Genomic DNA, 264,184 nt, shown 5'->3' on the forward strand with positions numbered 1-264,184 from the left:
CGACGACTATTTTAATAATGTATTCACAATCAGAACGACTATTTTGAAAATAGTCGTGTTGAACGCAAAGTGTTGCTCAACACTTTAGTGACATACACATATTGTGTTTCGCGCGTAAAATTATGCCGAAGTAGAACTGGTGTAATGAAATTTACCAGAATTGATGGATGTAGGACTACTAAATTCTTTTAAAATCCTAATCTTAACATTTTCACCTATAATTATTGTGTGACTTTACTCAGCAACTACCTAGATCAATGTCATACCCTTTATTTGATTTATTTATTAATATGTTTATATTATTTTTAGCTTTTTCCATAGGGGAGAAATAGACTCACAGTGTAAGCGTATCCTTTTAATGATTTGTGACTTTTTCTTTCACACCAAACAATATTCGGGGGGAAAAAAAATTCAAGGATTATGTTGACAAAAAATAGGGAAAGGGGTTTGCTCTCGCCCTAGTGTGTGGACCGGCCCCTTTTATCAGTAGAATTTAACATGAACATGAGTGTTTTGAGTTGCTATTACTATTGCACTCAGTATGTATTTATGTATTTATTTATTTAGCGAGGAAAAGAACTGCAATGTGCCAGGGGCCAGTTTGACCCATTTTCACCAGTGTCAGAAGAACACCTGCACCTGCCTGTGCCCTGAAGCATCCTGGGAAATGCACTACATCTAGGTTAATTTGCAGCGGAAAAAGCAAAACCTCTTCTCTTCTTTTTCATCTTCAATACATGATAAACAATTGTCCTTTATTGCCACAAGCCTTTTTATTGTGTGTATGTGACATAGCCCGCACAAAATGCCAGTGAGTACGAGGAGGGAGGGGACACAGAGGAATATGAAGTGAAGGAAAAGTACTAGGGCTTTGTGCAGATGCAGAAGTGTTGTGTGGGAGGGGGGTGCAACGCAAAGGGCCACAGTTTTAAGTGGCTGGACAAGGGGTAAAGCATCGGAAATGAGACCTCAAGGTGAACTGCAGAGGATATCTCGTGCATGACATTGAGATACAATGGAAGACAATGTTGATAAAAAGAACTGTGCAGATTATACAACACTGTCCTAAAATAAATATATAAATAGTGATCAAAGCTATAAAGGTTGAATTTTGCCACTGGCTACGACTCTAATGGGACATTGTGAACATATGCTAAACAGAGGGCAGCAGCTCCGCAGGGCAGTCCCAGGCCTAGTTATGATTTTGATCATGACAATTATTCAAACAATTTACAATAAATGTCATGTGATGTGTCATTGCAAAGAATGAAGGAAGACCAAATTCAAAATCTGCAGCTTTTGTGGAAAAATAACTTGGACAAATGATTCTTTCTCCCTCTTTGAGATGAATAATAGTTTGGGGGAAAGTGTCATTGAGGACCATCAACTCATTAAAAAAGCATATGCATGGTTGTGGTTGTTGTTACTTCAGGTCTTCTGCTTCTGTAGTGAGTTGTTCAACTTAAGTTTAAGCAAAACTTTATTGATCCTAGTGTGAGGAAAGTTGTTTTCTACATTTGACCCATTCATCAACAATGCCAGGGAAATCACATTGCAGAACCAGGGACCCATCTCAAGCCAAGTCAGGACCAGCGGAAGCATTTTGATTATGTGCATGTTTTGGGTCAATGATCAGATTCTTTAATGTAGACAGCGGACACGTTTGATCAAATCCATCAAGAATAAGGTGTCAAATTGTCAAAAAGGACTAAAAGAGTAAAAAGCAGGAAATAACTCTAACTAGGTTACTTAAAAATTGCTTCCAGGTCCATTTGGTGATATTTACATTGAGTCACAGCTTGTCACTGATGAGGTGAGGACCATGAGAGAGCAGAGTGATCAGTGTCCCGAGGTTGCTGTGGTAACTGTGCCCATCGTCAGCTCAGAGACGTGAAAAATGACACTCAAAAAGGTCACATTTTTGCAGAAACGCAGCAGGGGGTCATGATTTTGAATCATAGAGAATGAGGAGTAGACTTATTGAATCTTCACTGACGAACTCACATCTCTGTTTAAGGCAACAAAGGGCAACATAAGACACATTTACAATTGATGTTGCTGTACCATATTTTCTGTCTTAAGAATTACCTTTTGCTCTGTAAATTGACCTTGACACATCAGAATCCCTCCAATGGCCGGTAGAGGTCATGCATAACTCTGCATAACTCTGCTGCTGCTGTTGGTTGTCAATGGCAGAACTGAGGGTCTGATCAGGATGACAAATAGCCTGTTGATAAGATCTTCCTCTATCTCAGTACTGACGCCTATTTGAACACATTTATTTTCAGGGCTGTGGTGTGTGGCTTTAGCACGATGTGTGTCCTCTGCCAAAACAGAAGACTGAAAAAATAGGCCCTATAATATATAATAGTATAATAGTCATATAGGCATAAAAGTAAAATGATTAACTTCTGTAAGATGAACAATATGTGTTTAATCATGCGGTGGACACCAAGTGTTGAGTGTCACAAAGTGATGTGATGATTTATTCTCCCCAGGAACCTAAATCTATTGACATTCCCATTGTCTGTCATGCGTCATTCATCCCTGCAAATTAACGTTATTCTTTGACCTATCGCCAATTTTCCCCATTCTTCTGACACGTGACGGCTGCGTGCAGAAGCGCGTGTTCATCCAGCGGTGTCGCGTGGCGCGTCAGAGACCCTCAGGTGAGTGACCTTGACACATCTTTCCCGCTCTCGGCCCGTCCCGTTCCCCAAAATAAACTCTCACAAGTGCTGCATGAAAGAAAGAGTGCGTATCTCAGTGTGTGGGGCTCATGGTGGGGCTGCGTGCGTCACGTTTGGTACCACTCCGCCCCGCCTCGTGCGGATGCTGGAGAGGAGCGTGCAGCATGTGATGCTCCATCCTCCAGTGTCCTGACAGCGCTCAGGTCCAAAGCACAGCCACAACAGCGATGCGCCCGGATGTTCCCATGTCTCTGTCTGGACACGAGCCTCAATCTCCATTTGAAGGACAAGAACTGCGCAGGACGCAGGAGTTTTAGGTAAAACTTTTGTGACAGTCTTAGCCTAGTTTTAATTAGTTTGGGTTGGGTACTGAAGAAGGCAAATTCTTTAGAGAAGGATATGTCAATATTTTTCGTGTTAATTGTTTTGGTGATATTCATCTTAATTTAAAATCCAAGGATGTCCTGCATTTGTCAAACTAAAGGCAGAAGGTGGAGTCACTTCTTAAATCCTCTGTTTGTTTGCGCTGCATTCAGCAGTGAAAGGACAAACGTATGTAAAGATTTGTACATTAGCTGAAATTGTTTATAGTTTATATAATTATCAGTTTTAAAGACGAATGACCCATGATCTTGAGGGTCACTTTGACACATCTCTAGATGTTGATTACACACGTGGAGCCTTATTAAATATTTAACTGAAAAAAGAGTCTATAGAACCTAACAATATGAGACCGAACAAACCGTGTAAACAACAATAAAGGGCGTTACCCTTAAACATGTTTATAATCTTACTCAGGTGCAAATGTCTATAGTTCAGTTTGATCCGGTGCACAATATTGAATTACAAGTTGATGATGAATAACTCAGTGGTCTTAAATCTGATTGGTGGAATGGCGCATGTTTTGTCCACGTGGCCTGAGTGTTTGTTCATCAGGATTATTGCTGCGGTTTGTGGGACTGTATTTACTTGGTGGATGATCAGGGTTAGAGTTGGGGGGGGTGAGTGATGTGTGCGGGATTGACACAGGATTACAGAGAGGCCCGAGCTGGGGAATGGACCTGGATTATTGCATAATTTCCGCGCAACTGCAAATCTGGAGAAGGACTGGAAAAGAACGTTTTAAATTCTGAGCTCATCTGGGATTAAATTTGAGCCCATTATTAGGAAACTATTCATGATTCAAACTTCTGGTGACAACAACAATAACACATTTCATCACGATTTATGGTTATCATGTGTAGAAAATAATAATCACTCAACTCACTAAGTAGACAGATCAGAGAAGGGATGGATGTAAAATCAGAATTTACTTATTTTTAATTCATTGTATTTATTTATATATACAGGGAAAACACAATGACAAAAGTTATCTTTTTCATGGGTACCCTGTTAAAACACAGCACAAAACAAACAACAAACAAACACCGGATACTAAAACACTAATAAAATTAACCAATACATAAAAATGTACATTTGCTATGAGATAAAAGCACTATGAGATGAAATTATATAAAACATTTTCACCAGCACAGTGTAAATCACAAGCCAAAAATAAAAGCATAAATAATAATGTTAGGATGTAATTCAAATGAAAGAATTGTAGATGTTTGATTTTTCACTGTCCCTTGCTAAACGCATTACCTCAGTTGACTTGGTGAACACTTTAGTGAAAATTGGATTTGGGACGTTCCAAACAAACGGTGGGCAAAGCTGAATCAATGAAAACTGCTGTTAGGATTTAGAAGAGGGAAAAAATGACAAATTGAATAGAACCGTATCCCAGATTGGTAGTTTTGTCCCAAATGTAGAAGATGACATAATGTTTTTTATCGTCACACATAGAGTGATAAGTTTAATTGTGTGCCACATCAGGCTTAATCAAGAGACAAATGTTTATTTAATATCCTAATGGACTCTATTAGGATATTAAACAACATTTTGTGGCGATGTTTATCATTCATCCGCTTTTAAATATTTAAAATATCAAGCTTTAAATAAGAGTAACATGACTTCAAGTAGGAGTAAAATGTATTTGGAGAAACTAATACTTGAGTACTGAGTAACAGTTTGGAAGTAAAATGTATTTAAAATATAATTTCAGCTATTGTTATCGGACAAACAAAACATTAAATAATGCACAGATTCTGGTATTTCCAAAGAAAAATCATATCTGAAGGTTAGGTGTAAGAGTGTGAAGCATTTACTTTACCACGCAAGAGTAAAAGATCTGGTTACTTCAAACTAGGTTGGGAAAACTCCGTGGTTTATAAGCTGACATTACATTATGGCACACGTTAAAATGCATTGTGCTTTACAGAGACTGACATAACAACGCTGAAACCAGAAGCACAACACTGCCCTGGAAAAGAGCGCTTTTGTCGGCAGAACATCAGACCTGGTCCTGTCCCAGCTCGCCCCTCACTGGCCTCCTGATGCCGAAGAACAGCAAAGTGACGCAGAGGGCACAAAGCCATGAACATGTGACTGAATCTGTGGCTGATCTGCTCGCTCACCAAGAGCCGTTGGACTATAAGGACAGCTCTCTGGATGTTTCCGGGACAGGCGGTAACAAAGCCCCACAGATACAAGTCCCGGTCAACGAGGAGCGCCCGGCCTGGAACAGCAAACTGCAGTACATCCTGACCCAGGTCGGGTTTTCTGTAGGACTCGGGAATGTTTGGCGTTTCCCCTATCTGTGTCAGAAAAATGGAGGTGGTAAGTAACTCATCAAATGTGTTCACGTGTGCAAATTCACCACATAAGCATTGTCTCTAAACCTGAATTAGATCAGAGCTAAACAAGGTCAAGAACTGGACCAACCCAAGTCCACATCAGGACGAAAATGGGCTAAATTTAGGGCCAAATAACTAGAAGTGTGAACACACCATTCAACCCGCATTACCTGATTATCATATTACTCATCTTGTAACTCACACTTGGTGCATATTTCGTAAAGTCTCTGAAAGTGTGTTACGATATTAACATTTCAAATTCGTTATTAAAGGCGCAATGGACGATTCTTCGGCGATTTGAGAACGCAGGCGGAAGTGCGCATGCGCACTCCCCCGTGCGGACTGATACAACACACACGTGCGTTTGTTTATTAGCGCAACGGAGCGCATCGCATCGCTCATCTCCCGTAGATTTCAGTCCACTTCTGCGTCAGCTCGAACTGTCTTTCTCCGTCTTCATTTTGTCCCGTACACTGAGGGAACTATATTATGATAGATCCATGCGCTTAGGCACGCGGAAACGTGGGGACGAACCGCACGCGGCTGCAGGTGAGCGGTAGGTGCGTTTTATGATTGATGCGTGGCAGGACTAATCGGCTGTCCACGCCACGAGGAAATAAGACTTAGATTTGTGCCAAAAAAAATCGTCCATTCAACCTTTAAGGAAAAAGCTTTATACACAATACTGATTTTGCCTTGTCATACAAATCTTGAAATTGTTTTGTCCCACTCCATCCAGTACTGATTTCAATACCACAATTATTTCATCTTTTTATACATAATTAGATTTTTAGAGCAGAATAAACAGTGTCTTCAGGACAAGTCTGTTTTTGTCCCGTTTATGTCATTTCTTTAGTATTGTAGAAAAAGGTTCAGTTGTAGTCATCTGGACTCAGTTTTAGAAATCATCCAAAAGTCATTGTCAATTGCGAATTTAGACCGGGAACTCAGATATTTATTCTATTCTGTGGTAAATTCGCAATTGACAATGACTCTTGGATGAGAGTCGAAACTTCTTGTTTTTTCTAAAACTGAGTCCAGATGACTACAACTGAACCTTTTTCTACAATGGAACTCTCCTGGATGAATGAGGGATTACACCGACATATTTCTTTAGTATTGATACTTCGAATGAGTGTCTAGTTTAGAGACTAGGTCAAGGTAAAATTCATCTGTATAGCACATTTACAACAACCAGCAGTGCCCAAAGTGCTTCATACAGGAGCAACACAGAATAATTAATAAAATTAACGAGAAACTAGTTCTAGTGTCAATTAGTATCTGGGTATCTTTTTTGTTGCTCTGCTTTTTCTTTTTTAATTTGGTCTTCATTCTTCACTTCAGTGTGTACTTTTCTCTCTTTTTCTTCTTATTTTGCATATATTTGCATAAATATACAGTATATATCTGCAGTTTTAGAAATAAGTGTTGAGAAAAATTAAGCTAGCACTAATCAACAATAAAAGTAACTACTATTTTAAACTACTCATTTGATCAATACTGGAGAAAAAAATCACATACATTTCTTTTTAAATGTTTGGACTTGGGTTTTGGGGGTTTTAAATGTCATTGACTCATTATTTACGAGCTGATTGGACCATTGGTCAACACAAGCATGGGATTTGCCAAAGTTCACGGACCATTCACATCAGAGCTGATCCTTGGCACGGCGCAGATACTCAACGACGTCCATCCCAAACTAACATCATCTTGAGTCGAGGGAGCAGTATGTAAAAAGCTAAATAGTCTAAATATAGCTGCTTATTGATTTGTACTGCAGCGGGGCCCAGGCAGGCTCACGGAAACTCTGCAAAACACACAAACTAAAAGAGCGTAACAGTACACCACAGACCAGATAACCTCCCCTCGAGATTCATCTGATACATGTGTAAATCCATGGGCCAACACTATGAAACAATGAGGCCGTTTTGTTAGTTTAAATGTGATAACTTACACTGGATGCAGACTCATTTAGTCCAAGGTTACAGGGCATGCACTAAGACTATTTTTCACTGTCCACTTTACTGTCTGTGTGGCTATTATAAAGACGTGTGCTGTGCATTTATCGCCGTGTTGGCTCTTTCCTGCTTGAATAAACCTTTTGGAAATGAAGGGAAACAAGCGCAGGATATAATAAAAAGAAAAACTGAAATGAAAGACCACATCTTTTTTTAGCTAATCGACTATCGACCTTAATTCTCCAGCAGAGGCAGACATTTTATTTTGATCAACCTGCTGCCTGAAGAATACACATAATAAAGCTTTATTTCAAGTCTTTAGTGTGAAAAGGACACGGCATAAAACGGGACTGCCCTGCTTTCTTATAGTTGTGTGGTTAAACAGGGCTGGGGGTGAGTTTGTGGTGAATTTAAATGACATAATTTGGGTAAAATAATAAAAATTGGTCATATAAATTGGCCCAAAAATATCAGCAGAGCTTATCGGTCATGCATCATCAGGCATCAACCATGAAAAAAAGCCATATTGGTTGCTCTCTAGCTGTCATTGTATACTGCTGTTCTGTTCTTTAGCAGCACACTTCATGGACCTTGCTTGTATGAATATTAGTGTAATTTGACCTTCACTTCAATCAAACACACAATATTCAAAAATGTACGAAATCTTTGCAAACGTAGTAACACAGCCTTTTCATGCTTCAGGAGCGTACCTTGTTCCATACTTCATCTTGCTCCTCATTATCGGGATCCCTCTGTTCTTCCTGGAGCTGGCTGTGGGACAGAAGATCCGCAGAGGCAGCATCGGCGTCTGGAATTATGTCTGTCCTCGTCTGGGCGGGATCGGGATGTCCAGCCTGATGGTGAGAGGTTTAATCAACACAATAATCTCACTCCAGACTTTGCCATGATTCTTTATAATGAAAGAAAATGAAGAGCGTTCCATGTCAGAATCACCTGGCCTCACATGACTGTTTCACCTATTATGCCTTTATGAAATGTACTTTAATGCTCTGTATTCCACATTCAGACATGTGCCACTTTCATTTCCCAGAAGTCAATACGAGAGGAGAATAGACATGACTAACAAAACCTTTTCTGTAAGATAAGATAAGATATTCCTTTATTGTCCACACATGGGGAAATGCATATACAATATATAGGTAGATACAGAGGAAAAGGACAGATAACTTATAGGAAGTTTAAAAAACACTCTTAATTGAAGAACTCTTATAAAGAAAAACTCTTATAAACAAAACTCCTATAGACAGAACCTCTCACATCTTAATAGGGAATGGAGGGGAAAAATAAAGATAAAATAAAATAAAAACAGCTAGCATAAGACAAAATAATACTAAAAATAATGGTAAAATAAACTCTATTTACATCGGTTATATGCACATGAATGTGACATTATTGCGTGTGAGTACGACAGTAATTGCACATGAATATGACGGTATTGCACATGGTTATGTCAGTATTGCACATAATTAAGTCAGTAGTGCACGTGTTCAGGGCTAGCAGTGTTTGTTATAAAGGTGCACTATGTCGGTGTAATCCCTCATTCGTCCAGGCGTGTTCCATAGTAGAAAAAGCTTCAGTTGTAGTCATCTGGACTCAGTTTGAAAAAATAGACGTTTCGACTCTCATCCAAGAGTCATTGTCAATAAAAGAATTTAGATCGAGAACTCCGATATTAATACTGTTCTGTGGTAAGACCCGCCCATTGGGCGGAGCCTTCCTGAAGTAGAAAGAGTTGTTTGTTTCAACAGAAACTCCCCCCTTGTATCTACCGAGCTAGCCTATTCAGAATCTTAATGGGCTATTAGAAACCTCTTTGTCTTTGTGAGACCCTGGCTCAACCACCCTGAGTACCTGATTAGCATCTAAATGTCCTGGTCCTGGTCCTCTACCTTTCCAGGGGTTCAGTAACCCATTATAAATAACAGGAAGATTAAACCTTAGCCCTCCATTTCTGTTTAAAGAAGGTCTTTCTTTTTTAACAAAAATAGCTTCCTTAACTCCTCTTTCAAACCATCTTTTCTCCCTGCTTAAAACCTTCACCTCACCGTCTTCAAACGAGTGATTAGAGGCTTTAAGATGGAGATGCACGGCGCTCTGAGGTCCTGAACTAGTATTTCTTCTGTGCTGATAAAGCCTCTTGTGTAGAGGCTGTTTCGTCTCACCTATGTACCGTTCTTTACAGCTTTCTTCACTGCATTGGATCGAATAAACTACATTGCTCTGTTTTTGAGTCGGCAACTTGTCCTTAGGGTGAACCAGTTTTTGTCTTAAAGTGTTTCCTGGTTTAAAATAAACAGGGACTTCGTGTTGTCTAAAAATTCTCTGCAGTTTTTCCGAGAGGCCAGACACATAAGGGATAGAAACACCCTTCCTTCTCTGTTCAGTTTCCCTTTTGTCCTGCTTCTTGGTTCTCTTCACTCTGTTGAGAGCCCAAGCGGGGTAACCACAGGCTGAGAGGGCATTTCGGACATGTTTTTCCTCTTTCTTCTTGCCCTCTGAGCTGGTGGGCACACCTTGAGCTCTGTGTTGTAAGGTTCTGATCACACCCAGCTTGTGCTGTAGTGGGTGGTTGGAACCAAAGAGCAGATACTGGTCCGTGTGTGTAGGTTTCCTATATACTTCTATTTGGAGTTTCCCGTCCTCTCCTCTGATCGTGGAACAATCAAGAAAGGCCAAGCGATTCTCCTTAGCGTCTTCTCTTGTAAACCTGATATGTGGGTCCACAGCATTGATGTGATCAGAGAAGGTTTCCAGCTCTTGTTTCTTGATTGTTACAAAAGTATCATCGACATAGCGGAGCCACAGTTTTGGGGCTATGCCTGAGAATGAGGACAGTGCCTTCTTCTCAAAGTGCTCCATGTACAGGTTGGCCACTATGGGAGAGACGGGCGAGCCCATGGCACAGCCATGAATCTGTCTGTAAAATTGTCTTGAAGACTGTATCCTGGTGAAGCCATGCCTTGCATTTATGGCCTTCCAAAAATACACAAAAAGGAGGTTCCACTCAGACCCATAGTGTGCAGCACAGATTCCATCACTTACAATGTGGCCAAGCATTTAACAACTATATTGGCTCCGATGGTGGGGAATTCGGAACATCATGTGGAAAACACGCACAACTTTGTGGATAAAGTGAAACATCTCCAACAGGACCCAGATGACCTCATGGTTTCATATGATGTGGTGTCCCTGTTCACCTGCATCCCGACCTCTGATGCAGTAGCAGCAGTGAGGATCAGACTGCAGGAAGACACCACCCTACAGGAAAGGACCAAACTGACACCTGAACACATATGTAAACTGTTGGACATCTGTCTGAACACCACTTACTTTCAATTCCGGGGACAATTTTACAGACAGATTCATGGCTGTGCCATGGGCTCGCCCGTCTCTCCCATAGTGGCCAACCTGTACATGGAGCACTTTGAGAAGAAGGCACTGTCCTCATTCTCAGGCATAGCCCCAAAACTGTGGCTCCGCTATGTCGATGATACTTTTGTAACAATTAAGAAACAAGAGCTGGAAACCTTCTCTGATCACATCAATGCTGTGGACCCACATATCAGGTTTACAAGAGAAGACGCTAAGGAGAATCGCTTGGCCTTTCTTGATTGTTCCACGATCAGAGGAGAGGACGGGAAACTCCAAATAGAAGTATATAGGAAACCTACACACACGGACCAGTATCTGCTCTTTGGTTCCAACCACCCACTACAGCACAAGCTGGGTGTGATCAGAACCTTACAACACAGAGCTCAAGGTGTGCCCACCAGCTCAGAGGGCAAGAAGAAAGAGGAAAAACATGTCCGAAATGCCCTCTCAGCCTGTGGTTACCCCGCTTGGGCTCTCAACAGAGTGAAGAGAACCAAGAAGCAGGACAAAAGGGAAACTGAACAGAGAAGGAAGGGTGTTTCTATCCCTTATGTGTCTGGCCTGTCGGAAAAACTGCAGAGAATTTTTAGACAACACGAAGTCCCTGTTTATTTTAAACCAGGAAACACTTTAAGACAAAAACTGGTTCACCCTAAGGACAAGTTGCCGACTCAAAAACAGAGCAATGTAGTTTATTCGATCCAATGCAGTGAAGAAAGCTGTAAAGAACGGTACATAGGTGAGACGAAACAGCCTCTACACAAGAGGCTCTATCAGCACAGAAGAAATACTAGTTCAGGACCTCAGAGCGCCGTGCATCTCCATCTTAAAGCCTCTAATCACTCGTTTGAAGACGGTGAGGTGAAGGTTTTAAGCAGGGAGAAAAGATGGTTTGAAAGAGGAGTCAAGGAAGCTATTTTTGTTAAAAAAGAAAGACCTTCTTTAAACAGAAATGGAGGGCTAAGGTTTAATCTTCCTGTTATTTATAATGGGTTACTGAACCCCTGGAAAGGTAGAGGACCAGGACCAGGACATTTAGATGCTAATCAGGTACTCAGGGTGGTTGAGCCAGGGTCTCCCAAAGACAAAGAGGATTCTAATAGCCCATTAAGATTCTGAATAGGCTAGCTCGGTAGATACAAGGGGGGAGTTTCTGTTGAAACAAACAACTCTTTCTACTTCAGGAAGGCTCCGCCCAATGGGCGGGTCTTAACACAGAACAGTATTAATATCGGAGTTCTCGATCTAAATTCTTTTATTGACAATGACTCTTGGATGAGAGTCGAAACGTCTATTTTTTCAAACTGAGTCCAGATGACTACAACTGAAGCTTTTTCTACAAAGGTGCACTATGTAACCTTCTGATGAAGGGTCCGCCACCTGCCTGTCTCCATGAGATGTTAGTGCCTCGCCGGGAATGTTCCAAGATATGGTATTAGATTACAGGTGTTTTATTGTTAAGAAATATACATTGACTTGGCCTGGTGGCGTGACCGGTTTAGTTTAATGCCATACTGTGGAACATTCAAGGCAAAGCAATAATATCTCCATTGAGACAAACAGCTGGCGGATCAAAAAGGTGAAATAGTGCAGCTTTAAGACTGTATTCAACTTTAAGAATCAAAGATATGTTTTGCTGTAAGTCTCTGTTTTTGTAACTTACATTGTTTACTCCAGCTCCGATGTTCATCTTTACATATGAGATAATGTATAGTACAGAAAGTCAATATCACCATGAAACCGATCCGTGGCCCAGAATGCACGTGGAGTCTGTGTGTCTCTCGGCCGCTGTGGATCACACATTTTATTAGCATATCTGGGAATCAAAGGTCCGCCTTCCTTTGGCAAAAACCCTGCTGCAGAGCGCCCTATAAATACCCTGCACATATCAGCGCTGAAAGGAGAGTACTTTAATTATTCATGCTTTTCTCAGCTTTATTTAGACTGTCTCCATTGACAAGATACACAAGAGTGACCGCAGATTGGCACATGCTCCAAACAAGCCCTGCACTTTCTGAAAAGCTTTGTAATTAAAGGTGCTCTATGTAACATTTGCCTGACCCGCCAGCCCCGCCCACATTCTGTTCGAATGCGTAAGGGTCTGGAATCGGAGTCAGAGCCAATGAAATCGTCGTAATCCAGCTACCGACAACGCGTTACACTGAGATACGGAAGTAGCGCTTTCCACCCCCGTTCCAAAACATTCAAGATGGCGGACCCGGCTCGTGACCCAGCTCGTGACCTAGTGTTTACTTCTGCTCTCGCTTCGGTTTGAACAATCAGGAAAGTCTGCTCTACTTGCCATGATGAACGTGCGTTAGATGCGGTTATACAAAGGACGTCATCACGATTCAGGAGACATTTTCTGTGTTCGGGGACGGATAACGCGGAACACGCCTTGTTGACATGGGCTACGTAATATTAAGCGGTTAAGCGTGTCGCGTTTTTTGAGTCACTTCTGGGTTTATATGATTGGTTCTGTCTCTGCTCTATAAACTCCGCCCTAGAAATTGAACCGCAGCGGTCGAGCCCCAGACCCACACACAGTTTTGATAAGTAGTTTGCCAAAACGTGTTGGGAATGGCTGGTCAGGCAAATGTAACATGGCAACACGGTTACATCTATGCTACATTTCTGGTGGAGGTTGCGCCGCCTGCTTGTCTCCGTGGATTAGTTTATTCTTTAATTGAAGGGACAGAGACATTAACCTCATAAAAACAGTCCGTGCTATTGATTGTTTTGTCACGAATGTTCCACAGTATATATCTATCTCCATGGAGACGAGCAGGTCAAGCCTCAAGTTACAGATCAGATATGTAAACTGCTCATAGTAAGAATACATGTCATGAGGTATTTTTTAATAATACTTAAAAAAAAAACATCAGATAAATGCACCTATTGCACCTTTAATAACTGTGATTTATTTTAATATCATTTTTGCCTTTCTTTTTTTGCAGGTGTGCGGGTTTGTGGGTCTGTACTATAACGTCATCATCGGTTGGAGCATCTTCTACTTCTTCCAGTCGTTCCAGGATCCTCTGCCTTGGAGCGATTGTCCGATGAGATGGAATGGCACACTGGCCAGTAAGTCCACGCCGGGTAGAGTATTCGAAAATTGTACTTGAGTAATTGTGCATTAAAACGTAGAAGTGAAATGTTCTCATCCAAATAATTGCTCAAGTACATAATGGTAATAAGATAAACGCTTTCCCCAAGGAATAGTCTGTAGTCTTCAGATTGAAAGGAACAAAAATACCTAAATACTTCAAGATGTTCAAATCTTCTCATCTCAACATAAACCTTTAATTACACACATTCTTCTCAAGTAAGAGGACTATTACTCTCAAATAAAATCAGTAAAACGTATGAATGAGTATAAACGGCCTTTAGAAGTGTAAAATCTTGCTATAAAAGTAACAGTAAATTAAACTTAGCAGTCCTCGTCATTAAAATAAGCTTCGCTCCTATGCAGTTTGTGCTTAGTGCCTTGTGCAGCTGAAAGTGAAAGCGAGCACATCCTCACTGGGAAAACTGCAGTGTCTTGTTTCTTTTCTGTGTACTCTGTGTATCATTTCCTCAAGAGAGTTACAGACTGAGGATTTTAGTTAGTGCCCTGAATGACCTTGTTTAGCTCTCAACTCCAGGAATCGGAAGGTTACCATTGCCACTGTCATGATATTATTGGTGGTTTGGCAATTAAAGAGTTGAAGTTTGACTCAAGGTCTTTATACCTTTTATACTGTTGTTTAGGAGTGTCACGACGCCTAATTTTTATGAGCAAAAATTACACGAGTTTACCATTTTTTACCAAGACCATAAAACTGTGAAATATTTCCTTTCCTATCATTCCTGTTGTCTTTCACGCTACTATGCCTAAAGTGTTTTTGAAAACTTTTAGAATGGAAGAATTAAGTTTATGTTAATGTTATTTAGATGTATTTTTGGGGATTTTAGATATTTTAGAGAAGACACTTCTCCTGCCTATTTCATTTATTCACATTAATTTGGGCGGAGCAGTGCAAGTTAATGAAAATACATGAAACACATGATGTAAACAGCCGGATTACCCAAGGCTCATTTTCATCCAATGTCCCGCATTCACTCTCTCAGCACACTCTCATTCATACACATGCTTTTATTGGTAGAGGAAACCAGAGTACCTGGAGGAAACCTACGCAACCAAATCAATCAAATCAATTTATTTTTGTAAGGCCCAAAATCACAACAACAGTCGCCTCTGAGGGCCGAATCAACAATAACCACAGGTAGAAAATGCAAACTCCACACAGAAAGGCCCTGCACCACCTGGGAATCGATCCCAGGACCTTCTTCCTGTGAAGCGAGAGCACTAACTGCTCATTTTGCCCATTTTGTTTGTTTGTTTGTCTATTCGTTATTGGTGGTGGTTGGAGAGGCCACTCATTGATCATTGTGACTAGCCACATAAAGTGTTAGTTAGTCATAAATATTACTATGTACATCCTTGTATACTTTGTCCTCAGAATTCCAGATTGAAAGCAATTTGAGGCAAAAGTGAAGAATCTGCAACAATTTTCAATTTCCAATGTAGAAAGGTCAACTTTATCTGCTTTTCTATTACAAAGGATGACAAAAAAACATGATGGATTTTGATTTTGATTCGATAAATCCACCTTGATTTGTCGTATTTTGTGTCGTATTCTGAGGTCAATCCCAGTTTCTCCATTGAAATCACATTACGCTCCACTTTAGAATGTATCTGTTCACAAACGTTTAAAGGCTGTCCTCTTTTGTCCACTTGTCCCACTTTTGTCCAGTCGTGGAGCCAGAGTGTGACAAAAGCTCCGCCACCACCTACTTCTGGTACCGCCAGACGCTGAACACCACAAGCACGATCGCGGAGAGCGGCGGACTCAACGTGAAGATGACCCTGTCCCTGCTCGTGGCCTGGATCATCGTCTGTCTGGCCGTCATTAAAGGGATTGCCTCTTCCGGGAAGGTAGGAGGCTGCGAACACACAAATACAAATATATGACCTAGATCTGGAAGAGAGGTTTGTAATGAAATGCAACCTCATTTTTGGAGCGGATTAAATATATTGCACTTGTTATATTTTATGATGCGCTGAGACACGATTAAACAAAACTAGGCTGTATTAGTTTGCAGGACATTTGGCCAGTTTGTTGTTTTATGTTTGGCCAGGCAAATAATGACACAAAACTGCAATAATACTTTTATTTAGCTTTTTGTTTAATGAATATAAACTCATTAATGGGCGTTTACTTCCTATTTCATGCAACATTTTGAGGATTTTGTCCCATTCAAAATATACAATATATATAATTTGTCTTCATTCTGAAACCCATGGATATTATATTTTCAGTGGTGGATTATTAAAATGATTAAAATTACATGTACACAGCAAAAAAACATATGATCTAATTATGATGATTCTGATCCCTCTGATTACTCACATAAAAGAAACCCCAATTTGAGCGACTGTACCTCCTAAGAAAGCTCTGTAACATTGGGGTCAGTTCACAAATGATAGAATCTGTGTATAAATCCGTAGTGGAGAGCGTGTTTTTGTGAAACGTTTCACAACGTTTCACAAAAATTTTAATTTTTGATCTGCAGGTCACATGACCTGCAGATCAAAAATAAAATAAACTATATTGTCACCAAGATTAGAACCCCCTGAGCAGCTGTTCAGAGAGAGGACACCGAACAAAGAACATAGAGTCAGCGTCTCTCACATTCTGAAACTCTAACCCTAACCTGCAGTTTGAGCTTCTGCACTTTGGGAGGCGCCGTAGAGTTCCACTGGCAACAACGTCTGTTTTAAAACACCTTTTCTACCCTGAGCTGTGGATATTCTCAATGCAGCGGGAGTTGGAACATGTGAGCGGATGTTTGACAAAATGACAAAACTATAAACTTTAGAGAGTCATTTATTGTGGAGCTTTGTGAAAACAGTAACACATCAGACCAACCAGCCATGAAAGTTGAATTTGTATGCTATAAATAACTCTTTAAGCAGTATACTTAAACTGAATAAATTATAAAAATGGACCATATCACAATGTAACTTGCTTTGTTGTCCTTCTTTGTGTCTTCAGGTGATGTACTTCAGCTCGCTCTTCCCTTACGTGGTGCTGTTCTGTTTCCTGGTCCGAGGGCTGATGCTGAAAGGATCAGTGGACGGCATTGCCCACATGTTCACACCAAAAGTAAGACTCAACAATCCTCCAGTCTTCAATCAGCCTCACGTATAATTAATTTGATAACGTTAACATATTTTAAAACTGAGGTGTGACTTTGTGGTCCTCCACTGAGCTGTACACATATGTTCCCATTCTTCATCAGTCAGAACAAAATGACCCTCTCTTTCCCATTATTACATCAAATTGTATACATTCATGGTACTCTAAATGTTTCCCAGCTGGAGAAGATGTTGGAGCCTCAGGTGTGGAGAGAAGCAGCCACTCAAGTGTTCTTTGCCCTGGGTTTGGGGTTCGGAGGGGTCATCGCCTTCTCCAGTTACAACAAGATCGACAATAACTGCCATTTTGACGCGGTGCTCGTCTCCGTCATCAACTTCATGACCTCCATTTTGGCCACCCTCGTCGTGTTCGCTGTGCTGGGCTTCAAGGCTAACATCATGACTGAGAAGTGTGTGGCAGAGTAAGTTTTGCCTTTTCAAATTGTGTTCTGATGATACTTTTGTACTTTCAGTTTTTGTGACTGAAAAGTAAAAAGTACTTTCTGTATGGTTTAGGCATTATTCTTGAAGCACATTTAGGTCTCCAATGCTACACAGATCGGGCCTATAACTTGGCCTGGCACCTGGTGGTCTCACCCGTTTGTCCCCATGGAGACAATCACACATCAGTTTAATGCTATGCTGTGGAACATTTGAGTCTTATAAATGATTGTAAACTTACTACATTCTGCTTGTGCCCTGAAGGAATGCTGAAAAGTTGGTGGGATACCTGAACTCAAACGTGCTGAGCCATGACCTGATCCCTCCTCACATGAACCTGTCGCACCTGTCATGCTCAGACTACATGGACCTCTACAGCGTCATCAAGACTGTGAAGGAGGACGGCTTTGGGACACTGGGACTGGAGCCCTGTATCCTGGAGGACGAGCTCAACAAGGTCTCACTGCTCTTTTGGTTTTAATTTGTTTTGGCATAGCATTTAGGCTTTTTTTTTAGTTAAGTGTTTGGAATGGTTGTATGGCATATTTATGAATTCAGAAATCATTCGTAAAACGTATCATGCTTTATTTAATTTATTTTTGTAATTTTTTAGGTCCTTTTTAATGGTTGTATGGCATATTTATGAATTTAGAAATCTTTCATAAAACATAATATGCTTTATTTATTCTGTATTTTTCCAAGGTCCTTTTTAATTTTAGCAGGAAAAAAATCTGAGAATATATTTTGAAATCTAAAAAGTCTTAATTAGGTACACATCTTTTTTACTCAATATTTTATTAATTATTTATCAGCCAACATTTCGAGGACTTTCGACAATTCAAATTCTATCCAGCCAATATATGTTTGTTTTTGTTTTCAGCCCTGAAACCTTTCTCGATTGCTGGTACCTGATTCAAAGTGTTTATGAAAAGAGATCGTACTTGGAAAATCTGAACTATCGATAAACAGTAAACAATAATCATTACTTTTGTTTTACCTGCCATTTCCCTTGCCTGTTTTGAGCACCACAGTCCGTGCAGGGGACGGGTTTGGCCTTCATCGCCTTCACTGAAGCCATGACGCACTTCCCGGCCTCTCCGTTTTGGTCCGTCATGTTCTTCTTCATGCTCATTAACCTGGGACTGGGCAGTATGATCGGCACAATGACCGGCATCACCACTCCCATCCTCGACGCGTACAAGGTGCAGAAGGAGCTCCTCACAGGTAACAGTCTCGAAAAGTCTGACATAACTACGTAACATGGACGTGTAATAATAATATAATAGAATAAGATGGATCCATGGCCCTGGGATGAGTTGGCCACTGTCCAGGGTGTACTCCGCCTAAGGCCCGAAGTCACTGGGATAGGCTTCAGTCACCCGCGACCCCGAAAGGGAACAAGCGGTAGAAAATGGATGGATGGATGGAAGATGGATCCATGCTACGTAATTATCCAGTTCCCGAAGTCAGACCGTTCAACTCCCGAAACAATTAATAAAATAATATAGACATTTGCATAACTTTACCTTGATTGTCTTTTCTGATTCCTTGAAAAGATTTAAAGCCTTAATGTTGTGATGGGGGGAATTATATGAGGATATTTTGAGATATTTAGATGTTAGACATAAAAGTTAGCATTATAAATATTAAAATATAAAGAGACACTAAGAATAAAACAATAATAAATGCTTTTTTTCAGTATTGCTACTAACTTAATTAAGGAGGATATAATGCTTATGGCTCACTTTGGTCCATCTGTCCAGGGCAGCTACGGCTTTTAGCTTACCATCAAGCATGGAGTGAATTAACATTGCACACTATTGTAAAGCAATGTTGAGCATTTGGAAAAGCACTCCATTATTATTATAATATATTTTATATATCTCTCACCACGCACATTACTATAATCCTTTTGTCCCCCTCAGTTGGTTGCTGCATCGTGGCGTTCCTGTGCGGCCTCCTCTTTGTCCAGCGCTCAGGGAATTATTTTGTCACCATGTTTGACGACTACTCCGCCGGTCTGCCCCTCACTGTTGTGGTCATCTTAGAAAACCTGTCTGTGGCTTGGGTGTACGGCACCAAAAGGTAATGTGTTATTCAAATACAGAACTTGTAATAAGGTTCATTCAAAACCATTGAATATTTGGCACATTAATGAGAACAAAGCATTAGCAATATCCTATGGCCATTAAAGTGGTCTGTGAATGTAAGATACAAAGTCAATCATAACTGTCTTTTTGAGTAAGTCAAGGTAAGATATACTTAATTTGTCCTTTGCATTTGCCTCGTCCTTCAATGTTACTGGGGCAACTGTGGAGGAGCAGTGGGTGATGGTCTGTGATGTAACGTGTAAAATGTTAATGTGTCCCCTCCTGTAGGTTCATGCAGGACCTTGAGGACATGTTGGGCTTTCGTCCATGTCAGATCTATTTTTACCTGTGGAAATACGTGTCTCCTCTCTGCCTCATCGTCTTGGTCTCAGCGTCAATCATCGAAATGGCCATCAACCCTCCGGGATACAACGCGTGGGTCCAGGAGCTGGTCAGTTTTAGTCAGGTTTACTCAAAGATGCAATGTTTTAGGAATAAATTTAGTCAACTTGGTGTCTGTGTTTGGCGTTATGTGCATCATTGTTTTTGAGAACGACACAAATACAAGTAAATATGTGTTCTGCTCTACTTTATGAATTCATTGTTTATCTGGTTCTGTAGTTGAATATTTGATTTCTTATCAATACAAACCTGCACCACAAGGGGTCAGCAATGGCATAAGCAATTTTTAGATGGGTTTAAATAGATGGAAAAGATGAGGCGAGAGGTCTGTGCTAAGGTCTGGGGATTTCATTTGATTCATTCATTCATTTAATTACAGATCGGGAAAGTCTACACTCGACACTACACCTCGAATGGAAATGTGTGATTGTATTTGAAGATTGATTGTATTTGGCATTCTACAAACAGATGGTCACTTGTGTTATGTGTCCACAGGCCCAGGAGCGTTTCGAGAGCTACCCTCCCTGGGCGCTGGCCATGTGTTTCGCACTCATTGTCTTGGCCATGCTGCCTCTCCCGCTCGTCTTCATCGTTCGCCACTTCAACCTCATGTCGGACGGCTCCAACAAGCTCTCTGTGTCGTACCGCAGGAACATGATGAAGGACGTGTCCAACCTGGAGGAGCAGGACGAAGCTCGCTCCATCCTCAGGGCCAAACCGGGATCTGCCCCTCTGCCCAAAATCTACCTGACCCCAGCAGGGAACAGCAGTGTGGACCACAACGCACTGTCGCCCAGCAGCTGTTACGGGACGAGCTACCAAAACACCGCCATCAGCCCTACCACGCCCACCACACCCCTCACACCTCTCACCCCAGAGTCTGACTCCTGAGGCTTTAGTCCTACTGCACTCACAGTTGTAGTACTTACCTTCAAGCTACTGTAGGGGGCGATGTTCAGGGTTCTCAGTCCTGTCCACAGCAGCACACATGCTCCATTTAGATTTAAGATGAACAAAGCCATGTTTATATTTTGTTATTGCTCATAATCTGTTCACTGTAGCACATCGAGGTTGAATATATATAGAAATATTGATAGCACAGGTGGAAATGGCTGCAAAAAAAAAGGACAAGGATATAATATTTCAACACTTCTGCTGTTAATTTTATGTAATGTAATGTATTCATACTTGAACCTCAAAGACATTTACAGTACAGGAGTATTGTTGCACAGTCTCATGAATACTGTGAATATAGTCATTTTATAGAGAAGGGAGGACATGCAGTAAACTGCCAGAGACAGGATTCAAACTCACTACACTGCGGCTAGCTGCACATGTGCTGCCACCTTAACCACTCAACCACATCATTAAGAGGATATTTAAAATAAAATGGGGAAATTCTAATTGTCAATACTGCCCACCTCCAGAAGCACAGGGGTTTGTTTTTAAGTTGAATTGGGTGAGTGTGGCAACTTAGGGTTCACAACATTTGTGTTTGCAAAGCACAGACAACTGAAATGTTAAGTTTGCAACTTATTTGTATTCACGATAACATAATTTGTATAAATTCAAATCTGCGCAGACGCAATGACGTTCAGCACGAATGCAGTACTCACTAAGAAGAAATGTTGAAAAGAAAGAAAGTTATTAATCTTGCCTTAGAAAGATATGCGTGATATGCAAGCATCATCATTTTACACATACAAAAGCAAAAAAAAAAGTTTACTTGTTTGCTTAATGCAGTTTTAAGCAATTCTAAAATTACAAAAAGTACAAGATGTTACTGTGCAAACTCTGACGTCAGTCCACACATCATTTTTGGAGCAGAGAAGCACAAATAAAAATACAAAACATGAACCAATAAATCAATAAATATGAAAGTATAAAACAATATATCATAGCACACGTTTGTACAATTGTACAGTCCAAAAGTCCCATATCAAAAGAAACAACATAGAAGCCATAGGATCATGTTCTGTCAGCACAGCAAATGAGAAATAATAACTTCAATTATTTGGAGGAAAAATGACATTTAAAAAGTTCTACAATTTACCCTTTCAAAATATTGAGATAAAAATGGTATGAGAGTTTTGTTCCTGTAATATCGTACCTTGTGACCTTGTAATTGTTACATCTCTAGTTTTGAACAACAATTCAAGTGCAGTAATATTTTTTTATCTCCACATTTGAAGGCTATATTCTTTTATTGGTCTGTGTAACATATGAATCTGTACTTTGGGACATGTACATGTTATACTGTACAGACCTAGTGTATATATGTGTACACGTCTGATGTGTCCTTTTGCTGAACCTTGTCATGTCTATTTTTTATTTTAATTCAGCTGTAAAGTCTTTCAAGGACAGAAAGAATATTTTTCTCCTTCACGTTTATACACAGAGCTGCTGCGTTCTTTAATGCCCCCTCAGGACAATATTTTTGGGCAGACTTTTTGAAATATTGTACCTCTGTGTGCCACAATGTATTACTGACAACTTAAGCGTTGAAACATATTTTGCCAGGAGAACACATACATTGAATATTCAAATTTTATCATTAAATTAGTCCTCTACTCCATGGGCAGATGATTTGCACGCAATTAATGCAAATATTAAATTAGTTTAGCAGCTTATTTTTCCTCAAATTATGCAATTTAAAATGTGAACTCAATCTTGATTTAAATATTTTGCAAAACAAATTCAAAGTTTATTTTTTTTCATATGTAAAGCCATGTAGCTTGAGCTTGTTTATAATGAAAGAAAGTAAATTGTGTAAGAAATGTAAATACTACACTGTGTAAAGGTTAATTTGTTAATTTAAGTACAGTACATATGCACTCAGTTATTATCATTGTGAACGGAACACAAAGTAATATCGTCACTGTCAAGGCCTGTATATCAAGTCATGCAGTTTAAATGAATGTGAGATCATATCAGATATTGTTTATGATCTGATAAACTGTTACCGACATGGATGAAAACTATGGGATCAACATACATTGCCTGGCCAAAAAATTAAAAAAGTTGCCATTTAGTTTCAATTTAGCAAATACAGTAGGTAGAAGCCTCCTGCTGGAGAACTGCTGCAGGTGATCTTTCAGCTGCAACACAGCATTTAAAACACATGTAATGAAGTGAAACAACCATGTGGAAAGACAAATCCCGTGGTCATGGAAAATGTCAGTTTTAGTTGGCATCAAGCAGAGAAAACATCTAAGGAGAAACAGAAACTAATGTACTACAGATCTGAACCTCAGTGAGAGTGTTTGAGCTGGAGAAGACTTTGTGCAGTCGTCACTCTCTCACATCATCAAGACAAGATCAACTGGTGAAACACCCTGGATGGCAATACATATTTGGACATTGCTTATGTGGGACTTTTTGTGGCCAAGCAGTGTAATTTATACTGATAAGGATCCTTGTGTATAGATAGTTGAGTCATATGAGCTGGCGGTGAGGGGCCTCACAGAGCATTTTGTGGTTTATCCAGCATCAAGTTCAATTTATGCATCATTTGTAAATAAATCCTCAGTAGTAAATTTGTTTGGGACAAACTGCTTTTATAAATGACAAATTTGTAACAGTTTGTTCGGTAATGTATCAATATAAATAAATAATGTAAACTTACATTTGATTTGTCCACTGTAAAAGTCTTTGGCCAAAGAGCTGGTCCCTCTCGTCTTCACCGGAGTAATTCGTAAGGTCACAGATCTTTATACAACAGTTTTCTCCAACCCAAAATCCTGGATACAGTGGTTCCCTAAAGTCATCCTCCTTTGTGTAGAGAAACTTCATGGTGTCAGAAACCTCATAGAAGGACACTGTCCCCTCTCTGAACTTCAGATAAACCCCAATGCGCTTGTGTTCCGGGACAGAGGTGAGCTCTACACTCTCCCCTTTGTGACTCACAGAGTAACATTTAGAGGTACGGTCCAGGCTCCAGGACTTTTCGTTCCCACCAAACGCAGACTGTATAAGGCTCTTTCGGTCTATGGTCTTATAGGCCAGAGCAATCTCAGCTTGGCCCCCAGTAACTTCCACTTCATAGTAGCAGCGGTCGGCCTGCAGGCCCTCTCTGCACAGGATCTGTTTCCTGGTGAGGAAGCGTTCAGGGCAACGCACAGCAGGGCCCCGTGCAGATTTAGGAGACAACTTCACCTCTTTGAGGTTTCTGGACAGGAGCAGGTCCTTGTGAGCTGTACTGGGGTCCAATGTGAGATCGCACGCATCTGAAAAAGCCAAGTATGGAGGTAAACACGAGTTTTGATGGATTATACTGCCTTTACTTCTTCACTTACATTGTAAAAAGTCTGCCCTTGTTTTGAGGTTAAGAGACACGGTCCTGGTAACGTCATCAACATCTACAAGAAAGTCAATATCCAATATAATATTCTGCTTAAAATAATAACCCTGGTTGAAAGCAACAGCAAGATACAATATACTCTGACACTGATGAGCACTAACAAAGTTACAAACCAGAAGAGTCATCAAGTGGCTGCATGAGATCCACTGCTATTTCATCTGACTGCGTAAGATCTAAGAAGTTTGAATAATTGGTTACACAATGTATCATACATAATCTTAAATACTGTGTTAAAGTAAAAACCATGAGAGTCTGTGTCCGTTTGCTTATCATCATCATCATCATCATCAGCATCTGTCCCCAATACCAGAGGATTGACTCCCGGGGCTACATTGAAATGCGCAAATGTGATAATTTTATCAACATGTTTCATGTGAAAATTAAAGAGTTACAGAAGTACCACACCATTCTTTGTTATTGCAGTAAATCTTGTGAGGCAGAACTCTTCCAGATGATTCCCAAACGAATCAACAGAGTTTTGTAGCGATACAAAGGGCAGTTGAAGATGGTCTGTGAACTCTGTGAGGTCTTCCTTACAGTGCTGATGCACAGAGGGCCAGTGCTGTGAAAGGCGACTGAAGTTATTGGTCACTGGAAATGAGCTGTGTTTCAGTTACGTACCATGAGGAAGTGAACATCACTGTCAATGTGGGCCAGGCGGTCGATCTGTGAGCACCTCCTCTTCACCTCAGCCGTCCCCTGTGCCTGCACTGCACTAAGAGCTCCCCGCTCTAGGGCTTGAATATGCCCTCGAAGTGACATGTAGCAGGTCTGAAGCTGGTCAATGACCTTCGTCAGCACAGCTTCACAAAAATCCTCTGTTTCTCTTGCCTTCTCCTAAAGTTTAAGTAAAACTACAATCACCTCAGTGTCCCATTTACAATGGGCAGTGTCTGAGGAGCTCACCCGGACCAGGGCATTTGTACAGTCCTGACGCTGCAGTAGCTCCTGGCATCTCTTCTTTAGCCTCTTCAATTCATCCTTGAGAAAAAAAGCAGAAACATTTGCCATTGTTTGTGTGAACCACCCTTGGGCTACAATGTGTAAATAAAAGCACCAAAATATAATTATTTTCTGAATAACTTAAATGTTAAAAAGAAAATCCACACAATCTAGTCCGGACCTCTTTTTCAAGAATCCCTGGAGAACCCCTGAAAATCTTTCAGGTCCCGATCCCAAGATTAGGAATGACTGCTCTAATGTGTCCTTGTCATCAATGGCAGCATCTGCCAACACATGCCTCTATGCAGAGTAGAGAAGCCGGATGGACTCATTTGAATCAATATCCCAACTATCTCCCACACCACAGAGGGAATGTGCATGAAACAAGATCTAACAAATATCAAATATCAAAATTGTACTTCCTCAGGCTGCAAACATGGCCCATCAGAGCATGACCTTTAGTCCCCCTGCATATCTTGGACCACTGTCTTTAACGTCCAATAACCCATTTTGTTTGTAATCAGACACGACTCCTGGGATTTTATTCTTTGTACAAGTTTCTTTTCTAAAGAGCTGCCTTTATCATGAGATAATAAAATAATCTAATACAGTCATAAAGAGTTTGGCACACCTGTTTCATCCTGCGCTCCTCTCTCACCGGGCCAAAGGTGTGTCCAATGTGCTCAGTGGAGGCACATACAGCACAGATGACCTTCTCATCTGTGCAGCAAAAAGTGTTCAGGGGAGAGTCGTGTCTGGAGCACCGAGGAGATCCAACCTGTCCAAGCTCTCTCTTGTGTGTCTGGCTCTTCTCCATGCTTCCAATCAAAAGTCCTTTTACAACACAAAAGTGAGAGGCAACAAGGCGCGCTTTTAGTTTAGTTTCACTTCTTCTCCAATACAACAAAGGAAAGGGCGTGTCTTCAGCTGACTTGCATAACGGAAAACAAGTAGGTGTGTCCCATCGTTTAAACATGAATGCTCCATTTGCACTGTAGCTCACAAATGCAGAAGTGAACTGGAACTGATTATATTTTAGTAAAACCAGGGGGAGACGTTCAAGTCTAACCAGTTCTTCTCTGACCAAGATTTTAGAACATAAAATATCTGAGAAGCACAAGCGTGTTACTCATTCAGCGTTACTCACAGCTGAATCTACTTTACTCCTGATGAATCCCCAGCAACACCAGCACGCTGCAGAAACACTGTCGTGTGTTAAAACTTTTAGCCGAGCGAAGTAAGAATAAAAACATGTCAAATGTACAAGCAGGATCCCAATTTTCAGTTTTATTAAAGTATTTACGGTAAAACAGCCATGATGAAGCCTTGATAAATAAGTTGTGCAACTTGCAGTTCTCAAATGTATACTTTCTGTGCAATAATGATAGAAATGTTTATTAAACCCCCTTACTTTAGTGTCTGGATGTAAAAATGAAGATACTTAAGAGTTGCGTTCAAGTCTGTAGGTTTAAGGTTATTGGTCAAGTTCAAGCTCCCTTGTGGTCCCAAAAAACATTATGTAGACAATATTTAAAAAAGGTAAATTTCTGAGTTGTAGACTACACATACAAATGTATTCCTGATAAACCGTAAGAGAAAACATTTATGCTGATAACCGCCTAAAGATAGAAGCCTTGCTGTTAATGGTTTCTGAACAAAATAACTTTACACAAACTGTAAAGTTGAATGTACAACACACTGTACCACAAAACATTGAAGGCAGCATTTAAATCATTTGAGGCGACATCCTTGAAGTCTGTTTGTCTGAAAGAAAAGACAATTGTCACTGAAGCAGTTCCTCCCATGAAATGGGTTTAGAGAAAACCTCTCGTTCGAGCCAAAGGTCGTAGTTCATTTGAAAGTCCTCAGGCAGGTCAACACGCTGCCCCAGGACGCTCTGCAGACAGTTGTCAACAGGCAGAAAGTCTGGGTTAATGTGGCTCTTATCGTAGCGCCGACTGTTGAATCGCTCGATGTTGGCCCTCAGCGCACACTCTTCAGCCTGGAAGTCCCAAGGCCGAGCATCCAGATCTGAAACAAAAAGACATAAAGTAGCGCTTAATGTTTTTGACACATTTATGAAAACTATATTTATGGTATTTCTCTCACCATTTCCATAGGCCCAGTCATCGTTCAGGCGATGACGGACTTTCTGGTAAATGGCAGACATTGTCTTCATGTTGCTCTTTCTCCACTGGCGCCCCAGATATTTAGTTTGCACTTTAAGCAGCTTCAGAACATATAGCTGCATCATGGCCTGCTTAACCTTCAGCGCCCTCTTCAGGATGGGAGCGGACTTGAACACAACCAGCATCTGGGAAATAAATAATTTTAAAAAGCACATATAGGGTTAAAAGGTTATTTTAGATTTAAAAAACATTACACATTTTAAAACATTGTTACCATTGTTCTGGAGTGCTTCCATTTGGTCAGTTTATTCAATATCCTTAAGAGATTGATGCAGGAGAACAAATTCCTCCAACAAAACTGATTGTTGTCTCCAGCTTCCTGTAAAAAGCAAATACATGTAGCAAATATTTTTACTTATGTATTATTACTGTTGAAAAAATACATTTTAGTATATTGATTTAAAAGAACATACCAAACTTTCAGCGGTTAACTCTGGGAGCTCATGCACCACACAGTACGGAAAGTCAAGAACTGATATGCTGAAAATAAGCACAATAGTCAGAGTCTTGTGCAGTCATAAACATGCATATGAATAACTATTACTGTTCTGGATGAGCAAGTGAGTAAACAACTACAAATGTTTGTCACTAGGCATAACATCTTCAGCCACAACTAGCTGGATTTTGGTCATGTCATAAAACAGTCACAGTTTCACACATTTATAACAGTCAACAACTGTTATAAATGACATTTCAAATAACTTTCATTGCAGAGAGCATTGTGTGCAGATTTATTGAGGCGTTTGACACGGTGGACCCTGGAGTATCACTAGAACGGTCTTCTAGAGATCTTGATCTTATGTCAGCTGGTTGACAAATTATTTAAAATAGGAAGTTGTTTTGAATAGTGTAGGATCAGAAGTGCTTGATATTACTAAGGTTGTTCCACAGGGGTACATTTTCAGACCTTGTCTTTTTACGTCATACTATATAAACAATATGCCAAAAAAGTGTTTTAAATTTGCACTAAAACTAAGTGGATGTTGTTCAAGGTTGCGTAAATTTACAGTCCCGCTAGTTATTCATACGCTTGAAATAAATTTTATTTAAATGATCAGCTTCTACAAGTGTCTGGGTATTTGGCTTGACACTAGACTCTTAATATCCATGTGGAATACCTTGCCAAGAAGCTGAGGGGCATTATCACAGCGCCTTGAGCTTTATAAGTGGTGACAGGTATCTCACACACCATTGAATCTTGTATCAAAAGCGAGGCCCTTTAGTTTGGTTTGCAGAGAGCAACATTGCCTAATGTTTATTAATAAGGCCATACTGTATGTGGGCGACATTATTACATTTATCCTTGCTCCTAAATGTTATTTGCATGAACTATCGTTACTAACTATGTACATGAACTATGTACATCAGATTGTCAGTTCCTTGGGTTAGCCAAGGACTTCCCTCAGCTTTTATGCTTAAGAAAAATGTTGTTAAAATGGTATATGTTTTTGTTTAATTTCTTGTTTTTATTTTTGCACACTTGAAAATGAGAGCTTTCCCTCAGTGTATTACGGAAACAAAAGATGTTTTTTCTACCTGTTCTTGGCTGTGATGTATGACATGATGTTCTGGTTGAAAAACTTCAAAATAAGTGGAATGCAGTTGGCAAATACAAGGTGCTGAGCCATGTACTCAAACTGCCAGAAAAACAAAACAAAAAACATTTTAGCACAATACAAGAAAATCTCACTGTAATACACATTTATTACTTATAATAAACTCATCAAACGAGTCCATACCTGATAAATGTGGTTGAGTTTGAAGTGTTTGAGGAGTAGTAAAAGAATGGCAGAAATTGCTTTCACAATAATTTCTTTGTGTCGGTTAACGTCCACGCCCAACTTCATACTCTGCAACACTGTGGTTCTGTTTTTGTCAGGGAGAGAGCCATTTTTAAGCATAAATGTTAGAAAAAAATATACACATAATATACACTATCAAGGCGTATACATATTTAGTAAGCCATTTTTTTTCTCATCTGAAGTCCAAACTTACGGCATTTCCTCTGGCAACACGTCAGCCAGGATGTTTATCGAGTCAGTCTTTGCTTTTGACGTAGGAGCCGCAGCGAGCAAAATCTTCAGCAAAGCAATCTGGGATTCACAAACATCAGATTATTATTAGACAGTAAGCAACAATAATGTATTACATTTATTATAGAAGGAAAACACAAACCATATACTGAGGCAGACTGGGCAGAATACCCTGATACAGCAATTCGGTTGCACACATTTCTATCTCCTCTTCGCCCTACAATAATAATGGTACATAAAAAATATATCACAGAAGATAATAATAATTTATGCAGTTTGAAGGACATAAAATTCTACTTACACCAGAGAGAGGCGTTTTCTGAAATTCTTCCTCCTTTATAGTCTGGATTTCAGCAATAGATACATACTTGTGCTGGAAATAAAAGATGTAAATTATAAATTAACTTGTTTAATATAAATGTCTCAATAGTAGAGATACAATAATGCAATACATTACCTGCTTTAGAGTCCTAATGCTTTCATGAATTGGCCGCGGCAATCCAACAACTGTGTCAGTGTCACTGAACAAACACATTTTTAAAAATTATTATTTTATCAATCTCATCAAGTGGACAGAATTCTGCTTATATTCTTTCAATATAACTTACTTTCCAAGAGTATAACCAATGAATTTACTTCTACTTGATTCCAGGAAATTTTCAATGTCTTTTTCCCTGCCGAAGTAGAAAACATGCCCTTTTAAATTCAATTATTGTAAACAGAAACTAGCAAAAGTTCAGTTTTATTATCAGTACCTGACTTTGGGAGCCCAGGGCAGGCCTTTTGGGAAAGACACTCGCTCTGATGGAGGGTGAGGGATAGGTGGAGGCATCACTTCGTCTCGCTCTATTGGAAACGTTTCTGTCTCGATAGAGTTATCATTGTCATCGTTGTCCTCCTCATCCTCACGAGCGTCGTCCGCTTTATAAGGGTCCTTCTCATTGAATGCATCCAGATTGTCCTGTTTGATTAGGGCCTGGAAAACAAGAGATAAGATGAACAATAAGGCAATTTATAGCACAGATATTGCCACAACAACACAGTATATTCAGGGTAGATCCAAGTTTGGTCGAGTGAAATCTAAGACCTTTTAGCCTTACTTTTTAGATGCTGCTACAATTCAAATACCAAGCAAAAGAACTAGCTTTGACTATTTTCTACTTTTTACTTACTACTGATAAAATAAGAATGTGACTTTTGTTCTTTTTTCTAATTTTCTAAATATTCTAATACAATATTATAATCTAACTTGAGTGAGTAGAAACATTTATAAAACGTAAAATATGAAAAACATATTCATGTCATATGGCAAAAACATGAACCAAGAAAATCTAAGACCATTATAGTTTAGATTTTAATTAATTAATGTATTAGTTCATTGTAGGATTTATTGCTTTCAATGCCTTATATTTGGCACTATCACGCGTAATACGTTAATGCTTTTAAATAGGGATGTCCCGATTAGGTTTTTTTGGCCCCGATCCGATTCCGAGTCATCTGATTTTGAGTATGTGCCGATACCGAGTCCCGATACGATACTTTTGTAACACATTAAAAAATGCACAAATGCAACATAAACAGGTTGTCCCCAGTTTTTATTCTATTTTTTTAACACTTAAACAGTGCACCTTTCTTTGAGGTAGCTTGAATAAAAAATGATAGTGCAAAATTTGAATTAAATAAAAATAGCGGCTCAACTTAAAATACCCAGTAGGCATGTAAACAAATAAGCAAAGTGTGTATTAAATGAAGTGCAACAGTGTTATAAAGTAAGGCCAGTAATGTGCTTTTCAGAATTGCACTCTTAATTCTCTTCTGGCTTAAATAATAAAATGTATATTTTTCTTGATGAAATCCGTCTGAATCCGCCTGAATCCGTCGAGAGTAAGCCACAGCCGAGTATTCTTCCTCGCAGTAGCCGTAGTGTCTATCATGCCATGTTGGGAAAGCAAGTCCTCATGTACGCAGAGTTGGCAAGAACGCGCGAGCACTCCACACTCCGCACCCCCATAGCTTTCTTCATATTAGCAGTGTTGTTGCGCAAAATTACGACCCGTTGCTTGTCGATGCCCCAGTTGAGCATTTTTTCTTCATTTTTCTTAATCTGTTTGATGCGCTCTCCTGTGTGGGATCCGTGAAATTCCCTGGACATGCAGGGTTGCACGGCGTAAAACAAAACTAGAGTTTACTGCCGTAAAGTGTGGGCTTTACGTAGAGCTGGGTTAAAATAATCGATTTTCCGATTATCGATTCGTACGTCCAAAGATCGATTTTTTTTTTTTTTAATTAAAATTCTTTTCTACATTTCCCTCAGTGAACTTCAATCTACCTTCAAGAAAGATAATTCAGGACTCCTGGATTATCTTTCTTTCTTACCTTTCTAAGGTAGATTGACCCTTAACCTTTTCATCAGTCTTCCAGCCATCAGTAACTACCAATACTTTAATATTTGCTGTTTAATATTGATATAATACTAGTTTTAATATGTTGCTTCTCTACAGTCATGAAGTGAAGGAAACGGTTCAAATACATTTTTCATTTTTAGTAACATTAACCCCCGGATCGAATCAAAATCGGAGCGGAAATCAGATCGAAATCGGAGCGAATCGGATGGGATCTGAGAAATCGGAAAAAGATCGATTTTGAAACGTAAAAATCGGAATCGAATCTTGAAATTTGAATCGAAACCCAGCTCCTTTACGGCAGTAAAATGTTGTGATCCATTCATGTGTTATACGGAGGTGAGAGACTAATAAGCTTAAAATGTATAGCGCTGCTCAAACTAATAAGAGTCAAATTTATATCTGATCACTGATTGGGATGCAACATCCGATTTTGATCAAGTCTGAAACCACGTGATCGGGCCCAATTTCCGATCACGTGATCGGATCGGGACACCCCTACTTATAAAAGGCCCCATACCCTGATATTGTTTATCTTATAATTAAGTTCATGTAGTTATGTTATACTTTATGTAACGTTTTGAAAACATGCTTTTTAATGTACTTACTTTGTGCTCCCGTCGCGCCCGTTTCTGCTGCTGTTCAATGAGGTCAGACGCAGAGGCCGGGGGAGACGCTGCCCTCATGCTGCGGACCACCCGAATACTGTCTTCAGGAAGAGGAGGGAGGCCCGACTGCTGCCGCCTCTCGACCTTCAAGCTTTGGAGCTGCTCAAAACCTCCCAGAGTGAACTAAAAATAAGGCAGATGTTGATATAATTTACGTCTGTTAAAGCTGAGAATAAATAACAAATGTACAACTCACCAGTATGCTTTTCCACAACAGCAACAACACTTTTTTCATTGGAAAGTGAGGGGCATGTCCACTGCAAAACTTGGTGACCATGCCAAAAAGCGTCACTGAAATTGGCTCATTGTTGAAAAGAGGAGATCCTAAAAGACATTAGTTATGTGAACGAATGTCTGAAAGAAACTTTACAAGTGTGTAAAAAAAATTCCAAGTAATATTTACCCAATTCTGATCTAAAGGTTTCTCTGATAACTCTCCATTCAGGTTTATCAGCTGGATCGTCCTGTTGAATTGTCTCCACCATTAAGTACATGATGTTCAACAGCACCCTCAGATCAGTGCTGTCTGCCAAGGAGATCGCAGGCTTCCTCACAGCACTAGAACAAGCTGCACTATTACTGCACAAATAGAATTATAATTGAAGCATGTAGACATATTATGCAAAATCAACTTGGTCAGTGCTGCACTTTATTATGACATGTAGATCAATGTTCAAAATTTGAACTAATGATGCACAAGAGTCATAGATTACAACTGTATATAAAAACCTACTCTATTTCCATATTGAGCAGTTCAACCAGGGCAGAAAAGGTTCCAACATCCAACAATAGAAAGATGTTATATCTCATCCAGTGTTGCACCTCCACTTCACAGGTGCACTCTCCAAAGGTTCCTAAAGAAACACAGATTCGAAACAAAATAGTTCAAATTAAATCATATATTTTGTAAATATCAATATATGAAAGTGTAATGAACACACCTTGAGCCATATAAAGAATAGCTCGGGCAACTTTGAGCCTCTTCTCTCGAGCGATTACCTCCAGACCATCCAGTAATCGCATAGCATGAGCTCTGTGCTGTGCAGCATCCAGCTCAGTCCACTTATTTTCAGACACTGGGTGAAAGAATACAAAAAGCTAACTAGTGAGACTTGATGATATAGGCCATGTCAGTGACTCTAAAAATGTCCGCTCCTTGTATCATCTAAGATAAGATAAGATAAGATATTCCTTTATTGTCCCACATGGGGAAATTTCATTGGTGCAACGCAGGTAGATACAGAGGTAGATACAGAAGAACAGATCACTTATAGGAAGTCTGAAAAACACTTTCAGTAGAAGAAGATCTCCTATAAATAAATAAAAACTCCCATAGACAAATAAATAAATAAATAAATAAATACCATTGCATGTGATCCCGACAGTAATTGCACATGAATATGTGTCACGACAGCACATAGATTGCACATGAATTTCACAGTAATTGCACATGAATTCCAACAGCAATTGCACATATGACAGAATTGCACATCAGTATTAGGTTAGGTCAGTATTGCGAGTGTTCAGTACTAACAGTTTTTGTTATAAAGTCTGACAGCAGCAGGAAGGAAAGACCTACGGAACCTTTCCTTCACACATCGAGGGTGGATCAGTCTCTCACTGAAGCTGCTCTCCAGAGCGGAGAGAGTGTCCTGCAGGGGGTGACACTCATGGTCCAGCATAGATGTGAATCTAGCCAGGACCCTCCTGTCCCCCACCTCCTGCACCGAGTCCAGAGCACAGCCCAGGACGGAGCTGGACTTCTTGATGACTCTGTCCAGCCTCTTCCTCTCCCTCTCTGTGATGCTGCTGCTCCAGCAGGCCACACCATACAGGAGCTGATGCCACCACAGAGTCGTAGAAGGTCTTCAGGAGAATATGGCTTTCAGAGTACCACCAGATTTGAAACCGGTCAAACCAGGACTATTTCAGGTTTTATATTAGTGCTGAATCAGGTCAAAAATATGACTACACTGACTAAATTAGATTTAAACCAAGACTACATTTAGCTGTTGGAGCATGTGTTGGAGATAAATAACTCTAAATTAAACAAGCAGTAGACCAACAGAAGACCACTGGAATTAACTGGTGTATCACTGGGCTTTGTGATTGGTTTAAAATAAACATGTGCATTTCTTACCATGTTCTCTGAATTCTTCTTCAAAACACTTTCGGTTCAATGAAAACTCTGGGCCTTCAGTGTAACTGTAGAGCTCTGTGAAAAACCACAAGTGAGTTCAGATATGAAAACGAAACAGAATAAAGACTGTATTTAAAGGCAAGCACACCTGATAGCTCCGCTGCCCACTTGTCTGTGTCGGAGTAGTCAAACTCAAAGTCCGGGGATTCAGAGAAACCCTGTGAAAAAAACCCTGTGTCATTTACATATAGACAGGAATGGTATGATGCTTAAATCGTACAAAATGAAGGGCAAGATTTTGAGTGATCAAATAGAGTAAGATATTACAACCCTGAAATCAAGAACATCCAAAAGTATTGATTTCTTAGCGAGAGTGCGAGAGTTAAAAAAAATAAAGTAATATTAAGCCTGTAAATCCCATTCTCTATTTGAGTGAGATGAGGGCCCTAAATGGCTGTGCAGGAAAACCAACAGAGGAACATACAACAGCCACGTTTTAAAAGTGTAACAATGGTAGATGAAAAGGCACACAAGTAGAATACCCAAACAAAGAGGTATTTGTTAATCAAAACAATATTTTTATCCACTTTTCAACAGGTCGTCAGATTCGTACCAGGCCGATGTTAGCTTCCTTAGTTAGAATCAAGCTAAACAACTTAACTTCATCTCAGTAGTTAAGGTTTCAATCATTAAAAGCACACACTATTAGATCGTTTCATAATACAGCAGCTGACTTAAAACTACAAGACAATAAAGGCCATCAAAACACGTTGTAAACATAAGAATGAAAATGAAGTTGTGCTAGCACTAGCCAAAGCTCCGACTGTAGCTAATATCACTGCTAGCTCTTTGCGTAACATCACAAAAGGAGCCCAGTGGATGCGTTTATTACCTCCGAGTCTTTTCTTAGATTGCGAGTGAATTCTCCTCTGCTTTTATTGGGAATCATTGCTCTCTGTTTGTTTACAGCCGCCGCTCCTCCGCCGTTTCCCCCGACGTCCATAATCCTCAGGACAAGGTCTTCTCGCGAGAATCGGCGAGAATCAGCTGTTGTCAAGCGCTCTGATTTTTGTGTCTGTTTCCTTTCCTTTTTTCTTTGATTTGAATCTGTATTTGTGTTTCAACGTTCTGTTTCAGTTATTATTTTTGATTGTTTTAGATAGTATTTAGATAGTTTTACATAATGGGAAGTTGAAGGTTGTGAAGACATTTTGAAAGTAAAAAAACTTACAGGAAGCAGAGCTGAGTTATGAAACGGAATCCCTTTGTGTCATCACTATGCGATGTGTCGTTGAAAATACATCCATGGAAAATACAGACAATTTACACACAACGGGCACATTTTCCTTATCCTAACTTTACAAGGATATTTATCCTTGTTTAAAATATGGTTGTCATATTAGCTGCCCATGTCCAACTAGGAAGTACAATTAACTGTAGGTAAAATGTGTAGTCAAATCTTATACATAATCATGTTCATGAAGTCATAATGAAATGTGCAGTCAAACCCGTCATATGCACTTTAATCTGGAAATTGTCCCTGCATTCTATCTATATTTCAGGCTTTGTTCACACATGTCCTTCCCTAGAATTGACAATCTACCAGGGAAATTCAGGGAAATTTAAATCTGACAAATTAAAAATATAGGGAATTCAGTTCTAGCTTCACTCACATGAAAAAGCCCAGTATGTGTGAAGGGGGCTAAGAATTGATTGGAACTCATGACAGAAATTCAAAGCTGTCACAGATTTGTTTAACTGTAAATATTGTCATGACATGAGCTTTTGGGTACAAGCGGATACATGCAGTCGAAATGAGTTTCCTCCGCCGGGTGGGCGCTCCCTTAGAGATAGGGTGAGGAGCTCGGCCACACGGGGGGAGCTCGGAGTAGAGCCGCTGCTCCTCCATGTCGAGAGGAGCCAGCTGAGGTGGCTCGGGCATCTGTTTCGGGCATGTCCCACCGGGAAGAGGTCCCGGGGAAGACCAGGACACGCTGGAGGGACTATGTCTCTCGACTGGCCTGGGAACGCCTCGGGATCCCCCCGGAGGAGTTAGAGGAAGTGTCTGGGGAGTGGGAAGTCTGGGAGTCCCTGCTCAGACTGCTGCCGCCGCGACCCGGCCCCAGATAAAACGGTAGAAGATGGATGGATGTAAATATTGTGCGCTGTAAGTATTGTCCTTATTGTGCTGTTTTTTTATGTCCCATTCAAATAACATGAATAAATAAACATACAAGTAAAATATTTTATCAAGGGTTTATTGAGGAATACAAGCAACAGAACATGTAAGAGTACGGTATATTGCATTGACACGAAACTTAAAGCCAGACAGTGTGCAACTTCTTTATCACAGTGGTGTTTCTAATATGGCATCAGTCCATACATAATATTAATAATAACACATTCATAAGTTTTTATCAATATGAACTCACTAAATTTAAACGTAAACCGGATTGAAGCTTGTTACAGTAAATCTATTTTCAAAAGGAAATGCATAAGTCCGGAATACTTGTACATGGTAGGCCTATAATACTCAAAACATTCCACTGTCAAGGTCTTGAACACTGGACGAGAGGTAACTGAATTATTGTCTCTGCATAGCTACCGGTGTATATTGCAGTGTAGTATTTCATGTAAGTAAATAACAGGATTTTAAAGAGTCACTGAGAGTCACAAGGCACCGTCTCCTGACCAGATACCATGATTACAGCGAGGTTTTCATCTCATGGCTGTGATTTATGCGTTAGCACTTTCAAGTAGCAAACGTCATAATGATAACAGTAATGTAAAATGAAATGACACTGAATGCCCTGTGAGGCCCTAAATTGTATTACAGGCGAATATATATTGATTAACACGGATATTAACTGTACTTGTGCAGGTTGCGATAAGAGCTTGAATCATTTGAATTAAACTTATATTCATAGGACAACCAAAATATATGAATTGAATTAAAGTCATTGGTGCTTGATTGGTACTGACAATTGATTGGTAATATATGTTCAATGTGAGGAAGCAATGGAAACCAACACATCTCAGTGAAGCGTGTGTTTTAAAGGGATATTTCTTCTTTTGCATTTCTACTTCTACTTCTACTTCTATACTCTAGTCTGTACCCATTCTTAAATCGAGGATCAGTCAAAAACACTTATGTCTTATTTAAAACATTGGATGGAATGTAATGAATGCCTAACACCAAACATCACTCCTTAAAGACACAGAAAGTTATATGTATTTTTTGCTTATTCATGTAAGTTACCTAATAATAAACAGACAACTACTGCCAGTGTAGGGCATATAATGACAATAATGTTCAACAACTAAAAGGAAACTGAATAGTATTCCCATTAGACAAATTTAGATTGACTTATCTCCTAACCATGTCCATTTTTCCTAACACATTTTATGCTCACTTAATCAAGTACAATTTAAAACAAAGGCTAAAGGTTTAAATAATTTGGTGCATCTTTCTCTCCCTTATTTTTGGCACAGTTCATTGACTTTTATCAAATATATTAATTATAAAGATATTTTGTATCTAAAACTAAAGTTACAGGAAAGAACATTTTAAATAAACCAGGTATTCAGAATATATACAAGTTATGGCCCAATCCTTTTTCAATGTGCAGTGCCTCTTCAAATTAGTACCTGTAAGCATAATAAATATGTAAGTTAGCTCAGTTCACATGGAAAGCATCATTTGAATGTTGGTACCTGTAGTAGTTTGGTTTGAACGGGCCGTTTTTGTTCAGGCCGAGGTATTTAGCCTGGTCATCAGACAGCTCCGTGAGGTGGGCATCAAATGTAGCAAGATGCAAACTGGCAACGTACTCATCTGAAACAGAAATTAGATGTCTGTATACACTACCGGTATATATACTAAAGAGTAAGTTATAAATAGATTTTCAATAACGCAAGTGGTTTTCCCTTACCCATCTTCTTGGGAAGCAAGTACACGTCCTGCTTGTAGCGTCCCTCTGGAGCGTTGTACAGCTCTATAAGTGCCAGGGCCTGAAATAGACCACATGCACTATCAATGTGGGTCATGTAGTGTATTTTAGACCCAGTTACAATGCTAAACACAGAGCTTCAAAACTAACAGCAAAAGCCTTTTATAAATCACAAACATTCATAATATATCTGGATTATAGGGCATCTCCATACTGGCACCACAAACAGACATAGACCAGGACTAAGTCTATGTCTTAGTTTTCAAACTTCCTATACATGCAATGGTATTTATGTATTTATTTATTTGTCTATGGGAGTTTTTGTAGGAGGAGATCTTCTACTGAAAGTGTTTTTCAGACTTCCTATAAGTGATCTGTTCTTTTCTTCTATATCTAAGCCAGGACTAAGCCAGGACTAAGCCAGGACTAAGCCAGGACTAAGCCAGGACTAAGCCAGGACTAAGCCAGGACTTAGCCAGGACTTAGCCCGGACTTAGCCCGGACTTAGCCAGGACTTAGCCAGGACTTAAAGATAAGATAATCCTTTATTGTCCCACATGGGGAAATTTCATTGTTGCAACGCAGGAAGATACAGAGGCGGATACAGAAGAAAAGAACAGATCACTTATAGGAAGTCTGAAAAACACTTTCAGTAGAAGATCTCCTCCTACAAAAACTCCCATAGACAAATAAATAAATACATAAATACCATTGCATGTGATCACGACAGTAATTGCACATGAATATGTGTCACGACGGCACATGGATTGCACATGAATCACAACAGTAATTGCACATATGACGGAATTGCACATGGTTAGGTCAGTATTGCGAGTGTTCAGGACTAATAGTGTTTGTTATAAAGTCTGACAGCAGCAGCCAGGACTTAGCCAGGACTTAGCCAGGACTTAGCCAGGACTTAGCCAGGACTTAGCCAGGACTTAGCCAGGACTTAGCCAGGACTTAGCCAGGACTTAGCCAGGACTTAGCCAGGACTTAGCCAGGACTTAGCCAGGACTTAGCCAGGACTTAGCCAGGACTTAGCCAGGACTTAGCCAGGACTTAGCCAGGACTTAGCCAGGACTTAGCCAGGACTTAGCCAGGACTTAGCCAGGACTTAGCCAGGACTTAGCCAGGACTAGACCAGGACTAAACCAGGACCACCATTTATGCAGTGTAGCGGGCAGTGATAGACGAGACTTACTTGAGTTGTGGCTGTGATGGAAAGAACAAAAGTAGGAACAGTGGAGCAGCTGAGGTTTAGAAGACGACCCTATGAAAAATACATAAATAGAGCAACGACAAGTTCAAGACATGTTCAAGTCAATTAGGTTGATTATTGATGTTGTTGTTGTTGTCATTACCTCTGCAAGCAGAATAACTCTCTTCCCATCAGGCCAAATTACATGATCGACTTGCGGACGCACTCTCTCCCAGGTCAACTCTGGCGTTCGAAGACTTGTCTAAATCATTTACATTTTAGTGAATACAGTTTATGACATACTTGAATAGTTAAATTGTTAAATATTTGGTTTGTGAATCCCAATAATTGCTTTTAACGTTTCAAGCCCTTTGTCTCACCACATCAATCTCAGTGTTGGAGTGTCCCATGTTACACACAATAGAGCCATTTTTCATTCGGTCCAGTTGGTCTCTAGTCACCACATTTTTATTACCTGGAGAAAGAATGACCATCAAGTAAAATGCATTTATAGGTAGCATACCAAACGAGAGCTAGTTTCTATGCCTTTGTGTCTTATTTACCAGTGCACGTTATGATCACATCCGCGTGACGAATAATTTCATTCAACTTGACCACTCTGAACCCATCCATGCTGTTTGACAAACAAAAGAATGTTGTTGTATATGTTAGTGCTTTGTCAATATTCAGTGCATTAGATATCGACAGGTTTCCATGGATATCACACTTACCAGCCCTGCAGGGCACAGATGGGATCAATCTCAGTCACATACACAATGGCTCCCAAAGCTTTCAAAGCAGCACAACATCCTTTTCCAACCTGCAAACAGCAAATAAAAAAAACTTAGCCGTGTACAGATGCTGTTATGAAATCCATCTACGGTGCGTTCACACTTGCGCACATAAAAATTGTCACTAAACCTGGACTTGAACAGGATCAAACCAAGTCTATATAAGACGAAACTAGGCTCAAACCAGGGCCTAACCAGGGCAAGTGTGAACACACCATAACATGCAATATGAAATTATGGGATTATTTACCTCCCCATACCCACACACTACCACCTGCTTTCCACCGAACATGACATCTGTGGTTCTCTTCAAGCTAAGGAAAAAATTAAATTGTGAAAACATTGTTACAGTGTATGAATTTGGCCTATCCATGGGTTTCCAAATTATAAGATAAGATAAGATAATCCTTTGGAAATTTCATGAGAAATTAGATAGAAAACTAGAGATGAACAATTTAAAGTAATATATCTTAATAATGGGGAAAAGGTCCTCAAATAGGAAGCTGGAAACCCATGAATATCTGTGAATATTGTAAATGCACAGCAATTAAAAAAAATGACTTTATCACACAGATGCTCTTTATGTTCTGAAACTTTGTGATAATGACAAAACATCCTGATTTATAATATCCTATCAATCAATACAAAACTGACAAAGACATTATTAGCAACTCACTGGTAATAATTAACAATCTGACGTTATATTTAGCTGAATGTGATATGGCTTTCAAGAAGACGTTAGATGGAACACAAAATCAAGGCCAGGTTCAATAAACATACCGGTAGTGACAAAAGACTGCCTGCCCTGATGCTTTATGTAATCAAGAGTTTATGCAATCAAACGCACAAAACTTTTGATGTAGTAAAACCATAAGACTTAGACACATCGATTAGCAGCAATTTGTCTGAGGGAGTCTGGTACACAAGTATTTAGGATAGTAAAAACTCCATGCCTACCCATCCAGAATTGACTCTCTGCAGCAATAGAGGTTATCAAATTTCTGTTTGGTCACTGAATCATTTACATTCATTGCTGGCACACACAGTTTCCCAGCTTTAGACAACTGATACAGCCTGGAAAGAAGAGAACAAGTGCATGAGTGATAAAGGCTTCTGAGTGTGAGTTTTAAAACGCCATTCTTTACCTGTGAACCCCAGTGACACTTTCTTCCACGATGCCCCTGATTTTCTTGAATACATTCGGATACTTCTTGTACATCCAGTGTGTCAAGTCACCTCCATCGTCAAGGATCTAAGAAGCCACAATCACAAGTTGTAAAATGTGTGACTTTATCTAAAGTTAATGTGATTCTATATGTAATCTACCATATTTGGTTGCCACCCCTCTGTGTTGACACAACGGTCAATGCACCACCAAAAGTCATCCTCGGACTCCCCTTTCCAGGCAAATACAGCTACACCTGAAACATAATAGCAAAAACCACAATCAAAGGACATACTATAGTGCCCAGACTGCATAAGTCCTAGCTAACAATCAGTACAAGCACTCGTTAAGTGTTGAACTTGTGTAACAAACATTCAGTAGCAGCTCACCAGACTCTGCTAGAGCAGCAGCCACTTCGTTCTGAGTGGAGTAGATGTTACATGCAGTCCAGCGACACTGAGCTCCAAGAGCCACAAGAGTCTCAATCAGCACCTGAAGTAAATGTAATGGATAACTTAAGTAACTCAATGTGAAGTTTGTGAACTATGATATTGTTCAAAAACTGTCGTGAAAAGTGGTCTTTAAAAGTATAAGTTGTTTAGATGTCAAGTTAAAGATGAGATCTTACTGCCGTCTGTGCAGTGATGTGAGTGCAGCCCACGATTTTGGCACCTGCCAATGGTTTCTCACTCTGTGCTCTCTTCCTGAGTGAGATCAGCGCTGCCATATCTGTAAACAACATGACAATCATAAGGCAAAAAACATATTTTAGATGTGATGTCAAGACTTTTGACTCTACCTTGTTCTGCGATCTCGATCTCCCGTCGGCCAAACTCGGCCTGTTTGATGTTCTTCACACAAAAGTCACTGCTGCCCTTCACGTTGACTTGGGTTTTATCCCGGGGAGAGGTCTCGTCATCTGAGCTATCTGTGTAGGATGCAGCTACAATAAAGGGAGATTGTACAAACAAACAGCACACATACAATGGAAAATGCTTAAGAAATAAAAAGATGAGTTGTGATTTAAGAAATTACATGGAAACATTGAAACAAACAGTGTACCAGAGCTGTAGCTGTCTGTAGAGGACTGAGAGATGGAGCGGGACAGGGAGCGCCGGCCAGTTTTGGTTGGGAATCTGCTAAATTCTTGTTTGTCCTCCACAAACTGGATTTGCTGAATTAAAATAAAAAAATATCAGTAAATACATCAATACATAGAACGTACAGTAAAAGCTAATAGACACACTTAATGCTGATAGATTGAAGGAAAATGCTGCTTGACAAATGCTGAATGTAGTGTCTTAGGTTTTGGTTGCTATTGTATTATTGTGTTATTCGTTATCTTCCGTGATGATATCTTTTTAATCTGAACACTAAAACTCACTATATCAAAGAATATCACAGCAAAATTAAAATAAAAGGTTCCTTCCAAGACCAAATTGACAGCTAGCAACATATTATCTTATCTTAGGTCTGGTCCATAAGACAAAAAAAGAACTCTCAATTGAAAAGCCCCAGCCATTTGTAAAGACTGAATCTCAATCTCACCTTGATGAATCGCCCTGCCTTATGCTCTGTACAATAAATGTGTTTAAATAATATTGAACACTCAGGGATCCTGTTTACACATTACTTATAAAGCTTGTTTTGCATATTTTAACTTTTACTTAGCCTGACTAAGTAGAACTTCAGGCTGGATTCTTAAGCAACAGGTTTGCTCAATGTTGTAAATAAGAAAGAAAAAAAGAAGCATTGTAAAATCTTCCTCATTCATAACCAGTCATCTATGAAACTTCCTTCCGAGCCTCATAAGTTTCCCTGTTGTGCTGTTACACAATTTAGTTAGGCCACCAAATTAATGAACAACCCATTGTAACCTGCAATGTCAAAGTGTCATTAGCTGTTAGAGTCCTTTTAACTGTAATAGTATATATAATTATTTAAAAAAACAAGACTTTTTCTGCGTACTTGAGTACTAGAAGCATATTTTCACTCTAATTTATTGAACTAACAATAATCTCTCTTGAGATGTGTTTTGATTACCACTGTGTAAATATACAAGTAACAAAGTAATTACGTTGATATTACTACATGACCTTTAGATATGACTTAATGTCCTCATGTTTGTGGTTTATCCTATGGAAATATCAGATCTTTGTCCTTCTATTTTGTATTAACTTTTGTATTATACTCCTACTTAAGAGCTATTTTAGACCACTCTTCCCACCTCTGATTATAACAGTCAGCCTTTGGGGTTATTTCAAGATGTTCTGGTAGTTATAATTGTCTTTTACGTTTAAGCAGCTTTGCAATCACCCAGGGGCTTCTGAACCTAATAATAAACCTCTGGCTGCTTTATTTAAAGTGAGGTCGTGCAACTGGTCAGCACATTGTTATCTTGAAATCCATAATAAATAACCACTGACCTTCTTGACAGGTTTGTGTGTGGGCACAGCGCTGAGGACAGTGGTCAGGTCTCCCATGTTCATCTCGCTGTTTTTGCTCACGGTCATAGCAGAATATTTCTCAGCCACATTTTCGCTTTCTTTGACTTCTTTGCTGGCCTGCTTCACTTCTGCTTTTGCCTCCCCGACGGCCAATTCTGACATTTCTGGTCAATAAGTCGTCCCTTGCGTTGAAATAACACTATATTCAAGAAGCTAGCGCTAGCTGTCGCGGCAGTGTGCTCCCGGGATCGCTCTGAAAAGAAGAGTCAAAGCGGCGCTAGCGTGCAAAGATGAGAAACGCGGCGTGGATCTTTCTGTTTAGTAAAAACAGCGTAACGCCACGTTTGCGTTAATCACAGTAATGTCCATCGCTTTGTAGTTGGTGTTGCGCAGGCGTTTCTCTGTCACCTGCGGACTGTGTTTGTGGGCGGTACCTTCAGACGCGTTCACGGCACGAGGGAAAAAGCCAACTCTCAAGGACACACTTTACAGAACAGATATTATGCTTTAGGAGGGGTATTTAATATGGAACTATACTATATGTAGGTCATTATTTTACATTTTGTTCATTTTTAACAGCAGTGTGAATTTAAAAGGGCTCAATAATAGAAACAGGACTTCAAAACTGCAAAACTGAAGTACAGAGCTCTCCGCATCAAAGCAGGACAATACAAGACAAAAAAATGCAATTATGGACTAACTAACTAATGACTAACTATATAACTAACTTAACTATAGTTAAAAGGTAATATACGTTTATTTTACATAAGTCCCCGAAACAATCCAGCACATAACTGCAACGTGTAGATGCTCTCAGATGCTGGCAGGGACAAAAAAACAAAAAACGTTAATGCTAGCTTTTGCCTGCACTATTGTTGAAAAGGACTTATTATAGGCCATAGGCTGTAACTCAGAATGTGGCTAGAAAATGAATTTCGCTCCACCACATCAAGACTACTTTTCAAAAGTGGTTTTCCAATCTCAAAGATATACTTGAGCTGGGGGAAAAAGTTCTCCGCATGATTTCTGCCAGTATTTGAGAAAATAGGTGTCGAAGTTGCCAGTTTACCCAAATATGTGACAAATTGGGCTGTACACCCATCTTCATACCTTCTTATTTTTTTCATTCTTTGATTGATTACTTCAGAAATTCAGATTCTCAGAGACATTACTACTTTCTTGGAGGATGTAAAGTGGTGAGACTCTGGGTGCTTTAGTTTGTGTGCAAACGTAAGTTAAAAAAACAGTTTTAACAATTTTGCATGTTATCGTTACGCACTTGAAAACTCTTACTCCACATTTAGTATTCAACTGATGCTTCAACAATTACAAATTCTCTAGTCTTGATTCATACTACACTATAAAAACATAATCTAAAAGTAGTATTTTAACCCTTTCAACACCAGTTGCCCATTTGAAGAAAGAAAACATAGGCTATTGGTAAAAGTTTTATTCTATAGAACGGATATAATTTTATGTAATGTATTTTCAATATGAACAAATAATTACAATCATAAAAGCAGTATTTACATCGTGATAAACAGGCTAATTAACATGTGTATATTTCGATCTAGTATAAGGCAAACTTTCTGCAGAATAGGATATACATACAAACAGAGGAATGATATAAGTATGATTGATGTCAAAATGTGTAAGTACAACACTGGTTTGATTTTTACCTTTTGAGGACAAATATATATCTTGGCAAATTGACAGTAAACAAAGATCAACCTCCTCGGATACATTTACCATGTTAGACAATGTCAATTTATCACTAGCACCTACACACCAAGCTAGTAAGTTATAAAGTTCAATTGGCACAATCTTTCTGGCAGAGGAAACATTTAGATCCTCTGATGTAGGAGGCAGATTTACATCCATACTAGGGGCACTCTTGACCGCTTGTTTCAGTGATACTAGGGGCACTCTTGACCGCTTGTTTCAGTGATACTAGGGGCACTCTTGACCGCTTGTTTCATCCATACTAGGGGCACTCTTGACCGCTTGTTTCATCCATACTAGGGGCACTCTTGACCGCTTGTTTCATCCATACTAGGGGCACTCTTGACCGCTTGTTTCATCCATCCTAGGGGCACTCTTGACCGCTTGTTTCATCCATACTAGGGGCACTCTTGACCGCTTGTTTCATCCATACTAGGGGCACTCTTGACCCCTTGTTTCATCCATACTAGGGGCACTCTTGACCGCTTGTTTCATCCATACTAGGGGCACTCTTGACCGCTTGTTTCATCCATACTAGGGGCACTCTTGACCGCTTGTTTCATCCATACTAGGGGCACTCTTGACCGCTTGTTTCATCCATACTAGGGGCACTCTTGACCGCTTGTTTCATCCATACTAGGGGCACTCTTGACCGCTTGTTTCAGTAATACACCTGCACTGTAAACTGTCCTTGAGAGCTCTCGCAGTGCTGCATCTTTACCACTTTCTGGCACCATTTCTCCATCACTACATGACATCTCAGAAACTGACAGTTTCAGTTGAAAAATCCTGGTGGAGAAGTCCTGTCGTCTCCGTGGAAACCATTTCACTCAGGTTTCTTCTTGGTGGTTTGTGTAAATTCAGCAGTGGGAAGTCTCGCTGTAATCTCTTCTTCAGAAGATCGGATCTGTAAAAATTAGACAAGGAATAGAAATTCATAAGTATTGATAGATTACTATTTTATTTGTGTTTTAGTTTTAGAATTATTATTTTATTTTGTGTTTTAGTATCCTATTGTTTGTTGTTTATTTTGTGTTGTGTTTTAACAGGGTAACCACTTTTCTCACTGGGTTTTCCCTGTATAAATAAACAAAATGAATGGAAATATGTAGACTCCTGTAGCTAACTGGATTGGTTTGATCTTGAATGAAATTTTATGAATAAACATAGCTGTGATGTTTATCTGATCTTCTATTGTTTTCTTTCATAAACAATAAGAAGAATTTAATTACCGGTAACTTCCATGACCAGGGTGTTTTTTGATGAATTTCTGGAACAGGGACAAGAGCTTCTTCATTCTGAGGATTTCCTGATTTTCAATCAGTCGTGCCCGGATGACAGTGTCACAGAATGCTGTATGTCTGCCGTACTCCCAGACTTTAGGTCACCTGTATAAAGCAAGGAAATGCAGTGATTGAAATATACTAGCTCACTACAAACAGAAATTTGCTTTGATTCAAACGTCTTTAAAATGATCGTGTAGTCATTACAATAATTTTCAATGAATTTATCTAAATATATGGAAATATATATATTTTATTTGATTACCAAAATGTTACCTTTCATCACTTGTCTTCTTTGACGGAAAGCTTGAGTATTCTTTGTAACACCTCTTGTGATAGAGGTGCCTTCAATAGCAACACAATCTTTACCTCTGGTACACATCAGGATGGATTCATCTGCTCTTGATTCAGCTGCTTTGACCAAACTTCCCAGTAAAGGAGAAGTAAAAGAATTTCAATCAAGGGTGAGCACAATCAGTAAACAATCGCAAAAGTTGTATTGCCTTTTTATTCAACTCACATCATCATACAGTCTTACGTACATTACATCTACACCTACATGTAATAAACTAGGCACATATTCCTATAGTGATCTGTTCTTTTCTTCTGGATCTACCTCTGGATCTTCCTGCGTTGCATCAATGAAATGTCCCCATGTGGGACAATAAAGGATTATCTTATCTATGTATATTTTGGCCAACTTATTTCACTGTGATTAATCCTATTTACCACGAGCAAGAGAAAACACACATGCAATAATCAGTATATAATCTACTCACCAGCAGTTCAAGTTTCAGCTTGGACCAATTTATCTTTCTTTGTCTTGTGAGCCTCTTTGATACAGTGATCAACCTTCTGCAAATGATGCAAACTGCAGGAAGTACATCCCTTGACTTTTTAGATGATTTTGTCTTTACATCTGTGGTAGATCTCAGTCGTTTGGGAGAAGGTGGCAGAGTAGATGTGGTAGATTCACCTTCTTTTCAGCACTAGTAATTCGTTTCTTGTCAATGAAACGTCTATAGCATGTAGGGTGAAACGTCTATAGCATGTAGGGTGAAACGTCTATAGCATGTAGGGTGAAACGTCTATAGCATGTAGGGTGAAACGTCTATAGCATGTAGGGTGAAACGTCTATAGCATGTAGGGTGAAAGCCTGGCTTGTTACTCTCCAGAAAATGAGAAAGATTTCCGTCCGAAGAAGCCACAGAAGACGTAGGATAGTTTTGTTTGGCGAAGTCGTCATTGTGTACACAAACAGCTGCCGCTAACGCGCCGTCTATTCCATCGATTTCTATTCACTTCCGAGCACAAGTCACCAGCTTCCTCCAGAGGACAACAGTCTGTGGCTGTGTTTGCTCTTTTTCTACCGCTGAAATGTGTGTGATGCACGTGTTATCCATATTTTCATAGCGTTTTCTATCGGCTCGAGAGATAACATGACGCTCCATGGGAGCAGCCATATTTTATGTTGTTGTTGTAACTCTCACCTGATTGGCTGATTCAGAGGCGGAATGGTTCAGGCGTAGAGATATTGCGCTATCAGGCTGAGAATATAGTTCCGCCTTTAAGTTATCGCCGTAAAAAAACTGGCGTGATGCGAGTGGAGAACTTTTGGTCATGAGCTAATGGTACAATGATAATTTTATATTTGAAGTATTTTTTTAGTCTTGTGACAGGTGTAGCGAACTTGAACGATACAGGCTACAGCCTATGGCCTATTAAACGCACAGCTCTTCGTGGTCAGATTGTGTAAAACAATGCTCAAATTAAAGTCTACCTAACTTGAGCTTCAACAGAGGAGTGTCGATTCCCTCCAAGAAATGTTGAAATTCTATGAAAGGCATAAAATAACCAAATCCTTTTTTATTTTTAATTTAATCTTACTTGTATGGATATGTAAAACAGTTGCAGGTAAGTGGGCGGGGATAGGGGGTAAATTAGGTGGGGGGGGGGGAATATAAGCATGTGACGTAACTAAGCCTCGAATGCAGAACAATATGATGAGGAAACACCGTTGGCATATGTCACAAAGACATATCATGACCTCATGGGCTTTGTAACACCAAAGCAATGGAAGGAGTACTTTTACGGACTACGACAGAGTCTGAGGAATATAGTCTGGCGGTAATGCAACAATTGGATGCCAACCGCCATAAAACAACAACAACAACAACAACTACGACAAAGTCTGAGGAATAAAGTCTGGCGGTAATGCAACACTTGGATGCCAACCGCCATAAAACAACAACAACAACTAGGCCACATTAGGTCATGAAAGTGGAAACTGACCCTCTACAACAGAAAGTGATCAGAAGTTTCAGAGCCTGCGACCGCCCCGCCTCCTGCACGCGCCCGTCTCCTGCCCGCCCCATGGCCCGCCCCCAAGGCCGAGCCTCATTAAGCGCGACTCGTCTTCCTCTTCACGCCATTTTCCATCGACGACAGAGAAGACAAGACCTGCCAAAGAAGCGAACATTTCAACAGATAGTCAGTAAATCAAGGTATTGTGCTTGTACAATTCAAGTCAATAGACCGTTTGTTTTAAAGTGATGTGGTTTGTATGGTAACTGTGACGAGATCTGTGCACTTATTTGATGTTTGTGGTCTCTGTTGTTCATCGGCGTTAGGCCTCAAACTGTGCACGGCCATTTTACCTGTGCAAATGCTACATGAAGTATTAAGCTTAGCAGCTCGACTCTATATCTAAAGTCGACTTTTGTGCAAGGCATTGATATCCGTGCTGGAATACAGTTAATTACCCAAAGGAATACAAACTTGGTAAATACGCGAAGCTCCAGGGTGATTCTGACCGGAAAGTACAACTAGCTCGTGCTAAAGTTAGCATGCAAAGCCTGTTGCCAAGGCCAAGATCCCTGGTTCAATTATTATGATTGGGCTTTAAATTGAGCGTTTGATGAATAAGCGAACAATTGTTTTGCCAATTCTTGTAAATTGGTTAAGTCAAGACTAGTTTGGCTATTATCCGTCAAACTAAAGTTACTTCCTGTCGTCGCAGGACTAGCTGTAGCTTTTGTTTGCTAATACGAGCATGGTATCGACATCAACAATTGTAACATTGGTGATCAATCAGTTTTTCTTTTAAAGGTTTAGTCATGCATCGGGACTGCCCCCTGGATTGCAAAGTCTACGTTGGAAATTTGGGTAATAATGGAAACAAGACTGAAATAGAGAGGGCGTTTGGCTACTATGGTCCCCTGCGTAGTGTGTGGGTTGCCCGGAACCCTCCAGGCTTTGCCTTCGTGGAGTTTGAAGATCCCAGAGATGCCACTGATGCAGTGCGGGAGCTTGATGGAAGGTAAGAAGCGCTGAAACGATTTAAAAAAACAAAGTCCTTTTTAAATCAACCTCTGATTTGGTTTGACATAGAACCATGTGCAACTGTCGGGTGAGAGTAGAGCTGTCTAATGGAGAGAAGCGCAGTCGTTCTCGTGGTGCCCCCCCTCCATGGAGCAGGCGTCCCAGAGAAAGAGACGATTACAGAAGGAGAAGCCCGACGGCCAGGAGAAGGTAACTTATACCAAGGCAACACGGTTAAAACATACTTTATTACCCCATGACTAAACTGGCCCGTTTTCTTATCCACAGTCCTGACAAATTGTTTGCACCTTAGGCTGTTACGGTTTTATAATATTTCAAAGAAAAAAGCCGCAGTTACGTTAAAACACTTTATTACCCCATGACTAAACTAACCCGTTTTCTTATCCACAGTCCTGACAAATTGTCTTTGCAGCTTAGGCTGTTATAATTGGAATATTTCAAAGCAAATAGCTGCAGTTGAATTTAGTTTGGATTTACTAAAGTATTTTACAAGAATGCAATAACTATTCATTATCCATCATAGCATTTAGCTTGGGAATTTCTAAACTGTGTGTACAGCCTACACAAACCCAGACGGCTTATTTCCTAAGGTTTGATATTGCGAGTGTTAAGTGCCAAGTTTGATGCATTTTTCTATCCTTTTCATTTATATTAATAAGAATGAAACCCGTTGCAGAGCCACCACCATGCCTCTTCTCACCACCCTCTGAGTCAATCAACTAGTCCTCTTTCAGCATCACGTGACTGCTGACATCGTGCCCCACTCAGCTTGGCTGGTGCTGTTAACGACCCAGGCACGGCCAGTCGTCAGGCTGCACCAGCCCATTGGTCCTCAGCATGCCGTTTTCAACCTTCTCCTCCTTCAACCTTAACCCAAACGGCAGCGGCCCACCTCACATTCCTCACCAATCAGCGTAATATGTTCTCAAATGTCTACAACCTACCAGCAGCAGCCTTCGGCTAACCAATTAAAGCAGCAAAAAAGCTTCAGCCAGCCCCCATCTGCCTGCCAGCTAGTCACCTTGCAGCATCTGGCCAGTCCTATTCAGCCAATTCTACCCACCCGGCCGACAGTCTGCCTCCTTATCGTCATATCTAGCTTGTTGAAATCCAAAAATACTAGTAAGTTTTCCTGCCTCATTCAGTACACTGCTGATAAGTTTTGAAGATAAAGCTGGTTGACGAAGGTTGTTTTATTTTAATTTATTTTCAAACACAGAGGTTCTTCAACTTAACAGTTTTGAAATAATCCTCTATTCTGTCTTTAGCCTCCAAACAGTATTACCCCTCAGAATAAAATTGTCATTTTTTTTTTCTTGAACAGCTACCTTTCTTGCCACCCAGAGAGTGTTATCTCTTCTTTTTACATTCTTGTATCATGAGAGAGCTTCATGATGGCAAGTCCCACAATTGAGTGTTACTACTCAAAATGGGCCAAATATACTAGAATGTGTCATTGAAGTGCATGTTGTGTCAGCTTTACTGTGGGAAGTTTATTCATTCAAAACACATTCAGACATGATCCATTGCCATTTTATCCTGGCTTTAAATGTTTTCAGTTTTTCACATTTATACATTAGCTTCAGGTATTTGATAACGCACATGCTATCAATTTGGGCGAGTGGTTGAGGTTTTAAAGATTTTTTGGTAAAGAATTTTGTCTTTGCTGTACAGATCCCCACGCAGGAGAAGTTTTAGCCGCAGTCGAAGCAGGTATAGCCTCTTTAGTGCCTAAAATTTGTTTTGTGTATTATACATTTTTGTTAATGGCCTCATTATTTCGCAGGTCCTTCTCTAGGGATAGGAGGAGGGAGAGGTCCCTTTCTCGGGAGAGGAACAACAAACCCTCAAGATCCTTTTCACGTTCTAAGAGGTTTGTTTTGATACTAAACCGTATGCAAAGTTTAATCTATGGTGTTAATCCTGTTTTCTCTCTAGTCGCTCCAGGTCATATGACAGGAAATGAACATTGTCAAGCCGTTTCCTATGGACATGTCATTTTGAGTTGTGTTTTTAAACAATCGAGCATTTTAGTGTCCGTCTTGTAATATTTTCCCCATGACTGGGATAGTCCAGGTGTATTTCCTTATCCTGCTTCTTTGTTGCATTCCAGTTTATCAACCTCTATTGGCTATGTTTTTGGTTTTTGAAATGTAAAGTGTACGATTACATTTAGTTGTTTGATCCACTGTTTTCAATCTTCACGTTGCAAAGGCTTTTTAATATAGAAGGGGGGTGCAGGCCACAACTATCCATTTAAACTTTGTGTACGTTGGGTAGTAATTGCTGGCTCTTAAAGAGGTCTAAACCTATGGGGAAAGGAAATTAAAGGAAGCAGCATTTTTGTTCTGAAGTTGTCTTGTTTCCCTCTTTGATACTATGTGAATAGTGTGATTAAAACACTGGTCATTTACAAAGTGTCCAAGATTCCCTTTTCTTCAAATGATAGTTTCTGCACTAGCTGCTTCTTATGATGGTGCTCCTGATGCCTTAATGAGTCTGAAAGGGATAAGTAAGGCTGGTTTTAGTAAGAATACATCTTGAAGGTGGTTGTCATCTGCATAATGCAAGAAAATAAAACTTAATTTTTTCCTGAAAGGTGTGCTCTGCTATAAATTGTGGATTGCCACCTATAACATACTTTTGTATACCATATAAGCAATTACTTATACATGTACCTGAAGCTTTCCCCTTACACACCTTTTGACTTTCTATCACCACTGTAACAGTTCTTATTGAAGTAAGATTTCTTAACCATGGCTAGGTAGGGATGATAGACGGATTTATTTCCATCCACAGTACTAAATCTATGATACAATCTATGAATCGATGGTACAAAATGTACTAAGAGTATATAACGTCCCTCCAGAGTGTTGTCTGTGTTTCATACCGCCAGTGACTCGGCGAGACACGACGCTCTCAAGTCCGCGCGCTTTTTTTTCCCAAAGGTCCTGCCTCACAGTGCGAGTCTATATTTAGCGAGTTTAACCGTAAGGATACTTCAAAGGCAAAATAAAAAAATGCTGCTTTTCTCAGCAGCCCATAGCAATGTTGCCCCACAAATCTATAATAAAGTTTATAATAGGTCAATCCATTGCACAGTGACCTAAACGTCTGTGGCAGACTGAGTTGACGTTTTTAACCAAAATAAATAAACCAATAAATACTTATATACATATTTCTTCTGGTTTGATTTAGGTTGAAGTCTGCATACACCCATTATGAAACCCAGTATTACACCCAAAACAAGAATATAGATGTGTCACCATGGTCACCACTCGCCCCGCCCCCCGTGATGCGGCCTCGTGCGGATGATAGTTGCACATGCGCATTGAGGCGGAGCCTGCGCTGGAATTTCCTCGACTCCACGCGAAAGCCAATGTTTCACGTGAGCTCGTGTTTTTACCGGGCTAATTTCACGCGTGAGACGCAAAAACTCCACTTTCCACGGGGGAAGGAGGGCTCACCCGTTCATATAAGTTTATAAGAGAAAACTTGGAGAAAACATCAAGAAGCTTCTCTGTCGCTTCCTTTGCGCATCATTTTCTTGGCTCGGTCCAGTTGAGTTACACCAACTTCGATTTTTGATCGTTTCGTCTTGACTCGTGAATCTAAGGGGTCCAAACTCTGTAATTAATCAACTTGAAGACATCTTTAACCTGAGTATGTGAGTATAACATTAAATAACTATTCTGTCTACTCTTGAAACTATTTAGTGTGCCATTGTGTGGGTGTTGGTTGCGTTATTATTTTTACTATTACTTTTAAAAGTGTTGGACCCACATAATAAATACCAGACTATATTAGGCCTATTGAGTAGCCTATGTCTACAGTTTAGATTCCTCCCCTTTTATCCTAGAGTGGGATTGAGCTCTGGTGTTTTGGAGTCTACTTTACCCATCCTCACTTCTACACGTTTCCCCTGCTTTAAGGTGTCTTCTAAACCACCATACTCGACATGTCCCTGAACGCAGTTGTGTGAATGTTTGTGTGTGATACGGCTGTGGAGGTTTGCCAGCACAGTGGGGTCCGGGAGACACGAGTTGTGCGCTCACGTGGGCGGCTGTAGTAAGGAGGCAGGCGAGGTGTGAATGGGATGGTCGGGGGTGGTGGCTCCGGGCCGGTTCTTCAGCAGCAGATTTGTGCCTGAGCGATCTCCCGCCACAGCTCTGGACACGCCTCTCTTTGCATTGGCACGCCTCTTTTCCCTCTGACGCGCACGCGTGAGGGAAAAATGACTCAGTTTCTTGAATGGGCCCCTCCACCCAGAAATAGAGAATCACACACTATTTAACCTTAACACAACCTTTTCATTCATGGAATAAAAAAAGAAAGAAAAAAAAGAAATATATTAAAAGAATGTCAAAATGGAGACTTTATTTGATACAGCACAAAAACTCCCTTGATTCCTCTTGGGGCCCGGAGTGGCAGTAGAAGCAAGTGGAAAGATTGAATGAGCAAGCTATAACACAAAACAAAATTAAATGTGATATAGACAGAGATAGGACTATCTAGGACTCTCCCAAACTTTACCAAGTGATATGGGTTTTACACAAATGGCCTGAGGGCAATATGTTATGTAACAGGGTGAGGAGGATCAGCCACGTGAGCTTTATCCTCAGCAGGGTTTAGTATGGGCATGGCCAATACCTTTTTATAATAGACACTTTTGAGCCTAGTGCTATAGGGCATGTAAAATTGCATCCCTGAATTATTTATTTTTTAGATAGGAGATGTCTAAAAACATTTCTTAGTCCAGCGGTTTCTAATATAATGTTTGTTAGTAGAATAAACATAAATAACATGAACAGAACATCTCATATTAGATGTAAAATGAAAGAAAAGAGGTCTTTTGAGGATGTTGTATTTTTTCAATGTTTTCATTCATTATTTATTAAAAGTTAATCCCTCCTTTCTAGATTTTTCCTCAAAATGTATCAGAAACTGAATACAAGTGTGTATAGCCTGACCCAAATTAATTATTATTCAATTTTTCACAAGAAGAAATTAATTTCTTGTAGGTAAAATATACTTGCCAGTCTGTTATCTTCTACATTGACATTAGTTGGGTGGAGGCTCTGAGTGTGGTGTGGTGCTGCCTTCTAGTGGTGAGTTGAGAGGCAGCAGCAGTGTCTTGCCCTCACATGTCTGTGAGACTATGTCCAGGCATGTACCTTTGATTCACAGAGACTCATGAGTCACAGACTGGCTTTATAAAAGCCATCCTTCTGTGTTAGTCTCAGTATGTTTAAGTCTCATTGATGCCACTTTAGGAGCCAGTGCAATGGTAAGTGTTATTTACCTTTCATCATTTCAGATCTTGTGCTCGTCTTAAAATTGCAGTAATATTGTGTTGTTGGGTTTTTAACCATCTTTTGTTTCAGCATAATTTTGAAGATTTGGTTACATAATCTGGTCACTATTTAAAGTGTTTTCATCCCAGCTGCTCATTCTTCACGTGGAGTCATGCGGAAGCTTTGAGGAATAACCCCTTTCATCTCTTTGCAGTGTAAAATCATGGCTGTTCACAAGCCAATCCTGAGCCCCCTGGGAAATGGGCCGACCCGGAGAAACCTCTTTGGGCCCATGGACAGAGAGCAGCTACAGATTGAGTACCAGACCGCCCTGCGCAAAGACCTGGAGGAAGCCTCTATCCGCTGGGGCTTTGACTTCATCCGAGACAAGCCCCTGGACAACAGTGATTTCAAGTGGGAGGGCATCCCAGGTACTAAGCTGCCACTGCTGTACCGCTCTTGTAAACTGGAACAAGCAAGGAAGAACAGCAAAGCAACAGTTTTCCACAAGGGAGGAAGGGCGGAGTCACCACAGAGTGACAAAGAATACATCCCCCACTCCCCAGAGAGGTGTTTTATGGACCTGGAGAAGTTTGAACGGACACCAGAGCAAGGCGAGTCCACTGGCCTCAAGAGGAAACAACTGTTATTAATCTGTGCAATATCATGTACATAAAAGCATATTTTACATTTTGGGAAGGCACGCTACTTAAAGTTTCTTGAAGAAGAAACTCATGACTAATCAATCTGATTTTTGTAATAGTTATGGTTTGTAAATTCAGCCTTAGTAATCGATGCTTCCCCTTTTCCTTGCAGATTTCTATCAAGCAAAAAGACGAGTTGTTGAACAGCCGCGCAAATCTGGAGAGTGACCGTTTATTTCTGTTGAATGTGACTCTGCAAAGTCAGAAAAAAACACGCTACACTCAAGACCACCACGACCGCTCTGGCTCTGCACTGCGTCCGTAGTAAATCATGTACAATGGAAGGGACCTGGACTACATTTACAGCTGTCATTAGTGTGAGGTTAATTAGGGTACTACTTTCTCTCTAAGCGGGGTCTTGTTTTCCCAGTGGTAAGAAGGGGACATTTGAGCGCAGAGGATTAACAGTAATCTCTCTGAATCAGTGGATTTATACTCGTTTGGATCAAGGGTAGGCTATTAAGAGTTGACCGACATTTTTTACTGCGCAGTACAGCCATGAACATTGGATCGTGTCAGAAAATCATACAAAACTTTACTGAACACTCTTGAAAGCAAAACTGGGACCATTTTTCTGTTTTTTCATGTACATATACTTGATTTCTTTTTTTTTTTTTTACAACAATGGTCAGTTTTATGTACTCATAGGAAGGATTGTAACCTACTGTACATGATCTTGATGAACAGGAGTGCCACCTTGTAACAAAAATATCCACTGTACTTTAGACCTTTCAACACCCTTAACTTGCACTGTATAGTGTAATGCTGCCCAAGAGTTAAGCTCCTTTGAACACCAAAATATTATATCTTAGTTTTTAGCTATATTGTCACACTAACAGATTTACTTTTACGATTTAAACACTACTCTTAAGTAGCATTTTCCGATATTGCAACATTGCACATGCTCTGCCAATAGCAGAACAAATTCCTGTTGAACTAAAACGGTAATGGCTTTTATAGTTTGGTAATCAACTCAGTTTTGACTGAAGAAACCGTTATTTTCTAAGCTACAATAAAGCCAGGGGCTTTACGAAGGAAAGTGCAACTGCCTCAAAATGGAAAATTATATATTTATGATTGCATATTCTGAGGGTACTTATCTGGGTGTTGAATAAGGAAATAATTGTCGAACTACCCCAACACAGAGTTGCACTTCAGTTTTTAGATTAGACAGTATCTTAAAAGTTATTTTAGGAGAAATTAAAGTTTATTTATTGCTAAATGTTTGTATGTATAATTTTAGCTTTATTGTTGACGGATGTAAACCCAATAAAATGTTACATGTAAATGTCTTGTAGTATTGTTATTATCTTGAAAACTTCTAACTCATGACTATGATTCAATGAGGTGTTATTGCTACAGTTGGATTCATATATCAGCGCTGGATAAGTACATTACAACAAGAACAAGGCCAGTTACGTCGCCCGGATCGGCGTCACCGGGGCCCCATCCTGGAGCCAGGCCTGGGATGGGTGCTCCATGGCGAGCGCCTGGTGGCCGGGTCTTACCCCACGGGGCCCGGCCGGGCACAGCCCGAAAGAGCGACGTGGGGCCGCCCTCCCGTGGGCCCACCACCCGCAGGAGGATCCATAAGGGGCCGGTGCAGAGAGATCTGGGCGGCAGTCGACGGCAGGGGCCTCGGCGACCAGATCTCCAGACACAGAGACTAACTCTGGGGACATGGAATGTCACCTCGCTGGGGGGGAAAGAGCCTGAGCTTGTGCGGGAGGTTGAGCGATACCGATTAGATATAGTCGGCCTCACCTCCACGCACAGTTTGGGCTCTGGAACCCATCTCCTCAAGAGGGGCTGGACGCTCCACTTCTCTGGTGTTGCCCGCGGGGAGAGGCGGCGGGCTGGTGTGGGCTTGCTTATAGCCCCTCAGCTCAGCCGCCACGTGTTGGAGTTCACCCCGGTGAACGAGAGGGTCGCGTCCCTCCGCCTTCGGGTGGGGGACAGGTCTGTTGTTGTTCTACTGGGGGACTTCAACGCCCACGTGGGCAATGACTGTGACACCTGGAGAGGGGTGATCGGGAAGAACGGCTTCCCCGATCTGAACCCGAGCGGTGTTCAGTTATTGGACTTCTGTGCTAGCCACGGATTGTCCATAACGAACACCATGTTCAAGCACAAGGGTGTCCATCAGTGCACATGGCACCAGGACACCCTAGGCCGGAGGTCAATGATCGACTTTGTTGTCGTGTCATCAGTCCTCCGGCCGCGTGTCTTGGACACTCGGGTGAAGAGAGGGGCAGAGTTCACCGATCACCACCTGGTGGTGAGTTGGATCCGCTGGCGGAGGAGGAAGCCGGACAGACTTGGCAGACCCAAGCGCATTGTGAGGGTCTGTTGGGAACGTCTTGTGGAGCTCTCTGTCAGTAGGGTATTCAACTCGCACCTCCGGGAGAGCTTCTCCCATGTCCCGGGGGAGGCTGGGGACATTGAGTCCGAGTGGACCATGTTCTCCGCCTCCATTGTTGATGCGGCTGCTCGGAGTTGTGGTCGCAAGGTCTCCGGTGCCTGTCGTGGCGGCAACCCCCGAACCCGGTGGTGGACACCGGAAGTAAGGGATGCCGTCAGGCTGAAGAAGGAGGCCTATCAGGCCACTCTGGCTTGTAGGTCTCCTGAGGTCATTGACAGGTATCGGCAGGCCAAGCGGGCCGCGGCTCGTGCTGTCGCAGAGGCAAAAACCCGGGCCTGGGAGGAGTTCGGGGAGGCCATGGAGGAGGACTATCGGTCGGCACCAAAGAAATTCTGGCAAACCGTCCGGTGCCTCAGGAGGGGGAAGCAGTGTCTCACCAACACCGTTTACGGTGCGGGTGGAGGCCTGCTGACCTCGACTGGGGATGTCGTCGGACGGTGGAAGGAATACTTTGAGGATCTCCTTAATCCCTCAGTCACGTCTTCCGAAGAGGAAGTAGAGACTGAGACCGGGGACTCGGAGGCTGGCTCATCCATCACCCAAGCTGAAGTCACTGAGGTTGTTCGCAAACTCCTCGGTGGCAGGGCTCCGGGGGTGGATGAGATCCGCCCTGAGTACCTAAAGTCTCTGGATGTTGTAGGACTGTCTTGGTTGACACGTCTCTGCAACATCGCGTGGCGTTCGGGGACCGTGCCTCTGGACTGGCAGACCGGGGTGGTGGTCCCTCTGTTCAAGAAGGGGGACCGGAGGGTGTGTTCCAACTACAGAGGGATCACACTCCTCAGCCTCCCGGGTAAGGTCTATTCCAAGGTACTGGAGAGGAGAATCAGACCGATAGTCGAACCTCGGATTCAGGAGGAGCAGAGTGGTTTTCGTCCCGGTCGTGGAACACTGGACCAGCTCTATACCCTCCATCAGGTGCTCGAGGGTTCATGGGAGTTTGCCCAACCAGTCCACATGTGCTTTGTGGATCTGGAGAAGGCTTTCGACCGTGTCCCTCGGGCTGTCCTTTGGGGGGTGCTCCGGGAGTACGGGGTCCGGGGCCCTTTGCTCAGGGCTGTCCGGTCCCTGTATGACCGGAGTAGGAGCTGTGTTCGCATTGCCGGCAGTAAGTCAGACCTGTTCCCAGTGCATGTTGGACTCCGCCAGGGCTGCCCTTTGTCACCGGTTCTGTTCATAATTTTTATGGACAGAATTTCTAGGCGCAGTCAGGGGTCGGAGGGTGTCCGGTTTGGGGACCACAGGATCTCATCTCTGCTGTTTGCAGACGATGTTGTCCTGATGGCTCCATCAAACCTGGACCTGCAACATGCACTGGGACGGTTTGCAGCCGAGTGTGAAGCGGCTGGGATGAGAATCAGCACCTCCAAATCCGAGGCCATGGTTCTCGACTGGAAAAAGGTGGCTTGCCCTCTCCAGGTGGGTGGGGTGTCCTTGCCCCAAGTGGAGGAGTTCAAGTATCTCGGGGTCTTGTTCACGAGTGAGGGAAGGATGGAGCGTGAGATCGACAGGCGGATCGGTGCAGCAAATGCAGTCGCTGCATTTGACCGTTGTGGTAAAGAGGGAGCTGAGCCGAAAGGCAAAGCTCTCTATTTTCCGGTCGGTCTACGTTCTGACCTCACCTATGGTCATGAGCTTTGGGTAGTGACCGAAAGAACAAGATCGCAGATACAAGCGGTTGAAATGAGTTTCCTCCGCCGTGTGGCTGGGCGCTCCCTTAGAGATAAGGTGAGGAGCTCGGCCACACGGGGGGAGCTCGGAGTAGAGCCGCTGCTCCTCCACGTCGAGAGGAGCCAGCTGAGGTGGCTCGGGCATCTGTTCCGGATGCCTCCTGGGCGCCTCCCTCGGGAGGTGTTTCAGGCATGTCCCACCGGGAAGAGGCCCCGGGGAAGACCCAGGACACCGGGACACACAGCTGGAGAGACTATGTCTCTCGGCTGGCCTGGGAACGCCTCGGGATCCCCCCGGAGGAGTTAGAGGAAGTGTCTGGGGAGGAGGAAGTCTGGGAGTCCCTGCTCAGACTGTTGCCCCCGCGACCCGGCCCCGGATAAAGCGGCAGAAGATGGATGGATGGATAGAGTTTACAGCACAAGAGAAATCTGATCATCGAAAACATCTGGCCACATGTGTCAATAAGTAGATTTTTAGAGCAAAAGTTCCATTTGGAAGGCAAAGTACAACAAATAAAGAAAAGTCGTTCAATCTTCAAAATGTTCTTTGTCATTTTCCTTATTAGGAATTATTGTCATTATCCACATTAGTTTGCCATATTTATTGTATGCAAATTTCTCCTGAACATAGCCACCGTTTACATGGAAGCGGCGCTGACTCTCCCGGCACCTGTGCGCATGCGCCCGCTCTCTCTCTCTCTCTCTCTCTCTCTCTCCCATCCCCCGCCCGCACCCGCCCGCATCATCTGTCCCTCGGCCCCCAGCAGCATCCGTAACAGCCGGGCACATAGCGGCTGCAGCATCGTGAGGGAGGGGGGAGGGACAGGGGAGCGAAGGTAAGGCAGAGATACAGATCCATTAACGCAGGGGGAACGAGGGCGCAGCTATCCATGCCATTAACAATGAAGCGTTAGGATACAAAGAGTTGATAGGGAGTCAAAAACAAAAAAGGACTCGGGCTGGGGGAGAGAGTTGAGGAGGGGCACCTCAGTTTTCGGGGGAGGCGGGAGGAGGATGGGCCTCGAGCTCAGACTTGCAATGGCACTTCAAATATTGGATTAAAGCAGTATGGTAACGTTTCTAATTTGATTTATAGCTGTGCTGCTTGTGTCTCATCCTCATGCGTCCACGTCCATCGTCCCAGTGTGTCCTCCCGTGTGCGTGCTCCACGGGCAGCATCTCCACGCCGCAACATCTCCATTTTTGCCCCGTTTATCCCGTACTAACCACCGATCATGTGTTAAATAACTCGCCCGCTGTCAGCAGGACGTCGTGGCGCTGCTGTGTGTGTGTGTGTGTGTGTGTGTGTGTGTTTGTGTGTTTGTGTGTGTGTGTTTTGAAGCATATTCCTTGGAACACTCTGCACCCGTGTGTCACTGCACTCGCGCATCATGTTCTGGAAATTCCTCATAACGGCGACTGCAGTCATCTGCCATTCCCAATTACGCGTCTATTTTTAGTAGCCTCGTTTCTTTCAAATATCTGCCCTTGCGGCAAATTGTGACCAATTCATAACACTCCGGGCGCGCTTCCTTTGCCCACTTAACACCGTGGCGGATGTATTTGTGCCATGTGTCCGGTGGCGCTGGTGTTTTCAGGCTCCGATTACACTGTTTTGACGTCAATCTGAAGGGTCATTTACGATCCCACCGTCTGCTAGCCACGCCACCCCTTTGGGCCCCGGGACGAGGGAATCCCTGCGTGGATCAATGACAGGCCTGTGTGTTGGTCAGGTGACTATTGTTCAAAGGGATCACAAGAGCATCATATTGTCTTTGCAGGAGTCAGGTCAGACAGATCCAGGCTGATAATAAGCGTCGTCAGCATCACCGTGGACACCACAGGGGAAGGGGAGGCTCTGGAGATGTGCTTTGCTGATTTAAACTGATACTTTTGCACGGCGATGGCGCAATTCAGCATCGTGTTTCTATTCAGGCAGCATGGAGTTATTATTATGATCATAGTCATGGTGGTGTTGCCATAGAGTCAAAATAGGAGATCCTCCTCTAGTGACCCACATTGGTAGAGTTGTTGAAAACAGAACAAGTGTAAATAAACTCGTCTCTATGGTGCATGATCCTGGGGGAGAACATATTTTGTGTCAAAAGCTGCAGCGGATGCCCCTATAGTCAAAATAAATGCACTTTTCTTAGTTTGGGCTTTTGTTTTTGACATTCACGTGACTCCTGGATCTAGATTACAGTAGATGTGCTTTACTAACATCGAATCTATTTATGTGAATGTATGTGCTGGTTTAGTCTGCTGCAGTGTCACACTCTGTCTTGTCCCTTCTCCACAGCTGGACAAAAGTGAGGTGTCCACCCTAGGCCTACCCTCTGCCCCGAGTCATGGAGGCTCTGACACCAACATCAGCACAGACGGAGCATCAGCCGTGTCCGGAGCCAGCGGGGGTGAACCTTCAGGGGAACCACAGCGAACCAGGCTCGCTCTCGAACATCTCCAACAGAAGATCCTCAAAGTGACAGAACAAATCCGAGTGGAGCAGGAGGCGCGCGATGAAAACGTGGCAGAGTACCTCAAACTAGCCCACAACGCTGACAAGCAACAGGCCTCACGAATCAAGCAAGTTTTTGAGAAGAAGAACCAAAAGTCTGCACAGACCATTGCCCAGCTGCACAAGAAACTAGAGCACTACCACAAGAAGCTGAAAGCAATTGAACAGGTATAACTGTCTGTGGAAGTGTTCTAGTATATTTTACTTTTCCTCTCTTCAAAGACTCAACGATTGACTGGAAAGGACACTACTGGTCAAAGTAGTTTAACAGTGTAATTAATGGTTTTCAGATTTTAGAACGTGACGAAGTCATATTCCCAGATGGGGGAAAGCAGAGCCAGTTTTTCCTATTGATTACATTCTTTGATAAGGTAGATTCACAAATGTTGAACCTGATCATTTGTTTTATTCTTTACTAGGAAATAGAGTAGTATTTGTGTACACCTTTAGAACTTAAATAAAATACTGTTGGTGTACTTTTGTTGATTTTGTAAAGAGCCTTGAACTAATAAATAGACGAATGAATGAATAAATTAAGAAATTAAGTAAACATTGAAGCAAATAAACAAAACCAGAACAGTAATTCTAATATAAACAATTCAGGCTAATACAAGAAGTTAAGTCCAATAACCCATCTAGTGACAATTGGTATGGACCATGGGGTGTTTTCACCATATATGGCATATCACCATATATGGAATATCATCATATATGGAATATCACCATATATGGCATATCACCATATATGGAATATCATCATATATGGAATATCACCATATATGGAATATCACCATATATGGAATATCATCATATATGGCATATCACTATATATGGAATATCATCATATATGGAATATCACCATAGATGGAATATCATCATATATGGAATATCACCATATATGGAATATCATCATATATGGAATATCATCATATATGGCATATCACCATATATAGCATATCACCATATATGGAATATCATCATATATGGCATATCACCATATATGGCATATCACCATATATGGCATATCACCATATATGGAATATCATCATATATGGAATATCATCATATATGGCATATCACCAAGACCAGAGGACAATGAGGTAAATCATTCAAATTGTTGCATTTGATGTGGGTTTAACTGAGCCACCACATCTTTGTTAGGTCTGTATAACATCAAAATTGACAAGTACTACTTTTGGTCATTTGGGCCATTTCAGCATGAAGGTACCAGCAAAACTTGGTTCATTCTCAGTGGTTAGAGCACTCGTCCACCAAACTGATAGTCGGAGGTTCGATTCCCGCTCAGATAAAGTTCTGTCGTGTCCTTAACCCTCGTATGAAAGTGTTGCTAACGTGGTGGTTGGTGGTAGTCAGAGAACCCGATGGTGAAGATTGGCACCTTCGCTTCCAACAGTAGCTCACCACCCAGTTTGAGATGAAAGAATAATGACAACAGTGTGACGCTTTGAGAGGCTTCGACAAGCCTGTAGAGCACATTACACGTGTATGACATTCTTATTGTTCATATTTACCCCTGATTTGAACTAAATCACTAGATACTAAACTATGGCAACAAGCCATTGCGAGTGACTGCTCAAAGCATGGCCATGTCCTGTACAGTTGCCAGCAAATCTGACAACCAATCCTGAAAAAAAAAACAAAGCTGAGGAATGCCAAAAGTAATAGCAAGAATGAGACAAAATATATCTACAAAAGGTACTTTGAATGACAAAAATCGCATGAAAGATACCTGTGATACATGACAGGGGCTGCTATAATAATAAAGAAACACAAGAACTGATAGTGACTGCTTAATTTACGCAGTCACTCAATAACGGCAAAAGACTTAGTGGCCAGAAGATGTCCTCTTGCTGGGATAGGCTTCTGCAACCCCTGTTGAGAATAAAAAGAATAATGTATAGAATAATGTATGCATTATTTTAAACACAAACAAGTATAAAAACGTTTAAAGTTTCATCCTAAAATGAGTTCACTTAAGTCACTGGTGTCTCTTCTATTTCCACAGAATGGACCAGCCCGGCAGCCCAAGGACGTCCTCCGGGACATGCAGCAGGGATTGAAGGACGTCGGGGCAAATGTTCGCGCTGGAATAAGTGGTTTTGGTGGAGGAGTAGTCGAAGGAGTCAAAGGAGGAGTCACTGCGCTCACTCACACTGCAGTAGTGTCCAAGCCTAGAGAGTTTGCTAGTCTGATCAGGAACAAATTCGGCAGTGCTGATAACATCGCTCACCTTAAAGACACACTCGAAGACGGGGTGGGTGGTCCGTCTGACGACACCCCCACGCCTCGAGCCTTAAGTGGGAGCGCTACACTAGTGTCCAGTCCCAAGTACGGCAGTGACGACGAGTGCTCTAGCGCCACCTCTGGGTCGGCAGCCGGTAGTAACTCTGGTGGGGCAGGAGGTGGAGGAGGCATTTTAGGACAAGCTATGGGGAGCCCCAGACTGGATGGGCATCATCACCACCATCACCACATGCACAGTTCCTGGGAGTCTCTGCTCGAGGGGCTGCAGGAGATCAAGGCGGGCCAGTCGCACATGGAGGACGCCATTGATGACATGAAAGGGCAACTGCAGAGCGACTACTCGTACATGACACAGTGCCTGCAGGAAGAGAGATACAGGTAACAGCACACACAGATAAGCACAACTATACAAGAAGTACACAGAGACCAATAATGAGGTGTTATTTTTCAGGTATGAAAGACTGGAGGAGCAGCTCAATGACCTGACGGAGCTGCACCAGAATGAGATGACCAATCTCAAACAAGAACTGGCCAGCATGGAGGAGAAAGTGGCCTACCAGTCATATGAGCGAGCCAGAGACATTCAGGTAAATGTTGTGTGCTGAGGGTCTTCCTCTTAACCATGGTATGTCAAATAAATGCAAGTTAGAATTTTCCATAAAAGCCAGTCCACTGCATAGCAATAGAAAAAACTTTTAATTAATGAACAATTACAGTATAATACATTTAGAAAATGTGTATTGCTATATAGACACACTTTTAGGATCCTTTGAATGAAAACAAATGTGTCTATGCAGGAGGCCGTGGAGTCTTGTCTGACCCGCGTCACAAAGCTGGAGCTGCAGCAGCAGCAGCAGCAGGTGGTGCAGTTGGAGGGAGTGGAGAACGCCAACGCCCGGGCACTTCTCGGGAAACTCATCAACGTGATCCTGGCTCTGATGGCTGTGCTCCTGGTCTTTGTCTCCACTTTGGCCAACTTCATCACACCCTTGATGAAGACCCGTGCCCGCGTGGCAGCCACAGTGCTGCTCACCCTGCTACTCTTCGTTCTGTGGAAACAGTGGGACTTTGTGGAGCTGTGGCTTCTGCCGAGCTGAGTCCTCCTAGGCCAATAATACAACAACCCACTTCACTGTCGAGCTGAGTCAAGGATATCAGGGACAAATCCAGGCACTACAATACGCAACACACCATAAAACTACTTTCCTCATCTAGCATTAACGTATGGATGACATCACCTGCCGTCACCATCGTACAAATAGTGATACTCTGGCTTTTTGGTAGAACCACATGAACTGACTGAGCACTCCCATCTTTGTTATTACCACATTTCAAAGCTTCATATGTATTTAGGAGGTAAAGGCTTTTTCTTGAATGTTATGTACTCATGCATGTCCAAATATGTGCATTTAAATGCATCTATACTGGCATGAGACTATCATTTACTGACACTATTTTCAGGAACTGCCAATTGTCAGAATTAGATGTGTTCGGAGTCATTCATGGTTTACACCTCTAGTGTTCTGAAGCGGTGCTTTTTACATTTTTTTGTTTCCTTTCTTCAGGCCAAATGAACGGTTTTCTCACAACAGTTTCTGTCTGTTAATGCTTTTCCATAAGTACTGTAGTAAATCAGTTTCTGTTCATACTGGGTCAATTCAGCTGGCATGTTGTATTTACATTTATATACAATTTTGAAATACATAGCTGTTTTATTAATGTAAAAAAATAAAATATTTCATATATTAGATTGATTTATATCACCATTTCTTTTTGTGTCAAATTGTTTATTTAATGGAAAGAGCTGGAAAAAATATATAGTTTTAACCACACATCTCTACGGTTTGGTTCCATTTAGGTCACTGGCTGAAGTTGTAACGTGTCCTTATAGAGCGATTTATATACATTAATCATGGAAAAGTGTAAGAACATGTTGACAAAACTATCTACAAAAATGAAACTTGTTTTAAAGATGTGTTTTAATATTTACCTTAAACCAAAATCCATATGAGTGTTACATTTAAGACAGGTATTTTACATTACAAGACATAACTTGAAATAAGTGGCATGAACATGGCCACTAAAAAGTAAGACATTCATTGTCATTAGATTGTTCCAACTTGTTCAGTGTTCACAAATTTAGCCATCATTTGATATGTATCAAATGTAAAAGCTTTACTGGTTAGCTAGTAATCCTAAAGACATTGGTAGAAACAGCAGAGTAAAAAAACACTGTATGACAACCAGAAAAATTCCTGATTTATTTTAATTACCTGTCAAGATGCAAGGTGTTTAAAATATTGCTTTTAGGTGCTCTAAACTGGGTCTCCCGAAAACACATTCGTTTGTCCGCTCTTGGACTAAACTCTTTCGGTCAGGGGTTAGTCGGACTTGACCACTACAACAGCTGTCTTTAGAGAGGCCAGGAGCCAAAGCACACCCTCTACATCAATGCAGCCTTTACAACGGTTTCTTTTGTTTGAAGTCAAACAATTCTATAAAAACAACAAAAGGAAATATTTGCGCTCACTGAGAAAAAGACAGAGGCCTAAGGCCAGAGACACAGTATTCAGTCACCTTAGTACAGCCGCAGAGATGACAACAAATGGAATGTATGATCAAGAATGATGTTTGACACCAACAGGAGGCAACGCAGAGTCAGTTATTACCTCCAATATCCATCATCCAACAAAACATTGTGCATTTACAAAACATATAATTGTATAAAAATGCATGATTGCATGATTGCAATAAATGCATTTAACTCTAGTGTCCATGATGTTATTTAATGCTGAGACGAGTATCTGGGTGTTTCAGTCATGAGCCTGGTCATTTGTGAAAATGGGCAGATTCAGAAATGCTCCCACAGTCTTCAGGCCGGATGAGAATGTGCTGGTACCACAGGCTTAGAAACCCCTGGCCTCATTTATACAAAATGTTTTTGGATTTGTTTTTATAAAAATCATCAACATTCTACCAAAAACAATATAGACCTGTTAAAATGCATGACTTGTCAATATGGTCCTGTTAATCCTTTATGTTAATTTCACTTGACATTGTAAAATATGCATTAGCCTAAATCAGAACAGATAACATTTATTCTAAATGCAGCCCTAAGTTTCTACGTTGTGGTCGACCTCACAACAAGAGGTACCTTTGAGGTTTCTAAGCAGACCTCTGGGTGTAAAAAAGAATATAGGCCTGAGTGTTGCACACTTCCTCTACGCTGCAAACTTTCATGTCAGAGTCGTTACAGTGCACCCAGAAACCTGAAGACAAAATAAAACGTAAGATAAGAAGGATCAGGAAACACAGACAGGGACTTTAGGACCGGCTCTCACCTCCTTCGGTGTTGTAGCAGTATGCGGTGTAGTGCCCTGAGCCGAAGCCTTTGCCGTGATGCATGACGACAGCAGACAGATCGTACACATACCCTCCTCTGTGCACCGACTGCCCTGCGCCTGTGCAGCTGTACGCTTTGATATTTAGGACCTGGTCGAAGGCCACGTGGACCCCAATCTTCTCCCGATGGTTGCGCCCCGACCATCTGCCACATAAACACACCATTTTTAATCAAGATAGAGAATTCAGATGAAAGTGGTGTGACTTAGTGAAGTCCAAAGTGGGCTGACTTGAAGAATTTGGAAAACTTGCCTGAAGCGCTTGAGGTGCAGCCGTAGAACCTGAGGTAAACGGTAGATCAGAAGCTGCTTTCTTGCTTCTGACAAAATTAAGGGCTTGTGGGAGGATTTTCTTCTTCTTTCTAAAGAGAGTAATGAAAGTAGTAAGTATATACAATGAACATCTTGTGTAGTCAAATAATTCTGATGTAAATATCAATAGGCTTGCTAGGCCAGGATAAATGGGTTGAATAAAACTTACTGTTGCAGTGATTGCAGGCATAAATGCTGCCTTCAAGAGCCTCCATTTCAGTGAACTTGGACAGCATTTCAGTGAGAGTGCAGCTGCGCTGGTAAGCTGTGGAGCCTGACCCTTTTTCTACACTGTGATAACGCTCTGGAAACTCGAGAGATAAGTCCCAGAATGGCTCAATGGTGTTAGACTTGTGCTTACATGACAAACAAGTCACCTAAAATACACAAGCAGAATAGAGCAAACTTAAAAGACCATTCCAACATGTTCATTCAGTTTTTGTACAGGGCATTTCCTCTCACCTGGCTGAGTAGCTGCCCGTGGAAGATGGTATTGAGAACTTTCAGCACTTGCTTAGAAAGTCTCCTCTTGGTGATGGGGATAACAATCCTGCACATGGATCCTTCTGTGTCCAGCTCCTGTTGAACTTTATCAAGCAACTCACACAGGAACTCCTGGGCGTCCTGCTGGTCGTAGCCGCGGAAAGCTGGGATGAGATTCCATACAGAGTGGAGCATGGCAAATGGAGACACCAGTGACCAGCGGCCGGACCACATCACCCTGAAAAGTGTATGTAACTCATGGCACAGAGACATGCGCTGGCGGGTGGAGCTGCGAGGCTCTTTGGGCTGAACCAGCTCAGCGGTCTGAGATGGAAGAGCAGCTTCTTTCACACCCTCAGGCAGACTCAAACTCCCCTCTTTCCCAGTGGCTCCAAGAGGACATCCCAACAGAGCTGTGTCAACACAACTAACAACACCTCCAGGCACGTCCTTCATCTGCTGAGCCTGATTAGTCTTAGCCAGCAGCTCTTCTGTTTCACACAGGTCCAACGTGAGAAAACACTCCCTGAATTTCTGCAGGTGACTCAGCACTTGCAGTATTGAGTTCATGTAACATGTGTTTCCCAGGTTTCGCAGACCAGTGACGCCCGGAGCCAGTCTACGCCGTGAAACAGCATGTGTGGAGTAATATTTCCGCAACTTAGCAGCTCTCCCGTTCTGAGAGGGCTTGGGGGACAAGGACAAAAGATGAGGCTTTTTGGGAGTTGGAGGTAGCCGTTCTGGAGGGTCCCTAAACTTGCGAGGAATGAGGGTGATGGTGGAACGAGGCCCCTGAGTGAGAAGACGAGCACTCTTTCTGGGAGGGACACTCCCCAGCTCTTCCAGCAGTCTTTTCTTCACTTCTTTCTTTTGTCTTTTTTCTTCTTCAAGTTTCTCCTGCCGCTGATCTTGCAGCTTTGTGTGTCTGTTCATCCACATCTTAAACATCTTTCCTAAAAGTGCTTTCCTCCTAAAGCGTGAAGCAAACTGCATACCTGGGTGGGGTCCATTTTCTGAGAGCCAGGGGGCACCATCCGCCCCAGTGGCGGAGCGGAGTGAGCGTTTGTCCGGGCTGCGGACTGTAGAGAGCGCACCTCTGAGGAGTTTGAGGTCTCCCTCTGCATTGTCATTAAGTACATAGTCTCCACAGGCAAAGCAGAAAACGTCCAACTCACGCACCTCTATGGCCAGCGGGTGCTGTGACTCCTGAAAGTGTTTGAGAGCGTGCTCCTCTAGAAAGTGTCCGCAAGACACATGGGAACACTTGAGGCAGGCCCACACAGAGTCGGTGGTGCTACACTCCACACACTGCCATTTCTGTGGATTGAGGATCGAATGGTCCTGTCCCAAGCGGAGACGTCCCACGTGCTTACAGCGATCCATGGCTTCAGATTCACATGTGGCCTCAACAATAGGACAAATGTCCTGCAGCCCCACAGCAGTGGATCTGCAAAAACATAGATATTACTAATTCAATAATTTTAAAACAATAAACAAGTATAACTTTCCCAAGTTTTAGACAAACCAAACGACATAAACTGAATTACTCACTATAAAACGCATTTCCATCAACAAATCACATCACACATTTTATTCAGCTTGATCCACTGGTCACCACAAAGACAAAAATCTGAAAGCAAGTCAAAACAAAGTATTATTACAATAAGCAGCGTGCCATTAGCAAACATAACACCAGTGTGTTCAGTTGGGGCCTGGCATTCCTCAGGGCAGGGCCTATTCTTTTCTCTAAAAGTGCAAGTGGTAATTATATAGTTACTACATGTACATAGGGGCGCCTATTTCTTGTGTTTATAACACATGACCGTAATGACGCCTCGTTGCAATGAGAGGTAAAGGGTTTTGGTGCCGTAAGCATGTTTGACAATGTGCGCATCTCTTGGGTCTAATTCATCTTTAGCAAAAACAGTGGTCTGATCCTCCGGTGTCTGGCTCCAGGAGACTGGCCTTATCGCCATGTTAAACTCCTCCATCATTCAGAACAAAGACCAGAGCCACTCTCGAGGAGCATCAACAACTTTGGAGAGGCAGCACAGCCAGCTAGCGCTGCTGACCGCTAGCTACACAATCACAAATCCTAATTAAAGCATTTATCCTCAAACCAACGAACACACATTTTGTATCAAATGACAATGCCACTTACATAAAGTAAAAAAAGTTTACATTTTAGCTTGCCATGGTCCGAAAGTTTGTCGTTATCATCAGTTTAGCGGTTCGCAAAGGACAATCGAAGTTATCAGTGATTGTTGTTGGCCGCTGGTCGCAGCCCGATCTGCTTCACTACAAAATCTGCTGCAAAAAGTGTTTTGCGCATGCGCAAAAGCCTACCATGTTGAGTACGGCAAAGAGGCTTGGACAAAAATATATTTTCTTTTTGTCTTTAAACTATTACAATTTGCTTATAATTTCGCTCAACGAATCTTTTCGCGAAATACATGGCTTACAAACACGTGCACTCTTAGAGTGATAAACATGATATTATACCTAGCTACACACAGTATAAACTCGCAAATGAATGTTCTTGGATTGCTTTTCCTTGCTTTCAGCATGACTTAAAAAATCGCACCATTACAATTCATTGATCTCTATGACAACTCAAAACTTCAACATTAAGAAACTCAGACTTAAGCAAAGGAACCAACGTTTGTGTTTTATTTATTCCGGAGACAGCAGCATGCCTGAATCAGCCTGATGCAGATTGGGCAACCACCTCGCTAACGCTGATGCTGAATGTAGCTAGCAAACTGCGCCTTTCAGCTGCCACACTCCCCTGTCGTGTACAGCGAACATCTATGTTGAAAATAATACACATAAGTGACTTTACCATAGCTAAAATGCATTCATCCGGCGCACTGTGAGCTGGCTGTTGTCCTCTTCTCGATCCGCGGCGCTTATTGGACTAGCACGGAGCAGCATCGTGGCGCTCATTGGCGGGATGCGGGAACAACAGGCAGCAGGGCGGACAGTCCATCTTTGGTTTGGTCCGTCCACCCACATGGAGGAGGAACAATAACCAGGACCACTGCAAACTCTCACCACCAAGTATGACCCTTATGTCCCCTAGAGCCACCATGTGTCAGCTCATCCATGCACCACAACAAAGGCATTTCATTTATTAGTCTAAAATGAGATGTTGATGGGGATTTCCACCCTTCCCTTCTCTTTCCAAAGTAAATGGTTGTGTTGACATGCACACCCACATCTGATTAATATCCGATTACTGGATCTTTAAGATTTAAACAACATACCGCAGTTTTCAGATCATTTTAATGATTGTACAACTCTAAAAATGAGATTTTAGTTTGATTGTGCACAACTGTGCAGCCACATATTTGGGGTTTCCATTGATATGCTCTTATTTTGTCCAGGACAAGGCTGCATCATTAATAAAGAACACAATGATAAAACTGTACCTAATCTTCACCCTTGTCTAAAAATATGATTCACATACCATTTTTTTTATTATAGTTTTCAAATAATTACAAGAATGTGGAGATACATCACAATCCATGTACATACATAGCAGACAGAAAAATAAACCTGCCATGTAAAAATAGATACATTTTGAGGAAACTTGCTTTAGGTAAATTACAGCTGTTGACCTTTCCTCAACTCTGCCCATCACCCGATTCAACTATTTTGTAGCTCTGTGCAATGTCCTAGTCCAATGATTCTCAAACTTTTCACACCAAGTACTACCAGATCTGAACCTGGTCTATAACATGTAACCTGGCTCTGCCAGACTGATATGTCTATCGCTCTGAAATGAGTTCTACATAATATTATCAAGAGTTTGTGAGACAAATATCGTGAGAATTCATCTGGCATAAAACAGGTTAATAAAAAGACCATTCCAGGACAAATCGGGGCTAAACAAGGTCTAAAATAGGACTAAGACATTATCTAAGTAGTTCTGTCCAGGGAATAACCCAAAGTAAAATAAATGTCAGTTTATAAGCGATATCTAAGGACAATGAGATATCTAAGGACAATGTATATGAAATAATTTCTGATCCATAGGGCCAGGAACAAAGAAAAGGCTTAAAACTTATACTCTGATTTTACTTCCATAATTTCCGAAGTTTGTTGAACAACTCCAGATACTGCGTCATGGTGTCAATACAGTCTGAGGGAGCAAAAAGCCCTTCCGGTTTCACAGTGAAAACAGACGGTAGTTCAGGAACATTTGCACCAAGAAAAGACTGCATAAACTCCTTCAAGAGATTCCAGCAGTCTCCTGGGACCACACAGGGGCAATATTCCACCTATAAAAACACAGCAAACGGTTCATATAAACAAAGACGGAAGATCTGGAGCAGGGCTTCAAGTTACCTTTCAAGGTGACTGTCATAGTGGATAGTTTTACTAGCCTGACTAGCAACAATGATGTGATGTTGAATGTCATTCACCATTAATTTATGAGAGAAGCAACAAGAGACTATTATTACTTTGTTGTTGTTGTTGTTAGATTGTTATTTTAGTTCATGGCATTTCCCCACTGACCTGACCTGACCTGACCTGTCCTAGCATGTTTAGGAAAAACAGCAACAACTTAGAAATAACTTCAATAAAATATATCCAGGCAAATTTTGTGGCTGACGGAACTGAATTTATTACCACTTTAAGATAGTGAGCTAGTAATAATGCCCTAATTGATTATGAGTAATTCAAAAATATATATACCTCGACAGATATCCCTCTTGCGCTTGAGTTCATTGTCACTGTCCCAACTTTGATTGAGAAGTCACTGTAGCGATATTTCGACCCTCTACATTCCACCTTGTGTCCCTTGGCATTCTGGAAGTGGCTTTTCAGCTTTATCATAAGAACATCAAAATTTGCATCAGCCACAAGACAAGGACCCCCTTCGAACAGGGCCATGCTGCTTAGTGGCGTTTCAGAGTTGTGCATCACATACAGCAGCTTAGATGGCTGACCTGGAGAAGAAAGGCAAAAAGCAGGTGTTAATTACAACAGTTTCTTGGTAATTGCAGTTACTTTAACATGCGCCCGTCAACAGAAATCTGGGGCCAAGGGCAAGAAGTCTCACATTGGCCCCCCTACATAGGACGAGGGTCCAATTCTAGGCCTCCAAGACCCTGGGGCCCAGTACAACAGACCCCTTTGTATCCCCCTCTTCTCCTTTACTTCCACCACATATCCACATGCATAAATTACACAGTTTTGTCATTTTATGGAAATCTGCTGTTGTTTGTCCACAGGTTTGTTCTTTGGGCTTAAGATTTAGGTTGAGTCGGAGAAAGACAATTTGTCGCAATTGTTGTTCTTGAGATATAATTTCGAGAATATTGTCAATAAACACAACCTCAAAAAGAGACAGAGTGCAATCTCACAAACAAGGGTGTATTTTTTTTTTCACCTTTTGTGGTGCATTTGAGCTCATCCCTGATTTTTGTTATTGACCATGGGGACCTATGGTTGATCATGGTTGACCCACACACAGGTTCAACATGAGGGTAATTTTAAAATATTATTTTTCTCTACATAAAACGTGTCAGTATTTTACCGCTTGCATTAGCAGTCGCGTGGTACGTCTCACAGTCCACACAGAAGTTTCCCTGCTGCTTCACGGCTCCGAGTTGCTCGAGTTTCTTGTGCAGGAGGTCCACGGTTTGCTGCACGCTTTTCCCCTCCATCACGGGCACCTGGCACACGCTAAACACACAATCACATAAAGGATAAAAGCACAGAGGTTACGCTACCAGAATATAGCCACCCTAATTAGTTTGTACAGTAACAGTAACATGTGCTACAATAAAGTTAATATCTTACCACGAAACCCCCATTTTTTTGTTTCAGATAAAGCTTTTTCAGTTTCTACTTCCGGGTCGTGTGCAGTTGACTTGTTTATTTTATATTTACAGAGGACATAATAATAATAAAGTACATTTTAGGCATGTAAATACGAGTTATTATACAAATTTCAAAACAATATTCTAATTTCACGTTTTCGTGAACTTTAAAGTAAGTAGCTTTTAATTACGTCACTTCCGCGCAGTCCTTCCTCAGCTGCACGTGTAAGCATGTTGTAAAGGTGCAAATGTTTACGCTGCGGGACGCTGGAAATAACTTAAAAATTATCATCGAATACTGTGTGTAAGCGGAGGATAAAAGCGAGCAGACATGCCTAAAGTGAAAAAGTCCCGAGGAGTTGAAAAAATCGGAGCCATGGCACTTGCGGACCAGATTGAGGAGGCCGACACAGTGAGAGCCAGAGGCCGGGTGAAGAGCAGAGAGTCCCGGGGACAAGATGAGGATAGTTACGTGGACGAACGCTTGTCCAGGAAGATCTTACAACAAGCAAGAATACAACAAGAGGAGCTACAAACTGAGTACGGCCTGGCCCCAGAAAAGAAGAAGACCCCAGTCACAGTCCTTGGTTAGTAAATGCATTATTGTAATACAATTGAGACAGTAGTTGATCATGGTATATTCAACACATACCATGGTATATTCAACACATACCACTGCCAAACTGTTATTTATAAAATGTTAAATAAAGCTTTAAAAGTATACATGGATAAAGCCCTTGGTTAGTAAATGTATTATAGTTATATCATATACCTGCTATATACATATAGGTATGTGCGTTGCACTAATGAAATTTCTCCATGTGGGACAATAAAGGATTATCTTATCTTATCTTATCTTTTGTATGAGGGTACTATTCAAGACTGTGATATAATTAACCAAGGCATATTTGCACAAAGATAAGCTTTTAAAGTATAAGCATAGTGTTATTGTTGGTACAAAAATGTATATGTGGAGAGGAAAAAACAATAACTTTGCAGGTAACAACATTATTTTGTTATGTACTAACAAGAGAGATTCAACCAAAGATCAACAGATAAGGCAAATTTTCTGTGAGTGTTGTGATATAGTTAGATACCAGTAAAGATTATATTGACTTCTCATGATTATTCTCCATAATCATTAAAAAACAAACAAAATCTATGTTTTACCTATAGTATTACCCAACCATTTGTTGACCAGTGATTGTATGAAATGTTTTTATTTCTCAGGGCCTGACACTAACGATGGAGACTCAGATGAGGAGTGGCCTGCACTAGGAGACGCTGGAGCTAGTGATGTTGGCTGTGACACAGAGATTGTTGTTGATGCAGACGACGAGAAGGCTATTGAGATGTTCATGAACAAGAATCCTCCAGTCAGGTGTGAATAGACTCTTACGTCTTTAACAAAAGGGCTTTCCTTTTTGTTAACCACCAAACACAGTATTACATGGTGGCTAGGGGCTCCAATAGACCACAACCATCTACCCAAATGCTTAAAGGAATAATTTACAGGAGTAGGTTGGATTCGTAAAAGGGTCATATCAGAACTAAAACTATTTTAAGATATTGTTAGTGACTTTAAATTAACCTGTGGTGGGAGTAATTTCCTTTAAAATACAAACGTATTTTTGCTTGTTTGATTTTAGGCGGACCTTAGCGGACATTATAATGGAAAAAATAACAGAAAAACAAACTGAGGTAGGGACTGTGATGTCCGAGGTATCAGGATGCCCAATGCCACAACTTGACCCACGGGTAACAGAAGTGTACAAAGAAGTTGGGAAGGTAAGACTTTCAATTCAATAGATGGGAGATAATATTTTGTATTTTTTTTACGTTTGACTGTTTGCTTAAGGTTCTGTCCAAATATCGCAGTGGAAAATTACCTAAAGCTTTTAAAATCATCCCCGCTCTGGCTAACTGGGAACAAATCCTATATTTGACTGAGCCTGGAAGCTGGACTGCTGCTGCTATGTACCAAGCAACAAGGTTTGTTGAGTTCATATTATTTGTTTAAGTTTCTAGAGTGTGTTGATGTCCACTCTTAGACGAGAGAGAGCTTTTCGCTCAGAATCAGAAAAGGTTTCATTGCTATGTGAGTGAACACAATTCGTAAACTAAGAACTTGCTTTGGCATTAGGATGCAATATCCAACAATTAAAACAATATTCAAAATATATATATATACACTGTGATGAAAAGAGGCATATATCAAGCATGGATTATCACAAAGAAATCACAAATGTAAATGTAAAGGCAACCAAGACCAAATAAACACCCAATAGTGATACAGACGTGTCCTCGAGATGGCACCAAAAGTACTATTTCGATCAATCACGCTGCTGAGAGTATGTTATTTGCACTGACATGTTTCCAACTCTGCTAAACCTTCGACCAGCCCTAAACACCCGGAAATCTCTGGAGTGGCCTGTAAAAAGTGACAACGTTCTTTATGTTGCTATACTATATAATAAATCCCTCAACAATATGATCTACATCAGGGGTTGGAAAATCTAGGTGTGTCACAGTGGGCATGCAGAAGAGTGACACGGGCAGCAAAATGGTCAGGAAAAAATAGTACGCTTATGTCCAGCTGCACTCTGAGGCATTTGGTCTTTCTCCCGCAGTTCGGAGCAACTGCTTTCATTCAGCTTCTGAATGATAGCAGTGCAGTGCACTCTGTGCCCACAGTGGCTTTGGGGCCTTTTCCCCGGTTCTTGTGCACTATGGAACCGCTGTGCTCTTTATCGGTGGAGGAGCTGTGTGTCCTTATGATCGAGCGGCCCTTTGACACTGTTATGTCTTTCTTTCTGTGCCCAAAATGTGCCATGTAGTTATGACTTTATCCTGGTCCTGTCCAAAGCTCTGTTTGTGGTCAAATTATCACTAACAGCAGCCAGACAGTTCATTGGGCCCTAATGAGAAGCAATAATAAAGACGCTTTAGGAAGAAATTATAAGGAACATATTATGGAGAGTAAGCCTTAACATTAAATATCAGGAAATAAAATAATTAAGGGATTTATTCAATTTATATAAGATTGTATTGGGGGAAATTGGGCTGTTTTATGCGAGAACAAATTGGGAAAGTTTGTTGGTTAACACTTTGAATTGAATAATGAATGAATGATTCTATTGTGGCACACTCAGAGGCATGGACCCAAAGCCAAAAGGTTTGCATAAGATCTACATAGTAAAAGTAGTTCTGTCTACCCCAGTCTCAGTGGAACAGTGTGTCCCATTTAAAGAATCCAATATTTAGAGTTGATGGTGTTAGTCTGTTATGGGATTACTCACGATTAAATTATATATTCCTCACCATTTTTGCCAAGATGTTGAACATGTTTATCCCCATTAATTACAGAGACATTAATCATGTCAGAAACAAAAAAGGTTTTTAGTAATTTGAAGCCCATCAGCAACTGTGTATTTTAACTTTTTTTCCAGAATTTTTTCTTCAAACTTAAAAGAGCGTATGGCCCAGAGGTTTTACAATTTGGTGCTGTTACCTCGGATACGAGATGATATCGCAGAGTATAAACGACTCAACTTCCATCTGTACAGCGCGTTAAAGAAAGCTCTGTTCAAACCTGGGGCATGGTTTAAAGGTAAGCTTTCCCAGAACAATACCATACACAGAAATAGTCTAAAGCAGTTGTGCATTTAGGTCGGTTCTCATGAGAGTAGTATGAATGAAGGCCAGTAGAGGGTGCTGTTGTTCAAGTTTAAAGAGTCCTTTGCATTAAGCTCCTCTTGGAAAGTGTTTTTGTATTACTCCATAACATTTTACTATTTCAAAACTTAGTTCTTTGCCAGCTTTTGTAGTGGTTAATGAAACTATTGAGTATCTTGTATGTATTTACTTGGTTTAAAACACGAGTGTCTTTTTTTCACAGAGTTTTGAAACATACAGAGCGTCACAGACAACATGACAATGAAATGAATCATTCAAACTTTAGCATTGACATAATTGTGAAGAGCCACCACTCCTTTTAATAAGGTTTGGAACTTTAGGTCTGTACGACATCAAAATATTTTGTTATTTAGGTTATGAAAACAGATTGTTTCTAACCTAAAAAAAGTACGGTACTACTTTTGGTTATTTGGGCCAATTTACAGCAAAAAATCGTCTGATGGCCGCATTTCTTTATACACCCCTGGTTTAAGAGAAGGTTACATGTGCTAAGAGTTTTGGATCTTTATACTTAATTTAAACTGCCAGTTGTGTACGGTTTCACCAAAAACATGTGTCTTCATAGGTATATTGATCCCTATGTGTGAATCGGGGACGTGCACGCTCAGAGAAGCTATTATTATTGGAAGCATTCTCACAAAATGCTCAGTTCCTGTGCTCCACTCAAGGTAAAGATAATTTCCATGATTATATCTTGTCTAAGGAAATTCTTGTTCAGCTATTCAGGCTATTTAACTAATTGCGCTCTTATCTGCATGCCGTTAGTTAAACCTTAATATGTAGTTTTTTTCATTCATTGTCCCGTGTGTCTCTTTCAGTGCTGCAATGCTTAAATTGGCAGAGATGGAGTACAACGGCGCAAACAGCATTTTCTTGCGGCTGATGCTGGACAAGAAGTATGCCCTGCCTTTCCGTGTCCTAGACGCCCTGGTGGCTCACTTCCTGTCATTCCGAAGTGAAAAACGCATGCTTCCTGTGCTTTGGCATCAGAGCTTGCTCACCTTGGCTCAGCGCTATAAAGCGGATTTAGCGTCTGAACAAAAAGCTGCGTTATTGGAGCTGCTCAAGATACAAACGCACCCACCGATTTCAGCAGAGATTCGAAGAGAACTCCAGAACTCAGAGTGCCGGGACGTTGAAGTTGGTCTGCCTGCAATGGTAGAAATGGACTGAGTGGTGTCACCTGTCTCATTTACGTTCATTCACTGATGCAAAATACAATATTTATCTTCACTGACTGCTCAATGACATGCCTTGTAATGTGATCACTGTTTCGGTTGAAGACAAATATTAAATCAAAAATAATTCATTAATTTATCAATTTTTTGAGTTCCATTGAAAAACAAAAATGTCCTTGTCCTTTCTTCTCTTAGGATACGTTCACACTTCACTAACAACACATTAAAATTAGGACTAAACTAGTGTAACGGGTGAGTATTAACCCAAAACTAAACATAGACAAGAACAGGGTTAAAACAGGACTAAAACTGGACCAAATCTGTTCTACATCAGAAATGGCTCTTATTTTAATCAATGTATCGAGTATAAAACATGCTGTGGTCATTAACAGTGAAGTTATTCAAAGTGCATATGGTTTTACTTACAATTTTGCCTAGTTGTCTCCAGTATTTATTTATTTTTTGACAAAGTTTAGAATTGTAATTTTTGTTCGAACATGAGCACCAAATATAACATGAGTAAAGGTATTTCCAATACCTAGCAACCAGACTAAACAACAGCCTAAATGTATTTAAAATTACTCAATAGTTTGACAAATATTACCTGATAAAACGTTTATTTGGTTGAATGATAGTCGGTAATGGTTTATTTTTAAAATGTATTTATTACAGTCAAGATTCTTTATAACAAGACATTTATAACAAACAATGATGATAGCAGTCAGAATGGCACGTCGCTTTTAGATGACATCACACAACTCGGACACTTCGTTTTATTTTTCCAAATTTCTTCACAAACTGCTACTTCATGGATGTAAAACTATGATAAATATGTACCACAGATTCTATACCACCAAACTAAGTCATAATGAGCAAAACAGTCAAATAGACTTAACACCTTTTGAAAGTGTCATAGAAAATTGGACTTAAGGCTCAGCATATTCTCCTATTATTTACAAATCTGTCAATAATCCACTCGCCCATACAAACAAGTAATAACACATTTATAAGAATTGCCAATGGCCTATTATTTCCATGGAAGTAATTTAATACATCCATGATTGTTTACGTTTTTCGCAACCACACCTGACCACGCCCACCTAGCCTCCTCGGGGTCACCGGGGTCACGCAAGCAAAACTCCAAGAACAGCGTTAAATGTGCAGTTAATGGGTAAATTTGTTTCATCGTTGACAGTATTAATATAAGTGAACTCTTCAAGAAAAATAACACTTTGCCAAAAAAAAAAGTAACTGAGCCGTAAACATGGACTGTTAGCCATTTAATGTACATGCTAGCGTTTAAATGAAGTGAATCTTACTTTGCTAAACAATTCACGTGCAGCGTCGTTGCATGCGTTGTTTTTTGTTGTTGCGACGTTTTATTTGCGCAGTGTCGCCTCAGTTTGCACACATGAAGCCCTCGGATGGACCAGAGTAGAGCTGGGGGTCTTGGGGACACCTCGGGGAGAGACCCTGACCCCGACAGTGCGCGGGACGGTGATGCGGTGGTCCGGGCGGGCTTGGATCCGGTGCTGACCGCGGACCACCGGGCTCTGCAAAACCTGCGGGCGCTGGAGAAAGCCTGCCCAGTTCAGCGCTACTTTGGTGGCGTCCAGACTGACATCGAGCCCTTCATGAGGAGAGTAGTGACTGTGTGGATGTTCCAGGTGGGCAATGAAGAAGACCCCCAATGTGATGGGTTCAGTCTGATTGTGATTGTATCTTTTGGTTGTCCTGCACAGCCATTTAGGCCCCTATCTAAATGAATGTCACACTTTTTTATTTGATGCTACTCGATTGTACAAGATAAGTGATGTATGAGAACATTTATTTGTCCCACAACTATTACGTGGTTTAGACTATGATTATGTACAGTTCAGCATATGGACAGAATAAATTGCAGGTAAAGAGACTTAAGTGAATTCACATTATGTTTAAGTATATTACCATCTATTGCTATTTCAATCTCTCTCTCTATCTCTGTGAGTTACGGTTGATAAAAAGCTGAAAATCATTTGGTGTTATTGCAGTTTTTAATCTATGAATCTAGATTCAGTCCAGAATCTGTCCGTCCATGTCCCACCGCGTTTAACAACTCACCCGGGATATAGGGGGATGGCCAAAGTAATGAACTTAGATTCTAACACAACCTGATCCCTTTTTTCTTAGGAACTGATAAAATAATGCCACCACTTGTAATGCTCGTGAGCAAAAATAATTCACCTAGTTCGGTTGTGCTGACAGAGAAGATGCAATATACTATGTACTGTATAGTGGTCCAGGAAATCACTCAACTAAGAGTAAGAGTGTTCAGCTTATTTTATATTGTCAACATGAAGCTTTTTCCCTTGTAGACTTACCATGCAGTCCGAAAACTAGTAAAATAATTGTCATCACTAAACCATAAAGGTCAAAACATTTGCCTGCTAAATTCTATGACTTATGGGTTTCAGTTACCTTTTTTTATTAATTTCAAAGACTTTTTATCAACCCACTATGTTGCATTTACAGGTGTGTGAAGAGCAGAAATGCGAAGAAGAGGTTTTTCCATTGGCAGTGCATTACATGGACAGATACCTGAGTCTTTCTCCCGCGAAAAGGTCCAGACTTCAGCTTTTGGGAGGTGTGTGCATGTTCATGGCGTCCAAAATGAGAGAGACTGTCCCCCTGACCGCCAGCAAGCTCTGCATCTACACTGACAACTCTGTGTCGGTTTCGGACATCCTGGTACGTGGTTCAACATGTGAGGATTTAGCGTGTGTGTGTGTGTGTGTGTGCGTGTGCGTGTGTGTGTGTGTGTGTGTGTTTGTTGTCTCCCAGTCATTCAAACAAGTTCAGCAGCGACAGATTTCAGGAAATACTTTGTGTGGCAATATGACAAAAAAAATGAATCTTTTCTTGAACACAAACAATACAAACCTTAAATGATTGCGTTTTAATACAGAAAATCGCCAAATTTCTTCCTCTCAAGTCAACATTCTGCCCCACATGCTTTTACCCCTCGAGTTAAAAGCCCCAAGATGAACATTGACACTCAAAACTAGCCTGTGAAATGATTTAATTCATAAATGACATGTTTATTGTATTTGTATCTGAATTGGACCTTGCGTTGAGTGAAGTTTCTGTTGCAGTACTGGGAGGCGGCAGTGGTGTCCCATTTGGACTGGGCCTTGGCCTCAGTCGTGCCCTCTGATTTCCTGGAGCCAATTCTTGTCACTCTTCCCTTTGTTCAGCCCCATCATCTTCCCAATGTGCGCCGGCATGTCCACTGCTACATCTCCCTGGCAGTTATTGGTATGTTATATAACCCGGGTTCAATGGAAGAGGAAAAGCCAGGAGGTAAACATGAAAAGGGATTCACTACCCCAAAGTTTTTAGATATTGCCTGATGAAGAACGTGTATAATGACGAAAGCAAGCAGTTTAGCAGACAAAACATGCTAATAAATGTCTCCTTTCTTATTCTGTGACAAAAGTAATACGAAATATTGTAAATGCAGCCCAGAAACAGTATGACAGTATGACGGTGACTGTCCGCAGTGATTCATGGCCACAGCAGACATAAGTTAGATAGCGATGTGTCAGCAGTTCATTTGGAGCTGGGTTTGTGTAATCCTGTATTGTTTATTCTGAATGAGCAGCGCCCGAGCTTTCAGCGGGATCATTTCACACACATCTCTCATGTGCCTCAGGACACGGGTCACCAACCATCTGTCTCAGCCGCTCTCTGTCTTTACCTACCATAAATCCTTTATCCATTTTGACCAATTTTGTGAGGCTAATTTTACCGCCTGGAGCTGTTGGGCTCATTTTGGGCTCACGTGTCCAAAATTGGGAAACCGTTGTCCATTGTTCATCCACAGGGTGTGTCTGTGGTTGTCCACCCATGTGTTGTCCTCAGAGACAATAGTTACATTGGTCACTATTGCAGGGTACCAACAAACCCAGGGAAACTGATCCCGCTTTTATTTAACTAGAGGCGCTCGGACCCTCCAAAGAGAATTGCTTAACTTCACCAAAATCTAATTTGTACTTTTATTTGATAGAACAGCTACATAAGATTTTCAATTATTTAAAGACCATTAAGGTGTTATTGCCTTGCAATGTTCATCGGAGTGGCATCTTGTGCTTGGTGCTTTTATAGCTAAGAATACCTTAAAATACTTAAATACTCTCCACAGAATCAGTGGGACTTGGTATGGTGCAGTTTAACGTCACACAAGCAGATGACCCTCCACCTGAAAAGTTACATAATGCACCTTTAAATGTAAATGTATTATGACTTACTTTATGCCTAGACCAGATTGTTACAATTCTGGTTGTTTTTGGCTGACAAATTTAAGTAGTGGGTGTAAAAAGTGAGACAGCGTGTGCCCTTTCATGAGCCGATTCATCTGGATTATCGCAAATTTATATCATGATTCAAGACCTAATTTATAAACCAATCTCTCATTTTCCTTGATGCGTAATCAAAATCTTACCCAGAGGCTTTGTGTTTCAGACTGCATGTTTCTAGATTTCCTGCCATCCACAATCGCCTGCGCCTGTGTGAGTGTTGCTATGGAGAAGCTCTCGCTGCTGGACAATGGCGTCTCCTCTGAAGTCGTGATGAAATCTTTGAGCATCGCTTTGACTATCGAACTTGTAAGACATGGGTTGAGGGGGACCGTTTGACTTACTGCTCCTATCCTGATTAAATAATGGCATAATAGTATGTACATGCATCAACAAAAACTATTACATTTCCTTTGATTTTGAACAGGACTCTATTATCCACTGCTTTGACCAGTTGAGGTGCAGCGCAGACAGCCTGCCCAACGTGAAGGCATCTGCACCCATCCCAGAGATATGATGTACTCCGCCTAAAAACTGAAGCAGAAAATTACCTGGACTATAAATGTCTATAAGGTTGTCACAAATCAGTTTACATGTTTATTTCTAGCAATTGAGATTTTGTTTTGTCGTATGTTAAATATTTAGACGGCCTGTTGCTATTTGCCCTGAAATTAATTTAGTCTTGTGATGTTCAATCAGTATTTTGACATATTTGGGGTCTGATTTTGATTAAAAGAAACCTACTGAAACCATACCAGCTCATTTGTTTTATTCATTTATTTTCCCATCTCCATCTCAGCAGTGCAGAAAACGGAACAGTAATGAAAATACAGTTCTTTGGCACATGTTCTCCATACTTTTAATGTACCGTCTTCAAATAGGAAAATAAAAATTCCAGTTGTGATTTTTCAAAGACATTTCCATTCTAATGCATAAAATGGTACAAAATTGGAGAAATGCAGAAACAGTTACTACAAGCACACTTGCAGGATTTAAAATTACCTTCATAGTGCATCTAATGTTTCTTACATAGTTTTGCAAAAGAAAAAAGTTAATCAAGGCATATTATTTTTCCTGCATTTGATGTCACCATCAGGGAAAGTACAGCTTTGGTTATAATGTTTGGGCCATAATATAAGGTCACTGAAGGCACTAATGTAGTACAATTAGAGCATTTAAACCCATAAAATGAACAATTAGCTGCACTTAAGTGTGTGCCATCCACATCTATTATGAACCGGTTTGACGGATCACTTCTAAAGTCAGGTAAAAAACAACAACAACCTGAATTCACTTTGAGATCCACATACAAGTAATAACCAGCACTTTTAATTTAGAAAAAAACATTAGCAACATTCTCTTTGGAAGGCAAGAAATGTACCTCTAGTCTTACAAGATTAAGTAAAAAAGTTACGTCCAGCCATTTCCTTTGTCCTTTGCTTCAGGTAAAGATTACAATTTATAATAAATCAGTAGATCCATAACAAAAACTGTTAAAATTGAACTGAAAAATATTTTTGGCATAATTTGTTTTAATAATATATTTGATATCTAGCCCTGAAAGTAGAGGCTTTGACAGACACCATAAGGCCTCTTAATTTAAATAATACAACATATTCAACATTCATCATCCTGTGAATTGTTGCGTGTGCCTTTTAAATATCCAGCATTTAATTAGACTTCCTCCTACATTTTGGTTCTGTGCAGTTACTGAAGCCGTGTTAGTTCAGTTAAATGTTCAGTGGCCACAGGATGTTTCATGTTAAAACTCTGCCCTCATCATTGACCTGTTGCTGTGCTGCGCAGGACCATGGCCTGTTTATAGGCCTCCGTCACATTGTCACAGTCTGTGATGGAGAAGGTGCTGTCGGCCACTCCGGTCTCGTAGCAGGTCCAGGGCCTCTGTAAGCCCTCAGTCAGACCCCGGCTCTCATGGATGTTCAGCAGGTTGTCTGCAGACACACAGCCTCTCATACGGCTCTTAACTGGTTTGTCCAGGGGTGCAGAGGGGCCCATGCGGTCTGGCAGATCCAACTGATCGAAAGATTCTGAAGACAAAATGCTGTCCTCACTGATTGCTGCACTGGGCCTGAGGCGGGACACACCCTGGGGCAGAGATGCTGCTAACTGGTCTAGTGATCCGAATTCCAACAGCCCCCCAGAGGAGTACTTCCCATTACGCTTTAGTATGCCTTTTCTGTGAGTGGGCTCAGTGGGGCCGTCCTGAGGCGGGGGCACCCAGCCTGAGTCACTGTTTTCCGGAGAGGAAGAGTAGTACCCAGACTCCTGCTCCGTGGGCTTCTTCAAAATGCCTTTACGAGGAGCGACTGAAGGGGCGTCGTCTGCAGCTAAACTCACCGTTTGCGGCTCCACAGGCGCCACCATCGGAGTCTCACTCACACTCTTTTGTTTAACACTGTTCCTCCTCTTCAGGATGCTCTTAAAGGGACGACTGTCGGAGCCGCCTTCATGAATGTTCTGGGACACATTGTTTTCTTTGCGTGACCTCCTTATGGAGCGTTGCCTTATTACGTCACCTCCTCCCTGTGAGCGCAGCAGGCACCTCACCTTTGAACCATTCTCCAGCAGAGGTCTTGATGTTCGCCTGAGCCAGTTAGCGACACTGGTCAACCCGTTGGTGTGTGCTTTGGTGGGAGATCCCGGGGCCTCCTCCACTGGGCTGGGCTTGGTCTCTGTCAGTAACGGCTGCTGGTAGCCCCAGTTCAGCCACCAGTGCCCAGCAATCTCCTCTATGTTTGCTCTGCGCTCAGGATTTACCATCAACATCCAGCGAATCAGCCCACATGCGTCTGAACAACAAAGACAACTCTCAAGTACATAAATAAGTAAAGCCTTCATTTGAGTATTTTTGAAAGGAGACTCACCTGATGGTTTCTTTGGGTTTCGATAGTTTCCAGAGCTGATCTGCTGAACCAGAGCTTTATGACTGAATCCATCAAATGGCATTGTGCCATGGACCAGGGTGTATAACAACACTCCCAGAGACCAGGTGTCAACCTCAGGACCTTTGTAGGGACGTCCATTCACAATCTCAGGAGAGGCGTAGAGAGGGCTCCCACAGAAGGTCTGAAGGTACTCATCACAGTGAAACAGGTTTGACAGGCCAAAATCTGCAATCTGCAACAAAATACAACTTCACTAGGACAGTAGTGTGCGGCTACGCTGTGATGAAGAATAGTGTCAGGTACAATTTTCAAACATTTCCTGATTGGTCAGTAAAGTGAAGTGATATTGTACAATATTATCAGTCAATCATAAACCTGCCTGAACGTTTTGGGCCGTGTGGGGCCAGTTCTTGATCGTACCTTGACATTTCCATTGCCGTCTAGTAAAATATTCTCCAGCTTCAGGTCCCGGTGAACAACCCCATTCTGTAGACAAAAAAAACATTTTTGTTAAACAAATGATACACAATTATATATTTCTACCTTACTGTTGAGGTTTATCTTGTATAAGAGGAGTTGTTTACACTGGGTCAGATCGCACGTCTTTTCTAAGAGATGTTTTTCTCTCCCAGGAATGTAAGCTATGTCTCATTGTTCTCAGCTCTGCAGGGGGCATGCCTTGACCTCTGGCAGAATGCATTTAGTTTTCCATCAAAAATGCAGGCTTGCTACATGTTGCAGTGTGCAGTGTGTCAACAGAAACTGATAACACAGGATTAACAGCTTTGGCTGGCTGCTTTAAACACTGGCAACTAGAACTGAATAAAAATAAGACAGATGGTGTGCACAGAATGACACGGCCATTCACTTGAGCAAACATCTCTTAAAGCTACAAAACACCACCCAGTTTGACCAAAATACTGTTCATGAGCACAGTGCCAATGCCAGTGCCTGTGCCATCACACCCTCATTAGATACAGACTGCAAGTGTCTGTGCAGGGCTGCTGGCCTTCAGCCACGACAGCGCTTCACACATCAACTGCTCATTTAGCTCCACAGTTCTCATGGCATCTCCCGAAACCAACAGGCTTACTCTGAATAATGCCCATTATGTAACTTTGGGGGTGCCAGTGCCCTGGAAAAAACAATGCATTTCTGAGAGGAGCTGTGCGTCACTGGTATCCAAGTGTATTCAACAACGTAGGCTATTGATTACATTCATACCAAGACAACCTTTGTGAAATGAGGCCAAGCGAAAACCACTTTCTCGCTTATAGTTGTAAATATGCAGACACAAAACGACTCCAGGAATCACACTTACCTGATGACAGTGGTGGACAGCTGACACGATCTGCCTGAAGAAGTGTCTCGCCTCACGCTCCGAGAGGTTTCTTTTGTCACAGATGTAGTCGTAGAGATCGCCTCGACTGGCATACTCCATCACGATCACAATTTTGTCCTTGTTTTCAAAGACTGCAAAAGCAAAACGCACACCTGATTAGTCAAGACACACAGACATTTTATTATGCAATCCCACAGTTCGCAGTGAAATAAGCCGGGCCTAGCATGTGAAACCTTTCCAGTTTGCAGAACACTGAAGACACAACAACTAGCTGTAACTGCCGGTTGCCGCTTATGTAATTCCTGTTGACCACATAAAGACTTGCGTGACCAGACTCGGAAATCGAACGGATCCTGATTGAGAGGCTTGGTTTGACCGCTGTCACGTTTCTTGTTGCACGGGTCTCGGGGGTGGTGCCCCATGTGGAAACTGAAGAACTGGGCCAGTTAAGAATGCCTTCAACATACCTTCATAAATGGTGATGATATGGGGGTGACACAGAGATGACATGATCTCAATTTCCCTGCGGATGTGGACAAGATCTTGCTCATCTTTGATCTTCTCTTTTCTGATGGATTTTATGGCAACCTGAGAAAAGAATAAGAAATAATCATTACTAAACTTGATTTTTTGCGATTTTTTAGCTTTGTTTTATTTTGTCGATTTGTCAATTATTTATTTTGATTGGTTTGCAAAAGGCAGGTGGATATAAGATTTTTTTTTATTTTATTTTTTTACAAAAGTTGACCAAGATGAAGCTAAAACAAAATTCAGCCAGAGAGAGTCTACATAAGAGTGCATTTCCAAAAGGTTTTTCATTGAAACCACCAATTTTGCACATTTCTTTTTGGGTTCATGGCTAATCTGTCTCAGTCATAAAACGTCTTCTCTCAGTAAATGGCATGTTCTGGAGTCTGTTTACAGTAAAAAAAAACCATCATTATTATTAAATTGTTGGCGAATAATTAATTAATTTGCTTCAGCCTTAATATACACCCTCTCTATCAAAAGCACACAATTCTTATAATCACTCAAAGAATCTTAATCCATAACAACAAAGTAAATACTTAAATGTGAAAAGAGCTTCTCCTCCCGTTGGGTGGACAACGTGCAGTGACTTGTTAATTCCTTAAGTGGGGGCTACATGTCCCTTATTGTCTGCAGTAAATTATCCATTGTGTGCGATCAGGCCATTATATCAAGCGGCGTGATCCGTGGGGTGCTCTGCAAAGGAGGAGCGGTCACATGCAGCTAACAAGTCGTAACGTTGCTTTTGTGTGTTTGAGGCTCAGATGCCTGAGATTCCAGTGTCCATAAGTGCATCACCAAAATCCCCTCCAAGGTTAAAAGGTGTAAGCAGCAGATGGGAAGGGGAGGTGGTCTTCTTGTGCTCAAAGGGCTCAAAGCTGCAGACAAAAGCTTCGCAGCGCAGCACCTCGTCATGTCAGAGTCAGCTCAGCCTGTGACTCACCGTCTGGCCTGCCCGCTCAGCACCGTATCCGCGACACTTTGACCTTTTCCCCTTTTTTGGAAAACTTAAACTTCCTGCGTTTGTTTGCATTTCTGTCAGACAGGGCGGCGGGCTGCTCGTGATGCGTTCGCACCACAGTGAGGGTGAACGTTGTCTCAGCCCTGAGTGAAAGTCTTGGTATTCTACGTAATAGGCACGTCAGGGATGAATTACTAGTGGTGTTCTGGACGAATGCAGACGTATTTCACAGTTTTCTATGATATTCACTGTGTTGACAGATAATCTCTTCCAACTTGTGGTAACGTGTTCAATTGAATTCTAGCACCTGCGTGTAGAGATGGGCAATATTGACAAAAATGAATGCCTATGAATACCAATATTTGTTTTGAGGTTCCAGATAATGTCAATCCAACAGCCTTTAAATAACAGCTCTTTTTGAAGCCTTTTAACCATAAACAATACACTCAATCTAAATGTGCAGATCTTCAAAACAACATTCACAATACTATCTAAATTTCAATATATTGCTCAGACCCAGCTCTGCCTGCATGTTTGCACCTTTGGAATGTTTGAATTATTTTGTAAAAATAAGACTTGAATAGTGGCCAAACCCAGACTCGAGCAGGTTTTCCTTGTTCTAGGATTTTTGTATTTGCAATTACATAGACTGTTTAGAATAGAATGTTTTTTGGTTTGTTTTTAATAATACTGTTCTTGTTTCACTAGTTACATTGCAATGTTTACAACTAGTAGAGTTAAATATAGCTTCACTTAATTATTTATTTTTTGTATCTTATACTTGTATTGTGTAGCACTTTGGAAACTGTTCTTGTTTATTAAATGTGCTATATAAAGAAAGTGGATTATATGTTTACTATTTAAAAACGACCAACTTCACACATTGTCAATGGTCATTATTCTTTTTTAATGATTTAATAATAAAATCCTTTCTCCATTTGATATCTTGTATGAATGGCTTTGGGTTAGTTGTTGTTTTGAATATATATAAAAGTGTCCTCCTCTTACACTGTGCTGTTGTATAATCAGACTTTTGCTGTAATGAGACAATGGGAACAGCTGTTGTCATCGAGCATTAGCACGCAAGATGAAGCCATTCTTTGTGATGCGTCACTCCCTGTTTCGAATAACACACTATTGTCCAATAGGTTTACAGTAGCAGGACAGGAACACAACAAAGTGAAAAAGGTCAAAACCAACTCAAGCCCATTATCCCATCGCTTTCTTTTAATCACCCAGACAAAGATAGAGGCCTAATCAGTGTTTTAACAGTTTCATAGTAAGCAGAGGGGGCAGGAAGACTTGATAACTCCCAGGCCTCTCAGTTATTTCCTGTAAAAGCAGAAGGCAAGTCGAGCCATGCCAGGACCAGGGGCGTGTACCAGTCCAGACTGTGCCCAAACAGCGGCAGGTACAGGGGAATTTCCTCTCGACGCACTCGACACTTTCCTCACAACTTTCATGACACTATTATGACTATTTCAGATAAGGTCGACGCAGCTGAGCCATGTTTAGTCACAATCGATTGGTCAGATACAGCAACATTTCTGTCACAGTGACTCATATTTACATGTATATTTATATGTGAGGATTCTTTAATACCAGGAAGCAGAAAGCCATTCTGCAAAATGAGATGAGTCAGTGACAAACAGGTGTCCAAAAATCCTAATAGAGCTGTGCAAATACATTTAAAAACATTTAATCAAGATCAAGGGTCAATATTATTAACGCTCACAGTTAATCCTTTGTCAGCAAAAGCATGTGGTTTTGAAGAGTTCAGACGGAGGAAACATTTTGAAAAATGTTGTGATAATGGCAATGACAATGATAATGGCAATGATGTTTTGTCTATGCTCTGGAAATGGTGTAATATTACAAGGAACAAAAAAATAAATACAAGTTATAGCCTGTAACAAATAAAAGAGCTAGGATATCAGTTTATTGGAGACTATTGTACTACTGTAAGACTATTGATGGGACTAGATCATAAACTGAATGATGGAATTATTTTTTGGTGGAAAATGTGGTCGTCAATAACTGAAATTGTACAAATCAAACCTAAATCATTGGGTTTAATGTACTAAAAGGAAGAACCCAAAAACATAAAAGTGCATTTGTTAAGTTAATTGCAACTGATTCCTTTTAAAGTTTCTCACCCCCCAGTTTATTTTAAATCCTTCCCATTTCCTCTAAAGTCAGGGAAGTTGCCTGGAATCCACCTGAAAGGATTTGACTCTACAGATGTTGCCATTATTATCATCATTCTATTATTCATTGTTTTATGTTGCACCTTAACTCTGAGACAAGTTCCTATGTTTGCGAAATGTGTTCACAATTATAATAGCAACAAACCTTTTCTGATTCTGGGTTTCCTGCTCTGCCCAGGAACACATGAGGTCATCCAACTACAAATTCTCTCACTCACTTTCCAATGAAACTTATTTTTGATATTTATGCGACAGGGTGGAGAGTGTATAGTGACACATTTGGTGTAATTGTATTAGAGGATGCATAAACAAATTGTATTCAATCACCAATTTAACCTTTTTCAATGGGTAAAATTATGTTTTGTATTTAAATGAATCACAGAGAAACCGAAACCCCCTAGTTTGTTTCCATGTGTTACATTTGTAAGTCTGGAGTAAGCAGCAGATTAAAAACAGCCTAGAAAGTGGACTATTAGGATATGTCTATCATTAACACAAATGCATTTCATCACTTTTTAAAATCCCAGTGATAAGGGAAAGCTGATTTCACAAATGTTTTGATCATTTAGAGTGGCTGACTTGGGTTAAAACTCCAAAGTCTGTCCCTCTCAGTGCAAACACCACTGTTTGCCTACACTCAATGACACACTTTGCCTTCTGTCACTTTACTCAGACAGGTTTTTGGACTTGTATTAACGAAGATGGACTTAAAAGTTAAGACCAGAGTAGATTTTCTTAATCAAAATCGGACTCAGACTACCTGTGCACAGCCGGTCACCTATAAATAGTGCTTTTCCAGACAACAGGTGTCCGGTGGTGGAGCAGAGCCGCGCGTAAAATGCACAAACCGGTCAAACTAAAGTGCGGATTGTGCGTGGTTCAGGTGCAAACAGTGTGTCCGGTGTGTCCGGTGTGTCCGGTGTGTCCGGTCTCACCAGTCTGCCCGAGCGCTCCTTCGCCTTCTTCACTTTGCCGTAGGTGCCTTTCCCGAGCGTCTCCAGAAACTCGTACCGGTGCTTCAGGTTGTGCTTGTGGTGATGCCTCTTCACGGCTTGGCGCTTCGTGACGGCGGCGGACCCCTGGCACTGCGGTGTTTTGGGGTCACTCTCGTCGACGGGGAAACCGCAACTGTTCGCAGACAATCGCCGCAAACCCAACACATCCATCTTGGGGGCCCCCGGGAGCGCGATACAGCTTCTGCCTGTGTTATATTGAAAATACGCGAGTTGCGAACAGCATTCCTCTGTCGTGAACCAAAATGTGTTCAAAGTGGCGCAAAAAACAACAACAGCGGACGGAAAAAGCGTGCCCGTTTTGTCCCCGCAGACTCGTGGAGGAGCAGAGTGAGTGTGCCGTGTGGAGACGAGGACCACCGAGGACACGGGACACGTCCTGCACCGAGGAGGCGTCGCAGGTAAGTGAGGAGCGCTCGCTTTGTGGACTCTGGGCAGCCCGGACACGATGTGAGAGACTCTAGTTTGTTTATGTCATTTAGTCCAGTGTGTTGTTAGGAATGTCCATGATGTCTGAGTTTGACTTGTGATCTGTGGTGCACAAAACAAACTGTTACAAGTGGCGCGGTTTATGCACAAGGTGAATATTAATGTAGATCCAAAGGGAGATTTCGGTGTGCGCCGGAACACGCAACAAGCGCACCGAGTCCACAGTGCGACACTTGAATGAAACTTTGCAACAAAACAGGCATTCAAAGACTATGTTCCACAGATATATGGCATATTCTGCAAGTTTGGTGGTCCCGGCTAAGTTAATTGTGATTTGATCAACACTGCAATTATTATTATTACTATATCATGACTTTATGCTGCAGTATTGTTCATGTACGGTAGAGGTTGCAATGATTTTGCAATGCACAGCCTATTGTTATGAAGTGGCCAGTTGTCAAATAAGGGAAGACAAGGCAAGTTTATTTGTAGAGCACATTTCATACACAAGGCAATTCAAAGTGCTTCACACAACAGGAAAAATGCAAAAATATATTAAAATTAACGAAAAAAAATAATTAAAAACACCTAGCCACAGAGGGTAACGTGTTTTCGGAGTTATACACAGCTAAACAAAACAGTTTTTAGCTTGGATTTGAACATTGTCAGAGTTGAAGCCTGTCTCACATCTTCAGGAAGACTGTTCCAGATTTTAGCTGCATCAAAATAAAAAAAATAAGACCTGAAGTTATCACTAGATACTGCTGAGCCCATCAGGAATCTCTCATATATTTAATGGCCCCATAACTACAACTACATCCATGGTGAAAATAAAATAATCATTCTGGTGGAAACTCTATTGGACACACGATGCATGTCCTGACATGAACGTACAGTGCACTGCCGTGTATCTGTCACATGATGGCGCTACAGCATGTCAAATGCCCTCTGCTCATGAAAGGCAGCTAATATTATATCCATAATACTTTTTATGTGAGAGCCATTGAGTGTGGGGCATGAATATTTTGAATGATATTTTAAAGATGCACGATGTACATTTTCTGGAAGAGGGTCTGTACTTAATTGTCTCCATGGAGATGTTTTACTTAACTACAATGTTCACCAGTACGATTAATCGAATCTATGAATATAATGAGACAAGCAGGCAAACAGGTCAGATCAGTGGAGAGGTTGCAATCCTGCTCATATTAAAAAAATCATACTAAAAATGTTTTGAACAAAGCAAAAAAACACAGAATAAATGCAAAATAAACAGCTTATAGCTATACAATTGAACACTCCAAGCAAAGCAATACAATTTCTATGTAGACAAGCCGACAGAGCGGTTACTTAGTGCACATGGGGTCAGAGACTCCATTTCCCACAGAGCATTGCGCCAGCCCCGCCTAGCTTTCTCGTCTTGAGCTTTTCTGTGAAGTTTCTCTTTTGCACTGATTTGATTTATCGGCCTTCCTCGGTGTCGCCCTGTTCACTCGAGCCCTGCGTCTCCCGTCTTCACCGACAACAGCGCAGCCTTTGCCCGCCTCGGCCTCGACTCTTCCCGCAGGAGGAGGAGGATGTCCTCCGGGCTCTGCTGCGGAGCCGCCGCGGAGCTTTTAGGGAAACATTCCCGACAGGATTAGCAAAATAAGGCAGTTTCACACCGGGTCAGACTTTGATCGAAGGGGACGTTTCGAGCGCGGAACTGCATGGAATTGACACCGTTTCCAGTGTTGAAAACGTAAAGACGATGTTTGCGGTGCCAGGCCACGGCGAGTGGCAGCAGATGCCTTCAGGCTAGCGCTGCTAGCACCGAGGGGCACTGGCACAGCCTTTGAGACTTCATCTGCTCCACACTCGCTTTTATCTGGTCATTTCATTCCTTCTATGTCAGTTGTTTACCTGAATGCCGTTTGGCCTGTGTGTTTAAATGTCTCCAGCATCTGTAGTTGCACTGCTGAAGTTCGCTAGCTCTGCTTCATAACCTCAATAACAAAACAACTGCATCAGTTCTGCGCACAGACTGTACTTTGTCACATTGTTTCTGTCACAATGGAGGGAAACCCACCGCCTCAGAAAAGCACCCCTGTGGCCCGGGAGCTGACCAGAGTAATCAGCAGCTACAACAAACACTCAATCCAACTAAAGATGAACTTGAAGGAGACCAATGCTTTCTTCAGGGAAATCAGACAAAACTACAGCAACGCGTGTGCATCAACTATCGGCTCTGAGTCCGCTTCATTTGAAGCAGGTAGGTCTGTGCCCTCTCACCAGGGGGTGTGCAGAGTCGAGCCCCCTCAAATGCCCCTTTTATATTCTGTCTTTTTTACCATGGCAAAAAGTTGCTTCTCCTGTGCCCATCTCATTGCCCCTGATGCTCTGCATGGCCCTGTACATATGAAAACATAATATTTCATAACCCTGACACCTAACCCAGTAACATTATAGTAGTATAGTATAGTGGAGCTGAGACTGGGGAAGGACATGCAGCAAAAAGAGAGCCCACGATGCCTTTTTTGCTCTGAACCACATCATTTAATTTTATTGTTTAGAATATATAAATGGGAGAATAAAGAAATGAGTTTTTGGCAAAACAAACCAACTTATATTCATAATTATACTCTAAACAAAAACACAATTTATTTTTGGATGCACTTGAGTAAAGACTTCGCAAAATGCTTGGCTTTTATTGCTCTTTGTTTATTGCATTTAGTTTTTTGTTTCAGAGCCCTGTGTTAAAAGAGCCTGTTCTGGTGGGGATCTAACATTTGTGTAAACACAACAGAATAAGAAAGTGATGTATAAAGTAGGCCACTGCAGTGTTGTGTGCTCGTTATGTACGTGCTTGAGACTGTGACTCAGCATCACTAAGGATTATGCGTGCCCCAATAAAGAGGCTGAATTGGTTCTTCTGTTTTATATTCAACATCTGAGGATTGACTCAGGAAAAGATCCCCAGAGGCATATGATGTCAGAAGAGTTTACTTTTCTCAGTGGTGCATGTTCCATACATTAGTATTCATATTTTTTTTTTTTTTAGTAAAGTCTTGTATTCTCTTTTCTGCCAGGCCAGCTCAGCTGCATTGCATTTCCCACTCATGAAGAAGAGTTCCTACGAAACACTGTGGGTGCTGCTCCCTACGTGGTCATCCTGGGCCAGGACTGTGCTGCCCGGTATCAGCTCCTAAACTGCCTCCTTGGGGAGAGGCTGTTGCCCCTGGGCCCGGAGGCCGGAGAGGCCTGTGAGGGCGTCCAAGGCACAGTGTGTAAGAGGCGTAAACTGTGTTTCAGTTACGGGCGACAGACGCGCCTCAGCCTGGCCTTGCCCGGTCAGTATGAGCTGGTTCATCAACTCACAGCCAATTGTGGGCGCTGGGACACTGTGCCTCGAGAGGACCTGGAGATCCATGAGGAGTGCGAGGACCCGGCTCATAGGCTGGCAGAGCTCGAGATCACCCTGCACCACCCACTGCTGCAGGTAAGCACCACACGGGACAAGCACTTGTTTTACTCTAATTGAGTAGATTTTTGGTACATGTACTTTTTTAAATGGATTTTTAGTAGTTAGAGTAGTTGCATTTAAAATCATTATGATTTAGTGAGTACAGCGCTAGTCCCAGTCTGCACACACTGAGGAGCGTCATGGGTTAATCTTCATGTCTTTGAGAGGGACACAAATAACCACCGGAGAACAACATTCGAGAAATAAACATAAAAATACTACTAATAATGTTATTATTATTATTATGGCAATATTTATACATTATAATGCAAATGCTAATATTAATATGAATCATGCAAGGCGCGGCTTATTATTTGTTATATTGTTATAAATAAATGGAAAAATACACTGTTCCACAGCTAGCTCAATCCTGCAACAGACCGTTCAGCTCTTATCTACTTGAGCTAGCCATCCCTATTTTCATAAAACACAAAGGTTTTTAAAACATCAGGGTCAAATGCTTACTTTGTTTTAATTCTGTTATGGCCTGAGAATAAAATACAAATTCAATTGTCAATTGACAAATGAGACATCAACACATTTCAAATGAAGCATTAACCATGAAACTCGCACCACGACCTTCAAGTTATGACGAGAAAAACCACAGAAACCACACCATTGACAAAAGCCCCACAGACCGTGCACAGATCAGTTACACCATTTTTTAAATAATTGTACGATAATTGTATTTGAAATTGGACAAAGTGCACAGTCCATAAATATGAATGGTCAATATAATGCGTCTTGTGTTCATTAAAACTAAGAAGGTCCTGGGTTTGACTCCTGGATGCCGAGGGGTCTTTCTGTTGGATCTTTGCATGTCCTGCAGATGCTACAATTTCCTCTGTCCTTAAAAAACATGTACATTAGGTTCGTCCCCTCTGGGGCCAGGACTCTCCTGAAAAAGAGATGATAAATCTCAGTGATATTTTCCTGTTTGAATAAAATAATGAAATCAAATGAAAAGTGCTATCAAAATTGGTATTGAAATTTTGTTTGAAATTGTAGCATTGTGACAACGTTACAGTAGATGAATGAAGTTTGAAATGGTTAGTTTCATTTTGGTCTAAAATGCCTTATTTTACTGTTTTTTCCTTTTGCCACTTTGCTCTCATGGAAAGAGCAATTTTTGTGAGTCCAGGATTGACTCTGTGACCTGAACATTACAATATCTTGTGGGAGTGAATGGATTTTGCATGGTGTGAGGATTATAATCACTTCTTTTCATGGGTGACACGTGGAATTGAATCCTTAATCCTTTTAGGGCAAAGGCCTTTTTGAGCATCTTACTGCCTCAGAAACTAAACCTCGCTGTGTCCCGGGGCGGCCCACCCGCCCTGCCCCCTTACGTAATGCTGCTGGTCTGGTGTGATTCACATGACTGGGACTTGTAAAAAACCTTTTGCTGTGATGAAGTTGTCATAGTTACAGCTGTGTCCATAGATACTTGCTCTTCTCTTGCTTGAAATAACTAACATTAACTACATTTTGCCATTTCCTTATTGTTTTTATTTATTTGTTTACTACTGTTTTTATTAAAGGACTAATCTGGTTGATGTAGTGTATTTATAATAGTTTTTTGGCTGATTGAGGGTTATTGTTACTTTGAATTCAAGGAATCCGAATCCAGCAAATGTTGAGCTTTAAAAATGGTCCATATTGGTCCCTGTTAATTTGGAGAAGACACAGTTTAGGAGTGACTGAAGCCTCAGAATGTCTCTGCTAACTGCAACTGTCACACCTCACTGCCACAGCGGCTTTTCTGTCGAGACCAGCAGATGTAAACCAATGTGCTAATGAGCCTTATCCCAGAAATTTACTAAGCTTCCCAACTAGAGCGAGCCAGGCGGACACAAAGTCATGACCTGTTTAATTATTTCTCGTCTGTAGAGCTGTAGCAATAACCAGTGGTAATCTGCTCGTTATCAGATCCATGTAAATTTAGCAACGGATGTTAAATATGCATTCCTGGCACAGTTATTAGTCTTCACTGTGAATAAGTAGGTCAGTAGTAGTGTGCATGTGAGACACAGAATAAGTGGGCTGATTTTGATTGGTGGTGTGTGTCTAATGTTTTCAGTCCATCTTTGTCCCAGAGAAGTGCTCAGTGGGGCTTGTTTCTTGGAGACAGGACTGACTGTCGCCTTTGTGTTGCTGGTTTCTGATACCAAGTCTCAGCGTTTGTCCATTTCTAGTTGGTATTTATAAAGGGTTAAACTAGACCTGGGCATTTGCGGCCCCAGGAGCAAGATTTGGCCCTCGATATGTTTTAATCCGGCCCCTAGTAAGATTTTAGTTTCTATTTAAGATTTCTAGTTTCTATTAACTGTCTGTAACATCTGTCTGCACTTGTATCCTTAATAAAGATGACATGAAATGAATTAAATGATAGATTCAATAGCCTATATTTTACAGTAAAGGCATTATAACTATAAGAATTTTTCACACCAATGATCCTCGGCCGGCCCTCCGCTCCTTGCCTGGATTCGAATATGGCCCTCGGTGGAAAAATAATTGCCCACCCCGAGGTTAAACAAACCTTTTAATGTGCGTCATCTGTCTGCCCTTTTCCAGGATCACCATAAATACGGCTGCTTGTGTTTCTTTAAACCTTTGACATTTGGTTTGGGTTAGTTGGGCATAAGTATTTGACATGTACATTATTTTCAGCAAACAAGTGACAGCAATTTAGTTTCAAAACACTTTTGTAGTTGAAGTTCACACACTGAAACTACTTAAGAGCGCAATACTTAACAAACCTTTCTGTTCTCTTAGGAAGCTAAAGTAATGGTGGTGCCGTGCTCTAATGTTCAGCCCATAGAGGAGGCCCTGGAGGACTATACTTGCGGAGTGATTCCCATCCTCCTGTACGCCATTAACCAGGACACGTTGAGCACAGAGCAGGTCTGCGAGCTCAGAAGAGTCAAAGAAATGCTCCCTTATCCCGTCTGCTTCATCCGGAGTCCCGACACCGCTGCTGCAGTGTCATCAGATCTGGGACACCGCCCCGACAAGGACAAAGAGAAGAGCTCTCTGCACAAGCAACTGCTGTCTTTGGGTCTGCTCAGCGGCTCAGCAGGAAACTGCTCCTGTGGTGCTCCAAGTCAGTCGCCCGCTCCAGGAGCCAAGCCCCAGAGCATGCTGGGAGAAGGCTTCGACCGTCTGCACCGACTGATCGTGCCTTTTGCGCGACAAGTGCTGCAGAACCAACAGGTGGAGGCGGCCAACATGCTCAACGGGCTGCACTGCCGCTGCCTTGATATCTTCATTAACCAGGTTTGACTTCTACTGTTGTGCATCAATCAAGACATATCATTATGACACTTACATGTAGATGTTATAAGAAAAAATAGAATTACTTCATTGTAAATAAAGATATTATAGATCAGTAATCATTAAAAATGCAGTAGCAATAAACAGGCAGTCTCTTCCCTATAATCGGGAAGGGCCTCTTTTTAAGAACGCCCTGTGGAAGCTTTCCAAACTTTCTCTAATAATTGCTGCTGTTGTGCAGTGTATAGATAATGATCACAGCATGGTCTACAGTGGTCCGTATATTGGAACTGAATTTCGAGCAGGTGGTATCTTCTAAATACTTTTGCTTCCACAGGCGTTTGACATGCAGCGGGACCTCCAGATCACACCCCGCAGACTGGAGTACACCCGGGACAAAGAGGGCGAGCTCTTCACCTCTCTTATGGCCATCGCAAACCGCAAACAGGAGGAGATGAAGGAGATGATCATTGAGACGCTGGGCAGCATGAAGGAGCAGCTTTTGGACGACGCGGCCAACCTTGAATTTACAGGTTAATTTAATGTCTCGCGCAAAATCAATAAACTAAACTGTATTTTTGTTTGGGGCGGGGCATCATACCATATTTTTTTCCCCCTTCATAATTGAACAGTATTTTCAAGAATGTTAATGTGATATGACAATTTTGACTTTACAATTTCATACTTTTAATATTGCCATAATTTATGCCTTTAACCATTTTACTCCCTTTGAACTACACAAATAATTGATTTATCGTTTCATTCTACGGTCTCATGCTTGAACCTTGAACTAATTCTGGTGTTGTCCACAGTGTTGTCTAGTCTTCCTCTAGTAAACAGTTGGTGACGTAAAGCCTTTGAATTAAGCCTCTTTGAAAATCGAATGGCTGTGATGAATTAGTTTGGTAATTTAAGACAATAATCATATAATTTGTGCTGAAAACATGTCCTGTGCATAAATTGGAAGCATACTCTTTAGTCCCGTGTTTAAATTAGATCACAATAGTTACAAAACCAGATTTGGTTTGATAAACCTTCATGTTGTATTTGTATGTTTCACTGATCTGGTGCATAGTTTGCCATGTAAATTATGGATTTTTATAGCATCAAAAACATTGTTGACATAGTTTCCTTGTGAATTCCCCTGGTTTTTGTCATGTTTGGGCTGCACGGCTGTAGTCTGCACACACAGGCCTCTAAGAGCATGAGTGTGACCTACTGGAGATTGAGTGAGTTTGTTGCATTTCACAACATTGACTCATCTGTTCAAATGAGTCAAGACTGCAGCTTTCATCCGGTTTAAGTTGTTAATTTGCAACTCTAAAAATGCAGAAAAACTTGAGGAATTCAGATCTTCAGCTTTGATTTGTGTATAATCATGCCCAATGCCTTTTTGTTATGCAATTTCCCATCCAATTCCTCAAGGTTTAAGACCCAGGCTTCAGGCCCAAACCTTATTGCAGAGGTGAAAGCTGTATCAAAAGCAAATGATATGGCAACTGCTGTTTTAAAGATAATAGATCATAGAAAAATTTAATATTGTCGCTTAGGGGTGGAACGAGACACCATTTCCACAAGGCGAGGCAACATTTTGACATAGTTTCTAATAAATACATTTGACAGTTAAAAATGTTGGAATAGATCACCAGCGCTTTACTGTTTTTTTGTCCGTGCCAAATGTAAACACATGGTACAAAACGGGCTATTTCTGATTAGTTGCCAGAATATCAATCCCCCTGAAATTCATTTTTGCCCACGCCCTTAAAAGTCTTTGTTGCAATTTTGTATTAACTTTGTATTAACCAATTTGATACTAATGGAAAATATATTCTGGTAATTGTGGTAATTGTTTCCATACCCTAAAATAGATTTATTCCTTCTCGCCTACAGACATTATCGTCACCACAAGCGGTGAAGCTGTTACGTCGAAGGAGATTAAGTCGTGCATTCACCAGATCCAGGAGCTGATCGTGGTGCGTCTGAACCAGGCGGTGGCCAACAAACTCACCAACTCCGTGGACTATCTGAGGGAGAGCTTTGTGGGCACTTTGGAGCGCTGCCTCGACAGTTTAGAGAAGTCCACCATGGATTCATCGGTGCACAATGTCACCTCAAACCACCTCAAACAGGTCCGGAAACTCTAGAAAAGATGCTACAATAGAACCTCCATATCGGGGACAGTACAGCTTTTTTGGGAAGTTTTCATGATTTTAGTTTTGTTAAATTGAGCATATGAAAATGGCTTTATGGCAGTGCTTCTCAAAGTGGCAGAGCCGTGCGAGGGGGACACGAGACATTTTCAACTACGCGGGACAGCACGGGGTTAATCTATATATAAGAGAGCAGCAGAGGTGTGGGTCAGCTTCACCTCTGTGCCCCTCACACAAGTTTGCTTTGCTTCTGTCCCTCCTCTGTCCCTCCTCTGTCTCTCCTCTCTCTCTCTTCTGTCCCTCCTCTCTCTCCTCTCTCCCGCCTCTGTCCCTCTCCTCTCTCCCTCCTCTCTCCCTCCTCTGTCCCTCCTCTGTCCCTCTCCTCTGTCTCTCCTCTCTCTCCTCTGTCCCTCCTCTCTCTCCTCTCTCCCTCCTCTGTCCCTCCTCTGTCCCTCTCCTCTGTCTCTTCTGTCCCTCCTCTGTCCCTCTCCTCTGTCCCTCTCCTCTGTCCCTCTCCTCTGTCCCTCTGTCCCTCCCCCGTCTCTCCTCTGTCCCTCCTCTGTCCCTCCTCTGTCCCTCTGCTCGTGCTTCTGTCTTGGTTCCCATTGTGCTTGAAAAAAAAGTTTGAGAACCACTGATTTACGCTATAAAAAGCCTTTAAACCTTCAATGTAATAATAATTCTATTTCAAAGATTGTAAGCAATAAGACCATTACGTTCAGTGTTTTAATGAACCTGGCTGTACATGGTCAATTTTGAGGTTTTATTCTGGTTTTACAAACGAGTAATCCCAGGAAGGCAAATAGACGAGAGGCACATGTTGCAGTTTCATGATACCACGTGTAGACTGCTAACAATTCATTCACAAAGGACTGAGGATTGCCCTGTTTTGTCACAGTTGCTGAACGCTGCCTATCACGTGGAAGTCACCTTTCACTCTGGCTCGTCCGTAACACGCTTTGTGTGGGAACAGATCAAACAGGTCTGTATCATTTGCACAACTAATACAACTAATTACAGTGTATGTGCCATTGTTAAATCTTTACAACTGCTGTGGTGTGTATGTTTTTTTTTTTTTAGATAATTCATCGGATAACCTTTGTGAATCCCCCCGCCATCACTCCGGAGTGGAAGCGTAAAGTGGCCCAGGACGCCATTGAAAGTCTGAGTGCCGCCAAACTTGCCCGAAGCATCTGCTCCCAGTTCAGGACGAAGCTCAACAGTTCACACGAGGCTTTTGCTGCGTCTCTACGTCAGGTAAAGTCGCTAATGTTTGATAATTGTGTGGATCTACTTATGTAACGTAGCTAACCCAGCGCTAATGCCAGCGCTCAATTAATCTTAGTGACTTTGGTGATTTTGGCAAGATTCAACCTTTTGTGTTTTGAAACCTTTGATTGTAGATACCTAAAACACGGCTATAAGTCTATATGAGAGGTTCACATATTTGTCTAATTATGATGTTTGGTGAGATGGTGCCTGTGGTAAATAATTATCTTTTTTTTTTTTTTTCCCCCCATCAGTCAAGTTGCATTTTGCGAAGACAAATAAAAGTTGAAAATTACTGGAAGTAGTGTGGACCTCTGTAACAGAATGGGAGTGTCTACAGAGCCGCGGCGCGCGGCCGAAACTGCCATGTTATTTTGTGCCGCGGCTCCTGAAACTGCTTCGCTATTTGACCGCGCCGTGTTAGACCGCGCCGGGTTAGGGTTAGGGTTAGGGTTAGCCGCGGTTCCTGAAACTGCTGCGCTATTTGACCGCGCCGCGGCTCTGCAGCCACAGCCATAACAGAATACCTCCACCTGAGTGATGTTATCAAAATCAAAAATGCAGTGCAAATTTGCACGTGACTTCAACATTTCTTGATAGTTTAAGCAATCGTTTAAAAAAATAAAGGTGTTGTCAGATGTAAATATTTGTCAAATGGATTTTTGCCCTTGTTTACAGTCTGGTTGCTAAAGAAAAGTTGTGGAATAACTCTGTCCATGTCATATTTACTGTCCATGTTCAACCAGGAAGTAACATTATAAACATCACCAAAATTTCCAAATTGCCAAAAAACAGCAAAATGTTTGGGAACATCTTAAATAGTTTAATGTGTCATGGACTTTTAAGTTCTTTTCTCTGGAGCCTGACAAACGTGTCTTAGGAAATAATTTTTTGCTTATTTTAATGGTCAATAAATCTTTGTTCAGTTACTTCTGCAGACAAAAAAATGTGGCTGGTTGCCAATAATGCTATAATTTCTTTTCAAGCACTAGTAACGGGCTCAGAGCAAGTTGCTTGTTATTTCATTATGTTGTTCATTATTAGATTAGTGGCAACATATGAATGAATGCACTTTTACATCTTTGTTTTGCCTATCTCTCTACATACTTCTATGAAACACCATCTTCTGTAATAATCTTCACTTTAGAGCTACTGCTGCTTCTCTGTGCTTTATCTTTTATTTTCAATATGTAAATATGCAACTGTGACGTCTCTGACGTCCCTGACCAATGCATTCGAGTCTAACTGCCCTGATGACAATCCTCACATGACGAACAGTGTGGCTCACATCACTGTCTGCATTTCCATGGTCTCTCTCTTAATAAAGTTACATACATTATATGCGCATAAGCATTGTCTCTATGAAGCAGATCTAGTCGCTCTTTGTGCCTAAATGAGCCAATATTGCAGTTTTACGAGCTTGTAAATGTATAACAAACAAATCTGCGTCGCAAATTTTCCATAAGTGCTGGGAATGTGAATGTGCCATGTCTTGAAACAATGAGGAAAATTTACAACTAAATGACCCAAGATTGGTTTATGGAAAATTTGAAACACATGACCAAACTTCATGATGGATGGAAACTAAATGTTTGGTTGTCTGCAGCTTATTATTACCTTTTATTGACAAATTATTAGGGACATACGTGTGTTTTTCAGTTTTTGTAAACATGTACTGGTTTTAATCAGCGCAATTGTTTGTAGATCATGGGGGTGTCCAATGTCAATCTCAGAGGCAGTGAGGGTCGATCCTAAAGACCTCTGTTTTTAGTTTCCAGCCTGACATTACACGTGAGAGCTCTACAGCAGCACGAGTGGACCGAGAGCTACAATCAGCATGTTATCATTTTGACCGCTTTTCATGACTTTCAGCTAGAACACCGCTGTGGGCTCGACACACAGCGCGAGCAGAAGCTGTGTAACACGAGGAGGAGGAGGAGGAGGAGGAGGAGGAGGAGGAGGAGGAGGAGGAGGAGGAGGAGGAGGAGGAGGAGGAGGAGGAGGAGGAGGAGGAGGAGGAGGAGGAGGAGGAGGAGGAGGAGGAGGAGGAGGAGGAGGAGGAGGAGGAGGAGGAGGAGGAGGAGGAGGAGGAGGAGGAGGTCCTCAACCTTCTATCATTTAGTGTAGTTGTGGTCAGTATATTTTATTTTCTGAAAACTCGGCTGTATTAAATGGTCTAGTTGAATAGCAGATGTTGAAAACGTGTGGGCCCCCCTGATTTCGATTATATGAATTTGGTCAGATATAAAGAGGTTTAACACTACAGTCTCTTAGAAAGTGGCAAACCCAGCACTTATTTTTATGCGACTGATTATCGCTTGTGTTTGTAGCTGGAGGAGGGGCACACCGGTCGCCTGGAGCGCACAGAGGACCTGTGGCTGCGTGTGAGGAAGGACCACGCCCCTCGCCTTGCCCGCCTGTCTCTGGAGAGCCGCTCCCTCAGAGACGTCCTGCTGCACGGTGAGTCACTGCGCCGCCTTGTCGGAACACACTTCCAATCAGCCAAACAGATGTTCACGATGCTCTTATTTAGGCTTAAAGGTGCTATGTAACTTATTATTGTAAAATAACACACCGAGCATTGCCTCTCCACAGATCTGGCATATAATTTTGCTTTGTGGCTCCAATTGCTTAGAAATGGATACATTTAATGCCATACTTTGGAACATTACAAGCAGACAATAACATTTTTACGGAGACCAGCAGGAAGTAGACCCTCTACCAACTGCACCTTTAACCTAGACTCACTTTTGTCATCTTTGCATCTAAATTTTCTTCTTTTCTTATTATTTATTTTTGTTTGTTTTTTAATGAAATAGAAATCAAACAAAAAACATGACTGAGAAGAAATAACTAAACAGAAGCGTAGCTAAATCATGTAGAAAAGGTTGTTTGGTATATGTTGCTTAACATATCTGTACCATTTAAACCAAGGAGTAGAAAATATGTCAATTATCAAATTTCAAATTAACTATAAAGGCATTTTCCCCCTATTTTGTAAATGTTTGTTATTGGAGTCCTGTTTCCTGCTGCCAAAAGTACATCCAAAGTTATCCATTGTTTCTGTTGCAGGAGTTTTAAGTGCCTCTTTGTGCATACTTGTTTGTACCATGGTCTGCCAAACCTAAATGATTAATACTGCTCGATGCTACACCTGAACAGAACTGGAGATCTTTGCAAAAAATATTACATGTCCAAAGTTTCAGGGTTAGAAGTCTAAATTTAAAGTACCTGTCTAATGCAATGATTATCAACTGTCAAAATATAATTCAATACGTTGTCACTTCCTTCCAGGTAAGCCAAAGCTGGGGCGAGAGTTGGGCCGTGGCCAGTACGGAGTGGTGTATTTGTGTGACAGCTGGGGCGGACACTACCCCTGTGCGCTGAAGTCTGTGGTGCCCCCCGATGACAAGCACTGGAACGACCTCGCATTGGAGTTTCACTACACCAGGTACAAACTATCCCACACTCACTGGGGACTATGCATTCTGGGAACTGCCGCTGTTCTGGAGCCGAGGGAAATTCCAGTGATATTGAAAGCATTCATTTAACGCGGCTCATCCATCGTGACAGTTGCTTTGTAAAAGGCCATGACTCCACCCTTTTAACACAAATCTGTTGTGACTGTTCGGGCCTATAGGCTTTTCACACTGCTGTGCAAGGACAGTCACGATCCTTAAAGGTGTCTCTATTGATTTGACGTTCCACAGTATGACATTTAAAGCTCTTGTACCTTATTTTCAAACTGAAAGGTTGAAATGGATATTTCGATCAATCCAACTTGTTCCTAACCCTCACAAACCGTTTGCCACATCACTAGTTTTCACCTGCATGGATTTATTTTGACCACTAGCAACGTTTAGAACATCTTTTTCCAGACCAAAAAGTTAAGCAAGGAGGACAACCAGAGGACAACCAGAGCACAGCCAATCAACTGTCAGCTGTCAATCTGCGAGTGATGAAATGTTTTATAATCAGAAAACGGCGACAAGTGATTTCTTTTTACAGTGCACTTTATGGGGAGGACAGTTTGCAGCTGTAACTCGTCTATACAGCTCAGAATTAATTCAATTAGAGCTTTTATAATTGCTTCAGAGTTGGCCACCTCCTGCGTCCAGGCTCCAGGGGACGACCTCTAACAAGCTTATCTGTCCTTGCCCTGCTCGTCATTGTTTTCCACCGAGGTCTGAGTGCCATAAATATTCTCCAGGTTGAATTTGTTTAAAGCAAAGTGAACATGGTAGAAATGAACACTGAATCTAAACTCTGTTTACCAATTATCTAACCAATCTTACCTGATCCTGTAAATTGTTTTGATCAGACTCTATATCCTGTAATTCTAATACAGTCTGTATTGTTTTACCTCAAATGTTCCACTATGATATGTCATATACCTTTTTCTTCGGATGGACAAATAAAATATGATATTCAACAATGTCTCTAATAAACTGATTAGGTTCAACGTGTGTGTTTTTCCCCAGGACTCTTCCCAAACACGAGCGCCTGGTGGACCTCCATGGTTCAGTGATAGACCACACGTACGGAGGCGGCTCCAGCATCGCAGTGCTGCTCATAATGGAGCGGCTCCACCGAGACCTGTACACAGGCCTGAAGGTAATGCACTGCAACAACAACTATACCACACATTTAATCCACAAGGGCCGTTCTAGTGAGATGTACATTATTATTACCTTTAATATATTGGAAAGACTGTAAATCTGGGACTGTTTGAGCAGTTTGTAAGCACTCTTGCGTATCTCAGACCTCAGATCCTTGAAACCCTCCTCATCTGCAGGAAAACGACTTGAATCAAGTCCAGGACTGATTGAAATTGCTTTGTAGAGGCACGAGTTTTATCTTGTTTCATAGTTGTCGACCTGGCACTGGCCGTTTTCTGATGTTGTGTTAAACGTTTTCAAATTCAGTACAAAGCACATTTAAAGGTGCACAATGTTACTCAGTATGGCATTAAAAGTATTCATCTCCATGGAGACAAGCCGGTGACTCCATCAGACAAAGTTTCAGGTAAAATCTTTGGAGAGGCAAAGCAATACAATTTCCATGGTTACATAGTTAAGATTCACTAGTATTTTATTATGATGAATAACTTTTTGTGTCTTTCTGAAAGGCTGGTTTGTCGCCGAAGGAGCGGCTGCAGATCGCTCTGGACGTGGTGGAGGGAATCCGCTTCCTGCACAGCCAGGGCCTTCTCCACAGAGACATCAAGTTAAAAAATGTTCTGGTGAGTTCATTGGTGCTCAATGGAAAACCTCTTTAAATAATTTAAACCACAAAGTTGCATTTCCATCACACCAGCGTTTCATGTCTTCATATGTATTTCAGTTGGACAAGCAAAATCGAGCTAAGATCACTGACCTGGGATTTTGTAAACCTGAAGCCATGATGTCGGGCAGTATTGTTGGGACGCCCATCCACATGGCTCCGGAGCTCTTCACAGGTTTGTCAAGCATATGTTTGGAGTTTTGCAGTAACTTGTAGGTACATAAAGCTAACATTTAGTTTGACCCTTTTCTGTTCTTTGACAGGAAAGTATGATAACTCTGTTGACGTCTACGCCTTTGGCATTCTGTTCTGGTACTTGTGCACGGGTTCAGTGAAGCTCCCAGAAGCTTTTGAGAAGTGCTCCAGCAAAGACCAGCTCTGGACCAATGTTAAAAAAGGTAAACGCAGTATTTGTAGTATTTGTACTTTTGTTTTTGCATATTTTTAAACATTTATTATAAGACAATTCCCTTTCCCAGGTTTAAAAACTACTGAGATAAACTAAGAAACAGTTGACATAGTGTGCTGCCCAATGAAAAACAAAATAATAATAATTATCATTTATTTTGTATTAGTGAATCTGGGTTTCCAGGGCTTTAACCTGCATCATGCGGACACACCAATTGGTTACATTACAATTGTTACAATCAGTTAAACTATTACATTTGAGCATAATTACTATCTCAGGACATAATAGAAAATGTGGAAAATGTGGTGTAATGTTCCCTTATTGTCATCTGTTTTTTTCTCTAGCTTAAACATATATTATATATATTTCACTCATAGGGTCCCGCCCTGAGCGCCTGTCCAGTTTTGATGAGGAGTGCTGGCAGCTGATGGAGGCGTGTTGGAATGGTGACCCGTCCCAGAGGCCACTGCTGGGCATCGTGGAGCCCAGCCTGCAAAGCATCATGGTCCGTATGTGTGGGCCGGAGCGCAAAGGCAGCAGTCTCGAGGACTCAAACTGAACTCACTCAGACTGAAGTGTATTTTTGTTGTATTTATGAAGGCGTGTTGGAAAAACGGGTGGTTGTTGTCCTTTTCTTTCACCATTGTGCCATTATTTATGAGGAGCAGAACCAAGTTGTGTAGATTTGTGTTTTATTGAAAGGTGGATTTGAACGCAGCCTCTACAGTTCGATTTCCTCGTGGCTGTTGTGCTAATTGCTACTCCTTTATTGTATGCTACTAGATGCAATTTAGCAGATGCAAGTAGCTCATTCCTAGTACTCTAAGAAAATATAAATATATAAAAGATTAATTTTAGATTGTATTTAAGATGAACATTTCTGCATTTATTCAAACACATCTTTTTAATAAAATGTTCTGTTACACGATGTCCTTATTTTTTATATTTGCTGTACATTTTACAGCATCACAAGTTCAACTAATGTCAAGCATTTCCAAATCATGTTCCAACAGTGACTGATATTTTAACATGTTGAACAAAAGTTAAGCTCACAAAGTTGCAGCAGAATATTTGTTTCTATAGTTTTTGTGCACGTTTTAAAAATGGGTAATAACGATCTACATTGGTGCCATCTAGTGATTGTTCTTAGCAACTACATTGTATTGCCTTCCTCAAACCAAAATTAAAGGTTTTAATTTTAATGTTGCAATTGGTTTTATATTTACTTAATCGAACTTAAGCTTTGTTGTTGATTTGTGAGAATATTGTAAGAAATCATGATCAAACTGAAAACATTGCAGTCTAAAGATGTGATGACTTCCCTCAGGGGTACATCTGCCACTCAGGTGTTATACTTGATATGTTTTCTTATGACTAGTTCTTTATTTTATTTAACAATGGCCCATATTTCATTTAAATTATTTATGGCAAAACTCTGCAGGTGAGTGGAAGAAATATTATCTATAGATTATTTGCATAAATGAGAGAAAATTATGTATTACACGTTTATAATTTTAAAAAAATATTTTAATCCAATGGCAGAACTGCACATATTTTGGACACAAACATTTTAGAAATCGATGGATCCAGATTTAATTGTCTTGTTTGATTTTGTTGACATATTAGCCAAAAACTTCAGTAATTTATTTTATCTTATTTTGTTATTTTAGTAAACTAACTATGTCACTATGGAAGAAAAAATGCCCCATATAAATCTGGATGAAAGTTGATTATATGAGATTCAACTACAGATTTGACATTTTTGTTGTTTCTGCATAAAAGCGGAGCAAAATTAACTAAAATGTTTAATCTGTCAGCATCTCTCTGTTTGAAAACCTGTAACCCAGATCTATAAAAGTATTACTCAGACCAGTGTGATTGTATTGTCTTATTAAACCGGTAACTACCTCCTTTAACTCCCAGTGAATGGTTAAGGAAACATGATTATAGAAGTAAATTAGACTGAAAAAGGTAAGCTGAAACTTGTATAAAACGGTTTAATCAGTAAAAAATGACAGATACCAGTGGAAATGTAACATCTGATGACATTGTAAGGACATTGTTCCCTTTCAGTTTAAAGTCATGAAAATGGCATCCATACATACAATTATAAACAATGGTAAAAAGTGAGATTGGTCTTTTAAACATGGAGTAACGGACGTATAGATACTTTTACTTTATAGATTCATTTAAAGATATGTCCTTTTTCCATTTACAGGCCACGCTGTACAGTTCAAACATCTCCAATAGTCTTACAGCACACATTTAATTCATTATTTTACAAAGACAAAACTTGACGGCTAAACTATAAAACACAGCTGGTAAGTCTCTGGCAGTGTCCATCACTCGCGATCCGGTGACGCACAATGACCGCATTTTCAAAGTCTTTAGAAACTGAGCCCCCAAAAGGCCTCAGAAGTCTTGAGTCGTCCTTTCCCATTGCATGTCGACAGTGGTTCTTCAGCTTTCGCCTTCCTTCATTCTGAGAGATAGCTTATTCACAAGGAGATCTTTGCTTTTTCTGCACACAAAGTCCATAAATCAACTTGCAACTTGTAAACGGCCCACGACAACATGTGAGCGGGCGTTTATTCACTCGTTGGACCATATTCTGACTTCAAACTGGCACCAATGCAAATATTAACATACGGTGAAACAATTCAAGAAAATAAAGTTCCCTGAATATGCCTACTTAATGGAGTATGACCTATTTTTGTCATAGAAAATCATCATTAAAAAAAAAAGAAAAGAAGAGAAAACACTGCCTGAGAGCGTGTACTGGCAGGAACAAACAAAAGTGCATTGCTTCAAGTATGTAAACAATAATATTCTTTTTAAAAGGGACCATGTGGGACAGCGCAGTGACTCCTGAGGTTTTGGCACAACACTTTGAGCACTCTTTGTCCAGTCGCGACATAAATACACACCCAACGCTCTGTGGAGAGGGTGAGAGATTGTGTCCTTTGTTTTGTCTCTTGTATTGCGGGGAAGTCCGCGGCGGAGTAGGAGGCTCTATGACCTGCAAAGACACACCCCTCCGTCAGCGCGGGCACATGAACGCGTGGCGACGGCTGCTGGGAGGAAGACGATGAGGACGATGAGGTGATGTCGGGGGACAAACGGGAAAGACAACAAAAGCATGGGAAGGGTGAGATTATGATATGAAAACAGATGGTGAGTGACGGCAGATGCTAAAACAAGCTGGATTTTGAGCTCAGGGGAGAAAATTAAAGAATAAAAATCTATGGTTTTTGAAAAGAGAAAAGACAAAAAATTGGTTAATCGCAGAATTTTCTATAATTTTTTTTATAATCAATGTTTTAATGCGGTAGTCCAGTCCAATTAATTATCACCTAACCCTGGAATTGCAGTAGATTTAAAATTGTATTGCATGTACAGCAAAAAAGCATTAGAATTGTAAGTAATATTCATGACTTTCAGATTTATAATATAAGCAACATTTATTCAGATGCAATATTTAGATTTAAATTGACAAAAAGAAAGGACAAGCGTTTTACTATAAAATGTAAATAATAAAATAACTATCTGTAAATCTAATATTCTTTGCAATGTTTTAATGAGAAACAAATCAATAAATACATTGGTAGTCGCTTACTCTGAAATCCATGAACCCAAGATAATTGTGATTATGGAGGGTGTTTGGAGTTTCAGAGTCCTAAAAACAGGAAGCTGAAACCCTTGAATAGGCAAATATAGCGTATATTACGTGAGCTCATTAAAAGTGCTCATGTTTGCTGGTTGTTGTCTTTATTTGTGTGGGATTTCTGTAAATATTGAGTATGAACATGAGTCTAAACAGCTACAGACAACAGACTGATGGACTGGGACATACAGTGAAAACACTGGACAGAGCTACGTAAAGAGGACACGGACACAGCACACGTTTATGGTTTTAGCTCATGTCGTGGCACTCACTCTGATCCCGAGGAGTCTCCGTCTACCGTCCCGGCCTTGATGCTCAGGACCACGCCGTTGAGCTGGTCCTGGAGGCCGGGTTTAGCCGGACCGGGCCGGCCTTCGCTGGACGACGACCCGTGAGACGACGTGCCAGTTTCCACCAAATCGCTGTTGATGCGGTTCCCTCCGTTTCTCTCCACGATCGGAGACAGCTGCTTCTTTTTTAAGATGCCTGTAAGACAAAAGTGTCATCAGGCTTTCTGCTCTGTTTGTTTCTTCTTGTGAATTAAACGAAACAGAGGCAACAGTTTCAACAGTGACGTGCAACAACAACTATGACTATGACAAATAATAAAACTGGCAGAGTAGGGATGTCAAGATAATTTGGTTCATCAATAATTGTGATTATTCAGGTCACAATGTAATAGTCAGAAACAAAAAATTATATTCGTGACAATTTCAGAGGCAAAATTGTGTTTTTTTCAATCTACAACCCAAAAATAGACATATAGATTTGATTAGATTTTTTTTTTAAATATCTGCCTGTTTTTAACGCATTTAACTTTATTATGTAATTCAGAAAGTTTAGTTTTGTAAAGTCAGTCACAAACTTGAGGAACAGTAACATGTTAGACGACAGGAATGAAAGAAAATTTAAGATTTCACCGTTGTTCGGTCACAGTCTCAATAATCGTGACACTAAAATTTGATATTGTGCCATCCCTTCTTGTGAGTTAGTGCGTGCAATGTTTATAATAATAATAATAAATATAGCCGCAAGCGGCAATGATCGGCCCTCGCCACGCCGCAAGAGGAGGGGGTGCTAACGCGCCCCAATTGTCCTTTTATTACGCTTACTGCTGAATCTGTGACGCTGTCACATCTTCTCCCCTTTGTTTTACCATCAAAAAGCAATTTTATTTTGAATTCTTGGCACCGTGACTCTTTGAATAAAAATGTGAATAACCTTTGATGGTCCACCCCTGAAGATGAGTCTCACCAAATTTCAGGTTAATAGGGCTGACGCCCTAAGAGGAGTTTGTGAAAGTCTAAAGTGTAAACATGTTCTGGCGATTTCCCCATTGGAATAACATGGGAGGTTTTGGTCATCGCTACGGCAACGCCATAACAATTATGACATGGGTCTCATTGACTTTTTTGATGGGGATGCCAAAATTGAGTTGTGTGTCAAATTTCATAAAATTTCGCAAAACTAAACATTTAACCTCCATATGGCGCTGTGGTGCCAAATTAATTTATTTCACTTCAAGTTGGTTTAGCGCAAAGAGTTTAACAACTGATTCTAATTTGACGCAATTCGGACTTTATCTGCGCAAACGGCAGAAATGTTAAATTTGGAAGATTTCTGAAATTCTTGCTAAAGTTTGCGGCTTCGCCGCACAGAGACCGTGAGAGGTATCAATGTCATTTGAATAACTTTTGATGTCCCACTCCTCATTTTCACCAAATTTCAGCTTTTTAGAGCCAACGCCCTGGGAGGAGTTCGTAAAAGTACGACGTTTAGAAAAACTCCCAAGTCCTGCTTAGCCATTTTTGAAGCAATATGGCCGACATTTGGTTGGGTGGACGGCGTTGCCGTAATAATATTTTCTACTTCTCTTGTCACCATCTACCTCTGCGCCAAATTTCATGATTCTACGATCAGATTTTTTTTGGGTCATTTCCTATCTCTCAATGCATTTTTGGTACATTTGGGGGCGCTGACGCGCCAATTTTTTTTATTTTAGAAAAGGGAAATAGCCAGAATGTAGAGAGGCACGATTTTTAGAGGTGTGCACATTTTTGTGACTTTTCGTCAATGTTCACTGGGTGAAAAATAGGGGGGTTGGTCCCGAGAAGAAAGAAAGAAAGAAGAAGAAATAATATTCCGATGCGAAAACAATGTTTCCCATTTTTCAAATATCATAAACTATACATTTTCGGAAAGCGCTCGCGCTTTCCTACCTCATGGTGTGGGTCCCTGGTCACTGACGGGTACTTTCGTTAATTTTGAGTGGGCTCCTCAATTTTTGCATTACATGCTTATATGCACGGAACATGCAAGAGATGGGGAACGTATTGGTGAGCTACTTAGCGCAAATGAGTGCTTTATATGGGGATGACGACCGCCAATGTAAAGTGCTTGTTTAGTGCGCACTTTTGCACGGGCTTCGCCCGTTTACAACTGTAATGTTCCATTTTCCTACTACTAATTAGTATGCACGGGGCGTGCATGAGTGAAGGAGTGTTTGGAAGTGGGCGAGCGCTTTGCGCTCGATTTCGTGCGCACTACGTGCGCACTTTCGCAGCCGTGCTTCGCACGGCCTTACGAGATTAATAGGCCAGCTTGTGGCGCTCGGGCCTAATAATGATAATAATAATAATAATAACAACTATTAATATTCAGAAAGCAAACACATTAAGTTATTAGATGTTGTAAATTACAGTGATGGTCAGTTCTATCCTTATCCTACTCTCCTTAACGTCCGAAAATAGAATCTTTCTTTTCTAAATCCATATTCATTTACAGTTTACACTTTCAATAACAGATTTGATTGTTTTTCATCAAGTTTAAATGGGGACTTCATCTCAAAGTTCGTTATGTAATGTGTTTTATATTGCTGGAGAAAGGTGTGTATAATAGCATACTGCGCATACTTAAGTAGGACAAAAGCGCACCTTGTCGTTTACCTTTGTGTGGGTGCGAGTGGAGGTGTGACAGTCCCGGTATCTGCACCGTGGTGGACTCTGGGGAACACGCCTCTGGGATCGTCCTCAGGTTTGACTCTGAATTGGGGAGTTCACTGTCGCTGCCTGAGCCCGGGTAGTCGGGCCAGTATGTTTTTGTCACACCGTTATCTATTTAAAAGACAACGATAATATAATCTGGTTACGTTTTGGATGAATGCTGGACCGCTATCGCAATTTACTGTTTTCAACGTTCACATCCAGGAGCGTGAACACTTTAGCCAAGGCTGAAATAACTGATAAACATCACGACTTATAAGATATATAGCTTATCCAACAAAACATTAAAACAATACTCTAAAATATCATCTTTACAATGTCTTAATTTTCTATTCAAATTTAGTTTTGACCGATTGTTCAGCTGTAATTCCGAGTCTTCCTCACCTTGTCCCGGAGGTCTTTTTGTCCCATTGGATGCCAGATTTTCCCAGCATTCCTCAGGGGGAAGGGGGCCCTCCTCGTCCTCGCTGTCAGACGAGTGGGTCGAGGCGTAGGATTCGCTCCGATCGTCCTCCAGAGACAAGTCGCTGTCCGAGTCGCTGTCGTGGTCTGCAGAGAGTTTGAGTTAAAGTTCCTCAGACAGTTGGACCACTCATTGAACTCAAATGCAGATCAATATATTGTACATTTAGCTAAAAAATTGACTTCCTGGTTGTAATTAATGACATTACACTAGCAAATTACCCAGCAACCACTAGGTCAAAAGTCACAATTGTTTTTTATGTGACAAACAAAAGTATAAGAGCATGTTTATCATGTTGAATTAATGTTTAGAGGGTCCAAAATGTTGTTTATTTTGTGTAAATTGAGTATAGACTTTGGATGAGTGTCTCTAGTGTGATGTCACTTCCTCTCATTTTCCCCACAAACATCTGCTTGATTGGTGTAAAACTATAATTTAAACTCACAAAAGATAAAAAAAAAAAAAAAAAAACACCAAATAAAGTCAAACCGAGCAAATTACATTATTAGCATTACATAAGCATTACATTATTATTCGCATTGACATAATATTTTGATCAAGATGAAAAGCAGTTCTTTTACCGTCAGGGTCTTTACTCTCGGGAAAGTGTGCCATGTGGTCGTTCAGGGCGATGTGCGCTTGGCTATTGCTTAAACCATCGTCCCTGACACGTGAAAAGGAACAACATCCAGTTATTTTCACACACATCAGCCTGATTATGACTGTATTTCCCTTTGAGTTCAGATAATTCATACCTGAGGACGAACGGCACGTAGCTCTGTTGGCTTTTGCCGCTTTGCATCGTGCCGTTCAGAGAAATACTGGAGTCCGCGAAGGGAAGGTGGTACAACTTGCCGTCCTTGTAGTTTGTGTTGCATTTGTAAATCTGGAAGAAGAACAGGGAATTTAAACAGGCCTGGAAGAAACTGTAAAGCATTAATTTAAGTTTTGTCTGGCTGCTCGATTCAAACAATTACCTCTTACCTAACCTTTAGAGAAAAAGTATGTCCGTAAAACATTTCTTTAGCAATGTTTTCTGACACTTTTGTTTTAAGATTGTGGATTAGAAAAGCATCTTTGCACCAGATTTTGAGCGGCAGAACGGGCGCACGTGCCATTCTAATTGAAGGGAGTAATAATTTAAATCACACATAAATTATTGTGTAAGTCTACGTGTGTTTCTTGCAACGCTCTTTCGAATATGACTTCCTTTTCCAAATGTTTGAGCCCTTTCATTAGAAAATATCTGATTTCGGTGCATAATTTATTGCTTTGTCAAATTATATCTCAGGCGTTACATCCTGAGTGTTACTCTTACTCGAGTAGTTGTTTCCTACAAACTTATTTTCCTCTTGAGTCATTTCGTTGGCCACTACTTTATACTTATTCTTGATTAAAACCATTTTGAAGTATTAGTACATTTTCCCACCGCTGCAAAAGCCCAAACTGTGGATTTTCCTGAGAAAAAGTTTGGAATTTTTTTAAGTTTAAATGAAAACAGTTTGAATCTTATAGTCGATGGTTTATAACGAGTGCGTGTTGCGCTTGGGGTCATGTGGCTGCAGCTGCACGCAGACTCACAGAGGCTTTAGACTTCATCATGTGATCCGGACGCTTGCGGCTGCAGCAGTACTTCATCGCAGTCCTCGCCTCTTTGTTGAGCACAATTCGGAAGAAGAAGATGAAGGGGCCCTGCGTGGAAAAGTGAACACGGGACGGTTAGAAGCGTGCACCACTTTACGTGTGGGAGGTCTGCCCTGCCCGCGCTCACCTGCAGACAGTTGACTCCGGCGAACAGGTAGTGGAAGATGATGATGTCACTGTTGACGGACAGCAGCGCCAGGAAACACGTGACCAACACCAGGAAGAGCACCCCGCCTGCCGTTTTCAGACCCGCTCTGCAGTCACGAAAGAGGGAACAGAGAGTTAAGAGAAGTATTTGGATGCTTTCCAAGGAGGTGAAGATGGAGAGAGATAATGAATACACATAAAACACCAGCCACGATAGCTTTACGGCACAGGGAACAATGCAGCACTTTACAAACGCTACCAAGAAAATACAAATAAAACTTTGGGATTTCAACAGAACTGTGGTTTTCTAACAAGAATAGTTATTAATAATGGGTCTTGATAATGGGTCTCTGTCTCTTTTGCCCGCACAGAGCTGGGGAAGAAAGGTTTTGTTCCCTCAGCTCTTTTTCCGAGGAACAAGTAGCAAAAACACTGGAAATGGAATGTGTTCCTGTCCTTAAATGCCTTTAAAACCAAGTTGAAAGCACAAGATAATCATGTGTAAATGTTTTTTCCTGTTGTTACTGTGTTGAACTGCCTCTTGGCCATGACTCCATTGGAAAATATGTTTTTAATCACAATGGGACGCTCCTGGTCAAATGAAGGTTAAATAAGAAAGATAGATTTGGGTTACTCACATTCGGGGCTCTTTCTTTTCGATGCCGTGGTGTTTGGGCGAGCACGAGGCTTTTGACGATAGAATGAAAAGAAAGATATTCATCTGAAAACACGAAAAAAACACAAAGGTCACCAGCACGGACATTGATAACGTTTCCCCTTTATTCGTCCGACAACTGACCGACACAGCCAGGGCGATTGGTCCGGCGAAGCTCCAAATCAGAGTATCGTACATGGACAGCCAGCAGTAATCGGGGTTTCCGTAGCCTTCAGGGTCCAAACCGACGGCCAAACCTGCGAAACAAACGGATTTTTTTCATGCGCTCCGTTTTTCGACTTCCGCAGCTCGAATTTGAGCGTTTGCGAAGACCAACCCGTGACGAAGGCAGGCACGCCCCAGCCGATCAGGTAGTAGAACCTCATCGGTCCGTAGTTGATGTCTCGCACTTCGCTGATCATGCGGTAGACGTGAAGCCCCTCCAGGAAAAGCCAGGAGAAGGAGCAGAGGTAGAAGAAGTGCAACAGGATGGCGATGACCGTGCACAAAAACTAGGAGAGAAGATTCGGACATTAACCACACACTGCAGCAATAGAAGGTTCTCAAGTTTCTGTAAGTTGTAGCTTAGACATGGTTTAGCTTTGGTTAAGAGTTCATTTTAAATGCTATTTTCCTGAATTAGTGGTGTTTTGATCAACTTTAATCGTGATTCAAATACAGGTGGTGTTGGCAAAAAATTCTACTTCTATTCTATTTTTTTTTTGCGTTATTTCGATGACAATTTTCAAACCATATCAACCTTTACTCTTTTTCACAGGGTCGTGTAAGTTAAGTGTCCCGCCTCAGTGCACTCGTGGTGGCTGGGATCAACAATAAGAGTGATAACGCTCTATCGACTGATTAATACCTCATCTAGTGTCGGTGTAATCCCTCATTCGTCCAGGCGTGTTCCATAGTAGAAAAAGCTTCAGTTGTAGTCATCTGGACTCAGTTTGAAAAAATAGACGTTTCGACTCTCATCCAAGAGTCATTGTCAATAAAAGAATTTAGATCGAGAACTCCGATATTAATACTGTTCTGTGGTAAGACCCGCCCATTGGGAGGAGCCTTCCTGAAGTAGAAAGAGTTGTTTGTTTCAACAGAAACTCCCCCCTTGTATCTACCGAGCTAGCCTCTAAATGTCCTGGTCCTGGTCCTCTACCTTTCCAGGGGTTCAGTAACCCATTATAAATAACAGGAAGATTAAACCTTAGCCCTCCATTTCTGTTTAAAGAAGGTCTTTCTTTTTTAACAAAAATAGCTTCCTTGACTCCTCTTTCAAACCATCTTTTCTCCCTGCTTAAAACCTTCACCTCACCGTCTTCAAACGAGTGATTAGAGGCTTCAAGATGGAGATGCACGGCGCTCTGAGGTCCTGAACTAGTATTTCTTCTGTGCTGATAGAGCCTCTTGTGTAGAGGCTGTTTCGTCTCACCTATGTACCGTTCTTTACAGCTTTCTTCACTGCATTGGATCGAATAAACTACATTGCTCTGTTTTTGAGTCGGCAACTTGTCCTTAGGGTGAACCAGTTTTTGTCTTAAAGTGTTTCCTGGTTTAAAATAAACAGGGACTTCGTGTTGTCTAAAAATTCTCTGCAGTTTTTCCGACAGGCCAGACACATAAGGGATAGAAACACCCTTCCTTCTCTGTTCAGTTTCCCTTTTGTCCTGCTTCTTGGTTCTCTTCACTCTGTTGAGAGCCCAAGCGGGGTAACCACAGGCTGAGAGGGCATTTCGGACATGTTTTTCCTCTTTCTTCTTGCCCTCTGAGCTGGTGGGCACACCTTGAGCTCTGTGTTGTAAGGTTCTGATCACACCCAGCTTGTGCTGTAGTGGGTGGTTGGAACCAAAGAGCAGATACTGGTCCGTGTGTGTAGGTTTCCTGTATACCTCTATTTGGAGTTTCCCCGTCCTCTCCTCTGATCGTGGAACAATCAAGAAAGGCCAAGCGATTCTCCTTAGCGTCTTCTCTTGTAAACCTGATATGTGGGTCCACAGCATTGATGTGATCAGAGAAGGTTTCCAGCTCTTGTTTCTTAATTGTTACAAAAGTATCATCGACATAGCGGAGCCACAGTTTTGGGGCTATGCCTGAGAATGAGGACAGTGCCTTCTTCTCAAAGTGCTCCATGTACAGGTTGGCCACTATGGGAGAGACGGGCGAGCCCATGGCACAGCCATGAATCTGTCTGTAAAATTGTCCCCGGAATTGAAAGTAAGTGGTGTTCAGACAGATGTCCAACAGTTTACATATGTGTTCAGGTGTCAGTTTGGTCCTTTCCTGTAGGGTGGTGTCTTCCTGCAGTCTGATCCTCACTGCTGCTACTGCATCAGAGGTCGGGATGCAGGTGAACAGGGACACCACATCATATGAAACCATGAGGTCATCTGGGTCCTGTTGGAGATGTTTCACTTTATCCACAAAGTTGTGCGTGTTTTCCACATGATGTTCCGAATTCCCCACAAGCGGAGCCAATATAGTTGTTAAATGCTTGGCCACATTGTAGGTGATGGAATCTGTGCTGCACACTATGGGTCTGAGTGGAACCTCCTTTTTGTGTATTTTTGGAAGGCCATAAATGCAAGGCATGGCTTCACCAGGATACAGTCTGTAATACAGAGGCCGGTCTATCACTTCCTCTTTTTCCAGCCTTTGTAAACAGTCTATCACTTTCTTCTTGTAGCCACTGGTCGGATCTCTTTTCAAGCGCTCGTATGTGGTCGTGTCCTCGAGGAGGGTGTGGACTTTGGCTTTGTAATCAGCTGCGTTGAGAATCACAGTGCAACGTCCCTTGTCTGCTGGGAGGATGTTGATGCTATGATCTTTTTCCAGTGCTGAAAGTGCTTTCCTCTCTTCAGCTGTGATATTTGAAGGCGGTGGTTTGGCACTCTTCAGGGTCGCTGTGACACGTAGCCTCAGGTCTGCAGCCTCCGATTCAGTCATTTTGTTGTTTCTAATTGTCGTTTCAGTGGCTGTGATGTAGTCCTCTGTAGGGATGTGTTTAGAGGTGACAGAAAAGTTGAGCCCTTTAGAGAGCACCTCCTTTTCTGCCTGTGTCAGAACACGATCTGATAGGTTCTTAATCCAATTGTTTTTGCTGGTCGCTAATTTGTCTGTCTCAGTCCTAATGTCTAGCTCGACCTCACCTGCATTCTTTTTGTTCAAAAGAATGTTGAACTTCTAGATTTGGCGTTCTTTGCTCTTCCTGTGCTGTGCTTCTTGTGCTGTGTGTAAAATCCAGCACTCTTTTGAAAGCTTCTTCAGGGAGTATGCTGGTTAATTTCTCCTGTAAAGTTCCTGTTCTGTCTTTCAATTTATCAATTCTGACGTTGTTTTTCTGTATTACAGACTGTATCCTGGTGAAGCCATGCCTTGCATTTATGGCCTTCCAAAAATACACAAAAAGGATATTCCACTCAGACCCATAGTGTGCAGCACAGATTCCATCACTTACAATGTGGCCAAGCATTTAACAACTATATTGGCTCCGATGGTGGGGAATTCGGAACATCATGTGGAAAACACGCACAACTTTGTGGATAAAGTGAAACATCTCCAACAGGACCCAGATGACCTCATGGTTTCATATGATGTGGTGTCCCTGTTCACCTGCATCCCGACCTCTGATGCAGTAGCAGCAGTGAGGATCAGACTGCAGGAAGACACCACCCTACAGGAAAGGACCAAACTGACACCTGAACACATATGTAAACTGTTGGACATCTGTCTGAACACCACTTACTTTCAATTCCGGGGACAATTTTACAGACAGATTCATGGCTGTGCCATGGGCTCGCCCGTCTCTCCCATAGTGGCCAACCTGTACATGGAGCACTTTGAGAAGAAGGCACTGTCCTCATTCTCAGGCATAGCCCCAAAACTGTGGCTCCGCTATGTCGATGATACTTTTGTAACAATTAAGAAACAAGAGCTGGAAACCTTCTCTGATCACATCAATACTGTGGACCCACATATTAGGTTTACAAGAGAAGACGCTAAGGAGAATCGCTTGGCCTTTCTTGATTGTTCCACGATCAGAGGAGAGGACGGGAAACTCCAAATAGAAGTATATAGGAAACCTACACACAGGGACCAGTATCTGCTCTTTGGTTCCAACCACCCACTACAGCACAAGCTGGGTGTGATCAGAACCTTACAACACAGAGCTCAAGGTGTGCCCACCAGCTCAGAGGGCAAGAAGAAAGAGGAAAAACATGTCCGTAATGCCCTCTCAGCCTGTGGTTACCCCGCTTGGGCTCTCAACAGAGTGAAGAGAACCAAGAAGCAGGACAAAAGGGAAACTGAACAGAGAAGGAAGGGTGTTTCTATCCCTTATGTGTCTGGCCTGTCGGAAAAACTGCAGAGAATTTTTAGACAACACGAAGTCCCTGTTTATTTTAAACCAGGAAACACTTTAAGACAAAAACTGGTTCACCCTAAGGACAAGTTGCCGACTCAAAAACAGAGCAATGTAGTTTATTCGATCCAATGCAGTGAAGAAAGCTGTAAAGAACGGTACATAGGTGAGACGAAACAGCCTCTACACAAGAGGCTTTATCAGCACAGAAGAAATACAAGTTCAGGACCTCAGAGCGCCGTGCATCTCCATCTTGAAGCCTCTAATCACTCGTTTGAAGACGGTGAGGTGAAGGTTTTAAGCAGGGAGAAAAGATGGTTTGAAAGAGGAGTCAAGGAAGCTATTTTTGTTAAAAAAGAAAGACCTTCTTTAAACAGAAATGGAGGGCTAAGGTTTAATCTTCCTGTAATTTATAATGGGTTACTGAACCCCTGGAAAGGTAGAGGACCAGGACCAGGACATTTAGATGCTAATCAGGTACTCAGGGTGGTTGAGCCAGGGTCTCACAAAGACAAAGAGGATTCTAATAGCCCATTAAGATTCTGAATAGGCTAGCTCGGTAGATACAAGGGGGGAGTTTCTGTTGAAACAAACAACTCTTTCTACTTCAGGAAGGCTCCTCCCAATGGGCGGGTCTTACCACAGAACAGTATTAATATCGGAGTTCTCGATCTAAATTCTTTTATTGACAATGACTCTTGGATGAGAGTCGAAACGTCTACTTTTTCAAACTGAGTCCAGATGACTACAACTGAAGCTTTTTCTACCTCATCTAGTCACACTTTATCTGCACATCTTTCCTCTTTGAACCGTAAACAAAGACCACAGCAATGAACTGTAGCAATCAATTTAAAAGGTGTACTATATAAGGGGGGTCACTTGATTGTCTCCATGGAGATGTTATTGCTTTGCCTGGAATGTTCCGTATGGTATTCGACTTATCCATCTTGCATTTATCATATTTCTATTGTGAAAATACCTCCACAGATCTGTAACATGGCCTGAAATAGATAACTTTAATGCCTCACTGTGAAACATTCTTGACGAATCGACAAAGCAGGTGGCGAGCACTCAGTTACTCATTATTACCGGATTGTCAGCATGATTGATGCCCAGAATGAAGACAAGCTCGGACAGGAAGAGCGCGACCGTCCCGTTGTTGATGATGCTGGTTTTGTTGCTCTGCATGGCCCTCAGACTCAGGAGGAAGATGGAGGTGAGGAAGAGGAAGCCCAGAGTGACTCCCACGGTGCTCCACGTCAGGATTTTGACTGGCAGGATCTCGCCGTTCTGACACAAACCACACGCGGTCACAACACAATCAAAATGTAGGGTTTTTAGACAACTTTGTATGAATGGGATCTCGAATACACATTTATACATTGTTGAATAATTTTGTTTTTTGTGAAACATAAAATGCATGTTTATTGTATAAATTATGAAACCAATCTACTTTACAAACAAAAGCTATGTGCACAAGACAGTCCAGACAGTACATAAACTATAAAGTAGGATAAAATAGTAAAACAGAATACAAACGGTAAAATAGAATAAAAACGGATTCAATCAATGTTATTAATAAAATAAGACAGTAAAATAACCAATAATTGTATTTACTTACAAAGATTGAGATGAGCATATACTATTCTTAATGGAATTGATTTCACCAAAAGAAGTTATTGCACATTTACAATGGAGTTTTTTTTGCATTTTTTAACACATTTATAGAATTATTATTATTATTATTATTATTTTGTTATTCACCTATAATATCTGCTGTCTCTACATGTCAAATTAAGTAATATCAAATCAAATCGGGATTATGTGGGATTTTCAAAAACTTTTCCTAATTAACTATACGGAATTATGCCATTTGATGCTGATTTTACTGCTGTTGTGTAGCACTTTGGAGACCCTGTGTGTGTAAAAAATGTGCTATATAAATAAAATTAGACTGCATTGACAGGGACGCTTAACTCTTCTTTTTGTAAGCATTTTGGGCTCACCTCTCTGCGTGAGACGTCCATGAGCACCGCGAAGCTCGTCATGTGGTAACACTGACAGCTGATGTGAGTGCTGTTTCTGAAAACCACCTCACAACCCTTCGCCGACCAGCCTCCGCTCCCACCACTGTCCAAAACACAACACGCTTCAGTACCGGCTTTCTCACATGACCCTATGTGTGGTCAGACTTACAGTATGGTGTGGTTCCAGAAGACACAGATGGGTTTAGAGCGCTCCTCTGTGGCCACCAGGCGGAACTGCACTGTGATGGGTTTGTCCAGCGCGTGTTGAAGAAGCTCGTCGTTGTCGTGGACGGTGATAGTGACCACGGGAGTGTTGATCACGGGGCGTTTTGGAACTCTGGAGTGGAAACAAAGAGGGTTTAGAAGAGTTCCCGTCATTTAAACGATCACTTTTATCAATCAACCTTTTATTCGAGCCCTTTACAACACTTCAGAGCAGGCCTGGGTCTACAGGGGAGCAAAAAGGTGGATTGCAACCTAATTTAAAAGGGTTTTCGTGTTAATGGAAGAGTATTATCTTTTCACTCCTTTGATACTCGGATGCCGCCTCAGTCGGGTTGGTTTAGACCCCGGGCCTGCTCACGGGGACCAAAGTGTTTTCCAATAAAAACCAAGGCAATACAAACTGTGCATAATAAGTGCTTTAGATTTACAGTGATTCTACACTGGTCGGATGTACATAGTGGTGGTATAGACAAAAATGTATATCTCAATATTTCTAAAACAATATTCAGACAATATATTCTCAATACAAAAGAAACGTGTTAAAACATGTCTTTAAATGTATTCGTTGAGGTTTAATAATCAGAAAAATGTGAAACCTCTGTAAAATGATCTAGAAAAATGCAGAAATATCACATTTTATATTTATTTCCAAGTTGACAACATAACTTCCTTTCATTTTCGTTGTTAATTAGCTCTTTTTATAGCATTTTTCACTTAAAATTTCTTCAAAACAACATTTACAATAATGTTTAAATTTCGATTTATTGCCCACCTCCACCTGTACGTACTTTAGGAAATGAAGTACATATTAAGAGTGAACATATTTCTAGTCCTCACCGGAGACTTCTTTTGTCTGGGTCATAGTTTTCGGGCAGCAGCGGGGCCAGGCTGTGGAAGATGATGATGCTGGCCACGGCGTCCTGCTCGTCCTCGTTAGGGTGTCTCCTCTGGCGGGTCACAGAGCGGTTTTTCTGAGCGGGTTCAGGGAAAACGTCCAGGTGTCTGTGACCTTTGGTGTCCACTGGAGGGGGCAGGAACACCGAGTCCGGGAGGGTCACGGCCGTCTCCAGATCCACAGGGCGAGGACCTCTCATAGACTGGTACCGGGGCAGTTTAGCTCCAGCAAAGTTTGTCTTTTTGAGGCGGTCCACAGAGATGACTACGGGGCAAGAAATGGGAATAAAGACAAATCAACGAACCACTTTTAATAAGTAATTTTGGATCTAAAAATCAAAGCCTTAACCCGAACAATTAATTATTTTTAAATAATTCCAGCACAGGTGTAAAAACAATACTCAAATTATAAACTACATTTTGACAGTTTTTTCCTTTATTTTTTAGACCGTTAAAATAGTATCTAAAGCTTTAAGAGTTTCTTATCATATTGATAATAGAAGGCTTGCACAATGTTATAAAACAACATGTAACAATGTTGAATATCACAGTAATAACATAACTACCATATTATAAAAGCTAAACTTAAATAAAAAGCTCAATTTCTCTAAGAAATGTTCAATATGGTTAAACTCCAACTTCATTTAGAAATGATAATAAAGACAAACTGTTATTTTCATATCGTAGAAAGGGTGACAAGGTAATGCAAGGCTACGCAGAGATAATTCAGTGATATATTTTGAACCTTATAAGTAAAAGATGAAGACAAGATTAACCAAGATAAAGATTTTGTTCTCTGTAATACATTTCATGCCGCTGTTAAACGTACACAAGTTAGAAACATATATATACAGCATATTACATACTTATATGAGGTGTGACGATGGTGAAGGGGCTGAGGTAAGTCTTCCTCATGTTTTGTGCCAGAGTGTTGGCGTATTCCTCAAAGTGTCGCAGGAGCGCGGCTGTTCCTCCGTCCGAGCGCTGGATCAGGTCCCAGTGCGGCCGCGTCTCCGGGGACAGGATGGCACTGCCCACACGCACCAGATTCTGCCAACGCACAGAGTTCAGTGTGAAGAGATAAAGAAGACTGTTATGTCTCATGGTACAGAGCATTTAAAGTAAGTACGGACATCCAAATAAGATGTGTGAATGAATAAGTGCTAGGATTAAGTTATATGTCTATGTAAAAAAAAATAAAAAATCTTATTTCAAGTGTAGTAGCTTTTTTTCTTCTTCTTCCTGTTAATTTAAATTAAGTTAATTTTCTTTATTGAGACAGGGACAGAATATACACTATCCATAACAGGAGGGATGCTTTGTACCAGGTTCTAGCCAAAGTGTTAATTTCCACCAGTTGTCCCTGGGGAGGCTGATGTTATTTAGTCCAACTTATGTAGCCTATGCAGACACGGGGAGAACATGCAAACTCCAGGACCTTCTTGCTGTGAAGCGAGAGTGCTAACCGCTGTGCTACAAAATAAAGCAAGATATTTTACGCTCGTTCCATACTCAAATGTATATAATTCAAGCCCTTATTCACTTATCTTTTTCATAGAACTACATCTAAACAGAAGTCATGTCAAACCAACATAAACGGACTAAACATCTCCAAAAATATGTCCCATACTTATTAATTTAACCTTCATTAAAGTTTTTCCTGTTCACAATGTTGACCTGGACTCACGGTTCTCAAACCACGGACTAACTAAACCCTACAAAGTAACTTAAACTGGACTAAATACAAACAGGACAGGGCTTAAATCATCAACTTTAGGTAATTAGCTTATGTTCCAGGAGGAGTGGGACTTGCATCATCAGGAGCAGATTCTTCTTCAAAAATGACAACAGAGTGTAAATTAAACATGGGTTGAAGGTTCTCCACTGTCAGACAGCTCAATGTTATGTGAGCACTCCTATAAAAGACCTCAGCACACTCTTAAAACAAGAGCGTGCTAAAACAGACTGAAAATGGTTGTTAATGCTCAAACCAAATTGCATTGATTTTTACACCAATGTTTATTTTATTGTATTAACCTTTATGTAACAGGTAAAACCCATCTTTTTCAAGAGCGACCTGTTCTTGTTTCTTTAATTGTGAACATTTGCTGTATTATTCTTATCATTACTATTATTATTTTAACTATAAGGTGTCATACCTCGGTAAAGTGGACGTCCTGAGTGGCCGTGAGGTTGAATCCCTGCTGGAGGCTCTCGTGCTCTAACAGTGTCTTCGTGAGGTGGTAGGCCACTTTGACATCGCTGCCAAAGTACTTTTCCGTGTGAAGAGTGGCATTGGCCAACATGGCTGCCGTCTGCTGAACGCGGCTGGAGTCCAGCAGAGAGGCGTTCCGGCTAAACTTTTCTGTCTGCACAAAAGACAAAACATTAAGACATCGTATTTATGAATTCACAATAATAACAATTTTATTTCAAGGAGACATATTGTTTCTAAATATTGCAGTTTACGACGAACAAAATGTAAAATAATCTTTTATTTGTTATTACTGTTGTTGATTTTATATGATATTGTGTGCGCTTGTACTGATGAATTTGAGTGTTGGGATTCATAACGATTAAATACAATATAGTAAAACAATTAAAATCAGTAGAACAAGTTCAAAGTTAGTTAAGTCCGAATACGAATCCGAAATTATTCCCATTTGTCGAAAATTCAGACATCGGAACTTGTTCTGGTGATTTGGTGCCACACAAACAACAAAACATTGAAGAATGAATACTGAACGGCACGATCTGTACATAATAATATATAAAGTTATGTAGTAGTGCAATAGGAAGTGGTGGTATGTACATAATAAAATCTAAAGTTAGGTTTGTGTCTGCTAGATGTGAGAACAGGAAGTAAAAGAGGTTTGTCTGCAAAAGTGAGTTTTCAGTCGAGATTTTGAGTTATAGATTGAGAATTTGAACTGATATGCACAAATGCTGATGTTTTTGTGTAATTACCAGGGCTTCCAGCTTGCTGAAGGTAACACTGGTGCAGTTGAACAGATTGGGAGGCAGCCAGCCCTTGTGCTCGTCACAGTGGCGAATTGCAGTTCCTAAAAAGTGAGAGCGAGTCGACACATGAGAGGTGAGAAATAGACTGCTGCCGAGGAAGAGCTCGGGGCGAGTCACATTCACTGCCATTATTATTATTATATCATTATTATATGGTAATTTGACATGCCACCGGGAAACCGTCTTACCCAGTGTTCCCTTGGGACAGTGCACCGCAGCTGGGAGACCAAACTTAGTCCTTGGCCACCAAATTCCCTCCTCAATGGCCTGAGGGCAGCTGTCATAAATGACTGAGGGAGGAAACAAACAAGAGGAGGAAAAGACCATTAAAACTGCAATTACAGCTTCAAGAGATATTTTGTTCTTATAATTTTAATAACGAAACATAACTAAGTAATCAAAAAGCAGAATTTCATCACATTTTCAACAAGGCTAAACCAAACCTATATTTAGAATTAAGGATAAACAAAACAATTGGATCATTTCATATTTTAGATCATAACATTATTATAACTGGACATGGCCAGAACAAACAAGAACTGGAATAAACAGAGAACACTATAATTCAATCAGATTTCTGGTGTGTCTTTACATGTCCACAAGAAATCTGATCATCCTGGTGACATTTGTCAGTTAATCAGAGGATCCTTACTGTTGTATTTGGAAAACAAAGTGCAATGAATTCATGCATTTTAAAATAGCCCTTTCAATCTTTAACATTTTTTTTTTTTTGCATAATTTCTTTGACCAAACCTGCACAGGTGTGAACAATCAGCGAGAAATCAGATGTTTAAATGACATTTCAACAATCTGATAACCACAGAAATCAGATAACGATCAGATTTTCAGTGTAAACATAGCCACTGGCACATATATTAATATCGATAACTTAAGTTTCATGGCTTGACAACTCTCGCTTCTATTGTGAATATCTCCCAGATCTATTTTGCGCCTTGTGCGAGTGATGGTTTTGCCTGCTGACCTTCGCAGCCGTTGGGCGACACCTCGGCAAAAGGGTTGTCGCAGCGGTCACACTGGCGCCCGATCACGCCCGGTTTGCACTGGCACTGCCCCGTCTCTCTGTCACACGCCCGCGAGAACGAGCCCACGGGGTAACAGTCGCACAGCAGACACACGTCGCTGCCATCGGGACGGTAATGGTTGTCCTGGAAACAGCGATGGAGACAGGAAGTGAGCACGAACACACACAGACACACACACACACATATATATATATATATATATACACTGTATGCTCTGGATGTATATTTATGAAGCCACGAGCTGTCGGCCGTCACTTGGTATTCCAAGAGCGGCGAGGCCTGTCGCTCGCAGCTGCTTGTTAAAAACATCTGTTTGCCGCAGGCCGTGTTGGTAATGATGACCCCAATACATATTTACACTGTGTCCTTCTGTGAACTGCCTCAGTAAACTACAATCAAACTACAATCAAACTACACAGAATCACTTTGAATAAACTGAGGGTTGACGATAGGATTACATTCATAAGTTTGCATTTCCAGGAACATACTGCCGTAAAACTAGACAGTGTGTTTAAATTAGTTATATAATTATCAAAGTATTGTGTAGTAAAGCTATGATCCAATCCAACTTTATTTGTAGAACACCTTAAACGCAACAAAGTCGAACAGAGAGCTGTACACACAAATGCTCATAAGACAATGTAAATAACAGAAACATTACTACTTATGTTAAAAATCCAGAGAGGAAATGTGCGTTTTTAAAAGAAGCGCTAAAAAACAAAGTTATTTAATTTGTCTGAGCTGCACAGGGAGCTCAGGCCAGAGTTTTGGCCAAGCAACAGAAATTATACATTATTATTTACATTTTGCACTTGCTTTTATTTCTAGTAATTAGTTAAAAGTAGTAGTGGTAGTTAAGATAAGATAAGATAAGATAATCCTTTAATATCCACACAAGGGGAAATTTTGTTGTTACAACGCAGTAGAAACAGGAGGAAAGGACAGATTATAGGAAGTTTCAAAACAAACTCTTAATAGAACTCTATGAACAAAAAAAAAAAAAACCTCTTATTAACAAAGCTCCTCTCCTATCTTAATAGGGAATGGAGGGGGGGAAATAAAATAAAATAGATAATACAAATACAAAATAAAGATAAAAAAATCAGATAATAATAATAATAATAATAAAATAATGATAATAGAATAAAATTAAAATAAAGTCAAAATAACTAGCACAAGACTAGGTAATACCATTAGCAGGTAAGTAAACCGTATGAAAAACAAAATAGAACACTCTTATTTACAGGTATTGCACATGGTTGATTCAGTATTGCACATGAATATGATGGTATTGCACATGGTAAAAGTGAACTGTGTAACTTTCTTGTCTCTATGGTGATTCTATTATCGACATTAAACATATGAATCTCCATGGAGAAATGTAGGTGGCCAAGTTACAAGTCAGATCGCCAGATTTTTTTTTTTTTTAGCAATTATAAAACATTTATTTTAATGAATGCAAGGTAAGGTATATAAGGTATATATAAGTTCAATGCCATACTGTGGGACATTCCAGGCAAAGCAGCACGGTTTCCACGGAAATAAGCAGGTGACATCCCTCAACCAGAAATGTCAAATAGTTGAGCTCATTTTAGTCTTGGTTTGGTCCTGTTCTAGTCCTTGTTTAGTTTCAGGTTCAGTCCATGCTAGTGAACACATCGTTAGTGATAAATCTCAATTAAAAAAACAGTTTTAGTCATTAACAATAATACATTTTCTGACCTTGCAGCGACACTCTCCGCTCGTCTTGTTGCAGTCGGAGTCAAAGCCTTTGCTGGTGTCACAGTTACACGGGCCGCACGTCTTATGGCCCCACCAGCCTCGGGGACACGGCAGGTCAGTCCTGGACAAACATGAGAAATCAAGTCCAGCTCATGCCTTTCCATAAAGAGCCAGGCATTATCAATACAATGTGTGAGGATGTACTTTTTCTCGCAGTAATTTCCAAAATAATTGCTGGGACAGTCACACGAGTATCCGCGAGGAGAGCTGGGTTTTCTGGTACAAGTGGATTTGTGCTCGCAGGGGCTGAGGCTGCAGGCGTCGGTGCAGTTTGAGCCAAAGTAGCCTAAAAATAGAAATTATGGACACCAGTTAAAAGACCCTTTAAAATGCTCTGGATCAGAATCTTCAAAATCACAGAATGAAAGCAAATGAAGGCAAAATGAAGTGAATCCTAAAACACTTTCAATAAATAAGTGGCATCAGAAATAATTGATAATGATATAATAATGATTTATTTTATTTGTTTGTATAAATGAGCAAAACATGTACATTTCTAAGGTGGGAATGTCAGTTTGCTTCTAAAGAGAAGTCAAAGACAGTTTTCTAGCCATTACATTAGATTATTCTGTAACAATGTGTAGAACATGTGGTAAATTAAAGAATGCGTTTAAAGAAATTGTAGATAAAAGATCAAATTAAAGAGTAGCGTGAGGTCAACATTTATGTAAATAATCCCTCACTAAAACCTAAAACTCTAAACTCCACTGATATTCCACCTGATATAAACATGTAAAATACTTTTGAAAACAAGATATTGCTTGCACTTAAACAAATTGTTTTTATTGGCCGAAACCTATTTTCCATTGAAATTGCTCTAAACTAAAAAATGTAAGAACTTCTGCCAAAAGTAAAAATATTTCTTAATCACGGCAAGAACTGCACTTTGATATTTAGGGCCGAAACAAGTGAATCAATTAAACTAATCAATTATTGAGATGATTAACTCATTTAATAATTGAATAACTGGACAATACACAGACTCCAAAACAAGTCTCGTGCTGATAAAACAGGTTTAATGGATCAGACAAAGAAGGAATCACATAAAAATGACACAGGAAACGCTTATTTTTAATGATTTTGACGAAAACCAATTTTGTCTGTAGCCGAGTCAAATTGAGTAAAAACCTCATATTCGCAGATCCAAATGACTACTCTGTTAAGCGAAAGAGTAATAGTCATAATAACAATGATTAGCTGCCGCACTGTTGATGTTAAACTTTGGACTGACCAGCGAGGCAGGTGCAGGAGTAGCTGTCCCAGTCGTTGCTGCAGTAACTGTTTCTGGGACAGGGGTTTGAGGAGCAGGGGTCCGGGATGTTACAGCCTTGTGCCACATTCACCTTCCTGGCCTGGGACAGACTGAGAGCGCCACCCACTCGCAACCCCTGTAACATAATTTTAAAAAAGACATGGAAATCACAACAATATCAACACATCCTCTTTAACTTTAAAAGCCCCAGTTTGCTCTACAGTTAGTGCTGGTTTTGTATTGATTAATCTTGGGGATTTGCCATTATAATAGTTACCATGTTTTAATTACGATAGTGTGTAAATGAATAATAGACAGTGGTGGACGGTACAAAAGTAAAAGTACAATACTTAAGTTAAAAAAAAGCAGGAATCTACTTTCTACTTAACTACATTTTTGAACTGGACTGAAAAGTAAGTATTTTTCCTAATATTTTAGACCTGCTGAAATAATAGGAAACATCTTTATCACAATTTAACATTCTATTAGTTCTAATTGAATAGTTACAGGTGCACTTAAATAATTTCATTTTAGTAGATGTTTTAATGTGATACTTTAATTTTTACGTGTATTTCTTTTTTTGCTTCTGTATTTGAGATTTTACTTTACAAAAAGGAGTACTTTTTCCACCTCTGACAATAAACAATATTAGAGCAGCAAGAATAATTACAATCACATTGAAATTGTAATGGACAAACAGGCAAATAATAAAAGCAGCAGGCATAATTTCCTCCACAAACCACAAAATATCCTGTTTTATTCAGCATAAAAACTGATAATGCTGTAGTTCAGATCTGTTCAAACATTCATTTTGTCCATTATCTTGGAAAACTTTGAACAGAATCTTATTATAAAACCATAAATCACAAACTTAATCGATATTTTTCGCAAATCGTGCAGGACTAGACACAATAACATGCGGTAAAGGCTTCATATTGAAAAACGGACCTGAATACATCCACGGAAGCCTTGTTGAATTTTCCCATCAGGCATTGGGAAACCACCAACGCTCACTGCCTTCAGTTTGGAGTCCCGCAGCCTCCCATCTACCTCCATGCTGGCCTGAAACACAACCACAGCAGAAATGTCAGGCATAGTCAATGTGACATCCTGGTTATAAATGTCACAATATAATCATCAGGACTTAAGAAGGATTATACTATTTAAGAAGACATATATAACACCTGGCACACATTGTAACTTTTCTGGTGGGCGTTTGCCAGTTTCTCGTCTTCATGTAGATGTTATTGCTGGAACGTTCCACAGTATTATACTTTTACAGATATACATATGTTAATTGTTCAATGTGAGTGATTTTTTGTGTGAGTTAATATACAGTAGAAGACAATACAACTGCAATCACACATCCTGCAAATACAAAGTTGCCCCATTCATATCTGTGGCATTTAATTGTGGTGTATAAAGTGACAGACGCTCACCAGGTACAGCCCCAGGTCCACGGACAGAACCGCTTTGTGTAGATCTGATGCTCCACCTAAACTGCTGATGTCCAGCTGCAGATGATGCCACTCTCCGTCATTCACCAGGACCTCCTCCACGCGAGACAGAGTCGAATCCTCCCCTCGGTGCAGCGCCATCAACACGCTCCCAGCACGCAGCTACAGACGACACCACAGGAGGGAAATGGAGGCAGTGTGCAGTGAGAAAAAGAGGCAAGAAGACCACCAACAATCACAGGATGAATGACACTTTCACCCCGCTGTACACAAGACGGGGAAATAAATGGTTGCATTTCGTATTCCCACACTGGCGTCACAGTGTCAGCCATATAGAAGCTTTAAAATGTTGTTTCTTAATCAAGATCTGAATGATTTTTTGTACCTCAAGGGAAATTATTCAGTTGCTCAAAAAAATGCGTCGTGATTTCAAGTATTTTCTTTCTTTATTCTTTTTACTTTTTATTGTTGTTTGACATATTTAAGGGACGTGAAAAGGGAAAATATATACATACTAATTCTAATTTTGAAATAATGAGGGATTGTGTTCACTTTTCTGAACAGTCAATGTTATTCCCAAGCAAAAAACGGAGAATAAGGACGTTATTGTTTATGGGGAAATCCGTCATGTGCAGCACCACAAATGGCCTAAAGGGGGAGCTATGTCTACAAATTTAGAAGATTCACAACTGAACAACTGTCATTCACCAATTACATCAGACTGTGAAGGAGTCAAAATGAGGGTACTACCTTTAAATAAATGTTACTTTTCAATCAAGAAAACACCATCCACATCTGTGATAGTCTTTACAAACCATATCATTTGAACATTCCAAAAGAAACACTTTTACCTGCAGCGTGAGGTTGTGCTGCTGCCCAGATGAGATGTGCAGGAGCGTGGCATTCGCCTGTCGCGTTCGAAACATCAACTCAACGTGCCACGATGTCGACGAGGCTGCAATGTTGTTCCACTGCAACAAACTGTTCCCCAGAAACCTCTGCGGACTGGCCATCGCTGCAGCAGACGACGACGCAAAAGAACATGGTAAACAAAAGACACACGTTAATCACATTTTCGGATCACGTCGCAGCCTAAGCACCTAATGTGTGGCTTAATTACAGGGGGAATCATTTCTGTTCTGTGTTTGCGACTGGAAAATAGTGACGCTCCGATGCTTTTAACGCCCGCAATCATCTCTAAAGCGCATGTAAAGTGCAGGTAATTCACGTGAAAAAACATGAATTCCGCTGCGGTTTTGGCGAGACTGAGCAAAGCAGTCTAGTGAAATGGATATGTTATTACACTCGCAACGCTTTTGAGAAAGTGATTTGTGCTCAGCTCCGGATGGTAAAAAGCCACGTTAAGAGCCCGAGCTATTTAAGCATCAGGTCGAAAAAGACTGATTAGCCGCGGCCAATTAACCTGATGCCGATGTCCAGCTGTGAGGGAAATATGACTGTGGCGTGCTTCAGTGGGCTGTCGTGTTCTCTGATTGCACGATTCAGATTGTCTCGTAAGATGTCAACAAATGTGTTTCTTTCTTTCTTTCTTTGGAACATAGAAAGGGAATATGATCCACAGAGAGAACATACAAACATTTGACATGGTCCGGAACATGTATTTTGGCGTAATTGTCCCATTTGGTCTAAACGCTTTTCCAATTAAGTCTGAATGTAATTTTTTATGTCCATTATAATGTCGGTCCAGTCCTTGATCGTGGGTTCAGTCTTCCAGTTTTTGAGACAACCTGATGAGTGATCATCAACAGATTTATCATATTGAAAAGGATGTTTTGGATGTATCAAACTAGAATATCAAGTAAAAATACTGTCAACAATTAAAACTTTTCACAGCTAAAAGAGATGATTGAAAATAAAATGAACAGAAATATCTAGTGCAATCTCCCAAACAAGAGTATAGAGTGATATTTTTGCCCTTATTGTGGTTGATTTGAATAATAATACAAATAATCCCCCAAAATACTGCCAGTATAAACCACCCCATTTCAATTTTATTGGTACCGAATTTAACATCATGATTTCAAGCAAAGATCAGACGAGCCTCAGTCAAGTTATTTGCTGCTGTGTTCATGATTTGATCGTCAGTGAGCATTTTTCAGCAATAAAAAATTAAGGAAAGGTGAATTGTGGACTGAATTTATAAAATGAATCGGTAGTGTGTAGATTCTGGACGGTTCTACTCATGTTTTTGAGATTCTAATTAAAGGTTCCATTCACATTGACACACATCTACACCTCGAAATTGGGATTAAACTGAGACTAAAGATTAGGCCAGGACTAGAACACAACAGAACCAATGCTACATCAAGACCTGAGCGGTATCGAACCAGGAGTGCAAACGCAGCCAAAGATCAAGCCAAGTTCCCTCCCCTCCAGACTATGATTTCTGTTACACTTTTTATCCGTCACGGACACCATTTTTCCGCCGACACGACTCAAATTGCTGTGCACCATAAATCAGTAAACATAACAGCTGCGGCGTATCAGGTGGAACAAAGACACAGACATTGGAGAGCGCAGGTCCCGAAATATAAGCTACACATTTCTCACACATTCTGTCAGGAGTGCGTCTGCTTTTCGCGATTCAAAATGCGTCCAGGCCGTAATTACTCACGGCAGGAAGCCAAAATGTGACGCTATCTTTACTCCTAATATATCTTTCAAACGGTACTGCACGCGTTTCTGCTTTAAATATGGATGATTTGACGCCTCAGAGGGGAAATGATTGGGTTCAGTCGTGGGTCACGGTGACAGACAGATCATCTTGGAGGCAGTTTCCTCACCTCGCTCGCAGTGTTGCCCCCCGAACCCGAGCGGACAGTCGCAGCTGAAGGACCCCCACAGGTTCACGCAGGTGCCTCCGTTTTGACATGGGCTGTTGTTGCAGAAATGTCGTTTCGCCGAGCATCCTGGGAAGAAGTGAGAGGAAACGACAGACTGAGCGGATTGAGGCGGCTCGATCGTTGCTGGGTTTCACAGACAGACACGACGTATCCTTAGGTTTCGGAGTGAAATTGTTGTAATAGCGATTAACAATGAAAAGAAGAAAGACAGAAATGGCGCCCATAACAGGAAGAAGCCACGTGACTGAAACCTCATACATGTAAAAGCTCTATTGTTATACATTATCTCTAACGATGGGCATTAGCATATGTTATTTAAATGTTAATGTTGAGATTTGTAGGTAACAGATTAATGTGTGTGAGCCCTCTTTCACTCAGGAGTGGTTCAAGGTAGAAGGTTTCGAAGGGGTTTCATTTATACATTTTGATGATTTTAGAAGCAAAATTTGGTCTTTTAAAATCAATCTTTAATCCAAAAAATAGAACTAAAGTTATTTTTTAGGCAGTTAATATTGGTAATCGGTAAAAATCTTTAAATCACGATAATTTTTCTAACAATAATCGCTACACTCGAATTGATTATTTATTTGTATATTTGTGTGTGGAGTTTGTGGACTGGAGCGCTCGTTTCTACGCCAAGTTGTCTTTTATGGATCACAAACTAAAACGTAGAAAGTCGCATACATTTTTGTGCTGGATGTATGCTTTATGAATGAGACCGCTGGACACTGTTATTGAAATCAAGATGTTTCCCATCCAGAAGTCATTTTCAATCTAGTGATGCTGGCAAATAGCATAGTGTAATCTTGTATGTATTCGAATGTAAATGTTCACCAATGCCATTTACTTTGCTCTTACGATGAAAGGAAATGAAACATACGCGCAAATATGATGTAGTTACAATTAAATGTTGTTTTTTTCAACCAAAATAACATATAATTGAACGCTGGATCCTGTTTTTCATCCGACAGTGTGACAACATCGCATTAGGGAATCTAAAATAACAACAATTTCATTAATGGGACCCAGAGCTGAGGCAATAAACTATTCATAGCAGGTACAATCTTCATTCTTCTCTGTCCGAAGCTTCCTGCTGAGGCCATTATTGTCACACTTATTTTCTCTGCGCTGTTAGTTGCTTTCATTCAGCTCGGACGGTGAGCACGGAGCGACTGCAAAGTGGCCCACGTGTTCGGGACGCACTAAAGGGTCGTCGGGTACAGGTGACAGCGGCGCGTACCTGGAAGAGTGCCATTGTTGGCGATGAAGCCGGCCATGTCCACGTGCTGGCCGTCGACGCGCAGGTTCCTCATGCAGCCCACGAACTGTCGGTGACGAACGGGGAAGTCTTCCGGCAGTTTGGGGACGCCTCCGAGGAGCAGCGGGCCCGTCAGGTCCAGGGATCTGAGAGACGTGAAGAGATGAGAAGCTGGTACAAAAACACATGTTAAATTCATCACAGAGATCGCGCCGTTGACTCTGGAGATGAAATAAGCAGCATAAATACTCGAGATGCGCCATTTGCAAAACAAGTTTACTCCAAGTCAAAGCGTTGGGTGCAGTAAAGGAGGGAAATGTACAGGGATTATTTTAAAGGAGACATTTTGTGCTTCTTTTCCAGGTGCTTAGAGAGAACCCTAATAAGTAGACCAGCATTAAAATGTTGTTCATTGTAAACTGTAATATTGCAGAACTGATAAGCCCCGCCTCTTCATAGTGGCATTTACCGTATTTTCCAGACTATAAGTCGCACCTTTTTTCATAGTTTTGGCCGGGGTGCGACTTATATTTATACTTATATACTTATACTCCGGAGCGACTTATATGTGATATTATTTGCTATTTTCACATTTGTAACCTTATTTCATACTCCAATGGAAATTATATATTGTTTTTTTCTTCTCTATTTTGCATGTTTTGGCTGGTGCGATACTCTGATGGGACTTATAGTCCGGAAAATACAGTACATGTTTTTGTTTTTGAAAAGTGGCTACATGACATTTTAGAACCCGACATGTGTCACTCAGAGTCTTGATTTTTCCAAACAATCACAACTAAGTACAAGGATGTGGGCGGGGATAGGGTGTAAGTGAAAACAGGACTTTACTGAGCACTGGAACCTCAGTTTCAGGACAATACAGGATTACTCAAACATGCAGGAATCAATCAAAAATATATCTTTGAGTGCACTAATGATGAGGAAACACCGTTCCCCTTTAGCATCAGGAAGCGTGTGTGCACTTACTTCTTGGATCCTGATTGGCTGCCCTGAGCGGAGCAGGTGTAGTTTCCGATCACATGACCATATCTCAAAGCCAAGGTGGAGTCGCAGTTGTCCAGCGTCACCACGACAACCTTCTGGTCCGAGGGGCCCTGTGGGAGACCGGCCTGGTTCAGGACAGGCTGCGAGCGAGAGCACACGACTTGATTATGAAGACAAACGGTCCTTAATGAAAGTTAATGGTCAGTAAACGGTCAAAGAGCTGTCACTGTCGGTAACGAGGATCGAAACGGGCAGTAAGTGATGTAGAAACACTTTTATGTACGAACTGAATGCATTTTAGCATCACTACCACATAGTCACTGCCTCCAAATGTATACTGAGATTAATTTTGTGTGTTTCTATCCATTTTGTCACGGGCCTGTCACAATAAAATGTTTCGAACTAATAGAAAATTCAGTGATAAACGATAACATTGAAGACCATTTTAGGATCTTTTGAACCATATTGCAGTGTAAAATATGATCTGCACTAATAATATCGCACAATGAAACGCACAGTAGACCATTTATCTCAATAAAGAGTCATATATACATCACTATTCTACCCTCTGCATCTTGTTACACACATAAATAAAAAGTACACCACTACACACAAAATGTACAGACGACAGATATAGCGCCCCAAAAATGTATTCTATAACTTTTAGTTCATGGACGATATGTGGATAAAGTAATACCTCTAGGTTTGAGACTTGCTTGTCGTCCCGTATTATTTTCATGAGTCTGAAATAACCACGTTGACTCACTCTTTCAAAAACAACACCGAAAAATGGCATACTTGGACGAGAAATTAAGCAGGATTTGGTGAAGATTAGTTTTTGAGCAATGCGGGGTCGTTTTTCATGAGCCTGATCACAACGTGGGAAACAAGAGCTCCGTAATCTCCGACATCACACTCAGATTGTGTCGTGTTATAATGCGTGTGCTGACAGTGGCTGCGAATGGCCAACTGCCTTCCCTCTGCAGGACACCATCCCGGTCAACAATAGGAGCTTCTTCATTGTCTGTGCGTTCGCCGGGGGAGGGGGCACTGGAGGAGGGGCGGCGAGGATGATGATTTAGTCAATAAAGGGTCACGACCTGTTTTCGGACCGGAGCTGTTACACGGGGGGGTCACGGGCAGCTCACGTTAACCGTAAGCGGCGGTTCAAACGTGGGACGCCCGCCGGGGACCGAGGGGCCGCGTGCGAAGGGCTCAGGCAGGATTTGGGGGGGGAATTAGCTCATCGTCAGAGGGACAAGTGGCTGGCTGTGCGATCTGAAGCCAGCGCAGATTAGCCGACCATTGTGTGTTTCTAATGTATACAGATACAAATGTCCAGCATAATACTATTTCATAATACAATGCAAACACACAACAGGAAGAAAAACATGATGAACGTGATTTGAGAGCAATCTTAAAGTGCATGTGACAGGTGTTTTTAATAATTACTTTGTTTGGTGGGATAGAACCTGCAGTGAATATTTATCATAGTTGCCGTTTGTGAAGAAAATTTGAAGTTAAAAGGCAGTAGAGCTGAGTTCAAAAACATAATCCCTCTGTCTAAGGCTTTGTTCACACTGCAGGTCAAATATTTTGCGCAAACTCTGATTTTTTTTCATGACAATGTTAAGGGCCTGAATCAGATTTATTCAATCGCGACCCAGGCCACTTTCACATTTGGTGCTAAATTGGATTCGGTCTGCTCTTTTGCAAAGTGACTGCAGTCTGAACATAAAGGTCACATTTATCTGACTGGAATAAAGCAGGAGCCGCATTTGTTTTTAATTGGAAAGCGCCTGCAAAAAAAGTGACTGAAATGGTTTTATAACGTGTGACAATGAAAAAATATCAACTTTTGCCTAGAAAAGGAAAAAGATGACTAAAGACTAAATGGTGCTTCCTCTTTATAATCCTTCTCATAATGTGACAGCAACAGCACCACTCTTGGTTAGTTTTGTTTTCTTCTCCACATCAAACACTTCAGGGCTGTGGCGTAACAGGATAACTGATTTGAGTCACATTTTATTTGCAATGTGAACTGCCTCTTTGAAAAAAAAATCAGATTTGAGCGTCAAGACCTGCAGCCTAAACGTAATCTTTGTCATCAATAAGCAACATTTCATCGTTTAATCATTCATTTTTCTGACAGCTTAAACAAGCATTATCAAATAAAAGTCTTATCAGGTATTAATAGCTATCAAATCATGAATATTGTGTATTTTTTATGGATTTTGGCCCTTGTTTACAGTATGGTTGCTATGTAAAAGTTGTGGAATTACCTTTACCTATGTCACATCTGCTGCTCATAAACGCAGCATTGTCAAACCAGAGAAAACAAGGCAACAGTTTTAAGGAAAATCATAACTATAATTATGTTTATGACGTTTTAGTGAAATGTGTAGTTTAAACTTAAATGTGCATTAATTAGGATATCACATTATTAATCCTGAAGGCAATTCTTGTGCAGGAGAAGTCATTAAATACTTTCATAAAATAGTTCAAAAGCTTAAAGGACAAGCTTAAGAGAATTAATTTATTTGTGTGTGTTCTTGGAAAAAAGGAGCATATAACATATAACACGTGACCAGAGCTTCAATGGCAGAAAACATCTTTTAACAAATGCAGAGAAAAAAATCCAATACAGAAATTCCTGTTGCAGTTGCATTTTGTGTTTAAAATACTTTGTGCTGAAGTCATGTATATTTGTGGGACATGCAAATGGACTGAAATCCAATGTAAGGTGTTTTTTTCAAAGAATGCAAGAAGTGTAACTACAGTGTAACTACAGTTTAAACCACTGTTATAAACAACTTTCATTGTCGTTTTATTTGCAGTGTTGTCTTACTTTATGTGCCTTATGTTTTCTCAAATATGTTTTCCTGAAGGGAAAGAGAAGCGACAGTTAATGGAAATAAGTGCATGTCATTAGTGAAGCCAAGTCACAGAGCTTTCAGTGACGTCCCTCCTACTTATTTCTCTCTTTGCATCTGAAATGCAAAACAGATCCTGGGAAGTAACTTTTTCACTTTGATTCTCCTTCAGGCCAATTTTCAAACTAATCGTTCAATGATAAAACAAGCAAACATCCTCAGTGAATCGCCCAAAGGTGAAATGATCGGACATGCTGCTTTTTCCACGCTTTGTGAAAAGCTGTGAGACCGGCTCCGCTCCAGATCTGAGCTTTCTCTCTGACCTCCTCCCGTCATCAGTCAGGGCTGTTGACTCTCCAATAATGCGCCTCTGTCAGGACATTTCTCCGCCACACAAAGCCCGTCCTGTCAGCGCTGATTGGTGCGTACATATTTGCTCTGCGCCGCATCAAACTCTACTTTTGCAGCAAACGATTATGGGAGTATGAGTTCGCTGTCACTCGCGGGGGGACAAGCGCGCACCGAGGGGCGGCAAACACAAATATTAGGGAAGATTGACTGGTTGTATCGTAGCAACAAGAGGGGACAGCCCGAAAGCACAGAGTCACCACTCAATGCCGGAGTCAATACTTCTGTGGCGTTTTTGGCTTGCTCTCGCGCCTCTGCTTTTCTGTCCCGTTTGAGAGCGCGAGGGGCACCTTCCTCGGGGCCGCATCATTCACTGCCCGGCGTCCCAAAGGAAGCGAAGCCCCCGGCACAAAGGCAGCGGTCATTGCCATTCTCCACAGCTTTCCACTTCTCACTGAAAGCCACATTTTAATCTAAAACGCCCCACCCCCCGCGGACAGTGACGGGTCGGGGGGGAGCAGGGAGCGGGGCCACAGTGGGACACCTTAGATGGGAGGGGCCGGTGTTCTACCTCATCGATTTGGGACATGAGAACGGCAGCGGTGTGAATTATCTCTGCCTAATCACTGAATACTGACAATGTCTTATTACACGAGGCACTGAGTTGTGGCTGCCCCCCCAAAATACCCCCCGATACTCGCTACAAGAAGGTGTTACTGCGTTGCATGGAATGTTACGCAGTATGGCATTATCTATCCCCGTGGAGACGAGCATTCACCAGGCCAATTTACAGGTATGATCTGTGGAGGGGATGCACGTTTTTCAAGGTATTTTTGAGCAAGAAAAATATGTGCGGTAGAACTTTGTGCACCAAAAACCACTAAAAGAAAAAAACACTAAAGAAAATATTAGTTTTCCTGAGTACTACCAGATCGGATATAAAAAGGACTATTGCAGGTCTGAATTAGGACCATGTCTTGGGTCATTGTCAATGTCATTTTATTTTTACTTTTAGAAATTAGTCAACGGTCAAAATGTGAATAAAATGCTCTCTAAATGACCCGGTCCTACCAATTGTACAAATGCCACAGCTTGAGAAACACGGCAATAGAATAAATGCAGGGTAGGTCGTTTAATGCCATACTGTGGAACATTTCAGGCAAAGCAATACCATCGCCATGGAGACAAGCTGGTTACAGACCCTTCACCTGAGCCTTTAAGTAAAAAACATTTAATCGGCTAAGAAAAATACCACGATTAACTGAGTCAAACTCTGTCTAAATGTGTCTTTATGCCAGATGCCCTCCCACACGTGCACTGTGACCCTCTTGGCAGGATCGTTATCTAAATTAAATTACACTAATAGTCAATGGAAAGATGCCGTAAAATTTTAATCTAGTCTATGATTTTCCTTGGCAAATGACTCCTAATTTCCATCCAGAGGTTGACAAGAAGCTGATTCTTTGCCACGTTTTCATAGATGCAGGATGAAATGTGCTCTGCGGGGGCGTCGCCGTGGAAACATTATTATGATGCAAAGTGACTTCCTCAATAGGCCATAAAGTTGGTCCTGGCCCAGACGCACTCCATACATTCCCGACCTGATCGAAATGTCTGAAGCCCAAGCATATTTAGCTCAGAAACATCACGTCTCGCTCTTTCACTGAGCTTTATTGAAGCTTCCTCTGCGTCTGGATGGTTCGCTTACTCACCTCCATCAGCCGTTCTTACGCGCTCTGTAAACAGCCACATTTTGTTCTCCTCGACACCACGGTACTGCTTTTTCACGCGCAACTCCTGCCCCTTGTTCAGCCGCGAACTACTGTGACACGTGACCCGCTAAATGTAATAATGGAGGCGTCATGCTCAGAGGTGAAGCGCATTAAACTGGGGGAATTTGCACAGAAATGGTTAGATGGATTAGATTAAGCACTTAAAGCGGTTACCTTGTTGTAATAGTGGACCTCTACCGCGTGCCACTGTCCATCGCTGACTCCTCCGAGAAGAAACGGAGAAACTGTAGTCTTTGTCTCCCCTTTAAAACGTAGACAGTTTGAGTTGCGTTGTAATATCAGTGTTGTTGTTGTTGTTGTGCGCAATCGTTTCCCGTGCGTTGCTTACCGGCCGAGAACGTTAGTTGTATCTGTTCGTTGATGATCTCCATCGCGATGAAGTCGTGTTTCTCATTGAAGCGTCCGTTGTATAGGAGTAAACCGTTGGGCTCTTTAGTGGCAAATCTGGAAAAAATAAAAACACGTACAAAGTTCATGAATCCACAGTGATGTCAATGAAGGAGAAAATTACAAGACAAAAAGTGTCAATAAAATGAATCGTGTACAATAAAATGTAGTATATGTATTCAGTGAATCCATAATTGTGATGATTCAGGTCACAATGAGATGTTACAAACTAAAAAACAATCATGACCATTTTAGACACAAAAATAAGTTATTTCAGTTTGATCTTAGTAAAAAGATAATATATATATATATATATATATATATATATATATATATATATATATAGTGTCAAAAAACACAAAAACAGTAAATTGTGAGGTTTCCTCACAATAATCGTAACACAACATAAACTCTGACATTGTGACGTTTGGTTCTAAGACACTGGTAGCGCTTTGTTCCTGAGGTTTCTACGCTAACAGCACCAGCACCGATGTACAGTCGAATGACATGTATTTGCAGTATTAGTATTATTAGTAAGAGGCAAATCCACACACAATAGGTAAAAAATGAAACGCAACAGATAACGAAGCAAAGCAGTGGCACAAGGCTCGGTCCAAGAGGGGAAAGTCTACGGCTGGAGCCAAGAAAACTGAACAACTGTGCCATGAATAGACACGCAGAGGCACAATAGGAAGAAGCAAAAGTAGGGCAATGTCAAAGCAGGCGAGAGGGGGAAACCACGGCATTATGGGACATGAAGACACAGGAAGGCAGCCAAGAGGAGAGACGAGTGTATTTACAGTTAGCATGTGCTGTATGAACATAGAGTGACCACAATCTGCTGCGGTCAGGATGTCTGACCGCCTCCAGCAGCTAGAGGACGTTTATAGCTCATATTCAGCAGCCTTTGTAAGAATAAGACTAGTGTTTGTTCTTCATGATTCCCCTGGAAAACATGATATACAGTAAATGATGATACAAGAATATGATGATGCAAGGGCCGCTTTTTCCTCTAGATGATGTTTTTTAAATAATTTCCATATTATGCAAGAAATAACTTAGTTATTTTATTTAAGGATTTTATGAATTAGTGTTGGCAATGTTTCCCAGTATTTGTTTTTACTGAGAAATCTGGGAGGAGAAATAAAGGAGTTTAACATCTCATTTAAAATTGAGAACAAAATCAACATTTTCCATTTCAAAAACTTTCCTGAAATAGTGTATTAAGTTTACTTGTTAAAATATTGTGTTTATTGTGGGCAAGACTAGAGTTTAGTTAATTTGTTTGGGCAATTCACAAAAACAAAACAAAAAATACACAAAAACCTACACTAAAGAGGAAATGTGTTTGATTCTGGTTATTTCTAAGTTATTTAAACATCAAATCCACAGCAGGCTTTATACTTTTACATATTTTTTATATTCCTTTACATTAAAACCTTTCACATTACTATAAAATATAATAATTTTTCTTGAACTGAACTATTGAACATCAGCATATACATTTTTTTAGCAACGTTATAACACTTTTAACTGCACAATATGAAGCAATGGTCCAGATAGTCAACGAAGCCTCACTCTGCAGAGGATCAAACTAAAAATACCTGTCAGATGTGGTTCACTCTGATAAATCTGACTGTGTAGAAGTGGGTCAGTGGATGATGAGTGAAGGTAAAGAGCATAAAGAAACAACAGGATTATTTATGATTTGTCCCACTGGGAAAGCCCAGCACACATCTGGCAGAAGTCCCCAATGCGTCTTCTGGTCATTTATTCAATTAACAAGTGCGGAAATGTCCCCGGGAAAATTAATCTAAAGCCTATTTCCAAACAGGGTCAATATAATCAATAACAAAACTAGGGAGTTCATTGTCTAACTTAATCCTGCTGCTACTTAAAGCATAACATACATTTGACTCTTTAAATAGCACCTTGCAAATAATTTTAGCAGTTTATAATTATACTCCAGTAAGATAAAAAGCACTGACTGGAGAGCAGCTAGCACATTTGTATCAAAGTATCAAAGTATCAAACACCAAACACCAGTATCAAAGTATTAACTACAATGTCAACTAAAGCAATAAGTCCTTTTTTAGGGCTGTGGTCGACTAATTAAGTTCTTGGTTGACTTGCTTTGTGCTTTAATTACTCGACTAAAACTGGCTTGACGCTGGAAAAAACTCTCAAACCTGCTAAGTATCTATGATTTGACCATGTAACTGACCCAAAGTGACACCAAAATGACGGATTAGCACGCAATTACACGTATTTACACAGAAAACTACTCGTAAACTATGTTTTATTTGTAAAAAGCCAGTTTTAGCTCACAATTCACTCCCGAAACTTTAGAGAACCCACTCCAAGCGTTCTCATTACTTCTTGGTTCATATAAATACTTAAAAAGTCTCCCCAAAAGGATTATTCAATTATTAAAACATTGGTCCACTCTTTTTTGAGTCACTGCACACTCTTTGGGTTGAAATGACACCAAAATACACCATTTAGATCAGAAGAAAAACATGTAATGTTGCAAATATTGTCCATGCCACTAAATTTGGAAATGTTGATCGTTCTGTTTCCTCTTATTGGATCAGAAGTTTGCTCCAAAATGGTAAATTATATACAATTACAGCCATGTGTGGAAATGTTCTCAAGGCAGACCACACTCACAAATTTCAAAAGCTAAAGCAAGAAACTAAAAACTACCAAAATGATCAAACGTAAGCTTGGGTCATGTCATCCAAACAGGAAGCAAAGGTTGTATTTTCTTGAAAGGAAACCTCAAGAAGAAGAAGAACAGAGAGATTTCTTCAGTTGCTTTTAGTCGGGACGGGCAGCCGCTCAGTCCCTTTCATTCCCGCTCCTTCAGGGCTGCGGGGCTTTCTGTACATGATGCGGTTTGTGTGTTTTTTTTCTTGAGCCCCTGAAGACCCAGAGGGCACGGTACCACTGACCTGTTTACTTTGAAAAAAAATAAAATAACCAACAACCTTAATCTCAACCTAGACGAAACAGAACGATTTTGGAAAGCATCGTAACAGACCCAAAGTTTGCCCGGACGTGAAGACGCACGCCCCTCAAATGCTTTCTAGGGCGTCCCCGTCTTGGTTTTTTGACATATCGATTTAAAAGGCTTCCCCGTTTGCCCCTTCGAGCCCTCTGAACCATGAAGGTAATCAACTGGAAGTAAGGCCTGACTCGGTTGGCATCACTGCGCCACATTAGGCAGCCATCAGTAAAAATAACAACCAGTCTGGCCCTTATGTTGGGGGCCCGTGTCACGCTATGCTTACACGCTGTAGTACACGGGATCTGTGCAGCCATGTGAGAAAATATGCCTCTCCCGCACGCCGCCTGGAAGTGTAAAGGCTGGAGTTTTTACAGTGCCAGCTCTGATACGCTTTATTATTGATATTTGGCCTAGTTTCTTAGTGAACGTATACGGCTGTGGTTAAAGTTTGATACAGTGTGCTCGAGGATTACTGCATCGACGATAAGATTCACAAGTAAATGTACAGAAATGTTTATTATTTATTATTATTGTATTGATCATCGTGATTTTCCACTTGAACGAACTGAAAAATAATGATGTTGAGAATTGTATGAAGCAAACACGAGTAGCTTCAGTTCAACATATATACGCCAAAAAAGTCAAACATACATGTAAAATATGTTCTTACCTGGCTGTTTATATTAAAGCATCATCTATTTTCATTCAGAAAGTTTAATTTTATGAAGCTAATAAAAGGCAAATTAAGGATTTCATGGTAAAAGTGCCAACAAGGTCCTAAAATTGTGATGTTTCTTCTCACACTAATCTAAGCACTAAAGGTTTATATGGTGACATCTTTATTTGTGACTGGAAAGGTTTGTGAGCTAGAGTAGATAGAAGTAAGGATTTAATTAAAGAAATATGAGAAAAATCTTAAAGCACAGACCACAAATCCATATTTTTGGTTGAACACGAGTTAATTAACACTTGCACGCATTACACGAATAAAAACGGTCTTGTCTTAGTTTTAACCAGACATTTTGAACCAGATAAAGTTAAATAAAGGTCAGATAAAGGCTTCCAGGTTTCTAAATGTACAAATAAAGTGTATTATTGATGATTATTGATCACAAAAGGCTTATTCTTCTCACATTTTGATTTAATAATGCCATTGTTTTTCAAGTAAAACGACTCATGGCATGTTTGATTTAGATTACAATTTTTATTATTGTCATTATTTGTTGTTGATAATTATCCTTATCTGTATTTTTAAGTAGAGTCCCAAAGTACCTCTCAGTCATTTGAGTGAACAGAGACGGCATTGTATTTCCACAATTCAAACATAGTAAACTTCAATTTGTAACTCAATACGTCATGTGGCAGATCTAGTTTTCCACGACACGCCTTGTAGTCCGACTTTGATGAAAACCTACAACTTCCAGCATGTTTTTACTTAGCAGAATAAAGGTTTGATCGCAGGTGCATAATTTGATTGGCGTGGCGCAAATCTTGAAGCGAAATCTCGGCTTCGAATTGCAGAGCCAAACCAGAGTCTGAATGGGACCTAAAATTAGCCTTTATCCGAGCGCGCACCCTTCAAGCCGCCGCTGATCTGAGGCTATGGGGGACGGTCACCTGATCTGGGGGCGCTCAGGTGACAGCGCGGCTCACTGACCTCACCCGCCTCACCTGCCCCGGGCCGCTCCTTGTACCTGCCTTTCCCCCCCCAGCACATGCTCCTGTCCCGCCGCCGAAACACAGCAACCGCTTTCAAAAAACTGGTCCGAGCTGTTCCTCGTCAAAAAGGCCTGTCATCCGAACCACACTTAAAGCAGGCCCGCGCTCACAAGGGAGATTTTTATTCGCACCCGCGGCCATTTTGGGTCTCGGATGACGCGTGGGACAATAAGTGAAGCAAAGCGACATTACACCTCTGTTGTGAGGAGATACCCCGGCTGAAATGTGTTGTGACGTTTATGAGCCTTTTTACTCGGAGTCGGGTTTCATGTCAGGGCATCTTCTGAGGCTGGACCAATATCGCCAACACAGAAACTAGCATTATTTTACTTTTACGATAAACTGAGCAGTGAGAGTCTGAAAACAAACGAAACCAGTTCTTCGTCGAAGCTCTTACTGTTATTAACCACTTACACACAAGTAAGGTTCAGCGTTGTGAGAAAAATGCTCACAATTATGAATGTCTCTCCCCACTCTCTCGCCCTATTTTAATGCTGCTCAATGGCTAATGTCTATTAAAGGTGCACTATGTACCTTCTTTGACGAGGGTACGGCATTTGCTCCATGGAATCGCTATTTGCTTGAAAACGATTCCTGACCTTGACCGTTTGCCGAATGTCTCTACCCTCTCGCTCTCATTATTTCACGCAACTAATTTAAATCTGGGACTAAACGTATCCACCAAGTCAGATCCGTGGAGAGATGAGCTGCTCCGATGTCTCTCACGCTTTTTAACGGTGAGAAAAGTTCAAATCATAACAACGACGTCTTAACATTTTGAAGTAAACTGTACAAAAGGATTTGCCCCAGTGTTTTTGAGGAATGAGGAGTCTCAACCACAATTTTGCTGTAAATAATGTGCAGCAAGGTAAAGACCAGGGTTGTCAAAATGTATACCCAGATAATAAATTATAGTAAAACTAGTATCAGAACTGGATGCTCGTTTGATCAAGTCGCATAAACCTGAAAAAGCCGGACCTTTCCTGAATACTTTTTGCTTTTAAGACACTATTATAGGAATGTTTTGTATTGGAATGTGTATCGAGTACTGCGTCTGTTCCCTGGCCTTAAAATGCTAGCACTGAACAGCACAATTGTTCTGTCTAGTGAGATTTGGACCTGATTTCCCTGTGTCTCGGCCTCCTGCTGCTGATTGAGTCTTTGCATCTGCTCAGTATTCCCAGCTCCTCTGCCTCCTCCCCCTCCTCAATCACACACCTCGATGAATACAAGTCTGTGATAGAAAAAAAATCACAGCTAAACTATAAATACATTTTGAAAGAACGACACTTTAGCTGAATGCGAAGCGAGGGATAGAAACAACACCTTGCTAAAAGTGACTGGTTGCACATTTGGGTTCAAATCTGGACAGTTCGTGCGCTTTGCTGCGTCATTATAGTGTGTTACAGGAGATTTGAATGCATTTCATTTTGAATCAGTATGAAGGGAAAATGAAACTGGGTTGTCAAATGTAATTCATTGTATCATCGAATTTTTATTTGAATTAATTAGCACAGTTTTTCTCTCTGTTAAGAGTAGGTTATTCACTGAACTTGAGAAGGGGGTAAATGAAAAGTAAAAGACTATGCAACATAATATTTTAGTATAATTTTAAGTGACAGTTTAACAGGAAATGTAGGCTATTATGTTATGAGTCAACAAAGACTAAAGGTCCACTGCCTGTTTAGTTTATCCATCTAACGTTTACTTCATCGCGGTAGTGCTGCAAATAACAGTTATTATTATTATTATTATTTCTGTTGTACATTGAGAGATTGAGATTTTAAAAATACATTTATAGCTAAATAAAGGTTGAAATATGGTTGACTGAAGACTTCTAGATAGAGAGTATATAAGTGTTTTATCATATTTTTTTTGACATTTTGATTAAATAATGCAGCTTTTTTTTAATATGAAGTCTTTTGGCACATATTTTGGAGTCTGTTTAGTCTGTTTTTAGTCTGTATATAATTTTTATTATTAACAACAATAGCGCTTATCAACAAAAACAATTACAATTCTTTTTCACGATTATTCCGCTCACTCGTCCCAGTCTTACATTACAGCTCAAAAATACCTTTAAAAACACGTATTGTTAGTTTAAACTGGGTCACGTCTCCACAAATCTGACCTGTACCTGGCTAAGTGGCGCCCGTCGCTTGTCTCCTTGCACATCGATATGTTTATTCCCTACAATATTCTGGGCAAAGTGCGGTAGTAACATCTCCCCGGAGACAAGCAGGTGGCTGACCCTCCACCAGAAAAGTTGCATAGTGCACCTTTAACAACAGCACAGCAACATGAACACCACAGCGCTGCAACGATTCATCAACACATACAACATTTCAGAAAAGAATAAACTACTTTCGTCAACTTATTAGTAAATCTCATCTATCTGTCCAATATTTCAACCTTTATTTGGTGGGTAACGTATGGAAAAGGTCTAAATGTACAATAGAAATAATCGCTTGACTTGTCGAATGCTAAAATAATTGTTAGTTGCGGCTTTAATGCACACTATTAATGCATTGTCCTTTAGTTTTCCCTTCGCTGGGTAAAGTGACGCTCGCCATAACAAGGCTGCATTAGCATCCTCAAGTTATGCAAGTCTCGCCTTCAAAAGCACAGCTGCTCCTTGTTGTTGACTCTCACCTCACGGCCTACTGTAGCCTCCTAATTCACCGAGCAGCACTGGAGCTAACATTCAAGTACTTTACAGGAACTAGCCGCGTTTAATGGCGCCATCATTGCTATTAAATGCCCTTACTGTAACACAAATGTCAGGTGAGAGCTGCGTTAGTGGACGTGGGAGTGAGTCTCTGAGCGCGTGTGCAGATAAAGGGGTGTTTGAAGGAGTGCGTGTGCTTACGTAAGGGACAGGGTGAAGTGGAAGCGCTGCCGGAGCCCTTTGAACGTCACGAACGAGTGAGGAGGGAAGTTGCGCGTGGTCATCTCGCAGTAGGGCTTTTCGTATCCCCCGGCAGGACACTCGCACTTGAAACCCCCCACCAGCAGGTTTACGCACGCGCCGCCGTTTTTACAGACCCCCGGAGCACAGCGGCCGGAGCGCGCGGACAGCTCGCACCGCTCCCCTGCAAAACAGAAACGCAGACAAGAGTTAAGGGACATGAGGGAATTGTAAAACTATTTCATCAAAAGTGTGAAAAAAGAAAAATCAAAGGCATTTATGCTGTAAAAAAGTCTTGCAATAGTAAAAGAAATCATGTTTCCTAGATCAGATCTTTATGTTAAGGATTAGAACAATCCCCCAAAAGGATCATTTAAAACATTTTGAGGGTGAAATTAGTACTAGGGCAGCACCATTTTAGAAAAATAGTACTGTGACTGAGATTGAATTTAAAAAGTAGGATTCTGCACATTGTATTCTGCACGACGACAGAAGACTGAAATATGTCATACAAAAATCTCATGAACTTCAAAACATGTTTGTAGAGGTCTAAAGTCAGGATATTTTGTTCTTGGGCTGCCACAAGTTAGTCGATTAATCACACCTTATCGATTATTTAAATAATCGTCAACCACTCCCCTCAGGCAGGAGGCCACGCCCCTCAGGTAGGAGGCCACTCCCCTCAGGTAAGAGGCCACTCCCCTCCAGCAGGAGGCTACGGTCCATCCGGACCAGAACCTCCCATTGCAAGAACAGTTTCTTTCCCTCTGCCGTTGGACTCATGAACACTTATTAAACACCTTTAACTTAATAATCATGTCAACAACCATTGTCCGTTTGCATTGCTAGTTTTAGCACTCTATCTGACTAAACTGTAAATTGTGTTTCTATATTCAGTCAAATTATTTAGTATAAGTAAAATTTTTATCTTATTTTGTTACATTTTTATTCATGCCTTATTATTAGCAGTATTTTTTTTATATTTTGCTATAATATTTGTTATTTCATGTTGCACCTTATCACCAAAGAAACTTCCTAGTTTGTGAATCTTGTTTTTAGTCACCAAAAATGGCAATAAACCTTTTTCTGATTCCGATTAACAGGTTCAATTAAATTTATTTCTGTGATGCCGTAACCACAACAGCTGTTGCCTCGAAGGGCGATAATGAAAACAGATGGTTTTATGACTGAAATTGAACCATAATTCCATGAAAATTATATGGAAAATGTGTACATTTAGTGTTGATTTGATGAAAACACTCTGTTGTTCATAAATGTGCTCCACCAGGATCCTCACTTCGGCTTAATCAAGTCACATCTTCTAAAATCTTTTCATCACGTGACTTTTGCTTTCTAAACCACTAATCTATAAATCAATAGAATAATTGATAGACTAATTGATTGGCAAAATGATCATAAGTTCCAGCCCTATTTTGTTCTTCTCAGAGAATCGATGAGGCCTTGAGATTTGATAACAGCGCCAACTCAAATCGCCATTTCGATTTGATTGTGTTAAATTGTGCAAGCCTAATTAGTATCATCAGAGCCTATTGCAAACAGCCTTTTATTATCATACGTTCTTTGCCAATTGAAGTTTATTTTTACACCAGTAGATAATATTGTCTGTGTGCACCAAACACCTTCCTGAAATCAAATAGCATCGAACGCCAGTGAAAATCAAAGGGAAATACGATTCAGGAGTCAAAATGTTTTCTGCATCTCAGTTGCTCTGTGTCACACCCGGAGAGACCGTCCCTCCGGGGGATACGACGACATTCGTATTCAGCGACACAAACATGAGGCAGACTGCACTGAGTTGGAAATGTTGACGCTTTCAAACTCTCTCAAGATATTCATAGCACTGTCTGCGCTCTCTGGGAACTACTGTGAGTTATTCAACAGCACAGCCTTTTGTATTGTCAAAATGATTGTACGGACATGGACAGAAATGTTACGGATGCAAGAAACCTTTTTAAAAATCAATGTAAAAAACAAAAATGGAGCACAGTAATCTAATTGATTGGGGTGACCTGCTGTTTGACTGTCATTGCCCACTGTCCCGTATCTTGTTCTTAGGACACTCTGGGGACCGAGGGTCACTGAGGCGAGACCAGTGTTGTTCTGATTTGTGTCAAGTCACTCTTGTCTCTTCGGCGACTTCTCCACTGCAAAACTGCAACATGTAGACAATGGACAGGCCTTTCTTGTGGTTCTTTGAAAAACGGTTTGAGGTTTATGTTGTCGCACACTTACTTTTACAGACTAATATAGAAAGAAATACTGGTACTCTTTCTACAGCAAAAGGCATGTATTTAACCCTTGTGCTACCCTCAAATGTAGTGTGTGGGTTAAAAAAAAGTTTTCCTTTTTTACTACTTACGGTATGTATTAAACATAAAAAAACAAAAACAAAACAAACCCACACATGCACACAAAATACTTTTTCATGTTGTGGAGGAAAGGGGGCAGTAACAGAAAACAACACTAACAGAAATCAAAAGTGAATGAAAACAACTGTATTGCAGTAACTTTACTGCAGATAAGATATTTTCACAAAGTCTTTCCCCTGGAGCGCAGTATTGTGTTTGAACCCTCCAAAAGGACTATGCCGATATATTAATCCATATTCTGATAAAGATATTCAGTTGATATTTTGTCAATTCAACAGAATTTTAGTTGTAGTTTGATTATAAATACATGTGAAATGGCTGTAAAAAATGATCACAAAAGTGCATAAATATCACCTTACCACGTGATATATACCACGTCTTTTATTGCATTTTTTTAGTACATTTTTATTATGTACTGTATATTAAAATGTTGCATATCTTCAAAACAACATTCACAAGAACAACAAAAAAAAGTTTGATATATTGCCCACCTCTACCTCCATTCAATATACAAATATGTTTAAAAACCTGGATTACATTTGTCATATTTACATTTCATAAATATGTTTCAGTCACCTAATTTTACCTGAAATACTTCTAATCTTTTTTTTTTTACCCGTCAACCCAACAATCAGTCAACAATTAGCTACAAGAGTGGTATTTTTATCTCACAGCTTGCGTTTTCCATAACTTCACTGGGGACAGTTTATCACACATTAACCGTGTGCGTGTTTGACCTCGTCCACCTCGACTTCACTGAACTGCTGACCTTTCAGAACAACTGTGAAGCTACAAATGCAGTTAAAGATTTACCCACAGCTCATAATTCATTGACTCATTGTGGCACTCGGGTGTTGATAAAGGTTTGTTTGCACGATAAATAGAAAGTCATTAATTTGGGGCTGGGAAAAGGAACAGTATAAGAGCAAATTCATATGATAAGTGCCCAACTAACAGTAATACAGTAATGTTGGGTTTTTTTCAATCGCTTTGACACTAATGTCTACGTTTTGGCACAATCACCAAAACTTTCCACTCAGGGATCAAACCCTGTTTATTTTGGCACCACCGTATATGCATTTTCAAGTCTTTACTCTCAAATTTAAACCACAAAACACTTTGCAGAACCTACAACACTATAATCCACCATTTAAACACAGATCGCAACTGTAACACAGTGTGCATTAACCAAAGAAACACACAGAACACGCAACAGAACACGCAACAGAACATGCAACAGAACACGCAGCAGAACACACAACAGAACACACAACAGAACACGCAACAGAACACGCAACAGAACACGCAACAGAACACACAAAAGAACACACAACAGAAAACAAAACAGAACACGCAACAGAACACACAACAGAACACAAAACAGAACACACAACAGAACACACAACAGAAAACAAAACAGAACACACAACAGAACACGCAACAGAACACACAACAGAACACAAAACAGAACACACAACAGAACACACAACAGAACACACAACAGAAAACAAAACAGAACACACAACAGAACACGCAACAGAACACGCAACAGAACACGCAACAGAACACACAACAGAACACACAACAGAACACACAGCAGAACACAAAACAGAGCACACAACAGAACACACAACAGAACACACAGCAGAACACAAAACAGAGCACACAAGAGAAAACAAAACAGAACACACAACAGAACACGCAACAGAACACGCAACAGAACACGCAACAGAACACGCAACAGAACACACAAAAGAACACACAACAGAAAACACAACAGAACACACAAAAGAACACACAAAAGAACACACACAACAGAACACACAACAGAACACGCAACAGAACACGCAACAGAACACACAACAGAAAACACAACAGAACACACAACAGAACACACAACAGAACACACAACAGAAAACACAACAGAACACGCAACAGAACACACAACAGAAAACACAACAGAACACACAACAGAACACACAACAGAACACACAACAGAACACGCGACAGAAAACACAACAGAACACACACAACAGAACACACAACAGAACACACAACAGAACACACAACAGAAAACACAACAGAACACACAACAGAACACACAACAGAACACACAACAGAACACACAACAGAACACACAACAGAACACACAACAGAAAACACAACAGAACACACAACAGAACACACAACAGAACACACAGCAGAACACAAAACAGAGCACACAAGAGAAAACAAAACAGAACACACAAAAGAACACACAACAGAACACACAACAGAACACGCAACAGAACACACAACAGAACACACAACAGAACACACAACAGAAAACACAACAGAACACGCAACAGAACACACAACAGAAAACACAACAGAACACACAACAGAACACACAACAGAACACACAACAGAACACGCGACAGAAAACACAACAGAACACACACAACAGAACACACAACAGAACACACAACAGAACACACAACAGAAAACACAACAGAACACACAACAGAACACACAACAGAACACACAACAGAACACACAACAGAACACACAACAGAACACACAACAGAAAACACAACAGAACACACAACAGAACACACAACAGAACACACAACAGAACACACAACAGAACACACAACAGAACACACAACAGAAAACACAACAGAACACACAACAGAACACACACAACAGAACACACAACAGAACACACAACAGAACACACAACAGAACACGATCCAATCCAACTTTATTTGTAGCGCACTTTAAAAGCAACAAAGACGACAAGTGCTTAACACACAGTAGAGCACGAGACAATGGAAAACAAAAGACACAGATTCAAACACAGTCGACATTTCAAACACAAAGAACAGGTGTGTTTTCAGAGAAGAATTTAAATCAGAAATTCAATTTGCCACAGGGAGTTTTGGACCAGCAGCAAACAAATATCCTGCTTTTCGCTTGGTTTTTGGGACAAGTTAAGATTCCCAGAGTTCAAAAAGTAATGATGACTAAACTATACACCTGTAGAGAGAAGTATTCCATCACAATTTGACAGAAAATCCCAATCAATAATTCAAACCAGACTCCTCTGCTCTGTTTACATTCCTTTGAGAGCCAACCTTGAAACAACATCCTTTATTCCCGGCTAAAACTAACGATTGCAGGTGATAAAAACGTGTCTGAACCACTTTATTTAGAACTAACCTACATTTTCTGTTAGTACACGTCACATTAATTGCCAGCTCGTTGCCGGTAAAGACTTTCTTGCTTGTGTTTATGTGCTGCCAGGTAACGGCTCACAGAGACACATAGGGTGACTCTCCCCAGACGCCTCCGAGCGGCTCTGGGACGGAGGGGAAATGGATCCCGCTCACACTGAACAGACAGCGGTGTGTTCAGCGCAGGAGGTCGGGGCGAGTTTGCAGCTCCAGCCGATATGAGCCGCCTCAAAGGATTATGAGATGGAATAATGAGACGGAGTGATCAATAACAACAACAAATGACCTTCAAATGTAGTGAGCAGAGTAACTTATCACTGCAGTACTTCTTCTGACTACTACGTGGTCTAAATCACCCAAATATCCATCTATTTTGTTCATTTAGTTTAATGTAGATTTCATGTGGCAGAAAAAGAAAGATAAACTGATAAATCCATAATTGAGATGACTAAACAAAACAAAAAACATAATTACTTAATGAAAAAATAACTATTTTAGAACCAGAAATAAGTGTTTTTATGTCATTTAATCTTTGCTTTATTTATTTTTCTCATTGAACTAAAATGCACTTAAGATAAATATATTTTAAATTCAGCTACAAAAATATATAAAAAATGTATCCCATAAAAGCAATTATTTTAAGTTTATCATTTTACTTCCTGTAATTGATGACATCACATTAGGAAATTACCACTGGGCCAAAACTCATCTAATGTCACAATGTTTTTTATTTGACAAATACAAATATATGAGAGTGACTTTATTTTGTTGATTTTATGTTTAAAGGCTTAAAAATGTATGTCTTTTGTGTAAATTCTGCACAAACTTTGGATGGACTAGTGTGACATCACTTCCTGTTATTCTTCTTTTCTCCACAAACAACTGCTTGATTGGTGTAAAACTATTATCTACAATTACAACAGGTATAACTACACCAAATTAAGCCAAAAGGAGAAAATCATAAAAACCCGTCATACGCACTTTGACCCTTGAGGACGTCACTGTTGTTTGGCCATGGGGTCAATAATTAATAATAAGACCTCAACTTTTATACTGTGACAGTCGTAGTAGAAGGAACTGATATGAAACCACTTTTGGATCGATGCAATGTGAAAAAACATATGACCAGTAAGACAAAGAAGCATTGACCCCAATGTTTTTGCCATTTAATGCTGGTCAGGAAGGATTGTCGAAGATGCAAACGTAGCGTAGCATCAGTATAATTTGGGTACAACACAGTACAACTCTATTAAGAGAGCAATTAACGCTCTTTTTCATGTGTAATCTTCATATTTCACCGCAACGATGACGCCTTCATTTCAAACCACCGCAGGTTAGGTGGGGACTGGAGTGTTGGAATTTAGCTTCTCTCGTTCCAAAAGGCTTTTCGCACTCACAAATTGACTTTTCGAGTGAGGGGGAATTTACCAGAACGACAGCGATCCAGACGATTGTGCTTATGTCCGCGGCACATGCTGTTTTGTGATTCGCTCTGATTGCAAAAGAAGAACATCTTGACTCCGAGAAATCACTGGCTCAATCCAACCAAAAATGATGACGGCTGCTATGTTTCCTTTTTTGAAATCTCTCTCTCCTGTTACCATCTGGCGACGCCCACAGAGCAGCCGTTTGACATCACACATGCACAGAGCTGTTACATTTACACCATTAAATACATGTCCATTCAACTTCCCCACACGCAAACTATCTCACATTTGTTCTTGCGTTAGACGATTGCATTGTATTGCCATCAGGCACATTTCACAACGTAAATCACAGAGGGTTTTAATAGCTGCTGGTCACACTTTCCTGCCTTCATGTTCTACCTCTGCACAAGATCAATGGCACTCGAAATGCTGCAATTTTCAAAGTATGACGATTTCCTACCTTATCCTGCGCAAACACGGCTAACCTTTTAGTTTAGAACCATGCAAACGTGTTCTGAATCCAAGTACTTGAGTTTTGTTTATTGGTTTGTCAGTTCATTGGCCGATTTCAGCCTTTTTGTCAATTGCCCAGGACGCGCTTAAACGTGAACTTTGAACAGAAGCCTAGTATTAAAATGTAAATCTTATCGCAATTATTTATATATGTATATATATATATATATATATATATATATATATATATATATATATATATATATATATATATATTGCATGTTCTCCCCGTGTTACCGTGGGTTCTCTCCGGGTTCTCCGGCTTCCTCCCACCGTCCAAAGACATGCATGTGTTAGGTAAAATTGGCGACTCTAAATTGGCCCTAGTGAATGAATGTGAGCGTGAACTGTCTGTAATGTCTCTGTGTTGGCCCTGCGACAAGTTGGCCACTGTCCAGGGTGTACCCCTAAGGCCCGAAGTCACTGGGATAGGCTCCAGTCACCCGCGACCCCGAAAGGGAACAAGCGGTAGAAAATGGATGGATGGATGGATGGATATATATATATATATATATATATATATATATATATATATATATATATATATATATATATATATATATATATATATATATATATATATGGATCTGCTCAAACCATTCCTCCAGTTTGGGGGTCACTGTCCCAAGTGCTCCGATCACTAAGGGCACCTCCGATACCTTCACGCTCCAGGCCTTCTCCAGCTCCTCTCTGAGGCCTTGGTATTTCTCTAGTTTCTCATGTTCCTTTTTCCAGATGTTACCATCCCATGATACTGCAATGTCCACCACCACGGCTTTCCTCTGACCCTTGTCACCCACCACTATGTCCGGTTGGTTCGCCATTAACATATAAATATATACTACAATCTTATAAAGCTACTGGACAGGTCTACAGGTCTTATCAGGCAATTACAACGCATTTACATTCAATAATCCAATTGACACGTCGTAATGTAATGGAAAAATATTCTAATGTGCAACTGGAATGGGAGCAAAGCCATGTTTATCACAATAATGGTGATCACAAGTCACAAATTGCATGTCTGAAAGTATTTACGGTATATATATTGTATTGTTTAGACTTGACATGTTCTGAAATGCACTTATATTAGTTTACAAGTTCACTTCAGTCTGTAGTGCGCTCTTAAAGCCGGGGAGCCTGACTAATTGATTTTGCATTAAAAACGTCCTCCTTTTGATGTTTGAAAATCGGGTGATGCCACTTTAACAGAATACTTCTACTGAAACATAAATCTGTTTTTTCGCAGACGAGCATCGCAATGGCTTCTTGTCATTGCACAGCGTCTATTTGATATTTTCTTTGAATTATTCAGCAAGCGCAAAGCAAATTTAGTAAATGTTGGGTCATGATTGTTTAAGTGTTTTCAGTTAGGCCGCAGTTATTTCATTACTTGGTTTACGGATAAATAAAATATATAGCACAGGTGGACGAAATATAAATATAAATCTAATTTCAATTTCAAAAGATGTTTTCTTCCGGGTTTGCCCAAAACGCACCACAGGAGGAGAGGGGGGAGACGCGGCGCGCAGGAGCGTATAACAGTAGATTTAGCGTGTTTTAGACAGACAGAACTGATGCTTAAGTGTGCACCCTCCCCCACCCACCCTCGACAAAACGTACTGAAAAAAATGTGGTAAACGGGTTTAATATGTGCATTTGCAATATAAAGGCGCGCAGCAGCAGCAGGGAAACGGGCGCGTGCGCGGTCCCGGGGAGAGCGCACGCGCCCGTGTCCCTGCTGGACGGCGCCGCTCCGTCACAACAATGCTTTCCAAAATAAATGACTCCCGCAGGAGTTTGGCGAGAAATTGCTTCACGCGCTCTTATCTTTTGACTTAATACCGCTTTTTACATCTAATTTAATGCTATTTTGCGTTTTCGGCGGTACTTTGTAAAAAAAAAAAGTGTAATAATTTATTTTATTTATATTAGAAAAATCAATAATCTAAGTGCGGCGGATCCGTAAACCAAGTAATAAAATAACGAAGGCCTTACGTATATAATTTATTTTATCGGCCTTAAAAACTACAAAAAGCCAGCAACATCATTTGTTTAATAGAATGGCTAAAAATGTATCCACGGAGGCCATCACTGACAGACCGCCAACCATTCACTTTTAAACGTTCTTAACACAAATGGAGACACGTTCGCCAGGTGCTCAAAACTCATAACATGCACCTCATATATGCGCCAGGTCTGGTCACAATGTTCCGCTTAATTACTTTGACGGACAAGAACAAACTGCCCGTCCCTTTTGAAACCATACGAACAGTTGCAAGTTGTTGGATCAAAGACTTGAACGTGTTAAGCGTGCGGCTCTACACCCTCATCGCCCTCGTAACGACATACGGGTCCGGGCCTAATGCCGACGCTGATTAATGTAGCCGTTAGTCGAACGCCAGGGAAATCCGCCCCGTTCACCCACGCTCGACAGCACCGGCGCGGGCTCGGAACGCTAAAAGCACCTGCAGCGGCCGCACTCCCACATCTCCACGCCGGGAAGCAGAGTGCCACTCAACAATGGACCCGAGCCCACACACTCGAAGGCTGACACTATTTCAGGCTATGGCACAAAAAAAAATCAGGGGCGTAAATGGAGGAGAAAACCTTTTAATGTTTGATGGAATGATGGAAGACGCCGCGGCTAACTGTGTATTGTTTTATTCAATTTGTAGCCAGGTTAGACTTGGACCTGCAGAGCGGAAAGTACAATGTAATAGAGGTGTATTATTTGATATTCAATTGAAAGTAATGTTTTTGTTATACATTTTCAATGGTTTAGGTCAAAAAGTGAAAATGGTCTTGAAAATCTTTATGATATGATAAATTCCTAAAATTGTGGCCTGTGACTTTGCAATAACGTGTAGAGCAATGTGTATGTGCAGATAGTGTTATGCAGGGTGAAAATATTATTGAGCATGAATGATGCAGTAACAAAAGGGCTGGTGATACAAAAAACGTCTCCTCATCAAAGCATCAAAAGAATGAACTGAACCACGACTTAAGGTGTTTTCGTTCTAATCCTGCTTTGGTCCAGTTCTAGTCCTGGTCTTGTCCAGGATGAGTTCCAGGTTTAGTCTCAGTTCACTTTCGATGTGGTTTTAGGGCTGCACAATTTGAGAAAAGTTAAAGGAGCTAGAAATCAGACTGACAAACTAACAGAGAGTCACATGTATTTCAGAACATGTTTGTGCAGATCTAGACTACAAGGTTTGAAGGTTTTTTGACGAAAAGGAGGGTCTTCTTTGCCAAAAAGGAGAGTCTAAGACAGGGGACCTTGGGACATTTGTCTAAGGACACGGGATCCTGTACAAATCCTTCTGAATATTGTTTAATCTGTTCTCACTGTCGCTCTTCGAGGCAAACGCTGTTGTGATTTAGGGCATTGCAAGAATAAATTGAATTGAATAATGCAGCATAAAACAGGATATTTTGTTGAAAATTATGGTAAAACTTGCATTTTCAATTCGATTGTGATTTCTCTTGCAACCCTTGTGTGAAAGAGAAACACTGTATTAGTCCAATATTCCCTAATTACATTTCCTAATGGATTCTAGTTTTTTACGTGTTATTTCACATCAAACATTACATACATATTAGAATCAACAACATATTTTTGGAGGTAAACAACTTTGTAACTTCTTGCACCACTGCTCCTTGGACCTGTTTACTCACCAAAACAGCAGTAAACACGCTGTCCACACACATAAGATCATTGGGTTCGGCAACTTAGGCTGAGCTTCAAAGACGAGATGAAACTCTGATTTCCATTAAAAAGTCAGACGACGACCCACTTAACCTCTCCTCAAAACGAGGGCCAACCACCCCAATATTCATCCTGTATAAATTAGAATAATATTTTAGTCTGGTTCATCTTCAAACCCCTCTCAACTTCCCCCTTTCCTCTTATCTCATAGAGCTAATATACCGACTGTGGGCCCTTGAGGATCATTTCTGGAGCACAAGCAGAATAACAAACAGATTATTCGTCATTATTGGACAAAAACAAGTGTCTGTGTGGTGCTTTCTTGGGTATTTCTAAGACAAGGCCAGCTTGTAGCCAGGAGACACTTTCCATCTGTGTCCATCTATAATTTATCATCTCATACTGTTACTCCTCACGGCCAAACTACGACGCCGGCATTCTTCTGCTGGAAATTAAACACTTCTCTGCGATGATCCCTGGACTCACAAATAGAAAGTAGCACATATGGATTACTGCTTTGAAATGATCCTACAGGTTTGGGGTTGAGTTTAGCCACAGGTAGGTTTTAAAGGTTGTAGTTAAAGTGTACTGGACATATAAATGAACATCCTGTGAGAAGCGGCAACAAGTCCAAGTCGTTCTATTTATGTATTTATTTTTTCTATTTTTAGAAAATACGGATGTCACGATATAAATATGTAGAGTAATCACCATTTTATGATTAGTCTCAATTGTTAGCAACATACCAAACCAAACAACAGTGGATTCCTTATATACACCTGATTTTTACTCTTAAAATGTGTCAAAATAAAGTGAAAACAGAACTTGTTCATTTTAGACTGTTTGTAGCAGTCAAACGTTATTTCCTAAAGTACTCCTATCCTAATTATCCACCGCAATGAATCTATAAGCGCATTTCATGACTTTTGGAGGCCAGAGCGTAGTTTTCATGCTAACAGAGCACTTCCTGCTTCGCGAAGGATAAACACTCACTATTCTCATTTTGAAACGGAGCTGCTTTTACAGACGACTATCTGCACAGTGGCAAAACAAATTACACTCAAACTTTCTGATGGATGATTAAGTAAAGTTAATGAGATGTAAGCAGACAGACAGAAAACAACAATACATGGCAACGCTTTAAAGGTATCATAAAACAGCTACAAATGCTAGTAATTGTGCTAATAAACAAATAACTAGTGCTTATTAACGCCTTTAATAGTTGACATAAGAACCTTATTTTAAAGCATTATCAAAAACATTTAACATTTAGGTTTTTTGAAGTATAGACTGAATTTAAACTACCTTTTTTGTTTTGACCGTGTCATAATTATTCCTTTTTAGTTCCTACGATAATATTGTGACTAAAATGGTAACAATTATCAATTAACCGTTAATCTTAACCTCTCTAGGGTCAACATTAAATCAAAAGTTGTCAATCACAAATTATTATTTATGCCAGTTATTCATTATTTCAACAGCTTTGTACGTCCAAAGCTCTGCAATGCTTTTATTCTTTTAATTATTAATATTCTGATGTACAAAATATGAAGTTCTGCAGTTTATGTAGAAAGTAATGAATATTTAAATACGTTGCAGTAAGTAAAGGCATATTTTGAGCTGGTGCCAACTGAACTTCAAAACGCAAGTGAACGTGCGGCAGCGGCGTGAGGGGCTCGTTCTGTACGTTTGAGACGGCAGATCAATAACTCATCACTCTGTCTTTGTTTGTGACGGTCATCAGTGCAGGGGGCAGAGAGCTGAGCGGGCATGAGGCAGATGTGGACATTATAAGCCTCGTGGGATCAGTCAAAATCACTTCCCCGACATCAAGAGTCACACGGCTGAGTCAAAACACTGCAGCACCAACTTATCCTGTCACATCTGTGTGCTTTTATACTAGATAGACAGACAACTGATCAATCATGTTGGTTATGGATATTGTAGTCCATGGTATTGGCCCAATAGGGAATTATCTCTCTACGTTTCACCCATATTGACAAAAATGAATCTCAATATTATCACGAAAACAATAGTAAGATAATATTATGTCAGTCCAACAGAAATGTGTTGGTTGAGGTCCAATTATCAAACAATTGTGAAATGCCTGTAAATAGAAATATGACATAATACTCTTATTTTAAATTCTATGACATAACTTTTAAACTATTTTTTTACATATATAAAATTTGCTCTTTTTGTAGCATTTTGTGCTATAATTGATACACTTGGTTAGGCATATCTTAAACAAAATTGTACTTATTTGACCCATTCTTGTGCCAAATGGAGTCAGATATGTAGTATGAAACTATTCAACAGACGCAACATTTTAAAGGTGCATTATGTAGCTTTTCTGGTGGGGGATGTGCACCGTGTGGAATAAACATATATAATTACATATAAAATGAATTATGTTTTAATTACTGCATGGAGATAGAAAAATTAAATGTCAAACCACGGACATTTATGGTAAAGCAATAGCATCTCCATGGAAACTGGAAAGTTACCTTTAAGAAGCACCTTTAAGAAGACTGCATGTACATTGTGTAATAGAAAATAAAACGATTCAAAAAATGGAGCTGAAGATCCATTAGTATTAGTATTCTCAATGCAACTGACCTATGTCCGGACACACTCTCGCTCTAGGGAGAAACAGATCTGCATAATAATACTAATATGCATTTTGTTGGCAATGTTTGTATACAAATGGTTCTTGGATTAAATAAGCTACATTTGACTGGTCGGTCTGCACTTCTTGTTAATCAATAAACTACTTTAACTATAGATTGAAAGAGTTGCTGTTGCTTTTGTGTTTGTGCAGTTTAACTTAACCTAACCGTCGTACATGACATAAACCGCAGTTTGAGTGAGTCATTATAACATCATGATTCAGCACTATCTAATGCAGCTCAACAGTGAAGTCGATAGCTTTAGTTACCTCTTAAAGACACGTCTAGAAACCATTGTCTTACCTGTGTAGTCGTTGTGGCACTCGCAGGTGAAGCCCCCCTCGCGGCTGCGGCACGCTCCATGGGGTCCACAGGGTTTGGAGTAGCACAGGTCGATCTCTATCTCGCAGTAGTCGCCAGTGAAGCCGGTGGGACAGCGACAGCGCAGGCCGTTGATGGGGTGAATGGGCCTGAAGAGGATGGTGTCCGAGGAAACGAAGGGGGCGAGGCTGTCGAACTTCAGCACGGACACACACTTCATGTAGTTCTCACAGGGCTCGCGCAGGCAGATGTTGTCGTCGAACGGAAGCACTTCCTGAGAGGAGATCTGCGCCAAAAGACTGCGGTTCAGGTACAGCCTTTCTTGCAGCTCCTCTGAACCGAAGAACTCGGGTCCTCCCACTGTCAGGCTCCTGTCCGCCGAGTGTCCGGTCCCGACTGTGCGCAGGGGCCCTTCCTCTGGGACAGGCACGGCCACAGACAGACTGACGTTCAAGATTCTGGCGCTGACATCGGTGTCGTCCTGAATGTTGAAGATGACCACGTCTTCAGGGGCCGCAGACAGGACCCGGGCCACGCCGTCTAAAAACTGAGACAGCAGCAGAGACAGGAAGTGCTCCTGAGAGGTGTTGGCCAGGCGCAGGGTGATGGAGTTGGACAACATCTCGTCTGTGATGATGGTGACCTGAAGCAGGCACTGAGCCGACACAGAGTGCACTCCGTCTGGAAAGGGAAGGAAGAGACACGGTTAGTTCATGTGCAACGAGTACTATCTAACACATTTACAAATATGGGATCAATTATAACAAGATATGATGAAGAATATATAAGTTAGAAGGCGCTCAATAGTTAACAGCGAACATAATGGTACGTATACTATATAGACAACAATAGATGATAGTGCATACACTTAGAACAAAGAATATCTAACAAAGGACTATTACAAGTATGTATTATTCAATGTGGAAAAAGAAAGAGAACCGAACCTACTATTTGTGTTTTAGAATAATATGTATGTGTATGTCCTTCATAATATACTTTATAATTACTATAATTTTAACTAGCCTTAATAAAGCACAAAGAAAGCATTCATAATGAACATATAGTATATTAAGAATGATTCAGGCTTAGTAAATACTTGATTAATAACACCACAAGTTGTTACTAACCCTGAATCATTATTATTTTTTGTCCATTATGATTTACGTATTTCTTCATGTTTTATTTAAGCTGTAAATAGTGTAGTTATTATAAATATGCTATTTTTGTGAAATAGTCATATTGTGATTCTGTGTTTCTCTGTTTATGCAGTTCTATATTCAAACATGGACAGTTTCCTGACTCAAGCGACAAACACAATTTCAACACAAGATTGGGTCCACAACAAGGAGATAGGACATTTTAAAATAAATTGTGAGGTTCAGTTCACAATTTATTATTTAAGTTTTGCAGTCATTGGTTGAACAAAATCTTCTCACGACATGTAACTGCTCGACTCCTTTTTTCTGTTTTGTCAAATGTAAACACAAAAATGTCACAAGATAATTTCCCACATGAGATCTTAGGTGACAAAAATGAATGTCTCCAACAGAAATGTGTTAAAACATGTCTTAAAGTTGACTGTGGAGAAATATCTTGAGGTACCCTTGTATGAACGTTAACTTTTTCTTAATTTTTTTTTTTATCAGCTCTTTTTGGAGATTTTTTCTAAAATACTGGTACTTGATATTAAAATGTTGCATCCTCAGAATAATATTAACAATATTATCAACATTTCGTTATATTGCCCATCTCTAATCCCTAAAAGATTACATGAATCATGATTTAGGCTCTTAAAAATATGTCATATTAACTTTTTGGCATATCACCCTCTGCTATTGTTAACTAACCCCTTTATTTCCTATGTAAATAGACAGACACGGTTAACTGTCCCATATTAGCCGTGTTGTCCATGGAGAACAATAAACAATAAAGGATTTGAAGGCATGACACTCTAAACTGTGCAGAAATGACACTTTGATGGACGCCGATTTCTGGCTCATTGGAGTGTTATTATCACAAGCCAGTTCAGAACTCAGACTTATGCCAAGAACAAGTGTATGTTTCTTTCAGCGCGATCCAAGTTTAAAATCCTCAATTTCACGGCTTTATTCAGTGCCCTCTCTTTCTTTTCTTTGTCCGGAAGAAGAGATGCTACTTCATTATACATGCCATCTTTAAAGCCGGGGGTCTCATTCAACTACAACAACACATTCCTGCGCTCAGCAAATCTCTGCTCTTTTATCTGCAGCTCAGACCGGATCCTGTCCATGTTTCTGCTGTTAGATGTTTCATTATTGGGAGATGAATGTAAACACAATACCACCCAGGTACAACCGTCTGGGCCGACTGTTATTGGCTACGAGGCTTCATGTTGCATTGGATTCAGACATGGAGAAAGCAGAACATACAGCACAGGTCATGCTCTAACTGTCTCCCCCATAGTCTAGATGTCTCCCCCATAGTCTAGATGTCTCCCCCATAGTCTAGATGTCTCCCCCATAGTCTAGATGTATCCCCTATAGTCTAAATGTATCCCCCATAGTCTAGATGTATCCCTCATAGTCTAGATGTATCCCCCATAGTCTAGATGCCTCCCTCATAGTCTAAATGTCTCCCCCATAGTCTAGATGTATCCCCCATAGTCTAGATGCCTCCCTCATAGTCTAAATGTCTCCCCCATAGTCTAGATGTATCCCCCATAGTCTAGATGCCTCCCTCATAGTCTAAATGTCTCCCCCATAGTCTAAATGTCTCCCCCATAGTCTAAATGTATCCCCCATAGTCTAGATGTCTCCCCCATAGTCTAGATGTCTCCCCCATAGTCTAGATGTCTCCTCCATAGTCTAGATGCATTTCCCCATAGTCTAAATGTCTCCCCCATAGTCTAAATGTCTCCCCCATAGTCTAAATGTATCCCCCATAGTCTAAATGTCTCCCCCATAGTCTAGATGTCTCCCCCATAGTCTAGATGCATTTCCCCATAGTCTAAATGTCTCCCCCATAGTCTAAATGTATCCCCCATAGTCTAGATGTCTCCCCCATAGTCTAAATGTCTCCCCCATAGTCTAGATGCCTCCCCCATAGTCTAGATGTATCCCCCATAGTCTAAATCTCTCCCCCATAGTCTAAATGTATCCCCCATAGTCTAGATGTCTCCCCCATAGTCTAAATGTCTCCCCCATAGTCTAGATGCCTCCCCCATAGTCTAAATGTATCCCCCATAGTCTAAAAGAACCTGGATTATTCATTGGCATCACACAATTGCACTTTTTGCTCACTGAATTGCCCTAAACATAAACAAGTAACTATTGATCAAAAGAGTCTGATCAATAATTTCTCCTGTGTTTGTTGTGTCTTCTTATAATTCTTCCATAACCATACATCTTTTAAAAATAGATTCAATATTTTACAAATGAGGCCCTTTACAATTCTCAGGCATTAACTAAGATTAAAATGATAGCTGTAAATGAGTGGACACTATTTGGTTAAGATGATCAATCACCATTATTAATATGGACAATGTTTTCCCAGTTTTTAGCAGTGTGTATTCCCTCAGCACACTTTCTCCAGCCCAGATCTTCACGGTTGCTTGGTAAAAGTCTCACAGTCTCACACACTTAAGGTCACGGTTTGTTCACTCACAAATCTCGCCTCTGGACTGCAACAGGTTTCCGTATCCTCTCCACTACAGCAAATACAAAGTGGCCTTAATCAAATCAAAAGTGTCAAGAAAACAGGCCTGGCCCTCTCGCTCCTCAGTCATCAATGGGCCGCTTTGTCTGGGCAGCCTGGACGTCGGCCAGAGGGAGCACAACCTGTGAGCACAACTCTCTCTAACAAACAGCACTGCCCCAAAGTTACCAGATCTCTGTTTTGGCACCGGGAGGCTTTGAACAGTGTGTGCCAGAGGAGCGGGGCACAGAAGTGGGAGGAGGAGGAGGAGGTCGTAGAGGAAGAGGACAGAGAAGCATGTTGGACACGGCTTTAGTCCTGCTGCCTTCACTCAGCTTGCGGTGCTGTGATGATACCAGCCGACCACAGAAGAGGAACTGTGCGAGAACCATCGCAGAGAGTCACGATACTAAAATATCCAACATGATTACTATGTTCAGGGAAAGACTTGACACTGGATACTGATTTTGATACCACAATGATAAAAAAAAACATGTGGTTTAACACTAGTTCTGATAGTTCTGACTATCAGACTACTTCCAGGAGAGTTCTTAAACTGAAAGGTTCAATTTTGTTCCATGTATGTATTTTCATAAATACTTTTATCAATAGTTTAATAATAATATATTGGCTTCCGAGTATACATTTTATTGACAACCCTTGGAGGAACAGGCTCACAGTGTAGAAATGCAGATATTATGTCATATTTATTACTGGGGGAATCTCCAAAAAATACTGATAATTACATTTGCAACCTCCAAACTTGAGATAAAACGTACAGAAATATACCTAGTTAAAAATATGATTTTCATTGTTGAGGGAATGAGAACCATTACTGTATGATTACCTTGACAATTATTTTTGTAGAAATGATCAATAGTGGACCTAAGCTTTGGTAATAAATGTGCATATAAATATGGGAAGGAGTGTCTGGAATGCCTGCCAATGTGGTCTGATACATTTGGATTTGGCTAGGTGTTTTTAATTTTTATTTGTTGTTTAGTTAATTTTATTGTATTTCTGTTTCTGTAGTTTCTTTGTGATTTGAATGCATTTTTCCTGCTGTGTGAAGCACTTTGAATTGCCTTGTGTATGAAATGTACTCCACAAATAAACTTGCCATTCCTTGCCCTGCCAATTATATAAATTTTAAGGTAACTCATACACAAATTGTGCTTTACCAACCATGTAGGCTTTACCTGAACAAGAAGTTATATATTTAAATATTTAATGATGTAATTCTCTACAATACATGATTCGGATAATGCCTTCGAGAGTGCAGTGATGATGAGAGCCACAGACCACAGTGAGAGGGAAGAGGAGAGAGAGAAAGGAAAGAGAGAAAGAGTGATCCTTTAATTTGCACTCGGCTGCAAACCCTCAGACACCTGAGTACACAACACTACAGCAGATGTAACCGAGGACAAGTTACAACTGTGTTACTGTGGTCTCTTTGGTTAAATGTGTGAATATTGACTCAGTGGAGCTGGCATCTGTCCCAGTGGACCACAGAAACAAGCCACGGCTTCTCTCTACATCACTTTAGAAAATTAACAACATTAGATTCTCAATAACATAGTCAACCCTTATTTTATAACTTGAATGTTAACAACACTCCTATTAATCCATCAGATATCCACATGACTTATGTGGTCCTTAATCTAAAAATTTAAGGATGCAACTAACCTTAATAAAATACTATGTTTACAACACAAAAACTAGTGCTGCAGTATTGTATTAGTCATAGTTTAGTGCTTTAACAGTCAAATCATTTACCTACAGAACACAATTGACTGTCACAGTATGTGAGAAAATAGCTAGTCCACAATCTGCTCTTTTGTAGCATATTTGTGTTAGGCTAGACACTGAAATCCAATTTAACTAACAATAGTTTATTTCCTTGTGGGATAATCACTTCCTCTGGCTCTGTTCAGTTGATATGATAAGTGATATTCTCGCTGCCACAACAGTGGCCCTCAGAGCTCGGAGGCTCTTAAAGGTTAGGCCGTGAAGAAGGGCAGACATCGCCTTAATTATGTCCTCTGCCAATTCTACATTCTTGGATAGGAGCTTTGGCCGAGGTCCAGACAGAGACGCAGCGCTGGGAAACTGAGCGCGAGGAGAATCCGGACTCAAAGGGACCAGACCATCTCTTTAAAGAGGTCATTCTCCACGGGCCGATCCTGCCCAGGGGGACGCGGACGTTTCCAAGGCCCAAAACAGAGAGGGGAAAGAAGGATCGCACGTTACAAAGACTAAGTGCCAGATATAGAGTAGGACACTGATTCTAACTCGGGACTCTTGGCCTCTGAATGCCAGGAATGTTGTGAGTAAAGAAATTTAAATTAAAGGCTCATTCTATTCTATCATTGTTACTGTTACATCAAAGTGCATGTACGTATACAGCCAAATTTACTTAGAGAGAAGCACGCTTTGGATTTCCTAGCGTCCAGAATACACACTACATCAATATTTGACCAAGAGTGACTCTGGGCTCTTGGTCAAGAGTGACCACCTCGAGTCAAACTCAAACAGAACAATGAAATCAGATGTGTTTATTTCAGTGAATCATTTTAAACAAATGCTCATTGGTCATCATTGAGATCACAATCCTACTTCTCTCTCCTTAGATTGATTCTTTCCTGTGATCTTTTTTTCCCTTTCTTTTTTCCTCATCAGTTTTGATACAGACCATGTGCTTGTGATTAAAGGTGCGCCGTGTAACTTCTCAGGTGAAGGCTCCACCATTTGATTGTCTACATGGAGATGTTATTGCTTTGCATGCAGGGTTCCACAATAATCCATCCATCCATTTTCTACCGCTTGTTCCCTTTCGGGGTCACGGGTGACTGGAGCCTATCCCAGTGACTTTGGGCCTTAGGCGGGGTGCATTCCACAATAATATTACACATATTTATTTCAATGCAGACAAGCAGGTGATGTGACCAGGCCAAGTTACACATCAGTTTGTTTTTCAAGCAGTAAAATCAGCTGTAATTGAATCAATGTAAGATAGATACATTTAAAGCCATATTGTGGAAAATTCCAGCTAAAGCAATAACATCACCGTGGACACGAGCAGGTGGCAAACTCCCCTCCAGATAAGTTACATAATGGATTGAAAAGATTGAAAATCATAACTTTTGACAAAGAGATATTTATCTGCAAAGGCAGAGGTGGGTCGAACACACTTTACTCTGTGCAGCAGCGCCTGACATGTGAGAAGCCATCCTAGTGTTCAGGCAATGTCTGATTGGTTGAGAACCAAAAATTTGCTAAAAGAATAAACATAAATTCACTATAATTTATAAAGAATGTTTATTTTGATAAAGTTACTGTATAACTGTCCTCATTTAGAGGAGCCTGCTGTAATAAGTGTCTGCTCTTTATTTGTCTACACTGGACAAATAAATGACAAAAAGGTGTGAATGGAGCTGTTTTAGCATATAATAAGCTGAAAAGGCTGGATCATTCTTCAGACATATAACCATGCATCCCTTGTGCAGATTGTGATGTCAGAGTAAGAATAATGCACTCTTTAAAAGGGGCAATTTATGATAATCAGCTGCTTTACTGCATCAAATATATGTGTATATTCCTGTGTAATACTGTGTATTTGAACTAGAACATAACTATGATTACCCAAAAATTACCTGGACTTGCAAGGAACCCCCAAAAGTGCACCAAATGACTGGAATGTGTTATATTAAAGATTTTGGGTTTCCCAAGTCCCCAAGGATCACATCAAATGCAGCACATGAGGTCCTGCCAGAGCCCTGTCTGTGCATCCCTGAGTGTTTGTTTACCTCGAGTAGGGCAAAGAGGTGTGGGTGAACTTACAGAGGGTGAGTATACAGACCACAACATATAAGCACTTAAGAGCAGCAGTACAAGGCCAGGAAGCAGAAAGAAGGAAATAAATACAGTCCCTCTACAAACGTTTGGGTTTTAACCATCAGGAGGATTGGACAAAACAAATCATCCAACACGTATGAACAAAAAACAAAAAAGCCTATGGAGGAGAGATACATTCTTAATATGCTAATCAGAAAGGTTATTTAAGTTATTTAATCAATATAATGTCCTTTACACACCACGAAGAAAGAACCTGTGATTCACCCTGTTGCTTTAGCACTAATTCAACAAATAGACATTTTCCCAAACTTGTTCAGCTCTAATTATTAACACACTTTGTACAGTTGCTTTATGTTAAGGCTGAAAATAACTGAAGACAAAAGGTGAGAAAACTAATCGGTGGGAGTTGCCTAATTAGCCACAAAGATGCTGTCAAAGCCAACAACTGAATCCCAGAAAATGTCAACAAAGTCAGTGTGGACAAAGATCAGAGGAGAGAGGGCCAAGTGACCTCCTCTCTCTATGTCAGGGGACGGTTAGTCACCAAGATTTTAATAGTTCAATGTGCTTTATATAGGGCAGAGAACTTAATTTAATGGAGATCAAAATGTAGTCTTTTTCGTTTGGTAATGAAAGCGAAATGTGCAGAGGAGGGAGATGTATCGAAAAATGGATAAAACCACAATCACATCTTTAATCCAAACTAACCAAAATGACTGCAAAAGATCAGGGTAAAACTAAAACAAAATCTTCCAAACACACATATAGAGTGATTTCTGGTTTGTTTCACATTTATTGGCACATTTTAGACCATTTCTCAAGGATTTTCTGAAAATTATCATAGAGATAATTCAAAAATATACTGAGATATACATTTTTGTCAATATCACTCAACCCTACATATGTGCACCACTTTAAACCACTACACCACTGGCAAGCACAAGATTCGGTCATTTCCAATTGTCAATAATGGGGAAGTCCACAGCAATCTTCTGTCAGTAAAAGCATCTGGTTTGGAGCAGAGTTTGGATAGATATTTGACTTTTTTTGTCTTAAATGTCTTAAAAGGTTTATGTTCAGGAAACTGATATTGAAATACATTTTTATTCTGTTTTGATAAGACAAAATAAAATATAAGTCCATGATCGATCAATACTGTCCAGCCCAAGCATAATGTGCGAACTCAGTGTCTGGAACAACGCCAAAACTATGCAAATGACAGTGAATAAGACTAAACTAAGCTATGATTCTTAGTATTTAGAGGTGAGAAAATTACAAAGTTGAACACATTCCACAAGTTTATCGGGCGTGTAAGCTCGAACAGCATGTAACCGAATGCATATTTGAATATTTAATTAATCTGATTGATTATGCAAACAAATCAAAAGATGATTCACTCATTCAGACAGATTTAAAAAGCATACATTATTATTAGTTTGAATGGCAAGTCCGCCTCCTGATGTGCAGGTTAAATACTTCCCCAGTGAAACCCGCTTTGAGAGACTGTGGGAAGGCGCTCTGACTGATCTATCATTCATCACAGTGACAGTAGAAAGCGATAAATAATTACGCTCAAAACCCCTTCCTCGTGTGGCCATTTATCACACGTCTAATGGTGAGCTGCTAAAGAGGCACAGAGGGACAAAACCATGGTAATTGAGAGGTCTGTGTCGAGACGATTCCTCCCGCGAGACAGCGGTGGTTTTCTGTGTGTGTCGGGCTCAGGGCGAAGCTCCGGGCGAAGAAGGTAACGAGGAGGAGCAGGGACTGTCTCCGAGCTTAAGCAGCAGACTACAGTACGCCATCAAAGAGTTCAGATCATATCAATAAAAGAGCATCATACATTTAAAATCTCTCCAGGGGCATGTGTGTGGCGAAGTGTTTACTATTTAACCAAAGAGGAAGCAATTCTGGAGCGTTTTCTGAAGTGTTCAAGCCGGATTTTGACTCGAAGGAAAAGGCTCAGTACTTTACCAATGTTGATACTGCTCTTTTTAGGTTCATAAAAGTAATTATCAATACAAAATAACACTTGCTACATTCATGTTCTCAATGTCTTATACTAGTTGTGATTTAGATCGAGACCATTCAAAACTATACAGGAAATGTAAAAAACATTTCAGTATCGATAACTGCTCAAATGAGTGTCTAGCTAGCTCTAGCATGGTGAATTTAAAAGATTTAGTGTGTGAATATGTGAGTATTCATAGTCAGACATGTAATGACTAGTAGAGTATTTTGACTGACAATAAAATTTTTGTGCGATACATTGCTACAGAGAAATGCACAATAAACGACAATATTGAACCTACTTTATGCCATTGACACAATAACCGTATAGCAGAATAATCACAGTAAACACTTTCTAAATGCACTATATTGTTAACAAAAATATTAGCTGCAATACATGAAGCAGAATGAAACTTTAGTAGTCCAAAAGTATCTGTAATTAGTCATTCCCTCGACAAAAAAGTACCAAAAATATCCTCATTAGTGCAATGAAAAGCATTCCGTATATATTGAGTGCCCCAAAAATATTGTTCCATCGATTATTTATAGAAGGATAAGTTAATAAATATTGTCTTGTGTACTCTCCTCACCCTGACTGTGTGAAGTAAGAAGAGGACCCTTGATTACTTTCTTCAGGTTGTAGCAGGTACTTTCCTTGTGAGATACAAATTAACACAAGAAACAAGTCCATGCGAGGTCACAGAGACACGAGAGGTCGACACTGAACTGTGGCCTCAGATGGGAGTCCCCCAGGGGCCTGTCAAAGGACCCCCTTCATTTAATTAAACCGGAGTCTCGCCCTTGGGCTGCCAAGTAATCATGCACACTGATCACTCGGACTTTACTGCTTCTGCTGAGTGTAGCAGCACGTTCATTACATTTGGTCCACAACCGCCAAACGTAGTCTTCTCCTTGACATTTTTATGGCAGGTCTGAGGCTAAAGTGTACACATGCCGGAAATCGTCAACAAACGGCGGCTGGTGAGGTGTAAATCAGCTCTGATCTGAAGTGTGGGTCTGCAGAAGACAAATGCCAGCACAACTGTCCCAACACAGGCTGCATTTAACTAAAAACTGGAGCAGGCGGAGACAGGACAGGGACACACGGTGACTTAAAAGAGTAACAGGACATGAACTTAAAATAATGATGTAACAGGACATTAGTTAGCAGGTGTTATATATGCCACATAGGAGGTATTATACTATCGACCAGAAAGATTATGCAATACACCTTTAACTGTACGTAAGAGAAAAATATGAACAGATACACAGAAATATGAAAGGATACTCCAACAATGTTAATGTTGTTCTTCCTTTGATATACCAGAAGAAAAAAATCATAATAAGTTTGATTTATTTTCCTTGTTGACATGTTTCTGCTGAAGATTGCTCTCAGTTAGTAGCCGTAACATGTCAACAGGGTAATTATTACAACTCACTGTCTTTCAAATGGTTTGGTTTACCAGAAAAAGTCATTATTGATGTATTTTTAGTATCAAATGATATAGAGCAGATTCTTATTTCATACTTAGTAATCCTATGACTATATAATAAACAATGAAGCATTTACATGAACAAGAACTACAACGGTACATTACAATACTACAATTTGCGCATCTCATTTTGCACATAGTCTTCTTGAGCTCTTACAGTGTGTCAGATAAAGTGCCAGTATAGACGGCAGGCTTTATAGAAGGTGAAAACAATTTACATAAAGAAACACTGTTGTTTTACATTCAGAGGCTGTCATGTAACTATATGTAAAGTGAAGGTTCCAGAATCCTCCTCTCCTGCTGCTTTGGGCTTGTTGGGATTCATGAGAGGTGATGGCGGTGGTTTGTTCGGGTCTATCTGGACATGGACAAACACTGAGCCCCCAGCGGCGCGACAGGCCTAATCCTCACCTTCGTGCCAGTCGGCCAGCCTCGCTTCATTAGCCTCTCCAGGGAGGGAGAGTGCAGGGCAGGCCGCACCAGCACTAATAAGAGCTAAAGACTGGGCCGGCTTTTCTGTGATGTTTCAGCTGTGTACGACTTATTAGATCAAGTTTATCGGATGTCTCAATCATTGAAATGTGCCCGGTGTCTGCCCGGTGCAAATTTAATTTGGGAGCTGGAATCTGGAGCGATCAAACAGGGAAGCGGCTCTTTAGGAAGGAGCTTAAGCCAAGGTGAGGCACTTGACTGAGGCCTCACCAAGGCACTTCAGGGACTTCAAATCAATCTGCCCTAGTAGGACTTTATAATCACTACATATTACAGAAAGTATTTGAAATTGAATTCTAGTGACACATATTTGCACAACAGAATGTTATGTAGCCTCAAAACTAAATTTATTGTTCATTAAACAGGCACATTTTTATTACATCTTTATAAATGCTTTGTATTAGTTACCCGGTCTCTAAATGGGTCTCGGCTCTTTGAAGCTCCATAAAATACATATTACTATATTGTATTTTCAGTATAGGGAATGTCACTTGGAAACTGGAATGCTGAACAAAGTAACTGTGAAGGAGCTCTTAAAGAGGCAGCTTAAGTGAAAGTGAAACACTTGACTAAAGCTTCAATAGAGAGCGAGGACTGGACGAGGGGGCGGAGGAGGTTATACGCAATGCAAAGCAACGACCAGGTTTTTCATCCCAATATGCTCTATAGGCCCAGTCCCACCCCCACAGTCCCCTCTTCCTGACCCCCCACCAGACAACAGCTAACCCCCCACACCCCACACACCCACACACACACGATGCCATGCCAGGGCACTTATAGTTCACCTATTACAAAAGTACAAATCAGCCTCTCAGCAGGTTAACCGCATGACTTCATTCAAACTTGAGGAAAATAATGCAGGGTTGTTAGGGTTAGCGTGTGTCTATTAGGAAACTGTGAACTTAAATGTAATTGGAAAACACTGACAAGGCTAATTAGACTTATTTCCAAAGAGGCAGCCATGTTACAAAGGAAGTTTAATATAATAATTTCATTCTAAAATAGACAGAATAAATGTTTTGTTTAGTTTAATGTGGTGTAGTTACATTGTATAGGCTTTTTTAAGTCTGAGTTCACCCAATCAGTCCAATTTTACCATTAACCCATTCATCTTAAATTAAAAGTTGTTATTGCAAGGATAAATCAGATAGAGCTACAGTACATAATAATCATTTTCACTTCCCTTAAGGGCACTAAGTAGTCTGTAGATGCTTATAGACAAACTATATTGGAAACTATATAGTCATGTGTTAAAACTAATATCTTGTGGTACTTGGAGCTCTCACTGGACTGAACCCAAACTCCTACGCAGCAGACTTACTGTTATTTCCATGTGAGCAACAGGAACCACACAAGTGCAATAGCACAATTATCATTATCGCTCGGAGGCCGTTTGTGCAAAGCCCTTTGTTTTAGAGCCTAATTGAACATTCATTCACCCCTGCCCGTCCTAAGAGCTTCCCCTGACTAATATCTTATTCAATAGCCAAAACAATAATCAAGATATTTTCCCAGTAAGAGAAAATACAGGAGCATGCGTCTCAATGTCAAACCAAGGATTTTAAGGCAATTGAGCAGGAGCTGACCCAAAATCTCTTCATGAGCTTTTCCCCCCAGAGGTGAAGGAAAGCTGACGATTGGGGGAAAAAGCCATCTATATAAATTTGTGGAGTTGACCCTTGCGCGGACAAACCTCTCTTGACAATTATCTACCCCCAAAAAAACAGCATCGGCAGAAGAAAACCAGGGCATACCATAGATTCTTGCAGTCGAGCCGCAGAAAGGATGTGAACCGGTTAAATAAGAACATTTACATATCAAAAGGGGGAAGTGCTTTAACAGGACAGCAGAATGCAAAGACGTGACCAAACATGAGCCGCCTATTTAAATGCAGCTGACTCGATACATGCAAGACAATGGCAAGTCAGACACAAAACGTTTAATGAGAAAAGTCAAACACTGATGATTAACTTTTGAGTTTAAGAAGAAACAGGGCGTCGTTTGGAGTCGGTGCAATGTTTAGAAAAAGACTGAACTGCTGAATTGGTTGATGATTATTCTTAAGTGTGTGATTGGCTGTGGTTGATTGACTTTTTTCCAGCTCTACACTAAAGCAATGCATTAGAATAAGAGAGATAAAAGAAACAAACCCTTGTTTACAAGACACCTCCACACATTTTTCCCCCTCTTTATGTTTTTTGTTTTCCCTGTCTGTCTTTGTTATTGAAAAAAACACAACAAGCACTGTATTACTAAAATAAATAAGGAACTACTGTATGTTTAAATCTGTCATCATACGGAAACACTACAAAATTGGGTGGGTCAGATAACGTGTTCGTCCCGAGCTTCTGCGAATGTGATAATAAACCCAAACTTTGAATAAAAATGTACGTAAACCAAGACTGTACTTGAACTGAACCGGGTCCTCGCTTCAAACAGATGATTAATAGAGGTCACATGGCAGCTAAATTGTGGTAAGTGTTAATATAATATCAAGTTTTAGCCAAAACACCAAGTAATCCACATTTTTGCAACATTATTTTACAATCAAAAGTGATCAAAAGTAAACCAACCTCCTTCAGTTGTTTGGACAATATTTAAGAACGTGTAATAATATCAGTTCAAAGCCCTTTATGTGGGCGTAAACCTCAAAAAACAGAAGTTTCCTCTCCCCTTAAAGCAGGAAACCAGGTCACAGTCAAATCTCTGGACCGGTTCAGGACTAAATGAGTGCAATGTAGTGGAAACGTTCACAGCTCACAATCATGTTTTTCAAGGTATTTCTGAGCAATAAAAACACCCGTAACACAAAACAGATCAGTTTAATGCCACACTGTGGAACTTTCCAGGCAAAGCAGGACAAGCAGCAACTAATGAAACATGTTCGAAAAACTGTAATTTTGTCAGAAAACAATATGGTCATCTGTCAAGTGAAGTTATTGCTGCTTTGTAAGGGCAAAATAGTAATTAGCAACACGACAAACGTTTATTACGTTCAAGTTCAAGCTGAGTGGGTTCCTCCTCAAAAAGGTGAAAGTATGTCAAGTGAAACTCTTGGAGAAACTGATCTTGTGATAGAAACTACAAACGTTGTCTATTATTGACGGTATTGTAACGTTATACAATTACCGTATTTGAAACTTTCTTGTCTTCAGACTGAAACAATATAACTCCAGTGAAACTCTTAAAGACAGTGGAGGAGCAACATGTGGCCTATAAATGGGGGGGCAGTGTCAGACAGAGCCCGCCCTATTGTCTGTCAGAAAATTGGGGACAATGTGGGACAAGCCTGAGACGTACCCAAGGTCTCACCCCACCAGGCCTAATCCCCAAATATAATTTCCTATCGCTGCGATGAGGTCATTCCACACCAAACTATGACCCAAGATGTTCTGAAAGCAGCCAGCAACAAGAAACCAGACACTTCAGAGCGCATCTCTGTCTCAAATCCCTGAGCTTTAGCACAACACTATCATGTTGCCTTGCACTTTCAAACGCAAGTGTATTTTTAAAACAAAGTAAGAGTGCTGAAGGCTGAAGACTAAACTATCCGGGCTCAGGTGTGGGCTAAAAGTGGAGAGAGCGATACATGCAAGACTGATCTGATAAAGAGCGATATAAAGATAAAGGATGTTTCAATGATAAACATAGAAGCACAAAGGCAATGAACTGCAACTAAAACTAGAATGAAACAATAATAAACGATGATTAAGATAAAAGATAAAATGAACTAAACGCGAAATAAAACAAGTGAAGTGTGATTGTCATGATGTAATTCAATAAAAAAGGACAGCTACATTTAGGGCTGGGAAATTATTCAGACTTTAATTTAATTGAGATCTAATCATTGACACGGTGCCATTGCCAATCATGCGGTAGTAAAAGTCAGGTTGTTCAGTCTTTGGAGGAATAAATGTGATAGTTTTGCGTGTTAAAAGGACTTTTTTTTAAACATAATTAAAGTCATTTGTGTCAAAATGAGACCACGGCCGTATCTAATTATTGAGTTACAACTATGGACGAAGGCTACAGTGCAAACATGTAGCAGTAGTGGGACAGTTTCTCTTCAAATCTTCATGTGTCCACCCCTCACCCCCTCTCCCCCCTGTCCCATCCACAAAAGGGACCTTACCCGGTCGTCCCCACCCACCAGGAATTTCTCAGGCATTGCTGGCTTCTCCATGACAACTGGGCGCCTAACAAAGCATTTCTCTTAGGCATTCTTCCTTTTCACAGGGGAGGGAGCGAGCAGTCAAGAGGGTGGGGTAAAAGGGGGGCTGAGCGGGGTCCGAAATTATGGGGAGGTGGTGGAGGTTAGAGCGGGAGAACAAGGGGAGATAGGAAGAAAAACGGGCCGCGGCGACAGGGATGAGAAAAGACGAGAGAAGAGAAACAGTATCAAGGTTGAAGGTGACATTTTAAACACGGCGACGGACATTCCTGCAACGTGCGACTAGCGCTGTGCGGGGAGGAGCGGGCGAGCGAGCGAGAGGAGCGCACAACCAGCTCCCCGCACTCTGAAACGCCAAATCATCAAGCATAAAACAACGGAGAGAAGGATGAGTGAAGCCAAACGCGCTTGAGTGAAATAATTACATCGCAAAACCGAGCAATCAGACTGCTCCAGCTGTTGCATGGACACAGACACACAAGCGGGAGAAATGTGTTAGAAGAGTTACATAAAAGTCTGCTTTGACATCCTGAGAAAGTCCAACCAAAGAGTTTTTTATTACACTGTTAACTGAATTATGCAAACTGTGAATGTCTGTGTACAATGTGTGATGAGGCAAAGAGGCTGATCTATCCGTGGGTGCTTATTGAGCCGGCGGTTCAGTAAAAGAAGCAGTTGCCACGTTGGCTGGCAGAGTATGAAGGGTCAGGTAGGAGAAGTCCAAGAAGTCAATCCAGCCTTCTTTGTGGTACAGGGGTAATAACTACTGTGGTTGCACATTCGAGATGTCAAGCTTATTCGGTTAATGGTCGATAGTCGTGAGTTTTCAAGTCACGATTAGGGATGTCACGATCAAATTTAAGTGTTACAATCATTGTGAGAAGAAACATCACGATAAAATGATTATTCATGATTATTGACACATGAAATCTTGAAATGACTTCTATAATAGGTAGCATGATTAAAAAAAAATTTTGGTTCTTATGATTATATTGTGACCTGAATAATGACGCTTATTGACTGACCAAAATTATCTCGACAGCCCTAGTCAAGACACAATCGCAAGAATAAAGTATAATCGTGAGAATTGTCAAAGGCAAATATGCATAATGAATGTGTACAGGTGCTTTCATTTCCACCCATGCACCAGAAAAGTCTAGAAACATAACTGTACTCTGTTTGACAGTGTGATTGAAAGAGAATGAAGGATTTCACGATTGTGTTGGTGTCAATGATTGTGAATCATTGTAAAACTGTAACATTTTAAATTGTGTGACATCCCTAGTTGAGCCTTACATCAGAAATCAGGCTTGAATTTAAATGACCCATGTTTAAAATGTTTTGAGGATTCACGGATGACACTAAATAAACCATTTCAAGCATTAAAACAAGAACTACAAAGCCAAATACGAGAACAAAACTCATCAACTCGTCTGTCTTCAAATTACAGGGCTCATCAAGTCACGTTCACCTTGACCCCTGACCCCTTCTGTCTGCGTTAGTATTTTAAGCTGTCATTTCCGTCATCGTTCCGGCTTCGAATCCTTTTCCCGACACCGCTGCCTGCTGTGGAGACGAGGGCAAACTAATCTAACCTCAGTACATCGCGGAGCCCCTCCAGAAGCTCTCAGAAGGACGTTTTGTGCTGACTGAAAACATACGCTGTCCGCCGTATCATCCGAGCATCTTCACAACCTGCAGTGCGATGTGATCTGAATCAAACCTCCATCATTACTCGCACACACACTTTTCATCTCGGCTCAGGCGTTTTTTTTTTCTTCAAATAAGCGTTGAATAAATCGCAGGATGTGGCGTGACTGTGGTGTCTACGCTCGGATCTTACCTGGGGAGGCTGTTTGCATTGATTAAGCCAAGACCGAAAAGTGTTGTGGGAGGGAACACGTGTCTTAGCTGCATTGAAGAGAAATATTTGGGAATCACGATATGGCGGTTTGACCGAAAAAGCAGATTGTGACAGGAATGAGATCACGAGTCGATTTTTATCACCTTTTTGCCCAATCCTAGCGCTAATATTTGGTAGGACGGCCTTTAGCTTTGATAACAGCACACATTCGCTGTGACACAGATTCAATAAGCTTCTGCAATATCAAAAGATGTATTTCCATCCAGTGTTGCATTATTTCTCACACTGATCTCGTCTTGATGATGTGAGAGAGCAACCACTGCACAAAGCCTTCTCCAGCTCGTCCTAAACACTCTCATCTTTCTCTGCTTGATGCCAGTGATTTGACCCTTCTCTAACACACTGACATCTTTTCCATGACCACAGGATTCGTCTTTCCACATGGTTGTTTAAGAAATGAGAAGTCACTCACTGCATCAGTTTGGTTTAAATACCGTGTTTCAGCTGAAAGATCTCCACTTGCAGCAGTTCTTCAGTAGGAGGAGAGGACCTACTGTATTTGCTAAATTGAACCTGTACTTTCTTTTTGGACTGGCAGTGTATCAAACCTAAAACTCACTACTAATACTAAAAAAGTCCTATTTTTCCTCATCTTGATGCATCATGATTTTCTATTTTATTTTAATTGGTCTCATTAAAACAAATACAAATGTCTTTCAATATTCATGTTCTGAACTAAAATAATACATACTTTTAATCAATAAAAACTGTTTTTTGTTGCTTTACACGTATTTACTAACAGAGGATTGACAGTGGAACTCTTGATTAAAAGTTGGGTTAAAAGGCTAGTTTGTTGGCCAGTAGCACTTTTACTATAGCTTTTATGTATTATATTGTGTTTTTATTATGTCTTGGATATTTGTTTGCGCTGCAGCAACTGGATTCTGATTAGAAATGTCTGAATTTCAATTCAAAAGTGATTTATTTCAGATCCTATCTTCAAGCCTTACAGAACAGTGATCGATCAAATTACTGAAGTTCCCTTAAATAAAATAAAAAAAATACAAATTAACACATGTTGATAAATGTGTCCCATATCAAATAACATAAACATGAAGTAACATATTTTCTAAGCATAATTAGCCATTTTAACTCAACCTTTCGCACAGTACAACAGGTCCATCAACACAACACGCAACACCGGCTGCCATGTGTTGCGGGCATAAAAAGAATACAATGGATAATAATGGATTAACTCCAGTTCCTATATGAAACCTACTGCATCTTAGGATGAAAGGCACACGGGGGGAAGAATCTGTGCCCTTATATGCAAACACCTATTAATGCAGGCTCACGCTTGTCTGAAAACAGTAGACCGAGCTCAGCGTATGTCAACACTGGCCTGACAGATCCCAGAGACACGGAAGCAGCTAATCTAATCCTGCAGCCGCCAGCCGCCGGCCTCTCCACACACAACTGTTTATGAGAATATGAGCAACATTAACGCTGTAATTATCGTCTCTCGTCGGCTGTGTGGCTTTCTTTTCCGCACGGTATCAATGATAAGTTCAAAAAGGGCCCCCCGTCTTCTTCAATGCTGGAAAAATGGTCCGATATCATCACTAATTTATGCCTGTACATGCTCAAGACGGCATATAATAAGGTAGTAGAGCTATGCGGATAATGCGGACGACATATTTCAGTAGGATTTGAGTCAGTCCAATTCTGTGGCATCGCTCGCTCTCTAATTATATTCATCAAGCAAATAGGTCTCTCTCTGCAAAAGATTTTATGAGAATTTAAGGAAGTAGAGGAGGCAGATCAGTAAAATCTTTGCACTTTCCTACAATGACATCACGCACCACTCCCTCCATCACAGGACAGATCTTGTCGAGTCTCGTCAAGGTCAAAGGAAAAATGTCTTTGTCTAGATCTGAATCGAGCAAAAAAGCGCAAATGAAGTTCAATAATGAAATATCTTACGTAATTATCAACTATTGTCACCGTGAAAAGGATTTTATTAACAAAATAAATGAAGCCTTTGCAATTTGCTGAAACGCAGCCATTTAAATGCGGCCGATACAGTTCAAATAGATCAATGAATTGACTAAAAGAAAAAAACACACTCAAAATGATTAGTGTGTGAGAAGTAGTAAACAGCATCTTCATAAATGAAAACGGCAGTCACTTCCAAAACCCTAGCTGAGTAAATATATGCTTCTTCTCTATAAAATATTGGAATCCTAATAAAATGCAGTCAACGGAAAATGTGATCAACTAATCAACTAAACGACTAAACGACCACAGCCCAAACAGATTGTGATTCATCTTGTAGTAGGACTAGTTTACATTGATTTTAGATTTTTGTCCAGCCCATTTGACAAAGAGTTAGCGTTCTTCATTCCAGTTAGGTTTTGAACTCCGTGACACACCAGTTTCTATTTAACTAGACTATTTGTAAGTGTACACCAGCTTCCTATTTGTAGGACTCAATCACATGATAATGCAAATCAAATATATCATATAAGCTAAGAAATCATGTAAAACACCCTGAATCGTCTCCCTCAATCGGGTCATTTAACCCTGTTCGTGTTACTTCTTAAATGTTGAGTAAATTGCACAGAAAATCCTTGGAGCTGGATCAAAGTGTGGCCAGTACATTGTCTCATCTCACTCATCGCACAGCGGAGAGGCGTGCTCAGAAACGCTGTTAATCACAGCCAGGCCGTATACAATGGCCCACGTCAAAAATGGTCCATATAAGGGGCCTCTTAAACTGCAGCATAAAAACCAAGATAATGGTGAGGACTTGGGAGGTCCCTGGAGGAAGGAGCCTTTGGAAATTGGGGTCAGATCTTCTAAAGAAGTCCAACCCTGTGCCCTCCTCTTTAGCTCCCATTTACCGACTGTACCATTACATTTTCCTTAAACAGAGAATCAACGCATCATTTTACTTGGATTTGACAAGATTCATGCATCCAAACAATAAAGGTTTGTGATACTAACAAGCCTTTAGAAGACCGCCAGTGAACAGGCACATCATTTGGGCTTTAGACAGCAAACTAATCATGAATATAATCACAATCGGATTGTTTCTGACAGTTGTAATCGTCATCTGGACTACACAAACTCCAATACACATACAAGTAGACCTTCTATAACAAAGACAGTGGCATTAACAAATCAAAATGTCAAAAAAGAATGAACAATATCTTATGATTTTCAACATTGCACTTATATTATTCATAAATATTCTCTCTCTCTCTCCTTTATTTGGTTGATAATGTATTTAATGTCTCACTGTACAAAAGAAAAATCACTTGACTAGTAGACTAATCAAAAAAATACTCAACAACTAAAATAATTGAGAGTCACAGTCCTACCAGCAAGATGTTTCAGAGGGCCACTTTTATCAATTTGCTTTAATGAACCCAGGGCACTTTCTTGCTTTTCATCCTCTGTGTCGACTTTTGCAACAGGTGAACAAAATAACGACAGCTAGAATCGTGTTTTAGCACCACATTGTTAATATAATAAGTAAGTGACATATTTCTTATCACTTGGGTTGGGCGATTTGCCACAAAAATGTATATCACAATTTGATCACAGCCAGATCACCATTTTGATTTTACATTTTAAGATTTTATTGCAGTTGTTGTTTTGGAGATCTGCAAAAGTAGAATATGAAGTGTGTTGTGTGTAACTAAAAGTATTCCAAACGAACTCAAAAGGAGACAGAAATGCCCCGTATAATCTCCCAAACAAAGGTTTAAAAGTCATATTCCTGCACTTTTGTGGTTCATTTTGATGTGAAACTTCATGTACCTTTTGATATATTTCCCACCTCTTTCACCAGGGGTGGAAAGAGAACTGACTATTTGTACGTAAGTAAAAGTACAATTACATGGATAAAAATGTACTCAATTTCTTTACTCAACCCTAACCCTAACCATATCTGTACTTAAGTAAAGCAAGTAAGTACTCAATAAAAAAAGTACCAGTACCACTCAGAGTTAGGGATGACACGATGTAAAATTTGAGTGTTATGATTATTGTGAGAAAAAATATCATGATTTAACGATTGTTTGTGATTTTTGAGACAGTAACCATACAAAAATGAAATCTTTAATTTTTATTCCGTGGTCTGACATGTCTTTGTCAAGTTTGTGACCGGTTTTATGAAAATGTACTTTCTGAAAGACAAAATTAAATTAAACATGACAAGACAGACAGATTTACATTTAGGTCTATTTTTTTGGATGAAAGATTGAACTAAAAAGACTTAATTATGCTTCATAACTGTCACGATTATTATTTTTTAATAATAATTATTATTATTTAATATATTATTATTTTTTAATTGTGCCATTTTTATTCAATTTGTAGAAAAGTTTTTTTTTTAAATGTAGTTAAATTAAAAGCAAAATGAAATGCTTTCTGCTCAACCTTTCCTCAAAAAAGAACAAAATGTAAAGTGCTTTTTTCATCTTGGTGTTTATGTTAAATCAATCATCAATTTGATTTCACAAAGCAGATCACAAATTGAAGAGCAGTAGGTAATGTGTTAAGACAACAAGATGTTAAGAAAATGTTGGAAGTTTTTGTTGTTCTGATTAATAATTGCAAATAATTGTTACATGCCATATTTATTCTCACAATTATCATTACACTAGCATTTGAATTTTGACATACCTAAATGTTACTAAATACAATTACATGGTAAAACTATACCTAATTACATGTATTAGTAAACATTTAAAAACACTCAAAAAAGTTACCAAAATATCTACTCAATTACCGGTACAGTTATGTGAGTATTGCTCTACTTTAGTGACTCATGTAGTTGTGCTTAACTTAATAAGACCAGTCTTTAACCCGGACCCTCCCCCACTCCTCCTTCAGTCTCCTCCGTCACCGTGGTGTGTCCTGCAGGGGTGCTGACATATATACACCCGAGCAGGTGCAGGACGCGCGGGGAGACTCTGCCTCTAATTGGTCCACGGAGGAGCCCCAGCTGTTATCTCCCGCTCTGTCCGTCCCGGGATGAGCTAAGCCCTAATCGACTGTTCACTATTGTTCTTTGCCAGGGATAAACCACAACTCAATCGACCATGAGGACTGCCCAGGCCAGCTTAATAGGACCAGCTTTTCCACGTCAGCAAACGGGAACGCACTTAAAACTGTCAATCACCTCCACTATGTAATTTAGTCCAATCAATGTAGTCCTAAACTTCCAATAGTTACTACTAATTCCATAGCCTTTGTCTGTCTTCTAACCTTGAATTCTTATTAAGATCCCTAGTCCCCACTGCTCCCACTGAGGCGGTGCCAAGGTCAAAGATGGAGCAAAATTACAGCAAATCACACTGCATCAAAAACTCCAGCAGAGAGCAGTGACGACATGCACTCAGCAAGTCGAGTCACATTTTAAGAGCAATAAAACTGTAATTTGTGCCGGAATGTTGAATTAAAGGTGCTGGGAATCACAAGGAGTAATTTAAGCCTGGCAGAGGGCTTGGATAGACAGAATGACAAAGGCTGTGTTGAATGTGATGTGTTGAAGTTTTCCCAGGTAGAATTTTACAGAAATGAAGCAAGATATACCAAACTGGTCCAAAACCAAGATTGTCATAAGATTAAATAAATATGCAGAACTGTGAAACAGTGTTTTCCATCATAATACTTCCACGAATCAATGCAGCAACGAATGAGGGATTACACAAATTACACAACACAAATTAATATTACTTTCTTTACTAAACATTGTGATCTTATACTACGCTCAAAATCATTTTAAGACTGTTCACAAAAGGTCAAATTTTGTCTTGTTTTTATGATTTTCTTTCTAACGATACTTCCTCAAATGAGTATCTAGTTTTGTTACTAATTTTAATATCGATTCTACGATTTTTTTTGTACTAATAAAACTCTTACTCAAATTAAAAAAACAGCAGTTAATTAAGGAAGCAGTTAGGCGCTGTCTTTTAACTTGTTTTTATATAATAAACATGAACGATATGTACCAACAACGGCACCTGCACCACAGCTTCTCCATTCAACACCGGCCAACACGTTGCAACCCTTCAGATTACACGACTATCCGATAAGACAGCGACAATGCAGACTCACTTGTGACTGTAAAAACAAGCTGTAATTGAATTAGGCCTTTCATTGTATGTGGCGGGCAGGGGGAGCGGGGCGATGATGGGATCAGCCTGCTCACTGGTGTGTGGAGGCAACAGGAAGCACACATGCACAGACCAACGCTTATTTAACTCTCCACAATAGGCCGGGCTGAATCAGACTTGTGTGTGTACAATTTACTTCACTAATTACGGGTACGGCAACATTACAGAGTCTGACTACGCAGAACAAATTACCTTTTTGATTGAGCTAGACACCATGATAGACTCCGCTGTATGCCAAGCTCATGAATAACTATAAGGGAGAAATGACTTTGTGAAGCTAGACACATATTGGAGTTTTCACTGCTACATTATCCAGGGAAGTGAAGTGGAAAAGTAATTGTACAATAGACACGACAGTAAGAGAGGAGCGTGTTGACCCTATTAGTAACAAGCTGTAATAATCATGTAGATACACTCACCGGTCACAGAGATCCTCATGGACGCCTCCAGGGGGCGGTTGTTGTCCAGCGCGGGGCTCAGCTGGATCTCCCCTGTTGTGTGGTTTAGCAGCACTAAATTCAACTCGTTCCCAGTGTCAAACTTGTACAGGAGCTGGTCAGACACGTCAGGGTCGTAAGCGGGAATGCGGCCAATCACTCCCGTGGGAAAGCTGCTCGATTTGTCGGTGACATAATTGTTAAAGATGATCTGAAAGTTTTTCAGAACTGGGATGTTGTCATTTTTGTCCACAAGTTTGATGTGGACAGTGGCACGACTGACCAGAGGCGCAGAGGTGGCCTGGACAACAATGATGTACTCATTTCTGGCCTCATAATCCAGGTCTATTAATGCAGTTAGTTCACCAGAGAATATATCCAGCTGGAAAACCTCAGGGATGTTCCCCTCCACTATCTGATACATGATCTGTGCATTGCTCCCCTCGTCTGGGTCAGTGGCTGACACATGTGCCACTACCACACCTATAGGGCAATTTTCCTCCACAAAAATGTCAAACTCATCTTTCTCAAACACAGGGGGGTTGTCATTCACATCTAAGATTGTTACTTGGATGTTTATGGCCGTTCTTAAAGCTGGATGTCCTTTATCCACAGCATAGGCCTGCAGGCTGTAAACTGGTACATTCTCTCTGTCCAGCCTGCGCAGAGAGCGGACAGTGCCTGAAGTGGATTCAATTATAAAGTCTCCATCACCATCGTCTCCTCCCTGGAAAGTGTAGAAGACTCGACCGTTCAGCCCTGAGTCGCGGTCTGTGGCCGACACCTGGACCACACTTGTGTACAGTGGCACATCCTCCATCACAGAGCCCACGTAGTGGTCTCTGAGGAAGCGGGGAGCGTTATCATTCACATCATTCACCAGAATCTCCAGGTATGTGGTGTCAGATTTCTGTGGGATGCCATTGTCTCGAGCTGTGATGGCCAGAGTGTATGAGACCTGGTCTTCATAGTCCAGCTCCATCTGAGTGGTCACAGCGCCTGTGTCTTGGTCAATGTCAAACTGAGGGATGCTGTCATCCATGAAGTAAGTGATGCGAGCGTTTTCTCCAGTGTCATCGTCTGTGGCACTGATGACCACTACTGTAGTGCCCACGGGCCGGTCCTCGTTGATGTTGACAGTGTAGTGTGAGCTCTGAAACACGGGTCTGTGAGTGTTGGCATCTGTGACGTTCACAAACACTTTGGCCGTGTCGAAGCGTGTTCCATCACTAGCTGTGACAGTGAGCATGTACTGCCGCTCCAATTTGTAATCTAGAGGGAGGGCCAGAGTGATGAGCCCTCCTCCACTCTGACTGGTGATGGAGAACCTGTTCCGGGTGTTTCCGCTGGATATCTGATACGTTACTACACTATTGATGTCCTGATCCACAGCTGACACTGTCACTACACTGGTCCCAACGGCTGCGTCCTCATTCAGCCTCATGTAATAGGCTTTCTGTGTAAACTCTGGGTTATTGTCATTCACATCTAGAATGGTCATGCTGATGCTGGCAGAGGAAGACATGACAGGAAAACCCTGGTCCCGGGCCTCCACTCCAAAATTATAAAAGTCAACACTTTCTCTGTCCAGCTCAGCCGCCACCATGATCCAGCCAGTGCTGTTGTTGATGCTGAAGGGGAAGTTTGGCGTTGTCTCAGTGAGACGGTACTCAAGCCTGGAGTTGTTCCCAGAATCTGCATCCACAGCCTGAATGTGTATGATGGAGTATCCCAGTGGCACGTTCTCCAGTACGGTGGCCTGGAAGGGGGTACTGACAAAGATAGGTGCATTATCATTCACATCTAACACTTGAACAGTCACCAGCCCACTGATGTTGGACAGAGGAGGCCGGCCTCCGTCCTGAGCCCTGATTCTGAGAGTGTATTCCTTATTGGCTTCGTAGTCCAAGTGGCTAACCAGGTCCATTTTGCCGGTCTGAGCGTCGATGTAGAACTGGCCTCTGGTGTTTCCGCTCATGATACTGAAGTGCACCATGGCGTTGCTGCCACGGTCTTGGTCGGTGGCTGTGACCTGCAGAATCTCGGTGTTGGGGTTCATGTCCTCTGGCACCTGCACCACATAGCGCTTCTCACTGAATTGTGGGGCATTGTCATTGTCATCCTCCACCACAATGTGCACTGTGGCAGTGGCACTGCGGGGCCCGGGGTCACGACCCTGGTCATTAGCCTCTACTATGAGCAAATACGAGTCTACCTCCTCTCGGTCCACAGAGCCTTTGGTGCGGATCACACCAGACCTGGAGTCGATCTCAAACACATCACTAGTGCCATTGCTGTTGATAATGTGATACAGGATGTTACCATTTACTGGTGCATCACCGTCTGTAGCTCTCACAGTTAAAACTTCATACCCTATTTCTAGATTCTCCCGTATGCTCTCCTTGTAGTCCAGCTGCTCAAACACAGGGTTGTGGTCATTGGTGTCACTGACAGTGATGGTCAAAGTGGCCATAGCTGTGCGGCGTGGCGTACCGTGGTCCACTGCAGTTACACGAAACACATGAGTGTCCTTTGTCTCTCTGTCCAACACGTCTACAGTGGACACAGCCCCAGAGGCCTGGTCAACAGCAAACAGGTTATTCGAGCGACTATCAAAGAGAGCCTCAATAAAGTACTCCAAGCGCCCTGCCTCCCCCTCATCCATGTCCACAGCTTTCAAAACCACCACAGGAGTCCTGGCCGGCTTGTTCTCGGACACAGACACTTGGTACATTGGGGGCTGGAACTGGGGGCTGCTGTTGATGCTTCTCCTCCTCCTCCCTCTGCTGCTCACTATCCCTGAATCAGACCAAGCGGCCTTCTCTAACAACCGGGCCAGATGCTCCTGTCTGAAGGGGCCCTGCCCCACGCGCCAGTGGATGGACACAGGACTAACTTTAACATTATTCTGACTGTCACAGAGCAGATCTAATTCAAACAGAGAGTCCTGAAGCCAGCACAGAGTCTCAGACACAAACAAGTTCCCCTCAGACAAGTAAAAGTCCCTGGTGTTGGTCACTCTGCATCTGTGGAGGGGTCCCGGCACAAGACCCCCCACAGGGAACAGAGCAGAGTCCGCCTGATGGCACTCGGTGTGGTGTTGTCTGTGGCCTGTGAACAAACTGAGAACCTCCATGTCCCATTGAGGTTTGGTGCGTTTATTTGAACAGTTCCTGCCGTGAACATACACATCCCACTGGCTGGTCACTAGATGCCTGTAGCCGGAGGAAGAGTCCGCGCAGTCAGCCACTGTGTACACTGTAAACGGGTTGGAGCGCAGCCAAGAGCACTTTATAAAGTCCGTAGTGAACACAACACCCCGCAATGAGTCCGTGTCCAAAAAGCGCTCAGTGAATTTGGGAGCGAGCACTTGATCCAAGGCGCAGCGCGCGTCCTGCTCCACACCGGCCACCGCTGTCCTTGGCCCCGCATCCTCGCTGAGGTGAACGGTGAAGCAGCGCACCACTGGAACTACTTTGCAGCAAAGAAAAAACAACAACAAATCCCATTTAAAGAAGTGCATCTCGCTCCTCACTATGAGTCCACTTTGGAAACCTCTGTTGCTGATCCTCCGGGTTAAACTTTCCGCCTGTAAGTTCTCCTCTGCTGCTTAGTATCCATGCTTTGGCAGGGGCGCACTTATGCCCGCTCTTTAGGACGTGTTTCTCACAGGAACCTCACTCGATACGTCCACACACTCTCACTGAACACTGCAATTGCCGACAGAGCTCCGCTGCGTCCGCTCAACACCGCTGAATGACAAAAAATGGCTCCTACTCGCGCGGCCCCTAAGCCTCGCGGCGCCTCATTTGCATAAACCTGTGCCAAGCGGGAGAAAGAGCGCTCAAGGCAGTGTCCGAGAAGAGCAGGGGGGGAAACGACCCTGTCAGGGGCCGCTGTCACAAGGAGAGATAAATGCTCACTTCCTGAAAGCTTCATTTATTATCAGCACACAAAACGAGGCATCACAGATCAGCCTATTCATTAGACATTCACTGTTTTAGGCTTATTATTTCATCATGAACCATGGGAAATTACTGTGGAATGCCTCTCACCAGCGCAAAACATTAATCAAAAAGAAAAATATGTTTACATGTTGTGCACAAGGGGTTTGCCACTGAACCCTTAAAGACCATCACATTTAATAGATTCAGTGAGTGACCTCTTTATCCTGTTTATTTGGGCATTTCCGTTTGAAATGTGAACTTGTCACACATCATAGGCCTGTATACGACATGACAGTGTATTCATATTTAGGTATATCTATAGTTGGGCCCTAAATTAGTTTGATCTTTTTTCCAGAATAAATTGATACTGTAATGTTCGGTGTGGCACTACTGCCCCCTTGTGGTCAAACATTTGCTACACATCAGACCGACCTAACCCTAAAAACATAACTAATGATTAATTGGGGCAAGATAATTAATTCAACAAGTCTTTAAGACTACATAGTTGTATTCAGTTATGCAGCTGTTTCTTGAAATTGTTTAAATTCATGGAAAATGTTAAGCATTTTACAATTCTTTTGCCTTGTGGGCTGGACTATGACAAAGCCTACAGACGCTCCAAACCCTTTCGTTTTTCAGTCTTTCCGAGGATCGTCCTTGGCAAAACTTGCAAAACAAGCTTAACATCGTGTGAAAACTGGGAGAAAATCTTGCAGTCAATAGGTTTTCTACAAAAAAATGCATACAGTAATATGCTTCAAATATGGCCAAAATGTAAGATAAGATAAGCCTTTATTTGTCCACACAATGGGGAAATTTCGGTGTTGCAACGTAAGTAGCAATAGGAGTAAAATAACAGATAACTTATGGGAAGCCTTAAAAAAACACTCTTAATAGAAAAACTCTTATAAACAAAACTCTTAAAGACAGAACCTCTCATATTCTTAATAAGGAATAGAAAGAAATAGTAAAAATAAAATAGCATAAGAAAAAAATAACAATAATAATATTGGCAAAAGTAAACTCTTATTTACAGCAGTTATATGCATATGAATATGACATTATTGCATATGAGTATTGCACATGAATATGACATTATTGCGCATGAATGTGACAGTATTGCACATGATTATGTCAGTATTGCACATGGGTATGAGTAGTATGACAGTATACACGTGTTCAGGGCTAACAGTGTTTGCTGTAAAGTCTGACAGCAGCAGAAGGAAAGACCTGCGAAACCTCTCCTTCACACAGCGAGGGTGGATCAGGACCGAGTGACCTGCAGAGGGTGAGACATGAGTGAGACTCATGGTCCAGCATAGATGTGAATCTAGCCAGGACCCTTCTGTCCCCCACCTCCTGCACCGAGTCCAGAGTGCAGCCCAGGACGGATCTGGACTTCTTGATGACTTTGTCCAGCTTCTTCCTCTCCCGCAGACCACATCGTACAGGAGGGCTGATGCCACCACAGAGTCGTAGAAGGTCTTCAGGAGTGGCCATGTTACTCCAAAAGACCTGATGAGTCTCCTCAGGAGGTAGAGCCGACTCTGGCTCTTCCTGTACAGTGGGTCTGTGTTATGAGTCCAGTCCAGTTTGTGGTTCAGATGAACACCCAGGTACTTGTATGTATTGTATTGTAAGTACAAACCGGTCAGCACTAAATTGCTGCAGCTCTGCGGACGGCTAATAGTAATATCCTTATTATTACAATGCAATGGACGTGAGCCAGTGGTTATCATTATAAAAGGCAACCAAGAAATTACCAAGAAATGAAAAGTATTGCTATATTTACTTACGGGTATTTATTAAGGTCTATGCACAAAAACACTCCCACATTCTCAATAAATCAAACCATAAAGAAGTAGCTTTTTACAGTTTTTATTGTTGCTGGAGGCTCTAATACAATATCAATTATAAGCTTTACAAAATAAAAACAAAAATTCAACAAAAGATTCCCCTCCAAAATGGAAACAAAGGTTTCCATTGAGACATAAAGACAAACAGTGACCCCCAATAAAGACATTAGTGATGAGAGGATCTGGATGAGCCGAACCGGAGGAGAACTGACTATTTTACAGTGACGGGAGACAATACAACAGCTGAGCTCATGGGAGAGCACTGCAGCCACATGTGATGACGCCTGCACCCTTTTCAGATGAAAGAAAGATACACTGACATATTAAGATATTATACAAATATATTAGAGGGGGCTTTAGGCAAAAAAGGTGCAGGAAATTAAGTTGATGTGTATGACAAAAACAGATCCACTGCCAACAGAGCAGTTTGTGTCCAAATCCACTATTAGGGATTATAACTACAGTGACCTCTTACGCTGCAAAGATTTTCATGAACCGTTGTAATACTATCTTAATATTCAGATTACAGAGGAGATGCAGACAGGCAAGCGAGTTTGTGAGTGAATGGCTTCATGGCAACAAATTAAACAAAAAACAAATAAAAGCTAAGCATTTTCTCCTTTTTTTTCCCCACAAATAAATGAAGAGTGCAGCACTGAAACGGACATGGAGGGCGATGACGAACAGAAACATTGGCTGAACGAGAGAGGAACAGACGAAGAACAAAACAGAAAAGAGGGGTTTCTTCTACGGCTGCTGCCTTTGCCTGAGTGCCTCCATCAGGTCGTTCCTCAGTGATGCCTGCATTGGCTTATCGGCCAGAGGTATAACGCTCCTGAGGGACAGAGAGGAGAGGGATTACATACAGGCATAAATACAAGCCTTAAAAACTATCATCGGGAAAACACCACAACAGTTGGAGAGCTCAGGGTGGAATGCACTGTGCACAGGGCTTGGATGGAAACCAGAAAATTAATAAAAACATTTTCATTTCGTGCATCAAAGACAACAACGCCAGGCCTCGTGATTATTACAGTAGCAATTCATCAGCACAAATATATATCAAGGAAAATTAGTTCTTTTTGTGGTAGAAAGATCAGATTTGCGCTTTAGAGGGTCAGATAAGTAACTCTAAAGACTCTTAAGATATTAACTACATACAGTTTCATTACTGCATGGTTGTTGTTTTTTAACATTTAAAATTTAGAAAAGAGTTTTTAGGGATAATCAAGCTTTAAAAGTTGTGTCACTGACATAAAGCAAAGTCAATATTATCCTTAAAACATGTTGTTGTATCAATACATCACACATGTGGTGTCTCTGTGACTGGCCTAAATGCCTAATATTTGTGTAGAAAAAGTATTCTAATTCATAACAACTTTTATATACAAATTATAAAATCATCTTTATAACAATTTTAAAAGATTTAGGTTTATACTCCCCCATCAACAATTTTTTTTTTTTTTTTTTTTTTTACTGAATCATACAGGTTATAGATCACATTAAAGGTGGAAAGGGTTCTGAAATTATTTATCTTGATCACATTTGTTTTTAAATCACAAAACCTTGGACTTTAACAAAGGTATGTAGACTTTTTATATCCACTGTATATAGAGAATTCTGAAATTGCACCTAAAACAACTCAAACCGTTTACTGTAGGTGAAACATCATGCAAATGTCTGCAAAAATAAAAAGACCATTCTTTTAAATTAAAACTAAAAGCTAGACACATGCAATGTAACTGTTAATATGGTTATAACAAAAACCCATTTGCATGGACATAAAAAGTGATTTATGTTTGTTATTAATCAAAATCAATACTGTGACCTAGACGTTCATAGTTGAGAAAGAAATTGTAATCTTTATAAAAGTTAATTGTTGAGTATTTGTTCTGAAATCAGACCCATGCAAGTTCACGCAATTTAAATGTTTTGTATTAATGAATTACTAAAACGGGAGGGTTTAGTAATGTAGAAGTAATATTTTTTCACACACACACATGTCCTGAGACTTTCCATAGCGGCTGTACCTCTGAACCTAGTCAATGAAGATCTGACGTTGGGTGAGGACCTGTGACAGCTCCTTCTGGAGCTGCCTGTACTTTTGGTTATCGGGCAAAGACTCAATAGATCTGGAGCGGTGAAAATGAGGATCAGAGGAAAGACAAGGATAAAATAGAAGAAGTGAGACGGGACCAAGGAAAATGTGAGGTTGTATGAAAGGTTTTGGAGGTGGAACATTTCAAAGAGTGAAGGTTGCGGTGAAGTGACTGTAAATGGTTTTTCAGAGAAGTATCAGACGTTTGAAAGAGCACCACGGACTGTACCTTAGGCCATTGACAATGTCTTTGGTCTTCCCAAAGTAGATTTCATTCAGTGTAGAGCGGATCTTATTCTCCATGTCCTGAAATCAAACAGAGATAGTTGTGTATCTAATCACAAGAAAGCATGAAAAATTTGACAATTTAATAAGGAATAAAAACTGTTTTATGTGAGCAAAATACTGACTTCAACAAGGCGGCCGATGTTAGCAATGTGAGGTGAGGATTCTCCAACCGTTTCATCTTTTTCCATCTGTAACCAAAGCACTAACGTTTAAAAGACAGTCACAAGTTTGATTGTAGTTGTAATGACACAAGTCTTGACCTGTCGTGTGAGGCTGCCACCCAGATTCATGGTGCCAGAGGTGGCCTTGGTTGTCTGAAGCCAGAGCATGACGGTAGAAGTGAGTTTGTAATGCGCAGTACGGCCGCTAGACTTCTCCTGCACACATATTCAAGAAAATACATTCATAATAAAGTAAATAAACTAAGGCCCTGGTGCAGAATTTCATTTATCATTCAACTAAAATCCAGATCTACTTACTATACATACATCGATTACTAAACATATTAGTCGACATTTGGCAATAATTTGGAGATGAATTCTTGCAAGATTTATTTGACAAATTCTTGATAATCTCTGGTCGGACTTGTGCTGTTCGGTATGAGCCGCTGAATGGCTGACCAATCACAGCATTGTGGTATGGGCGGAAGTCAAAAGGACGAACCTAAACCAAATGTGGCCTATTTTAGCAGATTTACTGGCTTTGTTGTTTTTTTTTAAACGCGCAAATAGAAGTGCTTTGTGTATTTGAAGACGAGGAAGAAGTCTGCTTTTCTCTGACTGGATCTAAAAACAGTTTAATTTTTCTATTTGTTCCTGTTGTTGTGACGCTTTGACCAATCAGATTCAAATATTCGTCATGACGTACATCCCCCCCTGTCTAGATTGCTATGGTGCTATGGTGCAGAACTCCATTCAGAAGGATACACAAATTAATCTGGAGTCATCTTAGGTCAATAAGGAGAATGGCAAACCCTCCACAAACAGAAAATAATGAGAATAAAAACCGCACCCACCCCCCTCAATTTAAGAACTATGTATTTGGGCCTCAAATCTTCTGCCATGGATACAATAAATGGACATCTTTGGAACATAGTTTTGGCGGCAGGAAAAAAGGCATCACGAAAAAATAGATGACACAAACTGCGCCGACGATCAAGGACTGGACTGACATGGTAACAGACATCAGACCAAAAAACAATAATTGAAATGGGACAAATGTGACAGACTTTAGACTTTTAATTTAAATGTGCCATGATTTTGTTGCTATTGATGTTTAGTCTACTCGTGTTCTTATTTTGATTTTCGCTGTCTGGTCATGTCGTGTTCTGTTATCTCATTAGCTCATCACAGAGTCAACACAGAGACGTAGACACACAGACAAACATTTACTCTCACAATCATACACTAGGGCCAATTTAGAGTTGCCAAAGACGGTGAGAGGAAGGAATGATCTTACCAAGCTGAGGAAATATCCAAAGCTTGCCGAGATCATTTTAAAACAAAGTTTTGTTAGCAGAGCACTCCCACCTGCACCTCCACCACATGGATGGAGTCCCAGCACCCTTTGATCTTCTTTGAGCCGTCGCCTGCCTTCTTGATGAGAATGACGCCAGCAAAACCATGCTCCAAATCCCAGAGGTACACAGAAGACACACCACCCTCAAAGTACCTAGAACAACACAAAGGTACAACTTTAAACTGTGTAACGTGTCATTGACAAAAGATATCGCACTGCGGCGCACTCACAGATCTCTGTACTGGTCGAAGGCGTTGTTGGCCTCTACCTCCAGTTTCCTCAGACGAGCCGACGGCATTGCACCATCCTCAATGGGAGGGTCATACTTATTACTCCAGGGGGATCTAACGGGCAACACAACACATTTAGATGGCTAATATAGAATTATTAGCATTGGAGTTATTTGAGTTGGCAAGAGAAAAAATACACTTTTAACTTAATTTAGAGAAGTTTAATCGGTGAAGAAAATGAATACACAGCAAATACAGCAATACACACCAATTTAAAGGACACATTGTGCATTATTTGTATTGTTATTAGTCTTTAACTATGCTCTTGAGTACCTTTAGTTTGGCATCTCATATTTCAGAACAAAATAAATAAATACAATTTAATAACAAATAAAATTGCAATTTGATCAATTTTGTTACCCTGGGACTAGCTGAGTTTTGGCACCATCTACTGGCTGCAGAGGGAATTACACAGTTTAAGATAAACATTCCAACTCATGTTTCAACAGGCCTCTCACTTCTGGGTCGCAGTTGTATGGATTGTGATCAGAGAAATTCACAGTCTGGTGATGATTTATGTACTTAAAAAACAGCAGAGAAGATTTTCAGAGCCACGTCACAGAACGAGAAAACGTCACGTTATCGAGGAACAGAGTTTTTGATGGTCGGAGGAGAGGGGTCTTTTTCAAACCAGGATTCATTAAACTAGCGTGAATGAAGCAAAATGCTACTCCAGGTATGTTTTTGTTTGAGAGCAAACAATGTTACAGCATGGTTCAAATTTGCATAATATGTGTCCTTTAAAAACAACAACCTTGAACTACATTTTTAAAAGTACATATCCTGCAGTGTTTGAAATGGGTTGAAATTAATGCAATCATTCTCTACCTGTAGGAGTCGCCATCTCGATTGTAATCACACAGAAGATAGTCCTTCCCCACGTGTTTATCTCTGGCTATCTTCAGGGGCTGGTCCACAGAGGAGAGCAGATCCTCACACAGAGGGGGCACCTGGTGAAAACGAGAGTGGAAAAGTTACACAAGTATAACTTTAGATTAAATGATCAACTTTCAATTCATAGACTACATGTTGGTAATGCCCCTCACAGAACAGACCAGACAAACCGGTTGTGCCATGTGATCATATCAGGATGTTATCTGAATGTAACCGGTGAATTGTGTGTAAACCAGTGAACAATGTTACAAAGAGATCAATGTAACAGTTGAATGTGTATATATTCAGACCAACCTATTTTATCTATATTATTTATAAATTCTACATTTTATGCAAGGCCTTTTTGATGTATTTTGCTACCATTATTATTAATTGTTGTATGTTGCACCTTAATGCAAAAGCAAGTTTCACAAAGTGAGTTTGTGAATTCTGTTCACTGATTCTGAAAAAAGGTGTCATGATAAAAGTGTGCATGATAACAAAAAGGAGAAGTTTAAGACAGAATCCAGAACACACTGTATTGTGTGGCCAACTGGCCATGGTTATTATGTAGGTATTTATATTTACATATATTCTTAGAGGTACAATTACAGTTATTCAATCTAATCTTAGTTTTGAATAAAAATGTAACATTGTCTTTTTCTGGAAATATCCTAAAACAGCAAACCTGAAAAATATTTGTTAACTTCCCCAGAGTGAAATGACTGAGATGAAGGACCAAACCAGTGGGAAACGGGTGCGGAAAAGAATGTATCAGGTTCTAAAAAAAGCTCCAAAGTGTTTAAGCTGTGAAAGTAATTGGCAGATGTGATAATGTCTGCTAATAAATGAAGACTCTGTGCCCCAGGAAAGCGGAAGCTGAGGAGGCAGGGGTCCGAGCAGCCACAGAGCAGTGGATTCACTCCAAACAGCACTCAACATGGCTTCACATTAGAATAGTTTGATGAATGATGGGAGTTTTGTTCTGGACCAGTGGAATGTTTTATAGATCTGTGTTTTGCCCCATAGACGTGTGTTTAATAGTATTTAGTCAAAATGACCCCAGGAATTCAGTTCTTTATGGAGATTTGACAATTTCACATTTTTACTTAATATATTTAGAAAAAGTGAGAAGAGAATAGTGAAGTCAGAGTAATGTTGTGTCCAACACTCACTAGGTCAATGAGGTCACTGAGGTTCTTCTCGATCTGCTGTGGTGGCAGACGCCTCATTAGGTCCAGGGCACAGTCCAGCTGTGATTCAGTCTGAAACACAACAAACACAAAATCAACATAAATCTACACCTTTAAGACGGACATGTCATACAGCTCACAAGCAACCAGCTCTTTCAGATGAGCGTCTGAATGTGTAACACCAGTCCATTCAGTCTGGGGCAGATGTATGTACGGCTTTTAACTTCAATACTCATGATGTGTCATGTGAGCAGTGAGAAAACCTGACTTCACTGTGAATGTGGGACCACCACCTTTAAACTGTGCAGTGGTATGAAACTGTTTTTATTTATTTTAAGTTAAAAGAAGTCTGTGCTAATAAAATAAATACAAAGTGTTTACATTCACTTCATCTATGATTACTCTAGCTGTAATACAGAACAGTATATATAATATAATAGGTTTGTTAATCGTCTTTGTGACAAGCTCTTGCAGAAAGCCTCAGTTTCAATCAGGAATGTTGAACGCTTCAATGTAGACCAAGCAATTAACCGAGTGGATTCCTTGAAAAAATGAATTTAAAATTAAAGCATTTGAGTGAAGGGTATCTCCTGAAACCACACTTTTTGTTCATATTTACCAGAATGATTGCTTTAATGTTAAGCTTGAGCAAGTTTCACATTTAACAAACCACATCTGACACTGTATGAACCTCAGTCATTGTATATTGTTACTAAAGGCAATGGGAGAAACTGAAAATGGAGGACCGCAAATATTGGTGTTCCCTCTGGGCGTCACTTTTCACTGAGCAGCAGGACATCAGCAAAGGGCCAGACCAGTCTCAACACGAAATCTCAGAAAGTACACTTGGGTTTCCAATAATGGTGGGGTACATCAGGCAATAGGGAAAACAAGAGTTTTCAGGAGAAATGTTAAAAAAGAAAATGTATAAACATTGTTTTAGAAGTCAAATCCAAGCAAACGTTTGATGTGAGAGAACAATATAGAGTTTGACTTGTTTCTAGAAACAGATTACACAAAAACAGTGGTCCAATGAGATGTGTACATACTATTACATTGTGATTCCTGATGTAAGTGACAAGGTTAGGTGTGTAGATGTGAGTGACCCTAGAAAGAGACCACGGCTAAATGGAATAGGAGATCAAAGCCTCAGCATCACAGACTTTTTGGCAACATCCCTGAGGTAGTTTCCTGTTTTCTTTAGACATTTCATTGGCTGCCTGGGAGAGATCTTAAACAGCTGATGAATCAACGTGCTACCCCAAACACCAGACAGTGTTTAGTGGTGCTCCCGTCTCCATGTAAACACTGACTCGGACTAACAAGTCCCGGGGTCAGCAGAGCCCAGCGGAGAGTCCAGCTTGAGCCACGATGGATGAGGTGTGGATGAGAAGACAAGGAGACTCTGGATACAAACCAGCTGCTCCACCAGAGCCAGCTGGGAACTGCTTCAAGAGTTTATAAACAGTGTTCAGAGACTATGTTCAGCAATAACTGGGTCAGAAGAAGCAAGACAGAGAAAGAGGAAATTAGATCAAGACAACCGTTTCCTACACAAACCCAGAAAACATCAGGAATGACAACTTGACTAGTGTAGGACTTGGAGTAAGCAGGCAGTCTTTATTTAGATCTTGGCACCGGGGCGGGTTATTTTGGCCTCTGGGCGCGAGAAGGTGCAGGGGACCATAAATGAGTGAGTGTGTGTTATATAAGAACACATCATCAATATGCCTAATAAATCTGAGTCAAATCCAACACATCCTGGGGCAACTTTGTGTCTAATGAGTAACTAGCCTGCTAGCCGCTAGCGTTTGGCTAACTAGCATTAGATTTAGAGCACAAAGAGCATAAAGAGTGCATCGTGCAGCACTTCTGCAGAGCGCGTGAGGGGTACGTGTGGGTAATGCACATACTTGGGTAACCTGCTGCTGACTTTCGGCTTCTCGGGTTACCACTCCGCTGCTTAGCCAAAATTAGCCTTAGCCTTGATAGCATTAGCCTGGAGCCCCACCAAACCCTGGCGTCTGTCGGCTGCGGCCCTTACCATGTCTGCGGCGGACTGAGGCTGTCTCTGCGGCGGAGGAAGCACGGGTTCACCGATGACACGGATCCTAAACTCTGCAGCGGCTGCACGGGATACTCCGCGAAGGCTTGTTTTAATTGCCCCGTTTAGATGTTTTATTCGCCTGTCCCTCACTGTGCCCAACCCTGTCAGCGGAATCCACTTCCTCAACCAGCTACAGGAAGCAGGCTGGTCTGGAGTCACAAAACACAGCCAGTGTCACAACCAGATCTGCACCCCGTGAGATCTGCGCCTGTGGGGGCGCTGCTGCACTGATACATGTGGTGACCTGTGACATTGTACATATTAACATATTTTAAAAACATTAATAACAAAAAAGAGAAAAAATATTACACACTAAAAGAGGAAGTATCCAACTTTTTCATCATAAATGTGTAAACGCAGAATCTTGTGACAAAACTCGAATCGAAAATCAATCATTTTATGCTTTGCAAACTGGTAAAAAAAGAAAAAAAAGAGCCATCTGAGTCATTACAAGACACTGGTCATACTAGTGATGTGCCAAAGGGTTTGAGAGAGATGGGTACGTTATTTAAATTTACTTCCTCCTCTCACACTTTGGAAATCAGGAACCTTAAAGCCTAAACCTGTGGGTTAGGCTTTAAGCCTATTAAATAACGTAGGCCTATTATGCCCTGCCAGGTCAATAGTGTCGGCTCTATATAATAAATAACAGGACAAAAAATATAGAGTTTGTCAGCAGAACCACGCCCCCTGCTGCCAAATATATCAGTCGGTCACAGATCTCGTTATAACGTGGGCTTTACATTTCCGGGTTAGACTGCGCTTCTCTGCAACAACCAATCGCGACGAGGCAAGAAATGCATTGCCAAGTATGGAAAGGGAGGAGTGGTGCCGAAAATGAGCAGAGGGAACAGAGAAGAGCACCATGAACTTCAGAGGTTCAGAAAGATGCTGAGATTTGCCTCTTTGATGAATGGCAGGAAGGCAACTTGGCAAGTGTCTAAAACTTTTGTGCAGTTGGCCTGTGGTGTTTTATCATATTTGAACTGGACTGCGTTTATTGTTTGTAACAAAAATCTAGATTAGGTCCTTGGCATTTTAATACATCATTGAGTAAAAATATGAAAATAAACATAAAGTAAATATTGTGTACAGTAGAGATTCTATAGCAAATTGTTTTGTTTTGTTTTGTTCATATTTTTCAAAGAAAAAGTCAGTTCTCTACTTTATTTTACTGGAAAGAATCGCCATTTAGTAGCCTATGACAATGAGTACCGGTTACTATCATTTACAGTCCGGAATGTAATCAGTGAGGAATCCAGTGTACTACACTGTTATGATCATCTGACACACGTTACACTGCGAGACTTCTGTGAAATCTCGCGACACTTTATCCAGAAACATGGCAGAGGAGTACGGTAGAAAGTGGGATCGCTGTCTGGCGGACACCGGTGTTAAAACAGGTTTTGTTTCCTTGTATTCTTTTTTGATATAATGTTTAGCAGGTGTTAGTTAGAAACAGGGTTGTTTGGTTAAGTTTCATGTGAAGACAAACGTGTTGTTGACGGAGCTAGACTGTTTATGTTCTGAGGTCAAAGCGCTGCAATGTTATATATCCACATCAAAGCTTCAGTACAGATCTTTTCCTTCTGAAAGACGACAATATTAAATAAAGACTTGCATCAGAGTTGTAGAAAACCAACAATACCTAATCAGGCTAATTAAAGCAAAAATATTTAACAGCTGGATTTAATTCCTCTAAAAGTATGCTGTGTTTTTGCAAGTGAATCATAATCTACATAATATACAGTCATAATAAAACACGTGTAAATAAAACGCGCTCTGACCACATACACTCACCACACACAACATTCAGACTAGGCAAGGTGGGTGAAATGTCTTTCCTGAGGACAAAACTACAGAACATGGGCCAAGCGTAGATCGATTGTCTGACTGATGGGTTGGTGAATTGTGCTCTAACCACTGCGCCATCACGGAAGCCTGATGGAGGGACTGTTTAAGTTAAATGCCTGCTGATCCTGGTACTTTTATTTTGGTCCTGTTTTAAGTGACTTATTGTGTGGGTGATGTACAATAAGATGAATATCTGGATATGTAGGGCTATATCATTTCTACCCTGCAGATGAAGCTATTTATACAATATCATGTCCATCAGAAATGTCACACAACATATGATTTAACTGTACATTTATCCAGTGCAGATAATTCACTCTTGGAATATTGATTACAAACAATGTATTTCAGTTTTTGTTTTTTCATTAAAAAAAGGTGTTGTGGTTAAGACTCAGCACACGTGTGTCAGTCTGTCGTGTGCTCGATTCCCTTCTCTGACAATTTACTGCATGTCCTCCCGACTACAAAATCTTAAAAAATAAAATAATAAAACAATATTATTTATAAATATTAGAGCTGGGTTTCGATTCAAATTTCAAGAATCGATTCGATTCCGATTTTTACGTTTCAAAATCTTTTTTTTCCGATTTCTCAGATCCCATCCGATTCGCTCCGATTTCGATCTGATTTCCGATTCGATCCGATTTCGATTCGATCCGGGGGTTAATGTTATTAAAAATGAAAAATGTATTTGAACCGTTTCCTTCGCTTCATGACTGTGTAGAGAAGCAACATATTAAAACTAGTATTATATCAATATTAAACAGCAAATCTTACAAGTATTGGTAGTTACTGATGGAAGACTGATGAAAAGGTTAAGGGTCAATCTACCTTCAAGAAAGATAATCCAGGAGTCCTGAATTATCTTTCCTGAAGGTAGATTGAAGTTCACTGAGGGAAATGTAGAAAAGAATTTTAATTAAAAAAAATGTTTTTAAAAAAATCGATCAATCTTTGGACGTACGAATCGATAATCGGTCATTAATATGCGAATCGATTAAAAATCGGAAAATCTATTATTTCAACCCAGCTATAATAAATATATTATATTACATTATATATTATATTCATTATTTAGTTATGCAGCAGCAAAAGTATTTGCTTGACCAAAAAATAAAGGGGGAAAAAACTAGATCGTTGTTATGTGGAAAATGTGGTTGAATCCTAATGATATTTCTGGCTCAAGACGGGGAGATGGAGGGGTTTGAACAAAGTATTTTTTGGCTGAAGGAAATGACAATTCTTTTCTCTGATCGTAAGGATTTTTGGATGATCCTCTGCGGAATTGTTGGCATTTGTAATTTGTGTAATGTAGAGCAGTCTGCAGGTTCTGGTTCGGGCAAAACGGTCATGCTGCATAGCTCCCTGAATCCAATTAAGAGTCGGAGGGGCCCAAATGGCTGCTTTTTGTGTGTGTGTTTTGGTGAGCGACCGGTTGCTGCTGTTGGGCGTGGCCTGCAGCGAGGTACAGTCCAAGCACACAAACACATTCCTTCTGACGGACCCGACCAGAACAAGACCTCCTCAAAGTTGGACTTTACCTCACAGGCGCCCCCAAATGTACATGGACAAGTAAATACTACTGCAGCCACCAGAGGTCACAGTTAGGGACGCCACCATATCCAATTATTCTTACAATTATCACGAGAAGATGCATGAAAACACAAAATTGCATGATTATTCACAATTACTGTGCATATACTGAAAGTCCTATTTTATTTTCCCGTTCTTATTGTCTAATACATCACCATTCCTCAACTATGTGACCAGCTTCGTGAAATAAAACTGATAAATTGATAAATTCAGGGAGGGCGTTGAATATAAAACTTTATATCAGTGATTCCCAAAGTGTGGGTCGTGAAGCAGGAGCGGGGGGCTGTTATTTTGATTAATTATGACACTGTATTAAATCTGTTTTTTTACATTGAAAACAGTATTTGACCAAATTTCTCAAAAACACGCTAAAACAAATACAAATATAATATAAATATCATTTTAAAACCTTTTACAACTTGTTACAGACGTCTATTTCCGTTTACTGTGGGGGTCCTGAGTCAATTGTACGGTTATGTTGGGGGACCCGGCCTGAATAGTTTGTGAACCCCTGATTTATATGACTGTGTTCTTGCCTTTGTACAATTTGTAAAAGTTTTTTCTTTCATTCACAGTGATTGGCCTTGGTGTTGGATTTATGTTCTCTGCCCTCTTCTTTAAGCGTGAGTTCTCCTGTTGCACTGAAACCATTAATCTATTGGCATTATTGTAATATTAAAGGTAATTTGAGTCAAAAATACATTTAGCTGCTCCCTTAAACTGGATATAATCCCGCTGCTGTGTGCACAAAGAAACGACGCGGAAACAAAGAGAGTAAATGTACAAGACAAACAATGAAATAAACGGTTTCACTCAAGGTTTCGGGAGATTGTGACAAAACTCTAAGCCTGAAGTTTAAGGAACGCTCTAACTGTTTTTTAAGAAAGCATGTATGTTCCCAAGCCAAAGTATCGTTGTAAATGGTGATCGCCAAGAAGTTAAAACACACAACCATAAAGTGCAATTTGTGCCAATTTAGCAATGGTCAGTTGGTTAAATTAATGAATTAAAGTAAGTCCAGTCAGCAAATGTTTTTTTACTTATGCTTTTTGCTTGAACTGTAGAGATTGGGCTGTGCATTTGATCATATTTTAATCAAATCAAGGTTTTAATAGCTTTAGATGCTCAATGATTGGCTCTGGACTTATAAATCGAGACGTCTACAGTTAAAAAACACGTGGCTCGGAGCAAAATTCACACATTTAAGGTCTATTTTTGTATATTTTTTATACATTTTCCGGAAATTATTTTATCACATTTTTCAAAAGACGAAATTAAAATCGCATTGACAATTGTGATTAGTCAATTTGAAGATCATTCTCGCCACGCCGCCCAGCTCCCGTACGTTGTGTAACTTTAAATCCAGGTCACTTCTGTTCACACTTCTGAACAGTAACAGTAAAAGCCTGTTTTTTCCTACAGGACGCACATGGCCCACTGCACTCGGCTCAGGAATGGGGCTTGGCATGGGCTACGCAAACTGCCAGCGTGACTTCAGGGCCCTCCACCTGGTCCACGGCGCCGCGCTGAAGGTGAGCGGCGAGGGGTGAAATGTGCGGCGTGTTCCGGGGCGCCCGATCCTGTTGCTCATCATGTGATTCTCTGTGTTTTTTTGTTGTTTTTTTAGGACCAGTAACTCGGCACTTGCTCCTTGTTCCGTCGTTGCTGCTGCTCGCTTTTGCCGTGAAGCGAATGTCCAATAGCGGCTCGTGTGGGGCCAGAAAAGAAGGGCATTGTACATATATTTAATAAAAGAAGTTGATGGAACTCTGTCTCTTTCTCTCTCTCGTCTTGTGCGCTTGTTTGAAAAGAAAGAAGGCGGTTTGGGAAAGCGGGGGTAATTTGGTGTGTTAATGAGCTCGGAGACCCAAAGCTCCTGCTGTGTCAGAACGAGGGCCAGCTTTATCATCTGCAGCCCTGTTGTAAAGAGGGAGGAGGCGAAGGTTGAAGTGAGAGGAAACAAAAAAAAATCAAATTGAGTCAAGGTTAATATCATTGGCAAAGAATGACTCCACTTTCAATGTTTTCTTTCGCTCTTTTGAGACTTTTTTTTTTTGTCTTCTTCTTTTCTTTTTTTTTTTTTACATACTTTGTTTGTTGTAATACTTGTAAACATGCGGCAACAGAAGGCAATGCCAGGTCCCGGGGATATGTTTGAAAGAGGACAGCTTGTTTTAGTTTGAAGTCGCAAAGTGAAAGTCATACACACTCCACTTTGAGCTCAAGAATTGGGTTTTCTTCACCTTCTTGTAACTTAATACAGGGATCAAGACTAAATACTGTACGTATTGAAATGGATCGGGTAAATGGAACTTGATATTAAGTACTTTATATAATGTACATTGGAATTTTTTGCATTTAGATTATTAAAGTTTATTAAATCGTTTGGTAGTTTGCGGTGATGGAATATAATATAATACAGGAATTGCCTGATAGATCCTCTGTTGTGTGATGACATTAGAAAACTAAACTTTAAAGTAGTGTAAATCAATAGTTACTTAAAAAAAAAATACTGCTGTGGTAAACCCAATAAACTCATGAAACATTGCAACATGAGCCACATGAAATAAATCACAATGAAAACAAAATTACTTAAGTAAAAAACAACTTTTAAGTCATAGATATTTAACCCTACAGTCCCTCTCTAGTGCAGTTCTTTTCCCTGTAACAATAATGACTATACTGACTTATTTTTCAATTAATGACAGATAAACAATGTTGGTGGGATAAATAAATGTGTTTCTTTGGCAGGGACATATTGTAGGTACAGAGTGAAGTTTGCGACTGCTTATAGCAAGTGATGATTAATTAACACATATTAAAACATGATCTAACTCTATACATCAGTGCAATCGTAGACGTTCAAAACTCACTCATTCACTCTCAAACATTAGTGGGTGCAGTTTTCAGCCAGACCATGAACTCAGAAATACTCTTTAGCTCTGAAGACATCGAGTTCCACAGTTTACAGCACCACATGAGAAAACACTGACTGTCCAAAAGACGTCCTGCCGTGTGGGATTTTACAGTTTTGATTTTGATTATGTCCCTCCGAAGCCTATAGAGCAGCACAAGCCCTGTTCTTGCTGCATGTGTGTTTGGGGCACAGAGCTCGTCTCGAGGTCTGCGTATCAGAAAAGCTGGCTCTGGACTCTTGTGTTCATTGGCCGAGTGTCCACTGCTCAGGTCTGTTATGGGAGTGATTGATCGCGTACAGTGCGTGAATATAGTGTGTTCTGGAGGCTGCAGGAGAGAAGAGGGATTGTTTGTGCGAGTGCGTATCCAGCCCCCTGGTGAAACAGAATCCGAGGAATGTAGAAGAATACCATTTCTGGACTGGAGCTCGGTCTTATTACTAACAGGTGAGTCCTGCACTTTGCACGTCTCAACATTACACACCGCTCACTCATATTTTCCTTTCCGTCACAGTCTTCACAGCAATGTAAGCTATACATTCTTGCAAACAATACAATCAGACTCCATACCTTTATGTCAAAATACCTGGTTTCTTTGGCCCTGCGATGCATAAGCGTGCCAAAAGACCCTGTCAGAAAATTAAGCCGTGTCTCTCGTCCCTGTCCATTAAAATATTTGTAAGTGAAGTGTGAGACGGATGGGGACGCTTGGAGACGGGCCAGACTGAACACCTGTGAACAAGAGGGGTTTGGTGCTGCCAAGGCAACACCTGTTCAAGCCTGTCTGAGGACGACTCTTCATAATGAACCATAATTACTGGGCTAATAGTGAGGGCTGTAGTCAGAGTAAAAGTGGATCCAATAAAACCAGACCGTGTGCTGTTTGGAGCACGTGATTCTTCTGTGTGAACTGTCTTGTTAAAGCTCTTGTCCTGTGATGAATCAATATGACCCAAATTATATTCATTCAAGACTTTTAAATTGTAATTTCAAACTATTTGTTACTATATTGTTTTCAATCCACTTCAAACGTTTTATTCATGTTTTCTGGCTTGGAGCTTGCGGGCCACACAAGGTCATGGCGCCTCGTTGCTGGGTTGGTTTTCACAATGAACTGAGTCCAAAACAGCCAGAACCAGCACCAAACGAGCAGGACATTGGTAATAGATTTGAATCAGAAATGACAATGGATCTAACCTTGTTTCGCTGCATTTAACACTAGTTATGCTGTACTTCCCATAGAGTTTCTTGAAAGAAACTTATAGAAGTAAATACTTGAGGTTCCAACACATCTGTTTTCAAGTACAAGTCTTTTTATTCTGGTATTAATTTCTTCCATTTTGTAAATCCAAAATTGTTAAAATATTCCCAGATGTAGTGCAAAATTGCCCTACACGCACCCGACGTGTCCTGTTAAATGTTCACGTTTGTCCTGTAAATCTCAAGTGCTTGAGAGGAACAGCTCCGCTCCATCTGCAGCTTTTACACTTCAGTCAGAACCGACGCAGCAGGAGCTGCAGCCGCGCCTCAACCAAGCTGCACAATAGTTTTACAACTAAAGACAACAGCTTGGAAAGTGTTTTCGGACTCGCATGAGGGTTTAACGCTGAGTAAAAGGGGGAGAAAGGGAGAAGGGGGAGGAAGAGGAGGAAGGGAGAGGGGGGAGGAAGAGGAGGAAGGGAGAAGGGGGAGGAAGAGGAGGAAGGGAGAGGGGGGAGGAAGAGGAGAAGGGGGAGAAAGGGGAGGAAGAGGAGGAAGGGAGAAGGGGGAGGAAGAGGAGGAAGGGAGAGGGGGGAGGAAGAGGAGGAAGGGAGAAGGGGGAGGAAGAGGAGGAAGGGAGAGGGGGGAGGAAGAGGAGAAGGGGGAGAAAGGGGAGGAAGAGGAGGAAGGGAGAAGGGGAGGAAGAGGAGGAAGAGAGAAGGGGGAGGAAGAGGAGGAAGGGAGAAGGGGAGGAAGAGGAGGAAGGGAGAAGGGGGAGGAAGAGGAGGAAGGGAGAGGGGGGAGGAAGAGGAGGAAGGGAGAAGGGGAGGAAGAGGAGGAAGGGAGAAGGGGGAGGAAGAGGAGGAAGGGAGAAGGGGGAGGAAGAGGAGAAAGGGAGAGGGGGAGGAAGAGGAGGAAGGGAGAAGGGGGAGGAAGGGAGAAGGGGGAGAAAGGGGAGGAAGAGTAGGAAGGGAGAAGGGGGAGGAAGAGTAGGAAGGGAGAAGGGGGAGAAAGGGGAGGAAGGGGAGGAAGGGAGAAGGGGAGAAGGGGGAGGGCTGTGAGCTGATGGACTGTGACTGGAGACAAGGGAGGAAGTTCGGGTTCTCTCATCCTCGCGGACGCACTTCTTCTCGTCTCTCATTGGTGTAACTATGACACACCGGGATATTACCCGGGTTGAACGCTTTTCACGTGTTTCTCAGGCTACAAGCGAGTAGTGACTAGAGAAGAGGCGTTTGTCTCGGACCGGCTTCGCTCAGCGGGACATTGCGGAGGTGAGTGCGCTCGGACCGCTTCGTACGCAGTCGTTTTGACGCATATTGGCGCCGCTTCAGCGCTGGTTCTTTGGAGCGCTGATGCAGCTGGTTTTCATCAAAGCTGCTAATGAACTTTTATTGGCGCAAACTAGTTTTATCCTCGAGGAAGTTGACACTTGTTAAGGCTTTGGGAATTTAGCTAAGATTTTAAAAAATCAGTTATTCTACTGTGGTGGCCTAAACTCAGCAAGTATACATACTGACATACTTCAAATCACAAAAGTGACTTTACATTAATTTAGAGGGATTAACAGGCTATGGATTTTAGGTCTGACTATTAAAAGTTGAGGAGAATGATGGTCACATGCAGTTCAGTCATGATTTAAGCATCATTAAGTTTTTCAAAACATAAAATATATTATTTAATACAGGGATTAAAAGTGCATTTAAGATTTGAAAATAGTATTTGTATTTGTCTGGACATTTGTAAGTGTTAAAAGATATGTGAGCTCTGCCACATTTATAATCAGATGAAGAAAACCCGTTTTGTTGGCTGTAAATGACGTGAGCAGAAAAGGTATTTTTAAAGATTATAAAAAAGATTTTTAGGTGGTTCACTCTTCCATATGTGAGTTTGCCATCTTAGTCAGATACTGACCAATAGAGATGTCAGTTTAAAATTACCTTTGTGGAATAGATAAAGATCATATGAATAAATTTAGATAACACATTTTTGTGCCACAGACAGACGTAGACAAAAAGATTTATTGATATAATTAAAAAAATGTACAACAAGATCTCATGCCACAAGATGCACACAAAAAAAATCTAATTATCTTTACAGCTCTTGAAAAGTTAAAATATATAAAATCTTGATAAATCAGAATTTTTATTATGAATTACAAATCTTGTCTTATCTTGTTCCAATCTCGTCTCATCCTGTGGGAATTGTGCCGTCCCAACCTGAGTATAAAGCAAGAGGACATTTTAAATGTGATTCTGCAGCTCCTGAAATATCTCTCATGTGTGTCCCATGGGTTTTGTGTCTTCGGTTCATGACTCAACATGAGGAGCAGCTTCTCAGTAACTAAAATCTAGAATACGGTAGTCTTGCTCATGCAGGACTTGCTCTAACCTGACAATAAGGCTTTAATGGTATTGCACCACACTTGTGAATCCCATCTGTTGAGTGACTAACATTGATTTTGTGCCTGTAGGAGCAGTCATGTGGCAGAGCATTCAGATTTGCGGTGCACTGTTTGTCCTGCTTGCTCTGTCCTGCGCCGCGCCGCCTCCTGCACACATCAACCGTCTGGCCCTGTTCCCTGACAAGAGCGCCTGGTGCGAGGCCAAGGACATCACCCAGATCGTGGGGCACACAGGCTGCCAGCCGCGCTCCATCCAAAACAGGTCAGCCTCAATGCCCCCTCTGTCTCTGTCTGACAATGAGAAAGGTATGGGAGAGTCTGTTTACGTTCAGGAGACAAGAGGGATGTGCGTTGTCTGGTTCAGTGGAAAGAGAACTAGACAATTTCTGTGCCCGGATATTTATCACATCACACACTCTGAGAGCCTGCCTGGGGGAAAAAACAGGTAAATAAAGGAATAAAGAGAGATTCTCAAGCAAGTGTGCAGGATCGAATGAGGTAGGGTTAGTAATGTGTGTGTAATCTATTTATTTGTTTATGTAACAGGGACAGTGTACCATGTAACAGGGACAGTGTACCATGTAACAGGGACAGTGTACCATGTAACAGGGACAGTGTACCATGTAACAGGGACAGTGTACCATGTAACAACAGGGACAGTGTACCATGTAACAGGGACAGTGTACCATGTAACAGGGACAGTGTACCATGTAACAACAGGGACAGTGTACCATGTAACAACAGGGACAGTGTACCATGTAACAGGGACAGTGTACCATGTAACAGGCATGTAACAGGGACAGTGTACCATGTAACAGGGACAGTGTAACAGGGACAGTGTAACAGGGACAGTGTACCATGTAACAACAGGGACAGTGTACCATGTAACAGGGACAGTGTACCATGTAACAGGGAAAGTGTACCATGTAACAACAGGGACAGTGTACCATGTAACAGGGACAGTGTACCATGTAACAGGGACAGTGTAACAGGGACAGTGTACCATGTAACAGGCATGTAACAGGGACAGTGTAACAGGGACAGTGTACCATGTAACAACAGGGACAGTGTACCATGTAACAGGGACAGTGTACCATGTAACAGGGACAGTGTACCATGTAACAACAGGGACAGTGTACCATGTAACAGGCATGTAACAGGGGCAGTGTACCATGTAACAGGGACAGTGTAACAGGGACAGTGTACCATGTAACAACAGGGACAGTGTACCATGTAACAGGGACAGTGTAACAGGGACAGTGTACCATGTAACAACAGGGACAGTGTACCATGTAACAGGGACACTGTACCATGTAACAACAGGGACAGTGTACCATGTAACAGGCATGTAACAGGGACAGTGTACCATGTAACAGGGACAGTGTAACAGGGACAGTGTACCATGTAACAGACATGTAACAGGGACAGTGTAACAGGGACAGTGTACCATGTAACAACAGGGACAGTGTACCATGTAACAGGGACAGTGTAACAGGGACAGTGTATCATGTAACAGGGACAGTGTACCATGTAACAACAGGGACAGTGTACCATGTAACAGGGACAGTGTAACAGGGACAGTGTACATGTAACAGGGACAGTGCACCATGTAACAACAGGGACAGTGTACCATGTAACAGGGACAGTGTACCATGTAACAGGGACAGTGTACCATGTAACAGGGACAGTGTCCCATGTAACAGGGACAGTGTACCATGTAACAACAGGGACAGTGTACCATGTAACAGGGACAGTGTAACAGGGACAGTGTACCATGTAACAGGGACAGTGTAACAGGGACAGTGTACCATGTAACAGGGACAGTGTAACAGGGACAGTGTACCATGTAACAGGGACAGTGTAACAGGGACAGTGTACCATGTAACAGGGACAGTGTAACAGGGACAGTGTACCATGTAACAGGGACAGTGTACCATGTAACAGGGACAGTGTACCATGTAACAGGGACAGTGTACCATGTAACAGGGACAGTGTAACAGGGACAGTGTACCATGTAACAGGGACAGTGTACCATGTAACAGGGACAGTGTACCATGTAACAGGGACAGTGTACCATGTAACAGGGACAGTGTACCATGTAACAGGGACAGTGTACATTGATGACGTTATGTTTTGACCTGGTTGAGAACTTATGAAGCCATTTAAACCAAGTTCATCATTTGTTGATATTCTGTTTGAATATTTCTTTAGGAGAGTCACAGTCAAAAAATATGGGCCCTGACCTCCAAGGTTGTGTTCCCTTTCTAAGATTTAATTATACCATCACAGGGGCCATATTCAAGTCCTTTCAGGTGACATCAAGGCCTTTGGAGTTGAATAACGGCCCCACTTTCTAAAGCTATTGTGAAACATCTTCTTTGGTTCATGTGAATAGTGCCTGTAATTACAGAGATATGAACCATGAACCAGGTCAACAAATCTGCAACTTGACAGTGACTCCATAATCCTGTCTCCAGCTCTTTACAGGAATTTAGAAATGTTGTGATGCACCTGAACACAACCCCGTAGGACATGATGTTTTCTTCGTTCCGTAAACTTCAGTACTTCTGTAAACTGTTAACATTTTTGTGACAAGTGAAACTGGAGGCATATGTTATTTTTTATTTTGTTTGGGGGAAAGAACCTTTGATAGTTTGTGTGGCTCCAGGACACTGGTTACAACGTTTTGCTTTAGGAACTCTGTATCTTCTGTTGAGATTCCATGGTAAGAGCATTAACCCCTGAATTGTTGTAAAGCTAAGACCAGGTCCAATGCAGGATAGAAAAAGTGCTTTTGTTGAAGTTTTGTTGAAGGCGTTTGTCTTCTTCAATAATAATTCGACATTTACTCAACTTTTTTTTTCCTTTCTGTTTATCTGTTTCATCTGGTAATGTAGTAAACAGAGCCCTCCAACCTCGACCTGTTTATTCAAAATTAAGAAGCCCCATGACCAGAGAAACATTTAACTTAATTTAAGTGGCAGAAATCATGTAAAACAATGCATCAACGCAGCAAAAAACATAATTGTCGAAATAAATTCTTAACTAAACAAGAATACAAGTAATATAAAGGTTACACTATCATTCATTTACCATTTTATGTCCCCATCTCTGCAATCTGTGTATTAGCAGCATCTTTTTCCCAACAGCTTGTACTTATTGCCGCTTCACAATTGAATCAAGTGTTTCCCTGCCTGGACACAAGGAACTAATCGTATGACTCCCTCTCTTTTCCCCTTTCTCCCTCTCCTCTCTCGCTTTCTCCCTCTTACTCAATTGCTGTATCTTTCGCTCTCCCTCCGTCTCTCTGAATCCCTCTGCCTCCTTTTCTCCCTCCGCTCCTCTCCCTCTCCCTGCAGAGCGTGCCTGGGCCAGTGCTTCAGCTACAGCGTCCCCAACACGTTCCCACAGTCCACAGAGTCCCTGGTCCACTGCGACTCCTGCATGCCCGCCCAGACGCAGTGGGAAGTGGTGAGAGAGAGAGAGGGAGAGAGACTGTCTACACCACACCAAAAAACCCACTTGTTAACCTCACACTAAACCACAAAATGTCTGACAGATGTTGAACATGCACCGAGCGCTGGCTATTCGAGTTATAAAGCACAGAGAGCAGATCGGTGTGTCCCAGAGTTCAGAGTTGCAGTGAAAAAACTCCAGCCGGTAACAAAGGCTTCATGGTGAGGGGTATGTAGTTTGGAGCTGCGCCAAGTCAGACCACAGGTGGAGTTACCTCATGTTTCTCTCGAGATTAAAGTACGATTATGTAGGGCACTGGTTGGATCATTGCTGTATACAATAATTTGTTAAATGAGACATAAGACATATTATGACATATTATGCTTTTTAAAAAAAATGTATTTACTATTAAATTATGTGCGATAGTTTACATTTTGTTAATTGCAAACCACAATATATAGAAACAGATCCACTTTCCTCCTGTCCAAAACTGCAGAACTGATAAGCCCCGCCTCTTCATAGTGACATTTTAATTTGTATGTTTTTATTGTCGAAAAAATAACTATGTGGCAATTTTGAACCCTCCGTGTATAACGTGGATTCCAAATATTTGGACTAATTGCAAGTATGTATAGAGAAGTGAGCAGGGATAGGGGGTGGGTGAAAACAGCCAATTTCTGAGCGCTTGAGCCTCAGTTTCAGGGCAATACAGGATTACGCAAACATTCAAGAATCAATCAAAAGTACATTTTAAATATAGCTACTATGCTAAATCCATTTTAATGACCATATCAACTGTGCAAATAGCCTTTCCGCTGGTCAATTATTAATTAACCGATTAACTGATCACTAATTTCTTAACAACTGCTGGTATTAAGTTAGGTTGTCCGTCTGTAATGTTTTGTAGCAACAGTAATTGCTTTTCACTCTTTGCGCAGCCTTTAAGAAAAGCAGAGGGAGATTGTTTTTGTCTGTGGTGCAACTGTTATTGGAAGACTTTACAAAACGTCACAAAGCTAGTGCGGCTTGAAAGATAATATGGCTTCATGCTGGTTTGGCTCCAGACGATGGTTTAATAAAGTTGCTGAGCTATCCTTTTCACTGGACAACGCCAAGAGAAAGGGAGTGTAGCAATACGTTCGGAGTGGTTTGTGCAGCAGTGAGGCCTGTATTTTCCATTTGTGCATGTTTTTATTGGCATTATTTATTAAATTAGACATGGTGTTCGGCTTCTTTCCTTCTTATTGGTAAAATAGAAATGTATATGGGTGCTCAAATAAGGAGCCAGCCTTTTGTTTTAAGATGCGGCAGGAAGTTGCTCTTGTTATACTGTTTGAGTAGTTTTCTTATGTCTGAATGGGACATTTGTGTTATTTAGACTGTTTAAGCATATATGGTCCCTATATAAGCATATATCCCTTGAGTCTCTATCCTGATACTCACTAACAGGGCTCATAAACAAGTCTTGATGGCAGGTTTTAAATAATGGCTATGGACAAAGAAAGGTATAACACTACAAAACTAAAATGACCACAAAGAGAAGTTAAGGATATATCACCCAATGTCAACATAGAAGATGAATTCAACTTATCAAGACCGATATCTGCTACAAAACTCTCCTAGATATAGGCCTGTAAACGGTGACGATAAATGAAATAAATGTTATTCAGAACAAAGATAAAGATATTCTCTCAGCCAATTCTTGGTTATAGAGCTTGTATGTGTGTTCTCAGGTGACTCTGGACTGCCCCGACAATGAAGAGACTCCTCACGTGGACAAACTAGTGGAGAGGATCTTCCACTGCAGCTGCCAGTCCTGCAGCAAAGAGAGCGGCCAGGAGGGGGCGCTGATGCAGCTCTATTCACCGGACAACGGCCTGGACTCTCCGTCCTTGCCTGATTCTCTCATAAGGCTCCACTCACACTCCCTCCCTGACTCAGACACACACGTCCACATACAAACGGACGCACACACGCTGCCTCACACGTCAGACGGAGGGTAGAGGGATGACACTCACACTATAAGATATGTTGCTACCTATTTCACTTCATTGAGCGTCGTCTGTGTCAAGCTGTACTGTAGACTCCATCTCTAAGCAGCTGAAATGCACACATTCAAGCTCCCACAATGCACCCGTGTATAAAGTTATGTTGTACAAACCACTGATCGTTGCAGTCAACTGTTTATTTTCGCATCAAGACACGACTGTAATCTGTAGTCTCATCCAAAATGCAATAAATTATATTCTTGTTATACGTCTGATGCTGCAGTGTTCTTTATCGTATTGAAAGGTGGACTTGCGTCTTTGACCCACCCTTCTGAGCGGCGCTGGGCCCAACCCGTCAGGAGCTGCTGTGCGACCGCAGTGCAGCACCTGGGGGCCCTTCTCCAGGTCCTGCTCTGGGCTTTACAGACTGTAGTTTGACTGGGTATGTTTTAGACTCATTGTAGAAAATAGCAGGGGAGATATTATGCAAAATCAAATTGAATGAACTGACAACATTGTTACAGCGGTGTTTGCTCATCATTAGTCATTTCACCTACCCCCTATCCCAGCCCACATCTCAGTACAAGTGATACATGTATATTTCTAAAAAAGTGGCAGATGCTTTTAGACAATAAAAACAAATAACAATCTGCTGCTGTGAAATTTCACATTTTGAGGTAAATGGGCCTGTTTCTATTATTAAGCAGTTTTAGATCAATATTACCGTTTCCAATGAACAAAATGTAGAATTGTGATGTTTTTATGTTATATAGTTATAGTTATGTTATGTTATTGTTCATTATCAAGCACTTGGAAAAGCGCTATATGTCTCCTTTAAATACACTTAGAAAATGAACACTTCTTGGTGGATGTTCCACTATCTGTTGTTGTTGTTGTTGTTGTTGTTGTTGTTGTTGTCTTATGGCGGTTGTCATCCAAGTGTTGCATTACCGCCAGACTTTATTCCTCAGACTTGTTCCGCTATCTGCTTGGAGCTGTAGCTTTGCCTTGACTGTTCCATAATATTACTTTAAACTATCTTCAAAGAGACAAGCAGGTGATGCCACCTGGCCAAGTGACGTTTCGTAGTCCTCAGACAGAGTCTGAGGACTACGAAACGTCTGAGGAATAAAGTCTGGCGGTAATGCAACACTCGGATGCCAACCGCCATAAAACAACAACAACAACTAGTCTGGCGGTAATGCAACACTTGGATGCCAACCGCCATAAAACAACAACAACAACAACAGGTCAGATCTGTGAAGAGGCAGCCCTGCTTACAGTAAAAATGCATTTTTAAAAAAAGGTCTTTGGGTGCAAAAGAAACAGCTGTAATTGAATAAATGCAGCATGGGTATGTTTAATACAATATTGTGGAAAATTCTATATAGGCAGAGCAATAATATCTCCATGGAGACAAGTAGGTGGCAGTAGTGCAGTGCACCTTAAAGGAAAACTGCATTGTGCAAGTAGTGTAGTGTAGTGTAGTGTAGTGTATAGTGTAGTGTAGTGTAGTGTAGTGTAGTGTAGTGTATAGTGTAGTGTAGTGTAGTGTATAGTGTAGTGTAGTGTAGTGTAGTGTATAGTGTAGTGTAGTGTAGTGTAGTGTAGTGTATAGTGTAGTGTAGTGTAGTGTAGTGTAGTGTATAGTGTAGTGTAGTGTAGTGTAGTGTATAGTGTAGTGTAGTGTAGTGTAGTGTAGTGTATAGTGTAGTGTAGTGTAGTGTAGTGTAGTGTAGTGTATAGTGTAGTGTAGTGTAGTGTAGTGTATAGTGTAGTGTAGTGTAGTGTATAGTGTAGTGTAGTGTAGTGTAGTGTAGTGTAGTGTAGTGTAGTGTATAGTGTAGTGTAGTGTAGTGTAGTGTATAGTGTAGTGTAGTGTAGTGTAGTGTGTAGTGTAGTGTAGTGTAGTGTAGTGTAGTGTAGTGTATTGTATAGTGTAGTGTATAGTGTAGTGTAGTGTAGTGTATAGTGTAGTGTAGTGTAGTGTAGTGTATAGTGTAGTGTAGTGTAGTGTAGTGTAGTGTATAGTGTAGTGTAGTGTAGTGTAGTGTAGAGTAGTGTAGTGTAGTGTATAGTGTAGTGTAGTATATAGTGTAGTGTAGTGTAGTGTAGTGTATAGTGTAGTGTAGTGTAGTGTATAGTGTAGTGTATAGTGTAGTGTATAGTGTAGTGTAGTGTAGTGTATAGTGTAGTGTAGTGTAGTGTAGTGTAGTGTATAGTGTAGTGTAGTGTAGTGTAGTGTAGAGTAGTGTAGTGTAGTGTAGTGTAGTGTAGTGTAGTGTAGTGCAGTGCAGTGCAGTGTAGTGTATAGTGTAGTGTAGTGTAGTGTAGTGTATAGTGTAGTGTAGTGTAGTGTAGTGTAGTGTAGTGTAGTGTAGTGCAGTGTAGTGTATAGTGTAGTGTAGTGTAGTGTAGTGTAGTGTAGTGTAGTGTAGTGCAGTGCAGTGTAGTGTATAGTGTAGTGTAGTGTAGTGTATAGTGTAGTGTAGTGTAGTGTAGTGTTGTGTAGTGTGTAGTGTAGTGTAGTGTAGTGTAGTGTATAGTGTAGTGTAGTGTAGTGCAGTGTAGTGCAGTGCAGTGTAGTGTATAGTGTAGTGTAGTGTATAGTGTAGTGTAGTGTAGTGTAGTGTAGTGTAGTGTAGTGTAGTGCAGTGCAGTGTATAGTGTGGTGTAGTGTAGTGTAGTGTAGTGTAGTGCAGTGCAGTGCAGTGTAGTGTAGTGTAGTGCAGTGTAGTGTAGTGTAGTGTATAGTGTAGTGTAGTGTAGAGTAGTGTAGTGTAGTGTAGTGTAGTGCAGTGCAGTGTAGTGTATAGTGTAGTGTAGTGTAGTGTATAGTGTAGTGTAGTGTAGTGCAGTGTAGTGTAGAGTAGTGTAGTGTAGTGTAGTGTAGTGTAGTGTAGTGCAGTGTAGTGTATAGTGTAGTGTAGTGTAGTGTAGTGTAGTGCAGTGTAGTGTATAGTGTAGTGTAGTGTAGTGCAGTGCAGTGCAGTGCAGTGCAGTGTAGTGCAGTGTAGTGTATAGTGTAGTGTAGTGTAGTGTAGTGTAGTGCAGTGCAGTGTAGTGTAGTGCAGTGTAGTGTATAGTGTAGTGTAGTGTAGTGTAGTGTAGTGCAGTGTAGTGTATAGTGTAGTGTAGTGTAGTGCAGTGCAGTGTAGTGCAGTGTAGTGTAGTGTAGTGTAGTGTAGTGTAGTGTAGTGTAGTGCAGTGTAGTGTATAGTGTAGTGTAGTGTAGTGTAGTGCAGTGTAGTGTATAGTGTAGTGTAGTGTAGTGTAGTGTAGTGTAGAGTAGTGTAGTGTAGTGTAGTGTAGTGCAGTGTAGTGTAGTGTATAGTGTAGTGTAGTGTAGTGTAGTGTAGTGCAGTGTAGTGTATAGTGTAGTGTAGTGTAGTGTAGTGTAGTGTAGTGCAGTGTAGTGTATAGTGTAGTGTAGTGTAGTGTAGTGTAGTGCAGTGTATAGTGTAGTGTAGTGTAGTGCAGTGCAGTGCAGTGTAGTGTAGTGTAGTGTAATGTAGTGTAGTGTAGTGCAGTGCAGTGTAGTGTATAGTGTAGTGTAGTGTAGTGTAGTGCAGTGCAGTGTAGTGTGGTGTAGTGTAGTGTAGTGTAGAGTAGTGTAGTGTAGTGTAGTGTAGTGTAGTGTAGTGCAGTGCAGTGTAGTGTAGTGTAGTGTAGTGTAGTGCAGTGCAGTGTATAGTGTAGTGTAGTGTAGTGTAGTGTAGTGTAGTGCAGTGTAGTGTATAGTGTAGTGTAGTGTAGTGTAGTAGTGTAGTGTAGTGTATAGTATAGGCATGACAGTTAGATTATAGATAATAGGCCTACACAATTGATATAATACATTAATGCAATGATGAGGTGAGTGGGTGAGTCCAGCCACAGGTGTTGCCATCAATAAAATTACTTTGTTTATAGAATTGATTATCCAGGATGTACTGCTTCAATACAAACCTATATGTAGGAAGATAAACGTACTGATCACTGCCTTGGGGTTTATTGGGCATTTCCATGGTGATGTGCAGCAGGCAGTTTGTTGAATCAATCATCTGGGCTGGGCATCTGGGACCTCATGTTGGAGGCTGCTGCAGATAAGAGACACAGTTTAATTGCCCAAGCAAATGATGTGGGGTTTCTGGTCTGCAGCGGGATCTAATATAGACATCTAGCAGAAAAAATAAAGCCCAGTCAATATTAACGACCAGGGGCAACTGTTGGAGCCATGGGAACCAAGAAATGCACCCATTCGCCACTAGATGTCGCAAATATTCCAGTCTATCTAGAGCAGTACAATAAACTCATCATAACATACAAGTGGGGATCTCATTCTCCCTCCTTGCCTGCCTGGTCCTATATCTTCTCCTCCCATCGGCTTCTAGTCGTGGACTGTAATTAAATCTGAACAGTTTGAAGTTTGAGTGACTCTCCGTACTCCAAAACAAATCGATCATTCCTTATCTCGCAGGTGCACATCTGTTCTGGGGAGTCCACGGAAGGTATGATGACATCACTTTTTATTATTTTACACAAACCTTCATCATCATACATGTTTAACTTTTATAGTGTGTCGTTTGCATTTCAAGCTTATACATTTTTCAAACTTTAAAGTCAGTAACCAACAGGACATCTTAAACCCCTTGTATGCTTGGATAAAAAGAACAATGTGGTAAAGCCTATATCTTATTATTTTATTATTTTTGGTTTGGCCGGTTCCCGGTTACGCGCAGTTTAATGTGCGCGTCCGCAGCTGAGTGCACGAGGCGCGCTCCCGGAGGCGCACAGAGCGGTTCCTTGCATCAGCACCAGTGGAGCAGCGCAGAGTTCCGCTCACGGGCGCTTTCTCTGAAGGTGTTTGGAGAACCATTTGATTTGGTTTAAAGTTCTATCTTTTAAATTGGATCAACTAGCGCCTTCGAGGTCTTCCACGTGACCAGCCATTTACGAAAGGTAAGCCAAAATAACCTCACTCACGCGTCTATTTGATAAATAAGATTCTGTCACACTCTTTTGTTTTTGTTTTTAAAGGCAAATCAAGGGTACTTTTAACAAACATAATCTTGTGCGGTATATCTCCGGTTTTGCTTTGGGTAAAAATGTTCCAGTTAAACTTGTCCTCACTTCAGTGACAAAGCCTTAATCGATGTGATCGATCGCGCGTGTGATGGAAAGACTTTTAATGCGCTATAGGTCCTACATTTCCATGTGATAATGAATTATTGGCTGCTTTTAAGAAGACATGATTTACAGTCCTTATTCAAAGAGCGAGTGGTGCAAACAATCAAACAGCAGTTAATTTCAATGGAACCTCAGGGTATGATTAACTCTGCTCTGGGTAATAGAGAAATAGTAATAAAAACCAAGTCAGGATTTGAGAATATGCGTTCATTTGTGAGAAAAATCCGCATCTTTCAGATAAATGGCACACAGGTGGTGTTGTAAAGGTTTATCAGTTAGTTTCATGAGGCATGAATTTATTTTCCCATCTTCAGCCGCACCTGTCTATCGTGGAAAATAGGATGTTTTCATTTGTTGTGAATATATGTTGAGGGACCTTCTACTCGAAATGTAACATCAGAATCTGTATGATAAAATTGTGTTTCCATCACTTTCCCTCAGGATGTGTGGCGTGGACGTAGACCTGGACGATGGCTCTGGGGAGGAGGAGAAAGAGGAGGAGATCTGGATCGGGGAGGGGGTGAAGATGCTGCCTCCGCCTGTGGCCCACAGTGGGGGGAGTGCGTGGGGCAGCCGCAGGGGTAGGTGCGGGTGTCTGGCCTGGAGTGTTCTGCTGGTGATGTGGAACCTGTGCATTGTGGTCGTCTGTGCCCTGCTTCTGGCTCTGGTGTTTGCTGTGGTGCTCCTGCCCGCCATCCTGCTGCTTTACGCCGGCTTCCTCTGCCATTCAAGAGTGAGTAGCCCCTTTAATTGCCTTACAAATCATTTTTTAACCTGTGTATAAGGTCTATTGCACAATATTTATCCATCTTATTTTATCTTAATTGAACATCCCTGGTTGACAGGATGCAATGTCAACTGTAATTCTGCATTAGTTGTAGTGAATAGCGAGGGAAAAAACATAAACATGACCAAACTAAAAATTAGACTTAACTCAAATAATCACTGTAGAGCACAATGGATATGTAGTTTAGGCAGTACAAACAAATTTGCATCCACAAATGCATTTTCATTGGTTTTATTCCAAGTATTTGCAGGCAAACCACAAGGCTCGTGATTCAAGGCGCATACTTGCTTCCTCTCCACCACAAGACCGACATGAGTTTGTAAAACCCACCACAAGGGGCCACTGCCAGTATTGTGATTGTCAGTCCCCAGCCTGGATAAATGGAAAGGCTTGTATCAAGATGGACTGTCATTGAAAAATATAAAGGAAAAAAATACTTGCGTTTCCTAATTGTTGTTGTTCACTAAACAGACGCTGAAAAGCCAATCAAACTGCTCCTAACGCCTCAATTACACTTCTGCCCAGGCCTTTTCATTCAGACTATAATTTCCACTGTTCCATAACTCACATACCAGCAATTTCTGAAACCATTTCGTGGAAAACATTTTGACCCGGACTTGTCCATTCTTTAAAATTCCAAAGAAAATGTCAGAAACAGCAATTTAGCCATCAGCACTCACAAAAGGAAATGCTGCCTGTAAAAACATTTATAAATACATGTTTTATGTTCACAATCATCTTAAAATACAAACAAAATATTAGATTACATGGTAGAGTCAACATTTGTACTCTAGTCTTTGGTTTAGCCGTCTGACTCTCCCATAGGAGCTCGGGCATGAATGCGTGTGTCACTGGAAACACATGACATTATCTCTCATAAGGCTTTGGGAGAGAAAGGCAATTATACTCATGCCAATAGCTGTATCCTAAGATATTTCACCATCCATCCATCCATCCATTTTCTACCGCTTGTTCCCTTTCGGGGTCACGGGTGACTGGAGCCTATCCCAGTGACTTCGGGCCTTAGGCGGGGTACATCCTGGACAGTGGCCAACTCGTCGCAGGGCTATATTTCACCATGGTTAAGTTTATTAGTGGCAGCACCTTTTTCCATATGGTAAATATTGACCCTATGGCAATGATAGGATTTAAGCAGTGTTTTGTGGAAGGATATATGCTGTAGCTCCAAATATTTATGTATACCTTGTACTATTGGAGAGGAGCTATATGTAAACATTGCACTATTTAACAATGAGAAATATAAAACGTATAGTGACTAGTCAGGCTGTAGGTCTTCAGTTAATCAGTCGATAGTGCTTTAGTTGACCAAGATTTGTATTAGTCAACTCATTTGTTTATTTAGATTATAGGGATTTATATGGAACAACAGCAAAAAAAGAGAAGACGGAAGATTTGGGAGTGAATTATGTGTTTATTCTGCCTTTGTACATATACTTTCAGCATAATTGGTGAAGATACTTGAGCGCTTATGCCACTCCCGCTTTTTTAGTCGATTAATTGGTTGCAGGGCATGTCCCTAGTGACCAGGGCTCCATCTAATATTTATTTGAGTAGCTGACTATTTTTAATTTAAAAAGATAATGAAATATGCACTGATTTTGATTCAATAACCATACTATCTTCATGATAAAACATGTTTTCATATTCGTATGTCATGTGTTGTTTTTAGTCCAGATAATGATTAAAGAGGATCAAAATAGTCAAGTTTTTAATTTTAGTAGTCGACTATTCATGATTATTCTGATTAATTGTTACTGCCCTATTCTGGATCCTTAAATGTATATACAGTATTTGTCTTCTATAATGCTAATATCACTTTTTGATTAAATAAATGTAAAGTATTGCTGGGTAGAATCTCTTTGTTTATGATTTTAGCAACAAAGTCCCAGGTCAGTGCTGATGATTTGATGGGCGTGTTTTTGTTTTTGGAGTCAACTGTTCTGCCCTTTGAAGATGTTGAGCTTGTGACGTCTACAGTGATAATCCTCAAGTCCATACAAGCCCAGTATTGACAATTACATCTCACTTATTGAATCACTGAAACCTTTGCTAAAATTGGTACGTCAATCCGTCCAAAATGTTAAGGTTTGTAAGCATAGGTCATCAACTCAAGCTCCAATCGTTTTATAATTGTCAATGATCAGTTTAGAGCTTTTTAATCAACATGTCTACAGCCAATCCTCAGTAAAAGCATGTGATTTTGAGTTTAGATTTTGGAGGAATACGTTTGACAATTTCTGGTGTAAAATGGCACAAATTTAAAGTGTTTTTTTTAATAGAGATGACAAGATATCAGAATTGATTTGTTTGATTCTGTGACAAAACCTTGCGATTTATTCACGATTATTGACACCATGAGGAAACAAGAGTGAAATCGTTAATTTACTTTTATTCACATTGTCTAATATATTACAATTCCTCAATTATGTGACCAGCTAATGTGATATAAACAGCCATAAATGTATACTTCTCAAATTCTCACAATTATTATTTTAAGTCCTCACCATTATATTATGACTGGAATCATAATGATTATTGATGAAACAAATACTTTTGACATAACCAGTTTATGTTTATAAACAGGTAAGAACAAGGAAAAGCTGAAATACACAAAACACATTTGATTTTTACATGCAACTGTAGTGATGAGGCCCGGGAAATGTCGGAAAATGTCAAAGCAGAACAATTAACAAAATGTCAGCGTGAATGTGGTGACAGGGTGAGAGCGGTGAGAGCGGTGAGAGCGGTGAGAGCGGTGAGAGCGGTGAGTGGATGAGAGCGGTGAGAGCGGTGAGTGGATGAGAGCGGTGAGAGCGGTGAGAGCGGTGAGTGGATGAGAGCGGTGAGAGCGGTGAGAGCGGTGAGAGCGGTGAGTGGATGAGAGCGGTGAGTGGATGAGAGCGGTGAGAGCGGTGAGAGCGGTGAGAGCGGTGAGAGCGGTGAGAGCGGTGAGAGCGGTGAGAGCGGTGAGAGCGGTGAGAGCGGTGAGAGCGGTGAGAGCGGTGAGTGGATGAGAGCGGTGAGAGCGGTGAGAGCGGTGAGAGCGGTGAGAGCGGTGAGAGCGGTGAGAGCGGTGAGAGCGGTGAGAGCGGTGAGAGCGGTGAGAGCAGTGAGTGGATGAGAGCGGTGAGAGCGGTGAGAGCGGTGAGTGGATGAGAGCGGTGAGAGCGGTGAGAGCGGTGAGAGCGGTGAGAGCGGTGAGAGCGGTGAGTGGATGAGAGCAGATGGAGAGTTATTAACTTTTAACATTATAAGAATCTATCATTTGACCCCACACCTTTAGTTATGGATGCCCATATAAGAAATATACCATGCAAATATAATTGTGATTGTGATGGTGAACAGTAAACTTGGCATCAGACGGAGACACATCTCAGGTGGGCATGAGTCTTATTAGTTGAGAAAGCATGAAAGTATTATGTATTTGCTGTTTACCTGCTGGTGTTGGAGCATTTGTTGTGTACTTAAGCAGCTGTGACAGTGCTCATCTGAGGCTGATTGCCCTCGAGATGTTTTTTGCCGCTGTATGTGGCATTTCTGTCTTTTCTCACCACTCAAGTATACCCTCCTTTTTGCTCACTTGTCTTGGTTGATTGACAACTCGGCGTGCAAACCACAGCTCTAGCCTTCTGCTTATCTTAAAGGAACCTGGGGAAAAAACCCTGTCACACACCACAGCACACTCGTCATACTTCAGCCCTCCCATACGCAAACTAGAGCTGGTCACTAGACATTAAACAATATTTTTATTATTAGGCATGATTTTAAAACATCATTTTATTTGAGACTGTCATGAACAAGTGAATGACACCATATTTCTTATATATCATTATTGCCTCATGGTTTTATTTGGACGGAGTGCACTACTACTACTTAGTTAAACATTAGCCCTCAACACACATTTTCATGCTGAATAATTGCCTTAAAATAAATGACTGTATATGGTGATCTAAAGAATGCATTCACAATAATTAAAAATACTATTGTTTTTTTGGTTCTAAATTGAGACCATTTTAGTCCTGATTTGGCTTGATTTGTTAAGTTGTGATGTATTCCAGGTTTAGTTTTGGGTTTAGTTCTGGTTTTGTCCCAATTTTACTGTGGTAAATGTGTGGGCGCACCTTAAATCCTAATTGATTTGGTGCTGGACCCTGCATTCTGCCATTTTTTTGGGGGGCAAAACACGTCACCAACCTTTCTTTCAGGCACTGGGGCTAAAGTGTCTGAAACGCTAAAGCAAGTTTTTTTTCTGATTCCGCAGAATCATCTACAGCAGAAATGTGGAATACCTTGTAGACCTGTGATAAACATTCACGACTCGCTAAAGAACATTTTTAAAAGCTTTGTTCTCTGGTCCTTGTAGGTCCTTGACGCTCGCGCTGCCATATGCCAGTACCTGGACGACAACAGCTGCTCGGCTCTGATCATCCTGGGCTTTGTGATGATGTCACCGCTGGTCGTCGTGGCAGCAGCAGTGTTCTGTGGGCTCCTCAGAAAGTTTCGTCTCCTGTTTTGCATCCAGCCCATCTCCAGAGCCTGGTACAGAGGCCGGCTGCTGGACTGGGCCACCAGTGTCCACGCCTGGGTTTAAAGGATATATCTGCTCATCTACAAGACACACAAAAGACTCAATGGGACATGACAGCCGATCAGTATTCAGTGTGTTAGTCTTGGTTCATTCGGTCTTTGGTCTGTTTTTTTTGGGTCATACTGGCCCAAGACAGCACCAACATCTGTTTAAACGACTAGACACATCACAAAAGTATCTTCTGAAAAGGCCACAAACTGACCATCGTATTATGTCAAGGCATGACAAAAATATAGTCGAGCCATTGTCATAGCTATATATATATAATTAGATGATGGAGGGCAGGTAAAATTACTCTTGTTAAGTGCAAATGTTTGATGTTATATAGTTCAAAGTTCAAAGACATTTAGTTCCAAAGAGCAATGATAAGGTTCAACAACACTTGTGGATTTTGCTTTCAGATATCACTTACAACAATGTGTTATTATCAGCAGGTAAAACTGGCTCTCGCTCCTCTAGAATGTGAAAACCACCAATCTATGGGTTTCAAATTGGTGAAAAATTATGACCGTTGCTATAGCGATTAACAACAAAATTGGAAAAAATCCTCAAAATGCCCCATTTAACAGAAAGTTGTTAAACTTGTTATTTGGTCTATTCCTTGCTGAGGGATGTGTTGTGTTTGGTTTTGTATTGGTAAAAGTAGCCTCTTGTATCTGAAGTATTTCTCTAGATATTTGTTATATACACATACAATGAAAATCCCAAACTATCCATTAACTGTATATGGGTAGGTTAATATTCCGTGATTCATGTGGAGATAATTAATTTCTCAAATATTCAAAGTACAATATGTCTTGCTGCATTTACGACTTCTCATACTGTTAATAAAATACGTCATTCACCAGAGGCCTATTTGTGTCTACGCAACCGTGTAATACTGTATTACAAAATGACAATTTATGAAACCACAGGGGAAATTGCCAATCATAAAACATCTAATCACGCAATGGAAACACTATAGAATTACATATGGAGCCTTATCAACAAGTATTTCTTTATAATCCCAATATTCAAAACAACATACAGTATCATCATTTTATTCTAAACTAATCTTCAAACAAGACAATATTTCCTGCCACAGTCACATTAGTTCTCTAACAGTTTAGAGTCAAACAAGATGGTAGCATTGAAGAAGTACAGTCGGGTATAACTATTCTTAAGGTTTGTTTGATATTCGACTCTTAAAGTATTAGTATAATCACAGTGATTTGAGTCAGCTGGATAGGACTTTCTGTAATTCAGTGTGATTTTATCTTCAATCTCATCGCATCATTATAGCAGCTTCTTCCTCTGGAGAGTCTGAAAAAGGATCTGGTGGTTAATTTCAGATGAAGATTGGATTACAACAACAGCATTAAATTGTAATTTGAGAAGTCAGACAATTTGTTCATCCTCTAAAAGCACCTCCATAATATCAGACACTAACAGTGTTCTGTGCTTTGAAGATTTCTTTCCTTTTGTTTGTTTTATTTGAATGTATTTTTTTATTTTTAGATTGGTTGTTACCTTGCTATTTTATTTTTCTCTTCAAAAGTTCTTACTTCACTGCACAACGCTGCATTTTCAATGATTTTCCACAGAATCTGTTGTTCGTGCCGTGTCTCATTTATGTTGTCATGATGAAGACGAGTCATCCTCAAATCCGAAGACCCCTGTTTGTGAGCTGTTTACAAGAATGGACAGTTGGCCGCTTGTGAATCATACAACAAAGCGAAATGCAGGGGGCAAAGTGGAACACAGGGGTTGTCTCGTCCTCTTGTCAACAGAACAATAAAACACAACACAATCAAATACTCTTAATGTGCGTGTGAAGATTTTTGTTCCACACAGACTGCTGCTGTTGACAGAATTGTTCCCATTTAAAAATACATTCGTAATTGATGCTTGAACAAAATTGAATACATCTGTCCCTGCACGTAAGAGGAACTCCATGTTTTTGACAGAAGAGTGATAATAGCGCCAGATGGAGGCTAATAAATAGAGGCTGAACATGGAAAACCAATACAGACTCAGGGGCTTTTCAAGTTCAGGGATAAGCGCTCTGTATATCGAACCACAAAACCAACACATTGCGTAATAGCAATTTCTGATGATGAATTGCATTGCATTTACAGTGGGACCTGAAACTTTACGGCAAACATTTGTGCATTTACTGACCCCTTCTGCCGGGAGATGGTTTTATGAGCACTATCTCACAATAGTGTAGAAAATGCTGCAAAATCCTTGTGCTCCAACAAATCCAATAATTTCTCTTTCGTACACAGTTATTGTTCATTGGTCCCAAATGGATAGAGCCCATTTAAGTCCTGATGTGGACGACGGTCGGTCCTGTTCGAGTTACTAGTGTGAACATGAACGCACCATATTTATTATTAGTAGTAGCAGTAGTTATAGAGAGAGCAATGCATTTCATCCAGAGCTTCTCCAGTGGAAAAAAAAAAAACTGTTTGTATTGAGAATAGTCAAATTACAATCCGTTATTAAATATTAACCAGGCCTGCGCTCAGGCGGCAAATGTAAACATAAGGCAAATGGAATGGAAGCTCTGCTCAGATCATGGTCTTCTATGTATTAGGGCTCAAGAAATGCACTTTTGATCAAACCTAATTGTATTTATAGTACTACTAAAGCAGCAGGGTTGTCCAAAAAATTACATATAGAACTATAGCCTCTTGTTTGTTGACTATTCATCGCTTCTTTCTATATTGTGTATTCTCATTTTTGCTGCCTCCAGTTTTCGTATGAAATGTCTTATTGTTTTTAGTTTGTTTCCTGTTATGCGGGCCATTTGTTCTGCCTCGAGGAAATCTATTTTGAATCAATAGGAACCAGTCTAATCGTCTAATAATTGGTAGAAAAAAAACAATTTGGCTTTTTTTCTCCTTTTCACCTTTGAATAAATGCCTTATGCCACAAAAGCAGGACTAAACTGCCCAGATGTATAAACCTTAAATAGCTGTGAAAATATAGGAAATAGAATAACTTTGCATTGATTAATTGTAGACAGAGTGCTCCATTACTTTGTTCTCTTATGACAGTGACAATTTATGAAGCTCAAGTTATTGCAAAAAAAGTATACATATTCAGATAACAAATACAGACGTTATACTGCTTTGCAACTTTCTGCTGTTATTGTGGTTTTGCCTGGAATGTTGCACAGTATGGCATTAAATGTATTTAGCATGTATTACAGTTGTTGTTATTGCTAAACCTTGAAATGCATTCTTACTGTGAGTGGGTAATTTCCCACTTTACTGATTATGATAAATATTTACCACAGGGACTGAAAATTACAGGAAGTAGAGCTGAGGTCTAAAACATTTTATCAATAAGCAACATCCCATTGAAAACACAGGGGCAATTAACTGACACATTTTTCTGACAGTTTAAACAATCCTCCTCATCAACGCCCCCTTACCAGTGAACGGTATTTATGTATTTATTTATTTTTATTTTTATTATTATGTTTCCCCTCCATCCCTTGTTGGGTAATGGGAGGTTTTGTCTATGGGAGTTTTTGTTTATAAGAGATCTTCTGCTGAGAGTGTTTTTCAAACTTCCTATAAGTGATCTGTTCTTTTCTTCTGTATCTACCTCTGTATCTTCCTGCGTTGCATCAATGAAATTTCCCCATGTGGGACAATAAAGGATTATCTTATCTTAAAATAAAGGTATTTTACGTATTATAATTTGACTACCAGTAATCATAAATATTGTGTAATTTATATGGATTTAGACCCTTGTTTACAATAAGGTTGCGAGGTAACAGTTGTGGAATTACCTCCACCTCTGTCACATCTGCTGCTCATGTCCAACTAGGAAGTAACAACATAAACAAATTTTGGAAAAATATTATTTTTTCGCAAAATGTTACGTGTTCACCACATTTTGATGAAACCTACCGATAAAAAAAAGTGTGCTGCTGTTGGGGGATAGAAGAAAGTACATATCATAAGAGAAAGTTTTAACAGTTTTATTAGTATAAGGAGTTGACAGTCCCATACCATAATATTCACAACGTTAATATTGTAATTCAAACTGAAAAAGACAGAGCAGTTCAGTCTTTCCTATCCAGTTTTTCTGAATAATCCAAGCAATGAAGGTGTCAAGTGTGAGAGATCAGGCAAATTCAGTGAAGCAGTAACTTCCTTTGTGCTCGGTGCTTTAGAAAAGGTCATTGGTGATTACTGCATTTATGTGAGGCAACTGTAAAATTAAAAGTAAGTTTTATCTATTCTGTGCACCACTGAATACCTAATTACATGGATTTGCTCAGAGAGGAAATTGTCTTCTAAAAGTTGCACATTTAATAGGCGCCTGTCTGAGGCTGACCGCTCGAAAATAAGCCTTGACAGGCTCTGAAAGGTTACTGATTACTGTATGGCATTAAGTTTCAATAACTGCTCCATCAATGTCATTTAAATTATTAGAATGTATTTTTTCAAGACATGGTTACAGATAAAAGCACAATCCTAAAATATAAACTTTCAGACAGTGATAAATGAAAGTCATTTTCAGATTTGCATAATTGCAAATTGTGGTTGCCTGTGTCAGTGGCCTCTTTTTAGACGCTTTGTCAAAATGTCTATACAGTGCAAACTAAGTGCAGCTTTCTTTATGATTATCTGTGTGCTGTGTTTGTGTGTTTGCGGTGCCGGTGCAGTGTTATGAGCTAAGGCAAGGGTACTTTAATTAGGGACCACACCCCTGACCAGAACTGTTTGGTGGTTACTAAGGAGCCTCCCACTTACGAGGGTAGAGGGGCGTGTATCAGGGGAAACTTGATTAATGATGTTTTTAAAGGTTTGGACACTGGAATGGGTTTTCACTTTTCCCTGACAATGGAGCAATTTGGAAAAGAGGGTGAAATGTTGAATTTATAGTCTTAAACAGCAAGAAACTATCACAAAAATAGAAGAGAGGTCCTATAAAAGGGGTTTTACATTTTCTGTTGATAAGACAAAAATAATAATAAAGTCAAATCTATACGGGCAGGAGTTGGAAAGGGTGAATCACTTTAAATCTATGGGGGTTTAGTTTAATGTCACATGGGCTATTCATATTCAAAAGGTTGTGGGGAAATGTAACGCGAATATAACTGAATATAACGCGATGCTTAGTGGAAGGTGACTGGGGAACTGACAGGAAGGCATTGTTTGCAATATATACAGGACAAATTAGATGTTCTTTGGACTATGGTAGTATTACATTTGGTTCTGCTGCAAATGCAAACCTTAAAAACTTAGATGTTATCCAGTCTCAGGCGTTGAGATTGTGCATGGGGGATTTTATATTAACTCTAATTGCTGCCTTACAATTGCAAATGGAACAAATGCCACAAGAAATTAGGAGAACTTTACATGATTTCTTTGTTTAATTTGCAGGGGAAAAGCCTAGATTACCCCAAACTTGGAACTCTGAAGCTGTGCTGGGAGAAGTGCAATACTAAAAGCTTTGGGTGGACTATATTGCAGTCTGCAGGGCAGCTTCCAGTAGGGGACATCCGTATTAGCCCGGAGGTGCCATTGCCAATTATCCCCTTGTGGGTTCTTCCTGATGCTGTGATAACTCCTTGTTAGAGAGGGAACATAAAGGTAACAATTTTATATTGAACAAACAAACAAACAAACAGCTCAATGGCATATTAACAGTTACTGTGGGTATGTGCAAATATATACAGATGCGTCATAAAGTTCAGATGGGAGGATGGAAGTATCTTCCAGAATTTAAAGTTGGGGAAATAATTATTTTATCAGCGTACACAGGGGGAAATATTCTCTTTGCTGTTCAATGGGTAGAAGACAACAGTCCATTATATGTACGGACTCTTGTGCTGCACTAGTAGAATGAACAAATCAGACAGTAGACCAGATCTTCTTGTGGAGTTAAAGCAAGTCTTCTTCAGGGTGATGAGAATGTAATGAGATGGCAGATGACAAATGACAGATGCAAATGAATCTATTAAAAGAACAAACGAAGATATACCGGTAGAAATGAAATGAAGTCAAATGGAAGCAAAAGCTATTGTCAAACAAAAAATAAAGCAAACATGGCAGAAAGCCTGGGATGTAAAAAGGAAAGGTAGGCGGTACTAGAAGATCTCGAAGAAAGTGGGTTGAATAAGACATTAACATTAACATTAACACTGGAAAACAGATGTTCTAATTTCCAGACGTTTTATACACGTTATATAAAATAGGAAAGCACCAATCTGGCAACTGCGATTATAATGGGCAGAATTCATTCATCCTGTCTTTATGGATGCTGTTAGATACAGTCAAGAAAGAATGGAAATGAAGGACAGTCTCAACAAACTTAAAATGAAATTCAATCTAGTGGTTCTTCTCCAGCAACATCCAAAGAGTGCCAGCGTCAAAGTACTTATTAGGTTTTTGAGAGAGACAGATGTCATTAATTGAATTTAAGTATTTTAGTTAGAGTTATATGGATAGAGATATGTTATATTTGGTGATAATTACTTTATTATTTACTTATTTTATTTACTTATTTTTTTCTTTTCTTTCTTTAAATTCATCATTCATTATGCAATTCTTAAGTAACTTAAGTAAAGAAGAATCAGGAGAGACCACACGGTCAGCACAAGCACATAGACGCCATCGGTCTAACATGGCGGCAACAACATGGCGGCGACCAGACCGATCCCGCTGTTACAGCTCAGGCAATAATTTTCTCTCTTGGGTTAACCCCTAACCCCTAACCCTAACCCCTGATCCTAACCCTAACCCTTGCCATAAGAAAGATTTGGCTTAATCTCACTTGATGGAATACTATGCATGATCAATTGCTTCATACTTAATACTTAAACAATTACACTCAGTTTACAACAACAATTCGGAAGACATTCCAATACCAAAAAAGGGAAAAAACGACTCCCTTGACGTTCTTGTTGAAGCGCATAATGCAATTATATTATCTATATTTAGACAACAACAATATAATTCAAAAGTATGTGTTCACATTTGGTTGTATATCTTCACTGACAGTATTAGTCCATTGTAAATGTCTATGTTGAAGCCTTCAGGCTGCAAGACTTAATAGGATTAAATGGTTGTAATGGACACAAGTGGCCAAAGTAAACAACATTCTGCAAGTAGATGTTCACTGGTGTAATATGCAAACAAAGCTAGAGCTCTCCGTTCCTGTCCATGCTTGATACTGCTGCCGACTGGACAGAAAAGTGATAATTAATGGTAACTCAATCAGGATTTGTTGTGTGGGAGGGCCTTTTAATTGGAGTAATAATCCTTTTGCCATACAGGGTTCAACAGAAAACACCAACCCAATTAACCACGCTACAAAGTGGAGTTATGGAAATCCTTCAGTGGTGAGGAGACGTAGGAAGTGGTGTCAGGAGCTGTTGACCCAACAACTCACAGAGATGCAAGTTCTTCTTTTCACAATTTGCACCAATGGTATGCTCCCCTGCGCATATATATATATATATATATATATATATATATATATATATATATATATATATATATATATATATATATATATATATATATATATATATATATATACTTGGGTTCTCTACCAGAGGCCAGGGAGCTTGAGAGTCCTGCGCAGTATCTTGATGATCCTAGCACTGCACTTTTCTGGCCAGTTTGGGGGTCACTGCCCCGAGTGTTCTGATGACCACAGATAAATTACCTCACATGTCTCATGTGCTTCTGCTCTCAGCTGTTGAGCCCTTGACCCTTGTCAGTCCATCACATGTTGGAATTCTCCCGTTGTACTGAGTGGAGAGGCAGAGTGTGTCTGTGATCCTGGATAAAGTGGAGGGCCAGTCCTTTCAGAGCATAAAAATGTTGAACTAAATATTGAGGTATAGGACTGAAGTCTCGAACCATAACTTAACCTGACCTACTAAATCATAACCTTGAATTATTCTTTATTAGTACTATTTCTACAGACACTTACACTTTTGTTTTTCTACTATTAAGTTTGCTAACATCTTCTTCAACAGTTTAAAATCACCATACTCTGAATTATTTGGAATTCCTTCCCAATTTTTTGTTCTGAACTAAATTTTATAGCATTGCTTTCTTAGAATCTCTTTTTTCTAGATCCCCGACAGCTCTACACAAGACTTCCCCAAGTGCAAACCAGACACACCGTTTCACAAACGTGAGACCGTAAGTGCTCATATAAATGAAGTGATTAGGAATTGTTGCACCTGTACGATATAACATGTGCACAAATGGGACAAAAAGAGGAGACAGGAAAAAGAAAACCTAATAAATCTCTAAACTACTTTTGTAATTGAGGTTTTATTGCTGGGTTTCAGATGACATCACAACATTCAATAGGCCAATGATATTTAATACAGATGGGGGCAGCAGTAGCTCGGTGGGATATTGCTTGTCTTCTGATACAAAAGTCAGTTTGAATCCTCTCTCGGCATAAAACATCCTCGGTAGAATGTAGAATGGTCATATCTCCTAACCCAAATGTTGGCAATGTGATCGCAGCTGCCTCTTGGTCTGTCCAGGTCGCTCCTGACCACAGTAATCCATCTCTGATCCCTGAGTCTTTGGTGATGTTACAGAGGAGCCCATTGTTTTGGGACTTTCAGTGTGTCAAGTCACTTTGGACCCATGGATGGGGAAATCTGGGTCTGTTCCCCCATGTGCAAGAATGAAATAATTACATTCTAGAAGTTGAAAACTACCAATTGAGTGTCTGTTGGCCTTTTCCCGTCATAGAATCCCTGAGCAGTTATACTGAAGACATCAGGACATCTCTCACGCAAGCCCTTCAATTCTTCATCCAAAACTAGATTCAGAATGAACTGTCACTAAATGATCCTGATGTTTCTAACCGTTCCTAGATCCCTGGACTCATTCTCTACTGTATTAAAGAGTGTATGCCACTGAAACAAAATCAGTATCTTATTTCTTGTTTGTTATGTTTGTTCAGCTGCAGGAGCTTGGACCCAAAAGTCAGTTTGAATCCCACTCTTGACATGAAACGTCCTTGGTAGAGCGGTCAGAGCCCCCTGCCCAAATGTTGGCGGTACTATTGCATGGGTCCCACCATACGCCATGCGTTTATTTTTTATACAAGATCTTGCTTTCCCCCCTCTGACTAGAGGACTCTGCTTGTTTTTGATTTGTTTGATGATTTGGAGTAGGTTATAGAGGCTGTGGCCGGGGATTTGTTTTTTGGAATGCCGCCTTGTGCAGTGTGATTGTGACTGAGTGGAGGTTTTGTGGGTCGTATAATGGGACGTTTATTTGCAACACTCTTTCCATATGGATTATCACCAATGACGAGTTTGGGCTTTTGAGTTACACCTTTCTGACCACGAGGCGGTTTATTTTGGGTTCTCAATGGTCCAGAATCAGATGGAGCAGTATTTGATGTTTGTTTTTGCATGGAGCTTGGAGCTTGCATTTTACCTTTCCTGGATCGTATGCTGTCTTCTGGAACTGGAGCTGGAACATTGCTGAACGTTGCAGACTTTACAGGTTCATCTTTTACCTTCAGGGGTTTTGCTGCCTTTGGTCTACGCTCAGTTTTTACAGTATCCTGATTAGATGCTGTTGGTATTTTTTTGCGTCTAGGGTCCAACTGTGCCTTACTAAGTGGTCTTGCCTTGTTTGTTAAACTAGGACTTGTTACTGTATTTTCTTGCACCTTCAATGGTTTGGGTTGTTTAGATGGTGTTGTCAATGAACTTTGTGAAGGTTTACGTTGTTTTTTTACCTCTTTCAGTGTAGTGGGCACTGTCTCTGCCTGCTCATGTTCCTCTAGTTGTGGCTTTACATGAGTATTGAAGAACATCTTTTGAAAGTCATAGACAGCAGCTGATGGGTTGCTCTCTTCATGCAAGTCTCGATATCTGACAACATCTGCCATATACTTACTTAAAAACTTGGGAATGTCACTCGGTTTAACCAGAATTACGGCGGCAGTGAAGCACTTCTCTAAGGCAATCAACCCCTCAGGAATAGGGACACTCATCATTGACTCTGTTGATTCTGCACAAATGTGTGTGAATGGTCCATCTCTTGCGTGTGTGATTCTGATCTTCTCCTTTGGAGATCTGACCAGTTCAGTCACTGTCTCTCAAAGTTGTTGTCTTCTTCTTCTTCTTCTTCTTCTTTGATGTTTTATGGCGGTTGGTATCCAATCGTTACATTACCACCAACTACTAGTTGTACATCTTATTGTTTAGACTTTTTTCTTTAGATTCTTCTTCTGGTGTTTTATGTTGTTGTTGTTGTTGTTGTTGTTGTTTTATGGCGGTTGGCATCCAATTGTTGCATTACCGCCAGACTTTATTCCTCAGACTTTTCGTAGTCCTCAGACTACGACGGTTTTATGGCGGTTGGTATCCAAGTGTTACATTACCTGATGATGTCACACTATGTGTGACATCATCAGTTATCCGACTAAAACAACAGAATACAACTGCAGTAGTAACTGTACAATTGCCATGACGATTATGTCACACCATGATGATGATGTCACTAACAATGATGTCACCAATCACCAACATTTTGCCACACTTGGATACCAATCGCCATAGTAGTAGTAGTAGTAGTAGTAGTAGTAGTAGTAGTAGTAGTAGTAGTAGTAGTAGTAGTAGTAGTAGTAGTAGTAGTTGAATTGAGAAAGTCAGAATGGGAGGAGTACTTTTAGGACTACGACAGAGTCTGAGGACTACGAAACGTCTGAGGAATAAAGTCTGGCGGTAATGCAACACTCGGATGCCAACCGCCATAAAGCAACAACAACAACAACAACAACAACAACAATCGCCATAAACAAAGAGAAAGAAAGAATAGAGCAGGCGTCAGACGCCCTGGACGCTTTCAACGCTTTTGACGAGCGTTGTCCGTGCGTGCGTGCGTCGGACGCGGCGCAGCAGCCAATCTGAGATGACGTTCCAGTGACGAGCTAAAAAAACCTTAAGACGCAGCTCTTGGAGCAAATAATGATATTGACTAAACTCTGCTCACCTCTGAAGTATATGCGGGTCCCAGACAAGCCCCGGAGCCCATTGCCTCCGTTTTTGGACTTTATAAAGTTAATAAACCAAAGCCATGGTCCGCCATTAAACTCAATAACACCACGAGAAAAGCAACAAAGCACAACTTGTCCACTGCGCATGTGCGCTGACGCCTCGGACGCACGCCTGCTGATGAGTGTATTTTTCGTTGTCTGTCTTCAAATGTCTGTCTTCAAATGTACAGGCGTCCAACTTCTGCGTCGGGCGTGAATTTGACACCGCAGTTTGAGGACGGCTTTAGATGTACAACTACAGTAGGTGGAGGTAATGTAACACTTGGATACCTATCGCCATAAAACACCAAAGAAGAAGAGATGACAAATTTGATGACGGATTACGAAAAAAACACAAGATGGGAGAATGAAAGCAACAGCAAGAAGCAAACAAATATTATCTACACAAATTTCAAATGACAAAAATTGAACAAGAGATAAGAGCTGAAAAAAGGTTGCTATAATAAAGAACTACAGGAACTACTAGTGACTGTGTAATGCATTACGCAGTCAATCGCAACGGCAGAAGCCATATCAGCCATATTCTGTACAGTTGCCATGACAATGATGTCACAACTCAGCAACATTCTGCCACTCTAAAATATGTGAAATAATGTAATGTAACACTATGGATACCAACCGCCATAAAACACCAAAGAAGAAAAGAAGAAGAAGATCCCCAAAAAACTAGAAGACTGAGGGATACCAAAAGCAATACCACCATTGAGACAAAAACTATCTACAAAACAAATGACAAAATGGAAACAACATGGGAAATGTTGAGAATGATTTAAAGCACCAAAAGAGCCAGCTCATTACGCATACTCCACTCACTCACAGAGAACCGTTTGACCCACAGCGCATCTCTGCAGACGAAGAGGTAGTATCAGTTAATCAATCAATCAATCAAATTTGATAGAGCACAATTCTTACAGAAATGCCATTTTCCAAGAGCTTTAAAGCATTAAAAACATCAAAAACACAATACAGTATAGGTCAAAATAAATCAATAAAAACATAAAACACATTAAAATAGGACCTAAAAGAGTAAAAAACATAAAAGTATTTTAGTCATATGCAGTGCGTAACAACAGTCTTTAGCCTAGATTTGAACACCTCCGGGGCGGGGGCCTGTCTCAACCTCGGGAAGGCTATTCCAGACCTTTGCCCCATAGCAATGAAATACAGACTGTTGAATAGTTATTTGCACCGTAGTATTGATGGTTCTTAATGTTCTGGACCTCGTTGCAAGTTCAGCACTTGAGCTTAAGGGTCAAGTATTTGGGTAGTATTATCTTTACAGTGTTTATTCTTCAACTGTCTTAAGGGCTGTGTATTAGCTCGATTTGGTTTAATTTTAGTCTGGTTTAGAGGGTAATAGAAAAACTCTTATAAACATAAAAATTAAATAAAAATAAAATAACATTAGACAAAAGTAATAATAATAATAGTGGCAAAAGTAAACTATTTATGTGGACATAGTAAGCCTATTTTTATTTTTATCTTATAGCATATTTTTATGCTAGTGATTTTAATTGTTTTTCTGTGTAACTTATATAAGTTGTTTTATCATTGTTCATTGTTTTATGTTTATCGAATCACCAACGCAAGAATCAGAATTCTGTTCATTGACAATGGCAATAAACCTTTTCTGATTATAACCAAGAAATCAAAACAGATGGCCATTATAGCCTTTTGACTGAAACATCAATTTAAGCTTATAAATCTGAACTTTCTAAGGGACTAATATCTAAATTATACAAATAAAAAATAAATTGTCTCTCACTCAGAGCGCTTTACATCAAGGAACCACTGACCAGTCACCCATTCAGACACACATTAAGTGTCTTGCCCAAGGACACAATGGCAGTATTCACCAGAGGCAGCTGCGATCGCACCGCCAACCTGTAGGCCAATGGATCTGACCGCTCTACCAGGAGAAAGCACTCTACCACTGAGCTACTGTCCAGACTGTTAAGCATATGTATTAACAGTCTGGACAGCTACTTTATCACATTAAGGGTAAATGGGAAAGAGGGATCATGAAGTGTGGGACAGTATATGTACCTCTTACTGGAGAACCACGGGATCTCATATTTGGAGGGAAGTGGGTCTCATTTCTTTATAATACCATGTCAAAGTGCCCATTACTCACAAGGAAATGCTGATTGTTGGAGAGGATGTGGCAAATTACTATCATGTGTTTTGGGATTGTCCTGTTGTTCACAAGTATTGGACTGAGACCAACAATGCCTTATGGACAATTTATTACATCACCATTCCAACGGATTTCAAAACTATGTATTTGGGCCTCAGGTCTCCTGTCATGGACACAATCAGCAGCTGTCTCTGGAGCATCATCCTAGCAGTAGCAAAAAGGCCCCAACGATTAAGGAATGGACTAACATTATAATGGACATACGCCCATCCATCTTCTTCCACTTGTTTGGCCTCGGATAAGCTGTTTAATTAAAAAATAAAAACTTTTAACTATATATAATAATCAGATATTTTCCATTTCTTTATAATTTTATTTGGTGGGGCTTGATAATCTTTAAGAATAAACTGAAAGGTAATTAGAAAATGATCTGACAATATAGGGTAGACAATATTTTGAGGGTAGACAATGAGGTCACTAATCTCTATTCCATTTGTGGACAAGATCCAGAGTGTGCTTGTGACTGAGTGGGTTTATTTACATTTTGACATTTAAAATTTCACCCACTGTTGAATCCGTGACGTCATCGCGCCTGCTCCCCTTTACTTTGAAAATAAAGGGCAAATTGTGCGGCTGTGCCTCACAATGTAATTTTTTTAAGACACTTTTTTATAACTTTTGATGGCCCACTCTTTAAGATGACTTCCACCAAAGTTTAAGTTAATTGGGTTAACGCCCTAGGAGGAGTTCGTAAAAGTATTAAGAAGCATATTCAAATTTCAGAGATTTGGCAATTTCCCATTGGAATAACATGGGAGATTTCTGTCGCGACGGCTACGCCGAAACAAATATGACTTTGACTTTATTGGCATGCCAAAATAGAATTTTGTATTAAATTCTATTCATTTTGTAAGAACTGAATGTTGTGGGCCCCATTCAAAAGGCAATTTTGAAATTCTTGGCAAAATGTGTGGCTTTGTGGCACACAGACCGTGAAACTGAGAATAACATTTTGTATAACTTTTAATGGCCCACTCCTGAAGTTGAGTCCCACCAAATTTCAGGGTTCGTAAGTATAAAATGTAAGTCAGCAAAGAAAAAAAAGAAAAAGAAAAAAAATCTATCTATCTACACACACACACACACACACACATAACATATGTATGTAGATGCTTTCAAATCACAATACAAACTGATTAAATATAAAATGTACTTAAAACAAACATAAATAGTACTCATAGCTCATGTGATTTAAGCTTTAAATAAATAAATACTTTCCTGTCTCTGTTACCCTTCAGTTCTTCCCACCTGCTGCAGCCACCCCCGGTATTTTTTGTCTTCTGCTCTAATCTCCGAACACAATAGTCCTGCTCTGTGTCTCATTACTGCCCCGCCAGGAGGACAGGGCGGTGCGGCGCTCCCATCATCACCCATTATCCCCCTGGCTTTACTGTCATAACTATCTTTCTATTTTATGGCTTAACACTTTGGCATTTTACAAAACATGGCTGCTCCTCCTCGACCTCCCCATTTTGAGAAAATGAAAATCCATTTGGGTGATTATATGCCCCCCGCAACTCTGGATGAAAAACAGGTCTTTTATAAAATGACGTACGTACAGGATTTCACCTAAAGGAGCTCTCGAGCTGAGGTGCGTTCAGCACAGGGGGTAAATGACTTCTGGGACAGCTCTGATTTGTCCTGTTCATCACATCTAACCAAGGGATGTATTAAACCTGCAGTATTCACAATGTAATATTGTATTTTTCATCACTGTCTTATTGACAAACTGACTCTAGCCCAATGACAGCGATCGCCCAAATCTGTGACTTACTTTTACATTGGGAATTGTCGAAGTTTAGTCTACACAGACTGCCTGTTATGTCTTGAGCTTCATTCTGCAAAAAACATGCAAAATACTGTTTAATACATGTGTCCCATATACATGTGTCCAGCTGATTTGTTCTGAAGATTTGTTTTTATTTTAGTATTGAGGCTTTAGAATAGACATGTGTGAGGACTTGAGGAAGACAAATGGATCACTGTTGCTAAAACACTGCAGTTCTGGTGAGGTGTTCCTGATCGAAATCACAGAACAATACCCTTTAAAATAACAACCACGTAATTAGCCTTAATAGAACATGTACTAAGATTTAATTCATAATGAAAAAAAATATTTTGCTAAGAATTATTCAGGTTTATAACATACTTTCACATCTTTTCACATTTTCGTAAAAGAGAAAGATACTTGTTACAAAGGGTCATGGTCTGATTAAAGGTATTTTAACATCAAGAATTTCACAATATATTCTGCACATACAAATATGTAATAGTATGCCCTTTGGTAAATTGTATTTAATTTGCCCTTCATTGCAACACTGAAGTGATATTCAACAATAATACAAGAATAAAACAAACAAGAATGTATACATAAATGAAAAGTAAGCCTCATATCTTTCTACAACTTTGTATGAAGCTGAATCATTTGTTCTGAAGACATTCGGACAAAACTGTCGATATATTGCGCTTTTTGAAAATAGTGTTGAGTTTGACATCAATTAAGTTAAGCTTGATCATTAGCCTCTATTTATTATTTAGTTATTATGTATTTAATAACAGATACCATCTATTTATGTCGGATCATGTGCTGCTGTTTACTGTGTGCGAGCTGAATGATTACATAAGGCCTCGGCCCCACTGCACGCGTAGTTTGCTCTACACACTCATAAAATCAGCCCGTTTTGGACACTCAGACAGTAAATACAAGCCCATTCATGTGGTTATTTTCTCTGTGGACCTGTTACAAGTGTCTGAACGTGCACAGATCTTGGATTAAATTATGATATTGACCAAACTCTGAAGTATCTGGTTGATCACCTCCGTTGTTGGGCTTCGTAAAGCAAATACGCTAAAGCCACTCTCTCAACCAGGTCTGCCATCACACCAGGAGAACAGCCACACCTGGAAATACAACAACTCCTCCACTGTGCATGTGCAATGGATGCCTTGAACGCACGTTGGATGGTGAGGTTATTTTTCAGATGTGTCCGAAAAATGTCTATCTTCAAATGTACAGGCGTCCAAATGGGACGTCAGACGTGAATTTGGATGCCGCGGTCTGAAAGCGGCTTTACACTTGCTTTAAAACCCTATTATCTCAGTTAATTATCTTATTTGTCAGATTTTTTTATAGTGGAACAATGTGTCACCAGTTATAGTATAATGTAGTATAATGATCTGACATAGAGCCAGTTGTTGCTCCGATGTGATTGTGACTCCCCTTTGTAAAATAGAAGATGACTGATTAAACCATCTCCAACATGGGAACAATAAAGCAGCAGATTAAATGAACATGGTTTCCTGGTTTTGAGTTTCGCAGACAGATGATGAGACCCTGGAGAACAGAGATGCACAGACATGTTCCAATGTGTTGATGGAACACAGAGAAACAAGTCTACTGAGAATGTAATTTATCATTATACTGTCAACTACTCCAGTGAATTTTTAGGAAGTGGGTGCATGCAAATATATTGGGGTATGCATTTATTCAACCATGTTTGCCAGTCATATTCTTTTTGATTGTTCTTTTAGATTAGATACCAATACTCCATAATAGTGACCAAATGTGTGATGATGGGATTTGATTAAACTCATGGATGAAAGGCAGTGTGGCTGAGTGGTTAGCACTCTTGTCTCTCAGAAAGAAGGTCCCAGGTTTGGGAATTCATTTAGTTTCATTTATTCATACAGGATGATCAGTTTTGCAGCAGGTTCCTGTTCTGCAGCAAACGACAAAAAGAAACAGCATCCACATGAAGAGCAGAGAATCGCAGACTACAATGCTCACACACAGTTTACAGTCAGTGACCACCATTTCTCCTTGGCTTTTCCTCAGCCAAGCAAATGGAAACTATAGGCAGTGTGTCCTCTGTATTCTGGTTTCCACATCAACCTAAAACATATGTAATAGGCACAATCCTCCCGCTAAAATGGCTAAATCTCACTGAAGATGTGAGGCTGCGGTCACCCACTGCCCCTGACAAGTTTCCCCATACGGCAGTGAAGGATGAGCCAAATGCATAGGAGACATTTCCTTTGTAACATCAACCCTCGGCAGAACTACGGCACCTGAGAGCGTTTATTTTATGAAATGTTACACCCTTGGTTAAGTATGAAGTATAAAAATAACATGTAAGTTACTTGTTAGTGCCAGAAATGTTTGTGTAGTAGAGCTAACTATTGCAAATCTATGCCTGTATTAGTTTAGATGCAAAGCTTTTGATACAGCGATAAGCAGGTGCAGTGCCTTTGCTGCTGCTTTGATAGATGATGTAATAAGTTTCCGAGGCACATGGGGTTTTCCGAATAGACCTTGAGACTTTCCCAAAACCAAAGAAAAACTACAAGACAAATCTGTACCCAGCGCCAGAGCAGGCTTTAGTGCAGAGGTTCAAGGTGACAACTATTGATCAGGAGTTTAAAACTGCTTTATTCAAGTGCAGAAGTCAAATGAGGATAGGGAGGATAAAAGTAGTCACCAGGTTATGTTGCTTTATTAGAAGGGATACTGAGTGGTGTGAAATGGGGTGCAGATGTGTTCTTTTTACTGGTAAATTATATATTTAACAGCAGGTAAGTCGATCCACACTTTGAAAATGAGAGGTGACACATTTTCTAATTAATGTTTTGACTTTGATATCCTGGTGTTTCTTGGCTCTTCCCTTTCTACACTGAATGTTTTATATCTTCATTGAGAACATAGTTTGTGCATTTGTGTATTAGAATTATAAAACATCAATTGAGCAACACAGATCATCATAACCAGATTACACAGTACAGATAGACAATTTGTTCTTGAATATCTCTGTATTCAAGCCAAATAATAGACAAACAAGCGACAGGTTTGCTTTTACTTATTATGTCAACAAAGGGCGATTTTTCCACCTAGCAGCCTCATCAGCTCTCTTCATCTGCCCTCCAGAGTCCAGAGTACCACAGCTGTGCACTGCCTCCGGCTGCAATAATGTGCTTCACTGGGATAAAGGCTCTCCATCACTTCTGTGTCTATCCCTCTTCTCCCATAAGGAGTAGGGCCATTCACTTGCTCCGCCTCGGGGTGTAGTGAGGAGAGGAACAGAACCAGGAGCAAGGAAAGGTCAGACGGGACAAATAAACTGAAATGAAATGCAGCTCACAAAAACACAAGGCTTTTATTCATAATGCTGCATAACTCACACACTGGTTAATAACATGACTAATAACTATAGCTGTTAAATGAAGACAGTTCAGACCACAAACCTAGTAAATTTAACTGTAAATTTTGTGTACACAGTAAGCCTATTTTTTATCCTATGGTAGATTTGAATTGTTTTAATGCATGCACTTTATATTGTTTTATTATTGTTCATCATTGTATGTTGCACCAAATCGCCAAAGAAAGTTCCTATGTTTGTGTATTTTATTCACTGGCAATGGCAATAAACCTTTTCTGATTCTGATTAGAAAACTGTGATTGACAGCAAAGGCAGCTGTAGGACAAAGAGCCACGTCAAACAGTCAATGTTTTCAAAAGGTAAAAATTATGAAAAGCCACAGTGAAAATAAAAACAGGAAGAAGGGGATTAAAATGAGAGTTGACGTGAAGTTCATTTTTATTAAGTGATACATTATTTGGAAATACAGATTGTTTTAGTCAAATTCCAATCAAATTTAGGCAGGGAATTTTTTAGGCTTACACAGTTATCCGTGTTTCCCCTGGGTTTAGTTATAGTGGTGGAGTTGAGGGGGGATGGTGACGCGTGCTTGCCCTTATGACGCGGTCTTGCCCCACCGCCCGTCAGTTTGGAGATTCGCGGAAAGGATATAGTCTGTAATATAGCTAAACACTGCTGGAATCAATCAAAAAAACACTCTGGGTACATATATGAAGCACAAATAGCAATGTAAGAAGGTTAAAAGCTCTGAAAAGTCGATTTTGCATGTTGTGGGATCTTTAAGAGCTTTTCTCTTCTCATTTATCCACAAGAGGTTCTCTTTAGAGTGATTCGTCTTTGAGTCATCTTTATTCTCCTGTATTCAAAATGCCATCGCTCAGAAAATGCCCATTTCCCTGACCCCACATACGCCCACTGCTCTGTACTTACCTCATTCTCCGCTTTTTATTTTTCTTAAACAGTGATCCACAGAGGATTCCGCAGTGCTGCATAGGCATTTTAGCACTATATAGACAAAGACATAATGGGTTAGTGTTCTTTAAGGTGAGTCACAACAGCATAGTTTTTCTGCAGTGGTCCCTCACCGCTCTTTCTCCTGGGACACTCCTCCTCAAACAGGGCCATGGCGGGCGACTCCTGCGTGCAACACCTGCTGACGTAGGACTGTGAATCACTGCTGTAGGACTGGGACCACAATTAGGAGTGCTGAGGATAGAGAAACAGTCGATCAACATGTGACTTCCAAGAACAAGAAATTATTCTGGTGTAGAAACAAGAAGCCCTTAGGATACTGTCATGGAATTAGACATACACCGATGCTATTCCTTAACACATTGAGAACACAATTCAACCTAGAATATGAAACGACACAGAAACATCAGACATTTGTGTGGGATGCATGGGAGAAAACGCGGGGACTGTGTCAGCCAGGCCGTTGTAAGGAGCCTGGCTGACCCTCCTGCGTCTCACCCCCGCGTCTCACACCGTTTTTTCCCATGCTGGTTGGTTTTATTAGATATTCTGGAAAAGGCGGGTCACATTTCTCATTGGTCAGCCTCACATCAAGGCACTTGGTATTTTTCCGTAGAGATCAAGCCTGCAAGGGGGGGTGCAACTCCCCCCCTGGGGCAACATTCTTTGGCCCATCTTTACGACCCCTTCACAAACAAATGCAGTTTGTCACACACCCGTTCTTCTCTTAGACTAATGATGCAGATAATATATCACTATTATGCAGATAAAATACATCACAGAAATATACTCATATATTCACATTTTATCACATTTCCCTCCTGTTTATCAAAGCATTAGTCTACTGTATCATATGCCAAACACATTATTCTTTTCAGTTTTCAACATGTCTTTCATATTGGTGTTAAAATGACACTTTTACACACAAAAAGTTTATGCACATTTCTCAACATTGAACACACTCCTTTTCTCTCGTCCCACAACATTTCTACAGCATTACTGTCCTAAATTTTGAGTCAGATTGGTCAATCTCTGTAATTTGACGAACAGACAATTTATCTTGTCTATAATTTGGTGCGGTGTGATGGGAAATATAGAAGTACAAGCGGAAAGCCCTCAAACCCGCTGCTCTCTGGTCAGTCAGTTTGACTCGTCAGGGACCTCTCTGGACACCCCAATAGAATCAAATACGTAGTATCAGGTGCTACTGGGACCAGACTGTCCTCTAACCTCTCGACCTTGACCCTGCGGTATGGTTCTGGGTGATGCTGGTCTTTGTTATGACCATGGCTGGCCACAAAAGGGATACATAGGCACAACGTCCCACAAGTGTCCCCACACCACCATACGTCCTCTCTTGGTTTCTTAAGAGACCTTCTCCCGCTGCTCGCTTCGGTCACACCTATGACACATATGAACTGGTACATTTCCCATCTCAATTCATAATCTCATTAACATTACATGTAGTTATGTTGTAGCAGATAAAAAGAACTCTCTTAGTTAGTGCAAACAACTGTGGCTGTATAATATGCCATTGTGTTTCTTCAGCCTCTGTCATGTCAATTATACATTGTACATTATTACACATCATGCATTTCATAACCTTTCATGTTGATCACTTATTTTCTTCCCTCTATATTCCATTAACCGGTATACACCGTTGTGTATGTTGATCGATTGTCCCGATTGTCCCGATTGTCCCGATTGTCCGGTGCATAATACAGGTGTTCAGCACCCATATTACCGTCATCACTTGATGATGATAACTGTTGATTCTTTTTCCACAGAGTATGGTACTCTGCGCACCGTAGCCTCTGTCTCTCGTTCATCGTAGCAGAGTATCGTACTCTATCGTAGACTCTGGACAAAACTCATACAAAGAAGTCCTGCGTCTGCGATGTTATGGATCTGCCGCTGTGTTGTCCAGACATTTCTCTCACTTTCCCATGAGAGCACCCATGTACTCGTCCCTCCAATGGTCGGTGTGAGGACGACACGGTGTGGCTCCGTCCACTTTGCTCGTCCACCTGGCTCGTCTCTGTAAACACCACATCTCCAACACGTTCTGCTGTGGTGATAAACAAAGTCTTTTCGACAATTCAGTGTATTTCAAACAGTTTTCTTGTTTACAATTTTTTTTTTAGTAATTATTGATTCGGAATATTTGTTTACACGTAAATCCCTCCTTTTTGAGATATGGAATTCCCATTTCTCAAACTACTACATTTAAACAAAATTCAATAATCCAGATAGTTTACAACGTTCACTAATCCAGTATGTAATCAAGGAAGAGATGGAATTGCGTCTGTCACTCCACTCCGCAATGTCACCTCTTGACCTTTCACAGTTCAGTGGTCACATCCCTGGCTGAGCCCCCCCTCCCACGGCGCTGGGCTCCCACCCTGTGTGTCTGTAATCCGTCTATGTGTCTGTTATCCGACACTGCCCTAACCTATCTGTTTTACCACCATTTGTTTCAAACTCCCAATGTTTCAAACTCTAAATGTTTCAAACTCTAAAAGTTTCAAACTCTAAATGTCTCAAACTCTAAATGTTTGGTCTCCACGTGTGCGCGCGTATGTGTGTTTGTGTGTGTGTGCAATACAAATACATCAAACAATAATAATTGTCTCAATAATTCCCCCGTTGAGCTGGCCATAAGGGTCAGTTCACAACTTAGAATTCTTCATCATAATTAACAATTTCACATCTCCTCTGTGGGTGTGGCCTGAATAAAGTCACCCATCTAATGTAATATGTGCTAATCTTCTATATGTGCTTCAGGTGAGTTTCAAACTCAATCTCTCACACCTGCTCATGTGGTGCTTTACAAACATTGTGTATTAGTTTGTTCTAACAAGTCTATATGTGTATAAAAATCAAAATGATTCTAAACCTTCCCCTGGTTATAGTTTTCACTATCTTCAGGTAATCTGCGGGTCTCGTAATGTATTCTTCTGCATTACACTCCTCCCCCCGGGTCCGTCCTGACTCCGTCCTGAGTCCTGTCCAGATTCTTTGCCAGTCAATAGCCCCTGTTATCTCTGGCTATCTTTATGACCCATATCCTCCCATGTCCCCCCACTTCTGCATCAATTGCCTTAGTTAATGACACACAGTCATGTCTTTCCTGGGAGGGCATTTGACGTCACTATTTAACTTATTCCCTGCTTACGTCTACATGCAATACGAGGTTTCCTCATGATAATACAAATAAATAAGTTACTGATATAACTTTTACTATCACTTTACTTACTACTCATTCTATGTCCAAAAACTTCAGTAGTCACTCATTTAACCATATTATCACTTCCAGGCCTGTGCCTGTATTTTATTCTAAATTCAAAAACCCTTCTGTCTTTTCGTCCTGTACTTTCATCTAGTCATGCATTAAGTCAAAAAAGATAATTTTCGTCAAGTCCAAAAATAAAACAAAACAAAACGTAGCTTTGTTCTGTGCACTCAAAAAACACGATACCGTAAAAACACAACTTTTGTCTTCTATGTCGGGGACAGGAAGTGTCCTGTCTGTGATCACATTCCCCAAAAAATTGGCCATCTATGAAAATCTGAATTAATCTTCATCTCTTATCAAGTTTAATACAATCTTTATAATTGATTGTTGTCAATCAAACAAAACCCTAAATTTGTTGAAATACAGAGCTCTCAAATACTAAAATTTAAAACCAGCTGAGTTTAGTTTTTCTTATTTCATCAGTTCAGAGCGTCCTCTGAACTGCTTTCCCCCCATTCTCCTGTCTTGTTGACCCCCCCTTATCTCCCCCTCTCTGCCATGACTTTTCCTTTGTCTTTTTACAGTTTGGGGTGATAATTCTGGCATTATTTGGTCTCGGTCGTCTGAGAGAAATGCTACTTGCTTTACAGTCACGGTCAATGTCAAGCTTCTAGAGAAAATTCCTTATTAGATTCCTCCGGACATAAACGTGGTGTTTAAGATTCACCCGTGACTGCAAATTTTAGATCTCTCAGAATAACGCCTTGTGACCCTTGTATGATTAATTGTGATTCATACTTGTTAGTTAATCACTTATTAATCCTCATTCACACATTCACACTTCTCTCTTACTTACTTCGCTCGTGCACAGCGCTTACATTCACTCATCTTTATGTCAGTAACAACTCGGCATAAGGCTTCATAACTTTCTTTCGGTGAGAAACTTAACTCGTGGTGAGCAATTTAACTCCTTTATGTGTGAAACTTATCTTCACAAAGCTAACCAATATTTTTCTTTTTAATGAGTAAATATTAAACTCCTGTATTTTATTTAATGAGTAAATATTAAACTCCTGTATTTTTTGTCAAATGAGAAATATTAAACTCCTGTATTTTTTGTCAATGAGAAATATTAAACTCCTGTATTTTTGACTGAGAAATATTAAACTCCTGTATTTTTTGACTGAGAAATATTAAACTCCTGTATTTTTGACTGAGAAATATTAAACTCCTGTATTTTTTGTCTGAGAAATATTAAACTCCTGTATTTTTTGTCAATGAGAAATATTAAACTCCTGTATTTTTGGACTGAGAAATATTAAACTCCTGTATTTTTGACTGAGAAATATTAAACTCCTCTTTATGCGAGTAACTAAACTCCTGCACAAAGCCTATGCATAAAACGTTTCATGGCTAAGTCTTTCACACACAAAATTTTGTCTGACCTTCTTTGTCGCCTGTGTTCTCCTGCTGCTTCGAAACGACGCGCTCTCCTCGCGGAGACTGAGGTGCGATGGGCGGCCACGGGAAAAGTGGACTTCCTTTAGCTGTGCACAGACTTCACCGATTCACCCGTCAATCTCCGCGAAGGGGCTGCTTGTCGTCCGGCTCGATAGGACCAGAAAATGTCCTGGGATGGAATTAGACATACACCCGATGCTATTCCTTAACACATAGAGAACACAATTCAACCTAGAATATGAAACGACACAGAAACATCAGACATTTGTGTGGCATGCATGGGAGAAAACGCGGGGACTGTGTCAGCCAGGCCGTTGTAAGGAGCCTGGCTGACCCTCCTGCGTCTCACCCCCGCGTCTCACACCGTTTTTTCCCATGCTGGTTGGTTTTATTAGATATTCTGGAAAAGGCGGGTCACATTTCTCATTGGTCAGCCTCACATCAAGGCACTTGGTATTTTTCCGTAGAGATCAAGCCTGCAAGGGGGGGTGCAACTCCCCCCCTGGGGCAACATTCTTTGGCCCATCTTTACGACCCCTTCACAAACAAATGCAGTTTGTCACACACCCGTTCTTCTCTTAGACTAATGATGCAGATAAAATATCACTATTATGCAGATAAAATACATCACAGAAATATACTCATATATTCACATTTTATCACAGATACTCAGTACTCAGAGCTCAGTCAAAGCAGACGCCCTATGCCGCAATGCTTATACTACAGTAAACAGAAGAACTCTGGGAAAATGCCAATGTGCAAAATGCAATGAAATGTTTTGTCACAGTTATTTGTGGCAAGATTTTTCATTCTGTGTTTCCATAATTTACATTTCCGTCATAAACCTCAATAAACCTCACTGCCTTGTGTATGAAATGTGCTCTTGCCTTGCCTAAAGTCATGTTGACACATAATAAATAAATGTGAACCATTTTCACGTTGTTTATTACCAATTTTATGACTCTCACAGTACAAATGGTAAGGTTATTAACCAGTTTTAATGCCATTGCTTTAACACAAAAGCAAATGTCTATAAATGAGAGACAGTGTGGCATTGATATCCCTGTAACACTAAAAAGGCCCCTCATACAGCGCCAGTTCACATAATAAAAGCAGGAGATGAAAGCAGTGTAGCACAGATGGCTAAATGCCATAAAAATCACCAGCATTTCTATTGAATATAAGTCATTTCTGTGTCTGAGATCGTGTCTGACTTATTTCAGTATGGGACATAGCAGACCTGGCACAACATAAAATAAAGACTAACAAGCATGAGTTGCATGTGAATGAGTTGGCACTCAGACAACTGCAGAACACAACATTAACAAAAGGCCATTTTCTGTTCAGCAAGTAAACAAAAATACATTAAAATGTGAGCATGTGCTCCAAGGTTCAATGCAGGAAAATGTAATGTTGGTTATATTGTGAGTAGTTTATAACACTATGCAGAATCATCTCTCCTCCCTCATAGCACCGCCTACTGTATAACCTTGTTTACTGGCCACTTTATTAAGCACACCTCACATCATGAAAAAGTCCATCAATTCAACAAAAAATAAAATCTTTATTCTGATGCACCTTTGTCTAGCAACATGTTGCTGCATAATGTGCATTAAAACTGCAGTTTCACAGCTTGTGAGCAGCATAGCAATGACAACACCAGACTGCAGTGCATTATCTGCGTCTAATGATAACACATTTTACCTTTCACGAACCCGGAAGTAAGAGCCATAAGCAGTGCTAAGATTGATCCACTCCTGTTTCACTTTGCTGCACAAATTTATACCAGGTTAATACTAATGATGTGCCAAAGGGTTTGTTAAGCTAGAATTAGATACATTTAAACACTATCTGCATTATGAAGAACTAGAACAGGTACAAAATGTGTTAATATGGTCTATATTCATCGTTTGAAAACAGAATACTGGGGTGATGTTTTGTTGGTTTTGTTTAGGCTTTGAAATCTGTCACTAGCTGCAAAGTGACTCCATTAATGCACAGAGCAAACACGCAGATAAAAACATCAATACAGTTTCTTCAGTAAACACGAGACAATGATGTTTTTGTGGGTAAAACTCTAAATCTATCTCCGATTACTGCAGTGTCCAGCCCAGGCATTAGACAATATTGAAATGTTGTGTCACAATTATCATGGTCAAAATAATAGTAATTAACAAATATCAATAATTGTTAAAATTCTATATTTTTTAATGCTATGTTTGAAATGCTAAGGAAATATATGGGTTTGTGACTATCACAACAGACTCCCTTCTAACTCTCAGTAGGACTTTTCTGGTTAAATAAAGGGCAATAAAATACATAATATGATCTTCTTATATGTACCTTTAAAAAGCTGTAGCTATAGGCAATTTAAGATTTAATTCAACAGTATGAATATGAATTTATTATGAATGACGATATCATGAGATAGTCAATGAAGGGATATTTGAGAGTTATGAGCTTCTAAGTTTAGTTTAGTTTAGATTATTTGCAATTTGTAGTTAGTCTTAAAACCACAGTGGAAAACATGTGCAAATAGCTCACAGTGCAAAGTTAAACATTAAAAACAACCACATAAACAATAGACATAAATTGCGTGCTATATGAAATAAGCATGCTAAAAAGATGAAGTTGCTAAAAAATCATTAAGTGCGATCAGACCACAGGCGTTTGTGAAGAGGTCCTGCTCCCAAACCAAATGAAAACATTATACTCGTATACTCATCTGTACTTAATTTGAATGAAATCACAATACCCTGTTTAAGATAAGATAAGATAAGATATGCCTTTATTTGTTCACATATGGGGAAATTCCGTGGTGCAACACAAGTAGATAGAGAAGAAAGGAACAGATAACACTCTTAATAGAAAAAAAATCTTATAAACAAAACTCCTATGTACAGAACCTCTCATATTCTTTATAGGGAATAGAGAAAAAAATGTAAGAAAATAAAATATTATTCAAATTGAAACATTAAAATTCATTAAAATTAAATATGAAAGAATACATTTGAGTGAGGAAGACGCTGCATTTGACCCCAAGAAAGACCTGATCTGAAAATGTATTTTCTGAAAAGATGTAGCGACACCAGAGAGCAGCTGATGTGTGTTTACTGCAGTGTATCCTCTGTCACGGTTCTCTTCACTTATTTATGTCCGTCTGTCATCATTTCACAAGCCGGCAACTTTACTTCATCCATCTAGGTACTTTTGAGCTTATTTCACCATTGGATAAGCCTATGACCCGTGAAGCTGTGTTGTGTTCCTGGGGTCTTTGTTTGCCAAAAGTGAGAAATTCCTCATCACTTCAATCATCCATGTCCATGCAATTTTTTTTAAGTAATAAGACAATAATAAACACATGGTGACCCCATGTTTGATGTATTTGCACTGCAGCACACATTTGGGACAACTTGCTATTGTTATATGCCTTATATAGTAGACAAGCAAACAGATCGAGTTGGGTGAAGTATAATTTAGATTCAGATTACATTCATTCTTTGATTTAAAAGGCTCCTGCACCCATCTGCCAGGATGTGTTGAGGACGCCATTCTGCCAACAAAGATATAGCGGTAATGAATGGCAATGAGCCTGACATTTAATTGGAGTTAATCTTTGTCATTAAATGAAGCCATAATTAACAATACATTTTATTCAGATTAAACATTAGCGACCTTTGCGTGAGATCATCGAGATTGTGCCCTAAATTCACAAAATCGTGACATCTGATTAACTTTCCACCTTCTAATATCATCAAAAAGTCTGTTTGGAGATGTTTGTGATAAATACATTTACTAAAGTTTACTGATGTGATCTTGATATTATTATGGGGAAAAAAATGTTGTAACTAATGTGAAGAGGTTTTACATGACAGTCAGATAATTCACTTGTAAATGTGAATAAACACCAGAAAACCATTGCTTTACCTTTAGCTTGTGATTTTATTAAATAATCAATATGCAAACAGTGTTTTTGAAAAGCATTTGGAATTGTTTTCTTCAAACTACTCTCTCACTTACCTAATAGATTGATAAATAATTAAATGAATTGCTGATACACAATCGTTATAAAGTCTGTGAATCGTTATGGGACAATGGGTAAATCATTTCAAGAAGCCGAACAAGGACTCCGTCACCGAGAGCCAGGCTAGCAACACTATGGCTAAGCTAATGGCCTGATTCTCTACTAGTCCAGTTACTTGTAGAAATCTATTTCTCTCATCAGTCTGGACATTTTTTTATCTGGTAAAAGGCAGGAACATTTGAGCAAAATAATTAACAATCTCTGAAAGAAGTTTGTTAATTGCGGCTGACGCAGTTAGTTTCAATGCAAATTCCCTGCCACCATCTGTGCCAGAGTGGAGTTTTGTGGCGCATGAAGACAACCACAGGAGCTCTACATATTTGAATCCCTCAGCAAAAATAAATAAATAAATTGTCATGACATCATAATTTAACTTTTCAATTCTCAATAAATGTCTGCAACAAAGGTGGGAATGCATTTAAGTGGCTGCAGCTGGACAAGGCTGAATGACAATCATATTGACTCTGCATCTGAATTACTGGTGCATCGGTGGTTATTCTGAGCACGAGGACAGAGATCGATGGAAAGTGTGTTGTGATCGACGAGCATTAAAGGGCGTTAGGTTTGAGCAAATGTCATTCTCTTCTGTTCTGCTTCCGACAGGCAGCCGATAGGGACCACCTCTACAGCCTGTGAATGACATTGTTAACTTTATCATTTATTAAGGACGTTCATACAAAAATAATAGAGAAACAAACAAATAGTTAGGAAACCAAGATTTTAAGGTGGTCAGTTCTGTTTATGTGTTTAGGCCAACTGTGATCTTTCACACACACACACACACACACATACACACGCACGCGCACACACTAACACACACACACACACGCGCGCACACATATACACACACACACGCAAACGCACGCGCACACATACACGCACAAACACATACACACACACATACACGCACACGCACACACATACACGCACACACACGCACATGCAAACACACACACACACACACATACAAAAGCCCCACCACCCATCCAACCTCGCCTTTCACCTGGTATCTCCCATAGCTAGGATGCACTGGGTCTCAGCGTTGCCGGGACTTATTGTCACATTAAAAATCAAACCAACCCGGGGCCCTATGTAAAAAGAGCCCCCCCCTAGTGCTATTTCTGTAGTCACATCATCACACAGATGGAAAAACAAAATGCGAGTCAGGCCCAATCTGAGAAATGTGATTCATATTCCCTGTGAAAAGATAAAGCCCAGTCCCACTGAAACTAGTCTGAAACCTGCTGTGCTAAATGTCAGATCATTATGTAACAAATCACTCTTAATTAATAAATTTATTTCTTATAATCTTGATTTTATGTTTTTAACTGAAACATGGCTTAACAAAAACACAGGAAATGTAGTTCTGATAGAATCTGCTCCACCCAACTTTAAAGGCAGAATGGACGATTTTTCGGCGATTTGAGAACGCAGGCGGAAGTGCGCATGCGCACTCCCCCGTGCGGACTGATACAACACACACGTGCGTTTGTTTATTAGCGCGACGGAGCGCATCGCATCGTTCGTCTCCCGTAGATTTCTGTCCACTTCTGCGTCAGCTCGAACTGTCTTTCTCCGTCTTCATTTTGCCCCGTACACCCGAACTATATTATGATAGATCCATGCGCTTAGGCACGCGGAAACGTGGGGAAGAACCGCACGCGGCTGCAGGTGAGCGTTAGGTGTGTTTTATGATTGATACGTGGCAGGACAAATGATTTATCCACGCCACGAGGAAATATGATACAAAATTTGCTGAAAAAAAATCGTCCATACCACCTTTAAGTTTGAATCTGAAACACGAGAAAACAAAAAAGGGGGTGGAGTCTGTGCTGTCTTTAGAGATGAAATAATTACCCGCAGGTTGTCTTTTGGGGTGTTTTCATCATTTGAGTATGTATCCTTTAAAATGGAGCTAAAACAGTCTCCATCCATTGTCTTCATTGTTTTATACAAGCCTCCCCAGCACTGCCAAAGTTGTATTGATGATTTTACTGAGATGCTTTCAGTCGTATGCACAGACTTTGATTGTTTGAGCATTACAGGTGATTTCAATGTGCATGTTGATAATATTTGTGACAGAAACGCTAAAGAGCTTGATGCTGTCCTTGAAACCTTCAGTCTTACTCAGCATGTGAGAGGCCCCACCCACAGCAAAGGACACACTCTAGATCTCATAATTACAAAGGGGGTAAATATTTCAAATGTTAATGTGATCGATGTTGCTCTGTCTGATCATTTCTGTGTCTTCTTTGACCTGTCTGTTTCTCCCAAACCTCCGGTTGGTCCTGCAGTTGTTCAGAGGAGACACATAAGTGATGGCACAGGTGCACTGTTTATGGAAATGATAAACTTTGAAAATGTCTCATGTTCTAATGTAAATGATTTGTTGAACTCTGTTACATCTAGTGTTTTGAATGTTCTGGACACCATTGCCCCTATAAAGGCTAAAATGGTTAAAAATAAGCAGAAGGCGCCGTGGAGAAATGATGATTCGGTCAGGGCACAGAAAAGGGAGTGCCGCAGGGCCGAACGGAAATGGCGCAAGTCAAAGCTCCAGGTTCAAAAAGAGATTTACAAAGAGAAGCTGAACATGTACAACCTAATCTTATGTAGAACTAGGGAAAGATATTTTTCTGAAATAATTGGAAGCTGCAGTAACAACTCGCGTGTCCTGTTTTCCACAGTAAACAGATTAACAAACCCTCCAGCTCAGCTGCCTACTCATTTCCACATCCAAGTGTAAAGTTCAGGGCATTAAATGCTATAAATCCCACAATGCAAAAAGTTACCCTTAAACCACCAAGACACTTAGAGCTAACTCACTTTGCACCAGTAACTGACAAAACTGTCCATGAGATCATCACCAGTCTGAGTTCATCTACATGCTGCCTCGATGTGTTACCCACCAGATTTCTAAAGTCTGTGCTGAACAGTTTGTTAGCACCATTCACTCACATAGTTAACATGTCGCTTCAATCTGGAACATTCCCAATGTCTTTGAAAACTGCGGTCATAAAGTCTCTCCTAAAGAAGAGCAGTCTTGATGCCGCAGTACTGAGTCATTACCGGCCCATCTCTAATCTGCCATTTTGGGGCAAAGTCCTTGAAAAGGTTGTTTACCAACAGCTCACAGATTTCCTCTTAATAAACAACTCATTTGATGTTTTTCAGTCAGGTTTTAGACCTCATCACAGCACTGAGACTGCTCTTGTCAAGGTGACAAATGACATCCGCCTGAACACTGACACGGGCAAAGCCTCAGTCTTAATTCTGTTAGATCTGAGTGCTGCTTTTGACACTATCGATCATGGGATCCTCTTACAGAGACTAGAGGACTGGATGGGCATCACTGGCACTGCCCTAAACTGGTTAAGGTCCTATCTGGAAGACAGGAAGTACTTTGTTGAAATTGGTAGCTGTGTCTGAGACCACATGACCCTGACCTGTGGAGTGCCCCAAGGGTCAGTCCTGGGTCCCCTTCTGTTCAACCTCTACATACTGCCGTTAGGTCAGTTGATACGCAGTGAAAATGTGTCCTATCACAATTATGCAGACGACACTCAGATCTATGTTTCACTGTCGGCAGGTGACTATGGACCAGTAGATTCACTCTGTCACTGTATCCAACAGATCAGTTTGTGGATGCAAAACAACTTTCTCCAGCTGAACTCAGACAAGACTGAAATAATT

General features: G+C 40.7%; 18 protein-coding genes across 27 annotated transcripts; 10 read left to right on the top strand and 8 right to left on the bottom strand.

Annotated features, from left to right (window-relative positions):
• Window positions 1-2,838: 2,838 nt before the first annotated feature.
• LOC140365690 (sodium-dependent neutral amino acid transporter SLC6A17-like) lies at window positions 2,839-21,011 on the top strand. Its single transcript, XM_072452247.1, has 12 exons — window positions 2,839-3,007; window positions 5,011-5,408; window positions 8,086-8,243; window positions 13,734-13,860; window positions 15,573-15,754; window positions 16,875-16,985; window positions 17,198-17,439; window positions 17,723-17,915; window positions 18,490-18,682; window positions 19,384-19,543; window positions 19,837-19,999; window positions 20,446-21,011. The coding sequence occupies exons 2-12, from the start codon at window positions 5,126-5,128 to the stop codon at window positions 20,839-20,841; spliced, it is 2,208 nt and encodes a 735-aa protein (XP_072308348.1). The 5' UTR covers window positions 2,839-3,007; window positions 5,011-5,125; the 3' UTR covers window positions 20,842-21,011.
• Window positions 21,012-21,856: 845 nt separating this feature from the next.
• On the bottom strand, window positions 21,857-26,160 carry LOC140365691 (tripartite motif-containing protein 16-like). Its single transcript, XM_072452248.1, has 7 exons — window positions 25,884-26,160; window positions 25,217-25,291; window positions 24,932-25,147; window positions 24,716-24,872; window positions 24,554-24,637; window positions 24,246-24,308; window positions 21,857-24,176 (listed from the first exon to the last, which is right to left on the bottom strand). Exons 1-7 carry the CDS (start codon window positions 26,067-26,069, stop codon window positions 23,572-23,574), a joined length of 1,386 nt encoding a protein of 461 aa, XP_072308349.1. The 5' UTR covers window positions 26,070-26,160; the 3' UTR covers window positions 21,857-23,571.
• An 849-nt stretch (window positions 26,161-27,009) lies between these two features.
• Window positions 27,010-35,724, bottom strand: strip1 (striatin interacting protein 1). Its single transcript, XM_072452249.1, has 20 exons — window positions 35,577-35,724; window positions 34,833-34,902; window positions 34,685-34,759; window positions 33,486-33,620; window positions 33,278-33,398; window positions 32,948-33,123; window positions 32,741-32,868; window positions 32,485-32,667; window positions 30,230-30,450; window positions 30,083-30,148; window positions 29,932-29,995; window positions 29,776-29,847; window positions 29,617-29,691; window positions 29,437-29,534; window positions 29,181-29,307; window positions 28,978-29,078; window positions 27,855-27,921; window positions 27,656-27,760; window positions 27,362-27,566; window positions 27,010-27,283 (listed from the first exon to the last, which is right to left on the bottom strand). Exons 1-20 carry the CDS (start codon window positions 35,685-35,687, stop codon window positions 27,036-27,038), a joined length of 2,448 nt encoding a protein of 815 aa, XP_072308350.1. The 5' UTR covers window positions 35,688-35,724; the 3' UTR covers window positions 27,010-27,035.
• A 1,202-nt stretch (window positions 35,725-36,926) lies between these two features.
• LOC140365693 (S-adenosylhomocysteine hydrolase-like protein 1) lies at window positions 36,927-44,658 on the bottom strand. Of its 2 annotated transcripts, none has more exons than XM_072452250.1 (17): window positions 44,218-44,658; window positions 42,854-42,965; window positions 42,591-42,734; window positions 42,420-42,520; window positions 42,181-42,283; window positions 41,953-42,047; window positions 41,772-41,878; window positions 41,584-41,700; window positions 40,877-40,940; window positions 40,567-40,655; window positions 40,399-40,469; window positions 40,216-40,310; window positions 39,999-40,097; window positions 39,839-39,907; window positions 38,617-38,695; window positions 38,399-38,519; window positions 36,927-38,332 (listed from the first exon to the last, which is right to left on the bottom strand). In XM_072452250.1, exons 1-17 carry the CDS (start codon window positions 44,398-44,400, stop codon window positions 38,326-38,328), a joined length of 1,656 nt encoding a protein of 551 aa, XP_072308351.1. In that variant the 5' UTR covers window positions 44,401-44,658; the 3' UTR covers window positions 36,927-38,325. The 2 variants fall into 2 exon arrangements, with proteins under 2 accessions (XP_072308351.1, XP_072308352.1); XM_072452251.1 differs by having other exon boundaries at window positions 42,591-42,719; window positions 44,218-44,657.
• Window positions 44,659-49,631: 4,973 nt separating this feature from the next.
• On the top strand, window positions 49,632-53,002 carry srsf3b (serine and arginine rich splicing factor 3b). The gene is made up of 6 exons (XM_072452252.1): window positions 49,632-49,747; window positions 50,352-50,562; window positions 50,634-50,774; window positions 52,260-52,298; window positions 52,372-52,458; window positions 52,524-53,002. Exons 2-6 carry the CDS (start codon window positions 50,360-50,362, stop codon window positions 52,549-52,551), a joined length of 498 nt encoding a protein of 165 aa, XP_072308353.1. The 5' UTR covers window positions 49,632-49,747; window positions 50,352-50,359; the 3' UTR covers window positions 52,552-53,002.
• A 2,763-nt stretch (window positions 53,003-55,765) lies between these two features.
• cdkn1a (cyclin dependent kinase inhibitor 1A) lies at window positions 55,766-57,871 on the top strand. The gene is made up of 3 exons (XM_072452877.1): window positions 55,766-55,872; window positions 56,094-56,535; window positions 56,696-57,871. The coding sequence occupies exons 1-3, from the start codon at window positions 55,870-55,872 to the stop codon at window positions 56,749-56,751; spliced, it is 501 nt and encodes a 166-aa protein (XP_072308978.1). The 5' UTR covers window positions 55,766-55,869; the 3' UTR covers window positions 56,752-57,871.
• A 3,519-nt stretch (window positions 57,872-61,390) lies between these two features.
• tmcc2 (transmembrane and coiled-coil domain family 2) lies at window positions 61,391-67,221 on the top strand. Of its 3 annotated transcripts, none has more exons than XM_072452264.1 (5): window positions 61,391-61,511; window positions 62,975-63,358; window positions 65,217-65,833; window positions 65,907-66,042; window positions 66,253-67,221. In XM_072452264.1, exons 3-5 carry the CDS (start codon window positions 65,256-65,258, stop codon window positions 66,550-66,552), a joined length of 1,014 nt encoding a protein of 337 aa, XP_072308365.1. In that variant the 5' UTR covers window positions 61,391-61,511; window positions 62,975-63,358; window positions 65,217-65,255; the 3' UTR covers window positions 66,553-67,221. The 3 variants fall into 3 exon arrangements, with proteins under 3 accessions (XP_072308365.1, XP_072308364.1, XP_072308366.1); XM_072452263.1 differs by having other exon boundaries at window positions 61,502-61,746; XM_072452265.1 differs by lacking the exon at window positions 61,391-61,511 and adding an exon at window positions 61,526-61,741.
• Window positions 67,222-67,416: 195 nt separating this feature from the next.
• Window positions 67,417-72,705, bottom strand: usp49 (ubiquitin specific peptidase 49). 3 transcript variants are annotated; one of them, XM_072452260.1, is made up of 7 exons: window positions 72,494-72,705; window positions 71,203-71,281; window positions 69,631-71,098; window positions 69,338-69,545; window positions 69,110-69,218; window positions 68,797-69,002; window positions 67,417-68,724 (listed from the first exon to the last, which is right to left on the bottom strand). In XM_072452260.1, the coding sequence occupies exons 3-7, from the start codon at window positions 71,032-71,034 to the stop codon at window positions 68,621-68,623; spliced, it is 2,031 nt and encodes a 676-aa protein (XP_072308361.1). In that variant the 5' UTR covers window positions 71,035-71,098; window positions 71,203-71,281; window positions 72,494-72,705; the 3' UTR covers window positions 67,417-68,620. The 3 variants fall into 3 exon arrangements, with proteins under 3 accessions (XP_072308361.1, XP_072308362.1, XP_072308360.1); XM_072452261.1 differs by lacking the exon at window positions 72,494-72,705 and adding an exon at window positions 71,833-72,027; XM_072452259.1 differs by lacking the exon at window positions 72,494-72,705 and adding an exon at window positions 71,813-72,027.
• Window positions 72,706-73,245: 540 nt separating this feature from the next.
• med20 (mediator complex subunit 20) lies at window positions 73,246-75,364 on the bottom strand. The gene is made up of 3 exons (XM_072452878.1): window positions 75,197-75,364; window positions 74,353-74,606; window positions 73,246-73,934 (listed from the first exon to the last, which is right to left on the bottom strand). The coding sequence occupies exons 1-3, from the start codon at window positions 75,324-75,326 to the stop codon at window positions 73,731-73,733; spliced, it is 588 nt and encodes a 195-aa protein (XP_072308979.1). The 5' UTR covers window positions 75,327-75,364; the 3' UTR covers window positions 73,246-73,730.
• A 334-nt stretch (window positions 75,365-75,698) lies between these two features.
• Window positions 75,699-80,380, top strand: bysl (bystin-like). The gene is made up of 7 exons (XM_072452253.1): window positions 75,699-76,069; window positions 76,713-76,863; window positions 77,132-77,270; window positions 77,341-77,474; window positions 78,932-79,092; window positions 79,744-79,846; window positions 79,997-80,380. Exons 1-7 carry the CDS (start codon window positions 75,814-75,816, stop codon window positions 80,349-80,351), a joined length of 1,299 nt encoding a protein of 432 aa, XP_072308354.1. The 5' UTR covers window positions 75,699-75,813; the 3' UTR covers window positions 80,352-80,380.
• A 1,351-nt stretch (window positions 80,381-81,731) lies between these two features.
• On the top strand, window positions 81,732-85,207 carry ccnd3 (cyclin D3). Its single transcript, XM_072452908.1, has 5 exons — window positions 81,732-82,023; window positions 82,868-83,083; window positions 83,488-83,650; window positions 84,857-84,999; window positions 85,118-85,207. The coding sequence occupies exons 1-5, from the start codon at window positions 81,781-81,783 to the stop codon at window positions 85,205-85,207; spliced, it is 855 nt and encodes a 284-aa protein (XP_072309009.1). The 5' UTR covers window positions 81,732-81,780.
• A 632-nt stretch (window positions 85,208-85,839) lies between these two features.
• Window positions 85,840-93,824, bottom strand: nuak2 (NUAK family, SNF1-like kinase, 2). The gene is made up of 6 exons (XM_072452262.1): window positions 93,570-93,824; window positions 89,406-89,526; window positions 88,918-89,069; window positions 88,017-88,082; window positions 87,576-87,828; window positions 85,840-87,500 (listed from the first exon to the last, which is right to left on the bottom strand). Exons 1-6 carry the CDS (start codon window positions 93,798-93,800, stop codon window positions 86,470-86,472), a joined length of 1,854 nt encoding a protein of 617 aa, XP_072308363.1. The 5' UTR covers window positions 93,801-93,824; the 3' UTR covers window positions 85,840-86,469.
• Window positions 93,825-95,956: 2,132 nt separating this feature from the next.
• dstyk (dual serine/threonine and tyrosine protein kinase) lies at window positions 95,957-110,885 on the top strand. The gene is made up of 14 exons (XM_072452258.1): window positions 95,957-96,327; window positions 97,145-97,554; window positions 100,354-100,854; window positions 101,189-101,384; window positions 102,742-102,980; window positions 103,900-103,983; window positions 104,082-104,258; window positions 106,601-106,730; window positions 107,565-107,721; window positions 108,752-108,884; window positions 109,399-109,512; window positions 109,614-109,728; window positions 109,817-109,951; window positions 110,340-110,885. The coding sequence occupies exons 1-14, from the start codon at window positions 96,129-96,131 to the stop codon at window positions 110,519-110,521; spliced, it is 2,772 nt and encodes a 923-aa protein (XP_072308359.1). The 5' UTR covers window positions 95,957-96,128; the 3' UTR covers window positions 110,522-110,885.
• A 1,059-nt stretch (window positions 110,886-111,944) lies between these two features.
• On the bottom strand, window positions 111,945-195,976 carry celsr2 (cadherin, EGF LAG seven-pass G-type receptor 2). Of its 3 annotated transcripts, none has more exons than XM_072452257.1 (34): window positions 192,172-195,976; window positions 167,990-168,688; window positions 153,725-153,947; window positions 146,068-146,183; window positions 145,893-145,981; window positions 140,708-140,865; window positions 139,703-139,866; window positions 138,403-138,528; window positions 136,450-136,613; window positions 135,581-135,760; window positions 135,090-135,203; window positions 134,121-134,277; window positions 133,034-133,175; window positions 132,830-132,950; window positions 131,047-131,230; window positions 130,253-130,354; window positions 130,011-130,105; window positions 129,203-129,412; window positions 127,910-128,093; window positions 126,987-127,308; window positions 126,094-126,261; window positions 125,904-126,027; window positions 124,987-125,187; window positions 119,875-120,049; window positions 119,682-119,794; window positions 119,521-119,603; window positions 118,863-118,989; window positions 118,673-118,783; window positions 117,847-117,977; window positions 117,673-117,755; window positions 117,013-117,177; window positions 116,572-116,739; window positions 113,899-114,112; window positions 111,945-112,981 (listed from the first exon to the last, which is right to left on the bottom strand). In XM_072452257.1, exons 1-34 carry the CDS (start codon window positions 195,710-195,712, stop codon window positions 112,975-112,977), a joined length of 8,961 nt encoding a protein of 2,986 aa, XP_072308358.1. In that variant the 5' UTR covers window positions 195,713-195,976; the 3' UTR covers window positions 111,945-112,974. The 3 variants fall into 3 exon arrangements, with proteins under 3 accessions (XP_072308358.1, XP_072308357.1, XP_072308356.1); XM_072452256.1 differs by having other exon boundaries at window positions 111,945-113,033; XM_072452255.1 differs by having other exon boundaries at window positions 111,945-113,036.
• Window positions 195,977-197,998: 2,022 nt separating this feature from the next.
• Window positions 197,999-206,525, bottom strand: capzb (capping actin protein of muscle Z-line subunit beta). 2 transcript variants are annotated; one of them, XM_072452266.1, is made up of 10 exons: window positions 206,297-206,525; window positions 204,235-204,324; window positions 203,015-203,136; window positions 202,127-202,240; window positions 201,908-202,049; window positions 200,639-200,755; window positions 200,501-200,566; window positions 200,320-200,396; window positions 200,023-200,124; window positions 197,999-198,827 (listed from the first exon to the last, which is right to left on the bottom strand). In XM_072452266.1, exons 1-9 carry the CDS (start codon window positions 206,297-206,299, stop codon window positions 200,031-200,033), a joined length of 825 nt encoding a protein of 274 aa, XP_072308367.1. In that variant the 5' UTR covers window positions 206,300-206,525; the 3' UTR covers window positions 197,999-198,827; window positions 200,023-200,030. The 2 variants fall into 2 exon arrangements, with proteins under 2 accessions (XP_072308367.1, XP_072308368.1); XM_072452267.1 differs by lacking the exon at window positions 200,023-200,124.
• A 1,128-nt stretch (window positions 206,526-207,653) lies between these two features.
• On the top strand, window positions 207,654-211,567 carry LOC140366209 (MICOS complex subunit MIC10-like). Its single transcript, XM_072452879.1, has 4 exons — window positions 207,654-207,762; window positions 210,382-210,429; window positions 211,229-211,338; window positions 211,434-211,567. The coding sequence occupies exons 1-4, from the start codon at window positions 207,702-207,704 to the stop codon at window positions 211,440-211,442; spliced, it is 228 nt and encodes a 75-aa protein (XP_072308980.1). The 5' UTR covers window positions 207,654-207,701; the 3' UTR covers window positions 211,443-211,567.
• A 1,417-nt stretch (window positions 211,568-212,984) lies between these two features.
• nbl1 (NBL1, DAN family BMP antagonist) lies at window positions 212,985-222,044 on the top strand. Of its 2 annotated transcripts, XM_072452268.1 has the most exons (5): window positions 212,985-213,168; window positions 215,124-215,195; window positions 216,395-216,587; window positions 219,685-219,796; window positions 221,515-222,044. In XM_072452268.1, the coding sequence occupies exons 1-5, from the start codon at window positions 213,000-213,002 to the stop codon at window positions 221,782-221,784; spliced, it is 816 nt and encodes a 271-aa protein (XP_072308369.1). In that variant the 5' UTR covers window positions 212,985-212,999; the 3' UTR covers window positions 221,785-222,044. The 2 variants fall into 2 exon arrangements, with proteins under 2 accessions (XP_072308369.1, XP_072308370.1); XM_072452269.1 differs by lacking the exon at window positions 215,124-215,195.
• Window positions 222,045-226,517: 4,473 nt separating this feature from the next.
• On the top strand, window positions 226,518-232,540 carry LOC140365706 (transmembrane protein 88-like). Its single transcript, XM_072452270.1, has 3 exons — window positions 226,518-226,707; window positions 227,377-227,668; window positions 232,107-232,540. The coding sequence occupies exons 2-3, from the start codon at window positions 227,378-227,380 to the stop codon at window positions 232,332-232,334; spliced, it is 519 nt and encodes a 172-aa protein (XP_072308371.1). The 5' UTR covers window positions 226,518-226,707; window position 227,377; the 3' UTR covers window positions 232,335-232,540.
• Window positions 232,541-264,184: the final 31,644 nt, after the last annotated feature.

Source organism: Eucyclogobius newberryi, unplaced genomic scaffold, assembly GCF_026437365.1.
Source record: "Eucyclogobius newberryi isolate DKJ021-1_F unplaced genomic scaffold, fEucNew1.0.hap1 SCAF_19, whole genome shotgun sequence".
Classification (NCBI taxonomy): Eukaryota; Metazoa; Chordata; class Actinopteri; order Gobiiformes; family Gobiidae; genus Eucyclogobius; species Eucyclogobius newberryi.

Excerpts from the sequence above, each read along its gene's own strand:
- LOC140365690 (XM_072452247.1), top strand. The coding sequence starts at position 5,126 with ATGCCGAAGAACAGCAAAGTGACGCAGAGGGCACAAAGCCATGAACAT. Across the intron at positions 19,544-19,836 it reads TGGGTGTACGGCACCAAAAG|GTTCATGCAGGACCTTGAGG; the intron begins GTAATGTGTTAT and ends CCCCTCCTGTAG. Across the intron at positions 20,000-20,445 it reads ACGCGTGGGTCCAGGAGCTG|GCCCAGGAGCGTTTCGAGAG; the intron begins GTCAGTTTTAGT and ends ATGTGTCCACAG.
- LOC140365691 (XM_072452248.1), bottom strand. The coding sequence starts at position 26,069 with ATGGAGAAGAGCCAGACACACAAGAGAGAGCTTGGACAGGTTGGATCT. Across the intron at positions 25,292-25,883 it reads AGGAGCGCAGGATGAAACAG|GATGAATTGAAGAGGCTAAA; the intron begins GTGTGCCAAACT and ends TTTTTTCTCAAG. Across the intron at positions 25,148-25,216 it reads GTACAAATGCCCTGGTCCGG|GAGAAGGCAAGAGAAACAGA; the intron begins GTGAGCTCCTCA and ends CTTAAACTTTAG.
- strip1 (XM_072452249.1), bottom strand. The coding sequence starts at position 35,687 with ATGGACGTCGGGGGAAACGGCGGAGGAGCGGCGGCTGTAAACAAACAG. Across the intron at positions 30,451-32,484 it reads GGGCGCGACGGGAGCACAAA|GCCCTAATCAAACAGGACAA; the intron begins GTAAGTACATTA and ends CTTGTTTTCCAG. Across the intron at positions 29,996-30,082 it reads ATTGGTTATACTCTTGGAAA|TGACACTGACACAGTTGTTG; the intron begins GTAAGTTATATT and ends GTGTTTGTTCAG.
- LOC140365693 (XM_072452250.1), bottom strand. The coding sequence starts at position 44,400 with ATGTCAGAATTGGCCGTCGGGGAGGCAAAAGCAGAAGTGAAGCAGGCC. Across the intron at positions 42,966-44,217 it reads CACACAAACCTGTCAAGAAG|CAAATCCAGTTTGTGGAGGA; the intron begins GTCAGTGGTTAT and ends ATTTTAATTCAG. Across the intron at positions 42,521-42,590 it reads GATCGAGATCGCAGAACAAG|ATATGGCAGCGCTGATCTCA; the intron begins GTAGAGTCAAAA and ends TGTTGTTTACAG.
- srsf3b (XM_072452252.1), top strand. The coding sequence starts at position 50,360 with ATGCATCGGGACTGCCCCCTGGATTGCAAAGTCTACGTTGGAAATTTG. Across the intron at positions 50,775-52,259 it reads AGCCCGACGGCCAGGAGAAG|ATCCCCACGCAGGAGAAGTT; the intron begins GTAACTTATACC and ends TTTGCTGTACAG. Across the intron at positions 52,299-52,371 it reads TTTAGCCGCAGTCGAAGCAG|GTCCTTCTCTAGGGATAGGA; the intron begins GTATAGCCTCTT and ends ATTATTTCGCAG.
- cdkn1a (XM_072452877.1), top strand. Across the intron at positions 56,536-56,695 it reads GAAACAACTGTTATTAATCT|ATTTCTATCAAGCAAAAAGA; the intron begins GTGCAATATCAT and ends TTTTCCTTGCAG.
- tmcc2 (XM_072452263.1), top strand. Across the intron at positions 63,359-65,216 it reads AGCTGAAAGCAATTGAACAG|AATGGACCAGCCCGGCAGCC; the intron begins GTATAACTGTCT and ends CTATTTCCACAG. Across the intron at positions 66,043-66,252 it reads AGCGAGCCAGAGACATTCAG|GAGGCCGTGGAGTCTTGTCT; the intron begins GTAAATGTTGTG and ends GTGTCTATGCAG.
- usp49 (XM_072452260.1), bottom strand. The coding sequence starts at position 71,034 with ATGGATCGCTGTAAGCACGTGGGACGTCTCCGCTTGGGACAGGACCAT. Across the intron at positions 69,219-69,337 it reads TGCCTGCAATCACTGCAACA|AAAGAAGAAGAAAATCCTCC; the intron begins GTAAGTTTTATT and ends TACTCTCTTTAG. Across the intron at positions 68,725-68,796 it reads CTGCTACAACACCGAAGGAG|GTTTCTGGGTGCACTGTAAC; the intron begins GTGAGAGCCGGT and ends TTTTGTCTTCAG.
- med20 (XM_072452878.1), bottom strand. The coding sequence starts at position 75,326 with ATGGAGGGGAAAAGCGTGCAGCAAACCGTGGACCTCCTGCACAAGAAA. Across the intron at positions 74,607-75,196 it reads CGCGACTGCTAATGCAAGCG|GTCAGCCATCTAAGCTGCTG; the intron begins GTAAAATACTGA and ends TTTCTTCTCCAG. Across the intron at positions 73,935-74,352 it reads CAAGAGGGATATCTGTCGAG|GTGGAATATTGCCCCTGTGT; the intron begins GTATATATATTT and ends GTGTTTTTATAG.
- bysl (XM_072452253.1), top strand. The coding sequence starts at position 75,814 with ATGCCTAAAGTGAAAAAGTCCCGAGGAGTTGAAAAAATCGGAGCCATG. Across the intron at positions 76,070-76,712 it reads GACCCCAGTCACAGTCCTTG|GGCCTGACACTAACGATGGA; the intron begins GTTAGTAAATGC and ends TTTATTTCTCAG. Across the intron at positions 76,864-77,131 it reads AACAAGAATCCTCCAGTCAG|GCGGACCTTAGCGGACATTA; the intron begins GTGTGAATAGAC and ends GTTTGATTTTAG.
- ccnd3 (XM_072452908.1), top strand. The coding sequence starts at position 81,781 with ATGGACCAGAGTAGAGCTGGGGGTCTTGGGGACACCTCGGGGAGAGAC. Across the intron at positions 83,651-84,856 it reads CATCTCCCTGGCAGTTATTG|ACTGCATGTTTCTAGATTTC; the intron begins GTATGTTATATA and ends TTTGTGTTTCAG. Across the intron at positions 85,000-85,117 it reads TCGCTTTGACTATCGAACTT|GACTCTATTATCCACTGCTT; the intron begins GTAAGACATGGG and ends GATTTTGAACAG.
- nuak2 (XM_072452262.1), bottom strand. The coding sequence starts at position 93,800 with ATGGATGTGTTGGGTTTGCGGCGATTGTCTGCGAACAGTTGCGGTTTC. Across the intron at positions 89,527-93,569 it reads AGGAGCGCTCGGGCAGACTG|GTTGCCATAAAATCCATCAG; the intron begins GTGAGACCGGAC and ends TTCTTTTCTCAG. Across the intron at positions 88,083-88,917 it reads CTGTCCACCACTGTCATCAG|AATGGGGTTGTTCACCGGGA; the intron begins GTAAGTGTGATT and ends TTTTGTCTACAG.
- dstyk (XM_072452258.1), top strand. The coding sequence starts at position 96,129 with ATGGAGGGAAACCCACCGCCTCAGAAAAGCACCCCTGTGGCCCGGGAG. Across the intron at positions 100,855-101,188 it reads TTGATATCTTCATTAACCAG|GCGTTTGACATGCAGCGGGA; the intron begins GTTTGACTTCTA and ends TTGCTTCCACAG. Across the intron at positions 102,981-103,899 it reads CCTCAAACCACCTCAAACAG|TTGCTGAACGCTGCCTATCA; the intron begins GTCCGGAAACTC and ends GTTTTGTCACAG.
- celsr2 (XM_072452255.1), bottom strand. The coding sequence starts at position 195,712 with ATGCACTTCTTTAAATGGGATTTGTTGTTGTTTTTTCTTTGCTGCAAA. Across the intron at positions 130,355-131,046 it reads GTCGCCCAACGGCTGCGAAG|TCATTTATGACAGCTGCCCT; the intron begins GTCAGCAGGCAA and ends TTCCTCCCTCAG. Across the intron at positions 129,413-130,010 it reads TCAGCAAGCTGGAAGCCCTG|ACAGAAAAGTTTAGCCGGAA; the intron begins GTAATTACACAA and ends TCTTTTGTGCAG.
- capzb (XM_072452266.1), bottom strand. Across the intron at positions 203,137-204,234 it reads TCAGTGACCTCATTGACCTA|GTGCCCCCTCTGTGTGAGGA; the intron begins GTGAGTGTTGGA and ends CGTTTTCACCAG. Across the intron at positions 200,567-200,638 it reads GTGGCAGCCTCACACGACAG|ATGGAAAAAGATGAAACGGT; the intron begins GTCAAGACTTGT and ends CTTTGGTTACAG.
- LOC140366209 (XM_072452879.1), top strand. The coding sequence starts at position 207,702 with ATGGCAGAGGAGTACGGTAGAAAGTGGGATCGCTGTCTGGCGGACACC. Across the intron at positions 207,763-210,381 it reads GGACACCGGTGTTAAAACAG|TGATTGGCCTTGGTGTTGGA; the intron begins GTTTTGTTTCCT and ends TTTCATTCACAG. Across the intron at positions 210,430-211,228 it reads CTCTGCCCTCTTCTTTAAGC|GACGCACATGGCCCACTGCA; the intron begins GTGAGTTCTCCT and ends TTTTTCCTACAG.
- nbl1 (XM_072452268.1), top strand. The coding sequence starts at position 213,000 with ATGGGAGTGATTGATCGCGTACAGTGCGTGAATATAGTGTGTTCTGGA. Across the intron at positions 215,196-216,394 it reads CTCAGCGGGACATTGCGGAG|GAGCAGTCATGTGGCAGAGC; the intron begins GTGAGTGCGCTC and ends TTGTGCCTGTAG. Across the intron at positions 216,588-219,684 it reads CCGCGCTCCATCCAAAACAG|AGCGTGCCTGGGCCAGTGCT; the intron begins GTCAGCCTCAAT and ends CTCTCCCTGCAG.
- LOC140365706 (XM_072452270.1), top strand. The coding sequence starts at position 227,378 with ATGTGTGGCGTGGACGTAGACCTGGACGATGGCTCTGGGGAGGAGGAG. Across the intron at positions 227,669-232,106 it reads GCTTCCTCTGCCATTCAAGA|GTCCTTGACGCTCGCGCTGC; the intron begins GTGAGTAGCCCC and ends TGGTCCTTGTAG.